Source organism: Salarias fasciatus, chromosome 12 (assembly GCF_902148845.1).
Source record: "Salarias fasciatus chromosome 12, fSalaFa1.1, whole genome shotgun sequence".
Classification (NCBI taxonomy): domain Eukaryota; kingdom Metazoa; phylum Chordata; class Actinopteri; order Blenniiformes; family Blenniidae; genus Salarias; species Salarias fasciatus.
This window is the reverse complement of record NC_043756.1, coordinates 22,937,648-23,189,164: the sequence shown is the minus strand read 5'-3', so window position 1 is coordinate 23,189,164 and position 251,517 is coordinate 22,937,648. Positions and strand designations below refer to the sequence as shown.

Here is a 251,517-nt window from a genome sequence, read left to right as displayed (position 1 = left end):
TTTGAGCCTGGTTCTGCAAAGGTTTCTTCCTGTTAAAAGGGAGTTTTTCCTTTTCACAGTCACTTGTGCTTGCTCATGTGGATCGTTGGGTTTTCTCTGTAAAAGTGTCTAAAATGGCACTTTATAAAAAAAGCTAAATTGAATTGAATTGAAACCCAAACACATAAACGAAATGTCGTGTAAACGGAGTCTCACTGCTTGATATCTCTTGATGCTGCTCAATAGAACTCAGTCTCCACAGTAGTGCTGCAGTGTTTGCTGTTGTACAAGCGATGACCTATAAAATGAAAAAAATCTTTCATTGCGGTTTTTGGCGGAAAGAACATGCCTATGCTGCTAAATAATAAACTACTTTAATCTTGTAGTGTACCAGCACTGACTCCCAGATGTACCTTACACGACTCCAAAAATACCAGCTGGTGTGGAGAAAAAGCCTCTTTCATGCCTTTGTCAGGTATCTTTTGATGCTGCTCAGTCATTGAAGGTCTTGGTGGCGATACAGTATTCATGGTTGTTGTACAGTTCTGGACTTTGAATTAAAAACATCGTTCATCAAGGTGGGGAGAAAAGATCTATACTGCTAAAAGATGAACCACTTCAGTGTTTGAAAACCAAGGATTCAGTCATATATAAAGCTGAAAAATCAGATACAACAGGAGCTGAGTTTCAGACTGATACAATATAGGAAACAGAAAGTTTGGGGAATTGGGTTTCTTCACTTGGACTATGGGCAAAAACAAGACAAATGAAGTGAACAATGCTTTTCTGACGCTCGCAGGAAGTTCAATGATTCAGACTTCTTTGAGTTTTCACGTCAAGGTGATGCAATTTATTTCCAATTACAGTCCTTATAAAAGGGTCACTGTCTGTTTTCAGAGCCATTAACTTTTGATATCTCTGTAATCGTGTCCTGTGGACACACTCAGGTAAGTTCCACTTTTCTCAGCATTTTTCCAACATGCTGGAGGGATGGTGGATATATCACATCATATTATGAGAAATATAGATCTCAACTTCTAGTGTGTGGTCCTGCACTGGCATTACACATTTATAGGATGTAGCACAATGACAGCACAGTGTCACAAGTGTCCCTGGCTGCTGTTAGATGGATTACAGTCATGGACACATTATGACACAGATCACAGACCACCAGCCTGAGGACTTGTGTGTCTTTGTTGTGATTTGGCATTGTGTTGTCTCAACTTGTGATCACAGTTAGTGTGATTATCATTGTTATGTTTCTGTTATTGTTTTGATTCTTTCCTTTTAATCTTAATCTTTTCCTCGTTATTCTAAATGTCATTGCATTTGTTTAATTTTTCTCTTTTGCATCTTGTTTTGTGTTTCTTTGTTTTTCATCATGAGTCTTTCTAAACCAGACAGGAGTGGGGGACATGTCCTATGCAGTTTGCTGGAGGAAATAACACAAATTCACAAAATATTGGTAGGAGAAAATATTGATAATTCCACTTTGTGACTTGCACTGACAGTTTTTTTCGAAAGACTGAATGCAGGAAGAGGATCTGTTATTGTCCACTTTAGGGTCTTTCTTTTTTTTTTTAATTGTAGCTATGCCAGGTTATTAATCATAGATGCACTACCTGCTGTGACAAAGCAGATCAACCATGTAAAAAAAAAACCCAGGGATTTATCAGGTTTATGGCAATTCATTTATTGAAGAGAAATAATTTTATGTCTCCCGTCTACAAAAGCACATGTAGACATTTGATTAAATATACCTAAATAAAATTGGTTTTACAATAGTTTGGAGTAATTTCAGTGAGAACTCGTTTCATTGTGCTGAAAATGGCCATCATTCCATCACACACATCGGTGGCTGTGGGCTACATATGGCCCACAGGCTGTTTTCCCATGTCTGCTTCAGTAAAATATTTAGAAATGAAATTGGTAAATGGCAAAAACAACAGAAAATAATTTTTGTTATTGCTTCAAGCAAGATGGGATTTTCATGAATTTCCAAGCACCGGTTCAATATGAATCCCATGTTGCATCATTTCCAGAAAAAAAAAAAAAGAAAAGAAAAAGAGCAGAAATACATGCTGGAAAAGATTGTATTCACTTTGAGGATCGATGCCAAAACTGCAGTTTGAGTCAGTGTGTGACATGGGGGAATTTTTGGGCAGGGGTGTGTGTGTGTGTGTGTGCGGCAGACCTGTTTTCTACCTGCGTTTGGGAACCAGGCGGCGTGTTTGGGGACTCACAGGGGCCGTGCTCCTGTCAGAACACTAAACCTTCTCTGTTCCATTTAAGTCGGATCGGCACTGACCACAGGCGCACACTAATTTGCTTTATCTGGCCAGTCCAAAAATATCTGTCATACTGTTTGACGAATGGGACAGTGTTTGTTCTTAATTCAACAGCATTTTGTTTTTTCATGTGGACTGCAGGCAGGCTGCAACCCCCCCTAAACCCTGCCAGGCTTTGAGGCAGGCTAATTAGCGAGATTCTCTTTGCCAGTTTATGTCAATGAAAGAGAAATCTGCTGAGTTTCTCCTCGGCTGTTGCCTCGCGCAGTAAGAAAGCACCAGGAAGTTGATGTTGGCTCACGTTGTCTGCACACAGTGTCGCAGAGAATCAATGTGGCAACGCCTGGCCGAGGATGAGAGCTGCCGCAAAGTCACAGCGAGATCTGAGAGTGTGGCCCGTCTATAACAGATTCCTTTTAGGAATCAGAATAGGAAGGCAAAATAACTGAGTAGAGAGGCGATGGCGATGGAAACACAGCAGCCTCAAACTGCTGCAGGTGAGAGGTTGGTGATAAATGAGCTTGCATTCAAATTTGATTTGAATATGTGCAAATTATGTCTGGTGTGTCTGTAAACCGCACAGGCAGAAGGGGAAGCTGTTAATTTATAAAACGAGCATAATCTGTGTGAGGATGGTTGTCGTCAGCAGGGGGATGTGGTCAGGTATGGAGTCGGCCATCGTCCTGTGAATCTTCGCACAGCGTCAACTATATGAGCGATGTTTGTTGGACTCACACATTTTGTTCAGCGCCAACAATCTGACAACAACTCAGCAACTAAACGGCACTTTTAAAGTTAAAGGTTTATGTTATGCTGGCAAACTGTACCAGGTCCAAACTAAACCATTAGACTGTAATTTATATGAGCAAAAAAATCTGAACCTTCATAGAAATGTTAAGCCTCTTATTTCTAGTTTCCTTTTTTTTGACATTTTTTAAACTTACCGAATCCTGGTGTCATTTAAATTTTTATGACATGTGCACTCTAAAAGCAAAAATATCGGCTGATGGCCTCAAGGTGGTGCAATGGTGAGTTCACTCATTTCACAACCACAATCTCAAAAAAAAAAAAAAAAAGAAAAGAAAAAAATGATACACACCCTCACATTTCAGTATTCTTCTTTTCTCATTTCATATTGCAATCCCAGTGGCAATGAGACACTCCTACACGTCTGAGTCAAACAGGCCTGAAACGTATAAATGTAAGTTTGAAGACTGATCTTGTAAGAAGAAAATGACAACTGCTAATAAGTGTTGTTGACAACATGAAACCTGAAGAGTAAAATCCTCAGAGGAAAGCGTCTCTCAGTGTTTATAAATTACTACAAATTACCACCATTTGGCTCAATCATTTTAATGGTGAAGAAAAATCGCTGCACATGTTCCACGGCTGTCGTTTAGCCTTCAAAAGTAGTTTTAAAGGGAAACAGAAGGCTTTCGGGGGAATCCAGAAAGAGATCAACACTTAATAAATCACAATAAAATGTGTTTTATTCATGTAATGAGAAGAAAAGGACTTGACATCATGTTTAGGATGAAAAAGTACCAAAGCGATGATGACTGAAGGTGATTCCTGAGGTAGTGAGCTCCAGGACCACCGCACGCTGGCGGCTTCAGTCTCTGCTCGGTTGTTAAAGTGTGTGACACAGTATTATGCTGATGCTGAATAAAAAGTTTTCAAGTCCGCTTCTTCAACAATGGCTCATGCTGCTGTTTGACATTTGGCAGAAAGAGCAGCCTTTCAATATGGATTATTCATCAGCGGTTTGATCCTCCACTCAAATGTCACCACAACAATGCCTCCGACTTGGCAGCTGCGCCTGTCTCTCTGCAGCTCCGCAGGGTTGAGGAATCGGCAGTAATTACCACATCTAATGTAGGCTTCAGACACATTCAGACTTTCTCTTCACACACTTTTGGTTTTTCAAATTACTGTTGGTGTTTCGTTGAGGGTCGTGCATTGAAACATTTTCCCTGGGTTCCTGTTCAGACGTATAATGTGCTTGAAATAAGCGGTGAAGATGCAGTGAATGTAAAGTCTGCTGCTCTGGATCAGAGGTACCGAACACGTGAGATCTACTATACGTATATTGTATTCTCTACTTGTGTGTTAGGGCCATCAGCAAGTCAAAATAGCCTCTGATTGGCCAATTCTGGCCCTCAAGGGGACGTGTGCAGCTGTCAGCTGGGTGTGTCTGCTCACTGTAATGTTTTGTTGGATCCGAGGGGGTCAGCAGCCTTCTTCAGAGGCAATCAGAGGCCTCAGGTGAGGGATAGATTTAACAGATCTATAACCACAAAGTAAATATCAAACGTACTCATTTAATGAGCAGCATGACCCCAGAATATGATGGCAATCAATAAGCCCGCAGACCTGCCATTTATAAAAAATTAAATGCCACTGATGTTTTATTTTTATTTATATGGACTAGAGTATCATAAAACGTCCATTCTAGCTGTTAAATTTAATGATTCATTGAAACCTTTTATGTGTTCCATTTGCTCTGAAAAAGCAGCTCCCTTTCTTCTTTAGTTTGCTGTAAAGACAAAATCTGACTGGATGCCAGATGAGTTTCTTTCTATGTCTTTTAAAAACCTGTCTTATTCCCTTTTCTCACTTCAGACGGTGCAGTAAGCGGAGAAAACAAACGCAAATGTCTCCTTATAATGTCAGAGAGACAGAATTTGCTTGTTCACAAACTGAACAAACTCAGGTAAAACTCGACTGAATCCCAAAGCGCTGAACCTAAAAATGCTAAAATTGTCTTCACAGCTGAAGGAAATGTGGATTGAAGAGTGAAATCCTGTCAAGTGGTGACAGTCGGCGATTTGACGATGTCAATTAGGTAAAAATTTTGAAAAATATTGCAGAACAAAAGGAAAAACTCCTTTTTTTCATGCCCATGTCTTTGAAACATAAGGAGCTCATTTAACATCAGTTTGAGGTGTTGACCATTTTCTCATACGTCTTACAGTAGTCATTTGACTCCTGAGAATAATAATTTGACTTCTCTTCCTCTTTTCTCAGCTTGATCTCATTTTAAACTCTTAAAAACTCTTGCTCTCTCTATTTTTTTCTGAAAGAATCATCTCCTGAGATAACATTTTGAGATCCAGAAGAAAGCTCGAATGGTATAACACTCAATAACAGCAATAAAGTCACAGTGGTGTTTTAGATGCAGTTTTTTTCTATGACCATTAGTTTACTGCATCTGCAATAAGCTTTAGCCAGTGTCTTTGAATTTATTCCTCCAGTTCTGGCTTTTGTTCCTTGAGAAACCTGTGAGATGTTGGAGAAATGGAGAGAAACTTAAAATGATGAAGAATGCACAGTCTTTTTCTGATGCTCTGTTTGCATTTCTACTGTGTATAAAATACCTAGATTTATAGTTTAACTTCTTCTGGTTAATAAATACTTGACAGTCAGTACTTGGAGCGACACACTATACAGTAACATGATATACTTTCCCAAAGACGGCAGCATGCATGTCGGCTGCGGCTGCACAAGCTTACGACAAAAACACAAATATCCACAATGATCCAGAATTGACCGATATGCAAATTCACACATAGTACACAGTTCCACTGAGTGAATTCAGACGGTTAAGAACACACAGTGAGACCAGCTCAGCACCAATACCATCAGTGTATACCACCAATTCTACATGAGCAGGAGGGAACCTCAAGTTTTTCCACGTTTTAACATTCCTTGCTGTGGCATTTTTAAGTTTGGTTTCACGGCAAATCACGGAAAACAAACATTTCATTTTAAATGATGGAAAAACACTGAAAAGCTGCAGGAATTCACTTGCTCATGGAGTAGATGGCTTGCTAATTTGGGCTGATGAGTGTTTGCAGTTTTATCCTGAGGGAGACAACATATTAGAGCCAGAAAGGTACTATTAAATCACACCAAAGTCAGGTTTTTTTTTTCTCTGAATTTCCTGTTGTAACGTATGGAATGAGTAAACAGAGCATGGGGGCATGCTCTTATTGGATCCAGCTGTGCCTGTGCAGAGGTTGCTGCATTCAGCTGGCCCCAATTCCCCGAGACATGGGGGCGAAACAAAGAGTCTGTGTTTATCAGACAAGAGTTTCCATCAGCAGAGCATGACAGGAATGGATCCATGCACTGCCATCACATTCGGAGACTCGCTGTAAGAATAGGAGGGAATAAGCTATAATGCTCATTATCCCCTCAAGGCGTGTGATGTTTTTATTGATTTTGAAATTTACAGCCGCACTCACGGAAATAAATCACCATTATTCCTGGACTGCGCACCACCGAGTGCCGCTCGTAAATAATGTGAGCACTGCTGACTAAACGTGATTCATATGGATGTGCTATAGGGATGCAAGTTACACCGACACGTCTGTCTGCAGGAAGAATCCTCCAATTTCCTGCAGGCGCTGATCTTATATCCATAGTAATGTCAGGGTATGCAGCTGATTTTTATTACCCACCTTGCTGGGAAGTGAAAACAGTCTCCGAGCATCTCTCCACACCTGAGAGTGGTTAGACGGGCCCAACATGGCAGTCAGATGTGCGGGGAGGAAGCAAATCAACTCATGAGACAAATGCAAAGAAGTTCCCTCTGGAGGCTTAAAAAGAATAAAATAAAATACCCGACATCCCCTGTTTAATTCCCTTTTCACCAGACTTCATGCATGGTTTCCATGAAACAAGCTTTTGGCCTTGACTCAGAGGGAAAATTCTTTGCTTGGGTTGGAAAAAGACTCTCGCTGAACTGCTTTCAGGTAGGAAATCGGCAATAAAACTGCAGCTCTAAGACGCAGGGTCCCACAGGCCAACATTAAAAGGGCTCTCCAATGTTTTCGTGTCAGGGACCACCACCAAGCAGCAGCTCACAACCCCCCCCCCCCCCCCCCCCCCCCCCCCCCCCCCCTCATGTGTTCAAAGGAACTCCATCTCTCTGTCCGGAAAGACTTTACATAACAATTATGTAACTTCTGCTCTGTCTGAATTACAGGGAAAGTTTTTCTTGCCTAAATTCTTTATATTTTTAATATCCTGTGCAAATGAAAACAACACAATAAGTTGGTTTTATTATCAAGATTGGCATAAGTAACTTAGGTCAAATTCCTACGCTAAAAAAAAGAAAGAAAGAAAGAAAGAAAAGTACCAGGACTCAATCCAGCCTGATGACCTTACATAAAATAAATATGTCACAATGTACAATTTGAGATTTCAGTCTCTTACTTTTAAGGGCTAAAATTGTTTGTAAAATTTAAATTAGTAGATAATTTTGTGACTCATAGGTTTTCATGCTGAAGCCAGTTCTATCCGGCACTGATCTGGAGTTGGTGATTCATGCTTTTATTTCTTCTCGTTTAGATTATTGCAACTCTCTCTTCTCATGTGTTAACAAAAATGTTCTTAACCGTCTTCAGCTGGTTCAAAATGCCGCAGCAAGACTTTTAACGGGGTCCAGCAGATGGTCACACATTACGCCAGTCCTGTCTTCTCTTCACTGGCTCCCTATTAAATTTCGGATCGATTTTAAAATCCTAGTATTGACTTTCAGAGCCTTGCATGATCAGGCTCCTAAGTATCTTTGTGAACTGCTTCAAACGTACTCACCTGGCCGCTCGCTCCGCTCCTCAGACCAGAACCTCCTCATGGTACCAAAAACGCGTTTTAAAACTAGAGGAGATGTGTCCTTTCAGGCCGTGGCTCCAAAACTATGGAACGCCCTGCCTCTGTCCCTCCGTGTGGCTGATACCATTGACTCCTTTAAAAAGCAGCTGAAGACACTTTTATTTAATCGGGCTTTTAGTTGACTGGACGTTTCTGATGCGATTGATTGGCTGTCTGTTCTTATCACGTTTATTTGATATTGTTTTTATTTTTGTTTTTTGCACTGTGAAGCACTTTGTGATTTTATCTGCGAAAGGTGCTATACAAATAAAGTTTATTATTATTATTATTATATTATGCTATTGTTTTATTGGTACGGTTCAATATGAATCTGGACTTTACTATATGGGCCCTGTGAGTGAAATTCAGCTTGTGGTACATGTCTTCATTACGAGAAATACTGTTACTGCATGAAATCTTCATGGCAAATGATGACAGACAAGGAAAATTCCATTTTGAGAACCATATTCTAAAAGTTGCATTTTCAGTGTCTCTGAGCGTCGCTGTCGTGTAAACTTATACACAAAATGCAACTAAATCTTTCTGTTTTCACTTGAAAACATTGTGTAAATGGGGCCAAACGCACGAGAAAGATGCTCTGACACTTTAAAAAGAAGCAAAAAAATAACCATAACTGTAACAGGATTTATACTAAACCTGTAGCCGCTTTGCTGCAGGCTGAGATCTTATGTTTTGGGCCACGGGGCTGAAGATGGCTGCAGGAAGTGTCCCGTTCACCTCGGTTTCTGTGTTTCCTTGTGCCATTAGATTTACTGGGACACAGTTTATTCACTCATTAAATTAGAACTTGATTGGTGGCACTCAAACAATATTTTGGTTTCTGGGTTGACAACATGCAGAAAGCTCATATTAATTCATGCTAATATATGAACTGGGCTGCAGATTATTCTCTAGCAATGTGAAAACAGATTAATGTCAGCTAAACTAACGGTCACCTTAAGGAGCAGGACAGAGAGGCAGCGGCTCTCCGACAAAAGATCTTTTTCATCTTTTGGATTCTCCCTCCAGGGCTATTCCTTGCCTCTTCCACTGTTATACCAACCATCTCAATCTCCTTCTTATTGACAAACTGGATTGTCAGTCAACTTCTTATTTGAACTGGATTGTCAAGCTGATCGACTGCTTGCGACGAGCCAAATCTAGCACAATGACTGGAAGCCTCTTAGCCAGCATGCCTACATGGCCACGAATTGGTGCTCTTTGTTTTGTAATTGAATCACACACACGGACGCAGATACACTGTAAACATTAACAATGGCTACAGTCCACAGTCCACAGACATTCAAATGGACAGAAGACAAAGTGGATTGTTATTATGGGATAACAGTCAACCACAAAACTACCAAGTGGCAGGAGAATATGAGCTGGGAGTCATGACAGTCTGTCCATTTAATCGCACATGTGCAGAAGAACAGTTTCATTTCCCCCAATTTAAACGTAGATGGAGATTTTAGAAAACGTCCACTTTGGGAGCCAATTTCTAAAAGTTGCATTTTCTGTGGCTCCAAGCATCGTTACTTGCTAGATAGACAAAGAGATAGACTGACAGAACTTTTTTGATCCCTTTGGTGGGGTACTTTGAAGAAATTTTGAATCTAAAAGCAACACAGCACCAACAGGCAACAAGAAAAAAGAATGGAATGAAAAAGTCAGTGAAACGCAGCCAGTAGACAAGGTGGAAAAAATAAAATAAAAAAGTATGTGCATCCCATAAATGAATAAACATTTCCCCACAATCAAAGTGCATATGAACACTCAAAACATGAGAAAGCATTGATGTGTAAATTACTACTAAAAATTAAGAAAAAAATAGACAGATCATAGATTTTTACATTCTTCCAAGTCTTTAATGGACTCGTAACTGAGCTAAACTTACCAGCAACAAGCTGTTTCTTCATTTTACATGATCCTTGGCAAAAGGAGGATCAGCTATATTTCCTCCAACAAGCCCAAAGCATTTTAGCTGTCCCTGAGCCACATTTTGAGAAACACTTTCATTCAGTCTGCTGCAATAATCATTAAAAACCCCATGAAACTTTACACCCTTGGATGTAGATCTTCCTTGGAGCTCCTCCACAGCCCGCAAAGACACGGCTCTATTTGTCTGCTGGCCGTAACTCTGCGGCAACAAAAGCTCCCGTCCGACAGGCAGGTACATGGGAAGCGCTCCATCAAGGTGGTGAGCTCCCGTCCTTCCCGGCCAGGACGACGTGTGAGGGGGGGGCTCTATGAGAAGAAGGGGTGGGGTGGGGTGGGGTGGGGTGGGGGGGGGGGGGGGGGGGGGGGGGTCCGGCTCAAGGCCACTGAATTGGTTCTCTGTTGGGTCTCCCCTGGACTCTGTCATAGCCTGTTTGTTGAAGGCGGGTCAATGAGGACTTTCTTTTGGCAGAGGAATTTCACAGCACACGACTGCACACACACACACACACACACACACACACTGAAAGTATCCAGATCTCTGCTGCTCTGGTGAGAACGGAAGTGAATGTTGGTGAAGAAGGAGGCGCAGAAAGACAGGCTCAAAAATAAGCTGGTCTATTGGCTTAAGTTTCACCTGTTCAGATGAATTGGCCACTTGTTGCAGCAGGAATATGTCAGTCAGGTTCGCTGCAGGCACAGACAGAGAAAAACGTATTTTCACTGCAAATCCAAAACCGCAGGACTGATTACACCATAAACACTTGGCCATCATCCTCACATTAAATGGGCTCTATTGGAGGAAACACAACAACAACAACAACAGCAACATCAGTTTAAAGAAAGAGGTAGAAGATTCTGGTTATTTAATACTGCCATCTCATAGTTTGTCCACAAGAGAGCAGTAAATAATCTGAAGAGTAACTCAGCTCATAATTGAATTCATATCTCCAGTAGGTATACACACTGCACGCGTCAGTGTGAGTCTGGAAAATGTTACTATAATATCTTTTCATTTTGAGCCACAATCAATTGTACATTTGTGATGTTTTAAACTCGATGGAAGCATAGCACTTTGCAGATTTGATTTTTTTGATGCTGCTTCTTTACTAAAATTGAGAGTAGTTGAGAAGAGAGAATGTGCAGACTTCTTTCAATAAGACAAAAAAGGGGGAAAAAAAAGAACTACAATAATCAATTCAACCAATCAATGAAGGATTCTGATCAGCATTTTCACCTGATGCACTACTGGTAGAGAAGATTTAAAATTGTAAACACATTTGACTCAAATGTACATAAAACACACTGAAGCAGGAAAAAGGGCTTTGGTGATTTTTTTTTTTTTTTGACTATGAACCAACATTGCAGTCCTTTTCAGTGCTGAACAAGCTGCAGCTGAGATCTTCTGCTCATATGTAGACTGCACGCAACTCAGCATGTCCACTTCTCACACTTGGGACTGAAGAAGTGGATGCTTCATGCAGCGCCGCTGCTTCTAATATCCAACAGATGTGGGCCTGTAACGCTGTATATCCTCTTTGTGCTGAATCAAAACCCACCAACAGTGCTGATGCCTCACTAATTCAGCCCCTCTCTCTCTCCTTGCTTTCTCTATTATTGCAAAGTGCGGCAAGCCAAATTCTTTTAGCGGGTTTATTGATGTTAGTTCCTACTTTAATGAGCTGATTTACAAACTTAAGTCGACACAGGCTGATGTTTTATAAAGTTTCACCACATGCTCCGCGATGCCTAATCGCTCTGCCTTTTTTTTTTTTCTGGCTCACTCAGCTTGACGTGACGTGATGCTGTTTGCTGTGAAATACACTCTGGGCTTCTTTTCAGAGCTGTGAAACGCCAACTGGCATTTCATTCTAAAAATGCATTTGCTTGATTGAAATTATTGGCCACCATTACTTCTGGGACCGCCTTGGCTTATGGCTGTTACTGCTGATATCATCATGGGGGATAGTAAGTTGAACCGTTATTGGACAGAGTTTGATGAAAGCGTAATGCTGTTCTGGTTTACTAGACACACTTACAAGTAAATTATTCTCTACAAATGAACATGGCTGAAAACATCGTCAATAGATGGGCATCGGGGGGTGAGGACCTGATCGATGATGGCTGTTTAAAGTGTCTGTAGTTTTCCCCTAAACAAACCACGGTTTGAATCCCTCCCCACAGTCTATCTGTCTGTCTTATCCTTTTCTCTCTTTCTATCCATGAACCCCAACTGGAGCCGCAGAAAGTCTGCACCTCTGAGTCTGGTTCTGCAGGTTAAAAGGGAGTTTTTCCGTCCCACCGTCTCCTCTGCTTGCTCATGTGGAATTGTTGGGTTTTTCTCTGCAAAAGTGCCATAAGATGTCGTGTTGGATTTGAAGCTACAGAGCTGAAATTGAATGGAATCATTGTGTAACACTGTTATCCAACATTGTATTTAAAAAGGAAACTGCAGTTGATGGCAGGTTGAACAGGAACTGTAAGACCAGACTTATAATGACTCTGATTTCACTTTGAGGATATTTCTGTCGTTAGAGTTACATCATGTGCCAACTGGCACGCTTTGTACCACTGAGGCTGGTCAGGTGAACAGCTTTCTCACTGCTCTCAAGAAACAGAAGTCTAAGAAAACAATGTAACCAACGAGACATGCCTAACCTGTTAATGTGACAGGGGAAAGTAAAATAAGTCATAAGCACCCTCTTTCAAAAGAGAACAAATTAGTTTAGACAACAAAAACAAAACAAAGAAATTAAAAAACAGTTTTAAAGGTTTTTTTTTTTTTATTTTTCCACCCCCAAGAAATATCAATCAGAGGCGACATCATCATCAGCGTACATTTAAACTCAATACTTACAGTATGTTGGTAATAGTTTAGGAGTTTTATAAAGTTTGCTTGAAACATCATGTTAGTGTTTATGTTGTGTCTACCAGTTGTGTAGCAATTGTTTGGAAGCTTAGATATTCCCAGGATTTCTGTACTCAAGTTTAGCAAAGTGATGTTCAATCCTATTGATTATCTTTTTGATCCGTGACTAAGAAAACCGTAGCCGTCGATACCCAGAAAATATTGATTCCTTGTATGAAAACCTGATATCTTATGGTCAACCTAAACTTATGTAGTAAATTAAAAGCCTTAAAGTTAGCACATGTTAAAGGGGCTCCTCTGGGGATTGCTCTGCATGTTGCAGTCAAAACTAAAAGAAGCACATTTCTAGTGCAATGTATGGTTTACCTCCATCTCTGCCTTAATACTGGATTTGACAGGTTTGTTTGCGGTCTGTGGTTAAAATGTGTTTACACAAGTTCCCAAGGTGGGTTTTAATACTCCAGCTGTTTGAAAAAAGAAAAAAAAAAACTGCTGCAGCCCTGCAAATGCTTCACAACCTATGATATTCACTCCAAACCAACAGCATTTCTCCCTGAAACACAGCGGCGCTATAAATCCGAGCAGTCTGACAGCCGGAGCAGACACACCTTCAGGCTGAAGGAGCGCGGATCCAAATTTGTTTCCTCTGGAAGTCAGCTGAGGGCGACAGAGGGAGGAGGTGTGTGTGTTGTGTGTGTGTTGTGTGTGTGCCCCCCCCCCGAAACCCCCCCTGAAACCCAACACACCCCCTCAACATCCCACCACCACTACTTCCACCACTTCGTCCCGGGTCTCAAGATCTCCCTCACTCCACAATAAACTTTCATGTTGGAAAGTCGATACACACTCACACACACACTCACACACACACACTTACTCAAACACATACACGCAGTGAGCGTCATCCTGTCCTGCACGGAGCGGTTTCCCCCCTTTCGGAAACCCCGCACAGGACTTTATTGTTCTTTACTGCGTGCGCAAAGGGGAGACGGACGAGCGCGCAGGTGGAGCGTCTTTTTACATTCATAGATTTGTGAGTTTTTTCTTTTTTTTTTTTTTTTTTTTTTGGAACCTGGAGTCATCATCTTGAAGGGGGGCTCCGAGGAGAAGAGGAGACGATACAATGACAGCGAGTTGCAGCCGGATATCCCCGCGGTGACTGTCTTTTTTTGGAGGGTTTTCCACGCTCGTCGCGCACAAACCTCGAGGAACACTTGGGATGGAAAAAGTTTACCCGGACTGTAGTAAAAACTCCCGAGAAAGCATGAAGTAACCGCTATGGAGCCGGACAATGCCCCGAACTCCAAACTCACATCCACTGGAGTCGGGGGGTGAGTCGAGAGAATGAAATTCTATCCAAATCTATCCAATTCACCTTCTGCACTGTGCGTAAATGCGCTCGGATTTATTACAACTGTCTGTTTATTCTACTGTCACTGTGAAAGGAACTCGTTAAACTAGTGTGTGTTGACTTTTTGAGCAAACAAACTCTGAAGTTTTTTTTTTTTTTTTTTTTTTAATTTGAGGTCTGGAACAGGTGGGAATGTTTTAATGGGTCGGTCTGGAAGCCATTGTTGCATTTCACACAGAGAGTCAGTGTAAGTCTGCTGTTTATGGCGCTTGAAATTGTGTCTTTGCAGCTTGTATTAGAATGGAGCGCCAAACGATCTGGGACTGATTTGAGGGAGATGTATGAGAGGAGGAGACAGCCTGCTCCTCCTCCTCCTTCTCTCCTCCCAGCAGCACATCTCACTCAGCTGGTTGGTGTCTGTTCTCCCTCTGGGAGGAGATATGTGAGAAAAACCAAAAAAAAAAAAACGTTGCATCATGTAACCCTGCTGCTGCTGCTGCTGCACATTAGTAATGTGCTTTAACGCTGATTTATTCAGATCCTTTACAATGTAAAACATCAGATGTTGCAGATCAAAAGCCCAAAGTGGTGTAAGCCGCCTCTTGTCGATTTGAACCAGTTTCAAAATGTCATCATAACTTTAGTTGTTCCTCATGTGATTTCCGGAAAATCTTACATATGACTCCGTTACGCCTTTTTACTATTCACTATTTGTGACATAATTTCTTGAATAATGTGTTTTATTGAAATTGATTGCATTTGATATCTTCAGGTGTGAATAGTTAAAGCAGTATTCTGACTAAACCTTTATAAATCCCAGTCTGGGGAATACCTTTAACTTGTGTGTGTCTGATCTTGATTTAAACTTTGTAATGAAACTTCTGTTTGTTCATTTGAAGGATAAGGAAAGGTTTTATGTGAATTTGTTCGGTCATTTCATTTAAAATACATGCTAATGTATTCTCCAAGTCCGCTAAAAAAGGAGAACCGGCAAAAGATTTTGGTGATTATTTTACACCTCATGTTTTAAAAGCAGTCAAAAGGCCATGCAAATTTGGCCCAAAGGACAAAAGTTGCATAGTAAATGGGAGGATAGTACAGGGGTTATCAACAAAGGTACAGTGGTCAAATTATTCATTAAATTGTCATGAAGTCAGGCTAACAGTAAAAGGTCTCTGAAGCCTTGTTACAAAAGTCAAGATATGTTGTTCCTTGTGTTGCTCTTGGTGTGTTGGACAAGTTTGAGTTTTTCAGAGTTCTGTGAGCTTCTTTGAACCTGTATCAGTCAAAATGTGTTTTAATTTCTAGAATAATGGCTCCCATTTCCTCCTCAGGTCTTTATTTGTTATGCCTCCTCTCATTCAGAAGGTGATTCTGAGCTTTATTCAGGAACAGCATGAACTCATGAAGGCTCCTGGATCAGAAACATCTTCTAGGACATAAGACTGAGACATGGTGGATATATTGGCTAGGGGATGTTGGAGATGGAGCTGTGAGGCTAATTGGAAAGAGAAAGACCTTGGAGAAGATTGAAGGATGTAGTTGAGCAGGACAGGAGATCCAGAATGTCAGCACAGGTTTTCACACGTCTCATCATCATCTAGACAGATCTTGCATCACTGCCCCACACTGAGCGTGAGAATGTCCCCTCCATGGCCAACATGACTGTCTACGCCTCATCCGAGCAGCTCTGTCCTCCTCACTTCACCTCTCCAGAAACATCTGACCCGAAATGCTTAGCGAGGTTTATGGTGTTGGCACAGTCCCGCCACATATATCAGACGCAGTGCCGTCGATGTTTTCACAGCTGAAGAAGTTCAGACTTGGCTGCATTTGCGTTCTGCTCACAAATCTCAATCCCCGAGAGGACGATCTTAGGCGTCAGAGTGTATGCAGAATTCATAGTGTATGCAAGTAAGACACATAAAAGAAAAACAGCACAAAAAAGATTAAATAGATGTTTCTTATGTTTTGTGTTTGAAATATACGTATAAACACACAGACACAGATTCTCCTGGTAGCCCGGTCTGACAGCAGTGGGATAGAAAAATAAACTTACATCAAAGTCAGTGCCAGTGGTTGACCAGTGGTTTCCCGCTGGCCTCTCTCTGAAACCACAAATGTAAAGGATTTCCCCCTCTGCTCCTTTCATTACGCCACTTGTCACTGAGCGTGTGCCACTTCAAATGGCCCCCGCTCGAAGCAGGCGTCCAGTTTCATCCGCTGCTTTTACCCAGATTATCAGCAGGGATGCGTAAACACGAGCTGCCATCCTGGTGATAGCTTGAATTTACACTCATCTGCAGTAATTTAGCACCTTTTAGAGCAACATCAGCTCTATCTGTGAGTAATCAACGCTCCCCTTTTTTTAATCACTTATCTTAAGATATAAATGTCACAGAAAAATCAATGGTGGCAAATTTGCTGTGTTATTGCCAGACGCTGGATGATAAATGGCACTTTTGTCATCTGAAGAGCGGACTCGTTCCAGTTCCAGCTGAAGGATTACACGGCCTTTTGAAAGCCACGCTAGAAATGTGCACGGGGAGATAAAAATGCAAGACCGCTTCATGAATGGCCTGTGCATCCATCACCTGGAATGATGGCTTTTTAAGGTGATGCAGTGTGTCTTTAAATTTGTCAGCGGGAGCAGTAGCTTATCTGGTCGGGATACAAGATAAGACCGGAGCACGTTAACTTGAGACAGATGTTCTGATCGCAGCGTCAACAAAAGATTAAATCACTGCGGTGGGTGGACTTCCAGGAGCTTTAGCATACTGTATCTGTTTCATCTTTATGTTGCATCTGCTGGAACTCTTTTCCAAAGAGAAAACACACATAGATAGGGCAGAAAGTCAGGCGTACATGATTGCACAAAGCTAAAGGGGGCTTTGAATAATGTCAGAGACCTAAAGAACAGCTGGACCCGGAGTGTCAAGCTCTGTATGGGCCATATTCAGATCCATTTTATCACGCTATCAGTGCGCGGCATATAAACGACCTTTAAATGCAAATTTTTGGCCAACTTCAAACGTTTTGGTGCAAAGCGTAATGAGTATGTTCTAAAACATGTTACATTTCTTTAACCAACTTTTCAAAAAAACCTCAACAAGTTGAACTTTATAAAGAGAAATGGGAACAATTTCAATATTCTGAATTTCTGCAGTGAAACTAAAATATGCAAATTTTTAAGCCTTCATGCATGTTTTTGCATTTTCACTATCAAAGTAGATTTTATACTGATGATACTTCACAGTACAGAAGTCTAATGTGCTGTAGAAACCCATGAATCACAGATTTTCATACTGCTTTTCATTTTCATTAACAAAAAGTTCCATCTTAGGCAACTTCCATTGGAAATTTGATTTGGGGACTATAAAGACACAGACTGTCATCATTATCCTCACCACAACCAAACAAACCACCAGTGCTTGTAGAGGTAGGGAAAGAGACAAAAACAAAAAAAGAAAAAGTCATCCATCCATCTTCTGTAGCTGCTTTATCCAAGACAGGTCACAGGAGGCTGGAAGGTATCCCATAACATCAAGTAAAACATGGACAGGCTGCCAGTCCATCATGGAGACAGATAAATCAGTGTTTGACCGAACAGGGAGGGTTTTGGATCGTGGGAGAAAGGGAATATCTGAACTCCTCACAGAGAGGCCTTGCTGACCAGCAGGTTCAAACCCTTCTTGATTTTACGGTAACCATCATCGTGTCACCTGAGGCAAACTTTTCGTGGAGAAAAGTGTGCACAGAGTTAAATACTTGCAAGAAATACCACGATGTCATCGAAGAAAGCCAGGACCAATGATCTCTTTAAATCACATTAAGTCTTTAATTTGATTTAATTTTCCATCGACTGGCCACATCTTCAAGAAAGTTGAATAATTGGATGAGAATACAGGATTATGGTTTCATTTCTCTTCATACTTTTTCCAGACTTCTTCTTCAGGAAATTTTTGAATTGTAAAGTGAAAAAAATATATATATTTCTTGACTCTCTGCTTTGTTTTTCATTATTTTCAGGAGAGCTCTCATTCTTTGGATGATACTCAGTTGTACCTTCTCTCTGAGGCTTGCTCAGGCTCAAGGTAAGCACACTTTGGACTCTTAGGTTTAAACGGTTCTATCATTCATTCTCAAAAACACTGTAAAAAATTGTTTTTGTTTTCCAATTTATTTGCATTTTGCTTGTTTTGCCAGGTTTAACAACTTCCTGTTATGCTGATTTCTCCTATCAAACAAACTAGAATTTGGCACTCAGAGAGCGCAGACCTCCGCCACAGGTCAAATCAGTCACCAACAACAATAAGAACACCATATATAATAAAACAACAGTGTGATCGGGGGTGTGATCGGAGCGGAGCGCTGCGGTGCGGCATGTGGCATGCAGCGCATGGCGTGTCGTGTGCGGTGTGCGGCATGCGGCGCGGTGTGTGGCATGCGGCGCGGCGTGTGGTGTGCGGCATGCGCACAGGCTCCCTGTCGGCGGGCCTAACCAACTATATGAAAGACTGCCCTATCTCTCAATGATAAAGAATCTTTAAAAAAAATTCCTGGATCCAGACAGTGATCCGGATCATCACCAAAATTGAATGGATTCTAAGTTAGCCCAAGACCCACCTTTCCACAAAGTTTCATTGCAATCCATCCATAACTTTTTCCGTAATGTTGCTAACAAACCAACCAACCAACAAACCAAAAAACCAACGTGATTATATAACCTCCTTGGCGCAGGTAATAATAATGTAGGATAGCTTATAATACTGTCATCTACTGGCAGAATGAGAATGAAGCGGTTTAATTTTCATTGAAGAAGGTCAAGGGAGGCTGTGAAACGAAAATGGTTCATTGTTCAAAGACATGTATTTTTTATTTTATAGTTTTATAAATTTTATTTCATGAACTGACATTGTATGAAACTGACATCGAATGGAGTCATAACTTTTAAAGTAGGTAGAATTAAGGTTATGTGCAGTTAGATGGCAGGATGAGGGTGTGATGACTGTAAGTCATAGGTGTCCAAATGATGGCCCTTGGACCAGCTGCAGCCCACATCTTGATTCTGTTGATTGAGTATTCATGCTCGGTCATCAGTCTTTTCTAAACAAGAGACAGCTGTAACGTAAGGAAATGTGGTTACTAAAGGAAAAAGTTGTTGGTGGGAAAAAAATGACAGAAGTAAAGAAAAGCTGTAGAGAAACTGAGTGCAGACATTTCCTGTGATAAATGCTTAACCTGTAAAGAATCTCCTCAGTTTTCAGTGTGTGGCTCTCAGTGAAAAAATGCTTGGACACCCTGTGCTGTATTATCCCCAGAAAGCTGGTGGGATTTATCATAAAGGCATTTTGCAGCTCTGTTGACACAGAAGCGAAGAGAACAAAATTAGTCAACATAAAAAGATTCCCATAAGAAGCTTTTCCACACTTTGGCTCAATGTTGTGGTGGTCTGAGCTTCATTTCTCCCTCACGATGCCAAACCAGGCAGAACAGCAGTTACATTTTAAACAAGTTCATTTTCTGTTCATTTAAGTACCATACCTGAGAATGAGGCTGTTTGAGGTGCTTCACAACAGCGAACAGCTTAAACAACACACTATATTCCATCTGCTCTATAAGTCTGCAGGATCTCTGCAGCCCTCAGCTTGTCTTTAGATTTGATGCCCATGCTGCTTTGACAGCAATAACCTCGCTGTCTTCTGCTCTTCCACCCCTGCATCCCTGATCTCTTGGCTCAGGTCTCAGAGAAACAGTAGTTAATTTGAATGAAAGCTATCAGACAGGCTCCTGCTGCCACCTCTGAGTTAGACCTTTTTTGATCTGTTTTATTTCATGTTTGATCCATTAAGAGTTTTTCAGAAGTAATAATAAATATAATAAGTGTCCGATTGACTCAGCCGTTGCCCATCAACTTAAAGATTTGGTTTACAGTCCCAGTGGAAGACAGTTAGAGATGGGCTGCTATTTTCTGCCTATTTCCCTTGAAGTGATCATGTTATAATGAACAAAAATACTTTGGTTTGTTTTCTGAAACTGATACTATTTCTTATCTACATATCCTTGCAGTTATGGTTTGAGCACTGCTCTCATACATGCTTCAAAAAAAAGAAAGAAAGAAAGAAAGAAAAAGAGAAACGATAGCTGTGTTTAGTGCAAATCACTTTAATAAGAGGTGAATCAGTTGATCCCTGTATTGGATAAGCACATCAATCAAATCTGAGGTGACCTGACAAACCCGCAAACAATTCCTCAGTCTGCAGCACTTCCTCCCTCCCTCGACGAGCCTCCCACGTCTCCTTGATGGCTTAATGAAGGTGTTACACGACCTATCAGTCACGATTCGCCGAGACTACCCTGCTTTCTTTCAAGCACCGCTTTTCATATTCTGACTCATCTGCGCATTGATGTCTTCCACAGGCAGCTTCCTGTTACTCAACTTATAGACCCTTATGTGCGCCTCTGCCGGATCTGCTGTCAGTCAAAATCTGCCGGATCTTATTCAATCACAAGCCTTTCCCTACTCCGAGATGCCTTTTGATAACGTGAGACACTGCCTGCCCTGATAACAGATTCTGGCAATTCCTCTCTAAGTCTGCCTTTATCAGATGATGTTTTCCTGCTCGGCGTCTGGAGATTTTTATAGACAAGGATGTGTTAATTTGCCTTCTCTGGAATCCTAACAGGGTCCTAATTTAGTGCTTTGCTTCAGCTGCAGAAAGTCCTTCTGTGGGTGCAGAAGACTGCAGCCTGTTTCTTGGGTCGTTTGCGAGACAAATGCTCACGTGAAGTGGAAGTCACGCATATGGAAAGAGACCGTGCAGGCAGGAGTTTATTGCGTCGTTTGTTGTTCAGTGACGGCCGAGCTAACTTTGTTAAAGACACAGTCCAGGCCGCAGCTTCTCCTTCTTGCATTCGCCACAGCTTCAGCTACTTCACGCCGACCTCAGACGGCAGGAGAAATCTTCACTGTCAGTGGCACAGGCCCTTGACTTTATGCTTCTGTCACGGTATTAATGGCCTACATAATTCCTCAGCCGCAGTGCGGTATAGTCAGAGCAAGTTTGGAGGTTCAGCGTGTCGCCCTGGATGTAATCCTAGCCATACTCTCGTTGACAGCTCGTCTTTCAGTGGAAGGAGACTGAACTTGCAACCCCGGGGTGACTGCTTGAGCCTCCGCATCCACGTCGAGCCTGAACCCATCTAAGCAAGAAGCAAACCATTCCAGTGATAATGACCGTGATAAATAATTCAGAAGGAATTAAAAAGACATAAATTCTAAGAACTTAGTCATTTGCGTATAAAACGCTGATGTCCTCTTCGCTCAGTCAGACCTTTAAAAAATTAAAAAAAGCATCATACATTTTAATGAGGGGTAGTAAAAGTTTCACCAAGACAACTTTCGACTTACGCTCAGACCTTTAATTATATTTAGTGGCCAGTAGATACAGGCAGATAACTTTTCTTTCTGTTATCTCAAATTATTGATATTGACAGAATTGTTGCTCATATACAGCCCATCATCATAAAAGTTTGTTAAAACATGGAAAATATAGAAAAAACTGTGTATTTGGTCCAAAATAACACAAAGACAAATGTTACAAATGTTACAAATGTTATTATATATCATTTATGAAGAGTTCAAGGACAGTGAAAGTTACATGATGCTAGAAAAATAACATTAAGTAATATTATTCTGATATATCTGAAATCAGAACTGATTTTTCTCTCTCTTGCACAAATAGGTGCACTACTTTTATTTGATTGATTTACCATTGGCTCAGTACATCTAATAATGCAAACATTTTCCAATAATCAGCCGTATATATTCAGTCTCACTGTGGACGCACACAGAAGCTCCAGTTCATAAGAATAAAAAATTCCATCAATTCAAAAGAAAGTGCATTGTGAGGCCCAGATCCGTGTGCAGAAAGTCTAGTGTAGATGACTGCTGTTACATTATGCCGAAATGAAAGCTGCCTCCGCAATTCTCGAAAAACTTTTTTAATGACCACGTTCTGCACAGACTCAGGCTAAATTATATTATTAAATCTGAAAGGCTGAACATAAGTCAAAATGTGTCAGCAATAACATAACATAACATAACATAACATAGCATAACAAAACATAACCTACAAATTGGAATTGTATTAAATTGTGATCCAGTTCCGTTTTGTTATCGTTTCATAATCAACACAAAAAATATAAATTTTTTTCCTTCGTCTCCATTCAATATTTTCTTGCTGTAGCAGTTTGCATTGACAGTGTATCATCTCCAAAAACACATCAGCTCCTGCACTTGTGTCATTTTTTTTGGGGGGGGGGAAGAAAAGTTGTGAGGTCTGATTCACTTCATCCCGGGTGTGATAAAGTCTAATTTTCTGTCAGCTCATCAGGAGGTCACAGACAGCCTCGGGCAGCCCACCAGCCCGTCGAGCTTTAGATTTGCACTGAAAGCACATCACACGTGGAAAGAACACTTTTGTTCTCCTCGCACTGTATTAACAATTCAAATCACCGCTAAGTGAGAGAAAGCGACTGAAGACGGCCTTTGTTCTCGTTCTGGCTGCTGCTTGATGTTCATTTTCGATGTGTGAGTTTTCCTGTCGAGCTGACCTCCCGCTGCCTGCGCTCACTGAGCCGGGCTCCCCTCCTCCTGACGGGACTCGTGTCTAAGCTTGTTTGTCGAGCCGCAGTTCCTCATTTAGCAGTTTGTTTCAGTCTTGCCTACATTTGTTTTGTATTAATCCCGTAACGGATGGATATCTGGGATTTATATGCAAACTTTGAGCCCGGATGTTGTGCGTACCGAGGGGATTTAGGATGTGCCGACTGACCCGAGATGAGAAGTTCTTCTTTGTTTTAAAGCCTTCCTAATCTAAGCAGAAAGCCTTTGTTCGATGATACTGATGGCTTGAACTGCTGTCTAACAATAGACAATTTAAAGACTTTGGGATGAAATCCAGGAACATCTCAGCTGCTAAAGTTGTGGATGTTATGCTTGTGAAGGCAGCTCCCAGATTTAAAAAAAAGAAAGTTGTTTCTGAAGTTCTTTATCTCAGAGTCAGGACCACCAGTGTTGATTTCAGGGTCAACAAAGTACATCAAGATTTTGGGAAGGCAGTAACAGTTTCCTCCTTCTGCTTCATCTTCAGTTTTCTTTTTAATAATTTTTCTAATTGGGATGCGTGCTGCCCTTATTGTTCTCCTGCAGTAAACAGGTAACTTGAAATTTAACTTTGCCTTAAACAAATGCAGATTTATCACAAAGAAATCCTCCAAATGTCAGACTGTCCCTTGCTACCCTGAAATGTGGATTTAATGAGACCTGCACATGAAGGTATGAATCCATTAAGGAGCAATACAGAGAGCACACAGTGCTGCTGAACGCTGCCTACGCTTTTCTCCCGTGAGATGCAAAGTTGCAATTAAAACCTGCCAAAAAACTCTGCGGTGAGCTTTCATGAGCCTGGGCCCCCTGTCAGCATGATCATCCTCAATCAGCAGGTGTTATCAGATAGCGTGAGCCGGTGCTTCTGTCTGCGCACTAATGCACCTCTTCAAACCCCACTGTCGTCCTCCCCGGGGACTCGTTCAGGCTGCGCTTCCTGAGTTTGTTTCAATTAAGACTGATGTAATGATTACATGATCTGCAGTAATTCCCAAAAGTAAAAGGAGACGTGTGGCCCTATATTGGAATTTGAATGGAGGCTTTTTTCCCCAAAGGTTTTACATTAGTCGAACTTTAAATTTGTAAACTCCTAGTATGGCATGACAGCATGTTAAATTGTCACTTTTGTTTTCACGTTGATGCAGATCAGGACAGCTGGTTGGTAGCTCGATAATAAAACCCTGATTATACAATGTTTTCAAGCAAAAATGGCAAACTGTCATTAGGTTGGATGATGAAGAAGAGTGAGCTTTTATTCTGTGAGTTTCAACGACATGATGTGATGATTTTGATGAATTTATTGTAATGACTAACCTCTCCCTTCTGTTTCCCTGAAGATGTGGATATTCTACAGCAGCTCGGGCTTTATGGGAGGAGTCCAGGCGGGTCCTCGTCTCCAGGCGCTCGACTCGTCCCTAATGGAGTCATCCCCTTCAAGTCTGGAGTTATCCTCACGCCGAGGGCCCGTATCCAGGTCCCTCTGCACACTGTCATGCCCGCCACGTATAAAACCACCAACCTCTCTGTGATCCTCAGCGTATCCGTTCACCGATTCAACAGCGCCTTCCTTTTCTCGGTTGTGTCGAGGAAGAGGAAAGTGCAACTCGGGCTGCAGTTCACGCCGGGGAAGGTGCTCGTACACATGGGGCCGAGGAGCTCCGCAAGCTTAGACTATGACGTCTACGACGGCCAGTGGCACAGTTTGGGTTTGGACATTCAAGGCCATCGAGTGTCCTTACATACACTCTGTGGGAGGAAAAGCCTGCAAGCAGATTTGTATTTGCAAAAAGAGGAGGCCCTGGATCCAGAGGGCTCCTTCCTGCTGGGTAAGATAACCCACAACTCGGTGCCGTTTGAAGGTGCCATCTGTCAGTTTGACATTTATCCCTCTGCTGAGGCAGCTCATAACTATTGTGATTACATTAAGAAACAGTGCAGAGAAGCAGACACGTATCGGCCCGCCTTCCCAGCTCTGCTTCCTCTTTTTTCCATAGACCCAAACATTACTGTAACTCCACTCTCATTTACGGAGCCATCCAAAAAGGCTCAGACGTCTACTTCGGCTCTGATGGAGGAAAGCACCAGGACTACAAATGCCGTTACAACCGACCGCTCACTGAACATAACATCTGCACATCGGGCTGAGGCCGATCTAGAAGGCGGTGCCGTGTCTGCTTCTCCGCCGGTTCATCCAGAACTGGAGAGCCCGTCTCATTTTACAACTCAAACGGTTACTCCCTCTCTGAGGATCAGCACGACACCAACAAACCCAAATTCACTCGTCAGGGAGAGCACAGAACAAGAGGACGCCAGTTCGAACAGCCTATATTTACCTGTTTCCAACGGACCATCCGAGATGAAGCCAAGCCTCCAGACCATGATGGCTTCCTCACAGGTGTCTCCTTCACATGCCGGTCCAACTCTGAAAAGCCAGTTAACCACGGAAGACCCACAGACGGCAGAGCCAACAGTCGCCGGCATGCAGGATGCGAATTCCACCGTCACTCCACCTGCCACAGATGGCTTTCAAACGTTCGACCTGGAGCCGACCCAGTTCTCACTGCTGGCTGGACCACGTGGACCAAAGGGAGAACCAGGACTGCCGGTGAGTGTGTCAACTCTAAACAAGCACAAGTCAAACCATGTGTTAGATTGACAGTTTGTTGTATGAACTGTTGTATTTACAGCACTGGAGTGTTTATTTCATGAATGAATGCCTCACAGTTTGGGCCATTTGACCTGTAACATACAAGTTTAAGTTATTTGCTTTGGGATCACAGTTACACTCGTATTTGGCAGCTTTTTTGTATGTCAGTTTGTTGTTTGGTTGATTCAGTAGCAGTAAAGCTGATACATGTCTTGATAGAAGCTACAATGTTTTCTGATTGTAAAGGTTTTCTAGTTTTGACCGTCATGATCCGCTTTGGTCTTAACTTGCATGCGATGTGAACAACTTTCAGTCCACACCAGCCTGGTGCTAATTGGTGTGTGATTTGCATTTGAGCAGCTGAGGAGGAAACAGTCAGCCTCGTAACTGCACTTGGCCTGTTACGGTTTGTCTGCGAGGAGTGGCTGCCACCGAAGTGAGAGATTCCTCAGAGAATGAGGAAGTCAAACAGGGATGAAGCACAATGAATATTTAAAGGGCCCTGCAATACCGATGATGCGCTTTGGCTCAGTCTGAGCATTCACAGAAGAAACTCTGTAGATGCTTTTTCGGATTATATTTTGTTTTCCTTCAACTTCATCACACATTTTGATTTATTACAGCAGGAGCAGAATCCTTATTATTATTTGCATGTTACACCCAAAGACATGTTAACCATCTTTGACTTTTTTGCCTGATCTGAAAGCAGCTTGGAGTCCAACTTAAAGCTTTTGGTCGAGAAAGGATAATTGGGCTGCATAATTTCACAATTTCATCACTATCGCTGTATCAACATGGTCAATACAGAAACCACTGAAACAAAAGCTGTCATATGATTTTGTTTCCATTTGCACTCAAATAACAGAGTTTTGAACTTGGAAGTGATCTACAACTTATGTCAGAAGTACAGAAATCAAGAAAGAATAATCAAAAACAACAAAATATACAAACGCTTGTGCTTCTGGCATGCTGTGCTGGTGGAATCTGCAGATTCACACAACAAAAGAAAACAAAAAAAAAATGAAGAAGAAGAAAAGCTTGACCCAGTCACAGCTACAGAAAGAGCTGGAGGAATACATAGCAAATCACACTATAGCATGATGTTACTACTTGATGTTAAGTGTGTGTATTTATCACAAATCATCATACTCAACAAAATCACAAACCTGCATGCTCACCCTCAGTTTTTACTTCTTTTTTGGCCTATTTTATGCCATGTTTCACTCTCCTTCATGCTGGCCGTCAACACAGCAACAGAACTGTCATCTCAGGACCTGGCCAGTGCAGCAGCTCTAGTTTCTGGCCTCTGTAATCTCTTTTGATACACATGTAGCTGCATGATACACGCCCACTGGGCTAACAGGAACAGCTAGCTTGAACCTGCACGATCCGGGAGACTCAGCCTCTAAAAACAGCTATGAGCGTTGGTAGTACTGTATTCACCAACCTCTGAAAAAAATGCTGATCCAGCGATTAAAAAGTTCCTTAAATAACACAAGTGCATGAGAAGTATTTCATCTTGACATTCATTATTTGGTGTATTTACTCGTGCTCGTCCTGTTGATGCCGAGCCTCTCGACCAAACACATTCTCCCTCATTAAAGTCTTCCCTGTCTTCAGACTATGTCATGTTCGACTAAAAACAGTATTTTAGGGACAGCTTGGGAACAGCGGGTAGAAACCACAGCCTGTGCGCCCTTGAGACCACTGAGAGAGAGGAAACTACTGAATATCGATGTAAATGTTCCCCTCCCGATGATCTGCACAGGCGCTTTGCTAGCTAATGGCTCGGACTGAGCAGAGTGAGTCAGGTATATAATTTGCAGTTAATTTGCCGCTATACCGTTCTAGATTTTTTTACAGACTTTTTTTTTTTTAATTTGGTCTCTCTCTCCAATGGGACTGGATTTGTGTCTGTGGATTATAGGCTTTCATGGAGGACTAGCATTGATCTTCTCAAAAGAGGAAGACGGGTTTTGATAATGAACACAACACGGCTGTAACCAGAACATGACACACAGTGACGACGCAACATTCAAAAGTATGTGGAGGGGAGGATAAATGCAATGATTACATAATCAAGTAAGTACTAATCATGGGATTAGAGGCTGTTTACAGATTTGAGTAGTGCAAAATGCCATTTATGTATCACATCAATGAGAGGAGCAGCTAATAACCCTGCATAATAAGCAATTTTGAGTCATACTCAGCTTCCTTTCTCCAGCCTTTTACTCCCTTTTTTTCAAACTGCAAGTCTAAATCAAGGATTCTTCATCAGCAAGTCCTGTGTTGAAAAGTTTATAGGTTACATTTACACCATCACCTCGTATTGATCACCGACTAAGAAAGACCAACACATTTTTATTTATGAAATAGTTATAAAACTGAAAAATTGATGTGCTAGAATTGAATGGTTATTTCTTACAATGGAATCTTCTTTTAAATCATAATCGTAGTTTATATATTTGAGTCATAGACGAGTTTTATTCGCAAACGGTCTAAGTTTGGCGATAACGTGAGCTGCGGCGCTGCCTCGGAGCCGACCCCAGCAGCGACTGCAGCTCAGACTTCTTATCATGTGTGGACAGCCTGATAGTTGCAATCTAAAGAATCTGAAAGTTGCTGAAAGCCTTTTGGCTTTTTAGAGTATTTGCTGGCTGAAAGGGCATAATTATTGCTCGTGGTCCTGCTGAAGCCAGACAGAACTGCTCTGTACGTCTGACATTATTACAGTAGCCCAATTTCAGCTGCTCTGCCCGGAGCTGTTTCCGGGTCCATTTCCCCTTTCCTCTTTAAACTTTGTGAGCTATGGGAATATAAGGAGCAGGAGTAACGGTTCGAGCCAACTCAGGTTCCTCAGATTGACCCCCTCATTAAATATGACCTTTCAAGGCTTTGCTAATCCATGTATGAAATTGTTTTAAAGCAAGCTGATGCTTCTAACGAATGTGATTGGCTGTGTTTGAGACCGATGCCGACCCTCCCTGCCAGTGCAATGAGTCAGACTTACAGTCCATGCACTGTAGAGGTTTGGTCCTGAAATAATATTGGTCAGAGTAAAAAAAAAAACAAAAAAAAAAAACGAGCAGGCCACGTTCACTTCTTAACAAGACAACCTCATGTCTGCCAGAATCTCACTGACTGAGTGAAACTCTCAGGTAACCTCAGGAAAAGTGCGGTCAGAAATAAAACAGGTTCAAGACGGTTTCATTATGTGCTGAGGGCCTTCAACGGGACTTGTGTTTCACGTTGAAACCACAAAGCTTGCTCTTGTCTGTCGAATGCTGTTCAAGCATCTCCTAAAAATACGCTGCAGAAGTCTGCAGCTCTTCCTTCCACATCTGTATTAATGAGCCTGTTTTACTCTGCCCCTGACATCTTTGGTGTTTTTCATTTTAGGGCCTTCAAGGACTTCCAGGGTTGCCAGGAAAGCCAGGCAAGAAAGGCCCAATGGTGAGCACGTCCCTCTCCCATCTCACTCAGGACGACTTTCCCATTTGCTATCTCACAGATCGACTATTTCCCCCGTCTGTCCCCACTTCTGCAGCGTCTGTTTCCCTTTAATCTCTGTGATGTCTCCCTTATTATAGATTGTACCATTAGCTGTGCATTGATATACCAGCACTCTCAGTGTTTTGATCAAGCCTTCAGTGACATCTTTGGATTACAGAGCATTATTCAGCCAGACGTCCGTTTGCCTTGGCTCCGACTCTGATCACGCTGTGCTTCTCGCTGCCAAGCTCCATTTGTAAATCTGCAGAGCAAACAACCTTAATCTACAAATCTGTGGGCTGCCAATGTAAAACTAATTGAACACATAAGGTTAGTATTAGTTGGACATGGAGGAAAAATAAGGTCACTTTTCTCGGCATATTTATGTACTACGCTGCAGAACAAGTGTTTTATGTCTCAAAGGTAAACAGTACCTGAATTAGGTAGGGGGCCTATTTTTACATCAATGAATACCTGTCGTGTGCTGCACGTATGATGTATGAGTCCTCTGCTGCAATGTTTTCTCATTTTGAGGTTCAGAATGGATGAAACTGAAAAAAATATGTAGCAGATATTTGTTTAAACCTTATGTTTTCTGAGGAAATAGACGAAGCCTGGTGGCCTTCTGAACGCCTTTATGACACCAATGATGATATTTGTTTCTTTAGTTGCTGGAAAACACCTCCTTTTAGACAATCTAATGCAAAAGACTGTATCTGGGTTGCACTTTTGCAGAGCTCTTGAAATGTGGCTGCAGGTCACTTGTGCTGCATAAACGTGAGTGTATAATCTACCTGCTGCAGCCCGCCTTGCACTTGGGCCTCTGGGGTGGGTTGTGGGAACCCAATCTCTTTAAACAAGAAAGAAAGAGGGCTTTGTCCCCATCTTATTAAAGGCATTTAAGACCCTGTCTGGAGCTCAGTAGCTCCATCCAGTAGTGCACCGACCTCTATAGAGTTCATTCATCATCAAGTTCCTGAGACCGAACTCGCAGGCCACACTGAGTCAGAATGCAAGGGTGCAGTTCAGGGTTTTTACTGACTGTTTTTGTGAACTGAGTTTTGCTGAGCAGTTCACACGATTAAAAGGGAAATACCTCAAAGCTACACACATGATCTGAAACCCACAAGTGAACTCTGGTCCAGTAAAGCCAGTAAATCTATTTGGAATCAACTGGATATTTATTTAACTGTATATCTGGGATTGATTCTATGTAATGTGCAAAATGGTCTTTTTTCACCCCTGTTTCCTTGTCAAGAAAGTCATATTAATGATTCAAGTGGGTAAATGTGCAGTTTAATGTTTAATTTGCAATAAACTGACAAATTCAGTTTTTTAGCTAATGAGATTCAGGTTCACATTAAGTGTGAACTGCATGCATGTTAATTTAGCACCACCACAGAACCATGCATGTGTAGTTTGTGATTCAGTGACTGGCCGGAAAAAAATCATCCGAATTGCATCATTACTTGTTTATGTTCAAATTACTTTCATCAGACATCTTTATGTGAAATATCTGACCTCCAGTGTCTTTAATTTAAGCTCCTAAGTTTTCTTCACAGCAAGTTGTACACAGCATTGTGGTTTTATCCAGACTACTTTTGATAAAGTGACCAAATCTATTTTCTAAGATTGAGGTTGATCGCTTTTTAATTGACTATTAAATATTTGAAGGAGTTTTCATCAGAATCTTATCCACAAGTAGAGATTACTTGAGGAGGTTAGCAGGACCAGAGTTTAACGTGAGGTATTTCAGACCCTGAGAGCGGTCGCAGCCTGATATAATGAGGAACTCATAACTGCTGATATTCTGGGAGCAATACAAAGGTCTCTGGAAAAATATAGGTGTTGTTATTTATCACCAAAGCAAACCGCAGCGCACCCAGTTCTTTACCTCTGAGGAGGGCTTTATTAAACTTTCAACATAACAAAATTCACTCCATCTATTGAAATTTAACAGTAGTGATGCAACTATTTGATGAAATTATTTATGTTTTCTACATATATTTGTTTACCTATCACACATTGCCACAGATTCAAAGGATGGACTCTATCCTTAGAGTGCATGTGGTCAGTTATTGATTTCAGCCACTTTAATTCTTTCAATTGTCTCCATAATTCAGACAGAAGAGTTTAAAGCAGATAAACCTGAAGACAATAATTTAAAGTTACTCACAATGAAGTTCACATGAAAGAAGTAATTAGCACTTAGTTAAACGTCCTTACCCTTAATAAAATCAACAGTGGAGATCCTTTCATATTTAATAAATTGCATAATCCTTATGTAAAAGAGGTGATGTTTCCATGCGTGCAGGCCAGAGAGCACGTTAACGGCTCTGCTCTCAGTTAATGGCCAATAAAAACAGTAGCACTTCACGCGTCACCGCTGTGAAACTCTCTGGCCCACATCATAAACCTGGTCACAGCTCTGGCACCCAGTCGCCCTTCATCTGCAGGCATGTGTGTGAATGTGTGTGTCTTTCAGTATGTCCTCAGTGCTTGTTGGATTTTTTTAAGCTTATAGGAACTTGCTTTCAATAATCAGGCTCGATCTCCAGTTCTTCTCTTCCGGATGTGAAAGCAGAGGGAGGAGGTGACTCACTCCTCCCATCCATCCCGTCTCTGTCGGGAGATCGCCCACCCACCTCCTCATCAGCACCGGGCCTCTTCACAAGCAATTTGTAATGCTCCGTCCCGGCCTCTTTATTTCTCTCCTCCTCTGCTCCTGCCTTTATCTCCTATCTGGAGATAATGACTTCCATACATTTTAATATAGAGTGCGGGAAAGGAGGACCGGTCTGAACAGAGACGGAGGAGGAAATCTGTAGATGAGCTTCTGTTAAGCGTCTCCATATGTCCTGTAGCGAGTGGCGGCGAGGTGCGGCGGTCTGGTCGGTGTGCGGGGAGAGGAACAACCTGGATTGTTTGACTCCTTTCCACGGTGTGATAATAGAGCAAAGATAAATAACAGAGACAGAAACCGTCTGGATGACCTGACCGTACGCTCACACCTTCTGGCCTCTGTCCTTTTGACTCAGAGTAAAACGACACCTCACTTTCACTTCCCGCTTGGGGAGGGGGCGGGGGGTCTCCCTTCACTGCCTGTGGAAAGTCTGAACAGCTGAGAGCGTGGACAGAAAACCCAGTAGCTTCCTGTTTGGGCCATTTCGGCTTGTTCATTGCTTTCAGATTGCTGCGGAGAAGATTTTCCGTGCTCAGCAGTTCATCTCGGCTCCACAAGCGAAGGCTCCTCACTCGGATGCCTCAGGAAGTTGTGGCTTTAATTTTCCAAACAAACTCTCTCTGCTGGCTGCTCGGATTTATTGTCCCTTCAGCTGGAAAAGAATAGATTTCCCCTCTTCATTGTGTGCTCCCGCTCGTCTCCCCACCTGGCCCGACTTGCGGGAGATGGTCCATTCAGATAAAATATTTGGCACGGATAGCTCGGTGAATTACAGCGAAGCGCGTTGTACATCACACACACCAGCAGTTTGTTGCCACACAGCTATTGAGGAACACTGTGTGATGGATGAGTGGCCTTCAGTTTGTGGGACCCCAGAAACCAATGGAAAAGTGAAAGGATGAGGGGGAAATCACATCCATATGTCAAAAGTTAGACAGGCGGGAGACGTAGCATGGCTCACAGAGCAGCTATACACAAACACAAGGGGCACCTCCAGGCACGGCCTGACCTGTCCCATAACACAGTGGCAGCGGAGAGAGACCAACATGTGCGTGCGTCTGTGAACACCTCCCCCTCTGCAATTTACAATGGACATCTGCTTAATGAACCCTGTGATCGCCTCGCTGCCGCGTCCCCCCTCATCATGTGGCTCTCTATTTTCAGGGTCCCCCCGGCCCTCAAGGAAATCCTGGACGCCCTGGACCGCCTGGAGCGAAGGTACAGGACTGACAGCTCAGTTATGTTATGACAACTGGCATGTGTCTACTTTCAGAGGGCAAAATCATCCTAACAGGCTTTAATAAGACTCAGACTATAATCAAGTCTTCTATTTGTGAGCCCAAAGAGTTTATGGAACATTTTAATAACTATAATATACAACTAACAGCCTTCTCTAATGATGATTATAAAGGGAAAGACTCAGGCTACATTCACACAACAGTGTTTTCAAGTGAATACAGCAAATTTTCACTGCATTTTGGGTGTCTGTTTACACAACGATGGTGTTTGTAGCCACTGAAGATGCAGATTTTGAAATCAGCTGCCTTCATCCCTTCATTGCTGTTTTCACTTGAAGCCAACCTAAAGCTCTGGACCAGATCTATCTTGCTGCGACCCACCGTTTCCCTTTTACCTTGTAGTTTGACACTGATTGGATGCCCACTTAAAGATATGTTCTGATGAATGAGGAAGTTATTTCCACTGGAATGTTAATGCGGGACTACAAATTACCTGCTCTCCTATTCAGAGGAGAGTCACTTCACATCACGAGATATTAGCATATTTTATAAAGATGCATCTCTAAGTGGAAGTACAAGTGTGCAGATTGATGATCTCAGCAGTTTATTAAAAGCCTGTGATTTCAAAACTCTTGTAGTTAACAAGTTGCACTTTACAGAAAATAAATGCTTAAATGGTGTAAATATACAAAACACAATTAAAAGACATAACCTTATAATCCCGGATGTTCGATTTCAAGCTGAAGACAAACAATCCCAATGTAAAAAAATGACTGGTGGTATTTTTTCTTAATTATCCAGGGTTTGTTTGGGTTTTCACATATTTTTTTTTCTCTGAGGTCACATCCTCTTGGCTTCTTCTGCCCTCTGAAGAGGCCATTTGTTTCCTATTAGAGGAAAAAAAAAAGCCCTGCAGTTTGAAGTATTTCTCGCTCGTTAATTGGTGTCAGTGTTTATGTTCCAGCTGATTTGAGTTGCTGCTTTCCTTGACAGCATCTCAGCCACATCTTCACGTTGGGCTGGAAAATTTCTCATATTTCAAGTCTGTGCCAAATCCATTTTCAATGCATTGGATTTAAGAATTTTCCACACAGTATCCAAAAATGACAAAAATGTAATTGATACCACACTTTGGCCCGCTTTTACCAGGCAAAACCATAACTCTTATTCTGTACATATGCGTTAGCTGGAGCCTTTGCTGAAAACCTGGGTCGACTTAACTTGACCCATTTGCACACAAACCTGAAACAAGAGACGGGTTTGCCTGGCACGATCCTCGAAAACATATTCTGCTTCGGCTAAATTTTGTTTGGAAGATTGTCTGTTATCTGTATATAATGATGATAAAGTAAGACGAGGGGATGATCAATCAACTAAAACTGCGCGCAGCCTTCAATTAGAGTTAAATTGAAATGAATGGAGGAATAAAGCGTGAAATCAGAGGGAAGTTTCAGTGCCTGTTAAGGTCTTGAGCTTTCAGAAGAAATTACCTCATTTAGTTTCTCTTTCAGCTTAAACTGCTCAGATAATCTAACTGAAGGGAAAACCTGAGTGAAAGGACACTGGGTTCATGCATGTATGTTGCTGTTGACTGAAGGAGCACTGCTGGCGCCGTGGAGAAATCAATCTCGAGAAAAATTCCCACTCACAGCTGCTTGCTGCCAGGTTGAAGCTGACACGAACCTGCAGGTCGAAGTTGTGCGGATATTCTTTAGATTTGAAACTTTGCATATTCTTTTGTAGCCTTGCCAAAGTGGATGCGATGTCCCGCCGCCATATGTTGCAAAAAAAAAAGACCGGAAAACCCCTTGTAGTCCCATGAAAATTAAACTTCAGCTGCATGATTGCAGCAAAGTGGGTCCCGGTGCAGCTGGATTCATACACACACCCAGCATTCACTCTCAGCTCTCGTTTGATTCCCTTCCAGCCTGCTGAAGCATTTCTCTTCCTTGACCTGTTCATCTATTCGATAAGCACAGGAAATGATCCATTCCTCTTCAGATGTCTTACGTTACAGTTGCGTACGTTACGTAGGCAGCTCTTACACCAGTGTAAACTGGACGTTGCTGACTGTACTGAGAAGATTCCCCACTGCCCGAAAAGGGAGAAGAATGCACCCGATCACTCCTCGCCACTTCTTGCCGGCTCGGTGTAAACCAAGTCACCAGAGGGCATAAATGGACTGCGCGTTTATGTAAATAGAAGACGGTGGACTCGCCAACAAGTCGGATGAACTCCTTACTCCTTGATAGTGTAATTGCACTGTAGACTGAGAAATCCCCTCCACCTTGTGAATGTCACGGCGGTGCAGAAAATATGTCCGCGGCGATGAAAATATACTAAATAATTGTGCACTCTTGTGTTTTAGGGACAAAAAGGAGATCATGGACTGTCCCTCGGCCAAGCCTCAAAAGGACAAAAAGTATGCATGTGATCTATCATCTCTCCTACTGTAAAAGTCTGTTTATTAGCAACCTCAGCCACGTAAATATATCTGAATGTGGTGACCTACTTTTCCGTTGCAGGGAGAGCCTGGTGCCATGGGCCCCCCTGGACTGCCAGGCCAACATGGACGAAAGGTGAATGTCGATATCACGGTTTGCTGGTTCTGCCCCACATCTAACAAGGTTACTGTGTCGCATGTTGAGGATCAATAAATCAAACGTGGACACCGGCCGAGCGCTCTCTGAGCCGCCTCCGAGTGTCGAATCTGTCAGATTGTTTAGGCCAAACATGCATGTTTAAGCTCTTGTTTGGAAGGCGGCGTAACGTGGTGCACACCTGCGCCCTGGCTGCTCCCAGGTGGCTTCAAACATCGGCTCTGTTACATCATTGCAATCACAAGTTATGAATATGATGAAAGCAGCCATGGGAAAAGAAAAAAAAAGATTATGGGGTTAAAAACTTTTACACGCTTTCTCCAAATGTTATGTCATTCCCTCTCCGGAGAGCAGTTTCTGCAGAAAGTAGGGCAAGTTATGAACTCCGCTTCAGCTGTGTGATCTGGTCCTGCTCATGAGCAGCGTTATTTGACTTTGTCTGCATACCGCTGTGCCGGGCTATCCTGACAGAGAGTGATGCTTTGCAGCCGAGTGTTTTCGCCACGGCCTTGTGCATTTTCTCCTTGGCCTTTTCCCAAGCCCCCTCACAGTAATTACACATCTCAAGTGGGCCAGCCGTCTGCTTGGGTTTCTCACTCCGTGTGACGCGCTACGAGCTGCCTGGCTTCGTTTCTGCGGATAGTTTGTTTGCTTCGTTTCATTGGGGCACTTTTGAAAAATCAGCAATTTGCATGTTTGAAATGTAAAGAAGAAATATTAATGAACGATACCAAGAAATGTGGTTGAATAAGTTTTTTTCGGGGGGCTATGTGGGTTCGCGGTTTTCTGCGGGGGGCCTCCTCCTCTCACAGGTCTGAGAAAATTGGATCCAGCCCAAATTCAAGAGGCGTTGATGAATTATTGATAAGCATATCATTTAAACCAGAGGAACCAAACTCCCAGTGAGGCCGACAACCCCTCTACTTGTCAAAAATACAACACACTTTGGTTAAAACTGTTAATGGACCTCCGCTTTATGGAGTTCCAGATCCCCGATTTAAACTTTTAGTGTCATAAGTTACAGGTTTAAAACTAGAGCAGGATTTTCTGTGTGGAGTTTGCATGTTTTCTCTGAGGATGTGTGGATTTTCTCCAGGTATTACAGTTTTCTCTGAGATTAATCGGTCATCTTAAATTACGTGTTCACATGAGAGTGTTTGTTGTTCACCAATCTTCAGCTGAAATCAATAAGGACACTAAAAGGGGCTTATGGATCATTCTAAACCAAGATTAAAAATAAACTAAACATGTGATTTGTGAAAATAGTCTGTATTTGCATTGCATTTGTGACCTTTTTGCCTTGATATTGTTGCCCAATTGTTAGTTTCCAGCGTTGCATTTCAACTTTGAAACAGTAAAATTCACAATTTATGACCGTTTTCTACACATTTCAGGCGTTGTCTACGACACAACGTTTTAAGAGAAACGACCCTGAGTTGGCGCTGTTTCTTGGTTATGTAATGAAACTAACTACACACAAATGCATGCAGAGAACAATATGCTATCAACATAACTTTAACAATGGCATGTACACGAGCATTCATATGGACAGACAAGTGAGATTGCAGTTAGGGTGAGTCTCTACTATAAAACTACAAAGTCCCGGGAGAATATGGACTGAGAGTCATGACGCTCTGCAGGCCACCATTGTTTGCCAGATACTTGTGCATGTGCAGAAGAACTATTTACTACGGCTGTGCCGCGCGTGTCCTGAAGGAGCAGTTTCAGAAAGTTGCGTTTTCTGCCATTTCCAAGGAGTCGGAGCATTTTCCGAAAGTTCTAGAGTCTTTTTCATTCATTTCATTTTATATTTTCACTGTTTCCAAGCGCTTTCGTCATGTTGACTGAAAGTTTTCCATTTTCAATTCAAAGCATTGGCATGTAAACAGAGTCTTAGGTTCGTAGGTTCAAATCTGGATCAGGGTTTCATGTTTGGAGTGATGGAAAGGCAGCCTGTGCAGAGTGTAATGTACCTTCACCAAGTTGAGGTAGACTACTCCTGCTGAAAATAAATAAGTGGTAAAAATAAGTAGGGTGGAGGACTTAATCTTTTTTTGTTCATTTCTGGCTTGATATCGTCACCCGATTGTGTAAATAGTTTCTTTCTAACACTGCATTTCAACTTTGAAACAGCTCAAAACATAATTTCTTCAGTTCTGGCGTTTTCTTGCAGGCAAGAAAACTCCTGCATGAATGAGAGATTGTGTAAGATTTTAATGAGCAGATCAGATAAGATGATGATAGATTCTGTGTTGGATTCAGGTTGAAATGTGACTGATAAAAGCAAAAAAAAAAAAAAAACTTTACTAAAAGAGTTACCTGGTCACCTGCCGCAGCAGCGTCTGTTTGGAAAAATAAAGTCATAAAAGCTTACGAGGGGAAATCCTCAGATGGAGCCCGGGTGAAATTAAACTTGGCAGTTTATGATGACACCACTTCTTCTGTGGGATGAATGGCACCCTGGTGAAGACAGAGGGGTCGCGCTGAGGTCACGCCTCGGATGGAAGGAGAATAGTAAACAGCAAACAAGTGCTGCGTACGTGGGAATAATCCTGAGAAGACCTTTGTAAGCAACTTTGCTCCTCGCATGCACACAGTTCTGCCCTCATTTGGGATACAATGGTGTGAGCGCAACAATGCCTTGGCAGGAACTGCGGTAGTTAGTTATGCAATCGGCCTGGGCCGACTGCGAAAAACCATCTGGCGTGCTCAGGGTTCCTCCTCCCACTGTAGTAGTGGGGACGACTCCAACTTGAGGAAAATAATCTTTTTCCTCTTGATTTACAGTAATGGTGTGTCTCTGCTGGGTGTGGACCTGTGTCTTTATGTCTGTGCCGAGGTTTCATGGTTGTAGCAGTCTCACTTTTTTTATCTTGTCACCAGCTCAGGTGGGATCCTGGTCACTCAACAAGCTGTTAAATGGTTCTTGGTAGTTTCAGTAAAATAGCGACAGCTATTTCATGTATTTTTGCAGTTTGTGTCCAGCCAGTGAACAGTAAGACAATCCATGTTGCCCTGCTAAAATCCAGCAGACGGCTCATTGCTCGCAGCTGTTCTCCGCTCTGTTTCTTTTAGGCCGCACTCTGGAAGCCACAGCTCCTGATAGTGCACTTTCTTCTGTTCAGATTACACCGAAATTCCTCCTCAGATGGAGCATCGGCGGTTTGATCTCTCGTCCGTCCATCCAGACAGTGAAGCTGAGCCGCCGCAGTGTGATGGAGCCTTTTTGCTGAGTATTTTGCTCAGTTCCTGGCGTCCTGCCAGAGAATGCTTTTCTCACTGTGGGATATGTGTGAAGATGTAATGGGAATGTTGCCTGCGAGTCAGTGTGTGTGTGTGCTTGTGTGCACTAGACTTGTGCGCCCGTAGACAGCCAGCTCTCATCTCGGTACACTGGAATAACACTCAACCTTTTTATTGAGTGTCTCAAGATTTTCCATTCTTGCTTTTTGGCTTTTACATAACATTTTCCTGCCTTTACATGCTGAGTGTGATTTGTCCAAAGGAGAAGTTTGATTGTTGCCAGGCAGGAAAAGGTTTTAGTATAAAGAACAATGTATTTTCTGTCCGCCTGGTGGGGACGTAATGCTGCCGCTCCAGTCAGTCGTTTGGCTGCGGGGACGATCTGGTGTGAGTTACACTAATTAAAACTCTTTGCTCTTCACAAAGAGAGAGGGGGGCCTAAAAGGGAATGAAATCCTTTGCCATCTTTTGTGTCACACAATAGATTTGCAAAACAGACAGTTATCCAACTTTTTTTTTTCATAACTTACACCATCACACACACACAGAAACACACGTCAGCGCCTCCAGGGCGGATCTTTTCCTTACTGTAATCAGCAGCATTGGCTCGCCAGCTCTTTTGTCCCTTTGTGACTGTGTTGCATTGGTCTCTGCAACGGATTAATCCAGTCCCCAAAAATGCCTATCAATATTTCCCAACCCGCAGCACAATGCGGCCTGTCTGCAAATAAACAGATAAACAGTGGGGAGTTATGCAGAAGCGGACTGTAACAGTGTCTGAGAGAGTCGCCGAGGCCCACCGAGCGGCATCTGGCTGCAGTCTGCCTCCAAAAGCTGCTGAAGATGTGACAGAAATTTAGATTTGAGAAGAAAAATAAAATAAAAATACTGGGTTTTCACATCGGTGGGAAGATTAACTATGAACTATGAATGCTTACTGATGTTTTTTGATGGTTTCAGGAGCAGCGCTCATGTCCCGATGACTTTAGTTATACCCTATTGGTTTGAAAATGGGAGATATTTCTGCCATAATTTTTTTGAATCCTCAAATGGTTTATGGTATATTTTCTTGATTTAGTTCAAAGATATTCAGTTCACTTTAGTTCGGGATCCACTTACACACCAATGTGATCATGGGCCATACCAGTGAAATATTATCATTAGAACACTAGTAAGGGTTTTGGTTTGATGCAAAGACAGTCAATCACATGAAGAGAGATTCACATTTGATTAGATGTGTTTTTAATGAACCTGAACAAGATAAAAATATTTTTTAATTAAATCAGGATCATTTTTTTTTCTTCAGTCACATCTAAAGCATGCCTTGAGGTTTAATGAATGTTCTTCAAAGAAATAATAATCAAAAATACCAGAAAGAATGGTGGCTGAAAGGGATTTCTAATAAAGGTTCATAGTTTTCTTTCTTGCTGAAACATTGCACCAAGATCTGTTATTATTGATGTGTGAATGTGGCAGTGCCAGATGGCACAGGACCTCCAAAGCAGAATTTATTCAATTTTTTGTTATTATCATCAAAACGGTTAATATTTTCATCCATCTGCCTTCAATATCACTTTAAACCAGCTAACTACTTCTGCATGTTTTTGACTGTGGAAAGAAACTGGTGTACCTGTAACAAACCCTGGAACCTGAGTATGTGGAATCTTCCCTTTAATGGAAATTATGGAGCAGAAAAAGTAAGCTTTGAGAGGAAATGTTAACATTCTGGAAAAACATGAAAAAAGGTCATTTACTTCATGCAATAATAATCCAATAAAACTTAGTGAAGTAGTAGTGAAGAGGACAATCACAGTATTCATGTTAAAATTGTTTTAATTTCACTGTCCCTGAAGCCTGTGTGAAATCAGCCGAGTATTTTTTAAAGTTGCATCACCGCTGACTCTCGTGTCGGAGGTTGTTTGCCTCAGGAGATTCCCATTCTGCCCGCTGGCTCCAGGTACGGGCGCGTCTCGTGTGGACGTGTTGGTTGATGACTTGTTTGTTTACACTGATACTCATTTCTCGCAGCCTCTGTCATCCTGCGGTTTCCTCATCATGCCGCCGACAGGCCGAAACAGCTGGTGGCTAATGGCTTCACACTTGAGGGGACAGGCTTATTCTTCTCTCCGAGATGGCTTCACATGACTCTATCTTCGCGAGCATAGGCCTCGATTGTGAAGAGATTAATATGTTTTGTAACCAGCTGGCATGCTCATTTGGGATCACAGGGCATGAAGGTGACCATTAATTACCCTTTGGGGTTCCACGTGTTGCAGCTTAATTGGTTTACTGGTTTAATTAATGCGAGATGCCTCTGAATTATTTTGTCAGTGTGCAGCGGTGGCAATAATCAAGTAGCTGTGCAGCAGTAAATAAAAACGACATTGTTCTTGTGTAGAAGTCGTAAAGAAGTGCTTTATTCAGGCTTAACCAACCAAGCACTGCTGATAAGTGTGCTATTAGTTTCACAGCTATTGTGTTTACCTTTGCTGGGGAGCCTGTTAAACAAAGTCTTCCAGGTTTTTATTGGGTTGTTTTATTGAACTTTTTGCAGGGAAAACGCAGTCAATTCCTCTCAAAAGCAATTGGAAAATCTTTCACCGTCATTTCGTCCCCTGCAGTGTTGACTGAGATGCTTTTAAACACAGCGATAAACCTGCTCCAAGATAAAATTTTTAATTGAATTTGATCATTGACCGTTAAATAATTTTCCCTCCAAGACCAAAATAATGACTTTCTCTCGTTGATGTGTTTGTGATCCGAATAAAAAGATTTTATCACGTTATTTTCATGTTGGCTGATTGATGTTGAACTCATAAAATCTTCTTTCTTCATCAACAGGGACAAAAAGGTCACCCTGGTCCCCGTGGTCTTCCTGGAGAACCTGTGAGTAGCTGTGGTTCCTTTCAGAATGATGACTGCAGTAATTGGAAGGCACAAAAACAGACTAAATCCTATAGAAGAAAAAAAAACATTGGCACCTGTCAAAAAATTTAAAACCGCAATTGCAACAATTGTTGCTTCAGACCTTATTTACACAAAGTTTCAAAAGAAAACCTGCTCTCATTTCAAAAATTGTGTAACTGGAGCAATATAAACATACAGGCAATGGGATAACATGCAAACACACAGGCCATGACCCTGAAGTGAACCCTGGTCTTCATGCTGAGCGCTGAACACTCTCATCATGCTACTTTATATTTTATAAAACCTTCAAGGATTTTAAATTCAGTCTTTATTTTAATCTTTCACCAAATGCTTTCACTTCACGTGCCTTTAACATTTGTTCAGTACTGGACTGAATAACACGCCGTTGCTCATGTTCACGTCAAACTGTGTCTTTTTTCCATCAGTTGGAGCTGTTAACATGTTGACTTCAGAAGCAGAAGTGTTCTGTCTGTCTGTCTGATGCCTGCAGCGTATTAGCTGCGTGTCAGCGTGTTCATTTATCAAACAGGAGAGCTCAGACTCTACGGACGCTCCAACATGTATTCCCAATTATAGCTACAGGAGAAGAGACAGGGATGGCAAAGAGAACATATTAACACAGAGACATCTGATTATTAAAACATAGTATACGTGGAGTCTCTGCAGGCAGAGAGCAGGGAGATGTTAGTCTCTTGGATAACAGCCGGAGGTTTTTGGCAGAGGTGCAAGTGGGCTAAATAGTTTGAACGCCCGAGGTCATTCCTCTTCTTCTTCCTCGGCCTCCTATCTGAGTCCAAGTCCTGTGCAATATCTGGGAGAGGAATGTGCCTCGTCACAGCGTAAAATAGAGACAACCGTCTCAGTTCTTGTATTGTCGTGAGAGGATACACACCCTTTCTGTGGAAAAATAACTCGGGGAGCACATGGTCGGACACGCAGAATATTCCTGCTGTCATTTCTGGCGGTATTTATTTTGGGAACTGTAACTTCGGGCAGTGCAGCTGATTTCTGATCCATTGAAGATAACTGGTAAAGATAAAGGAGATGCTTGTGTGGGACACATGCTTCAGTTACTGCAAACACAATTGTTTCCTGCAATACCCACTGTATAAATATATGGGGAAAACCATAAAACGCTCAATAAAGTGGAACCAGAAAGTTTTGATTGCCTCCTGCTGGCTGACCTCAGTATAACTCATCCACCCCCCCCCCCCACCCCAATCCCCTTAGTGCCAGTAAATGGGACATAAGCCAAACTAGAAAAATCACTGCCACAAGTTGTTTTTTTTTTTTTCTTTAACCACAGATGGTTTCTGTCTTATGGCAGTGCAGTGGAGCAGTGGTGGGCCCTGTCACCTCACAATCACACTGAAATGGTCCCCAGTTGGAGTTCAGGGTGGGCTGTGGGGGCTCTCTGTATAGAGTTTGTGTGTTTTTCCTGTGAGTATATGGCTTTTCCCCGGCTGGTCTGGTTTCTTGGAGTCCAAAAACATTTGTTCAAAGGCAAATTGGTTTCCATGGTCGTGTTGATTTGAGAGCGTATGACTGACTGTCTGTCTGTGGTCGTCCTGTGTGTACACTGCCTTCAGTCTTAATCAGCTGGGATACAGATTTACCCTTACCTGCCACCCAAAGTTGGAAAGCTTGGTATAGAGGTGGATGGATGGATGAAGATAGTGTTTTACATTTTCCTCAGTTGATAGCCTCAGTCGTGTTTTGGCTTAGCTCTTTATGATGATGATGATGATGATGATGATGATGATGATGATGATGATGATGATGGCCACTTCTGATAAAATAAACCTCCATTAAACAGGTCCTTTCCTGTACTGACAACTGTGTGGTTTCTAGATACATTTTTTTCGTATAAAAAAAACACAGGTAGTTTAAGAAGGTACCAATTGTATGTTATTTGATAAAGAATGTGTTTACTATTTATTTCCACCCAGAAAAAATTGTCAATAGCATCTTGATAGACAGACAATTTAAGTTAAGTGATCACTTATAATAATAGCTAATAGCTAATAGTTCAATTGCATTCGTCAGGCCTTTTGTTTGTCAGTATTTTGCCTTTTCTTCACCTCAGAGAAATTAGTTTCTGCAACACACCTTTGACATGTTTCAACTGGATTCTTCCATCTTTCCCAGAAATGTCACCTGGTGGTGAATGAATTGTCCTTTTATCATCATATATAAATATAAACGCTGTCCCAAAGGTTTGCTTATTTCCCCCTCTGTATTTCTCATTCGTTTTCCACAAACACTGCCCACTGCTGTTGGTACGAGCGTGTGTGACGTGACTCCTGCAGGTTTAAGCGCCTTTATGCTGCTCAAGTTCACTGTTCTATAATGCTGGTGATGGAAAACTCCGGGAGGTGCCTTTAAATTAATCCCAGTGATTAAACATGCCATTTAATAAAGGTGGGTAACGTGATGGAATGTCTTCTCGGCATTTCCCTCGCCGGAATTATTTTGCTTATTTTGCAATCATAAACTCTTGTATAATACTTATTGCTGGCGCTCTGTGTCCCCTTTATTAGATGCTCCTTTACAGTGTGAAGCAGAGCACTTGTATTGGTTTGCTTTAAAATACACTTTTATGATGGCTATAATTTTTTTTTTTTTTTTGCTGACGCGAATATTAAACTTTTAATTTGAAGTTTTTGTAGTGGGATTATAGCTGGTAATGATGTTTTCACTAAAAAAGTTGTTATACTGGGAAATATTGTCCAAGCAGGTAAACATAAAATTAATGCTGGTTCAGTTACTGCTCAGGGCAAATTCACCGCTAATACTGTGTATTCCTATTATACCTATTGCTTGTATTACTGCCTCACTCACAGCAGATATGGCCATGACCCCCGTTTCTCTGATGATTCAGGATTAGTTTTAATGATACACCATTATTCAGGTCTTAACATATTAATTCTGTGGTTTTCCCAGGAAACTGTAAACTGCAGTGTAGTTCGTAATGAGTGCGGTTGGCTTCCAGTACAGCGTAATTTCTTGTTACCTAATCCTGTTTCACTCTACATGTAGAGGGATGCTTCTGGTTTGATCTGGCCACAAGGAAGCAGTGACTCATGTATAATATTGTGCATTGATGAGAGTAAATGCACTAAGGAGCAGCTGTTCCCACAGTAGTTTTACACTCACACATGTTGTAAGTGTGTTAGATTGTTTTTACATGTTATTTTATGTTGCTTGTAGATGTGTTATATTATATTCAATCATGTTCTTTGTCTTATGTAAGATATAAATATTGTTCATGACTGATAAAAATATTGCTGTCTTATGTTTCCCTGATTGCTTTGAGTGCAGCTGCAACAGAAACCAATCATGCTTATCAGAAGCTTTTCCTTCTCTCTCTCCTGCTTCCTTTCCCCACATTTAGTCTCGTGCCCTTTTCCAGAGCTGACTTCTGTGCTGTCTTTGTCTCCGCAGGGAGATCAAGGAGATGATGGAAGCCCTGGGGCCAAAGGCTATCCTGGCAGGCAGGTGCAGTAAATCTAGTGTTGCAGTGCTGGTTGAACAGGGCCACACACACACACACACACACACACACACACACACACACACACGAACATGGTGTAGCATCGCTGCATTGTGATTTCAGTTTTTTGCAGGTCGATTTGAGGCCTTTCTAATAAATGTAATTTTAACATGTAATTCTTACTCTCTATCAGAGTGATGAATGCAACAGAGACTTTAGAGGAATGCCCATTTCTTGTAAAAAAAAAAAAAAAATTGTGTCTCTAGGAAAAAATCCCATTTAAAGATACTGGATGGTAGTTAAAAAAAAAAAAAAAAGCCAGTGGCAGTCCTAAAAAACTCATTTAGTAAATCCAAATAAAAAGTTTTTACCAGCTGAATGAAAGAGGGAGAAAAAAAAAGCCTGCAGCCAAAGTAAAGAGTATCACCTGTGGTGGAATTTGGGCGACGGATGCCCCGGGTCTTGTGCGGAAATAAAATGACAAAAGGTTTCCTCGGTGAGCTGTACCCCGAAGAGAGAAAAGGTAATAAAAGTGTGACTAATGCCACAGGTCCTATGGTACAAATAAGTTTCCTCTGTCCCTCCAAACCGAGCTCCACTCCTCGCCCCTCTTTCTGCACCGCCGTGATTCTCAGGAAGAGAAACCTGGAGAGCGTTCCTCCGCTTTCTAAATAATGCTTAAGTGAAGGCAGAGGTTACGCTCATGTCTCGGTGTTGTCTCCACGTCAGATCTCTGATCTCAGCACACTTAGCAGTGCGTGATGAATGAGGTTTGAGCTCCCCCTATCATCTGAGGGCCGTGCGTCACTGAGACTGCATGTTTATGTCGAGATGCCGCTCTTTGCTGTGAGGAGTCCTCCTGAGCGGAGAGCTGCTCTTTACAGTTGCAGGGGGAAGATTTTATGCACCTGGTGGATTAGCTGGAGAGATTAACACCCACAATGCATATTAAAACTTTATATGATCATATTTTGTGTGAAGCTGATGCTTATTATTAAATTTTGTGAAAGTCTGTCTGGGGACAGTTTAACTGCTGCTCGCAACGATAGAAATATGTTTTGTCATCTGTTGCGTTTAGGGTTTACCTGGGCCTGTAGGAAAAATTGGGCCAAAAGGAGTCAGGGTAAGTACACGAAGAAAACCTTTATCTTTTATTTAATGTGTCTTTCTTCTATTACGTGTTTCATCTTCTTGTCCTGCTCGCTCTTTGAGCTTCCTCTGGTGGTTCCATGTTTCCTCTCCGCCTGTGAAATTCATTATCTAACCAATGTGGGTACGTTAAAAACCCAGAGTCATAAACGCCACTGATGGTCATGACAGATGGTTTTGCTGAGCGTGCTGAAAGTGCATTGCTGTGCTCCGCAGTGAGGCCGCCGTTTAATGTCATTGTTATTCTTCCTGTTCCACCGAGCAGGTCTGGATCACAGATCTCCAGAGATCCCTGATGTGAAGGTATGTGCCCTTGGACTACATCGTGGAAGCCAGCACCATGCAGTCCATGGGCATATACACTTGCCTCAAGGCTTGGCTCCTCGAGACCCCTCCACTGTAATAAAAACTTCGCCGCACTCTAACAGAATCATTTTTATTGAGACTCTCATGTTGCTGTTGCTGCCGTCCTTCTCAACGCCCGTCAGTCTCATTGTGTCCACCCGTCTGCTCTCCGCCTTCTCATCTGTCCTTGCCTCATCTGCTCCTCCTTCCCATCTTTTATTCATCTCTCCAGGGTCATATTGGCATCCCTGGGCTTTTTGGTTTTCCTGGTCCTGATGGCGAGAGAGTGAGTATTAGTGGCCGTGAGGGTGAAGTGCCTGCTGGGTTGCATTATGACAGAGCGTAGGCCAAATGATTAAAAAAAAAAAAAAAAAAACACTGAAAAGGAGGGGATAGATTTTCACTCTTGGAGTAATGAGACACTTGAGGCAGACAGCAAATCACTATTTGGAGCTTAAAGTAGTTCAAGCTGCCTCATACTGTGTTTTATGCGACTTAACACCACAACCCATCTGGATGATATTAAAGTGTGAATGTGAAATCTAAATCTTCAAGCATCAGATTTTCAAATTTTCATGTAATGTCCTGCAGTGGATCAAAACGCCGTCACCAGTTTTCTGTGGGACTCCTCGCCAAATATCCCTAAATCTTTTAAACTGTAGAAAATTCACAATTAGTTTACCCAACAGATTAGCCAACCGATACCACTGTGAAATACAGATTGGTTGAATGTCAATGTGATGAGGCTTTCAAAAGTCCATACTAAGTTTTTCATAAGGGATGCATCAATACTACTTTCAGTAGTACTTACTTTTTAACAGGTATGAGAACTATGCAAACGATGTGCAGAGAATAGGCATTCCTGCAAAACAGCTCCACACAGCCTTTGCATCGACGCTATACACACCTCCAGCAGCCTTGAAGGCCCCAGTGTACTGGTACTTTTCCGAGTGTGCTGTACAGTATTGACCCAGATACTGATACCCGTATTGATGCATCCCTATCAATTTACATTAATAGATAAAGACTGCAGTGAATCGTTCATTCTTTCCAAAAAGTCTTGAAATTAAAGATACAAGTTTAAAAAAAAACAAAACAAAAAAAAAAAAAACAGAATAGCTTGATCAAGCATTTACTTTGATGTGCTTCTGAAGGATCCTCATTCAGACTGTCTGTTTGATCATGTTCTGACAGAAAAAAAAAAACAATTTCTTATCCTGAAAAGTTGATAAGTTGAGTCTGAAACCTTGTAAATGGCCTTGAGAGAGAAGATCTTTGTGAATTAGCTGACAAAGCAGCTGTTAAATGGACCTTTTGAGATAGAGTTGTCAACTTCTTACGCCAAGCTGAGTTATGAACTTGGAATAATGAAGGTGTTTGTCCCAGTGGTCGTGAGACGTCTTCTCTGTGTTTATTCCATCCACCATTTTTGTTTTATGTTGTTTAGAAAGCTCCGCAATGTCACACAGCTCAAGACTTTAAACTTATGATCTAATACTTTCCAAGTATTGAAGTGGCGTGCTTTTATCTCCTTTTAAGCCTTCATTTCATCTCTCGCTCTGTTTTCTTTTCCTGTTTCTAGGGAATCCCTGGTGTTCATGGCAAGAAGGGCAAGATGGGTAGGCCGGTAAAGTTTTCTCTCAACATACTTCTCAGACAACCGTGTTGATGTGGCCTCATGGCGGTGACAGTGTTTGTGAACTGTGGGATCTGACGGTGGTACAGCTACTTTAAAGTCTATTAAATGACCATTAGTCTGACAGAGACTCCCGCTCAGTGTGACGCCTCTCCAGGCACCACTCGTAAATATGGAAGGACTCTCTGGCACAGCCGTGCGAGCGTTTACTGTGGGGATCGCCGCATTTTTTCAGTTGAGGCACTTGTGTAACTGAACTGCTGTGGAAAAGTAAATGTTCATGTGTCAGCAGATCAAATTAAAACAACTTTCACTCACATTCCTTCTGAAGAAGTGTGATATTCACCCATCAATCCTTGAATCTTTCTCATTAACTTTAACCAAAACTGGCCTGCAAGAGGCTCAGATCTGGGTTTGTAAGAGTCCGTAAAATCATCCATGATGCGACAGCCATTAAAGAAGCACCCATAAAATTGGTTTTTATTGACATTGTAATCATTTTCACTAGTAATTGTTTGGTTTTGCAAAAATCTAGACATTTTTGCCATGCATATTTTGCACCGCACAAAGGAAAACTTCAAATTTAAATTTGAAGGTTATTATGGCACTGTTTTAACGATTCCGCCCACTAAAGATGAAATTGTTCTGCATGAGGCCCCAGAACTAAAATGCGTTTGATACCCCTACTTTAGAGGAAGATATTAAGATGTGTGGTTTGTCTCCCGGGTCTCCACCACAGACTGGGAGTGTCTATCATCAATGGCACCTGGAAGTGATTTACCCATCATCCTAACTAACGCTGCACACACACACTATATAAATCAGACATTTTGTCAGCCTCTGTCTGGTTGTGCATGATTTTTGGATGTTCTCTCTCTGTGCTACACGTCACTGAAGCTCCAATATGCGTGCTTCTGAACAGCCAAGTCATGATGAAGCCATTTCTCTTCCTCTGTGGTGGAAGAGTGCGGTCAGTTACTCAGTGTAAGACGTTTTCTCTTGTCCTGACTCAGCAGGAAAGATGTGTAGCTCAGACGTACAACAGAAAGATTTGGCATGTTTGATCCGGTGGGAATGAGTGTGATTCATGTTTTCTGCACTGAAGCAGTCTGAACCACTGAAAAGCTTTCTCCTGACGGGCTAATTGCATTTCAGGACATTTGACCACTAACTTTTGATGGTGGGAGGTGATTTCCCAATATACTCTAATTCATTCTTAAGAACAAATCAAAATAAAATAGGAACCGGTGGTTTAAGTATAAATAATGTAAATGAAAATATACATTAATGTGACGCAAATCCAATAAAGACAAATAACAAATACACAAAATCTGCCACAGTTCCAGTGGTTGCAGGGTTTATATACAGTTAAATGTGACTTTTCAATCATTTTAGACTCTTCAATACCTTTGATTTTCTATGGATCCCTAAAGGAAACCCAGCTTTAAGCCAAAAATTTTACAAAAATAACCCTAAAATGAAATAGTTTGTGAGTTAGCATCACTTTTAATTTGAATTATTGCTTGGAATTTGATTGTCCATTGCTGGTGGAGTAGCTTTAAATGCTTGAAAGAGAAGAAAGAGTTATCAACACACCAAGTAAAGGAAAAATAAAAATCTTTTCGCATAAACAGACACTCAAACTTTACTACACAGTCCACATACATATCTTATGCATGTACGCACATACGCTGACACACACACACACACACACACACACACACACACACACACACACTGCCTGTGTGGCATTTGAAGAGCTTCCACTGGACCAATCATACGGTGAAAAAACTTCTCAGCAACTTAACTTAAACTTGTTGTCAGCATAGTAACCAAGTCTCACATGTGTTTCTGATCAGTCAGAGTCAACCATTGACATTTTTAGAAAGAAGCACATTTTTCCACGTTTCCCGGAGGCTTCATGTCGCGCCAATTACCGCCTGTTACTTCATCTGCATTTGCTTAATGCTCGAGCGGAGCTTTCAGCCACACGGTCCCGTCTCTTCCTCCCTGTTTGCACAAAAGCAACAAGACACATCCCTCCTTTATTTCACTCATTAACTTTTACCGGATCATGGCGCGTGCTGAGTCGGGGTGTTCGGCGGGTTACGTGTTGACCTTGGCGTACTGACAGGCGCACGCTGAACGCGTGGCCTCGCGGCGGCATCGTGGCTGCATCGCGCCTCTTGTTCTGCCTCCATAATGGAATTACTAGTGCCAAGCAGAAAATGAGGCGCAGTCAGCAGTTTCCAGTCCAAGCAGCTTTATTCAGCCATTTAGGCGAGTCCTGGGGGTTTGGTTCTCATGCTGCTGAACAGTCACTGCTGCCGCGCGCGCGCGCACACACACACACACACACACACGCACGCACATTCAGCCAAGGAATGTCCTGCCGGGAGTCTGTTTGATAGGATTGTCTTGGCTTTGCTCAGCAAACTTCTACTTTGGGAAACAATTGATCGATTCCCTTGTGTTTGGTGTCATAACTTCACTTATAAAATCATGCAATGTATGAATAAATTCAGCTTCAGAATGGGGATTTGGGGCATGTAGACTCAATGAATCGACAGAGTTCTGGCTCTGGTTACATAACCAACCTGTTTGTTTGTGTGCTCAGGGGTTTCCTGGTGACTTTGGAGAGAGGGGACCTCCCGGGCCTGATGGGAACCCAGTAAGTGAAAGGATGTGGATCCTAACATGACCTATCAACTGTTACCACAATGCATTTCCTGCAGTGTGTCCCTGAATTCAAGAACATTACCCAGAAGATTCAAATGCACTGGTTATTTTTAGACTTATTATAATTAACTAGGGAGGTTATACAACACAAAACTCAAGGCTTGGGAATAAGCTCCCCAAAAAAACTAGACTAGACTTTCTTTTTTAATTTGAAAGTGAGTCATTCAGTTGCTTGTAGAAGCAAACACACCAGAACCTGCTTTTAATTTATAATCAGGAAATATTATCAGCTCGACTTAACAGTGTCTTATGTTTCAAATCGGAACCTTGGAAGACCAATGAACCTTTTTGGACGAGGACTAGTGTGTTATGTTTCTTATTCTAGTAGAGGATATAAACAACATACTGACATCTTAGCAGCTTTTAAGTGATTGAAGCAGATTATTGGGAAAAATCCTCAAACATTATCATTGTTTCACCCAGAGGAAGTGTTCAGGTTTTTTTTTTTTTTTTTTTTTTTTTTTTTGTCTACACTAGCACTTGCTCCATTGTGGATTTCTTCACATTCAGCTGATTTAGCTGCTTAAAAACTTTTACAACAATTATCACTTTATCTTCATTTGAATTAAAGTACATATTGGCGCTTTACTGGTGTCCGATTCAATCACTTCCTGTTTCTATCTAACATTAATTTCAGTCACAGAATACATGAAAATGTTGAATTACTGCTTCAAGTTTGACACAATATCTAAATACTCATAAAACAAATGACAGCAGACCAGTTTGGGGTATTTCACAACCTTTGATGCAAATAACACATTAAATCAAGACATAACCATTGAAACATTTGCATTTCTCAACAGATCCTGTTATAAATAATGGGGTTGGTTTTCTATGCTTTTGCGATTTTAAAATGTCCCAAATCAACCTTTCAAATTCCTTCAGAACGTCTAATTGGTAGAAATTTTCAAACTTCAAGTTTGTATTTTGGTCGTTTTTCAATAAATTCTTTAGTGATTATTCTTCAAACTCTGCAACATTTTGCATGATTAGTTAGTTTACAGTTGGAAAACAGATAAGCTTGCATCTGTAGATCAAACCGTAACAATATAACACTGCTAACAGAAATGTGTGAATTGTGCCTCCCATAAGAAAACAGAACTGTGCAGAGAACCAGAGCTGAAATCAGCTTTCCTATTGTTTGATTTCAGATTTTTGTTTGCTCCTGGCTCACTGTTTCTGACAGCGAGCCAGATCCATGCAGTTATTTAGTAACTCACTCACCCATCATAATCCATACTGATTTGAGGGCAGCGTCAGCACTTTCCACTTTTTCCCCTCCGAGCCGCTCCGCCCGTGATTGACAGGGTCAGCGCGAGACTGTGATTGGCTGACCTCCAGGAGTCTCCTCCAGGCTTCATTTCCTCTCCCTCCGTGGGGAAGGAGGGATGTTCCATTTGGCTGAATTCATCTCCTTTCGCTCGCAGAAAGTGAGGAGGCGACAGGAAGGCCGCGCTGGGCTGCGTGTCATCCGTCTCTCATCTGCGTCTGCAGCTTGGAGAGGATGTGAGCGTGGCATGTGGCTGTTGGGAGGGGGGGGGGGGGGGGGGGGGGAGCGGGATCATTTGGACAACAAGCCGCTCTGTGTGTCAATTGCCAAGTCACTTTCTGTCGATGCTAAACTTAGTGGAGAAAAACATTGCTCAGGCCATCAATAGAGGAACAAAAATTAAAAAAAATGCTTTCACATGCTGTGTGTCTAACACACCTGTCCCCCCCCCTCATTCTGTCTCCCCTCTTAGGGTGAACTGGGAGCCCCTGGTCCATGTGGAGTCCCTGGTCTGATTGTGAGTGATGTTTTTAACCCTCTGATGGTCGACTGTTTTTGTCATTGTCCTTTAAAGTGTTTTTCTTTTTTGTCCTTTCTTTCTTTCTTTCTTCATTCTGAACAATTGAAGTCAGATTCTTTATTCTTCTATTCTGTCACATCTGCGTTTCATGTTTTATGAATTTATAGCATCAACATTTTTCACTGCTGTGTGTGAAATGTGCTCAACCGAAAGTCAGACATTTTCAAGAATTTTTCAAAGACCATTTGAGATGGAACTGGTATAGTTACAACAGAAACATAATGACTGAGAAACTCATGCTTGGATGATTGTTGCTTGCAGGGAGACATGGGCCATGTTGGCGTCATGGGTTTACCAGGACCTCAAGGACACAAGGTAAATAACCAACATCTGTGAGATTGATTCAGTACAAATCAAGGATGTTTACGATTTTCCTGATTGATCTTAACCAGTGCGCCCTCAAGGAGTCTTAGCTCAAGTCTGACCTGACACACTTAGATCCCTGGTCCCCTGAACACTTCAGGATAATTTTTTCCGAGATTTGCTTCCAAATCTTTCTGACGCCCTGCTCCACTTCTTCTCCCTGACCCACCAAACACCAGTCATTTAGCTTGGGTCCCTGACCTGTGTCTTGTTAGGTTGGGTTTTCATTGTTCAGATCATTCCTAAAATGTGTCATGACTGAGTTGACCTTGACTTAAGACCTGCTCTTGTCCTTCACTAGTTTTTACTTTTGATGCTTTCAACCTGTAGAGGCCCAAGTCATTGGACTTTTAGATTAAGGTATCTGCAAAGCATGTAGCTTCACTAACAACATGTTTCCTTCTGTCTCGCTTCTCAGGGAGTACCTGGGAACCCGGGAGAACCAGGACTGAAAGGTGATAAGGTGACCTGCACATGACTTTCTTCAACTCCTAACCTTCTTTCACAGATTTTGGTCTGTGACTCCGACAAAGCATTCACTTTGCGATCCCAGCCTCCTGAGTAGTTGTTTTCCATGTTCAGATCATTATAATTGCTTCTGTGCTCTCGCTCAGGGGGAGATTGGCTTGACAGGCGAGTCGGGGGAGTGCGGATACCAAGGAGACAAGGTAAGTTTGTGTTTGTGTGCGCAACTGCACAAAATAATCTGAGGCGTGTGTCATCTCTGCCATTATCAGTGTGTTGATGTGCAAAGTAATTTAAAGACGTTTCGAATGCTTCCTTGAGGATTTGCTTGACGGATAGTAGTAAGAATCGTACGTGTTGCAGGGTAACCGTGGCTCACCTGGGTTTCCAGGTCCTCGTGGAAAACCAGGACCGCAGGTATTTTCTCCTCTGTCATTTAAATCACCGAGTACCACCAGCAAAAATCAATGATGTTATCATTTAAACCTGATTTAGCTCCCCTTTTGACTGGAATAATATGACTATACTGAACACAGAGTGCCTACAATTGCCACATTTACCTTTTTTTAATGTCCTGTTTGAGATTATACAGTCTTATTGCTGCATTTTTCTGCTTTCTGGTAGTTTTTTGAACTTTCTAAAAATCGTAAGTAGTCTAGCAGTTATTGTCACAGTTGCCAAATCCTACCACCTGTAAGTAAATGAGTCAAATGGACGCATTACTCATTACTGACTTCAGAACAAGAGTTTCTGAAAGCCCCGTCTAAAATGATTGATGCTACATTTAATTAACATCGGACTGGAGCTCACTGGGGGAGTTCCAGTACAGGTCAGACTCCAAGGAATAATTCAGTCCAATGAAGACAATACAACATTTTCTTAAAATGGTATGCATCTAAAAAGATTCAAACTGGGGATGTCATTGCTGTGAGGCACCAACCACCATTATATCTTGATAAGTACTTTTTGTAGTCTGTGCTTGTGGGGAATAAAACAGAAGTTAAACTTCAAACACTCCCCTGTGATGGACAATTCCGGTCTATTTTAAACATCGAGCTCATCACAGTGCAGGCCAGCGGAAAATTCACTGCTCTAAGACTTTAATACTAATCCCCAAGTTGACTCTCATGCCATATAAAATGTCCCCAATATCTCAAGTTCTCTCTGATCTGATTTGACGTTCTCACACGGAAATCTCAGTGTCCTGCTCGCCTGGTCCATTAAGAGACTCTCGCATCCTGCTTCCAATACAAGAAGCTAAATGGATGCTGAAGCTTCAAGTAATCCGCTCCGAAAAGGCTTTGAAATGCACTAAAGAGATGTATTTTCAGTAATCCTTCAGGCTGTTTCTGATCAGTTTTAGCAATATATTAGATTATTTTGATGTCATGAATCTACAGAAGTGTTGAGCAATTCCTCCAATGTCCTCTGATCCGTGTTGTGATCCGTTTCATAGGGAATACCAGGTGAAAAGGGTCCTGTTGGTGTACCCGGCCCCCCTGGACCAGAGGTGGGAGTTATTCTCATAGACACTTTGATAACAGATACATACTGATGCATTTGTATTTGTCAGTCTAATCCTGTCCCGTCTGTTTCACAGGGTTTTCCAGGTGACATCGGCCCACCAGGACAAAACGGCCCCGAGGGATCTAAAGTCCGTAGAGTGAGAGAAGATAATTTTTGCCCTGAAAAAAATAGAATTAATCTCATTCTCTGTGTTTTATCTACAGGGAAAGCAAGGGACAAGAGGTCTGCCGGGTCCACGGGGATCTCTGGGTCTTCAGGTGGATTTTTTTCCCCTTTTCTCTTTAAAATAAGGTTGAAATAAATCCTTTTTTTTTTTTCTTAGTATTGAGTGCTTCTGTTTTGGTTTTATTAGGGTGATGAGGGACCAGTTGGACCTGCTGGGCTCTCTGGACCCGAGGTGAGTGCTGATTGGAGAAAACCCAGCTGCCCATCGCTGTTTGTCCTCATTCTCCGCCACCATGCTAAGCATTCAAGGACACTGCGTGTTTGTGGCTGAATGTAGCTCTGCACGGAGAACTGTGAGCAGGGATGGACAGTGAGTCCTCTGGCTGACTGATCACACCATTGTTCTCCTGCTGTATTGAAAGCCTTCCAGTTGAACACTCTGGACTCGGATTGCCAGAGCGGTCAGCAAACCTCTGTTATGAAGTGGACACACATATTCGTAAACAAAAGCAATTCTTTAAATGTTAAATTACAGTGTGGAGATTTTAGTCCACACAATAGTGTCTTTTGTAAATATGCCTTTAAAGTTAACCAAGTTTCATTTGTGTTTTGCAAAGTAAAGATTCTTTCTGAATACAGCTGGATGACTTTCAAACGCTCTGCAGTGTGAATGAACGTCCACAGCCTCTGTCTCTGTCCAAAACACTGTTTTTGGAGTTATCCAAGGCTAAACAATAGAGAAAACAATTCCAAAGAAACTCTCGATTTTTTTGCTGTGGTTGCCTTCAGTCTGCCGACTCCCAGAAGTGCAACCCACAAGTGATCACTGAAAACAAACACAAATGACCCTCAGACTTTTGCGAGTAATAGGAAGCCTTTGAAGCTGCAAACAGCTCTTTGTTTTCTGGATCATTAACTTTCTTGAAGGGATGTGTTTGTTTTTTTTTTGTTTCCGTATCAACCGTCGGTTTGTTTTGCGTCAGGAGGGACGGTCGGCCGTTTTTTTCTGCTTTTTCCGGTAGAGATGAGGTTGCTTGTGCGTCATGCCGAGGGAGCCTCAGCACACTTCTCTCTGTCATTCCCTGCTTTCTGTTCAGGGCAGACCTGGGAGGCAGGGATTCCCTGGACTGACGGGCCCAGACGGACTCAAGGTCAGACCCAGCAGTCACATGATGTTCACCACCCAACCGCCGCCATCCCCAACTCCACGTCCTCGCCTTGCTTTTTTCTTTGATCATAATGTATCAACCAAGTGTGTGTGTGAATTAGATGTTAATTTTCAGTTACCACAGGGGAACCGGTCTCAAAGCACATTTCAACAGAATTGAACTTAATATTAAAAAAAAAAAAAAAAAATCGAAAGGCATGAGCGAGTTTGTGATATTCTAATTGGCTGCTTTGCTGTAGGGCGAGACCGGGATAACTGGCGAGGTCGGAAAGCTTGGCGAGAGGGTAAAGGCTTCTTTTCCTTTTTTTTTCTCCTGCTGATTTGTGTTTGATGCTCACTGTGCGTCTGTGTGTGTCCCACAGCCGAGCAGCCTATGATGAGAAATAGAAGTTCATTAAACTAAGTGGAGTAAGAGACAGATAAGACAGCTTGTTTTGGTTCCTTCAGGGACTGCCTGGGTTTGTCGGGCCTCTAGGAGAGACGGGCATCGCCGGAGAAAAGGTTAGCTCGTTCTCAGTTTGTCATCGTGTTCCACAATCAGAATCTGCTCTGCTGTTTTATTCTCCTGAAAAGTTCTCTGCCGACGTGGCTTCTGGTTAATGCTGCAGGGATTGCGCCATTAATCATGTAGTCAGTGGAAAGATTAACAACCCTAACTCTAAAAGAAAGCAGGGATGTTGTGAAAAAAATGTTAACAGAATTTACCCATCCATCCAATCGAACGCGCTCGCTTTATGGAGCTCGGAGTCTTGGAGCGCTCGAGGTGACCCAGCTGACTCTGTGTGAAGGCAGATCACCATCCCAGGACAGGACAGAGTTATAGTTATAAACCTCATCCTGAACTAATAACCAAAAAGGCTTGAATAGTGTCTACAAAACATCGAACCATGAATATAAATGCATTAGCAAATAAAATAATAACAGACAAATAAGTTTATTACAACATTTTGGTGAAAACTACACAATAATTACCCTATAGAGCTTTCTAGACAGTTCAATTGAATTAATTTCACCTTTATTTATGTTGTGCCATTTAAAACACAGTCATTTCTAGACACCGTTACAAAGGAAACACATTATTTCCACACGAGGAAGCATAAAGCAACTGTGGAAAAGAAAAGCTCCCTTTTAAAAGGAAGAAACCTTTTCAGAACCAGGCTCAGAGGTGGCAGCTTTCTGCAGTTGGACATAGTCGCTGTGTGTGTGTGGATGTGTGTTACTGCTGCACACCAGGGAACCAAGGCCCCAGGATGTAACAAGGCAGATAAAACAGTAATGTCCTGACAGTAGCAAATAACTTCGGTCTTGGTTTTTGTTCTTTTCATTTTCAAGTTAAGCCACTTCAAATTGTGTTGCTAAACTGTGCCACATGAATAAAGACCTTCACACTAGCAAATACGTAAAAGCTGACGAGACCAAAAGCAATGAGAAATGTGAACAGAAAAACAAGAAAAGATTCAGAAAATAACAGATGTGAGACAAAGTTAAAGATACAATGCAACAAAGAAAGAAAGGTCCTGAGCCTGATTATAAATGAACTCAAAATTGGAGCTGTCCAGCAGTTCTCATGGAGTTTGTTCCAAGTATTTGGTGCATAAAACTGAAAGTAGTTTCTGCATGTTTGTTTCTTAGTCTGGAACAGAAAGCAGGTTTGATCCAGACGACCCACGAGGTCTGGGTGGTTTGTAGGCCAGTGATATTTTTAGATCTGTTCTGTGTATGACAGGAAGCCAGTGGAAAGGCCTGAGAACTGGACTGATTTGCTCCAATCAGCTGTCTGGTAGACCGGCGAGGGCAGCGTTACAGTAGTGAAGTCAACTGAAGTCAAACGCATGGATTTACTTCTTTACATCCTAATCCTTTAATGGTTGCTATTTTCTTCAGATGATGAAAATCAGTCTTTGTTATTGTTTTAATATAACTGATCAGACTCAAGATAGAGTCCATGGTCACACCAAGATCCCTGGTTCTTTCCCTGCTTTTGAGCAGTAACACTGCCTCAGTGTCTGTTTTGCAGTCTCCTCGTGAGACAGTGATATAACTCTGTTTCATCATGTGTATTTTAATATCTAAGATCTGAGCCGGTGGCAGCATGCGAATATTAAAAGGGAGTGAGCCCAGAATGGAGCCTGGAGGAACTCCACATCATTTTGTTCAGCCCATACTAAAAATTAGCAGTTGATAGAAAACTGGTGTTCATGACCTCAATATATGAGGGAAATGGTTCTTGATAAGGGTTTTCCTTCAACCAACACAGCAAATAAGCTCCAACATTCTGCAAAAGCTAATTTGAATACACAGAAGAAAAAAAGAATTCACGTCCATAGCCTCCATCTCTCTCCTTCTGTCTCTCATAAGATGCACATAATCTAACATGATCTACAAATAGTGTGCATGAATGTGAGTGTGTTTGAACACCTCTTTCTATTTTGAAAGAACATCTGTCAATAGTCAGCTGCTTCTGGCTTCAGCTACCTCACAACTGTGAGATGGACAAAGCAGTATAGGTGGATGGATGGTCAGTACATCAAGAGAAGAAAGATCAGACAGCTTTAAATACAATTGTTTTGGGAAATCATGTGCATCAGTTCTGCAGTATTCTAGATTAAACAAATGGGCCAACCTGTTTTCTATGCAGAAGTCCTTTTGAAGGAAGATCTTGCAAAACAGCATGGCTCTGTAGCAGGAATGCAGGTTAAACTTGCCTGGCTGCAGTCTCAGACCTGTTATCCTCTGAAACCACCTGAGATTTCAAAGAAAAGCATGAAAAAAAAAAAATAGAACCTGAACTGCTGAATAGTTGAACTGCTTTATTAAGCTTAAAAAGTTTGATAGTTACTGAACTGCTCGGAAAACCATTAGACATTATTTGTGCAAAAAAAAAACAAACCCCAGAATCTAACTGATGAGCTTGTGTTTGGTGCTTGCGGTTCTTCAGGGGGATCGAGGAAAAACAGGCGTCCCTGGGCCGCCAGGTGAACCGGGGCCGATGGTAAGGAGTAAGTCTGGAGCCCATCTCCACGGGGCGTTCGATTTTCCACATGCAACGCGCTTGGAGACGGATTTAATGCAATATTCAGTGTACAGGCAGATCATTAAAAAAAAAAAAAAAATCTGTCCAGTGCTGTGAGAAATAGTCAGAGCTAACAAAGTCCTCATTAAATCTTCTGCTTCTACAGGGTCATACTGGAATACCTGGAGAGACGGGACCACCTGGACTGCAAGGGATCCCAGTAAGTCGGATTGAAAGAAAACTAATTACTGGTTCTTGTTTGATTTGAATCCAAAAAAAACAATGTTTATATGCTTTTTCTGCTTTAAAGTTACACATTTCTGACCGCAACTACCCTCACCAGTGCTGTTTTTCACCCATTCAGCCTGTGAAAAGGCATTTAAATCAGCCTTTTTTTTCTATTTGAGTGGTGAGATTATCAGCAGGAAGAGAGAAACTCCCTCTGTAGTTTGTTCTCATTTTAATTGCCAGGTCCCTCTTGGAAAAGAGATTTTATATCTCAACAAGGCTTTAAATAAAGGGTTTAATCATTAGATTGATTCTGTGCATGCCCTGATACTTAGATCTTTACCATGACTCTGTGCAGTCTCACTAAAAATGTTATTTTCTTATCCACATGCAGGGGCCTCCTGGTTCACAGGGATCCGCTGGAATAAGAGGCCCCAAAGGCAGAAGCGTAAGTCTCTGAAACCTGTGCTTAAAACAGTAGAAAACCGTCGGATTCAAAGAGAACCCATTGAGCAGTCTCGCTGTGGTCGAGTTTGCATGTTCGCCGTGAACATGAATGGGTTTTCTCTGGAGTTTCCAGTTCTGTATTATGATGTACTGGTGGACTGTTCAGGGTGTGTCCTGCCTTTGTGGCCAGCAAAGAATGATCAAACGTTACCAAATTGGATGATATATTGTGATATATTAAGTTTTATTAAAAAGATGCTTGGTGTTGATGATCCTTTGATCTGCTTGTTGGATCTCTGCAGCAGATTATCCCATCTGCATGTTAGATTTGGTTTGATGATGCTGGACATCATTCTTGTTAAATCTAATAACTGCCATCGGACAAATATTGCAAAAATTAAAGGATTTCTGGTCAAATTAGACTGAAAAATGTCACCATTCAGAATTTACATCTGCTTTTGCTTAAGATTAAAGTTCCATATCAGTCAGTCATCAACAGTCTTCTGTGTCATTTAGTTAAGTTTAACCGGTTTCTGAGTCATTCATGCTTTTACCAGCCTCGCTGTTGTGATTTGAAACTGCTCAGCCTCAACGCGGCACATTTCTGCAGTTTGCAAGCAAGTCATAACCATCATTTCCTCTCGGATGCTCCATCCACACCATCCAGCAAAAAGCCGTGAAATTGGTGCACTTAAAGCGAGTAAAAATGGATGAGCTTCCAGCTAACGTGCATAGACAGGATGACGAGATGTAAAATACAAAAAAAAAAAAATGAACAATGAAAAATGAACGAAAGGAAGACGGGTAAATGCAGTATGAAAGATTCTTAAGTTTATAGAAGCATTTTGTTTCCTTTTATGAAAACAGAAAAAAGAAAAATTCACTGACTTTAAAATGTAAAGGATTTTTCTTTGAGAGAGAGAAACAAAGACAGAGTATCGTAGCAAGATTGAATAATCTAAAGGGTTTTTTTTTTAAACTGAGCTGATATATTGCAATCATTATTGTAAAAAAAAAAAAAAAAAAAAGTACAACAGCTGCTCTCATAAGCAGCTTCTGTGTCTTTCACCACGTCCAAGCCACAGTGGAAATGTCACCACTTCTCTGCTGCTGCTCCGGTTCAATCACTCAATGCAGGAACAAGCAGCAAACACGAGGCCGGTCCTTCAGTGTTCTCTGACAGTGGAGCGCTTCTATAATGGCAGCCATGAATCACAGCTATACGAGTGTGACCTTTTCCCAAGTCTTCTTTACAATAACCCCAGTGTGCCAGCTGTGCGGCTGTGTGCAATTCTGGAAAAATGGGGATAAAGTCTCCACAGTGTGTGTCGGGAACGCTGCAAGATGCCAAGCATTTGCTCAATAGCCGCGATCTCTGATGTCGTCCCTTTGCTGTGGGCTGAATCATCATGAGTTAAAAAAATAAAAGAAAAAAAAAAAGAAAAGCAGCCCCTCTCAAGCTGGGCAAAGTGAGAATGACAAAAATTGAGATTAGGTGCCTGAAATCATTGACTTCATGTGCTGATGTGCACATGCCTCAGGTCTGTTGAAAGTCCAGATTTCTCAAGTTGTTTATCAGTGACAGCTTTTCTTTCTTTTAGGGTCCAAGGGGTCCTGATGGAAGACCGGGAGAGAAGGGGTCTCTTGGAGTAAAGGTAAATATGATTCAATACGCTAATTCAAAGCATCGATCATGCTCTTTTAAGTTTTCTAATTAAACACATCACGTATGTCCCAATGGAAAACCCAGATAAACTAAATGGGCCAAGTTTCTCAAGCAAACATGAGAAGTTTTACAAGCAGCTTTGTTCTGCTGAGTGTGATTATTAACTACTTTTTAACATCTGAGGAATCTTTAGAGGACACTCTTATTAACTGGAAGAATTTAACCACAGAAACTCGAATCAAAGAGTCTTGAATTATCAGTGATGCTGACAGCCAGGAAGAGTTCAGATCTGAGAAAGTTCAGCCAGTTTTTGTTTCTTCTGCGCAGGGTCCCGATGGTCCACCAGGAAAATTGGGCTTCTCTGGAGAGATGGTGAGGAAAATAGAACAACTCTAAACTTCAAGCTGTAATGACATTATTAGCTTTGGAAACTTTTCCATGTTTTTTTTTTTTTTTTTTGTGATGTGTTTGGCCTTTTAAAGCTCTGTAGTTTGCAGAAATAGTATCAAAGATGATATTTGATGTTTAATGTTCAGTTCATGCACTTTGATTTTGCAGACAGTGATCAGATGCTCTTATTAAGTACATTATTATGATTATAAAAATTGAACCGGTGCAAAAGCTCTGTGTTAAAAGCTGCCGCTACAGAAGCAATCAGTTTAGAAAGCACCTGCTGAGAGGTTGGATCCTTCTTTTTATATCTGATGACTGAACTGATTGTAGGTGTGTATATGTGTATATGCCCCTCCTTTCCACACTGTGGAGTTTGGATGGGCTAGAGTCACAGACACAACACTGAGAAATTCGCCAGAAAACTAACTTTACGCTCAAAACCATGCTGTCAATGTCAGTTTGTAAAATCATGCACAATGCAACAGCTATGGGAATTCTTTGGACATTTCACTGTCTCATTATTTTGCCCACTCAGAATCAATACACATGGGACGTGATGGGAACTTGACCTTTGTGCAAACCGATGGTATTCACATGAGGTTTGCCTTGATATTGAGCGTGGCGCGGGCGCCTTGTCTCAGTTGTGGGAAGGATGCAAATCCCGGAACACACCAGTAGCGCGCCTTTGAATCAGGAGGTGTTTCAGCGCGACACGCCCTCATAACAGGAGACCAACTGCAGGGTGACCAGGCCTGAACTTAAGTACAATGTCCATTCATAAGAAGCACAACCCAGGGGACTACACACGACTGTGCACGGCAGGGGGTTGCTGCAGATCTCAACCTGCCTCTCAGGTGGGGAATGTGGTGGGGGGGGACTAGTGAATAAGAATAAGGTCAGGTAACAACATCCTCACTGTGTCTCTGGGTGTATTTATTCAATGCTGAACAATAGTAAAATTTGCATGAGGGTCACTGTGTGCCAAACTGTCCTTTAAAATTGTTTCTGGTTAACCAGTGTGAACTGGCTTCATATTTTCTGTGTCTGCAAACTGTAGCATTTCCATGTTTTTGTGCTCTGCCTCTGGTTTCTGTCTGATTAAATTTGAGGAGAGAAAGGTGAATACAAGGAAGCTGATGCCTGAAACAGAAAACAGATGGGAGGGAAGAGACAGATGCTGCATCCCAAATTGCACACTTCCACACTTACACCTGTTATTTCGAGTGTTTAGGTGTGTTCACGCTGTCGATTAAGACATCATGCGGTGCACTATGCTCTGCTGTTCATTGCAATCAAGTGAGATGTCTTTCAGGCATAACTGAGCTCAGAGTAACATCAGCATGAGATTGAGAGTGTTTTTCTCTCATCCTGTTCCGATCCTTCCGAAACTCATGTTACAATCTTAAAATGCCCTTTTGGTTTTTTGCTCTCATCTTTATATTTCTCAGTCAATTATACGTCTAGACAAGACAAGGTCAGACTACAAGCCACACCATGAATGTGTTTCAATGATCGGATCAAATCAAAGTCCAAGGCAGCACATATAAGTTACCTATTTTCTGCATGAACATCCTCAAACAAACCCTCTGAGAATGGTTACAGATGAATTTTTATGAAAACTCACCTTTTGGTTCCATTGCTGAACCATAATATTACCAAGTCCCTGAAGAATATGAACTGGGAATCATACCACTGGGAGGCCGCAATTGTTCTTATTGTCCATCTTCTTGCGATGCACAAGATCAGGTTTTCAGAAAAGCTGCATTTTCTGCAGTTTCCACAAAGACAGGGTCAGAGCGTTTTTCCAGAACTTGTGTTTTTGGCGACTGTTTATTGTGCAGAATTTTGCATTTCTTTCTGAACTGTGCTGTATGAAAGCACTGGAACACACAAACTAATAGTTAACACATACCAAAACAACCCCTCTATGATATTAACTAGGTGCTGCATTAATGTCTTTTTCTTGTTGTGTTTCTGTGCTTGTGTCTGCAGGGGAAGCTTGGTGAGCCAGGTGACGCGGGGCCAAAGGGATTTCCAGTAAGTGATTGGAGCTAACAGAGCTCTCCTTTAGGTCAGTCTTGATGTTGGGGACAAACACATTCTGCTGAACGGTAGTGAGAGGGTCTTATGGGTGTTATAACATTTCAATCTGTCAATTATTTCTTAGATATGTGCATGGTTTACAAATGAATATTTTACTTTTTTTCAGGGTGTTCAGGGGCCCTCGGGATCTCCAGGGGCCAAAGGAATTCCAGGAGAACCCGTGAGTTTTTGATTGATTTACATGGATGTTTATCTTGTTGAACAACTTGTTAAATCAACCTGAGCTTTTAGAAACGTGCTCCATTATATGTGTTTCAGAATTTCAGAATTTTGAGGAGAAGACTTTGGGAATTCATGAGACGAAATGATTCAGCTAAATTATGATTCCATTCAACTTGGGCTTCAACTCTATAGAATAAAGGGTTGAAGAGGAGGAAACAGGCATCCTTTTCAAAATGTTGTTAGGAGAAGTAGGAGAGAAAACTCGTCTTACTGTCATTGGGACATTGTCTTTTTCAGCCCTGTGAAAGACAGGTGAATTATGAGGATGAGATTCTTCATTTGAAGCTTGAAAATGTTGCAAATATCCTTCTGCAGCCGTCTATGTTTTGTACTGTTCAACACTGAAAGGGAAAATAGGACTGGCCTTCCCTTGAGCATCTCAACTTTAAATGTCGGATGGTTAAAATTCCACATTTGGGAGTGTTTTTCCACTTAAAGGTGCTGTAGGCAGGATTCCGCATCTCCGCCATCTTGCTTAGGGTTACCTAAGCAAGATGGCGATTTGACCCATCTAAGAAGGCGATTTGAAACCCAGCACAGCCAATCCTGTCCTGTTTTCTCTGACATCACGCACTCACGCAAGTTAAGCCCCTCCCACAAGAACGTGCGACAAACGCCCCTCGACCAATCACGGTTAGAGCCTCAGGGGCTCTTCTGATTGGTCAAAGATACCTGGAGCTGTCGAGATTCCTTTTCAGCTCAGAACAGAGACAGATGGAAACGCTGCGCCCTCGCGGTAGTGCAATTATGCTACACTCCTAAAGGATTATCAATGGATTCTCTAACATTTAATCCAAAGAAAACACAGAAAAATTAGCATTGACTAGCAAAATCCTGCCTGCAGCACCTTTAAGTTAAAAGATTCATACAAATCCATTTTTGTGCATTAAATTGGTGATTTTGTGTGTTGATTACAAGTTCAGTGATGCGATTAATCACAGTTCATTGTGGTCAGAGTTGCAATTGATTAGTTTAATAAATATTTTAATCGATTAACATCACTAGTATTTTGTGTTGTAACTTTGGGATGCTTCGACTGGGAAGGAGCAGGTATGTGAGAGGAGGAAGATGAAGCAGTGGGTAAACAGAAGATAGAAAAAACAGTAAGACTTAATTATGAGCTGTGCTGTGTTGCTATTGTTCTATGGTCTTGCAATCTTCTTTGAATCTCCTCCGTTACTCTTCTTTTTGATTTGGTTTTGTGACTAATAATGTTCCAGTATATCATTCTCATTTGAGCCTGCGATTCATCATGCATTATTAACTTTTTCTGTAAATCAAACCCACAGTGTTCAGGTGCTACTGGATCGTTTGCACAATATACAAATGGCAATTTCACAAACAACATGAAAAGGTGTTTCTTATCATAGTTAATATCAACACTGGTTTCCGGCAAAATACCGCAGTTTTGATTAATGCAGTGATTGGAGCATGTAAAAGTGAAGCGGAAACACATTGATGACCTTCATAGCTTTGTTTCAAAGTGGGCTGCTTTATTTAGATGTAAATAGCACTGCTTATATTTTACGTGCAAACTGCTATTCTTGGACGTTTTACCCTTTTAACGACCCAAATAAGATTTTCAAAAGTTGTCAAATGCATGAAAGCAACAAAATACACATAAAATGTCTCATTTACAATATCCTGTGACTCCCGGGCAACTATACTGTGGCATTCTGTTTGACCTTGCATATATAAATGTAAAGTTTTTTTTTCTTTATGGCACCTCTTTATTGAGTCCCTGTGTGAAAGCCCTATCTGAGGCGAAAATCCCTCAACAGTCTAATCTTCTTTCTCTCATTCTGCACAAGTCCCACAGACACAAGCAGAGAAGTAGTGAGTCAGACACAATTTGATTTACACTGCTCCCTTCCTGTAGGGGCAGCTTTATTGTAGCCTGAATATATGTCTGCAACAGCAGGCCAGTTTTCATCACTTTCAGAAGCTTTGGCTCGGTGCTTTGAGGGCTCTTAGCCCCCCAGATTAACTTACCTCCTCAAATCCCCACTTTGTGCCTCTTTCTTATTTCTTCTCGCGTCCCTCACCTTTTACTGTCACTTTCAAAGGTGTTTGTCTGAGATTAGAGAGTGCTCCTCGCCTCTTTTATTGATGCCACTGCTTTGTTACCGCAGGGACCGGCGGGACCACCAGGAACGATGGGGCCGCTGGGGGAGATGGGGCCAGGGGTGAGTTGATCGCACAGCCGGCGTACGAAATCCCGTCGAATTTTACTCTTGTGCAGAACAATAAAGGCTGTCACTGCTTTGGACAGGGGCCACCGGGAATGACCGGAGAGAGTGGGCTGCCTGGTGAACCCGGAGAGAAGGTGACAGGACATTATCTTGAACTTTTTGTGTGGAATCGCCACAGCGGTGTCGGCCAGAGTGCAGCTACAGCTCAACTCTGAGATCCACATGCAGTATTCCTACCAGCGCTAAAGCTATTTTCCCAATGGAAAAATTATGAATTTGGCTGAGTATTTTTATCTATTGGTGATCAGTCAACAAATAAAACTCCCTTTCAAACTTTTGCATGCATCTTTTCCTGCATGCAAGCTATGTCTGAACTTGCAACCATGATTAAAACTGAAGCTGTTTATACACTCAATTCACTTAATGCATGTAAAACAAGCCAGCCAATCACACCTCCCTCTCTGAAGATGTAGCACGGTTCTTATGTGGAGAGGTTAGAAGTAAAATATGCATTAATACTACTTTCTGAAGGACAAAAACGAGTACTAATCTTTACAATTAAGCCAGTAACATGTGGCATCGCTGTGGCTCTACTGACCTACATCAGGCCAACTCTGCTGGCCCGAATGTCACTGGTGATTAAGCTGCTGCTGTTGCTTGAACTATATTTCGCCTCGTCTTGATATTTTTGCAGAACATAATTTACAGCCTGCCTTCTGTTGTTAATCACATTAGCATAAACGGTGTCCAAGCTGCCGCTGCTGCTGCTGATGTTGCTGACAGACGGCGTCACGTCTTGCTCGCTGGGTTGTATCAGTGATCTTTTATGAGTTGATTAAAAATTTGATGAAAACAAAAAGCATGGAACAGTAACTGGAGTTTCTGTACTCGTGTTTGTTAGGTCCATTTTCACATTTGGTTTTTCAGGTCAGACTCTCCAGAGTACGTAGCAAAGCTGTGCTTTTTGTCATAAAAAAATATGCTTTAAAACACACAAAACATCAACACTTACTGAAACATGCTTTCTCTCCTCAACAGGGCGCAGTTGGTCTTCTCGGCAGTATTGGGGAACAAGGTTTGACTGGCCAGAGAGTGAGTAGCACTTTTCCTGGTTTACATTTTGTGAAGTGCCTTAGAATTAAACAAAGAAAGAAAGAAGAATTGAAGCAATCTCTTGAAACACGTGGTAAACCAAAGAGCACATCTGTCCTTATCATGCCCTGAAATGCGCCTCTGCCAGTGTTCAGCTTGGATCACATCTGGGAATGCTGTCTTTGTCACACTGAAACAAATGTCACCATTGTATTTTTTTTTTACGATGCGTCTGGCAGGGTGAGCCCGGCATGGATGGAGACGCTGGACCGAGTGGGCCCGATGGAGCCAAGGCAAGTATGAAAATGAAAGACACACAGGGGAGAAGTATTCAGATCCTCTGCTCTAAGTCTCTATTGGTGGAAAAATCAGTTTCTTATGTTCAGACCGTTTTGTCTGTCATCCATTCAGTTGTTTGATTTAAGCCACCATTTGCATGCAGTTAATCAATACCTCTATGTCTGATCGATCAAGCTACACTTTTAAAGGTTTATAAGCCATCAAACAGGAATGTTTTATTACATTTATTTTGCCTCGACCATCATGTCTTCTTTGCTGCGCTTCTGATACACAAATGTGGAACTTTAAGATAATTTCAACAACAAAAATGTAAATAAAAAAATCAATTGAAAAGGTTTAGGAAATGTTTTATGAGGAAATGCTTTTAACTAAAAGTTAATATCTAAACCATTACCTCGGCTGCATGTCACTTGCTGTTAGTTAAAAATCGCTTGTTTAAGATTGACAATCTTATTTATTAAAAAGGTTCTTTGGTTCGCAATTCCATCTAAAAGTGTGAAGTATATTTAACGAACAGCCAAAGTGTAGTTTTTACCTCCCGAAAAAAGTTTCCCTCTCGATGGCCTGTGATGTCTGAAAGCCTCCAGAATGCAAAGAAATTGAGCTTCATATCATGAACGAGCCATTATAGAGACACCCGTCTCCTCCTAAGCACAGAAAAGTGAGACTCTCTGTACAGTCAAAAAATACAGTAATGTTAAAAAGAAACTGCCAGATACTGCAAGTTAACTTGGAAGAGGGAACAGAAACACATCATAGAAACTTATATTGAGTGTGAATGCTTCAGAACTGTAGTCTCAGCATGTGTTTGTACTTTTCACCACAGCTGTGACCTAAAAGTCCCAATATGCATTACTTTAAACACTTGCTGCTTTTCATTACGGAGCCCACAGGCCAACAGTAAGTGACCAAACGCTTATTAAGACTTTGGTCGGTTGTCAGTTTTCTGTCAATAATTTCACCGCTGATTGATTCTGTTTAGAGGCTGTAAGTGTGTGAACCCGACGAACCCCCTCCCATTCTGTCTCGACTTATCGTAATTGGATGGATGTCGAGTATGGTTTGCGAGATTTTGGCCTTTGTACAGCCGGAGCTGCTTCGTGTTGACACTCAGTGAAAACAGACAGTATTTTAGGAGCTTCACTGTCTGGAAAGGATCGTGACAGAGAGAGAAAAAAAAAAAAGAAAGTGGAGAAAGAAGCCTCTTAATTCAGCCGAGCCAAACTGCAGAGTGTGTCTGACAGAGCTGTAAACTGCTTCTGGCTGTCAGAAGGTGGTAAAATATGAGGATTAGAGGAGAGTCCACCTGAGAGTCTGTTCAGCTTCACACTAGCACATGTGTGCTGTGAGTAAACTGCTCTGAGAGGTTTGTAGACAGTGCGGGAGGAGCTTGTCATTTTCATTGCTAAATAAAATTGTCACGGTTCATTGGTTTCATTAAATACAAATTCAAAATCCAACAAATATAACAAATTCATGAAATCTGACTCGTGACTAAATGTGATATGATATGAAGCAGATTTGTCATTGTTTGAGAAATGGCAAAATAAAGCATGTCCACATCGAAATGAGGCTCAGATGCCAGATTCCACTGATTTTGATTGGTGGTGATGTGTTGCTGCAGTGTACAGTCTGTCCTCGGTCCAGAAACAGAGTACTGCCAGGTTTTTGTTTTATTTGGAACTTACCAAAAGCTTCCATTATTAGCAGTGATATGAGCCACAGCACAACAAATCTGTTTCAATTTACCAACACATTCAGGTCCGTCCCACAAATCTGTCCTGTTTTTCCAAGACATGGAAATGTCCAACATGTGTATCCTGCTCACAAACTCACACATCCCAAAGGATGCGTCTGTCAAGCTGCAAACTGTTTCGATGTGTTATTGAATTATTGGGGAAGCCACTAATATCTCACAACACTCCAATGAATCCAACTCCTCAGACCGGGAAGAATGAGTTTCATAGACCAGGGTTGTCAATCCTGGCTTGAAAATCCTCATGCTTATTAAAGATGACATTAAAGCTGTGTTTAAACCTTTGCTGGTAAACTTTTCCCAGGGTGAAAAGGGGGACGCTGGTCTGGAGGGTGCACAAGGCGACAGAGGTGAAATTGGCCTGAAAGGAAGCGAGGGAGCGGCCGGGCCTCCCGGGCTGGTCGGGGTGAGGGTGAGTGTTTGAGCCGCCACTTTCATTCAGTCCTGGTAAAGACGGCGCTCTCCGACCACTTACAGCTCCCTTCGATTTTCTGTTACCAGGGTCAGGAGGGTAAACCTGGCAAAATTGGGGAGCGAGGAAAGCCGGGAGAGAAGGTTTGTCGACTCTCTTGCTTCGAAGCTAAATGCACCCTTTACTCCTGGATGTCTGTCGGTTTGCTCTCTTGTACCAGGACTTGAATAGCTCTGTGAGGCGGCGGTAAACAAACGGCGGGGTCGCTAGCCTCCATAAGCTCTTCGTTGGAGACGCTTAGAGAGCTTTAGCTGCCAGCGTTTGCATTGTCCAACTGCTGCCGCGGGGTTTGTGCGCTCAGCGCATACCCGCTCACTCATAGGCTTTTCTCCAGGGGAGCAAAGGTCACCAAGGTCACCTGGGTGAGAGTGGATCAGTCGGGGAGCAGGGAGAGCCCGGATTTGTTGGCCAGAAGGGAGCAAGAGGAACCATGGGTCCAATGGCGAGTTCCTCATGGCCGTCTTACAGCGTTTATGAGCTGTTAATTTCTGAGCTTAGGCTAAATCTATACGTGTGTGTCCCCAGGGTGCTCCGGGGAATATGGGCCAACCAGGGGATGTAGGCGTTACAGGTTACGAGGTAAGAGCCTCTTTTGTTCTGATATTTAATTACAGGCTATTAAGAGGAGCAAAGGACCCACAGGCCCTTTAAAGCCAAACAAAAACCTTCTCTTCAGTCTGTTGTCAATTTATAAAAGTCAAAATGATCTCAATAAAAAGGTGAGAGCCTTTAAAGTACAATGTTTAATATTTTCCATGTCAACATTAGAGCAGATTCCTTTTCAAGGCATTCCTTTGCTTGATGCTTTTTTGACATGAAGTCCAACATAAAAACGTGCATTTTCTGTATGATCTTCTATTTTCACCTTTGTTGTTAGTGGTTCCATCTGTTTCTTTCTCTTCACCCTCATCTCTCTCTTGTGATCACGTTTACTTCCTGCCTCGTTTGGGTTATTTGACAATTTATGAGGTGTGAAATTCATTTCCCTTGTTTTAACATGAACAACAACACTCTTTTGATTTTTAATGCGTCCTCATAAAAAAAAAAGTAGAACGAGGTTCAGATGGTTTTCTTGTGAATTAGCGTTTCAGTGTACAACAAAAGACTTGATTTACCAGGATCCTGCAGGAAGCTTGATAAATTGCATGTTCACACAAATACATTTTTCTAGTTTATGTGCATTTTTAATTTGGGAGTATTGAAATGGTGGCTTTGCATGCAGACGCTCAGTTTACATGAAAATAATCTGCTGGAAGCAGAATCACTTCCATGTTCAGGTCCCCACAATTTGGAAGTCGAAATATGGAGAAAACTTTTTTATTTGAAGTGTACAAATGAGAGGAAAATAGTCGATTTGCACCTGAGTGTGCTCATTTTAGGTTCCCGGTCAGATTGACAGGTGTGATATTAGTCCTCAGGATTTAGGACCACAGTTTCATAATATCCACAGCTTGATGGATGAATTTAAAAATCCCATCATCCCCTGAAGAAGAAGGAAAAGTGATGATTGATGACACCATTCACGGAGGTTTTATCTGAACTCATGTGCATCCTCGCATTACACACACACACACACACACACACACACACACACACACACACACACACACACACACACACACACACAGACACACACACACACACACTGTAAAGTGGAGCGAAAGCACCATTCTGTCTTTGTCTTTCCACAGGGTCACGTGGGACCTCCAGGTCTGCTCGGGCCTCCAGGACTAAAAGGCGAAAAGGTACACGGCATCGTCAGAGCCGTCTGCTAATTCTGATTGTGTCTAATCAGCACCGAGGGCCTGTAACACTTCCCTAATATTGTAAACCTGTCATGTAGCACAGTGCCTCTGAGTGCGTGGTCAATCTCTTTGATGCTCTGAGACTTCAATTACGTCCCTAATTAACACCTCCTTTGTCTGCCTTGTTGTCCTTGCGATATCCCCAAAGTCGTCCCCAAATTGACAGTGATGTGAACTCAGACACAACTGATTAACTTCAGCGCAGTCGGACGCACGTAACGAGCCCGGCACCTGGACTCCACTGCTCTTAATACTCCAGATATTAACCACCTAATCTGTATTTATTTGACAGTCTTCGGCGCACAACGTGACACGGTGCTCCAGAGTTGAGCCAGACACTAATTTGCTTCTTTCTTTTTTTCAATTTGTGCCTCTGTGCAGAAGCCATCTGGATGCGGGTATCTGATATTATCCCCTCTCATCAGTATCCTCTATATAATAGCTAAGCTATGCTTAGTCTGTAATTAAATCAATATTACACGGGTCAGTGAGAAATTTATGACTCATTTGGGAGAAGCTTTCACTTAGATATGCTGCAGATAAACACAGATCTGTAACACAGTCGTGATTCTGCCACTAATTTTACACAGTTCATCCATGCGGCGGCACATTCCATGATGGGCTTTCTACTGTTTAATCAAATTTCACACATGTGAAACAAATAGCCGTTAAAATTACCACGCAAATCTATGGATATTGTTTAATGAATCTCATCAAGATAAAAAGGAACTCACACAGACGGCTTGTGTTTATGGGAAATGGATCATTGTGGCTAATAGCGCATATAATCATTTTCCATCCGGATAAAGGGAATGGGCCGGCTGTTTCACACACAACATGCATTGATTTTTACACACACCATTGGATCAGAGTGAAACTGTATTGATTGGGGCTGTTTTGCCTGTTTTAGGGGGAGCAGGGGGACGACAGCAACGTGGAAGGTCCTCCAGGTCCCCAAGGTGACAGAGTGAGTTTTTCTGACAAGGAGCAGTGTTTCCTGTTGGCTCTCTTCACGGTGCTGGAGTTGGTTGTTAAATCGTGTTTGTGGGTCAAACCAGGGTCCTCCTGGAGACAGAGGAGAGCGAGGGGAGCCTGGGGAGCCTGGATACATTGTAAGATGTCAGAAGAAAAACCAGAAAACTTGATTTTTCAGAATAAAGTCAAAATTCAACTTGTAAAAATACAAAAAAAATATACATTTCAGGGCCATATTGGAGTAAATGGAGCCAGAGGTGAAGCTGGTTCTCCTGGAATTCCTGTAAGCACCCTGTTTGTGTCTTTTTACCCCCAAAAAACATGACAAGTAAACAAACCCGTCATCTTTAAATCCAGCACTTCATTATTAACTCTTCCAGGGACATCCTGGGCCAAAAGGACAACCAGGGCCGAAAGGATCCAAAGGTGATCAAGTAAGGAGATAAACATGAATTGATGCACAATTCTGTGTGTTTGAAAACAAAGAAAATCTTACATGCTTACATGTCTGAACTGTGGGACATGAACTCTTTGTTCTTCAGGGTCAGAAAGGAAAATCAGGCACAAGCGGCCCCCCTGGAACCAGAGGACCTCCAGTAAGTGTCCATCCCCAATCAGTAGGGCAAACTCATAAATCATGTCATAAGAGGAAAAATCAGGTTTGATTTATCAACCTGTCACTCCTAAGGGTCCCGTGGGTCCTCCTGGCCCCCGTGGAGTGGAGGGCAGGGAGGGGCTGGAGGGTCCGCCTGGAGTTGATGGTCTGCCCGGAAAAGATGGAAGTAAAGGAGTGAAGGTAAAGTCTCCGTCAGTGGAGCTGGAAGGGAAAGACAGGCCGCTCGTCTTCCTGCTTTTCATCCGTCTCTTGTGTCCAGGGGGAGCAGGGAGAGGACGGAGAGGTGGGCTTACCTGGAAAACCTGGGCATGAGGGGAAAGCTGGCGTGACAGGGCTGCCAGGTAGACAAGGCTTCTTCGGACCAAAGGTGGGAGTCAGACAGAAACATTTCCACCTTTTTTTGTTTTAATCCTTTTTGGTTGCTTCAACTAACAAAATTTGACTTAATATGAAGTTGCAGTACAGGAATCTTTATAGATCACAATAGAAGCAAAATGATTGCCAATAACATCACAAACTGCCAACAAGTTTTAATTTGCTGGCACCGGCTCCTCTGGCTCTGAAGTGCTGCATTTATGTTTGGAACCCATTCTGAATCCGAAGGCCAAACGCTGCATTTAGTCGTTGCGGCATCTCTCCCAAGACCTCCAATGCAGTGCAGTCATTTCGTGAAGTTACTGTTGCGACATATTAATGAGTGGACACAGCGTTTATCTGCATGACCTTGCCAATATCACGTAAAATTCAAATCGGCATGGCTGTGAAAAACCCAGTGTGGCGTTATGTATGGATTACGTAACGTTTGACCTCTCCACTCATGCGAAGCCAGATAAGTTTTCAAGTCCTATTTTGGTGATTTGCAGGTGCACATTTATAGGATTTCCACAGGCTGTTAATGGGCACAGCATAATCACAATAATATTGCAGTATTGACCGTTATTAGTTTGGATTTGTGCCAAAATGTTTTCAAGTGGAAAAGTTTTCTCAATATTAGCGCTGACAAGTCCTTCAAAAAACTAACACAGAAACACACACACACACACACACACAGGCTTAAATCTGACTTTCCAAGCCGCCAAGAAAATTATAAAATAAATTATTTTTCTTTTTAATAAAACTTTTTAAGATGAGAAGACAATACTGAGACCTAAACTGAGATATCAGCGATGCGGCAATGAAAGATGAACCTTGTATTTATCAAACCCGTCCTCACAGCCATGCTGTCAGGGTGACTCTGTGGAAACAGCTGCAGTAGAAGGTAAAACATGTGTTCATGTCCATTCCGTTCATCCGACCCACAAAAAAAATGTGACATTGTGTTTGTGAAGGGTGAAAATCTGCAGCTTGGTGCTCTCGACTGTTTTGATTTCTATGGAGAAGTATAGGGGCAGGTATGAGGAGGATTTCCATATTTTTTTGTGTGTTTTCCAGGGCGAGCGAGGTCTGCCAGGCCAGCCCGGCCCGGCAGGGAAAAGAGGCTCGGCTGGTGGGATGGGATTCCCAGGAAGACAAGGAGATCAAGGAGCTAATGGTCAACCAGTGAGCGTGCCTTTTTTTAATTTTGTCCTTAATTTCTTTGCTTCACTTTCGTTTTCCTGCCAGTGTGTTTTTACTTCTCTGTGTTCTCAGGGGGACGCTGGTGGACAAGGATTTCCAGGAGTGTTTGGCCTGTTTGGACCAAAAGTAAGCTGATTGTAAACTGTTGACCAAGTTTTATTCTCTCTATGATCACTCCTGAGCTTTCCGGAAAAAAAAAATTAAAAATTCATAGCTTAAACTCACCTTTTATTAAAAGCACTTTGGCAAAGTTGAAACACTTGAACTTGCCAGGAGCTACTTCAATCTTTTTTCCAAATGTATAATGTATGTGAATTACCGTGATATTGTCATTGGGAGGATTAGACATGAAGGCTGTTTGGCATTACTGTAACATGCCCCAGGATGACATCTGCTGCAGCAAATGTCTGTTTTACTTACAGCGCTGTAGATCATTACCAGCTGAAGAAACAGAGCATGCGTTATGAGAGTCAAACTCTTTCATTTAAAAACCCGGGAGTGACGCTGCCGCTTTTTCTCAGGCCAGAGTTGAAGCAGGACTGTGAAGCAGATGAGCGTTGAGTGAGCGGAGCTGTTGCTACTCAGAAGCAGTCGGTTGGGATAATTATAGTAAAGTTGTCCCATTAACTTACACAAATAAAGACTCCATAACAAACTGTTAAAGTATCTTGAAGCCTGGAGGAATGTTGTATTTGTAATAAGCTGATTAACCTTTGAACAGTTCACACTTGTTCTTTCTAAAATCTTCTCACTTTCTCAGAATTACTGGGGTTTTTTTTTTTAAACCTCTCTGTCTGAGCATGTTTTGATATTTTCACAACTGTGTGAAGGTCGATTTGTATATGCTGTTAAAAAGTTCAGTGAGCCAGTGATCCCACATGTTAACATTGTTGTTGCATTCAAAACTGAGATTTTGCCCCAAGTGGGAAAAGGACTCAAAAAGGCCAGACAGCACAGGCTGCAAGAGAAAGCACTCCTTTTCTGGAATACCAGGGAACACAGGGAATCCAAAAACTCCAACAAACTGAAACACAGGCAAGACGCCAGGGAGCAGAGAATCACGGAGAAACACAGATGAACCAGTCACAAGACACACACCTGAAGCCTGATATATACTGCAGCCACCAGGTGAAGACAATCACACACTCCAGCACATCGAGGCAGGGAGCAGCAATCAGGCAAGGAAGGGAAGTCAAGGAGCTCGAGATCAGAGGCAGCATGAAACAGAAAATTCGCACTGTGGCAGATTCACCTTTTATTGTGGCATTTTGCAGCATTGATTAACAACTAGATGCCATTTACATGATGGGAAAACGCAGTGTTTTTGCGTGTAGATGGCGACATTTTGAAAATGATGTCCATTTTCACAGGAATGGCAGAAAGGCTGAATACTATGAAATTTTCATGTTGTGGGCACTACTGATTGCATGCATGTGTGTGGTTTCATCACAAAAACAGAAAACAATTTTATCACTTGAAAGCATTGACGTGTAAATGAAGCCTCAGTCAATGAGAAGAAAAAAACATTCACCTGCTGATCATTTTAGTGGTTTTCGGGGGGACATGTTCAGTTTCTCCATTTAATTTTTCTGCAGTTTAATCTGAATTCATGCAAACCACTTCTCCACAGCATTCTTGATTCTGATGCACTTTTTTCAATATCTGGAGATACATTCCATACTACATATTATTCTGAGTGGGCTGAGGTGTCAGGACGAAATGTCTTCACGCTTCTGCTGTGACACAATCTCACACATTTTTAATGACAAGAGATTTTCTTTGAAAATGACATTTCACTGAAACACTCCTGAACCAGGTGACATGCAGCTGCAGTCAATAGACAGTGACTAAAACCCGCTGTGTAGAAGTATTTGTTTGGTATGTACAGTACGTATTTAGGAAAGACTGGCTTCTGAAGGCTTGACAGAAATTAGCTTTACTCTGGTTCTACTGACAAAACGAAAACTTTTCTCCAAGTTTTAAAATGCATTTCTCAAGCACTTTGTTTTTGTCTGGGAGCGCAGACAGAGGACCCGACCAAGTTCAAACCAAAAGTGATCTTTTATTCAACACGAGGAGCAAAAACAGGGATCAAAAATCACGGGAACAAAGCAGAGCCGACCAGCAGAGACACATGGACAGACTTATATCACACACACACTCTGAGGAAGGAAGGGCTGATGAAACGCAGGTGGAAACACTCAAGGGTTAATCACAGAGGAGAGATGCGGAAGAAACACAATGAAAACACCAGAAATCCAAAGTAAAAGCAGAAATGGACAAGATGAAAAGCCTCAACGTGAATATATGTCTTTATGCTGAGATTTTTAGTTATCTTCTAAAATAATTGTCAAACATTTTGCCGAAACAAACTGATTGCACTATTTTACTAGTTCGGCCCACTCAAGCATGAGTTTGACACTGCTGTGTGACCAAAACCTGAACAAAGACAAAGAACCAGTCTGCAACACAACAGAGTTCCTAACAGTGTGTTGAAAGTCAATAAAGGTCATTTACCTTCTCATCCACTCTTTGTGTTCCCAGGGCCCCCCTGGAGACACCGGCCCTGCAGGGATCCAGGGACCAAGAGGACCTCGTGGTCTGACGGTGAGATGGAGATGAATGGCTTCCTGGTACCTGTGTGCAGTATTTCAGCCGATGCCACTGGCTCTGAACGCTCACCAATCGCACATTTGCTGTGAAAAATAAGAACCGGCTTCATGAGACGCTCCATCACGCGCGTCCTCAGACGCTAAAACATATCTGCTTTCCAGGGTATGGAGGGAGCTCTGGGCCCCGCCGGCATCATCGGCCCCAGCGGTCATCCTGTATGTACCTCATACCTCATCCCCTCTGCCAGGCTTTATGTGACTTCCCTCTGCTTCCCTGGCAGTGATGGAGTGATCCTCTGTCTTCTTTCTCTCCATCAGGGACCCCAGGGTGACAAAGGAAGTCGGGGGGAGACGGTGCGTGGCGCCGCCTTTTGATGAATCCTTTGCTGTCTGTACTGTGAGCACAGAATAGGATACTTAGTATGGAGACAGCGCAGCACTCAGCCTCCTTCTTGCCCACAGCACTTTTCATTTCCTATTGTGTTCCACTGTTTGTTGTTACACTCACAGTGACACTTAGCTGCTGTGGAAATCCTGTCAGGGTGATAAATGTTGGCTGCTTGCTCATCTCCAGCTTTTTAAGAGGTTTGTTGAGCGCTCATACACAGGCATAATTCACAGCCCCGCGCTTAAGAACGTCAACATTCATGTATGGGTTTGCCGTGTGAAAATAGGATTTGCTGTGGGGAAATAAGATTTCAGAGTGTAGGCTTGCAAAGGAAGCAAGAGGCCAATTCAATAGCCGTTCACAATAAAGTAGATAAAGACTGTCTTTTGAATTGGCAGCGCAAGAAATGGCATTATGCTGCGCGTGAAGAAGTAATATATCTGCTCTGCTGCATACTCATTCTGTAATTGTTGGATTGTCTACGAGGAATATTGATTCCATTTTGTGTGATCCCCAACAGGGCTCGCAGGGACCACGGGTAAGTAATTATCCGGCACTGCAGCGCCGCCATTGTCATTTGAACAGTTTCAAAAGAATGGCTGAAGGATCAGCCATATCATTATGACCGTGTGTTTGTGTGTGTAAGCGCAGCACCTCCACCAGACCTCTGTAGGTACGCTGTGGTATCTGAGGGTGGAAGACGGGCCTCAATGGGCCGTCATAACCAATTCCACCACTTTTACTTTGGCTAGTTTTGATAGATATGGACCACTGAAGAGCAGGAATACCCCACAGGAGGCACAGGACTGGGAATAGCTCTGCTCCAATCCTGATAGCCTGAAGACAAAATGTTCACTTGAGGCCTAATATCCACCTGACAGGTGCCGAGGCGAAGGGAGAATCAGTGTTGTTCACGTCTCTTGATGATCATAATGTTATGGCTGATCTGTGTGTGTCAAACTAAAAACAACAAGCCAGAGTTACGAATGTGAAGCTAATGTTCAGATGTGTTTTTCAGGGGTCTCCCGGTCCTCGCGGACCTCCTGGACCACCAGTGAGTTCTTCCTTTGTTGTTTCAGATGTTGAGACTTTAAAAGGCCTAAAACAGTTTCTGAAAAACAAAAAAGATCCATGAATTACTTTCTAGCCACTGATGGTAATTTATGGAAACTTTCCTGACTCTTTCCATATCAAATCTTCAAAGTGAAAGCAGAAAACTTTGGTTGCTTTTTTTGGTGTCCATTTACATGACAGTGATGCTCTTAGCCACTGAAAATGCAACTTTTGAAAATGGCACCCATGGTGGAACTTCCTGAAAAGGCTCCATCTCCGTGGAAAGAAGGGAAAGCAAACAAAAATACAAAAAAGAGGAGTTTTGACTTGAAACGACATATAAATGCTGACTGATTTGTCGCTGAAGTAACGCTGCAAATGTATGTTTTCACTTTAAAGCCTCTTCATAGATGAAAAATGTGCATAATTGTTCATGAATGTATTCCTTGCAATGAATTTCACTTCTTTCGGTGTTTACGTCAATTCTTCCCTTGATGGAGTTAATGAGAGTAGATTTATATCTACACACAATTTCTAATTACAAAAAAAAAAAAAATTGAAATTAAATGTGATGGATGGTGATTTGAAGCCGTGCTTCCTCGGTACACTGTCAGCACATGGCGTTCTTTCCAGGATAAACGAAGGAGTCTGACCTGCTTTTATCGGCGATCAGTGATCCAGTGCAAGCAGCGTTTTGCTGGCGGCTCTTCTTTCCTGCATTTGATATGCTTTATTTCCTGTGCATTCATGCCTCATTTCCTCTGCAATCATTATTGCGTCTGCATATTGTAAGAGAATTGAGCAGCATCACTAACAGCAGTGTTGATTAGGATTTCCAGAAATGCCTGGTGAACACTAACACACTGTAAAGCCACAGATATTCAGGCTTTAACTCTGTAATAATACAGATGTTTCTTGGTTTCTAGGGCCGACCCACTTCTTTTCTCTCACTTGTAAGTATCTTTCCCTCAAATTATCACTGTGGATATGATAAAAGATGTGGTTTCTTCACTGCTGTGCTGTTGCTGTTCTGACAGAGGAATGGGGTTCTTGATGCAGCCTTTCAGGTCATCATTGACTCTCATGCTGTTCTGAGGCAGGAGGTCAGTTTCTACAGCTTTCTACTTCTTTCATTAAAGAAATCCATATTTGTCTAATGACTCATTTGTGATAGCTGACCACATATTTTATCTTCTTTTGGCCTTTTCATAGCTACCAGTCCTTTGGTATTGAGAAGTTGCGATCTGGCATCAGCTTCATTGTTCACAACTAAAATATCAATCAAACTTGCTCAAAGCCAATAGTTGACAGTTTGAACCTTTAGCTTTATCATCAGAGCACAGTTAGTTCCTTTTTAGACAGCAGATTGAGTTAAAACATGAAGGAGATTTTAAAAAACTCAATTTTATTCCTAAAGTCAGTTTTCAGAAAAAAAGGTGTGACTGCTTTATTGTCTGATAAAAAAAAACATTATTATGTTATCACATTGCAAGCAATTACCTCTAATCTCTAGTTTGGGTTTTAATGTATGTCCCTATGACTAAAGCAATGAGAATACACCCTGCCAGTAGTGATGCACGGTTGTGCAGTGGTTAGCCCTCTAACCTCACAGTGATAGATCCAGGGTTCAAGGCCTTTCTATGTGGAGTGTGTTCTTAAACACATTATTGATGAATGAGGATATGTGCAGGATGTACACTGCATTTGCAGGATACTCTTACAACATATCATCAGTGGAATAAAACTAACCATCTGTACGGTAAAATCAACTGATCTCATGATGGTCTATGTCACTGTGACTTGGTCATATCTGTGTCTGGAAAAGCAGTTAGCTTGGATATTGAAGTGGATGATGTTATGATGCTGTAAAAATCCATATCCTTTTGATTTTTATTTTTCTCTTGATGGCAGAATTACCAGAGCATGGACCTTCCCATGTTAGACCAGGGCACAGAGATCTTTAAGACCCTGCAGCATCTGAGCACTCTGATCCAGAGCCTGAAGAACCCGCTGGGTACTCACCACAACCCCGCCCGGATCTGCCGAGACCTCTACAACTGCGAGCAGAGGCTGTTCGACGGTAAGGAGGAAGAGTCCATCCAGTCCGGCTGCGGACTGAATCCTCTGTGGCTGAACCGATCCCTCCTGTCCCACAGGAACCTACTGGGTCGACCCGAACCTGGGCTGCACTGCCGACACCATCGAGGTGACGTGCAACTTCACGGCCGGAGGACAGACTTGCCTGAAACCCGTCACAGTTTCCAAGGTAGGGATCTTTACTCTTTATCCCTTTGTCTCAGCTCCACAACAGGGCCAGCAAAAAAAATAAATGAAAAACCACTTGGATGAAGACAAGAGCACTTCTCACAGTCTGCAGATGGTCGGTCAGTATTAAATACATGGCCGCTGGTGGGAAATGTTCTCATGCTGATGCGAGAACAACATGAGAACATTTTTCTTTTAAGTGTGTGATACTGTCACAATGAAGAAAAGAGCACAGCTGTTCATTTTATGGCTCTTTGTAACGAAGTCCAGCATCATTAAGATGGATTAGTCAAGCAGTGGAACTCGTTGGAGTTCAGATTTGGCCGACGCTCCATGAGAGACATGCGGGGTTGGCATGTCACCCGCACTCCCCTCCTCTGGCTTTCCTGGGTTCTGGGGGTGAAATAACAGGCAACAAAACATCAGTTCGCACACAATGACACAGACATGGACTGACCCACTTAGTGCATCATCTGCAAGTGGAGTAATTGGAACAGGCACTAACACTCGAGGCACAGTCTGCGGTCCAGATGTGGCCCATTTGGTCTCCCAGTGCAAAGACAACTCATCATTATTAATGTTGGTATCAGGGCCGTTTGGGGCTAAAAACTGATTCATAGTAAAGAAATAAGGTTATGTTTGGTGTGACACTAATGTAGTGAAATTTTATCAACTTTACCTTTTAGGCTTTATTCACATGAATTCATATTCATGAAAAACAAACTGTTTTTTCTCTCATGTTTAATTTATACTGTCGGAAATATTAATCTCTCTGCATCCTGGTGGTTACAGTGTGGACACTGCACTTAATGCCGAGTTATATTACTTTTCACACTTAAGAGTTATCAAGATTTCCAAAGCTGTCTATTTTTTTGCATCTTTTTCCCCAGACATTCTGACCAACCTACGTAAATCAGTCAATTCTAATTTCAATTTGATGTAGAACTATATATAATAATCCAAATGAATCACCGTTACAAGAAGACAACCAATTTTTATGTGGTATGTTGAATAAAAAAAACGTAATAGTTTGGGCCTGTATCAAATTTTTTTTTATTAAAACATGATATTTAAAGGATGAGAATATGATTATCACTGAGTATTTGGTGTGTTTTGTTTATGGCTCAGGTTGAGGAACTACTACAAAAAAACATTATGTTCATAAAATCAGATTATAAATAATTCAGGAGTTAAGGAGGGTGCACCTGGGATACTGGAAGATTTATTACTTTGTTAAAAAAACAAGAACAAAATGATCTTTGTCAAAAGAAGTAGCAGAAGCTGAAAAACCACATGAAAAATATTTCTTTGGGATTCTCTGCTTATTGCTTCACACTCTTTCACCAGAAAAAAAAATAAAGATCCTCTCTCACATGATGGTCAGGGGTCTGCAGGCTTCACAACCACAACAGTCTTCTTTTTCTATTTCTTTCTTTTATGTGATGAAAATAGTTTTGGAGCAACAAAACATTATGCAACTTTCACAATGATAATCACAGCTCGTAAACAGCTACATAATGTCTGACTGAGAATTCCAAAACTGGCTTTCATCAAGTTACATTACCACATTTAACCAATGAGAACATTTGTATTACGTTTATGGCTTAAGTTATGTGATGAAAATGTCCATTTTCCAAAAACCAATTCCGAAAATGATTACAGTCTCAACATGAAGCCAATTTTAATGATAACTTCTGGTTTAAAATAGAACTCGAATGTCCAAAAGTCCTGTTTAGTTCTTCGTTAGGTCAGATAGGAACCTATTGTGGACTGATTTCATAAGGTCCCATGGGCCTTACGTTTCACACCCCTGTGTCCTGTATCCAAGATTATCTTGTAGAAGTTATCATCTCAAAAACCTGCAAAAGACACCAGACAGGTGAAACTGATGCAACCTTTAGTTTATAAATATTGAATGATTCTTTCTATTTAGGTGTCGTTTTTCACCTTGAACTACAGGATCGAAGTGATTTTGGTAGATTACCTGCTGTGCAACAAAATTGCAAATGAAATAAAAGAGTTTATTTGCATATAAATTTGTGGGAAGCTCCGGGAAGTCACTACAGAGAGGCCGAGAAGCTGCATGCTGCCTCAGAGCGGCGGACTGCAAACTTCTGCTCCGAGACTCAGAATAAGAGAAGTATCATCAAACTCCGCTCAGATGACTCTGCACAGCGAGACCAGGAGGAAAAAAAATACATCTTCTCATTTTATTCTTCCAACTCTCTGCTGTGGCCGCATCTTTGACACCAGGAACATAAAATCTGTCTGATGTGTGCATTATTACATTCTGGATCACACTCAGAGGGTTAACTAAGTCAACCCAGACACTGCTTTGTCTCAGAAGAAGAGGGTGAGGATGCGGTAACCATGGCAACCTTCCCTCCAGAGGGTGCACACAGGTGACGGTCATAATTAATGAAGAGCTGACATTTTAGATGCACTTCTGCTTCACACTGTTTAAATTTTAACAGCGAGGAAAAAAAACACACACACACGCTCATGTCTGATGCCACGGTCGTCCGGATTCTGATCTTTTATACTCGTGTAAACAAAATGAACCCCCTGGCTCCGCAGTTGGAGATCGGAGTGGGTCGCATCCAGATGAACTTCATCCACCTCCTGAGCACGGAGGCCGTGCAGCACATCACCGTCCACTGCCTCAACGCGGCCGTGTGGGCGGCCGGGCCGACGCTGCAGCCTTCGTCCGCCGCCGTGAGCTTCAGAGCCTGGAGCGGGGAGAAGATTCGGGCGGGGGACCTGCTGGAGCCGCTGGTGCCCCGGGACGACTGCTGGGTACGTGTCGCAACGTGGAAAGTCACGTTCACGTGCAATCGGAGCAGCTTCAGGTGGAATGTCTGATGAATGCACTTTCAGTTCCAATGAATGTTCAATTTCAGATGATAATATATAGATTTCAACATGCAGCGGCAAAAATATCAAAACATATCTGAGGATCAACAACTCACATTTCATTTTAATTGGATCAGGTCTGCAAAAAGCTGAGTGTCCTTGTTTTACCCATTTTAAATAAAGCGAAGGTTTTTTTTCGTGAAAGTGCTGTTAGCTATAACATTAATATTTTGACCTTTAAAATGCAAAACAAAACATCAGATATCATTTTCATGCAACCATCATTGAGAGAGAGAGAGAGTGCAGTATCAGTGGATGAACAGCACACTAATACCATCAACTATGCCTATTTTTGATAAGAAAATTTCACAAAACCAACAAAAAATGCTTTTATTTCTCAGAAATGTCATCATATTTACGTGTTATAATATTGGCTGCAATTATTCCATTTTGACAGGAGTTTTTCAATGCCACTCGTTTCCGTAATAACTTAATAAATTGGAAAAGTATTATCACAGTAGATCAAATGTCTGATCACACTGTTGGCAAATCACATTATTGTCAGGCATGGTGTTACTGGTCATATTTACGTTATCGGTTGTTACACTGCAGCTCACGACTGCACACATTTTCTTAAAAGACCAGAGCAGGTTCCTCTATTGACCTGGTGCAATGATGGCTTTCAGATCAAAGATGGCCGCTGGCATCAGACTCACTTCATCTTCCAGAGTCAGGACCCGAACCTACTGCCCATAGTGGATGTGTACAACCTGCCCAGCTCTGAGCCTGGCGCCCGGTTCCACCTGGAGGTTGGACCGGTGTGCTTCCTCTGAGGACGACCATGAAGGACGGAGGGAGACGGTGTGGGAGACTCAATTCCCTTCTGGTGCTTCTTTAACAGCCCCCAATGGGTTTTATTTTTTATTTTTCTCCACGAAATATGCTTGGACTGCAGAGATGAGACTTCTGGCATTACTCAGCCTACAGTAAACAAGAATAAGCTCCTTTTTCAGAGACTCGTTTGAGGAATATGAGACCTGGACGCTCCTTTTTGGAAGGTTTCTATGTCTCGGACCGGGTTGTATCATAATTTTTTCCCCAAAAAATGGAAATATCTGCACATCTGCAACTTCAGCAATGCCTCTTCTAATATCTGAAGTATTATTTATACATGTATATGTACTGTCGTGAAGTGCAATAGTTACCATTTCGCAGCCAGATTTCTCCGGTGGTTCAGGAACTCCGTGTGACACAGACAAAACACTCCAGGTGAGATATTCTGAGCCTCTCCCAGCTTTTCTACCAACATCCTCACACTAACAAAACTGCTGTGTGCGACTTTTCCAGAGGAGCAAAACATTTCTACGGTGTGAAGTGTGGGGGGGGGGGAAAAGGAAAGAAACTTTTAAAATGGCGTGTCAAGATGCTACCTCGTCCTGTGCCTCGCTCTCATCTCACAGCAGGCAGGCTGTTTGTTACCCTACGGTGTAGGAGACACACTCACGTCAGCTCCCAGCAAAGCTGCCCAAAGGGAAGACTGTAACACACACACAGGACAATTTTCTTAACTTATATTTTCAAAGTTTTTTTCATTATTCTTTGTACGACACTAAGAGTATGCCTTTTTTTTTCAAAATGTAAATGTATAATTATGCAATCTGTATTATCCATGGATTCTATTTAAGTTTTATTTAAAACCCTCTTAGCTTTTTCAGCTCAAAACCAGGAATCAATCACATTTTCAGCACATTTCGTGCAACAGTGAAGGTCAGACCATTAAAGTAAAATACTTCTGATCAGACAACACGCACACAGAAAACAGATCGTACAATAAAAGTCTTTCTTGATGAACGGCTTCCAGGTTTTGCTTCTACACGCCCCTCTGGGACTTCCACCGACACCCAGCACACGCACATTGAATTGACCTCATGACCTTTCATTTTGCAGTGTGTCGCTCAAGATCACAGGACCAGTTCTGAGTTTGGAAGTGGTTTATTGGCAGACAGATGTGAACAGATGTGCTCTCATCTGGGACACATTGCGTGACGGCCCCCGTCGATGGGGAGGTTCACCCCGGTGATGAAGCTGGCGGCGTCCGACGCCAGGAAGGCGATGGCGTGGGCCACCTCCTCCACCTCGCCTGGCCGGCCGAGGGCGTGCGTCTGCTTACACTTTGCAAGAAACTGGTAAAAAAAACAAGAGCTAGGATGGAGCGGCGGGATGTGAAGTTTTGTGTTTTCTTTCTGCTCGTCGAAACGGCTCCTACCTGAGCGTACTGCTCCTCATCCAGACCGGCTCGCTTGTGGACATCGGTGATGATGACGCCGGGACTGAGGACGAGAAACCAAAAGAGGAAAACAACATGTAGAAGAAGATTCCAGCAGAAACAACTGATTCACTGAAAGTTCTGGAAATGTTCATTACCACACTGAGTTCACTCTGACTTGTTTTGATGCCAACTCTGAAATACAAGAATACTTTGTGTCATTATCTGGCTGAGTGTTGTAGAGACGTTTTATAAATAAAGGAATAAAGTCAAGTGTTCCTGAAAGATTACCCACAATGCAAAAACTACAACATGAATACTAAAGTGGCAGCAGAAATGTGACAACAAATTATCTTCAGTCAAGAAAAAACATTTCCCAGATAAAAACAAGCCATAGACGACTCACTTAAAGTTGAGATTTTCATACTGGTGTTGTTGCTTTTATCAATTATGCCGAGGGTTTTTGCTCTTGTTGTGGCTTTTGAATTCATTTGAGTTGTATTTTGGCTTTTGCAGCATTCATGTTCATGTTGGAGCTTTTTGATCTGTGCTAGTTTTTGCTTTCAGTTTGAAGATTGTGCTTCCTCGCTGCAACTTTTCCTTTTATATTGCAGTTTTTGCTTCCCTGTCCCTCTCTTATTTTCTCATTGCAGCTTCTGCCTTCGTGTTTCTGATTTGCATCTTTGCATATTGCTTTTGCATATGTGTAATTGATTTTGCAGCACAGTGAGACTTCTGGGCCACCATATTGAGCAAAATCACTTACCAAGTGCTGTACAACGTGTGAACTGGTCGATGGCAGACTTGGACATGCAGTAGGCCAACACACCGGGAAACTAAACAGAGAGAAACAAACTGAGGTCACATGAAATCTAGTGAGCACATGTGACTGGACGCTGCTGTTTGAAGCGTCTCCCGATACCCACTGATCTCTGCCCATTGACGCTGGAGACGTTGACGATGGAGCCTTTGGTCTTGATCAGGTGCGGCACACAGACCTGAGTCAGGTGGTACACTGATCTGAAACGCAAGGCCAAGGGACAACGTTACCTCCAGTGAAGACCGACTCTATCACACATAAACACTTTTTTTTTTTAGTTTTTTGGAAAACAACAGCTGCAACAGATTCAATGTTTCTCTTCATCTCAGTTCAATGAGCCCCAAACATGTCAATGTTGATGTTAAGAGTCTAATAATGTCTGTCAAACCAGACGTAATTAGTAGTTACTGGATGTAACTCCATTTCTACGAGTAAGCCCGCCTACGGGCTTCGCTAGTGGCACACCTCCATCTCTGTCCAATCCACTGAGACTATACAAAGCTCGACGCACCAATCCCCTGCGCGCGATAGCGCAGCGCCGCGCCCCTCACCGAGGGTACATAACCTCAGACAGCACGACAGCAAACCCTTCTTCTGACGTCAGCAAAACAAGGGAAGCAGACAGCTGGGCCAGCAGGTAGGCGGGCACGCACTTACTCGTAGAACTGGAGTTACATCCAGTAACTACTAATTCTACTTCATAAGTACTTAGCCCGCCTACAGGCTTCGCTAGTGGTACTCACCATGGCGAAGGCCGTAGGTCGATGAATGTACTCCCAGCTGGCCAGCTGACGGGATTGGTTCGTAAGACGGAAGTAAACGAACCGTACGTCCAGAACGGCCGTAAAAACTCCCGAAGGACGAGGTGGGCATCCAAGCGACGAAGCGCCGCCCACAACGTACAGAAGCATCGCCACAGCGACACACATACACGCCGGCCGGGAGAAAACCACAGCGGCAGGCAGGGGTGGGGACCCCTGTCCGCAACCCACACACTGGGAGTGGCAGCGAAACCCAGAAATGGCAAGCACACCTGATTGCAATGAGAGCTAATTACTGGGCTGCTTGTAACAAAGCCCAGTAATTAGCTCTCATTACAATCAGGTGTGTTCCAACTGGGAGAGAGGTAAAACATGCAGGACACTGGGCCTCGAGGACCAGGGTTAAGAAACCCTGGTCTTGGGTGCCTCCCCATCCTGCGAGAGACGCATCCGTGAACACTTCAACGCGATGCGACATGCAGCCCAGGGGAACTCCTTGCATTAGGAGAGCAGGATCCATCCAATAAAGGAGATCCTGGCGCGCTTGGGGCGGGATCGGGAACCGGGAATCCCGCATCTGTCCCGCTTCCCCATGCAGCGGAGGTGTGCAAACCACCGTTGCAGCCTGCGCATGTGTAGAAGGCCTAGCTGGACCATTGGGTGGGCCATGGCCATCAAACCCAGGACGGTCCTGATCAGTCGAACCCCGACCAGGGGTGCAGTCAACGCAGACCTCAGGGTCGAGAGAAGGGAGGTCTGTCTCTCCTCGGAGAGGCGGGCCGTCATGGAGAGCGTATCCAGCTCCAACCCCAGATAAGCCATGCTCCGAGCCGGGGTGAGCGCGCTCTTGTGTCGGTTCACCATGAACCCCAGGAACTCGATGTGGTGCAGGACCTGGGTCGTGTGCAGCACAGCCTCCTGATGAGAGGACGCCAGTATGAGTCAGTCGTCGATGTAAGTGAGGATCCTCAGACCACGACGACGGAGGGGCTCCAACGCTGCTTCGACACACTTGGTAAAGGTGCGAGGAACGAGAGAGTAGCCGAAGGGGAGCCGGTTGTATTGAAAATACCTGGTCCCCACGGCGAAGCGGAGGAAGGCTCTGTGCCTTCTGAGAATGGGCATGTGGAAGTAGGCGTCCGTCAGGTCGATCGAAGTCATCCAGTCCCCGAGTCGAATGCTCTCCTGGAGGTGTTTGACCGTCAGTATGCGGAACCTCCTGGTGGTTATGTGATTGTTGAGGACCCTCAGGTCCAGAATGGGTCTCACACCCCCACTTTTCTTGGGGACCAAGAAGTAGGGGGAATAAAAACCCGAGTGCGCCTCTGTCGCGCTCAGCTCCGTGACCACGCCCCCGCGGAGGAGTGAGGCTACTTCCGCCTCGAGAGCGGCCGCCCCCGCGGGTTATGTGAGCCGCATACGAATGATCCCGTGAAGAGAGGCGGACGACAGGCAAACTGCAGGGCATAACCGTTTCTCAGCATCCTGGACAGCCAGGGAGAAAGCGGTCCCAACATAGCACGCCACGTGTGAAACCGGAGCGTGAGTGGCTGTACCACGGCCAGCGGGGACGGCCCACCCGTCCTCCCGGCCTCAGGAAACGGGGGCCCCGGCGAAAGGGCTGTGGAGGGGGCATGAGCACGGACGGCCGCCGGGGGGCCGCGGAACGGCGCTCTGCTGAGGACAACCCGAGCAGAAGCAGCGCGATCCCGGAGTTTTCCGGGTCGCTGTCCTTGGTGCTGAAGCCGGAGCCGGGCTCCCGCTGCTCCGATGCTCCGCCGAGTCAACACACGGGGAAGCCGAGGGAGCGCTGCCGGGAGCAACATACGGCGAAAACCCCGGCCGGCGTGAGCCCGCCGCTCGGCGGAGAAACTCCGCTGGGAGCGGCATGAGTGGCGCCGGGGCTGGGGCGCTGCACGGCGGCAGCCCGGGGCGCTACAGCACCGCCGCTCTGACGCCTCGTCATGCTAACACGAGCAGAGGCCGGCGGACAAACGCTACTGGGAGCGCTATGGGTGCGGCCGGGGCCGGGATGCCCCACGGCGGGGACCCGGACCAGGACTGCGCCGCTGCTCTGACGCTTCGTCACGCTCGAGCCGAAGCCGTCGGAGACTGCAGCCTGGAGCGTTTGCGGGGTGCCGGTGTTGTGCCGAATTATGCATGCCTGCCGAGATCTGCATCCCCTGGTCGCGGGAGCACATCCGCTCCGCTAAAACAGAAACAATGAGACGCCAAACTGTTTTCTACGGCAAAGTACTTTTTGTTAATGAAAAGATGCTATATGAAAACTTGGATTTATTCGCATTACAGTCTGTTGAAGCATTTGATTGAAGTTCAGATTGCAAATTCAAAATGTAATGCCGAAAAATATGTCCGAAGCTCATTTATTTACAGTAAAGACAGGATAGTTTATTCCACGTTTATATAATTCACGTGGTTTGATTAAAAGACCCGCATCTGTAACGTGTTTTGTATCATCTGATCTAAAAATGTCCATAACATTATTCGGCAGGACACACTTTGTCTCTGCTGAGATTTGCGTGTCCTGTTTTTTCTTCTTCTTCTTTTTTTTTTTTTTTTTTGGGGGGGGGGGGGGCAATAAGTCTCACATTTACCAAACCATGTGAATTATATAAACATGGAACTTATTTGGCCCCACAAAACCAGGGGATGCATTCTCGGCACAGACAAAATGTGTCCTGTCGAATAATGCATCCCGCCCTTAACTGCTGTTAAGCAGGGGATGCAGATCTCGGTAGGCATGCATAACTCGGCTCAACACCGTCGGCGCTACGGTGGCGGCTCACGCTGGGGCTGGAGGTGCGGGTCGAGCTGCTGCGAGCCTCGTGCTGCTGCCTCCAGACGCTCGATGATGACCTGTATGTCGGGCAAAAGAGAGAAGAGGTGGACAGGGGGAGTCCCAGGATGCCCCGCTGGTCCCGCTCAGACAAGGAAGACAGACCAAGCCACAGGTGCCTCATGGCGAGCTGTGCGTTGGCCATGACGCGGCCTCCACTGACGGCGATGGCTCTGCACATGTGTATCAGGACTTCGACCGTATTCTGGATCTCCACGATGTCTTCGGGAGAAAGTTGGGACTTCTCGTGGCAGATCTTGTCCACAGAGCCCAGGAGGAAAGTCATGCGCTAGGGCGAACGTAAGGTTGCCGCTAGCGTAGCCACGATCCAGGAAGCCCGCCATGCGCCTGTCTCTCTCCAACGACAGCATGGGCGCTCGGCGGCTGAAGTGAAGAGCCCTACGAGGTGCTCCACAGGCTCGCGGGGAAGGCGGGAGATGGCAGAGGCGGAGGCGGAGTCGAACTCCATGACACCGACACGCTGCTGCTGCCGCTGCCGCGGATCTCGGCCTAGTCGTAGGTGGCGGCGGTCTCCTCGGCATCGTCCTCACGAGCAGGAACCGGAGAGGTTTGCGCCCATGAAGGCCGCTCGCCGCTGGCTCTCTTCGAGCGGCAGCCCGAGGCAGGCCGGGCAGGAGGTCCGCTGGCGGTGATGCTGCCAGCCAAGGCAGAGGAAGCAGAATTCGTGACAATCCTGCACGATGAGCGGAACGCCACAGGAGCAGCAGGAGAATGGCCCGATGCCCGATGGCGACTGGTCCGGGGCCGGCGAATCCATTCTTGTCGAATCTTGATCCGGAGAGGAGAAGAGGGCTTCTAAGTCTTATGGAGAGCTGAGAAAGAACAAGGGTTTAGCGCCGTCCGAGGTTATGTACCCTCGGTGAGGGGCGTGGCGCTGCACCATCGTGCATGGGGGATTGGTGCGTCAAGCTTTGTATAGTCTCAGTGGATTGGACAGAGATGGAGGTGTGCCACTAGCAAAGCCCGTAGGCGGGTTAAGCACTTACGAAGTAGAATAACCATCAAACAACATGTAAACTCAACAATTCTCTAAATGGATTTTTTTTTTTTTTTTTTTTAATACTTCATCCAACATGCACCACATTCTGCTTAACCTGATGTTCAACACGTTGACCACACTCGGTGATCCTACCTGACATTGATGTTCATGACCTTGTCATACTGAGCGAGGTCCGTGTTCTCGATGCCGCCCATCGCCAGGATGCCGGCGCTGTTCACCAGGACGTCCAGGCGGCCGAAGCGAGCGATGGTTTGTTCCACCGTCTTCTTCACCGTCTCTTCGTCCGTCAGGTCCCCGGGCACCAGCAGCGGCTGCAACAAACTCTTCCTGTCATGATTCTGGCTTTTGCTGTTATTTCCATAACTGTAGATTTAGGTTTTCTAGAAACATAGTTGATGTTTAATGGTTGGATGCTTGGTTATAGTCTGCAGCAACAGCTGGATTTTTGGGACTCCCACTGGAAGGTCTGATAATTACAAAGGAGAATCAGAGAATCAATGTAAAGATGTAACAGCACACTGAAAAAGATCAGCAATTGGAGCTTTAAGAGCAGAGGTCCTGTGCACTGAGGAGCAGCAGAGCCTTGCAAACATTAGCTAGAAGACAAACACTGTGGTCGATATGACTTCTGAGTTTTCAGCAGGAAAAATAAGGGCATTTCACTGTATTACGCACAAATTTCATGATTTAATAATGCTTAAAATGCACCTGTTTCCTTAAAAGCCTCAAGTAATTAAACATTTAATTTCATGCAGACTTTTTCACAATGAGCTTGTTTGACTGCAAAGGTTATATTGCGATCATTCACTGTTTGGACGGGAGGTGATTAATTAAATTAGCCTTTAAAAAGGGCCTAAGAGGAAAGTCATTTAAATGATTTGTCCATAAAGTTCCAGCGTTTGTGCCCAAGAAATTTGAAAGAAAGTTGATGCTTGGAGCTACAACAAAGCGGTGAATGAAAGTCTTTTGTGTCCCTTGTTGGGCCGGACTGAATGCCTGATGATTAGAGAAAAGAACTGTGAAATGTGTCTGAAAGGTTTTGCTTATTATTCATGAATTTACATGTAAATATGCAAGTTTATAGATGAACTTAGGAAAAGTTTAAACTGACTCCTGGAATATGAGATCACTCTATAACATATTTTTTGCATGACGATGAAGTTGAGAAGGATGTGTAGCAATTTGACAATATGTGAGGTGTGTATCGTGACGTGACAGATTTTACTGGATGACACTGTGTACTTGTGTAGTTGTTTGTCCTATGATGGACTGGTGACCTTTGACCTGTGAGTCTGGTCAATTTTGGACTTAATTTTTTGCATTTGTACAAAACGCAAAACATTTGATATGTCATGCAACTTCCATAAAATGAGAAAAGAGTTCAAAGTGCGCAGCAGTAATCAGATTACAATCTTGAGGCAGTGTGCAGATCGTGGACTGTGGGTTTGCTGTGTACCTCTGCAGCTCCACACTCCGTGCACTGTTTGGCCACTTTCTGCAGGTTCTCCACGTCCCTCCCGTTCAGGACCAGCACGGCTCCCAGTTTGGCGAACAGCAGGCTGGTCCCGGCTCCGATCCCCGAGCTGGCCCCGGTGATCAGCGACACCTTCCCCCGGAGGGAGGACACCTGGGGGAGGCAGGAGCAGGACGGGACCGGGATCAGCTGATCTGCGCCGCGACGTGCACGGGACGAGCGGGTCCGAGCTCCTCCGTGACATGAAACAGTCAGAAAGGGACGGAAATTGGGAGGAAAGCATTAGAACTTACTTTAAACGCTTCCTCTGTGGTCATGGTCTCTCTCAGCCCGGACACGCTGTGCGGGGTTGCCAGATCTGAATGTCAGATTCCAGCACAAAACCAATGAAAGGGAACGTCAGGCGCAACTTCTCCAGAAACAGAAACGCACAAGAATCAGAGCACAGCATTTCACACCTGAGAAGAATAAACAAGTATAAACGTGTTTTTCAAGGCTGTTTCACTGATTATGGCTTCATGATTGAAATTAAAACCTTCATACTGAAACAGAACTTTTCAAAATCAATCTAAGAATTGTAATCTTTCAAAAATGTCACATCGTCTTCAATTTTCAAAACAGCCTCCAAGATAAAACCTTAACTTATGTATACTGGTTGGATACACAATCTTTAAATTAGGTTTTCTCCATTTTCGCTTCTCTTTAAAAGAGCCTTGATTTTTGTTTGTTTGTTTGTTTTGTTTTAAATCACACGTCTCATCTACAGTACTTTGTTTAAATCATGGTTATGTGAAAGCACTTCCTAAATAAAAATATGATCCGGTAATGATCCACCTGATTGAACAGACATTTAACAAAAAATGTAAAAAAGTTGCATAAATATGTACATTATATGTCATATCACCTTTCTCTTAAAGTGTTATTTTTCATTGTTTTCCTTCTTTTTATTTTTGATTAATTCTGCACATATCCTTTTTTTTGTAAGTGTTTAAACAATTTTTTAAGAGATCGATAGTGACATTAGTCACATTAACAAATAAATACTACTAATGATGAATATGTCAATTTGAGCAGATTATCTCATTTAGAAGAATATAAACTCAGGATATCAATAGCAGGATACATCAAATAGTTGAAATATGTAACAATAATATATGTCGAACATATTCAAACTCAACCTAATTTAGGGGAAAATGACCCAATCTGGCAACACTGCTTAGAACGTGCTGTCACCTATTGATGACGTCACTGACAGACAAGTAGTTTTGCACCATTTGAAAACTATAAAAACAAACAAGCCATTGCGGTTTTCTATGTATACTTGAGGCCAGTTTGAATAATGACAGAGAAAATAAAAACACTATGCACTTAAATGTTGATGTTGCTCTTTCTTCATAGGACACTTACCAAAGGAAAGATAAACATGCTTATATGCATTTATAAATCCACGAACACAAAGAGAGAACATGCAAACTAGATAATCTGGAAACTATATTTACACATGAATAGCTTGTGTGAATATACATTTTCTCTACTCATCACAGAATTTACTGTTTTCTCAGAGTTTTCTGTGTCATGAAGTAGAATGAGGAGTTTTTTTTTCTTTGTGTGTCAAATAAAGTTCCAGGAGTTTCTTGTAGTACTTTACTCAAACCCTGTTAATTCAGTTGATGAAAATGAAAAGGCAACCACTGATACTTTTTGTCGCCCGAAAATGAAATATCAACTCAAGAAAGCTTTTTTTTTTTAACCAGACTCTTTCCATGTTTTTCATTTTGCTTTCAACTTAAAACAAAGTTCAAATTTACGTTGTAATTTCAGTTCTTCTTTTGGATTAGTTGTTTTAAAGATTATTTTCTACACTTTTTCTTTCACTTTAAATGATGACCCTCACTTGACCTTTCTCTACTAGTTTTGTCTCTGCTGTATCAAACTTCCTGCAGTGCATTTGAACAACTTGCATGAAAAGTATTATGTGAATCAAGTTTGATTGTTTCTATTGTTTCTCCCTGAGATGCTACCTGTGATGATGATGTGGCCTCTTCTGGTGTTTTTGTCACATGGTGATTAAAAGGCTGTCCCACTGCTACACGTTTTTTTTTTTTTTTTTTTGTCGTTTATTTAAATCACATGCTGGCGAGCCTTTTTATTCCAGTGGGTAAAACTTCTGTGTCAAACATGACACACTTGAAGTCAATGACGAATCTGGGGCCGAATATCTTCATATCCTCAGAAAATAGTCCCTGCACCACTTTTTTTTTTTTTCACCTTTTCACCTCATGTTGCTGAAATAACAGGATGTGCGGCGCCTTGTCCCTCCTCCTGGGATCAATCATCATCTCCTCTGTCTGAGAAACGCTCAAGGAGAGATTATTGTCATAACACCAGGAGGCCAGCCCCTCCTCCCCACCCTTAACAAGTTCAAAAACCCTTTTAACTCTAAATACAGTGCTGTTGGTACTTAAAGTGGAAATTTTCAAACCTAAAAGCATTATTCAGTACAAAACAATTTATTTACACATTTCTGTATGAAAAACAATTTAATGCAGTACTGTCAATTTTGTCATTTAAAAAAAAACCTATAAGGAGAAAATTACCAAATATACAAATTAAAATGAGACAAATGTTAAAAGAAGATGTTTTGAAGCACTTAAGATACAGATTGCTGTCTGGAGGATGTTTATACAACTTCTAGCCCATCAGGCTTTTAGTTTTTGCTTTGAGAGTCCACATCTAGGCACCATTCTCTGAAGATGAGGTCGGCTATTGAGCGAAAGGGTTGGCGTGGATGGTCACGTCCTTTATCCGGGTTTCAGTCAGCGGCCGAAAAGTCTTTTCATTGACAGGCAATTTTTCCAGCTCGTCCAGTGTTTCCAAGCCATCGATGATCCTGCCAGTTAAATATAATGCCAGATTATCAAATGAACCGAAATAGCCTGTGGATACCAACATAATATTCACACACAGTTACATACTTTCCAAAGACTGTATACTTCATGTCCAGATGGGGCTGTTTGGCGTACGTGAAGAAAAACTGTGAGCCGTTGGTGTTGGGCCCATTGTTGGCCATGGAGACCACGCCTCGGACATTATGCTGAAACACAAAAGTGACGGCTGATCCCTACGCACAAACAGTAAAGGTTGAATTTCAGCACTGGAAGACGCTCACCTTTAAATGCTCGCTGAACTCGTCTTCAAACTTGCGACCCCAGATACTCGTCCCTCCTTTCCCGGTGCCTGCATGTTCGAAGCACAAAAGGGGGACAATGAAAGGAAAATGAGTGTGAGCCACTCAAACGTAGCAATGAGCTCTCACCTGTGGGGTCTCCTGTCTGCACCATGAAGCCTTTGATGTTTCTGTGGAAGATGGAGCCGCTGTAGAAGCCGCTGGCACACAGAGCCAGGAAGTTCTACAAGGAGACCATGAGGATCAGCACTATAGAAATGACACTTCTTAAAGAAGCAGCTGTAATGGTTCGATTCCGAGTTTGCTCTCCATGCATGTGCACATGTCACAAAATAAATTTCGACAGATGCAGGAGCAGAAGTGGCCAAGAGGCTAGACAAAACAGAAGTTTGACATTTCTAATCCCACAGCGGACTGTGGGACCCTAAGCATGATCCTTGACCCCCATCGGCTCCACTGAGTGCCCTAATAAGGCTGCCCACTGTATTCTAGACTGTTAATAGTTAGAAAATGTGCAAGAGTTGAGCCATTCTAAATGAGAGACACAATTAGAAGTAAAGTAAAGTTACATTTCTATGGTACTGTTAATGCACATTTGATTTTCAATAACTTTTCCATGTACCTAAGTTATAACTGTGGTATGATTGTAATTCGTGCAATGAACAAACAGCGACTCAGATTTAGTATATCAACATACAGGACAGACCATGTAGAATCCATATAATGACAATTTGCCCATCGGATGAATCTCACCTCACATGTTCTGGGCGTGCGTTCACAGAATAACTCGATTTTAATCTCTCCCAGGTCGGTGTGAAGTGTGACAGCCTGAGAAGAGGAGAAACGAACAAACAAGCGCAAGTAGAAACATTCAATCATTCATTGTTTAGCTGATCGTGTTTTTTTGGGAAACTCTTCAATTTCCCCGCCTTTCGGACACATTTGGCTGACAGGTCTCTTTCTGCATCAGTACCGTTGAAACGTAAACATGAGCAACACCAGATTTCTCTTGGAGAAATTATTAGAATAAGTAAAAAAAAATCCCTGAAGTTTATAAATTCAAACTCACCATTTCAAGCGTTGCGGATCAGAATGTGTCCGTCGCTGATATAGGTCCGTGCGAACAATGTTTCCAAGCGTATAAAGGTTCCGCAAACACAACATGCAAAGCAGCTTTGTAGACACTAAGATTTTAGCATGTCACCTCTAATGTTAAGTTAAAAAAAAAAAAAGAACACACTGGGTATTGAAAGTTGTTTAATTGTTTAAAATAATGTGCCCAAGGAGTGTTATGGAATTATGCAAATATGACAGAGAAAAGGTGTGTAAAGAGGTGTGAAAAAGGGTTTGAAAAGCGGTGTGTGAAGAGGTGTGAAAACAAAAACATGCATAATTCTCATTGCGTACTGTACATTTAGTCCCTGATTAGTACATAATTGCTATTATTCCAGTTTTTCTACAGATCACAGGCTAATATAACACAGGCATTTAAGGTTGATGAACCTATAAACCACTTCTTTAGTTAAAAACCCACCTTTATTCCAGGGTTTTAACAAGTTACAGACCAAAATCCAACCAAGTAGTTGCAAGTCAAATATGTGACCATTTATGTAAAAATGTAACATTTGATTCTTTTAAGTCAGGTTTTGGAGTTGATCATAGTGCAGACAGCACTGGCCAAAGTTGCTGGTGATCTTCTCATGGCCTTGGACAAAAGAGTGGTCTCTGTTCTGGTCTGTTAGATCTCAGTGAAGCATTTGATACTATTGATTATCACCTTTTACTACAAAGACAGGAATATATCATTGGAATTAAAAGTTTTATTGTTTTATTACTGTTTTATTGAAGAGATAAACTTTCTCAACATATACTGGATGGTTTTCCATTGACCTCCAATACCACTGTGAGGAACCTGCGAGTTACTTTTGACAGTTAGTTATCCTTTGACTCGCACAGTGAATAAGACTGCAGGATTGCCTTTTTTTGCCTGCAATGTCTTTAAAATCAGGAACATGTTGACTCAGAGTGATGCTGACAAATAAACCCATGTTGCTTCTACACTAAACTGTAAGTCCCTATTTCTAGGATGTCTCAATAACTCTTTTACAGTCTTCATATGGTAAAATCAAAAAAACAAAAGAAAAAATGCAACAGTCATTTGATAAAGCTTGAAGTTCAGGTCGGTTCAGGCCACTCTGGATCATTTTACAGCTAAACAGCTATAGGTAGACCGTTGGGAGACTTTCTTTACCGCAATGAGCTTCTCAACTTTCTCACCTTTCATACATTTAGTCTGTCAACCATCTCTGCAGGTTCCTGGGTGTTTGAAAGTGGAACTAGGAACTCATGAACTGAGCTTTCTGGCCCCAAGTTTCAAGATTCTCAACATTCAAGTTTTGCTTTGTGGAAAAAGAAGCATTAAAATAAGCAAAAAACAAACGGCAACGGATCTGACCATCCAAGTTTATTTCATTTTAACCTAATGAATGTGTACAAGACAGGATGAGACATGTTCAAACAGAATATCCACTTTTGCATTGATGCTTTTCTTTTTGGCAAAAACAAAACGCTGCACAGAACAACATTGTGGACAATGACTTTGTACCCAAAACGAAGACTTGGAATAAAAACAGAAATGAGTGTGATGTGAAAGTCCCACTGTGCAAACACACATACTCAAACACTTTGCACATGCGACTCTCGATGAAGACATGATCCTAACATGACAGCTCAGTTAACACATGGCCAACCGCCCAAAACAAACGAACAAAAAGAAAAAAAAAAAAGAACATTAGGTTGAACTGAGCGGCTTATAGCTTTTCATTTCAAACCAGCAGTCATATGTTAAATACATGACAAAAAAAAACCCCACCGTACAAACGCATATAAAAATGTTATCACAACTGTTTAAATTAATACAAACACCAGGTGTAATAAAAAATAGGCAATCAACTCAAAAGAAAAGTGAGTACTAGCTGGTTTCCTGAGAAATTTAGTTTTCCTATAACAATTCTAATAACAGCTGTCAAAAATGGAAACAACTGAACAAATCTAAGGCTAGAAAAGAGGGAAAACACAGAAAACATGAGATTAAAAACTTCATCTACTCACTAGCAAGCTACGTACAGTACTCACTGCAACACTTTACATTTTATCTTAATTAAAGGAGTCGATTGATTGTCTATCAGAGGTCGTATTGCTGTCATTTCAAATGTTCTGTTTTGAGAAAAAAAAGATCAGTCTGAATGAAAACATCAGTTGACATCTTAATCTCATGGCTGGCAGTCGACCACTCGGAACCTCCTGTATTGGAAAACGTAAAATTGTATACATGGCGGAGTCTTAATAGTGTGAGAGAGGACAAGCAAGGGATTTTTGTTTGAATGTCAGACTTTCGACTCTGTCCCCCCGGTTTCATGGATTTGGAGTTGGGGCATCTTTCAAAAAGTCCTGTTTCCAGTGGCTCTGAAAGCACCGCTGTCATGTAAATGGATGCTCAAAATGCAAAGAAAGTTTTCCATTTTCACTTGAAAATGTCACGTAAACTGGGCCTCAGTGACTCGTAAAGGAGGATGTGTAGTGCAAGTATGTCTGGAGTGAAACCAATGTGAATGAAATGCCTCTGCGCAAGTGGAAAACCTTTATCCAGTCTGAAGCAAAGGCAATATTGCACAATATAGCATAGTTCAACATGAAACAGATGTACATGGTCATAGTTTCACCCATTTCTTTGCTTTTTAGCTGAGTTACTCTCCTGGATTTTGCTGTTATCTGAGTTCACAAACACTTTAGCTTTATTAAAACAAACTTTTATTTTTTCCCCCCTTCGCTATTCTTCTCTGGGTTAAAACAAGAACCCCTATTGTGTGTATTGTGCTGTGTCAGAGCTGTGCATTGATCTTGAATTCCACATTTTTAGCAGCCTTAGTTTATGCTTGCTATGGCAAAAACAAATCTAAGAAGTCTGTCTCAGGCAAAACTTATCTAAAGCAGAGGAAAAAAGGTGACAAAAAAAAATGCAATAAAGTTATTATTATGAGACATTAAAGGGGACATGTTTTTCATCAGAAATCCATCACAGTTGGTTCCTATGAGCTGAAGTTAAAGATGCGCCTGTACTGGCTATGAATGCAGTCCTCAGTTTGAAAGACTCTGTTCAAGGCACACCTCCTAAAAATCCTCTTTGTGATTCGGCAGCTTCCAGGAAGTCTCTTGTATTAAAACAGCAAAAAAAAAAAAAAAAAAAGAGTCAAACATTATGCTGCATGCATACAGCAATACTAAAATGTCAACTTGGAGCCCTCGAATTTGTCCAAGTTCAAACTTGGAACTCCAGCATCAACTTGGAATTTAAAGCTGAGAGCACAAATGGGAATGTACTGTTTGCCAGGTAACAACAGGTCAAACATAAAGATATCTTTAATATCTTCCCAAAACCTTTAAATACCACCGGAAGGCTATTTGTAGGGGGATAACACCTGTTTGTGCAGTTTAAAAAAATGAACCTACCAGTACAATGCAACAGAGTCTGAGATAGCTATTACTTGTAATTTGACACCAGCTTCACAAGCTCCTTACTCAACAGTGCTGAGACCTGGAGGGAAACAAAAAAACATCACAGACAGGGTCCAGCGCCTGCTTTCTATTCTTAAGATCTTACAGACTCTGGTAATCTGTAATGAAAATCTGGGGAGATTACCAACCAGGTAAGAATGGCACACCAAATATGCAGAAGGAAGAGGCGGTGGATCGGGCAAGAGCTCAGGAAACCCCAGAACTGTGTGACAAGACCAGTAATCTTGGAAGAGAAAGCAAGGCCATCCCAAACTGAGCTGGAAACAATCAGCGGAACAGGGGACTGTGTCAATCTGGGTCAGAGTTGTGTAATATCGCAGGATTACTTCAAAATCGTTGGGAGTGGCATATTTTTGTGGATGCCCTATGCTCCTCTGGGGTATAATGGGGTTAACCAACTAACTAACTGTACAATCAAACAGGCTTCAGCCACAGATGAACACCCAACTAATTTGGGAACTTTGTGATCAGACGTTACCTAAACATGCAGCCCCGTGCTGTGCTCTAATGTATCCAATAGAAAACAGGAATGAGCAGTAAAGGTCCCCTTTTAGTCCAAACTCTGCAGCTTGTCAAAGTAAAAACAAGTTTCTTTTGAGGCTGCTTCTCAACTTATCCAACCCAGCGAGGCAAAATCCAAAGACATTACTTTGTAATTTGGGCTTTTTGATGTTTTAAAAAAAATCACTTTAGAGTTTCATCCTTTTTTAATTTTCCTGGCAGGGACAGGCTTTTTCGCTAGAGGTGCATCTGGTACTAAAACAAACACATGCACACAAACACTGATGAAAAAAAAAAAAAAAAAACCCTGCACTTTCATCCCCAAGATGAGTTTGTGTTGTGAATAATTTAAATCCAAAGCCAGCTGCTAAAAGACTGGAGCAAGTTTTACTGGATAATTCAGATGACGAGGCTCACTCCCTGGAGGAATTTCCCACTCCATCGCACTGGGTTCTGATGGGTCATGGAAACAAAATAATGTGATAAAATACACAACTGAGACACAATTGTGATGTAGAACTGCTGCTGATAATATGTCACAAGCATGTCACACAACCTCCAGACAAAATAACAGCTCAAACCTCGTTTTCATGTGTGCTGCAAAAGTCGCTTGAGGTTTGCAGAACACCCCACTCCCTCGACACTTGCTCCGGTTTTGGCACTGAAGCTGCTGGATGAGGTCCTACACCTGAAACTTTCTCATTCGAGGACAATAAATCAAGATTAATTTGATTCCACAATCACTAAAGGATTAATTAGCACAAACAAAAGTTTGAACCATAAAGTTCTGGACTCCTACAAAAGTTTCAAGACATTTTGAAAGATCCTTTCTGAATTGCATTCACTATATGTTGCCAACCTGTGAGATAAGAGAGAATGTAAAAGCAATGCAAACCCAAAAAGGTGTTTTCATAATTATCAGAGACCAAATGCTTTCTCTATATGCTCAAAACCAAACACTGACGCAAAACTTGAGATAAAAAAACTCCTGATCCTCGCAGTCTGTAACAAACAAAATATACAACAATGAGAGGAGAAAAGAAAAAGGTAACCCGCCACACACACACCTTCCTACTGTTCAGACAAATCAATAAAAGGTATTTCAAAATAAATGGAATGTATCTTGACTGATTTCAATTGTGTCGGATTTTAAAAATGTTTTAACCCTAAATATATATTAAATATAATTTAAATAATATAAATTAAAATTGCATGTTACGTTCTAAAAAGAGTCTAATATGTATCACTTCCAATACTTTGAATGATGGGTGTTCAATGGAAAAGTGGTGACGCACGCACACGCAGTGGCTCGGTGCGCACGGTCTTTATGAGTTTTTACATTTTTTTTTTTTTTTTTTTTTTACTGCTGAAGCGCGCAGACCACACAGTCAACACGATCGCCTGAGAATCGCCATTCGGTGTAGCCACCGCGCATTCAGCCAGAGGATACTGTAGTGTTTTCAGAGTCCGTCACCATGACCGAACTGTTGTGCCACAATGCACCATGGGAGTTTGGGGTGTTATGGATTGAAATGCTGTTATTGTGGTTTAAATAAGTGGTAACTACAGCCCGATCGCTCTCTTGCCAGTGATTGCGAAATGCTTTAAAAGGTTAACGCACCATCCCCGCCACTCTGGAAGAAGAGCCAGTTCGCCTACCGAGCCAACAGGTCAGGTGAGGATGATAACGGCACCCGCCTACACGCCACCTTGGAGCATCCGGTGTAATCCGACACCTGCGCCACACTGCTCCTCCTGGACTTCCACTCAGCCTTTAACAGCCATCCCCTGCACCTTGGTCACCACTCTGCACAACCTCGGCCTGAACTCCACCCTCTGCAGCTGGACACTGGACTTCCTGACCAACCGCCCCCAGTCTGTTAGGCTGGGGAATTACACATCTGGTTACTCTTACACACCCTGTGGCAGGAAATTCACGAGTGTTCAGGCCTGCACCTAAAGATTGAAAAACAGCTTTGCTCTCACAGGGGTCAAATTGCTGAATGGACTGTAGATTATGCACACACACAATCCGCTTTTACTGTATTTATTTCTTTACTTTTAGGATACTGATATTTCTATCTTTAGACTGGGTGTACCAACGCAATTTTGATTTAATGCTTCACAATGGAAAACAAACCGCCAAAAAACAAAACTGCTACAGCTCAGGAAGTTCCAAGCAACCCACGATCATTGTTACTAAGATAAAAGCATCCAATTGAACACCCATTGGAATTTTTTAACGAAAGAAAATGTATATATTTTCAAATTCAGCTATTTGTGGATGCTAATGCTCAGGAATCAATGCTCATTGATTCAGGCGAGCAAGCACAAAAAAAAACAAAAAAAACCACCACAGCAAAGGTAGAAACAAAAACCCATGGTAGTGTTTTAGGTAAGCTTGCATTAGTCTCAGACATATAATCCACATGCATGACTCATCGCATTCACAACATTTTTCCCACCAGATTTGTTCATTTTGGTATTGTGCAATTCGTTGCAAAAAAAAATTAATATAAATGCAGCATGGCCATGACATAGATTTCACTCTACTCCCACTGAAAAGTATACTAGCAGTAAAGGTTGGGTATTCCAAGAAGAGGCTTTGTTTCGAAAAACTTGCTGGTTCAATCAGCAACATTCAGTGGAGTAATTACTACTCTATCAAGTGAAAGGTCCAACATAAATTTTCCGCGCAGATACAGGCTCACGACATGTTCACCAATCTGAATCTAACATTGACAACAGTCTCCAGAATCTCTTTTTCAATGAATTTGGGATGAGTGTCAAACCAAGCACATCAAACAACAGCAGTATGGATGTGGAACACAAGAACAGTTGAAGCCGTCACAATGACCATCCAGACTTACAGCAGGTTTGCCTGTGACCAAGGGGAATGCAAAAATGTGTAAAACATCTACCCTCTGTAATGCAATTTGTCAAAATGACACAAACGCTTTAAATTTTCACAATGAAATTCAATCCATGAAGAATTTTTTCAATCGTTATGAATGAGCATGTGCTTCATGTTTCCATCCAAGCAAAAAAAAAAAAAAAAAGAAAAAAAGTCTGTCCTACTATAGCTTTCTCGATTTCAGGATTATTGCTTTGCATGCTGTGTTAAGTACTGAACAATACTTCTGTTATTAGTAATGTTGGCCCAGAGTCTTGCATGCTCTGACTTCTCCACCTTAACTGAGAAGCGTAAAATGTAAACAAATGGTTCAGATTACAATGGCACTGCTACATTATTGCTGACAAGCATTGTTTCTGGGTTAGACTGGAAAGGCCTGAGAAAGTTGGCATGAGTGTAGTTGCCAAAACAAAATCAAACAGACAAAAGGGAGCAACCAGAAAGAGCCAGAATCAGAGTTCTGGTTCTCGATACCCAACCTTACTGGCAGTAGACTGCCGCTGTCGGACCCCTGCCTGCTTCTGTGAGCCCGTGGGAACACTGAAGGTGTTCCTCTCCAGCTCGCAGGCCCAGAAGGTCAGTCTCTGCTGTGAAACACGTGCACCGATTCAAGCTTGTTCTTTGTCAGTTTTCCAAAGCTGCTCCTTCACCTCGGTCGGCAGCGTGTTGAACAGGTCCTCCTCCACCACCAGCCCAGTCCTCTTTAGCTGTCGGCACTCTCCTAGCTCCACGGGCAGACACTCTAGACGGTTTCCCCTCAGCTCCAGTTGCGTGAGCGCCGTCAGCTCTCCGAACCGAGACGGCAGAGACTGCAGGCAGTTGTTGCCCAAGTTCAAAGTGCGAAGCTTCTTGCACTGAAACAGCTCATTGGGCAGGCTCTCGATCTGGATTTTAAGGTACAGAAGGAACAAACAGAGAGGTCATTATTTGTAATGGATTACTGTGAGCAGTAGACAACATACAAATATAAAAAGATAAAGATGTTTGAAATCAATGATTGTTTATTCACCCTGTTGGCTGTCACTGCCAGGTACTGAAGATTCTGGAGGGAGCCGATGTCTGTAGGGATATAAGTTAGGTTGTTATGGCTCAGGTCCAAGAAGCGCAGTTTGCGGCAATAAAAAAGCTGGCCGGGGATCTTTTCAATCTTGTTCCTGTTCAGGTACAGCTTCTCCAGGTTGGTCAGGGTGCCGATTTGAATGGGAATGTAGGCAATCTGGTTGTACCAGAGCTTAAGGCAGACCAGCCGATGAAGGTGCTGGAAGCTGATGATCTCCTCAATAGTCTTCAGGTTGTTGTCCTTCAGATCGATCTCCTGCAGGTTGTGCAGGCTGAAGATCGAATGTGGGATGCGCTCCAGATCGCAGCGGATAAGCTCCAGCTCTGTCAGGTTGACCATCTTCTTCAGGCTGTTGAGCACCATCAGCTTGGTGCCTTCATTATTAATGGAAAGCTTCTGGAGGTGCAAGCCCACATCGGTGACCACTTGAGGTAGCTTGGTGAGATTGCTCTTAAGGCGAAGAACTTTGAGCCTCTTGAGCTCTCGGAGCCCATCGATGACGATGTAACGGTTGTTCTCGGCGCTGAGGTTCCCCGTCAGATGAAGCTCGCTTAGGTTCTTCAAACTGTAGATCCACAAAGGAATTTCCTTGATGTCGGTGAACTTGATGTGCAAAGACTTCAGGTTCTCACGTAGAAATGCCAGTGCCGGGGCTTCAATTTTGGCCGGAGTGTGATAAAGCCACATCTCGCGCAGGTTGACCAGCTGCGCGATGATCGGGGGAATGGTAACATCTGGGATTAATTCCAATTTAAGGACCTCCAGCTCCATCAGATCAAAAACTGTGTCTGGAATGCCACTCAGCATGAAAAGGTGCAGTTCCAGTTTCTCCTGAGAGTTCTTAGTTATCCTCTGCCTCAGTTTGTCCAACGTCCACTCGTTGTTGAGGTTGAGCTGTCTCAGCTTGTTTTCGCTGACCTCCGAGAGGAACACCGCGAAGCGCTTGGAATACAAAGGATCATACTGGTCTATCATGTGCAACATGAATGCAAAGTCGTTCTTAACGTCAGGTATGTCGCTGTAGCTGCTCTCCTCCCGAATCGACTCAAAGGAGTACTTCTTCAGAGAGCGCCGAAGCATCCAGCAAAGTGTGTACATGCAGATCAAGCCATACACCACCACTAAACTGATGTAGAAACAAGCTAGGATTTTAAAAAGTGTCGCCAGTGGGTGAGCACAGCGGTACACGCTGTAACCGGTCAGACTCTCTATATTTACAGAACAGTCAACACTGAATTGAATATCATGCACATAATACCCTGTGTAACAGATTATCAAAATAAACTTGATGACTTTGATAATAGTCTGACGGATGTAGAGTCTGTACACGATGTCTCCCTCTTCCACGTGGATGCGGAACTTTTTGACTTTTTCGAACAGAGCTTTGGCCTGCTCGCCCTCCTTCTTGTCCAACACACCGGTTTCTGTTCTGTCTACGATGCCTTGCTCAAAGCGTGTCTTTGTGCGCTGGAGCATGGGAACACTTGCTTCCACGTCCTCGCTGATTACAGACTCCTTGTGGTCCATCGAGCCATTCATTTTCATTGGCTTAGGGTCGCTTTCTTCGACCACGGTCTCTGAAAGTGCCCGGGTCGTCCACGGAGAATCGAAGCATTTCAGCAAGATGGACACAAAGTGCTCGAGTTTTGAGCTAGTCCGAGGAAACTTGAACCAAAAGTTACTGCAGGCTAGGAATATGAGGGTGTGGAGTAATACTAGGTAAGGGAAATACTTGGCAAACCAGTGCAGTCTGTTTTCATAACATACGGCATCGACGTAGTTATACTGGTGGCGGTCCAGATCATACTGGATCCCTTTGGGTTCCAGGAACAAGGAAGCGGAGAGGTTGGAACTGAAGTTCTTTTTGCAGGTCTCATTGACCACCCATTTGCAGGGCAGGCAGATCATCTTGTCCTGTGTGACCTGCAGCGTTCCGCCAAACACCGAGATCATGAGCATCACAATCGAGATGTAGTCGGTGAACACGTCCCACCATGGCTTCAGGATGCGGTATGCTGGCTGTGTGTCCACAAAGTACCGCAACTCAGTGATGGGGATCATGGTTTACCTGTACAAGAGGAGAAAAACAGTTCAGAACATGATCATAACTGTATGTTGTGGTATAAAAAAACGGTAAAAATCTTTATCACGTTTTTGGAGTTAGCAGAGGTGTGGAAGTAAAAAAAGAGAAAACTAAATTATCCTTGCGATACTGCACAGTGTTTGTTGTGCACCTTTCTGAGAATGTGTTTTTCACAGTAAAAATATTCTTGAGAAAAAAATGCCTTGCTCAACATCAATTATCCCTTGCCCACAAAGTCTTACAAACCTTTGAAAGTATCACGAAACAATACAAAACCAACGATTCTGTACTATGATTCTAACAAGGACATCCATCATGACATTTCAAATAGTTAATCTAAAGGCTGCTGGGAGAAATGAATTAGAGATTGTGACAAAGAATTTCCCGTATGACGTTTCTGAGTGGACTTTCATATCATTGATCGAAAAATTGTTAAACGGGTTCAATTTATCTTCCTTCGACGGGCTGTCGTACTGGAACAAGCATTTTAAATGGTCCGGCCAAATGGCAAAGCATGCGTCGATGAAATATAAAGTCAATTTGTCTGCGTTTTAATTTACTCCCGGCACAATTTCAGTGAGAAATTAAAGAGCTGTCGCTGTAAAATATTAAAAGAAAGACAACCCCCCCCCCCCCTGAAAAAAAAAAAGAAAAAAAAAAACTTAGCAAAGCAACAGCAGTCTGAAAAGTATATGCTACATAACAAACAAGCAAATTAAGAGAACAGCATCACACGTTGGATTAATCATAGAAAATCTTATGTGCTTGATTCCAATCAGCAGCTTCATTAGTAAATATAGACACTTTATATGTTTTTCTACTGAAGCTGATTATCACATTTCGTCTGAGGACTCCATATTTACTTTACATTCGTTAAAATACCACATTGTAAAAGACGCTGTAAAATTGGTATCATATTAACACTGTAACATCACGTATTGGGACAACAAAGCCTCAGTAATGACTCTAGTATTGAGCCAGTGGATTAAACAGATCCATCACCTCTAATGAGGCTTTCAATTTGATGAAGATAGATAATCTGAGACATGCAAACTCGTGTCTAGGAGACGTCAACCCCTTTTAAATACATGCACACAAAGCTTTAGAAGTGTGGAAAGACTTAGTTGTATATCTATCAGCGAGGACACAGATTGGAAAAACAATTATTACTCCTATCGCGTTTCCCCTCCAAAAAGGTGATACAATCTATCAGAGTTGGAAAATATATCACTATCATTATTATGATATCTACATGCACATATTCAAAGTGGATTATGTTACCATGACATGAACATCATCTCCCTAAATGCTTGCATTTAGTGCACATCAGATTGATAACATAATGCTGAACAATGTCATCAGACATCGTCCAGCCCTAAAACCTCAGGTAGAAACAAAGCTTGCAAAAATTTACAAGGTCCTTGCTACTGCAAGTGTTTCAGTAATTATTTGTGGTTCACTTTTATGTTTGAATATGAGGAGTTCACTGAGAAGCAATAAAAACATACCCTAGTTAATAGCTTTGCATGGTCTGTTGATCCAAGCCCAAAAGACCATCAGCTTATAGATGGTGTGATTTGATTTTAATGGACAATATTGTCATGTAAATTGAATTCCAAACTATAACAACATACCTATGAATAAAAAAAAGACTATTCGATGCATGCAACATTAATCAACACCTGTCATGCAGATCACAGGACTAAAACTAAAAGTGTAAAGACCTGGCAAATGCTTATTCAAGCTGAAAAAGCAATAAAATATACAGTTATTAAAATAAAATGCTATATGAAAATCAACTTTACTTACAACGCGCTCCAGTAAAACTCAATAACTCCATGCATGAACAGCTGTGTGCACATCAGAGCCTTGCGAAGCCCTCAAAATCAACCTCTTGCCTTGTGCGAGTGTGCCACACCCAGAAGTCACTCTTCTAAAGATGATGTTCCGTTTTGGCTCATTTAACCCAAACAAGGCGGCCGCCAGAGGAGCCACCTTGCTCCCCTGCTCTCTATTCTTAGCCGTTTCCGTTAATAATACCCAGAGTATTGTCTGTGGGGGCCTTGAGAAGCACCTCCCTCGACCTTCAGGAGGAGATCCTGTTTACCTTATAGACACTGCTGTCTCCAGTCGGTGTCTCTCTGGAATACTCCGCCGTCACCTTTTGCACCCTCAAAACACACACCTCCACGCACACATCACAGGCAGGGATCAAGAGTTGGCACTTATCGCACAGCTTGTACTTTGTTAGGAAGCAGTAAAGGCCAGGAGTCCAGACGTCTAGTCTGACCCGTGGCCAAATTGAGTGTATTTACACTGGCTTCACTTCAGAGGAACTGTCACACTACTGTTCCAGTGCAGCAGCGTGTGTGAGGGCAGATGATGGAGCAGCAACACGTCGTGTGGAGACATGACAATACTTGCCTGGTTGGAGATGTTATCTGTGCTCCTTTGCCTGATGATTGTGGCGGACCAGCCACATCTCGACATGAAACATTGTCTCTCTCAGAGCCATGCGGTTTACCACAACACCTGAAAAAGGCACAATGAAGTTACCTACAGAGCATATTCAGAGTTAAACCTTCCCCACAACAGTTGCTCATACATAAACGTAGGGGGTTAGTAAGGATTATATGACATTTCATGAATGACATGGTGTATTTACGTGTTTATGTTTACCTCTCTGATAACGCTAGCATGGTATGCCTTTGTCATCTTTGTGTATGCGATCGGGCAACTCAGCAAAAAGTTAAAGCCAGGGTGTGTTTCCCCGAATCCTATCAACAGCTGTGACACACTACTACCGCTATCTAACATAAAGTTACACTCCTTATCGTGAATGACAATAAACCGAGGGTGTTTTCCGATGCTAAAACACGTTAGCAAAGTTAGCAGTGAGGCTAGCAGCTAATGAAGTTTTACATCCTGCCGAGCGCCGCGTTCAACAACACAGAGGTACATCCATGGCTGATAATAAACACGAAGAAGGCGTGTAACTTACTTCGTACGGTGCGCTCTTGGGTTACTTTAATGCGACATTAGTTGCTGAGGAAGTGAGTACGGTGTGGCTAGCAGCTGGGCTAGCTGTTGTTTCCACTGCGTTTCCACCACCAGGCCGAGCGGTGGCGCTGCATTCTGACAACACACTCGAAGCAGGATGACTTCCGTGAGGGTGATGCTCATGTTATAACAGGGTTGTTTAACTGTTTGCAACTGGATCTAATTCCTCGGAAATGTTGTCAGCGACATGTCTGCGGAGCTTGTATTCACCTCGGCTCGCCGTGCTTCCTTTGCGGCTGAAGACGAGCCTGCAGTCGGTTTGTGAAGCTGCTCCGTGTCGGGCGCTGTGCAGGACTGTGAGCTCCAATATCAACAAGGACACATGGCACAGCAAGTTCTCAGCTCCGGGTTTTAAACCCCAGCTGTTTGACCACATAGGAGGACTGTGTCCGATCAGGAGGTGCTCCACGAGCCACGTGAAACAGAACTGCTGGAACTGTCAGCAGGTTCTGGACAGAACACCCGCTTTCTTCTGCATGGCATGCAAAGTGGTGCAACCCCCAGATGAAGGGACATCCTATTTCAAGATCATGGACTGGTGAGTGTCCTTCTGTACACTTTCTTTTCCACAGGGGTCTGCAGACTTATTATTAGTTTCACACCCCTGATGTAAATCAGCCCCAGTCGAAATAAAGTCGCAAAGGTGGATAGATGAATTGTTCACAAATAGTTCATCCTTCATAGATGTTCAGTTTTTTTATACTATGTGCACTGACACATTGACAGTAAGCCCTGTGGCCCCTCTCTTCTACAGCCACAGCACTTACTCCATTTTATCACATAACTTAACACCCTGAATGATTTCAGACTCAGAGAAGACAGGTGGATTCCAGAATATTGTTAGATATTATGTGGTTTCCTGTTTGCACGGTTGAGTTTTGTGGAGTGCTTGTAGATAAAGATTTTCAGAAGTTCTCACTGCAGACCTGTGTCTGGTTTTTGCACCGCACAGATGAAAATGTTTGATTGGGATACCCTGACATTTGAATTATTCGAATGAAGTTGATTCTGAGAAACAATAAGTTTGTCTAGTTTGTTGTGAGGTTTCTGTGAAGTAATTCACAGAGTTATAAAGGCCTTCTCAACTTCATTTTCAATGATGATACGATTGATTGAATTACTGATTTGGGATCTTTTATTGGGGTGGTAATTAAATCAATACATGAAAAAATAATGGAATATATTGTATGTGCTGTAGAAACAGAGCAAAACATTTGTCTTTTTTTATTATTTTAAATGTGAAACTTATACATTCTAATATAAATGTTTCAAGTTTATGCTTTTCTCAGTGTTATAAAATTATATGTTTGCATCATTTTACAAAGTTACAACCTGATAAAGTTTCACAGTAATAATATTAATGCATTGGTTTTAAATATATGTTCTGGACACTCAGAGTTGTTTTCCATTTATATTATTCTTTCATTCTATACTGAGTGTTGTTAAGCTACTTATGTAGGCACATCTGCCCTGGGGTAGATTGACAGATGCGAGGCTGCCATTCTGAGCCATCAGCCTCTCCATCCACAACCAACTACTCACTCTCACACTGCTTTCAACCAGGCTTCCTGTTGTTCCCTCGCAGTCCAGGTACTGACCAGGCCCTGCCCCACTTAGCTTCTTAGATCTTTTCACAACGGCAGTGCACAGAGCCATTGACAGTGCAACTTTTTGGAAACACTAGGGCTCTGTCTTCATATAAACAGGGGAAACGGTTTGATTGCCCATGTGCTCCATGCCTGGAGTAAATGGTTCTTCTGCACATGATCAAATTGATGGATAATAATATAAATGGCGGCTGTTAAGCGACCCTCAAGAAGAGCTGTTGTGATCCATAAACACCCAAAGCATTAGAGAATATGTGCTAGTAAGAGGTTTTCTCTTTGAGTGTTAAAGTTAGGAGGGTATCTCTGAAAACCTCATGTAGCATTACATTTATATTACATTTATTTTAAAAGCAGTCATGGAAATCACGAACCACACGTCTTATTCATGAACTTGTCTCGTTAGTCAAACCATTTGATTTAACCCTGTGTTGCCTTTCCCCCCCCCAGCGATCACACTTTCACACTGGACACACAGAAGCTGCAGAGAAGATATCTGCAGCTCCAGAGGTCTCTTCACCCGGACAACTTCAGCCAGAAATCTGCGGTAGGCCGGAGGATGGAAGGGGAATAGAGATCAGCTGAGTGAGACAGTTTAGTGAGTCAGAGGATGCTCTCCTATCTATTAGCTGCACCGTGACATGGGAAATTGGGTCCGACCCCTTTGTCCCCTATTAGGATGCTTGGGTGTGCATTTCTGTTTTGTTAGCGTGATTCATTGTGATGTGACTAAGGGAATAACTCGGGGCAAACTTCACAGATATATTTGGAGAAAGACATTGACAAATTTAGGCCCTTGATGGGCTGCATTTAATGTTTCAGGCAAGGAAAAGCAGAGAAAAAGAGAAAATGATAAGTGGCACAGGAGCCATTTGAACAAGAAAAATAACTCGTGAAAATGCAAATATCATTGACTCTGAGTGGTTAGATATACTTCTGCTTCTCGTGTGGGGAATTGTGCTGCAGCAGCATAGACAACAGGAAGAGTGCAATGAAAATTCAGCCACAACTTGTAGTTGTTTATACATAGTGCCAATAAGGAAAAGGAATAAAGAAAATGAAAAATGTTACAAGAATATCATGATGTAATATGATCAGTAACTTTACTGATTTGCTTGCACGAGGAAAAGTCATGATGATTATTACCAACACTTGGACACAGTCGTGTCTTGGTTCTTAGTCTCTTCTTGTTTTCATCTGTCAAATGGTTGTTTTTGTGGTTTTGAGACCACTTTGTGTTGAATTGTAGTTTCCTTGTTTGCAGGTGTTTCTGGGTCTTTGCCTTGTTGGCTTCTCTTTGTCATTTCTACAGCTTTTTCTGTTTTCTGTGACATTTGCCTTTTTTCTTTTTTACATTTTCTTTTGAATTACAGCAGCACATCCAGATACTTAAATTTCAACTTCTTGTCACCTGTCTTTACAACAACAGTTACAATCATAATGCTAACAATAGAAAGAGTTTCTGCATGGTGATTTGATAAATACGCTTGTTAAGAGTATATATGCTGCCACTATGCATGCACACCACGGCACATGCACGAGTAGACGAACAATAAAAACGATGTTGTGTCCATACGAGTGTCTCTGTACTTGACATTGTTATTATTTGTAGCATATTGTTCCCTGCACACACGTCTGGTTTCATTACAAAAACAAACAGCAGCACTAAATCGTGGTTGAATGGTGCTAGCCATTGTTTTCAGTGTTTCTGTCGTTTTTGTGTAAATGGACATCGTTTTCAAAACATTTCCATGTGAATGCCAAATCTTTGTGACATAACAGCACAAAAAATGCATTTAATTTCTAATTTTGTCTCTGATCTTATTTAGTTCCACTTTTCTGCAATTATGTGTTTTTTTTTAACCATTATTGACTCTATGTGGTTGTCTCTGATAGCTTTGTGCATGTTTTTTTTTTTCTTCCTTTTCTTCTTTTTCATGATCGTTTTTGATGCTTGTATTCTCTTTTTGTGTCTCCTTGTGACCATCTGACCCTCAGGGCCCATGTGGCCACCGGGCTTTTCCAGTAATCCTTCCTTTGGGGAGGAAAGTGTATCTAATGACATTAATCACAGCTCACCTCCAGTAGATCTCCCTGGAGGTGATTCCTGCGAGCCTGGAGTCGGATGTGCGAGGCCTCTGCTAACATTATTAATTACAGCTGTTCTCTCCTTTTCCCCTACCATCACACGCTAAGACATCCACCGGGGCTTTGTGTCTAAACGCAGTGCTTTAAGCTGATAACCCAGCGAAGCTAAAAGAAAACAGAAGCTATATACAATGTATTTACATATAAGAAGTGTGAGTTTGCAAACAAACTGTCAGGTAAAGTTGAGACTTTTACAGTTCACATTTTTTTTTAATAATGTTGATCAGTACCACAAAGACAGAATCTGTTGTTATTCTGAGGGAAGAAGGTAGTTAATTTAGACAAACTGCCAACATTTCAAAAGCTATATTATTCCATGTTATTCTTAATTTCTAGTTGATTTGTTCGGAGCCTTTATTCAACCATAAAACGTAGAAAAGTTGTGAGTCAGGTAGATTGATGTACAATAAAGAAAAAAGACCTTAAAGAAAACCAAAACTAGAAGTAAGTTTTCCAATAAAGGCTTGAGAAAAAACACATGAAAGGCCATCAAGGTTATTTCCAATTACAAAAAAAAAAAAAAAAGCAAACTTAAGCACAAAGCCTTCACACAAATATGAAAGGGAAAAAAAAAAAAAGAAGGGTTAGTCAGTCAGGCCAGTGTTGCCATGACTTTTGCAAGTTTTGTGTGAAACTCTTCTAAAGTCTTTACGACTCCGTAACAAAGTTTTCACCAAGTAATCTTCACAAGTCCGACCACAAAGCCAGAGGCATAAAGAGAGGTGAGCCGTTTCCTCCAGACTGCCCGCGGGGATATGATGGGCTTCACCCTTTTCATATGGACGCTCCTGATTGCTCGGCCGGGATTGGTCGATGCCCCGAGTGTCTGTGCCTATCAAAAGGTCAGCCAAGTGGTAGAAACAGAGGCGAGGCGTGTCGGTCTGTAAGCCCGGAATTATAACAGCAGGGAAAAGCCAGGAGCAGACATTATCCATACCAACAGTCAAAATCAGCGTGGTTTGATTTTTACAACATCAAAAACGTATTTTTTTTTCCCAAATTCCACGTTTTTCAGATGATCTGCATCATTTTATGGCTGCTTTGTTTCTCCGGTGTTGCTTTCATTCTTTGCGTTACGGCCATTTCACCATCGGGTGGAGATATTTTGTGGCTTGATGTCGAGAGTTTGGATTGCTTTTATTATTTTTCCAATTTTCAATTTCCATCAGTTTTATTTGTCCCCGAGGGGCAATTCACAGCACATCGAGCAGCATAAAGACGTGGGACATATAGACATACTGGATACAGAAAAGAAGCCTCATTTATACGTCAAAGCAATTACATCAGTATGTAAAGAGTAACTGATTGTGACTGATTGGTGTCTTGGTTTTAGTCACTTAGATACAACTATAAAACAATGCAAATTCAAACTTCACAGCACAATCTTTCATTTTGTGCTTCTCATTTGAGGCCCTCTCTCATTTTCTGGGAAATGCGTTGTCTTCCTGATCCCCAGGAACCTGGCTTGTTCACTGACCTCTTTGAAAATTAATCCCTCTGAGTGACAGAAAATGTGTTACTGAGATAGTTATATTCAGGTGGCAATCACTGATTTTAACATATCGGTCACTCTCTCGTCAAAGGAGCACCATTCAGCTAATGAAATCAAAACAAATATAATTGCTCTGTTGCTGTGGAGAAGCTTTGGCAAAAAAGGAAATTGCCTTGGTTATGTCTCTGGGAGTTCACTGAGGCTAGTGACGACTGATTTGGAGTTTGACATATGGTCATGTGCAGGAGTAATCCCACACCAGGGACTTGACTGAGTGAATTATTGACATATGTGAACCATCAATCCTCTCTGACACAACGCGGGAGCAAACCCTTCAGTTTCCTGAGAAGGCTTTGTTTATCTGTGTCTGAATATTTACCAGTGAATTAGGGTTTCAGGAAAGGATCCATCCTGTATCCTGTTTTCCCTGAACCCACTTGGCCAACTGCTGCTGAACACTTGAAATGGAAGGTGACAAGCGAGCATCTCGCTGCAGAGAACAGTCAGGGACTCAAATTCTCGAATGCTTAAAGGGATAAGCTTTTGCCAGAGAACCAAGTGTCGGACTTGGAACAGTACACCTGGATAAACGGTGTGATCGTCATTGGCCTGCATCTCAAACCTCGCTCGGACATGCAGACGGTCACAGATGGGACCGCAGACAATAACCTGAATGATTCCATCGAGCAACAGGTGGCTTCTCTTCTCCTGTCCAACTGAATACAGGTTGACCAGAACGCCGCTGAAGCCTGTCACCTTCCGCCCAGGAGGCACGACGACGACAACCCAGCCATAATTATGAGGTTTCAAAACAAAAAACAGAAAATGTAGCCGCTGAAATTAGGGAGAAAACCATCCGGCCAACAAGGTGGTTTTACTGAAGTCAAGACACGTCAAAAGATGACATTTATTTATTTTTCCAAAATCAAAATTCTCTGTTCCATATGCAAGAACTCAGAGCATTCTAGCTGTTTGGAAGTGGAGTTACTGAAGGTCATATAATCAACATTATGGTGCACTGACTAAATGAAAGAGCTCTAGTTTTGGTTGACTTTTGTGTTTTTAAAAGGTATCGGTTGCCTTTTTTAACATCAGAACTTGGTGAGAGAAAATGGGTTTGGAGAAGTGTTTGGTAAATCGCATTCAGCCCACGGTAGAGTTAAGCCCAGGAGGCTTTTTGGTTGATGTTTTACGCAAAAACATTTTAGACTCGGGCAGCTTTCACAGAAAGAAATGAGATCCGTGCTCTTGGATCTAAGCTGTGCAAAGCTAAGTGGTGTTTGTGGTTTGTTTTACAATGTTGTAAATTGTGGGAAATTTCCACATTTTCCAATTTCCCTCTTGTAGATCACTGAGAAAGCAGTCTGTTGGAATAAGCATTTTGAAAATCAGATGGGGAGGGAAGAGGAGAGAACATGCACTGATTTACACGCAATTTATTCTGTACACTCAGGTGGAAACGCACAATGCAGAGTGTTTTCATGGCATGACATGAAAGCTAAACTCATTGGGCAGAACGCCAGCGAGGAGTGAGAGCATAAATGCCTCCTTCACGCACAACCTGTCCAATATCATACTGATTTTGTTTTATTTATCACCACCTCCGGCTATTTCTTCTTAATTAGACATCTTCCCGCCTCGGGGGTCTTCATCACATATAGAAAACTCATTACTTATACAAGGCTACAAGGCAGCCACCTAACTGTAATGGTTGTTATTACAGAAACGGCTTCACACGAAGCGGCCCATGGGCGAGAGCTGGAGACTATTGATTTCTACCAGAGCTGACAGACCCGATAGCAGCACAGTGTACTCAGATCTGCCTTCGCGTTTCCGACATGTTTTCCTCCCTGTCTCGTTTCCACACATCTGCCCTGTCAGACTCACACCTGCATCTCTTGAAGGGTCCCAGAAAGACGCGATGCAACAAGAGGAGCTGCACGCCATAAACCTAATTGTCAGCATCACCAAGGGTTCGTCTTTTTAAAAAAATGACAGAGGCGCAGATCGAGATAGTGAGGTGTAAAACAGCGCCAGCGTTATTCCCTTCTGTCACAGACTGTAGCAGTTTGGAATGTATATCACAATAAAGAGTCTCCTGTATTTTTTTGGAGTTAACCTGCCATCATTAGACGCAGACCTAACCAAACGCTCTCTTTCAGAAGGAGCAGGAGTATTCTGAAAGCCAGTCAGCTCTGGTGAACAAAGCATACACGACTCTGCTCAAGCCTTTGAGTCGCGGTCTTTATATGGTGAGTCTGAAATCTCTGACTTTCACTTCTAATGAATAGTTTATTTTCATAACTGCGAGCTCCGTCTGGCTCCTCGTTTGTTCTTCGCCGCCTGACAGTCAAGAGCGGCGGCGCACATTTAAAAGAGCAGATTCCTATTGTACGTTGTTTTTCCCTTCCAGCTGGAGCTGGCGGGGATGCACATAGACGAGGGCACCGACTCCGGAGCCCAGACGGACTTTTTGATGGAGCTGATGGAGATCAATGAGGCCCTCGATGAAGCGCGGACTCCAGCGGAGGCCGAGAGGATCGGCCAGGACATGAAAGGTGAACGCATGCGTCAGAACTGGATTCAATTTCTTGTTGGTGAATGTGTGTTTATATACATACACACAGGTGGACACATCTCAAATTAATTGGAACAGAATTTATATTTTCACCGGTGATGCATCAGTAACACTTTTCTCAAGGACAAGTGCGAGTACGAACCCTTAGCTACTCGCCAATGCCAAATAGCAATGCAAGTTCTCGCTAAATGCCATTAGGCCTTATTCATAATCCATAAATGAATGATCCACAAAGGCGATGAGTTGGTGCGAGTCGCCTCCACACCTCCAACAGCCTTGAAGGCTCCAGTACGCAGAGGACAGAGTAGCGTCTTCCTACACACTAACCTATGCATACTGTCGACACAGTAGTAGACTTGATATGCAGAGAGGAGCTTGCTGTGCGCCGCCACAGACCCCAGCTCACGGGTAATGAGTGTATCAGTCGTATTTCAGTCATGTGTATCATGTAACATCACTCTTTAGCATGTAGCATGTAGCACGGCTCAGTAAAATCCTCCTGGATCCACTGAGTAGTTATGAAGAGCGACCTCGGGATAATTCCGCTGGTCTGGAGACTGAGCTGCTGCTGTTATACCAGCTTTCTTTCCCCTCCTGTTGATGTTTTGCCTGAACATAATTCATTTCTGGGCATGAGTCCTCTGAGCAGGATTAGACCTGATACACTGGTATTGGTATCTGTGCATCTCTAGTTTTTGCAGAATTTAATGAAATCATGGAAACTCTCATATATTGTAAATTTGTTGACAAATACACTGGAATATATCAAGGTTTTTTACTGATTTAGTTTAGCTTTTAAGTCACGAAAGTCAAAAAGAATGATTCAAACTATTAGACATTTCTTAAGATTATTTTTCTTTTGAAAGCCAGAGGCCATATTGAGCATGATTAAAAAAAAAAAAAGGAATAAGTAAAAAATTATAGAAATATTTGAGTTAATATGATGTAAAAATGAACTGTTCTCTTTTCAGTTATCTCTTTTTTTATGTGCATAACGCATTTGTTCGGATCAGTTATGTAACCTTTTACATTTCTGTCTGGTTTTTAGACACAAAACCTCAATAATCAAAAGCCCTTTTTCACTGCGACATGCTCAGTTTAAAGTTTTCATCCTTAAAGTTTGTGTAAAGCGGTTGATTTTCAGCTCTATTTCCTTTATATTAAGCAGTAGACGTCATTTGAAAGATCTTTTCAGCGGAATAAAAACCCACACAGCAGACTGGAATCATCAGTGGGGGAAAAAAAAAAAGGAGTACTTTATAGACATCTTAAAACATGTCTGGAGGGGATCTTGCAGATTTCTGCTCCGGCTCATCTGGAGGCACCTGTTGTTACCATAGTAACACCCGGTGCAGAGTTATATTAACGGATTGAAGCTCCTTGAAAAGCTACTCAGTCAGAAATGCAACTGAAGAGCAACTGGTGTGCACATTTACAGTGCAGGGAAATGAAGCGGGGTGGGAATGGCCCACTCAGCCACCAACACCGACTGTTATTCTATCCAGAGGTAATTACAGAGCATAATTGCAAATGAAAGGCTAACCGGATGAGTAACACGTTCGCGTCTGTTCTCTGTGGAGCACGTGTGACGTGGCGCACTCCTCCAGCTGTGTCAACGCAGCACGACTCTTTGATTTTCCTATAGCGGTTTGTTTACTTCAAATCAAGCAGTTGTTCTCAGCAGCGAGTGTGCTGTTGAATTTCTAAGAATAAAGAAACCCCCCCTCTGCCCTTGTGGCCTTGTATGTGCCATCGCTTGTCAACACGTGCATGACTGGAACTTGTCTCTTCCTTATCTGCAGGGAAGCTGGTGGACTTAACAAAGCAGATAGATGCAGCCCTCTGTGAAGGTACAGTCGCTCACGCAAACACTTCCTGTTTCTCGCGGGTGCGGTCGCTCTCTGGCTGTAAAAACCAGTAAAGATGATTAGAGTTCATCAATCTGGAGTACAAAAAGACGTCAAATCTGTGGAATCATTTCTGAGTAATGTTTCTCTGTGTAGATTTTTTAATACTCTTGATAAACTCTTAGAGCTCATCATGTTTGCTGTTGAGCTTTGGCTTCTGGGATCAGGGGTTTGCCTTTTCTCAGCAGACATCGATTCCTTTAATTTTTGATGAAACATAATTGGAGTGCAAAACTATAAAAGATTCTTATTAAAACATACATTTTCATTAAGGAGTTCATTGTAGGTGTAATGAAGATGAATTAAAGTCTTGAATGATGCTTAAAAAAATCATTAGTAGCAGATTACAATCATCATTTTTGTATTTCATTAAAGTCTGTAACTAGCATGTGAAGAGTCATGTTTTTATTTAGATACAAAAAAAAGCATATTCACGTTAAAACATGGCGGACTGCTGAAAATCTGTTTTTTTTATATACACTTGTTTTTTTAACTGAATTTTAAGTTGTTCATTGTGTACAGTGACCTTTGGCATTCTGAAGGAGCTAATAAATAAACCGTACACTTATTATTGCAATTAAATTTCAACATTCAAGGTGAACAGGTTATAGTGAGATAAAGATTAAGAAGTGAATTTATGGGAGTTGAAGTTTTTTCCTGCAGAGGAAATAAAAAACAACTCAAACAGAATACCAAAACCCTCATTTCAAACCATCTGAGGAAAAAGAGAAAACTGGTCTGTGTGGAGATGTTTTGGAAGCGATGGACATCATGTCCTGCAGGTTATTGATTAGACAGATCATCCATGTTTTCCGGAGCAGACAGTTCAAAACCCTGCATTACTGATTGCTGAACTTGTTGCCTTCAGTATTTTTCTTTCTAACAGTGACTAAAATACAGGGTTGTTAGATTAACCAAGCATCCAGATTTTATTTACGTGTTTTACACATCATCCCAACCATTTTGGAAATGGGTTGTGTGACGAAGTGTCCCGTTAGATTACCCAATTATTAATTCAGCTGCGTATTTATACCCTCTTTCTTTTCTTTTCCTGTCATTTCAGGGGAGCTTCAGACAGCTAAAGCTCTGCTGGCCCAGATGAAATACTATGCAAACATCGAAGAGAAAGTCAAAGAAAAACTAACTGAATTTATGTAGATTTTTTTTTTGCCTTTATTTAATATTTTAGCCACGTTACAGTTTTATACAGAATTGCACAAGTTTTTGCACATCTGCCATGTGATGATGCAATTTTATTGTTTCAGATGAATAAAAAACCGTGACTTGTGTTGCATTATACACAACCAAATCAATGATTTGTCGTGTTTTGCGGTGTTTTCATTGAACTCTGCATACATATATCATGTTTCCTTTGAATTCTGCTGATTCCACAAGCTTCAACACATCCGCTCGTAACTAATGTGTCTGGAAATATTACAAAGATCTGCAATTTGTTCTGATTAAAATGCCATTTGAGTGGTTATTTGATTGTCCTGCATATTAGTTCAGCATTGGGTCATGTGGGACTCTCACATGCAGGCGCATCCCTCCAGCCCAGTTCCTCGGGTTACCTTTAGGTGGAGACATAACACCTCGGCAGTCCTCATTGCACAGGTCTATTACATGTAGTTCCAGACCGGATGTGAGACCAGGAGGAAGTCCACAATTGGGGCAGACAACCTTTTGAATTATTAACAGCGGCTTCATAAACTGGAGGCGGTAATGCTGTGATAATCAGGAAGACCCCACTGAACGACTGCTTGATGAGGCAAAGATCTGTGATCTCTGGGAATCGTGGGTAAATTGCAGTGCTTTGACCCTGAGTGTCTGTGCCTGCAAAATGCATCAGAATGCTAACTCTTCCATCTCCTTATCTGCTTCACTTCATTTTTCAGTTTTTTTTTTCTTAGAAGCATAAAGGAAAAAGTGTCATAATCTGTAATTACTTTGCAAATTGGAGCTCAAATTGCGTTAAGGCCTTTTGATACAGGAAACTGATAGAGGTGTAACTGCTGGGTAATGTGGTGGGAGTCACTATATCTGATGGAGCCATCAGAGTTCACATCAGATGCGCTATATGAGATACTCCAGCACTTTTCCCTGAGCTGTTAGTGGTTTTTCCACTGACACAGTTTCTCTGTGTGTGCCGCAGACCACCGGAGCGTCCCTCTGTAACACACCCCGACTGGTTGTTTATTAGGTCCAGAACAACAGTGTCACATGTCCGGGGCTGTTTGTGCTTTTTTTTTTTTTTTTTTTTTTTTCTTTTGCTACGGAGGAGCAGTTTTCTTAATATGCCTGGATAGACAGTGAATTAAAGCAGGGCTTCTCCCCCCGCCAGGAGACAATCAGCCCTATTTATTATTCATGTCGTAATCGGAAGGCATCAACGGTGCCTTTAAATTAATGAGAGATTTTCGATCGGCTGACAGTAGGGCCACTGCTGTCTCCGGAAACTCTTCAGGGATTGAGTTTGAAAGAGAGGAAAGGGTGGAAAAAAAAAAAGAAGAAGAAAAAGTCAGTACAGCCGAGCTGTGAAATTGACTTGGATGGGAAAGCTTGGCAGAAGAAGGGAGTATATGTGACAAATGTGCAGCTTGTTGGATAAATAAGGCCTGCATCTGACATGCAGAGCTCAACCTCACTGTCTTCTTCTTTGTTCTGGCATCTGCTAATTTACATACATTTTGTAATAAACTGGTAAACATTACCCTGGGTTTTATGTTCTCAGCTCTGTTTACCCCTGATTGTAACGAACCTACAGCCTTAGAATCTTCTATTTTAAATGATGGTGTTACGGAGACAACAAATGTTCAGATTCGCTTCAGGACACTCACACACAGGCCGCAGTCATAAGAAGTTGTACGATTGGATTTGACAGCAATTTGCTTTGATGGGGTTGTTTGATTTTAGCTTATCTTCAATCTTTCGAAGAGAAAGCAGATGAAGAAATCGCCCTGCTGATGCTGTCTGGGCTTACCTACAATAATACCCCATTCCAACTGCATTAAGTCGCTTAATATTTTTGAGAATGAGAATGAGATTGATAATCAAGTCAGCAGAAAAAAATGTGCATTTCTATCAAAATAAAACATGGTCAATCTAAAATTGTGTCTTAGTTTATGGTGTTTTTGCATTGTATCAGTAATGCAGCTTTCTTTGGTTTATGTCGCTCATTCCATGAAGCCCAGCAGAGAATAGGTGTAGCACCTATAAAAAACGTAATTAATTAGAGCAAACCTACTGAGTGTTTAAACTGAAGTAACAATTTCACCTGGATTAAGTGTCGAAATAAGCCTCAAACAACGTGCCTAATAGTGGATGTCATAATTGCTGCATTAATCATCTCCATGTGGCCTTAACATAAATATCATAACCAGATTAATATGTTCTTGTGACCCATGTCTTAATCATAATGTTCTCGTAATCACATTAAGACTGAAATGTTGGCGGGCCACTGGAACACGTCTGCAGCGCTCCTGACAGAAAGCTAATGGGAAAAGAAAATCCTCATTACAGCAGTGGCGAGCAAATAAATACGGGATTCCTGACGGACCTCCGGCTCTGGACGCCAACGGGAGCCGATGAAAGGTTCGACTGACAAAGGTCAGAGCCGGTGGAGGATGACTCAGTGGAGCCGCGAGCGCCACGTCTTTATGATCCTCGCCCCTCTGCTTAGCTCCTGTGTGACTCAGCCGCTGAGCGTCGGCCCCGTCTTCCCACAGACGCCACAAACTCCAGCCTGCTGTGCGTGCTTGTGTCTCACCAGGTACTAATACCATTATAATCTGCTGCCATTAGGCTCTCTTCCCACCCTTAATCCCCATTTCTATGTTGTTTGCCTTCCTTTCTTCACCAAGCTGCGCACTGTCTTCCATACAAAACCTCTCTCTACATTGGTGTATATTTAGACAAGTACATTTAGAGAATAATTTCTTAATCAGTCACAAAATTCTGTGCATGTGAAGTGTGCAACACTGATCATTCTTAATTATCGTGGCACCTGGTTGGGAGCAAGTGAACATTTCATACTCAAAGGGGATGTTAGAAAGAGAAAACTGTTCGGACCAATGAAGACTCACCGTGTGGATGGATCCAACAGATCGTCTCCTTTACTTCCTTTGCTTTACAAACTGTTGGTCCTGGTTCTGACAGACAGGCATCAGGATACACAGTGCATCAAAGTAAGAAAACCTTGATTTGTGTATGCTTTTAGTCTTGCGTTACATTATTTCTCGGCTATTCGATCCGAATCACGCCATATTTCAAAAGCACGACTGTGTTTCTCCTTCCTTTGTATTCCAAGCACGTGTTTGAGTGCCATCTCCGTTTTCTGCTTATCTCCGACGTTAACGCAGAATTAGACCATTAAAACTTTGGATACGATACATCAAGTGCTCCAGATTGCCTTGTTTCTCCTCATTGAACGTAATTACCAGTCAAATCGGAACCCACTCTGACAATAACCGCCTTTGTTCTCGGCTGCATGTTTGCGGGGAGAATTCCCGGAGGTACGAGCCTCGCTGCTGCCGACGTTGCGCTTTTGATATAGGCCCTGCTGAGAGATTTCAGCGGAAAAAAAAAAAAAAAAAAAAATCTCTGCTTTCCATAGCAACATGAAGTGAAGCCATTCACATCGAGCTGCGGCTTATTCGTATGTTCGTGCATGCTTTGTTACACGTTTATCTCAAATTGACTTCTAAGAAAAGGTAATGAAGACACATGAAGCAGCTCTCAGGTAACAAAAGGCTGATGTTAAACTCCTTGTCACATGCTTTTCTCCACATGTTATTGTGTGGGGCTGTGTACGTGGCAGATGAATACTTTGTTGTGTTTTGAAGCTAATTGCAGAACCTTAATGTTATAATGAAGGAGGGGGTGTCAAACATATGGCCCGTACTCCAAAACCGGCCGCTGAACCACCATGCAAATTGTGAGAATTTCAAATGTTGACATGTTCAATGTTAAAGTTTCTTTTAACAAATTTCAAAAACCAAATTCTTTGTGAGCAAGCTATCATTTGCCTCAATGCTGTCAGTTTGGACAAACATGCAAAATGAACTGCTAGAATTTTTTGGGAGGGAACATTTCATAGTATTTTGCACCAGAAAGTCTCATTCAAATTGTAATAATTTTCCATAGTGATGGTTTGGTTTTGTGAAACTTAAGATATTTTCATCATGTGTACTTTGTGCCACAACAAAGAACTAAAACGTGTTTGAATTTCTCGTTGGGCTTCAGTCAGATTGACTTAGCGTGTCAATTTTGAATGCTTCAACCAATACCTTGCCAAATTCCCTTTTACCACCACTTGTTCAAGGTTATACACACTCTGTGGAATCCATTCCCGGATTGGACCACAGCTTTTACTCAGCTCAAAGTTTCCTTAATGATAACAAAATGGTGAAACAAACGGAACTTTGGGTTTTCGTCTGTTTTGTCTGGGAAACTTACCTGAGCAAATTTTCGATTTACCCTTTTTTCACTGCTGCAATTTTTCACACTTACAGCTACAAAACTGTGCAACGGACAGATGCTGGGATGCATCAACAAAGATAAATAATCCATTGAAAACAAATATCAGTAATGTTTACAATGTCTCCACAACTCACTGGAGTGTAATCTCCAAGGAGAAAGGAGGGTCCAGTTTTAATTAAACATCTCTGAAGAAGCAGGCTGTGGATGGATCTGCTAGTTTAGAGGATTTTTTTTTCCTTCCTTGGCACACGCATGTCCCATTGAAACATCAGGAGATATTGCTTCAAAAAGCTCTTTTGTGGTTCTGGAGTTTTGAAAGCCTTTGATGGCGAAGAGCCCTGGCTTTAAACAAGGTGTATGTGTGTGGAAACAGAGATCAGCCATTCACTTTCAGGTGAGTGGAGCGCAAACTGCTCGCTTCTGGTGAGATCGCACTTACCTCATCTCATCTCCTGTGCTGCGCTGTGCTGCAAATACGCCCGCTATTTCACACCCATCACACTGTCTGAAGTTCAGGTCTGGCTTTGTTTTTCCATCAGATCTTTAGAGCCGATACAGTTTTGTGTTTGAGTGTTTAATCAAGCTCTGGACTCGGTAAAACAGCTTGAAACTCTTACCAAGCTCCAACATTTTCCAGCTTTTCTTCATTTGCCTTCTTGTCTTTGATGATGCAACGGAAAAATTAATTGTGAACCAACCAGAAAAAGAATCTGTTTTTGTGATTTTGCCATTGATCCTTCAAGAAGATGCCTCCCAAAAACCTGAAAGGAATCAATCTGGATTTGGCGCCATAGTGTAGATAAACTGATCAATTGTTGTGAATTCTTGTTCATGCTTCGTCTCCAGAAAAAGTGTGAATTTGCTCTGGGAATAATTCAGCCTTGGTGTGACTGTCTTTGATTGAGTGATGATCAGTTCAGAACACATCCCGCCTTCGTCCTGAGCTAAGTGGGATCAGCTCCACTCCAGTACCCTAAACAGGATAAAACGGTGTAGAAGAGGGACGGGTGGATGATCATTTTGTCAGCATTTCCTTTCATTGATATATGTTTTTCTTTAAACTCTGAAAATGTAGATTGTATTTTCATTCTCCACACATGGCAAAACTTCATCATACAAAATTTAAACTAGATCATAGTTATTTTCTTGTTAACAAGAGATTGAATGTTTTCAACAAGAAGATGTTACACTATGTTTAATTAGCATCCTGTAATGGTTTGGATGGAAAATAATGAAGGTTGCCTGATGATGCAGTGCCACACAGTGGAGGAGTGTTCAGCACTATGGTAGGTGAGAACATCACAGTACGAGGTTTAGCTTCAGTTACCATTCATTTATTGGTGATAATAACAATAATTAGTGATAATAACATGAATATATTGGCTTGTGCATTAAATGAATGTTGCACGCACAATTTAATTATTTCTCATCAATATTTTTTTATGCTGGAAGATAACAATGAACAGAAATTCATAATGCATATATTGATGGTTTGGTTACAGTAGAATATCAATTTGTCACACAAGTAGCTGTTAGTATCAGTGAATCATTTGTTAAAGGAGGAAGTCTAAAAAAAAAATCCATCTGGTAAACTGATGTAGAACTTGAGTGAAAGGAAAGAAAGACCTGGAGGTAATCAAACTCAGCGTCCTCCCTGCCTGAATAAACACATCAGGCAGCGCTGAGGCCATCGTGTGAAAGAATGGCTCTGCAACGTCTCAGATTTCTCACTTTCACATCTTGGCGAAATTGAATTGGAGCACAAGCACTTTTCCACAAACAGCCCGATGTTTTAGGGATTGTTCGCAGCATAGAGGATGCTTTCTTCGTCGGCACAAATGCTAATACGCCAGCCCGGAGTGAAGAGACATGTCGTCATGGCTCGGCTTTCCTGCAAGGAGGGCCAGGCAGGACTCATTTCCGAAAGGAAGACAAGATGATGCATCGTGGTTCAGGTACAATTCTGGGGCTGGAAAACATAAAAAAATAAATAAATAACAATAAAAAAAAAAAAAAAAAAAACTGTCACTGAGTTTTATTACTATGCTGGAATTCAGCCAAATCCCTGCACCTGCGGCTGCATATTGCCTTCACTCGATCCTGTCTGTGTGCACGGCCGCGTTCCGTTGCCTCTTTATATGGGGGCGAGGGCTGAATTCACACTCGCCGGCGGACATTCATTTGTTAGGGCTCGCTTTTAAGCAAACAAACCCAGCAACACCCACCATCAATCTCCTCTTCCTCTCCGCTCGTGGCAGTGATATCTCACATAATGATGATTCTCTTTACTCCCATGCATCCCAGCAAGTTCAACAACAATCTAACCTTTTTTTTTCCTTCTTCCTACTGCAGCTGTTTCTATGACAACGGCAGCTCCTGCTGCAACTTTTAAAGCGTGATAAACACAGAAGCCAGATAATGGATTTGATTGATCTCGTTTTCTCTCCACGGGACTGATATCAAGACTGATCGGGGTTGTTTAGGCTAACAGGCAAAGATCAAAAGGTGATAATGTTTCTTGCTCTGCTCAGTCAATTTCCCGCAGTTGAAAATGTCTGAGCTGGTTGTAACTTATTTTTCTGGATTTCTGAGCTGTGAGTGTGAATTATGGTTGTGAGCTGGGTCACATGCGGGAATGGGAGGGGTAGACCACGTTTCAGCTGAATTCTTTTTCACCAGACAAAGGGATCAAATGTATCTCAACTGCACAGTGATTAAAGCAACTTTAGCGACAGACCGTACAAAAAAAAAAAAAAAAAAAGAATGAAGCAGAATTATCACTTTTCACATATTGGGTGAAATTGATGCAATTAACTTCAGACTAGCACACACAAGCACATACACACCACACACTTTTGCAATAAGGATATTTTAGCGAGGTTGACCAATTTTCAGAACTCTGATGAAAATGAATGCAAAAAATATTAATTTGAGGTTTTTATTTCAAGTGAAAACAAATTGATTTTGCATTTTTGGTTTCAAAAAATTTTCATGTTTCATGCCAGGCCCCAAGTGGGTGCTGTTGGTTGTTTTCATAATAAAACCACACACATGCGTGCAGAGAACAATACACAGTACACATTAACACATGGACATTTCTATGAGGAAATTGGATTGTTATTCTGTGTGACTCTAAACTAAAAGTCCCAGGAGAATATGGACTAAGAATCATGACAACGTTTACGATTGTCCATCTACTTGTGCAAATGCAGAAGAACTACTTACTGCAGCCTTGGTGAGCAACATTTCAGAAAAGTTGTATTCCTCTCCATGGAGATGGAGTCAGAGCTTTTTCTAAAATGCCAACCTTGAGAGCTGATTAAAAAAGTTGCGCTTTGCACCACTGTTATGTAAATGGACGTCCACAACACCACAAAGATTTTCAGTTTTCACTTAAAAAAAATATTTTATGTCCCAGGTCTAAATCTGCGCAACAATCGACACATTTATTATGGCCTTGCATTGTATTTAGTTTGCATTTCGCAATTACATTTCATAATTACATTTCTTGTTTTATTTTCATCAAAGCATTTAGGTAAAGTTGTTTTAGAGAAGATCCCCGCTGTGCTTTTCATCATAAATCACTCCCGGGTCACAGGTGTATCCCGGTCCTTTCGGATATCCAGCTAAATCTCTTTCAGGAGCCAAAATGCGGACCTGTCTCTCCCCGTTATGAAAACATAACTGCATTATTGCCTTCAGCAGGTACTGAATGGGTGTTATATATGAGGCTCTGGTTGCAAAAAAAAAAAAGGAAACCTTGGGCTTTTTTCTACCTTGCTTTCCTTATTGGATTTGACAGGACACTGACCACATAACTCAATCCTGTCTGCGGCTCAAATTGAGACCTTTGAGAAAGTGCTCTACCATTGACCCCTGGGCTTCCGAGGCTCTTCAGCTTCGAGAGAAAGGCAAAAATAGAAATGTGTTGTCCACTTCGCCAAGGCATCTGGAGACGTGAAACGGAAAGCTGCAGCAGAGCAGATCCGGAATTTCCATTTTCCTGAAAACATGCGATTATGCCTGAAACAATGATGGCGATGAAGCGCCAGCCTCAGTTTGAGTCTCTTGCCAATCACCCGAGTGGAGTGAAATTAATCACTCTCGGGACTGTCAGTCGGCGTCAGCCAGGAGACGTTTATCTCTGAACTCGTGTCAGTAATTTGGCAATAACAGTTCCTTTGATTAATTCACTGCCTGAATCGCAGCCAGGAGAGCAGGAGTTCAGAGACAGTGACAGATTGATGGTGCTTGTTTCCTGTAATTCTGTAGTCCTCAAACTTTATGATGATAAGGCTTGTGTAAAGACAACAACAAAAAACAATACAATATGATCCAGATAAATGGGGTTTTCCTAAACTTCTCCTGTGTTGACTTTCAGTTTGTTTGATTGATATCAAAAGGGGAAAAATGTAACCCACAACACACTGAGGTTTTTTTTAATTTTTATTTTTTATAATTCAATATGATTAAAATGGACAATATAATTATGAAAATAATACAATTGGAATGCAATAAAACAATTTAAATCAAATCTTCAGTCTCAATAGTAGACATCCATGAAGTTTCTCTTCATAGTTTCACAGCAAAACAGGACTTCAAAACTTCTGCTGTTGTCTTTTTCTGAGTTGTTGAAGCAGTTGCAGCAGATTTCAGGCTTGTTACCAAGCTGTTTACATGGATTGTCTTGCCAGCGTCTTGGCTCACACATTAGCCTTAGTCATGCTGCTTAAGCAAAAACTGTTGACGCATCTTGAGCAAGCAGGTTTGATCACACTCCCCCTCCCAGAGAAAGGACTGACCAGACAGAAAATTTGATCAGATCTGAATTTCTTTCATATATTTTGAACAGAAGGGATAATAATCTAAATTGCCTTGAAGTGTCATATTTATGAGTTTAAACCTAACTGGAAAATAACATTTAATCTGTATATTGGCCATGTTAAAAAGACTGATGCGGAAATGCAGATGTTTTTGATCAAATACCATTTCATCCTGGTGACTGTCAATACTTTTGCTAAATATTAATTATTGTGGATACAGTCATCTGTGTAAAGGTAAATATCTGACACTTACTTTCATGACATAATGTCACTGTAGGATGAAATTTTATGTTTTTCATACATTTCACATGAAAAGCCAAAAAATCTAACTTTTTGTGAGTAGTGTAGGTAGTTTGTTCATTTAGTTCTTTGTGTATATTGATGATCATTATAATAAATTAAATAATAAATACATATGTTTCAAATAAATAAATAAAATTAATAAATGCATAAAATATATGTCATTCTCAAAGTGCAGTTTAAAGTGATTTTACAAAAACTAAAGTAATTTCTGTGCCTCCATATAACTTTACGACCACTTTTCACCAACATGCTTTCTCAGAGATGATCTTTTGTTGTTTTATTGATCCCAAGAAAAGTTTGGTAGCATTTTATGAACACACACACACACACACACACGCACACACACACACACACTATATACAGTGAGTAAGTAGTAGTTGAGGATCTTCTGCTCCTCTCAGACTGTGCAGGACTGTGGCCCTCAGGGACGGGAGTCACCAGGAAAAGGCCCATTCAGCAGGTGTCGTCACCTCCCCTTGATTTTTTCTTTCGGACAAACTTTGTGCTCCTTCCAAGAGTCTCTCAAGGGGTTTTAGCCTGAGAGGTAAACAACACTCTCAGGATATCTTGTTCTTGTCTTCATTTGACAGTGATGCAGTCGCCCGGCTTCCTGAGGCGCCGTCTTTCACGTACAAACGTCTGCACAACACCATCTTCAAGGGACTAAATGGAAATTAATGACTGTTATCTTCCGGACTATTGAATCTATTAGTGGAATCTTAATTTGAACCTCTCTGGTGTTATTGTTTTAATTCAGCTGTATGTCAAGATGAAAAATTGCAATCATTTCTACATTAATTGGTATTTTCAATCAAGAAAAAAGAGACCTGAAATCAATATGCTCTCAAAAAAAAGAAAAAAGTCTTCAAAACAAACCTGGCCAGCTGCCATAGGAGCCATAATACAGTGACTATAAGTGTCACATGGTGTTTGGGTTGCACCCGGGAGCCAGGGTCACGTGATTCATCCGGTGATTGACAGGTAGCTACAGAAAGGGCGTGTTTACCTGCAGTCAGCTGGAGAGAGGAGAGCAGGTCGACGTAATTTTTGTTGACCGCATGTCCGTGTGTTAGCACATGTCGGTTCCTTGGTGCAGCCACACTAAACACCACACTGCTTCAGTCTGCATGCTATTGCAATATTGTACTGGAATCCATCGAGTGTGAGCGCAATTAAACCACCAATACAGTATCAAACAAGTCGGCAGCGCGTCAGATAAATACATGAACCCACAATTTTCCTCTCAGGCGAAAAGGTTGGTCTTTGGAGTTGCCACAACCGCTTAAGTCTGTGACATATGTTAGGGTTATATGTGTTGAAAGTGTGGATTTAAAACTACTTACCAATTATAGAAGTGTGTTATTAGGCCAAGTAAAGTTATGATCAATAATAAACACCATGCTTCTTTCTGAATACTGTAGGGTTTGGGACGCATGTGGTACTCAGTAAAAATGAGTGATTCTGTGGAGAGTGCTAGAGGGTCAAAGTGCTGGCAAGAAAAGCAAACAGAAAAAACATGGCAGTCCTTTCCTATTGTTTGAAAGTGCACCACATCAGCCAAACCAAAAAATGATAAAGTTGTGGAGAGAGAAGTTTTATGATCCCTCTGTGTGAAGGAGTAGTATCTCAGGTTCTTCCTCCCTACAGCTGTGAAAGCAATGCTCCCAATAACCCTGGGCCAATTTGAATTTGCGTGACCTGAATTCACAGTGCATGGAAACAATTTATCCCATAGCCTATTTTTCTTTTATATATAGCGTGTGTTGATAAAGCAATAAATTAGTGATATATTTTTTTGCACCCTTTTTACAGACAACTACTAACAGCCTGCCCTCAGAGACAACACAACGTGGAGATAAGCACTCTTGAATATCAAGTGACTGAGCACAGAAAAAGCCATAGCTCATGTTCTCAAAATATATGTTAAAGATGTAGGAAAAATAGGCAAGTAAAAGGACTTGGGTGACTTTGATAAATGGTTAATGGATTTCACTTATATCGCGTTGTTCCGCTGCTTGAGCACTTTTCACCGTTAATCACATTCAGCACTTACACATATGGGCCCCACTGGATGCAGCTGCCATGTGAGGCAATCAATCCATCCATTGACAAGGACCAGATCGTACTGGCTGGGTGACTGGGTCAGAGCATCTCAAAATCTGAAGCTCGGCACTGGACAGGATCCGTTTAAAGTTACCGTACAATCAGAGGCGGACCGTGGGTCTCAGTACAGAGGGGGCGGAGCATTCTCGGGCCCTTAAGATAGTAATTTTACCATTCAAACAATACCTCATACTACCATCAAACAACACACTAATGCTCACTTTTATTGAGCCAAGCAAACCTATATGCCTCAGAAAGCAGAATAAAGTCACAAACCAGTTCACAAACTTGTTCTGAATAACAAATACACATACGCATGCACACACGCGCACACACACACACACACACACACACACACACACACACACGCGCGCGCGCGCACACACACACGCACGCATGCACGCACACACGCACGCACACAAATGCAGCCTGACAAGGTGTCACTCTCAGAGCGTCCGCTGTCCATGGTGCTGAAAACTCAGATAAAAACACATGGGCTAAATCTGTACCATCTTTGATACAGTTTAAATATAAAATGAACACAGCTGGTCTAAAATTACGCAATCTATTCAGATAGATATAGAGACACAGCTATCTATATCTTTTGGAATTCACGTACTGTATATTAGAAAAAAAAAATAGACTCGGCGGTCTCTTATAGTTGAGAGCAACACAAGGCACATTCAAATAGGCAGGTGTTTGAGACCACAGCATTCTGATAAAGATAATATTTTTTAAGGTTTCACTGACTCACCAATGGCTCCGATGTTAGGTTCTGGGTAGTACTGCTAGTGGCTAGCATAGTAGCTAGGGATGGGACGAGATCTCGTGTCACGAGATCTCACGAGATCGAATGCCGCGAGATTGAGTACGTTTATTATGCAGGCAATAACTCTTTATTAACTGGAATATTGACAGAATAATACATTACATGGCACACAGCCATATAAACACGTGCAAAACCCTGAATATGCTCATATTCATATTTAAAAAACCCAGTCGAAAGGGACATAAAATACTGTTCTGCGCATGTTCTATCCACAAGGAATCTTGGTCTTTTGAGTGCACAAACTACTTGTCATACAGTTTAATTGCTACGACGTAAAGAAAATGTGCGGAAACGATCGTTCAGTTCTTCTCTTTTATTGAAAAAACGGTGCATCACATCAACGAACATTTTACCACGTCTTGCCAGCTCACACTCTTTTTCTAACAACATGCAGAGAGAGCCTGCAGCAGCTGCGGTGCCCTTCTTCCTCTGTGGTGTCTGTGTAAAATAAGGTTGAACATGCAAACAGCACACCTAGTGGCATGAAGTGCAAATGCAGTCATGGTGTTGTCTGTGTGTCGTGGTTTGAACGTGAATAGACGAACTAGGTGGCCGCCTCTGGCGCAGTGTACAGGGGAGGGTGCCGTGGCCGTACAAGGGGCGCCCTGACGCTCCGTGTGAGCACTGCTCTGCGCCACTCCAACGCTGCATGTGAGTACTGCACCACTCCCCACAGCTCAGCAACACCCCTCCCCCCCGGTCTTGTCTCGTCTCGTCTATATCTCGTGGACTCAATCTCGTGAGACATCTCGTCTCGTGGAATTTGTGTCTCATTTGTGTCTCGTCCAACCCCTAATAGTAGCATACTGTTTTACTTCCTTTCAAAGAGTTCAGATCAAGTGCTAAAGAAAAAAACTCGTTCATGCCGCACAGCCAGTCAGCGCTGGCTTACAGCTCTGATGCATTGATGGACAGTCGTAATGTAAGAATTGGCAAATTGGAGCCCACAATCATATGCGTATACCTTCTTGCACACACTGGACATTTTATTATAAGAATTTATTTACGAGTAACTGTGAACACATCACATGAAATGGGGCCCTATGACCTTATGGGCCCTTATGGGCCCTGTCCCCTTGCCCCCACTCTGGCTCTGGGACAGGATCTCCTGATAGGAACTCCACAGAACCCCCATCAAGGTGGACGCCTCCTCGATTGTCCTTCGCCTGTCAGCCAAGACCACGGCTTCCACCTTGCGGATCTTTAACTGTGTGTGTGATGATGCGGGTTGTCCGGAGCGGGGCTGGTCTTCAATGGACATTTCGCACGTTTTAAAGCGCCATATACCACTCGTACACCTGTGTTCTCCCCAGGGCACCATCTTTATACGCCTCCTGGACCATGGTGAGTGTTTCTGAGGCAGTTTTTCCAAGCAAAAAACAAAATCTGATGCTTGCGCACTGATCACGTTTAGTGATGTGTTCGGCCATTTTGTGCTTTTCCGAAGAAGGGGGTCCTGCTGTGTTGACATCAGCGCTGTGTGTGCTTTCCCTGTGTAACTTTGTGAGACCATACTTTGCAGAGACCTGCACAAGAACATGCTGTAGCGAGATTGAACAACCACGAATCTGAAATCATTCTTGTTTTAATTTTATAAACACAGTCCGGTTTCTCTCCGGTACCCCCTCGTATTTAGCAGACCTTAATGCAGGTTTTGATGGAAAAGTGTAAGTATATACAGTTTATTGCAATTTGTTGTATACTGGGCTGCTACAGAACTACCAGTGTGTCCATGCTGACCCCTGTCTGCTGCCACGAGCACCAATACATGGGAATACATGACAATACATCCACAAAGGAGGAAACACAAGATCAATCTGATGAAAGAAAGGGAGTCTTTCAGAAAAGGGCAAATCCAAAATAGAAAACAAAGCAGCAATACAAACAAACACAAAGGCCAAGCTCTATCAAAAAATTCTCAGGGGAGAAAGATAAGTGACACAGACAAGGTGCAAAGGCAAACAAAGAAGGACAAGCACAACAGATGGACTGACAAATCACAACCCTGAGGAAGAAGGTCCATATATAGACAAACAGCAACAAGGTACAGCTGAAAACAATCAGGGGACGAGAGGGAGCAGGACATGAGGGCGGAGCTAAACAACACTGAACTGAACACAGAGGAGGACTGTCGAAACCAGATGTGGACTAAAAACTAAAAATTAAATCATAAATGAGATGAGACACAAGGACATCAGGAGTGCATCCAAAACATGAAAACAAGGAAAACAACAACCAGCACATGTGACAGAAATCAAACCAGAACTGTGAGTCCTGGACATGTTGGTTATATGGTCAAACAGATTTACATCACTTTCACCAGGAGACTTTGGTATAGTGCAATCACCAAGTGTGTTAAGTATGTCAACGTTTGGATGAGCCAGGGTTCTTTTCACCTTCAAAAAATATAACACTGAAGTATTGCTTCGTGCAGCCACAGGAGAAATTTTCCTCTTTCAGTGTGTGAAGTTAAAAAGCAGCAACAAAGCCAGAAATCATGAGGCGATCATGAAGTCTGACCTGTTTGAGTGGTCATATAGAAACATGATGTCTCAGGTGTCCAACTAAACCTCTCTGAAACGAAAATATACAAACGATGTGTTTTCATTTGAAATGTTAAAAGCTGTAACTCTTGTAAGTTTTAGGTTTTATTTGTAATTTTCAAAAATTGCTTTCCTGTTTTATTTATGATTTGTTTCTGCTTTCATCTTGTCTTGTTTTTTTTTTTTTTTTTTATCCACCTTTCTCATTTCCATTGCCAACTGCACATAATTGTTAATGTAAAGCACTTTGTATTGAATGTGCTACGAACAAAGCTACCCTGCCTTGTCTTGTTATCAGCTGGATATTATTTGTGTCTGTCATGGACAGGGTTTTCCCTTTTAGCAGTGACTTCTTTCAGAAGGATAATGCACCAATCTGTTCAAGCTAACTGGGTTTCTAAATTCAGCAGCAGTAGAAATAAGCCTAATCCATAGGATCTGGTGCTAGTATGTTGATACCAGTTATCACATCACACCTACAGAGGTCTGGCTCAGTCAATGGTCTGGTGGGTCAGGTCGGCTTTTGCAGAAAAGGGGGACCTAACCACATCAGCATGAGGTCATAAAGTTAAGATCCATTGCATTAAAATCACATATAAAGCATTCTACAAACAACTTGTTAAAACATAGTTATATAGTAATCTGATTTATGCTGTCTAATATAATTGGTCTCAAAGAGAAACGTCTTGGGACTGTTTTGGAATGTGAAGGAAGGCTGATCTCGGGGCAACAGTCACTAATACAGCCAGCTATGTCCGATATGTTTGTCAGATAAAGACAGCCAGCATGTCCACAGGGTCCTCTGTGAGATCATGGCGGCATTATTTGACAGTGCAAGTCATAGAAAATGTGTTTTTCTCTCCCAGCAGAGGGTCTCATCTAGCTTATCAGACTTCTCCCTCCTCTGGCTCTGTCCTCATCTCTTCTCCGCCTCCCACTGTCGTTCCTTCATTGAAACGTCTCAATCAAAGACGTGCACCTTGTTCTTTTTGTCTTACCTGTTCATTTGCTGCCAGACTGTTTAGACAAACGCCATCATCCACCCATCCATCAATTACACAAAGTCGAAATGTGTGACTTTGTGCTGCTCCATCTGTTTTCTCTGCCTGACAAATACTTGCCAGTTGATGGGTAGAGGGGGTGAGTGTGGGGATATTTTGAAGTCTTGAAGCCATGTAGTGTGCGTGGGTGTTACATTTCACTCTATATTTCATTCCCTGGCTGTGGGTTTTTGTGGCTGTAGCCATGGAAACCCAGCCGCACGGTGACCCCTCCCTTGGTAATACCTTATTAAAGTGGAATTTTGTAATTTAATGTAATAGAATAGCTGTAATTGGATTAGTATACTATTACAGCTATTACGCTTATCTTCACAGCTCTCCCTGAAATCTCCTAAATGTTCCTCTCGCTGATTTACTTTCTAACAGCAGTTAGTCCCCTGGCAGAGCCAAAGCTAATGCTCTGGCTGCCATATCATTCACACAGGCTTGTGTGTTATGTATTACTGTTCTGAACAGGAGAGAGTTTATTTGAAAAAAAAAGAAAAAAAAGAGGAGTTACGAAACAGGTTTGATTTTCACACTGGTAGGTTTTTCAAAAACACATAAAGGGTTTCCGGTTGGCTGTGTTGCTGCTAACTGCTCCTCCATCTCTGCCATGTCCCCTCGGCTCGTTCCAGCTGCCTGCTGAAGGAATTAAGGAGATTTGGAGAGCCCGGGCAGATGTAACAGCTGAGTTGACATTAGCCTGCGTGGGACAACATGCTGCACAGATAGAGTGAAAGAGGTAGAGAGACATGCTCGGCATTGGTAGCTGGAAGGCTTAAGGATGTTGCGGGCTTCATTATGTCCCAGACAAGCTTCCTGACTTGGCTAGGCAAAGTGTATTTTCTGCCCAGCGCCCACGAGTACTTAGAGGCACACGAGATAGAGGGGCAGGTGTGTCCAGGTGTGAAATGCTGCTGGGCTGACAATATTTGACAACCTGGCTGGACTTGAGGGAAACTCGCCTTCGACTTAGTGATACCTAACATTCAGAAAAATAAGTCCGGTAAAACTTCTGCCGTGTTATCCAACTGAGAAATAACCTACAAGGTCCACACTGTGGCGTTTAATCAACTATTTAATACTTGTTGGCAGGTCTCGGGGCTTTGCTTTATGTTACACTGACACAAACTGTCTATCAGGATGAAGACTTGCTGTCCAAGTGCATTGGCTGTCCTCTCTGTATTCACTGCAGCAGCTGGAGGCTGGGTTCTGTGAAATGTGGTGTGCAGGTGTCATGATAAGGAATGAAATGATGTGACATTCCACATGCTGTAAAATCTACATCCTATAACATTTAAGCCTGCATTTACATGCCAATGGTTCAGGTGAAAACAGTATTTCTGTTATTTTAAACAGATAATCTTTACATCTGTACACAATAGCTAAAATATGTCACAATAACTAAATAACTATTATCACCAGTGAGTCGCATGACCAGCAAGCTACTAAACTAACAAAAGAAAAACTTATTCTCTTGAAACCTGGCAACTTTAATGTACAATAATAGCTTTAAAAGCGCTGGCGACCCTTTTTTCTTGAGTGTAGCAGCAGCTCGTCTAGTTTTGCAGCATATCCACGATGTGAAAATGATAAATGAAGTTGTTCTCGCTTAGCTGTGCCAGTACAGATCTGCTTGTTTTCTGTATTTCGTGGTCAAGGGAGAGCAAGTTGCACCAAGTTCACCCATACATCTCAGTAGAAACATTAAATATTCATCAAGGTTAAGAGGCTATGTCTAAATGTGAGAATGTAAGAGAATTAAATTTGTTCCAGTTGGTGAACTGCTTGTGTGTCTGCTCGATGCTCCTCCAGCTATTCATAGCTTGCGAAAAAAATGATGCACGCTTTCACCTACTCTCTATTAAAATTTAAATGATCAAACGCTATTTATTTATTGCATCCCAGTGGACATCCATATGTATGGAAAGCTTTCAAACGAGAAATTTTTCAAGGCCCAGCAGTAACCGCAGTTTTATTGCTCAATTACACGTGTGCTCTTAAACAGGATAATTGCTTTCAGTTAGATTTTATGTTCTGTAACAACTAATATAATAAAGTGAAATAGATACACATGAGGCAATATCACTAATGGTCTGAAATGGCTAGAAAACACATTTATTGATGAAAACTGCTTTTCACAGGGTTGTTTTTCCAAATCACTAAAGGTTTGGTCCAAAATTGACAGATACTGTTGATTTTCAACGTTTCCACGAAGGACCATTAATGAGCTCTCTGGGTGTGGGCAGCATCCTTAACAAGCTATTTCCACCTGTACACGCACATGCAAAACCAGCCTTACAGATGCAGTCGCATGTTGATTAAGCTTTGATTGGCTTCCTCCTGCATTCCATACATGAATTTCATCAGACGCCCCTCCCTTCTAAAGCTGCTTAGGTACATCTGCTGGATATCTCAAATCCAACCTCAGCAGGAATTACATCCTCACTGACAAATCTCCGCAGCTCGCTCCACCCTAAACCCCGTCTCAAAGTCTGTCGGGACCGTCACTTGAAACAAACACTTTAATCACATTTTCTCATTTGGGATATAAAGGCAAAATCAGTAACACAGCAAGATCATGTAAAGAAGCATTATATTTCAATTACAAACATATTATTAACTAATTTAAATAGTGTCATGCCATCACTGTTTTTTACCCACATTATTGAAGCATTTAGAGGTGTACACATGAAAAGCACCAGACTACTGTTATGTCCCAGATACTGAGTTTGTTCCTTTGGGTTATGAGTTGGGTGGGTTTGACCCAGAGGTCACGCAAACCAAATATTGGATTTTATTGAAAGAAATATTCAGCCATGATATAAAATTATGAATCCTGTCCATCATTTTGACTGATTAGATTATCAAGAGTGCGTCCACTTGTGAATCGATATGAAAGTATTAATACTTCCAGAGCTGAATGAGCATGTTTGATGATTAATTTTTCTCTTAAAAGATTACTCTTAAAGGGATACTTGTACATTTTGGCAAATTGGCCCATTTAGCACAATTCCTTAGTCATTTCGAACAGCATACTTACTTTTTTTGTGAGGGCGAGCTATTGTTTATTCAGAGGTGAGTCGGGGAAGGTTTATGGGACGGACACAATGGAAGTGAATGGTATTTTTGTTTCCCCTCGTCAAACTCATCAAACACACAATCCAACAACCCCAAAACATTTTAGTGGACATGTTATATAATCCGCAGATTCACTACGCTGTGGAATACCAACAAATAATATTGTAGCGTTACGACACTGAAGCAAATACTGGGAACTACTTTTTCTTTTGAAATCACTATGCCCAGATGCCATGTTTAGTAAGTAGTTCCGTCTTAGCAATCTTCGCAAAAACAACTCAATCTCGTAATTTTGCATGAATATTCCACAGTGTAGTGAATGTGCGGATTATAACGTGTCCACCAAAGTGTTTTGGGGTTGTTGGATTGTGTATTTGATGAGTTTGACGAGGGGAATTAAAAATACCATCCACTTCTATTGTGTCCGTCCCGAAAACCTTCCCCGACTCACCTCTGAATAAACAACAGCTTGCCCTCACAAAAAAGTAAGTATGCTGTTCGAAATGACTAAGGAATTGTGCTAAATTGGCCAATTTGCCAAAATGTTGAAGTATCCCTTTAAGACAAATACTCAAAACTTTAAAGGTGCATTAAAGAGTTTTTCAACTTTAAAAATACTTATTTTCCACCATAAATATTTTACACATTTTTAATGTTGTGTACAATATGCCCTGACATATTCATTGCAAGTACCTCTAACAGCGCTAAATTGTCACTTGAAAGTTGCAGTGCCGGTACGGCACCAGAATTTTTTTGGGGAGAATTTGAAAGGAAAGACGTAATGCACGCTCCAGCTGGCCTGATTTAGTTAGGTTTCGTTTTGTCTGCCATTACTCCACCAGATGCTTAGTGAGCAACAACTGAGCAGGATCTTCCAGAAAGTAAGAAAAGACTGGCTTCTAGCACTGCCACAACTCCAGCACAGACTTCACCAGGTAAAAGAAACTTAAAATTTTCTCGAGCGCTACTGAAAGAGCGAGGAAGGAGTTCCCCTCTTCCGTGCACGCAAGCCACAGGCATGAGTGTTTCACTAAGCTGCATTACGCCCAAGGCCTGCAGGGGCCGCTATTTCGCCTAAAGCATGCAAACTCCTTAATGCACCTTTAAAGTTCATCAGTTCTATAAAAGTTTTTCACAGAATGGCAGGTGACATAAAGTTATCAAGCATATCAGTTTTCCGATAAATCAATCAAAAAAAAAAAAAAATTCTGTCATAAAAGTTAAAGCTCTAGGAAAAAGAACAGCCACAGAGGAAATTCAGAAAAAGGTAAAAGGATATTGTGGAAAATATCTTAAAAAGCAAGTTATTTCTTTATTTTTTTAAACCAGAAAAACGTTAAGTAAGCACGCAAAAGTCATGGGGAACCAGCTGAGAAAATTCCTTCATCCCCATAACAGCAGCATCTTTGCACAAAACTCAGTTGCACCTTTTTGTCCAACACATTTAAAAATGGATGCAATGACTCACAACACAAGTGTTGTCAGATTTGCATAATCTCTTCCGAGTAGTTTCCATAGTCCGGAAAACACACACAATTTTCTAAATTAATGAGGCAAACATGCTAAATTAACAATGTGTTACATACAAAATCTAAGACCTAGAAGCTTTGCTTAAAATTTTAATAGCTTAATGTGGACAATTAATTTTTTTCCATGTTTGTGTAGGTACTTCCCTAATAAGTTGCCTCATAGAGACAATCTTATTCTGTAATGAACAAAAAATGTTCTTTGATTTGATCTGTTTAAGAGTGTAAACCTTGAATTATTGGTGTTTTAAAATCTTAAGGGAATTTAAAGGCTTTTGCCCTGAAACAGTGCAAAGGAGAAATGAGTTTTAAAACGCCCTTCTGACATATATTAGTCGTTTTGTGCTATGCAGCTGTAAAGACATACTTATTGCCACCCTAAAGGCAGTTTTCAGGTCTCTAATGAGTTGGCCTGTTTTGTCAAGAGTGGGAAGATTTTTCTGGCTCTTTGAAATTCTCCTGTGCTTTACTGGTGAAGGTGAATGAAACTTATCTGCTATTCTTTAAACTATCAGTCCCATTGTGTTAGTTTTACCAGGTGGCTTCATAAAGCAGTTCAGTTGGCATAAATTACAAAAACAAACAAACAAAAAAAGAAAACACGTCAATGAGAAAGCAAAAGCTTTTGTGATTCATCAGAGCTGCCATCTGAAATTCAGATTTCTCCTGAAAATTGCCCTTTACACAAATTACACAAACAAATCTGCAACAGCTAATTGAAAGATCAAATACGACATTTCAACAGGAGACCTTGAACACTGAGATGGAGAGTAAAAAAAAAATAGATAAATCACAGACGGCAGTTGTTGCACAATCGTGGCTGGTGAGATCCCTGCAGACTGAAATGTTTAATCGTGCAAGCAAAACATCTGCTTTCCCCTTCACATTCCTCTCCCTGCATTCCCAGCACTGCATTGTAATTTATTATTCACAACTTATTTCGTATGTTTTGTGCTGCTGATATAAACTCTATTGCATAAGTCACCCATTCAAACAAATGTGAACTGGAAATTTAGATCCTGTGGTGTCATTGGAGGGTATAAATATATTTGCATTGTGTTAGATCACCAGGGGGTTCAATAATAAAACCCAAATTAGATTTGTCATTCAGTACGCTGGACTACAAATAATACTTGTCCCGCCCCCTTCGCCAGAAAGGGATACAGTCAAGTCAGCCCCATGCTAACTCACAGAGCTCTCAAGTTTCATGCACTGAGCGTGACAGTCACGCATTTCGGTCTTTTGTCACGCACTCACGCCACACATTGTATTTCTCACGCTGAAAAAAAAAAAATACCGGTAAATTTGTCTGGTGCGCCTCTCCTGTAATTCACTGCTTTCAGCCTGGTTTTTCCTCCTGCAAAGTTCACCTGAGCTGACATGAAGTTTCTTTGCATGAAGTTTGCCAAGAAGGAAGGAACCTTATTGGTGCTGAATTGAACTGAATGGTGAGTTGTAACATATTATAGTGTCAAAATGATTTAAATGAAAGTGCATAATGTGGAATAATGTTAACATTAAATTTAATGCTTAACAATTAAATTGAATACGATGCACTTTATTGCATTTTGAAAAAAAAAAAAGCGTTTTGAAACTGACACATTGTTGCCAACTCCTCACTTAGGAACGTTCTAAATTACATAATCTTCTAATTTGTATAGAGGCTCATTTGCATATGGAGGTCAAATTAGATGATGACGTCATTTAATACTTGTTGTAAACTCCTCAGTCAGGAAAATTCTAAATGATATCTTCATACAGAAAGAAGGAACCCTATTGGTGCAAAGTGAGTCACGTGAAGTGACAGAGCTACAGCCATAGAGTCCTGATAAGGCAGCTTTTAAACGGAAGTCCCGATATCCATTGCCATACATCTATTGTGTTTCATTATTCTTTTGCAAATGTAGAAATGATATCTACAGTTACAAATCAAATTTGATTGGTGCCTTGTCTCATGTTATCACACAGCAACATTTGAATCATTTCGATTGATTAGAAGTGATTGAAAGTCTTTTATTTGTCCCATGGGGGGAAAATGCAGTGTTCCAGCAGAACAGAGAAAAGAAATATGAATGAAATAGAAATGTGAAATGTGAAAATTTACAAAGCCCAACCATACATAGAAAAATGAAGTATAATTCAAATATAAATTTAGGATAGATATGATTAAAGTCCATGTAAAGCAGAAATTTTTGTTATGAGTTTGTCACACTGCATAAACGTGTCATTAACCACTGAGCCAAATTTGAATGATTAAAAAAATGGCTAAGTATATAAAATAAGGTCTCAAAATCATAATTCTCTCTGCTGTGAAATGCTGGGGGCGTGTCAGCCCCGCGGCCAACGCGCCTCCGCTGGGGAGTGGAGAACCGGGACCTCTCGCTGAGGAGAGGGCTTCAAGGCCGTGCAGCGCGTCTCCACCCGGGAGCGGAGATCCGGAGCTCTCCCGTCAGCGGGAGAGCTCCAGCAGCCACGCTGCAGCTGCACGCAAGCCCCAGTCTCCCGCTGACGGCATCGTTACGCTGCACACTGTGGCACCCAGGAAAGATGCACGAGCAACGTGGAGGTGACATGCCTGGTTAGCTGACTGGTTGACTGGTTAGCTAGCTGCAAACTGTCGTACGAGATGCGAAATAGATACGAGATACGAGACTCGAAAGCGAGTGGGAAAACCACCGATGCTAATGCGCTAGATGTATTTATATCGCTTCAGCATCCGGGGCGGGTTTATGCTAATGAGGGCCCCATTACGTAACGCGGCCCTGATTTCAGACACGATCATTAAATCCTGAACACAGAAGTGCTGAAAAAATCTGTGAAGTCTACCTCCAAAATTAAATCATTAATGGACGAATGGCTTTTATATGTTGTAAAGAAATACATTTATGGCCTATTTAAGGTTTTTAGAAGAAAATGGCTGATTTTGCTTTACACGGACTTTAAATAACAGATGTAAGCTAACTGACATAATTAAATATAATTTAAATATAAATTTAAGACAAATAAAATTATTTTTCGCAGAGCTGAATGGATGATTGATGATTGCACGCCCCTAGTTGGGTCCAGTTGGTTAGCTTGGGGTATCCCCCTCAGGCAAGGGTTAAGGTTAAAAATTAGCTGTCAATCAAAGATTTGCAGTTTCTTTTTAAGATAGCGTCATACAGAAAGAGTCTTCAGGATTAAAATGGCCACAAAGTTGCTGTTGGTTGTTTTTTTATTGTTACATTTAGCAACACAAATAATCATATTGTGTGAAGTATTTAAGACAACAATGTGTACATTCCTCATGTTATTTCATCTTTTTGATGAAGAATTTTTCTCAAGTGGCTCTTTAAAAATAGATGTCCTGTCGTCGTCACTAGATGTGCACACGATCAACAATTATTCCACAGTTGGAGGTAAAGTCTAATCAGTTTCACCACACCACCGACTGGGAAGAGGAGATAGTTGAGCCAAAGCAAAGGTTAAAAAACAACAACAAATATTTAATTGAATCATCTGCGACTGTAATGTTAACGATGCATCAGCTGGGGCTGCGCTGTCACTGTTTCTTAAGACTACACCGCAATGATTCACATGAGTGCGCCATTAGGAAATGGATGTTTTCATGACCCTGTGAGGAGGAGAGCGAGTGGGTTGAAAGTGCAGGCTTTCTGAAAGCCGTCCGCTCTAATGGCGCGCTCGGCTTCCATCTGCATGAGAGGAAGATAAGATGCGGGCATAATTTGACAGATCTGTCTTTGTTAATTGTCTTTACATTCCCATTTATGAGTGACTCATTGAAAAGAAGCCACTTGCAAAAACGGAATCTATTTCGTGCGCTACAAGAGCTGGCTAGAGGATATCGAGGCTCCGCTTTTCATGGATAAACCCTCCGACAAGGATTCAATTCTGCGTCTCTTGTACGGACACCCCTGTTAGGCATTCAGCCTGTTAAGAGTTCTGTGAAAACACGAGAAACACTTAGTCCTTGTGAGGAAGGATCTGTTGTTTACAAAGTGCCGGGGCTTTTAAGGATGCTGAATGTTTTTCTCTCTTTGACTGGGAGAAGCTTTGGGTGGGAGGGGGAGGGGGAGGAAAAGGGTCCGAGGAGCTAAGAGCAACGTTCTCTGATCTTCCCCAGTTAGATGCTTAAAAGGGCATCTTCTATAGCTCAATGTGTTTAATTCATCACAGCTTCTCTTTTTCATGTTCGCCAGCGTTTCCTTCCATCCACCCCCCCCCCCGAAAAAAAAACACAGCCAATGAATTCAGAGTCAGGATTGCATCGAGGGGCTCCGCTTCCCTCCTGCTGAGAGCCGAGGAGCAGCCACCAGACTGACCCGTCGCACTCTGGCGGGGCCGGAGACTTTAGCAGGACGCCTGTAGGGGGAAATTATCCGTCCCACTCCTCCGGCTCCTCTCCCCCCGCCGCACTGTCCTGCACTGTGAAGGCGTGGCTGGGGTCCACCCTCAGGGACCCATTTGCCTTCCATAAAGCCCATCGCTATGGAAATGGTGTGTAATTTCAGGGGCTGTTAATGGTGGGAGAGTGCAGGCGTGCATATAGAGCGCTGCTATCATCACACCTTAGCGGCAGATCACCCAGGGGCAGAATCTCACACTCGTTGCTCCTTTTGCCCGTCTTTTTTTCTGTCATCATAAGATGACATGCATCCCCCAATGCGAGCGGAATACGGAATGGATGGACTGGGGAGTGGGCAGCAAGCAGCTCTGAGTGCCACAGAAAGGAGAAGAAAGGGGAGCGCTTAGGGAAGATTGGAATACTTTATGAGAAAGATGGAAGCAGTGGAGGAAAAAGCAGCGGTGGTGGAAGGGAATCCGAGGAGAGAAAAGCCTTGAATCAATATTTATACTGTGAGGCGAGACAATTCTGAGGCAGTAATTAAATTGCTGTGTCATATTTCATTCCATTACGAGGCCGAGCGTGCATGCAAATGATCCAAAAGGCCTCCTTTTTCGAGTGGATTTCATTTCCTTTATGATAGTGAATAGAAGTGAGCCAGGCAGGGAAAAAAAAAAAATAAAATTCTGCTTCAGTATTCATGAGCCCATTGTTAGGAACTTGGGGACCATTCAGCAACAATTCAGCAGGGGATAGAGGAGGAGGAGGAGGAAGCTCCTCTCTAAACCGTTTTTTTCCACTAAATCCGAGCGCGGGGTGGGAAAGTAAATCAATCTCATTTGAATAATGATTAGCAAAATGAGGCAACTCCGTCGCCCAATTGGAAACACAGTCTGATTCCCAACATCGCCTCCCTTCTTCCCCTCCCTGGAGTGGAGAAGAATGAATAAAACATATCAAAGTAAATGTTGTACTGGAGCACTGCCGGTGCAGATATTTTGGGTCAGACTCAAACATTCACGATCTACACATCCCCTGTTATTTCCACATAAATGTGTTAGCTCACAATTTGAATAACCGCTCTCATGTTGCTCCGGTTAGTTATCTCATTCCGGAAATTAGAGCACTGACTCTGGAAGGTGACCGCCCCTCGGTAAATCCTGCCACCGCTGTTTACAGTAAGTATTAGTTTCAGGTGCCTGCCTCCCTATTACAGTGCAGCACACTTCTGACAAATGGAATTTGGGGGGAAACAACAAAACGCTGCTGTGCTCAGTGTAGCCAATTAAAAGTTTCCCTTCCACCTCTTTCTCTCTTGGTATCGCCTGCTTTTTTTTCAGTTTGAAGTCGACTGTGCAAGAAACTAAAAAAAAAGGATCAAAAGATAGAGGAGGGAGTCCAAAGTGCGGCACCAGTAATTTTTTTTTTCTTTTAACTGACCAAAATTGCTTTATGGGTTAAGTTCCTCCCCGCCCATTCAATCGCCTGAGAGAAAAAAATGACCCCGGCCCAGGGAGTGAGTACCAAGACACTAAATGCCAAGGGATGGGAAAAACCTCTGGAGCAGTGCCATGTTCACAGAGCACAGGTTCTGCCAGGGGCATCTGAAGTCCTGCCAGTGGGAAGCACAATATTAACGTCTATAAGGGCGGAAAGAACAACAGCTGCTTGTGTCGTGTATTCCTGTGCCAGTGCCCATCGGGGAGCCAGGCTGTCAGATATGACGTGCTCTTCCCAGGGTTTCTGAGATCCGTGTGGTTGTGTGAGCTTTTTACATGAGTTATCACTCGCAGAAATAATCCAAACAGCCGTCGCAGAGAATTTATTCTTGTCATGCTTATTGCTCAATGTAAACACGGCAATGTAAAAATACTCCGCCAGGGAGAAGTCATGCATTTTTCATTGTCTTCATCTGTAAAATAAATTTGCTGAGTTTTTATTAACATGATGAACTCAAATATTTGAAACCTTCAGGTGATGCTCTCATTACAGTGAAATGTTGCTTTAATTTGTGTGCATCTCCACTTCTAAAAATGTTGAAATAATGTATATAAAAGATTGAATGAGCTGCTTTTTCCAATTTTGTTGTACATTTTATAATGAGAGTGAAGTCTATTCTATGGTATTGTATTCTATTCTGGTGACTCTCTCATTAAAAAAGTCAGCAGGACTGCTTTATTTCACCTGCCTGATATTTCTCAAGAACTTGTTGACATAGAGTGACGCTGACAAGTTAATCCATGCATTTGTTACTTATTAAACTGTTATAGTTCCTTATAATTGGGATGTTCCAAAAACTGTTTAAAAAGTCTTCAGTTGAAACTGCTGCAGTGAGAGCTTTTCCAGGAACCAGCAGCCAAGATCACATCACTTCAAAATTAGTTTCTCTTTATTGGCTTTCGATCTTAACACTTAACTACCCAGCACTGTCATATCTTAAAGGTTCCTCTGATGTGGAACGAACTTCCAGGTTGAGCTATGGAGGCTGACACAGTCTCCACTTTCAGGCTAGGGCTAAGTTTTGTCTATATGTCTGTTTGGGCTAGTTCAGGCCATCTTGCACCATCTTCTAATTAAAGCTGCAATAAATTTAGACCACTGAAGGGACCTATATATTGAGTTTTTTATTTTTTATTGTACATATCACTAACAGTTTCTCTCTCACCTGTTGTCTGTAGTCTGAAGTTTTCTCTTGCCGTCTGCTACCTCTCTCTCTCTCTCTCTCTCTCTCTCTCTCTCTCTCTCTCAATCTATCGATCAATCGATCTATCTATCTATCATGGGATAGATAAATCGATCGATAGATAGATAGAATCTCCAAAAGTAAGGTTGAACATTTGTGGTTGGAGTTTCTGTCTCTATCAAATCTGCACTGATTGGATTAGCTTGCCTTCTTATGATAATATTTTGTTGCTCTCTGTCTCTGTTCAATCCCTTTCTTTGACAATGTTCCCCCTCCCCACTGACCTGCCACCTTAAAGTGGTGGGGGAGTTTGAGTGCCCGCAAGATCCCAGGAGCTATGTTGGGGGCTTTATTCCCCTGGTAGGGTCCCCCATGGCAGACTAAGGGCAGGTCAACAGCTCATAAGTGTAGTCCATTTACCATATGAGAAAGGTTAAATCTAGGACCATGACGTCACCAGGTATGGCGCAGCCACTGCCCCACCCTGGAGTCAGGCCCGAAGTTGGTGCTTGTATGGGAGTACCTGGTGGCTGGGCCCCGTGGGCAAAGGGACATGGACATGGAATATCAATTCGTTGGCAGGGGAAAGGAGCCTGAGCTTATGAGCCAGGTTGAGAGCTACCGGCCAGATATAGTTGGGCTCATCTCCACACACAGCCTGGGCTCTAGAGCCCAATCTCTCGAGAAAGGCTGGACTCTTCACTTCTCTGGTGTTGCCCGGGATGAGAGACGGTGGGCTGGTGTGGATTTGCTTATAGCCCCACAGCTTGGCCGCCATGTGTTGGAATTCACCCCAGTGAATGAGAGGGTCCCATCCCTGCGCCTTTGGGATGGGGACCAGTGCCTCACTGTTGTCTCGGCCTATGGTCCAAACAGCAGTGCAGGCTATCCAGCCTTCTTGGAGTCCCTGGGAGGTGTGCTGGACAGTGCTTCAACTGGGGACTCCATTGTTCTACTGGGGGACTTCAAAACCTACATGGGCAGCGACAGTGAGACCTGGAGGGGGGTGATTGGGACGCACGGCCTCCCTGATCTGAACCCGAGTGCTGTTCGGTTATTGGATTTCTATGGGAGCCACAGCTTGTCCATAATGAACACCATGTTTGAGCACAGGGGTGTCCACAAGAGCACCAGGATACCCTGAGTCGTAGGTCGATGATTGACTTTGTTGCCGTGTCATCTGACCTCCGGCCACATTGCTTGGACACTCTGGCGAAGAGAGGAGCAGAGCGGTCAACTCATCACCACCTGGTGGTGAGTTGGTTTCGCTGGTGGAGGAGGGCACCGGACAGACATGACAGGCCAAAACGTGTTGTGAGGGTCTGCTGGGAATGTCTGGTGGAACCCTCTGTCAGCATGTTTTTCAACTTCCACCTACCAGAGAGCTCCTCTCATGTCCCGAGGGAGGTTGGGGACATTGAGTCCGAGTGGACCATGTTCTCCACCTCCATTGTCAAAGCAGCTGCTTGGAGCTGTGGTTATAAGGTCTCTGGTCTCTGGTACCTGCCGTGGCAGCAACCCCTGAACACCAGAAGTAAGGGCTGTCGTCAAGCTAAAGAAGGAGTCCTATTGAGTCTTGTTGGCTCGTGGGACTCCTGAAGCAGCTGACAGGTACTGGCAGGCCAAGCCAACTGTAGCCCGAGTGGTTGTGGAGGCTAAAACTCAGGTCTGTAATGAGTTTGGGGAGACCATAGAGGATAACTACTGATCGGCCTTGAAGAAATTATGACAAACTGTCCAGAGCCTCAGAAGGGGAAAGCAGGTCTCCACCAACACTATTTACAGTGGAGGTGGGGAGCTGCTGACCTCGACTGGTGTTAGTATTGGACGATGGACAGAATGATTCGAGGACTTCTTCAATCCCGCCACCATGTCTTCCGTGGAGGAAGTTGAGGCTGAGGTCTCAGAGGCAGACTTACACATCACCCAAGCTGAAGTCACCAAGGTGGTTGGTAAGCTCCTTGGTGGCAAGTCACTGGGGTGGACGAGATTCGCCCTGAGTACCTTAAGTCTCTGGATGCGCAGTTACTGTCTTGGTTGACACGTCTCTGTACCATTGCATGGCAATCAGGGATAGTGCCTCTAGACTGGCAGACCAGGGTGGTGAATCCCCTTTATAAAAAGGGGGACCGGCGAATGTGCTCCAACAATAGGAGATCACACTCCTCAGCCTCCCCAGGAAAGTCTATTCCAGGGTACTAGAGAGGAGAATTTGACCGATAGTTGAGCCTTGGATCCAGGAGGAACAATACATTTTTTGTCCTGGTCGTGGAACACCGGACCAGCTCTATACCCTCCACAGGGTGCTTGAGGACTCGTGGGAGTTCACCCAACCAGTCCACATGTATTTTGTGGATTTGGAGAAGGTGTTCGACCATGTCCCTTGGGGTGCCTTGTGGGGTTGATTAATTGTTGATTAACATATTCTGTGCTTTCCTGCTTTGAATGAGGAGCATCTGTGACAGAAGGGAATTTCCCTTTGGGGGTCAAGTAAGTATTTCTGATTTGGTTTTGATTCTGCTTCTGATTCTGCGGGGTGCTTTGGGAGTATGGAATCCGGAACCCGGTCCCAGGGTCGTCTGGTCTCTGTATGACCAAAGCAGGAGCTTGGTCTGCATTGCTGGCAGTCAGTCAGACCTGTTCCCAGTGCATGTTGGACTCTGGCAAGGCTGCCCTTTGCCACTGGTTCTGTTCATCATTTTTATGGACAGAATTTCTAGGCACAGCTGGGGGCAGGCTGTGGTTCAGTGGGGAGAGTGTTTGTCCTGCAATTGGGAGGTTGTGAGCTTGGTTCCTGTCTCTGCATGTCAAAGTGTCCTTGGGCAAGATTTCATTTCAAATCGAATCAAAATAATAAAAGACACAAACACAAAATTATCACATTAATTCAGCATCTTTATCTGTAAGTTATTTTGTCATTTTGCTGAGATGACTGTTTATACCACTCGATGGACTCGATGCAACTCTCAAAAAACTGGTACAGTGTGTTCTCAAATCTATATGTTAATCTATGTATATCGTAATTCATAATCTATTTTGAAAACAGGACTTTTTTACAGTTTAATATGAAAGAAAATTGCACAATATGAATTTGGAAGCTTTACAAAAATGCTGAGGTAGCAAAAATAACTTTAAAACCACTGGAACAGCATTTTCCAAACAGTTACAACTGCTAGGGATTGAGGACAGAGGACCCAGAATACACTAAACCTAAACAGCACATGCAAACAACAGCAGGGTTACATGGATCAAAAACAGTAACAAAGCAGGAAAAACTGCAGGGTTCAAAGGGGTGGAAACAAAGCAGGGGTGGACTAACAAAGACTCAGAGACAGTCTGAGTGCAGAGATACACACCAAGAGGAAGGGCTTGAAAACACCACACCAGCAACTTAAAAGTAGTCATGGATGAGAACAATATGACACAATATGAATATATTCAAAATGTGTAAAGACAAAACCACCATGAAACAAGACAATATAAATACAACTAAGATAGAAGATAAAAGGTCAGTCATAGTTATTTCATAATTTATGGGCCCTCAGCACAATGTTGAGTGCAGGCACGACTCAGCTGAAGACTGCTGCATGTGTACTTTGGCAACCTGTGGGAGTCATCATCTGTTAATTCAGTCCAAAGATGTAAGCTAAAGCTGCTATGCAGACGATAAATCATATGTGAAAACAACATTTTTAGAAATATATTCAAAATACCTGTTTATAAGAATTGCAAATCATTGCAGCTCGTTCATTTTTTTTAATTGTATGGTCCCAGGCTTTTTGCTCTGGGGATGTACAAAGACAACATATCAAAACTAGGAAGTATGAGATTGTATTGTATTTCAGAAATATGGATTCAATGTGAATGTGATGCCTACAGAATATTTCAACAAAGTTATGACAGGGGGAATAAAGTTGTGTTGTGCTAACAAAGCAAAATGAATTATAATTTTCAGAAGTAATAATGAGAAGTGGTGTGAAGAAATGCACAGGGAAATAGAGCAGCCATTTAACTGTATTAGATTTCATTGAAAAAAAATCTCAATGAACCAGGGGATTTCATCAGCTACAGAACATATTATCGTTGCAAGATTTGGAAAAAGTGGAGAAATCTTTGTACAAATCTTTATAACCAAGAGACCAGGATGAAAAACTCAATGATTTTCAGGCCCTCAGGCAGCAATGCATAAAGAACAGGCACCATCCTGTAGTGGCTGTCAAAGAAAGGACTCAGAAAATCCTCTGAAAAGCAATTTTTTGGTCTGTGAATGCAGTTAAAACTATTTAAAACTCATACAAAACTCACATGAACTGCACTCGCACAAAGTAGACAAAGAAACATCCAAAAAGATGATGCAGATGCAGAGATGATGCTGTCTCTTCTGGAGCTGAGGATATTCAAGGTGGACTGAGGTGAAGCAGAAAGTGTCCTGTGGTCTATTCCAACAGTGTGAAACTCAGTAAAGCATGGCTGCCGTGTTCTCCAAACTAAAGGCAAACACTGAGCATGCAGCAACACGATGTGGTGTCAGGTGTCTGGTGTCTCTCCTGAGAAAACAAAACTGCTGATCACATTCATATACCGAGTGGAAACTACGAAGTCAAAATGTATTTTTGTCTTGTGTAAGTTACAATACAGTGATTTCTCCATTCTATAGCTTTTATTGTGGTTCATCGTTTGATCTGTTCCAGAAACTCTTTCAAAGATTTTGCAATGTTTTGAAAATCAAACTAAAGCCATTATTCAAGATAAGAAAGCAGAGATGCAGAGAATTGTATTTTTGGTCATATATAACTATTAAGTGCAATTCACTCCCCTGAAAACAAAACAAGCAAAAAAAAAAAAAAAAACATCAGCCCATGATGAGTCCATGTCATTATTTATATGATCACTAGGTGCTTGATGTTGAAATGTGCCCCATGTTCATAATTTGATGCATGAATTAAAGGTGTAATACAGGATTTTGATTTTCGGGTGGATCACCTAAATAATTGGTGGGTCTGTTTGTCAATCATTCTGACGAGCTGGTTTCGTAAGGCGGTTCTACGTGCTTGCGCCCAATAAGCTTCTCCCTTTTGTGCATGCGCATTCAGAGTCTTTATGTAGCCGGTGAGCTTCGGAGCTAGTACTTACCGATGGCGAGTCTGACATAATGAAACTGTAACTGTTTCGGAAAACAAGCTTTATGTATGAACGATGCTGATCGCAGAAACTGTAAACAGAGCTGTGCACGTCCGGAGAAGAGGAGATCGCGCTCGCACGCTTCCGCGTTTCCTGGGAGAAGCAGGAGAGCCGGGCGGATGGTCTGGGGCATGCGCGTTGTTCAAAAAGTGAGTAACAGACGTTTGGCTTCATCTTTTCGAGAAAATCCTGTATTATACCTTTAACTACTATTGTGGTCATTTTCTAGGGGTGGAAAGTCTTGATCAAAAAATTAAGCACAACTTCGAGGCAAACATACTGAAACATAAGACACAATTGTTTAATACCTTAATTATACTTTTGTTTTAGTATGTCTTGATCTAAAGTTTGTGTGTGTGTGTGTGTGTGTGTGTGTGTGTGTGTGTGTGCGTGTGCGTGTGTGCATGCGTATGTGTATTTGTTATTCAGAACAATACTGGTAAATTATGTTGCTGGACCTGACAAGAGGACATTGAGACAGGAAGAGAGAGAGAGAAAGAGAGCAAGAGAGTGAAATAGAGAGGAAGAAAGAAAAAAAGTAGTGGAGAGAAGAACAAAAGAGCAGTGATACAAAAATGTTCCTTCTACCTAAACTGACACTTCAGACAACCGACCACTACATCTGCAGAGATATGACAGTGAGCATCATGGACTTTTGTTAGGAAACATAGCTGGTAGTTATTCGGGATGTGCAAGCTGAGGACCCAGGTATCAAATTACAAACCAGAACAGCAGGAGAAACCTAATGTAGCCAGTCATTAATCTAATACTCCACAAGACAACATGGTGACTGAGTCCACATGCAGAATGTAGTGCAGAGTGATTAAAGTGTGATCGTGCAAATGTGGCTGTGATCATGCAAATATGATCTCTGACCTCTGAGAAGATCACTACCAGGCCAGAGAGGCCCTCAGAATCCAGACAATTGGCAGTCATCTCAGGGCTCACATCCCAGCCATTTGATGGGGAGACAAAAAAAATCTGATGTTTAAAAGGCCACTTCCAGACAAACAATGTTGATATCAGACAATATCTCTATGAAATATGAAACACAAATGTTAAGGCACAAACAATAATGCCTTATTGTTAAACTCTATGAAATATGTCAGTGATGTGACATAAATACAAGCCTTTGACTGCGACGATGACATGAACAAGACTAAGAATAGAGGCGTGGAAACCCATGACAAGCACTGATCGACTTTGGCAGGCGACGCTAACAACAATGAAATGAGCTATAAAACGCTTCTTGGAACTGATAAATAGGCACCAGTTAAGAAAACCATAAACGGAAAGGATGATCTGAAGCTGGCTATGTTGTGAAAATATTTGAAAAGCTTTATTTAATTAATTCCAGACACAATAAAGTCTGCAATCCGAGGCCTTGAAGAGAGTAGCCAGATTCCATTTGATTTTCAAGTCTTATGTTTGAGTCTGGACGTACATTTTTTGAGTGAAATAAACTCAATAATGCACACTGATGACTTAAAAACTGTCATAAATTTCATTGTAATTTCATATATAACTGCATTTTGTAATTTGATGAGTGGCGTGATTTGCACTGAACTGAGGAATAAGAAACATGCAGTGGTCAGATGTTATGTAACTGGACCGCTCTTGGAAGTGACCACTCTTGAACAATACAGAAAAGTCAAACCAGACAGCAAACCCACTGCAGTGAAAGATAATCATTCTGCCGGTGTTGACAAGCTGATAAAGCACGCATGGCTTCTCACTTCATCCTGGGTGGCCAGCCGGAAGAATGACATATCTACTCATTAATGTGGAGAACACATGTGAGAGCTCACAGCTGCCAGACATGACGGTCTGACTGGTGCACGGCGGCCGTGGGTGAGCCCCTCCGCTGCATGCTGGTATGAGCTAAAGATGAGCTTAAAGGCAAAAAAGAAAAAAAGAAAAAAATCAAAGCGCACTCTTTGTGACACCGTAGGGGGCTACATAAAAGCTATAATTTCCCCATCATAACCTTTAATCGCAAGCAACTCAAGAGAGAGTCCTTTAATTTTTCTTTTTTTGGTGTAAAAAAAACTGTAGCTCTCTAAGAACAAGACATAACTGTCAGTCATGTGTTTGCATCCATTCATCTCTTCTGAAGGACTGTCGCCTATTAGCAACAGCAGGAGGAGAATCTGAGGAACGTAAGCATGCAGGCTCCCTTGTTTTGCCCTCATTGAGTTGCAAGGGCGACAAAACTCCACAATCATAAATCTAAAATTAGCATTTTTCAAGCACATTTCTGCAAACCAACTCTAGATGGCACTGGAGACCCAGTGGACTGCCCCCCCCCCCCCTCCTCCCCTCCCATGTGTGAGTAGCCATGTGAATGTGTGTGCATGCAAGTGAGTGTGTGTCTGCATCTGTGTATGCCTCCCAGATTCAATTATTCATCATTTCCAGTGCAAATATGGTTTGGCTTTTTTTTTTTTTTAAAGTCTCTTCCTTTTTTTTCTTCCCCTCCCAGTTTTGTTTATTATTTATTATGCTGAGGCTCACAATGTTTGGGTAGAATAGAAAGCCGCGTAGCAATAATGTCACTGTGTGGGTGTCATAATTATGTTCCGATACAAACACACAGAAAAAAAAAGAAAAGGTATTGGCTGTGTGTTGCTGCCGAGTCAGACACATTTGTTTGCCTGGTGTTTCTGTACTGAGAGCCGGAAACCACATTATTTCAACAGCAACATAACAGACAGGATTCTCGCATTCTGTGTTTGTCTCTGGCCTGTGCTGCAAATCTGCCGATACATCACCCAAACCCACCGCTCCACTGTAACATTCAGTGGTTTTTTTTCTTTCTCTTTTCAACATGTTAAGAAAATAAAATTATAATGATATATTGACTTTAGTTAGAGACTTTCAATCTATGTTAAATTCATGAGTCACTCAGCAGCCATGGTAAATACGGATATTGATCATCACGCCTTTGCCGTGGATGCTCAGGGCACACGCTGCGATTTATGATGCCTCCCAAACAATGTGAAGAATGCCGGGCTTGTCTCACTGTTATGAATTCAATTTAGCAACAATGTAGAGAGATATTCTGAAAATGCTGGCACAACTCAAAAGAGACAGCAACCTTTATTTGAGTGAGAATGTTTTGTATCTCACCGTGCCTCCTTGAGTCAATTATAGCTTTGGGAATGTCTTCGAAAGCTTTTGGCAGGAAGACAAAAAAAAAAAAAAACCAAATCACAGTCATGAAATTAGCAACACAATTAATGAAGTTTTTGCAAATTCATAGTTCATTCATTTTGTTCTGCAATGAAGCAGTTGGGGACCACGGACTGCGGTGGAGAAAAGGTTGTTATTGCCCAGCTCACAGCTGAATTAACCCTGGCTTGTTTCCAGGCTTGGGGGTCTTTCTGTGTGTGTTTGCATGGTCGCCTCGTGATTTGTGTGGATTTCCTCTCACAGTCCATAAAACACGAGTTAGAACTTTATTGATTGCCCATTGGTGGGAGTGTGTATTTGTGTGTGTTTGCCTTGGGGTGGGGTGGACTGAGGACCCCTCGTCAGCCAGGATTGGCTGCAGCTCAACGTGACCCTGAATTAGATAAAGTCATGTTGGAGATAAATGGATGAAAAACTGATGGTCGGTTGCAAAGCGGCCGTCTCTCTTTGTCTTGTACAGTTGCCATATTATCGTTATCCAAAGTGTTGTAAATGGCAGGTGAACGCAGCTTAGCTATATAACACATCTTCACCACCTCAGACGTCTTCAAGTATTCAACACTGATTACTTTATTGGAAAAAGATGTTGCTTTCAGCTTTTCTGCCGTTTCCATGTAACAGACATGACTTTCAAAATTGCAGTGTAAACCAGGTTTTCTAAAATGAAAATGCAAAAGCACTGGGTCCTCTCCTTTATGAAATTCTATCATAGTTAATTTCTTTTTAGATCATAAATGTTATTGGAAAAATTAAAATCCAGCTTCATTAAATATTTAGAATGATTAAATATTTGGAAATTGGCAGACGTAGTTCTCACCCCTGTAGTAACAAAAAAAAAAAAAAAAAAAGGCTCCATAAACGAGCATATTTAACACAAGCAGGCCAACAGTGATGCAAATGCATCCTGTCATTAATGCTCACAACACAACAGTGGGGAAGCCATTTAAAGCAATTTGCTGGCTTGGATTCTGCTCACATTAGGTGAAAGTGACACTGGAACGGTATTAATGAAAAAAAAAGATTAGAACAGTGGCTAACCACCCCCAACTCCTCTCAATGTCCCTGCTGTTTGAAACTTTGAGTGCTTTACATCTGTCCGAGCTAACTCAAAAAAACTCAAGAATCCTTTGCCAAAGGTAAGGCTCTTTGTGGTTTTGTAAAGTTCTGCCAATATTCACAGCTGTATCTGACAGGTCCATGTGAAAGAAAATCATAAAGCAATAATCATCTGACATCAGGGCCTCTACATTATTGTTTGAATGAAAATCAAGTTTTTTGACCAGTGAATAGATTTAGCTTGAAGTCACAATGATTATTTGGTTCTTTCAGTTTTTTCATGTCAGCTAAAATTTTCGGTTCTCATTAAGACATTGTCATCGTGTTTTGTCTGATTGCTGTTCCCTGCCCTGATGTGCTTCACCTTTGTCTGAGTGTGTGACTGTCTTCACCTGGTGACAGCATCATATAATTGGCCTTCAGTTCTGTGTCACGTTGCCAGTTTGTCTGCGTTCTTTGTGCCAGTTCATACCATGTTCCATGTTCATACCTCCCTTATGTCCAACTACGATTCTGCTCAGCTCTCGAGTGATTATTGGATTCTGAGCCTCTGCATGCCGTCCGATGCCCGTCACCAGCTCTGATCCTTGTCTGCATACACCAAACTCTCCATTCCCCTCAACCCTAACAAAGAGAACCCTTATCTTACCATCTGCTGCATTTCGAGTTCAGCCCTTACTTCTGAAAAATGCTTCAGACTACAGTAACAGCAGCATTTCTGCTAACGCTTGATCCAATCTGCATCTCCTATTAAAAAAGATTTAAAAACAGACAAAATCATAAACAGTGCAAACATTTTCAGATGGTAAAAATCAATTTGGAAATGATTCTCTGACCATAAACTCCAAATATTTTGAGTGATCTATAACACACACCCTATTGTCACTGTCAAGAAAGCTAATGCAGCAAATATGTGTTATCTTTAACGCAAAATCCTCAGCTTTCAAATGTGTGTCAGACCAATATCAAGCTTACTCCAGTTTTTTTTTTTAATCTGGTAAAAGAGTCCAACAAGCATTTTTAACAAGCATTTTTTTTTTGTATTCACTTGAATGCAAGAGATTGTAGCTGAAGTTGCACCAATCAGCCATAACGGAAGTGACCAACACTGATCCTGTGGCCCCGTCATCTGCATGTTTTATGACAGTTCTTGCTGCTCAAATAAAAATACAGTGCTTTCTTAAATCTTAGATCTTAACAACTATAGTACTCTTGTTACAACTAAACGAAACTTTACCTAAATCTCCTTCTAGTTTCTGGAGTGACACTTGTGTTCTTTGCACACACACACACACACACACACACACACACACACACACACACACACACACACACTCACACTCATCCACACCACCCTGTCTATGCTCCTTCCCAATAATTTAAAATGTGTATAAAAGGACGGGCTGATAGTGCATATTCTTCTGCTGCTTGTTGCAGGACATTTTAGATTTTGAGCCAAGGATCCCAAAAGCTATTAGATATAACACAGTAGATTTGCTCTAGATCAGTAAAGGGGCAGGGAAGAATTAACATTCTTGCCTCAGAGTAAGATTTATTTCTTGGATCAAACCTGCCGACTTGCTGATACCTTTATGGGCTGCTGGTAGAGCAGGTTGTCTTATAATCCCAATTTGGTTGTTTTATTCCTATTCTGAAGGACAGAAAGTGAACCTATGCTTCCTTTCAGTGGTATGAGTAACTTGCTTGATAATCATCCTCATTCTTGTGTTGGAGATTATGAGTAAATGGATGAATGTCACATTCACCTTAATTACACACCCATGTAAAGTCACAGCCGTTGAGCCTTTGAGGGCTAATTTATAAAATCAGTTTACCGATTGTGTGTGCATCCCCCTCACACCTAGTTTTGAATTTCCTTCTGATCTTAAACCATGTGGAAATATACTTTTTGTCTTGACAGAACATCTTTTAAGGAGTTTTGTCAGAAAGGTGTGGAAAAAGTTCATTTTCATAGCTGTTGTGTCTGAGAAGCAGCTGATTTGAGGTGTATTCACATTTGACTGGAGTGGATCCACTGGGATGAGCTGTGGCAATTAATGTCAGGAGCAGACTAAATAAACAATTCCACCAAGCTCCATGCATTTTGGAAAAAAAAAACTCATAACATTTTGGGCTTCATAAGGGTACTGTGTCGGAGAAAATCTTCATGCAGATTAATTTCAGTGCTTTTCGAGGTGGTCATAAAGTTTTTGAGCACTTTTGAAGAACTCCTGAGGGTAAAATAAATACTCCTGGAATGGTGTGCTCAATAAATTGAATTGCCCCTTTTTGTGAAATCCGTGGTCGGTGGGACTCAGACATGTATGCACATGTGATAGCTGAGCCGACTGCTGGAACGTCTGAAGAGATAAGGTGTTAAAAGTGATAATCTGCCAACTGAAGGCTAAGTAAAGCAAGCTTTGCCTAATTTTTTCCCCTCGTTCTTCTGCTCGCTGGCAGGCAGATACATGACCCCGCCAGAGCTGCGGGGAAGGAGAGAGGCAGGGAAAGTGGCAACCGGCCAGGAAAATGTAAGTCCGCTGTTTTTCTGGTCATGGTTGTCGTTGCTACATGGAGGAAAGAGATAAGATATGAGCCAGGATTTTAGCTTAAATCTGAAAGAGAAAGGAGTGGTGGGGGTTTGAGGGAGAAATCAACAGGAGAGGCAGAGTTGAAGGAACAGGGGGGGAGGAGAGCAGGAAGATAAGAGAAGAAGAAGAAACAAGAGAAAAGAAAGGCCGGGCTGGAGCTGGAGGAATGGGCCAGGAGAGATTCAGAAGGAAGAGAAGATAAAGTGAAGGGATGGGACTGCTGGGATGGGAGAGAGGCTGAGTTCGAGAGAGGTGAGGAGAGAGCCAGACACACAGAGCATGATTAAGCTGGCTGCTCCGTTTGAAGAGGATTCTCGTGAAAGACAAGAGTTATTCACCTTCAGATCCACTCTTATTTTCTTTTACATCACACTGAAGTTAAATACAGTTCTCACATCAATGACACACTGTCATTGTTACAGTCAATCAAAATAATTTATGGTTTTTAATTATGAGCTAAAGGCCAGAATCCTAATCCTCCCACTTCAACTCCCTCAGCAGCTGCTGCTGCTGATGATTTTATGCCAAATACTGCACATCTGGAGACAATTCATCTGTAAATGTTCAAGTTGCTCTTCAAATGTAGCTCTTTAAATTCTGTTTAATGTATTTCTAGGATTCTGAGAAAGAGAATGGATTCAATCACATAGTTGTGGGACATTTAACACTTGAAGAGAAAAGGGAAAAACTTCATTTGAGAATAACTATTTTTTGACAAATGCATGTTATAGAGATCAAGAGAGGATTAGCCCTCAGACACTAGACAGAAATGTGAAAGTAAACTAACTGCTCATGTAAGCCAGGTGAACTTTAAACATCATTCACAGTCAGGTTAAATTACATTCATCTGTGACAGTCATCCATATTAGGGTATCAAACATATGGCCTTTGGGCCACAACACGCTTGCAACAATTTGCCCAGTGTGAGTAGGAAAATTGTGAAAATGTAAAATTGTTTAAGCAAATTCCTTCAGCTTGTGGAAAGAACACAAAGCTGAGACCTGAGCTGAGATGTCTTGCCATAAAAATGTGCCTTGTGGTTATCAAATTATTCGCAAAGCCATGATCTCAGGGTGACTTTTTAAAAACATGCATAATGCAACAGCTATAGAACACTTTTTGGAACATTTCACTGTATCGTCAGAAGGTTTCATTCAAACTGGCTTTATGCTGAGATCGTTGTCCTTTCAGTGAGTAATCATTTAGTTTTTGTGAAAATAGACATTTTCATCACGCATACTCGGCACCACAGGGGGAAAAAATAATAATAAAAAAAACCTTGAACTTTAAATTGAGGGTTATTTTGGCACTGTTTTAAAAATGATATTAGCTTGTATGTGGCCTAAAATGTGTTTGACACCGTTCTATATTGTCAGTTTACAGTCAGAAAATACTCTTCCAGCCCAGCAAGTTTTAGTCACATAGAGACTATGGTATGGCGACAGGCGAAGGATCTGATCCTTACAACTTCAGGACCAGACCCAGTCTCCTTGGCCTTGGGTGCTATCGCTTCAAAATTAGTTCGGAATTTCTCCAAACTTTTTTTTTTTTTTTTTTTTTTATTAATGGAGATTGCTTCAACACTGCGGTGTTTTCCAAAGGAAAGTGAAACTGCAAGTTGGGTGATTGATTATGAGTGTGTGTGTGTGTGTGTGTGTGTGTGTGTGTGTGTGTGTGTGTGTGTGTGTGTGTGTGTGTGTGTGTGTGTGTGTGTGTGTGTGTGTGTTGGCAACCTGTTCAAGGTTCCTTTTGCACCTGGAATTTCCTAATCAACCCAAGTTTGGTGAGAGTATTGAAGGTTGGATAGGCAGTGCATTATTCATCTGGTCCATTTAGATTTCTTTCTTTATACAGATCCAGTGGTGTTCCATCTTTTCTTGGAACTGAAACACTCCTGGTGAAATGAATGCTCATTTGGACTAATGCCTCCTGTCTCATGATGATGGCAGACAAAAGAAATTAGCTGAGAGTTGAGGAGAAGGTTTCGCTGCTGAGTCATCCTCTCTGAGGAGGAACTGCGACTGAGAATTTTTAGCACAGATTAGAAACCAGATCTTGCTGCGAAAGCTTTCAATGAGGCTCTCAGGGAAGGGAAAGTTTGCTTTGAATCATGCTCATTAGAAAATCACGCTCAAGCATTAACCAGCTTTTTTTTTCTGCCCCTCCCTGGGAAATCCGTCTGCCTTGTTCTTGAAATAACAAAAAATTCACAGCAACAGTGTGCAAGCCTCAGAGGTGGTGGAAATTACAAAGAGGAGAACCACTGCACTGAGGTTTGAAATATGTCATGGAGTTGCCCTGGGAGAGTTCAGCCCTGTATTAGTGACGTTGAGTGCTGCCTGCCACAGACAGAGACAAGAGAAAAGACTGTGTTCCTCCCTGTTATCACACTTAATGGAGCAGCTCCGGGCTGTACATCGATGTGACAATGCAGATTAGAATTTCAGCACTTTAGGGTTTTGAAGCTTTGGAAGAAAGTTTTTCCAACACCCAGCATGAACTTTCCAGGGCTGAAAGAAAAACACACACAGATTTTTCAAAATGAGTCTCATTTCCATTCAAGACGACTCAAGCAGGAGAAAGGGAAATATTGTAACACAGTCATCTGGGTGTGAAATGTAAGGTGTTTGGAGAGCGAGAACAAGCTTAAGAGGGTTTTACGCTTCCTCTGACGCTGATCACTGTACATCCAGACTGATGACATCCTTTACATGTGACATATATGACACTGTTAAGTGCTACCTTGCTTCCTCTCTGTCTGTCTGTGCAGCTCCCATGTCAGCATGAACTGCAGCAGGATTACTGCATGATCTGACATGAGTAGAGCAGATCAAACACATTTTAGTCCACCGGCCACATACAGACCGATTTCATCTTGAGTGGACAGGACTGGTAAAACACAGTCAATACACGATGTGGCACAATAAAATGAATATATGTGTTGGCTTTATTATTGACCTGATGTCTTTTTACCCAGCGTGATACTAGCATGACGTGTTTATCTTGGACAACAGTGACACAGTGTGTGTGGATGTGTGTGTAGTTTTAAAGCTGCTGGATCAATACTGTGGTTAATCTGTCTTTATCATTTATTTCTCCTCTTTTAAAAAACACCACTGCAGATGGGATCATTCTGTATCTCATTATAGAGAGGCGGTCGTAGGTAATAAAAATCCAAAAAATTCTGTTAAGGCAATCAGGTCCAGTTATTGAAATCGACCGCTGTCTCTCGCAGCTGATTTTAATCCATTCTGTCAACAACAAATGACCTCCAGTCTCTGTCTTCACAATAAATAGGTAAATAAACATAATATCTGTTTGTCATAAAGCTTTTTTTCTCTCTCTTTCTCAGACAATCTGAAAGATAGAATTACAAATAAGTTAATACATTAAAGTTTGTGGTATTCTTGCTTTATTCAGTATTTAAAGCTGTTGAATGAAAAGCTACTAAACCCTACAATATTTTGAAAATAGTACAAGGACACTGAAATAAAATTGAGACATATAATTGGATTAAAATTATCTGATCTTTTTGAATTTGGAGCTGTGCCAAGAGTGCTGTGCAATGTTTTTTGGCCAGTGTGTGGTTGAAAAAAAAAGAAAAAAAGAGCCACTTATCTATCAAGGTACTACCACTCAGAAAGGTTTTTTTATGGGCTTAAACCTTAGTCTCCAACAGAAGAGACCAACCCAAAATATACAGCGGCGAAGACTATCTTTAGTGTGAAGAAGAAAAGTCCTGGAAGTGACGGTGTGATCACCTCAGAAGGTGAAGACTGTTAGAAGAGACAGAAAAATTTCACTGATTCAGTGAAACATTTGTTGCCTTTTGTCCAACAATGTTTTGAATGACATTCTGCGGGGGTGTCGAACACATTTAAATTCAGGCGACAAATACATCTCAATTTCATCTGAAGTGGACTGGGCTGCTTAAAGAGTGACATAATAACCTTTCAATTTCAACTTCAAAGTTTTACTTTGCTGTGGCACTGTGTATAATTTTTGAAAAAGTCTTTGTTTTTGCAAAACATTTTGCAATTAGTTCCAAAAATGACTACAGTCTCAACATGAAGCCTATTTTAATGATACCCTCTGGTCCGGCGTGGAGCCAGTGTCACATTGTAGCAGTGGCGGCTGCTGGTCTTCCAAAGAGGGGAAGCTCATTTTCAGCATACATTGTAATATGTGTAATCTGTTTTTTGTATGTAAATTCTATTAGCTTTCATGCCTTTTGTATGCCCTGTCAAAGTTAGACAGATCCTCAAAGCCCACTTGTGACCAGACAACACCTCCCTGAGATAGTTTCATCCAGAGGCATGGCCAGCAGGACATTTTATTGGTCACAGCGCTTCCAGTCAGCAGCTCACCTGGTCAGACCAGGACAGCTGAAAGGACCTGTTACTTTTCCCCACCTTTCGGCACCAGCTCAGTCTTCGGAGTTGATCTGTTATGCAGTTTAACACCAATTTTCTCTTCGTAAGGAAGACTATCAAATGGCTTCACCAAAATCCGGTCCACAACACTCACATTGTCTGCCGTTGTGTGCAGCTAGCGAGCAGCTGGAGCTGCTGGAGGCTGGAGCTGTGTGAGAGAAGGGGAGAAGCTCCACAGCTGCTCTTCGAGGACAGAAACTACAGAGTGACCGAAACGAGTCTCTAAACACAACGCTAGTCGTTTTTCACAAACACAAAGTCTCCAGGGATCAGCAAAGCCTCCGAATCAACTCAGCACAACAGAATGAAAAACTTCAGAAGCGCTTCGGTGCATTGTTTTACTTCAAGATCGCTGATTTGCTCATTTGGCTGTCAATCAAGCTTCACACAGATCATCCAATCACCACGCAGAAGCTCAGCGTCCAGGCGAGCTCACTGCCCCATAGACCCCCAGAGACGCTGAACGTCCGTGGGCGGGACCAGCCCAGTATTTTATCCAATGAGCGTCCAGTTTCACTGCAGCAGAACAACCCACTCTCGCTTCCGCATGGACGCTCAGCGTCCGGCTGTTTAAAGCGCCGTGCCGCTGCGAGGAGGAGTGAGAAAAAAGCCGAGTCAATTACTTGAGATAAGTAGCCGATTCTGAACAAAAGATGAACGTGTTGTAGCGCATATTTAGTCAATGAAATGTTCACACAACAGTAAATATTGGACCACTTATTTTTTGACATTTTAGGGGAAGTTGAGCTTCCCTTGCAGTCTTAGAGCAATCGCCACTGCATTGTAGATGGGGTGGGGACTTGTCGTGCACCCTTATAACCTATTGGGTATTTCACTAAAGAAAGCCACACACTTTGAACCATCAAAATATCAATCAAAATCATAGATCAATCAACCAATCAATCAATCATTTTATTTTTGTATAGCCCAGTATCACAACAACAGTTGCCTCAGAGGGCTTCAAGATGTTACATTGGTCGGTAAAAATAAAAACAGTGAATAAGCATAATGTTAATATGTCAAATTCACAGTAACGAGATAGATCAACAAGGAGACTCAATTTGCTTTGTGAAGGGCCAGATATTACATAAAACAAAGTGAATCCAATTTTAGACACTACACAGTGACAGCCTGAAATGACAGAGCTGATCATTATTAGCGTTAATAATGGGAAACAGAGACAGAAAAGCAAAATGGAAAGTGTGGATTAGGATCAGTTGTTTAGCAGTTTGTGCTATTTCAGCACCATGGACAGCGTCATGGATTTTTCTTTAAACAGCGACCTGCTGATAATCTAGCACCACAACTCCCGATAAAGTATTTCAGCACCATGGACAGCACCATGGACTTCACCAATAATGAGCTCAAACCTGGGTCAGAAAAGGGTCAAAAAGACCACACCAACAGGGTGGAAAACGAAGGATAGAGGGTTCATGACATTCAACAATGATGGATGCCATACTGTCTTAATAGTCTGCATTATCAAGTCACACATGATCAACCTAAACAGGAGAGCGAACAAATGTAAAAGTAACATATGTGGCCTGTCATTAATGCAATGTCCAAACAGACAGGGTGGTCACAACACAGATAGCAATGAAAACAACATTATTAAAGAATTTGGACAGACAGCCTGTATGTATGACAAGTTTAGCCAACGTCATCATGAATATTGTATATAGAACAACTTACTTATGATGTTTTCATCCAGTGGTGGGGAGTTTGAAACAGATCCAGAAAAAAATGCCAACAACAATATATCCAATCCAACAAAACTTCCACTGCAGGAAACATGAAATATCCAGAGTGCAAAATGTCCAAAATAAAAGAACCCTTACAGTTTGAAAATGCAATCTCCAATGTATTTCTGAACTATACACATTAATGTGGTCCCATATATGATAGCACCATCTTCCTCTCCTTCATCCTCGGGAAGAGGACGAAGAGCAGTAAGAGACTGACCTATTTTGTTTTTTTTTTTCATCAGTTTTGGACTGTATACTTGACACGCCTAGGTTTGCATTGTAATATATTGAATTTGAATGCACTTTTAAATGATTTGCAAATAACTGCAGTCGGTTGCATTTCAATTTAATGCAGTAGCCCAACATTTCCGGCAGCAGGGGGTAAATAACAGTGCATTTGTTGCCGGGAGAGAAAATGTGACATCCAGTAAAGCACAGTTAATTTAGTGAGTGATGCATTATTGACTGCTCCCTTGTCAGGGATTGTGTTGTTGTGTTGTTCGCATGTCAGTGTGGACAGGCACAGATTGATGGTTAGATAAGACCTCGATGTGGGCTGAAGCCTCTCCTGAAAGTCTCATCATCTCAACCCCATCCTTCATCCCACCTGTCTGCCCACCCGCCTTCATCCTCGCTGCTTTCATTTGTGTAATTGTTAGAAAAATTGTGAGTGATATGTCGTTAGCATCTCTAATGTGATTTAAATGATATTAGTATAATACACCTATGATTAGACGAAACAATTTCCAGTAAATACAGAATGTAATTTAATTTAACTAGATATTAAATAATTTAATTGATCATTGAGTAGAATTACATACACACAATAATGACTATTATCCACACGGCAGGCAAAGCAATAGTCTAATTAAGCTGTTAACGTAATCCTCCATGCTGACAGCTTCCTGTAATAATTCTGTGCATGTGAGTGAATTGCATATCTTGAGAGACAGCTGCAGGAATTGGAGCAAGTTTTGTCAAATGAAATAAGGACAGAAATGGGTTCTGATCCAGCCGCTATCAAATTTTACCCCCACGAAAAATAATTACAGCTATGACTGTGCAGGAGCACAAAGCTGCCTAATTCTGAGAGGCTTTCCAGCAGGGCTGCTCTGACACTGTGTCTACCTTCTCTCCACTTCTTGTTAAAATGCCACCTGCCTGGCATTTACGGCTGGTCCAAAAGCCACGGCGCAGGCACGCTTTGCAGCATCTTTAAGGTGAAGCATGTGACTCAAACATGTGCACCTTAACTACCACATCGGGAAAGGAACACCTGTACAGCTCGATTCACTTCAATGGAAGAGCAGTAAACACCACTGCAGGCAAAGAGAGACTGAGGTGGAATGAACATCAGATATATGAGGTGTTGTTGCATTTGCAATTTTTTGTGGACAGCACAAAGAAAAAATATGAAACTAAAATAAATTAGTGTACTAATGCAGACAGGATTTTTTTCTGTATATTTCATCCATGGTGTAGTTTTTGAAAAAAAAAAAAAAAAACAGTGAAGGATGTTTTTGAGGTTACGCTATTCTTGTCGCATTTACACAGGTTTTATCAGCATTCAGCAGATTTGACAGAATATAGAGAAACCTTGTTACATAAAAAGTTAATAATAAAATCTGATGACCTTGAAGCTCCCTTTTTTACTGATTTATTTATCTTTTTTTTTTTGGACATTGGAATGGACTCTTTTGAAAAAAAATTGCTGAAAGTACAAAAAAATGTGAAACACAACAATACAACATAAAGAAGAAAATCCAGATGGGTTTGGAGGTGATGTATTTACATTTTGAATGGCCGCAAAGCTGTAGGGGTTCACACTGTGTTGTTGTGGTCAACACTCTTGCTTCTTTTTCCTTGCAGGATTTTCTCCTCAGAATTTGTATGCTTTCTCTTTCAGAAAAAAAAAAAAAAACAAAAACATGTTGAGGTCAATTTGTGACTCTGAATTGCCTGGAGGTATAGCCCATAGATCTGTGATTGTCTGTCGCTCTGTATTTACCCTGTGACGGACTGGTGACCTGTTCAATGTGCCCTTATCCACAGTCAGCTTGAACCACTTCAACACCCTATGACCGCGAAGCAGTACTGAATACATACTGTATGGATGGATGGATGTGAATTCAGACGGTTCAGGTGTGCCAAGTTGAGAAAAGTACAGTATTAAAAATAATAATTCGACACCCGAGATCACTATACATGAAACAAAAAACACATTATAAACGATACAACAAACAATCATCGATTTGTAGTAAACCAACATTGATTAGTATGAGTATTTTTGTGAAAATAGTTGCAAAGAATGGTGGTGGAAAGCTAGAACTTAGATTCACCCACAAAGCAGTAAAATGTTATGTTAGTATATTTACAGAAAAGATAACCGTGTCTTAGTGTTTCTTCTCCAGCCTTATTTTCAGTTATTCAACTTGAGTGCTAACAATAACCTCACAAATCTCCTTTCATTGGCAGTGCTGCATATGTTTGAAAGAGGAGATGTGAACTGTTACATTTGCACTGGGTATGAAAGAGGAATTGGACCCATATCAAGGTTAAATTACAAATCAATTGACACATATGGTACAAATTACATTACTGATACAGTTACAGTCAAGTTTTGCAAAAACAAACAAAAACCTTGATATGGCTAATAAACTGTCCAATCTGGCATCCAAATTTGGATGGGACAATTAGGATCAAACACACTCGACTTCAATACAGGTTTCAAATGTTGGAACCGAACAACAAAGCAAATAAGTTCTAAAAATAACAGTTCAACAACGATCAACGCAACACGACACGTACACAGGCAGCTGGGATCTGTTCCATTCCCACCGCTAAATCATATCATCCTTTCACTTTACCAGTCTGTCCTCACATTAGCTCTCTGTGCCCCTCCTCACTGGCTGTACCCTCCTCTTTTGAAATATCACTTTTAAAACACTCAGCACAGTCTACTCTGCAGGAAAAGAGGGCTCAGAAGGGTGTGGAGGTCTGGAGTCTGGAGTCCCATCATCGCAGACCTCCCTGGCAGGGCTGAGAGGGGGAACATGCTCAGCGCAGCAGCTTCCAGGATCACTGACTCTGTGAGTGCAAGCACGGAGTGAGCATCTCCCCTCCTGTCTGGGGGGAGGGGGGAAGGGGGGGGGTCTCTCTCTTCCTCCATCGCTCTTTTTCTCACTTGTCTAAACTGCGTAATGAGCACTGCCGGTGAGAGAAAGGGGACAGTCAGTGCATTTGTGCACGCGCGTGTCTCTGTGAGCGATTGCTGATTGCTTGAATATAAATTGGATGTGCTCATTCACCTAAATCAAGGCCACATGCTCGGGCCCACGGTAAAGTGCTCCGAGTGCAATGAAGCGTCGTACTGTATCTGCCACTCAGCTCAGAAAATAAAGCCGGTCTCTTTGGCTGCCCTACATGAAATACTCAGGGTAACCTTCACAGAGTCTGTTGTTGTTAACTGACTGCAACACTGACCTGATTCCACAAGAATTTATGTTCAACTGAACTGCAATGTTCTCATCAAGCAGTAACTGTTGCCCACGAACCCCCAAATAAAAATCATGTATGGATTACATCATATTTTGACTTCATTGTTTTCATAATTTCAGGAAAGATCTTTGTCAATAAATATTCTTATTGCTTTAATTTTGAACACAAATGCATCTAGAGCAGGAGTCTGGAGTTAAGTTTGTATACTTTCTGCACTTGTAGTTTTTATATAGACTTCATACTAAAGAACAATAAATCATTTTATAAGCCAAATTCACCTCCCTTACATGCACAATATTTAAAGTTACATCAAATTTTTGAAATCAAGATTTGAAAATCTAAATGTTGACCAACACCTCCATCTGTAAATGGTTCATTAGTGGTTAATGATGACTCATTTGGACAAAAAGTCTGCCCAATACTTCCACAAAGATAACACTTAGACACTGATGGTCACTCCCAATTCCAGTCTAGTGTCCATTTCCCTCTGTAAATAGTGCAAAATAAATTGTTTGATCTGTCACGTGTGATGCATTTGTTTTTGATATTTTGACAGGAGGTGCAAATCAACTCAGGTGAAAAGTATTTCCTCAGCTGGATCCTCATGACTTTTACCGGCAGATTTTTAAAGCACACTTTTGGTCTTCCATCCATCCTACGATTTTGCAATCTTTTATGAAATTTTCATGCTTCTCCTCTTATTCCTGGAACTTCAACTCAAAATGCTGAAGCACTTCCTCTACTCACTGAAGTGATACCATTTCCACTAGAGCTTGATTGTGTAAACAGGGCCTAATGCAAGCAAAACCCTCGTCTGAATACTCCTGTTTGTGTGTGGTGTCACATGGTATTACTCACAGTCGATCAACAGCAAAACCCACACAAACTGAGGGTGCAATCTATTATAATTTAACACAATTTATAAAGGACCTGTGTACTTTGCTGTCTCATTCGTCTGTGTACATAAACATATGGAAAGATTGCATTAAAATTGATGCAAAGCCCATGGCATGAATAATTAAATGAAAGGCATACCTTAAGTTTTATTCCCCCATTTTTCATATGAACCAAGTGATTTTCAAAGCACATGTGCACGCTGTAACAGAAAAAATAAGCTTGAGGAGTTTACTGCCAAATAGATGTTTTTTTTTTTGTTTTTTTTTAACATGGCACTTTGTGCCAAGTACTGTTCAACCTCAATCGATCCTTTTATTGGATGAAATTAAAGATCTCACTCTCCACTCTAACACAAATTACGAGGTTTCTACAGAGCAAATTGAACACTTCATGCCTGGGACCTCGCCAGCAATTATCAAAGACACAAAAAGAAAAAAAAAAACAAAAAAAAAAAAAAACAAGGGAAACATCTCTTGAGACTAAATCACTTGCCACCGACTTTGCAACGATGTATTGACAAGGTGTGGAACCGATCTCCATTGTGTCTCGGACAGAGCAAGCCTTTGTAAACAGAGCACACAAGGTGACTTTGAAAAACAAATTACAATATGGTAAAACTCAGTATGACTACAAATGACAACAAAACGATCAAAGATAAGAAAATCTTTACAACAGTTGCAAAGTCTGGTCATCTTTCCTTGCACTTCACGGTCAAAGCCTCCGTCTCATGGAAAACAATGTCTGGAAATAAATCATGATGCTGATTTATCAAGATGCTCTGCATTTTCAGCACATGTCAGCGCATTTCAGCTTTTTTTTGTCTGGTGTGGTAAATATTGAACTCTGCACGCATAATGAACACAGTGAGGCAAAATGTCAATCAGTCTCATGTTTGTGTATTCACTTCGAGTGTTTTTCAGCTGACTGTGTGCCTGGTCTTTAACAATAACAATTCACGTCAAGGTCAAGTGTCGTGTTTGGAGGGGCTATGTATTAAAATAATAGTTCTTTTGGGGATGTTTACATAAAATACAGTATATTGAGAGTGACAATTGTTTCTATTTCCAATGAAAGGTGGCGGGGCAAAATTAATAGCTGTAAAACATGGATGGATTGTGGTCTGCATCAATATCAAAAGATAAACCTGTTTTAGTAGCAAGTGACATGTTGTACTTGTTGATTTTGCCTTCTTGTTAGAGTTCGTTGAAAACTGCTTTCAGTGACTGGAGAGGCCAGTCTATCCTTGATACTACGAAGAAAGTCATACTATCACACTCCATAATACAAAAATAAGGATGAAGTGGAATGTGGAGATGTGACAGGTGTTTTGTCTTGTTTTTTCATCTGATATATGCATTAAACTGCGGTGATTTGCCACAACTTGCTGGATTTGTTTGGCTGTAAATTGTTGCACTATTCAGACTGAATTCAAAACAACTCAGGACAAAGTTTTGATAAATGTACTACTGATCCATTCTTCATAGTAAAATGTATTATCGAACTTTTCACTGGATTTATTTGGAAGAATGCTCCATCAGGAGGTTTCTTTTGGGAAAAGAAAACGTTAACAGTAGCACAAGTATTTTTGACACTGTACATTTTATAATGAAATCTGTCAGTTGTCTGTGTACAACTACCTGATGACTTGAGGACTTCATATTACCAGCAAAGACTGTTCTGCTGGTACTGCAGCACATTAAAGGTGAGTCACACTCTATGGGAGATTGGTGAAAATGTTTTTGATCGTCAGCCACCAACAAACCTCGACAAAAGATTTAGGACCTGATTTACTCATTGAAAGTTCAGTTTAAAGAATGTTGAATTAGACAATTCATAGACATTATGGATTGTGCTTGGCTAAAATGCTAAAATTATGAGTTGAGGAACAGACATCATAATCTCTGGAATGTTCTTTTGGTCACTGACTTCTTAACCTAATTCAGTTGTAAGAAGATCCACCAAGTTTCTTCTCTTGCTTACCTTCTGATTTCAAATTTGGAATGGTTTGACATTTTCCAAATAGCTTTTTTCTCATCTTTGTTACATTCCACACAACACAGAAGATAATTTATTACCCCCCTAACAATGATTCACCGATGCCTCGACATATTACAGTCAAAGTGACGTCTAGTCGGTTTCAGGCTATATTGTTGACCGCTGTTTGCACTCATCGTCTAATGGAATTGATTCAAGTCAAGTCAAATTATTTTCAGAACTTTTACCTTGAAAAACTTTTGTCTGAGCAGACAAAGAAAGAGTTTGGTAGTTATCGGGAAGTCTCTCTCTCTAGTTACGATCAAAATTGTTCAGTAGTCAGACGAGTCCTCATTGTATCAGCTTGATGAGCTTTTGCTTGGCCCTTGACACATTTCAATTTGAATCTAGTGGCTTTTATTATTCATGGGAATAGGTTATGAAAGGTTTTTTTTTCTTTTTTCCCCAGACATATTCGGTACTCCCCACAAAATCAAAGCCGCAGTGTGATTCATGAAAGCCTGAGCCGGATGTCAAAAGGAACTGTTTATTCTCTTCCATATGTTAATAGAGAAAATCACACTTTTTTCCCCTCACATTCTCTCTTCTCAAAAACAAATTCATCATTACTGATGACAAATTTGAATATTGCTGTCATCCCTTAATGAGATTTTCCGAATGGATTTAGGATGGATCCACACAACGGGATTCATCCTGACTCATCTATGTTATTGACGCAGAGTAATACTGGAAATATCGTTTAAATCCTATAGCTGCAATTCACTTTTATCAGAAGAAGATGCTTTGCAGTTCCTTGGTTGAATCAATTAAAAAAAAAAAGATAATAATCAGATTTTAAGAAGATATCCTTCACTGAATAGCATATCATGAAACGTTCTTCAAGGTTATAGATAAGCTGATTTATGAGATCTGCCACTCCAATCACAGGAGAGCTTTGAGTGGGACAACAATTTGCGGGTTAAAAAAAAAAAAAGCAGAGGGAGATTGTTTTACAATCATTCAGGGTGTGTTTTAAAATAAAAATGTATGGAAATATTGTAAGTAGATCCTATAATTTTAAACTGAATGTAATGTCAATGTAGAATAGCAAGTTTCATATTGACAGCAACATGATTTATCTAAGGTGCTGCTTGGGATGCGAGAGACCTCTTCTGGTTAACACAGCCCCTCTTCTGTTGAGTCATTAGTATTACAGGGAAGGATACGATCCATCTTGTTCTCACAGTGATTCAGGCTAATTCGCCAGCAAACAGGGTGAATCACATGGAATAAATGCATTTTTTAACATCCAAGAAACTCTTTGCATCCAGACTAAACTATAAGATCAAACTGAATAGATAATTTCCCCCTTGGCAGAAAAATGCTGGCAAATGTTGCAAAATTCAAAAGGAGAGATCTTGTTGTTCATGGATCTTTTGGCATCGCAAAGCATTACTGGAGCAGTGAACTGTGTTTGTAGGGCAGCAGTTGTCATATCTGGTCATTCATTATTTTAATTTTCTAATTTAAGTTTGTCATGCATCACATTTACTCACATTCATTGAGAAGAAAATCTCTTTATCGCTGACAGGGAACCTTTCCTAAATAAATCTCAGAAAATGTACTTCAATTCCCAATGTCTTAGTTACTTTTACACTTTATTTTCCAATAAATAATTAATAAATAATTAATTGTTTGTGTGCGTGTGTGTGTGTAGTTGGATTTTGTTTTAACTTTCTAGTTTATATTGAATATTTCTTAAGCGAATATTAAACATCAGCAATCGTGACATGATCGTAACATAATGTTACTAAGTTTTCTGGACCTTGGTGAGTTATTTGTCTGGAATTCCATTCAGATAAAAAAAAAAAAAAAAAACAATTACTTGATCTTATTTTGCCTGCTTGTGGAATTACAGTAACAGGGCAAGATGTTTAAAAAGATTGAGGGGTTTATACCGAGCTCAGAAAGGGGCTAAACCCCCCATCCCCTCATTGCCCTGTTACCTCATCAAACGAAGCCACCAAAATGAGGCTATCATGTGGTTTGAAGAGGATCCACTTTGTGCTGCTGCTCTGTCTCTCACTCCTCTTTGTATTACCCCAGCATACCATTTTCAAAAGGACAGAAAGAGAAGTAGTGAGGGTTGACCTATGCTGTAGGCCAGCGGCTTGTAAATAGACACACTGCCGCTGTCCTTCAGTGGAGGGACTTTCACACCGGCGTAATTCATCCGTGCCGTTCTCTGATTTACGAAGTGTCGCTCGCAGACGGTTGGGGTGGCGCCTTTATCTCTACCTTGTCCCGCTAAATGAATTCCAAATGGCACACTGCCCAGTTATTTGTCAGTGCATTTGTTATCGTTGACAACCACAACCCCCCCGACGCCCTCCCCACCACCCCCTTTAAACAAATATAAATCTGCGGAAAACAATCGCTGAGCAAGATGCAGCGTAACCTTTTGAAATATCACGCCGGCCATCAGTTTCCGCAGCAGATCGCCCACTCCCCACGCCACCTCCTTCACATGAAAGGGATGGTCTTTGGAAAAAGCATGCCGCCGCCTCTTTCTGTAATGTCACTAACTGGAATTATAGCAGGATAAGCAAGCTGGCGTCTTTACACCGCTGGAGTTACCCAGCTCTGACGACAAGCATTGCAGCTGGGAGTAATACCAGCAGTGAATTTCATGGACCTCCTCCACAGGACATAACGTAGATTGGCATGATATAAGATGTTTAATATTATGAAGAATGTGGTTCTTTGGAAAAGCACATTTCATTTAGATGCTCTGAAAGAAAAAAAAGTTAAAGTAATGACAACCTGTTCCTTTTCAGATATTGTACATTCAAAAGAAGCAGCGCTGCCTTCACTTCTGTAATTGTTTGTTGACTTTCAGGGGGTGAAATATCCCAAGAAACACTCCCAGGGTGGACAAAATAGACTGTATCACAACATCTTAACATTTGCTTAAAGTCCCACTGACAGGCAAACAGGAGCAAGGAAGTATGAAGCGCAAAGAACCTGAAACATTTTTTGATCAAACCACAGCCCTGCATGTTTTAGAAGTCTCTCTTTCACCGCTCACATGATTCGAATGAATGGATCTCAGTTAGACTGCTGCGGACCATGAAGCTCTGTGGGGAAACATCCAAAAACGCAGTGGTGTAAGCCTTCAAAAGTAGAGTCAAGGAGCATTTATAATCCCGAAAGTGCAAATCTCTCTGGTTTGATGATACCCTGACTTTTTCCAGGTTGGTGGGTTTGAGTTGAAATGAGACACTTGAAAGCAAAAGTTAAATATTTTACCATATTACTTAATACTTCTTCCAGCCAAGTCCAAAGGGAAAAACACTGGACTGGTACATTTTTTAAGCAATCGATAACTCGAAAGATGATGTTTTGGAAATGTCATGCCACTGTCAATACTGGTGGTGGAGACTGATGCAGGAATGGACACAGCTCTATGGACCATGATCTTTGTTGATGACATTGTAATTATGGTGACAGGTCAGAAAAAAACTTGGAGAGGTATGTGATGCTCTACAGAGACAAGAAAAAATGTGTGAAATGAGAGGGAGGTAGGTGGAAAGCTTGATATGTAGGTAGAAACAGTGAAGGTAATGAAGTCTGAGTGTCTGGAGTCCATGAAGGAGACTATGCTGGATGGAGTGGATCGGGATCAGTGTCATGTCTGATGTGAGACAGCAGGACAGCAGGGAGGCTAAGTCTTCCACAAAAGTATGGCATGGACAAAAAAAAAAAAAAAAAAAAAGCATTGTAAAAAAAGACAGGAGGTCGAGTTGGAAGTGTCTCGGATGAATATGCTGGGAAGAGATGAGAGGGATGGCTGAGGTTGAAACATGTAAAGATAAAGCTTGAGAGGCCATTTGAGGTAGTCTGGACATGTCCTGAGGAGAAATCATGGATATATTGGACAAAAGATGTTGGAGAAGGAGCTGCCAAGAAGGAGCAGATGATTGATGGACGTATTGAAGGAGGACATGAAGATTGTGTAACAGCAAAGAAACAGTGGGAGGGTGAGATACTGTGAGGGTAGATGATCAACTGCAGTGACTTCTGAAAGCAGCAACCACAAGATGAAGAAGACGTGCTTTCCTTGGTTAAATAAGGGTTTAGCACAAAAAAACTAATGTATACTTTCCTGGTAAAACAATCTACAACCCACCAGCTGAAGTTTTGTTTTTCTGCAGCTTGTGAAGATGATGTCTGCAAAAGTTCCTGTGGCCCCAAGGCTAAAATGCAACATTCACATAAATCCATCCACATGAATGGCTGACTAAACTAAGATAGATAAAACACCAAACTTTGTTTATCCTAAACACGCTGCAGAGTGCATCGGAGAAAGACTGTTGCTTCAGCGTCAAGCACTGTTAGAGACAAAATGAGTCAAACTGTAAACATAAACATACATCTTTATCTGTCTACTATAAAACAGATTTACTTCCTATTTTATCATAGTGTTTACTGGAAGTTCCTGCAGTAACATGACAACTTGATTTATTTCCTGAATCATTACATTGACTTTTTTTCCCCATGAAAATGCAACATAATTTCTGATGTTTTCGACAACTGTATCAAGAAATGTGACATTTAATACAATGTTACGTTTGCAAAGACCCTCAACTAAAGCAGAATCATTATACCTGCTTTCTACAATAGCTTTGTGCTCTTTTCTTTTTAATTTTACAATTGTATATACTTCTACATAGAATTTTGACAGTGGTGCTTTAAATACTACACAGTCTATAAGAGCATACTGAATACTGTGCTTTGGATCGTGCCCTACAGTGCTGAACTGAGTAGATAATTTACAGTAATGCAGAAACATTGACTTACAAAGGATTTCACAAGCATTGTTTCACAGCGTGGAGTAGTACGCTTCAGCAATAATTAATAGGAAAAATAGTATGTTGCTTCTCAGCCACAGAAATTATGAGTCACTGTAAATGACAGTAAGACCGACCTCTGTCAGCAAGGGTCCCCAGCTCCCTATCAGTGAAAGAAAAAAAAAAAAGCCTTTTACAGTTATTGCTTGGTGGGTGTTCTAGTTTTTTTTTACCCACAGTTCATCCAGCTGACAGCTCTCACAAGGCTCGAGTCAAGTTAAAAGTATTAGTCTCAGTTAAAAGCAGCATGTCCAGCCTCTGAAAGACTGCAAAATCATGTAGAATAAAAGTCTCATTTGTCACAGATCTTTCACTTATTAGTGCCACTTTAGCAGCTGTTTGGTGCCGATCCATCATCGAGCGCTGTTGAAATGAAAACCTGCAGGACCGCTTTCCAACTGCCCCACATTGTCACAAATATATAACTGTAAATATAAACAGAAGGGGAGATAAAGCAGCCTAAGCCCTTCAGAGGAGCACCTCGGGGGGGTGGGGGGGGGGCAGCGAGAGGAGGTGGAACTAATCTTGCGGTCTGAGGGGAGATGGAGGAGGGCGGCTCAGTCTAAGGGGACATCATTCACGGGCGGACACAGATGACAGAGAGCAGGAGCTGTGAGGCAAGTTTTCAGATAGCAGTCTGGAGGGCAGATGCCGTGACATTTGTTGTTGGTGGCGTGCCACTCTTTAAGCCAACGGCTGCCACGTGGCGCTTTCTTGGCGGTTTCATCATACGGCATCCCGCTGTTGGAAGCGAGTGATCAAACGCAACGACATCAATGGAACACTCGCCCAAAAGCCAGGACCGCCTTGATATGTTGACTGTAGAGACTCCCATGTCTCATGTGAGCGACAATTCTTCTCGTTCTCCACCCATCCTCTCATCGTTATCAAAGAATCAGGATTCTGTCTATTTAAATATGCATAAGCAACAGAAAAGGGCTCAGACTGATTGATGAGACCGCACTGAAAGAGATACAATTAGGCGTAATTAAATCTTGTAAAGCCGACGCTGTTTGCCAATTGCTCGCTGGGATATGATTCTATTTGCCGAGGGGCTTTGGAAATGTTGCACAAAACTCCCAGCCACACAAAAGAAAGGCGTAATCCCTCTCTTCTCATACTGTGGGGCAATTCATATGAATTCCATCTGTGGCTCAAACTGATTCCATTTACAGCAAAACCAAATCGCAGGAACAAATTGACAGCCAGGCAGAGGTGATAAATAATTCAGCAACTTCCTGATAGGCGTTTATCAGCTTTTTTTTTTTTTTTAAGTTTTTTTTTTTTTTTTTTTTTTTTTCTGGTAGTCCTCGGTCTCCTTGGGTGAGCTCTTGCCTTATTAGCATTACTGTTGAGCTTCATAAAATTTCCAGATTCATATCCCCCTCCCTCGTGAGACTAACATCTTGACCTTGCCTAATGTGCAAGAAAACAGAGCTCACTCCTCGTGTGTGTTTCCCCCCCCTCAACCAGGTCGCTTGGACATTCATGAATTCATCTCTGGAGAAGTTCAGATGGTGAGGCGCTGGGATTCTTCGTGGAAATGACCACATGCTGAGAGCACAAACAGCCAGCCGGCTGGTACCCATTCTAATCCGAACTCACCAAAAGGAGGGGAGAGAAAAGAAAAACAGGCTGAGACGGGGGCTACTTGTAAAAACACCACTCACAACGCAACAGGCAGCAGAGCTAAAACCAACAGGCTGAACTGAGAGGTTGAAAGCTCCTCGGAGGTCTCCTCAGGTCAAACTTTGCTCTGAAACTGTGATGTTTCACCTCAATATATCAAATATTTGCAGCTCAGCTTCGATGCTGTTGTGAAACGATCACTAAGCAGGGAGTCAGACCCCAAATATTGCCCCAAAGAAACAAACAAATTAAAATCAGCATTATGTTTTATAGTGTAAAAAATAAAAAATAAAATAAATACACACCACCATATTCCTTGGGAATTGGAGAACCTACTCAGGCTTGAGAAAAAACAATCGATTATCAAAAAGCTGCAACCACATTTTGCATAGCCCCGAGGAACTGTGCGTTCAGAGATAACTTTCTGTGAATTAATCACCGAGGGTGACAAATGTCACATCCATCCATCTTTTGTATCTCTTTCATTCAGTTTTCACAGAGAGCTGGCTTCTTTCCCAGCTCACACTTAGTGAGAGACACACTTTAGAGGTGCTAATCAACTATGTCTGTGTGACGAAGCTAGAACACTTTGAGAACAAAACTGAATCCACGCAGGTCCAGGATCAACATGCAAACTCCACATGAAGTTGTCTAAACAGGATTTATTCAACTGTGGGACAACACTCCTCGGTATACCACTGGGATGCTCCCACATTCCCCCGTTACTAGCCATTTATTTTGTTCGTAAATATATTAAATTTTCTTTGTGTTATGTATTAACATTGAATTAAAAAATCTTTGAATACTTACAGTCCTGATGACTAGATGTATCTTTATATTTGTGTCTTTGCAATCCCAGTTTCAGAAGTTTTGCTTGAGATGCAAATGATGTTCAAGAACAAATTGTCTAGTTATTTGAAGGCAATAATGATGACTTGTCTATGCATACATGGGTATTTTAATGACCTGAAAATAGTGCCCACTAGTGGCCCTGCAGGGAAAACTACATTGTTTCCAGTGTTCAATGTCTCAATTCAAAACTTTTCAAAGAAGATATGTTTACACTTGAAATGTCAATAACCAGCCTGTTCTCCGTCCAATCAGATGAGAGATTTCGATCCTTACTGACTTTAAGTCCGGAGCAGTTAAAACACTGTTCTCTGCATCTTTTGTGCATCTGTGTATTGTCTGCATGATTGACTTTCAACTTTTATTTAATATGTTGTTTTTATCATCCATCTAACTAAATATGGGGTGTGATTGATTTGTAAATCTTTCTGTTTTGTTTTTGTTCACGTGTGAAAATGTCAGATCAATAAATAATCACAAATATAAATGATTAAACAACAATGACAGTTCATTTGTACAAAAACAAATATAACAACATTTATTTTAGCATCTTTGTGGTGGTAAATATGAGTTGTAGACCTTCAGTGGAACAGACACATGGCACCGGTACAATGGATGTGGAAGGTTGTGAGGCAGTGCTGTAATGTGTTTGGCCTTTTACCAGAGATAAATACACTAATAACTGCCTTTGAATGGTGTGTTTGGCTCTTTCTCACAGTGGTGAGGTCACCTCTGCCTCCCACATCCTGGAGGCAGGAGGCGGCGGTGTTCCAAATCTCCTCCGTCAGTGAGGATCACGCTCACTGCGAGAATATTTGCAACTATCTGAATGGGTTTTTAACCTCTGGTCCTAGAGGGGAGCGTTTATTCCAAACAAACCCTCCGAGCTTTCATCTCCGGCCCCCTCAGAAAAATGCCACCGCTAATCAGGATATAAGCACCGTGTGGATGGGCACACTTCCTGCTATGCCTGTTGATGTAGACCGAGTGCTAGAACGCGATATGGAGGCCTGGACACCGTTTCTATGTGAGGGTGTCCTTGACTGTCAGTGCATGCCTTCTCTGTGAACATACATATGCTTCCTTTTGTGGCGATGTGAGGCACGATTTTCTGTTTATTAGTAACTGTGAGAGCTGAGGCAGAGGCAACTCTGGAGGATCTCCATATTTAAGGCTTGTCTACTAATTATGCAGCTATCCCTCAGGCCATATTCAATCAAACTGGCTCATTGAATTGCAAGGGAAGCCAAGACTTATTTCTCCTTCTTTTGCAAGAATGCACTGCTTATTGCATGCAAGGAAATGAGCCAGCCATTACTGTTTAAGCTTCATGAGGTGGGGACACTCAGAGTCCACCCAGCTTACTGCCGAGGCTTGTTAAAAGCACAAACCACTGTTGATGGCAATGCTGTGTGAGAAAATTAAAGTGAGCCCTTGCACAAATTAAAGCACGTTTCTGTTGTTGATTGTATTTAGACTTAACAAGGCCCGGGCTTTGGGATGGCTGGACCATTTCATTAAGTCTGCTTCTGAACAGAATAGAAATGAAGGTGCGAGTCTTTCCCACTCTGCCCTCATAATTGACTGAAAGGGGGCTGAACACTTGTCCCCCTTTCCCCAAGACCAACCCCCCAGTCCAAATATCACTCAGCAAAGCAGAGTAATTAAGAAACACTGATTGCTGTTTTAATGACTTCCTTCCAGTGCTCAACAGATTGGCGGTGACTGAGGGCACCAGTGTGTGTGCGTGTGTGTGTGGGTTTGAGTATAAAACGACCATTTTCACTGGCTCTCTGGGGAGTCGAGGTGTCATTCTCAACCCATTATCACACTGGATCCTTTTCATTCCTGCTGTCCACACCTATGATCTCTCCGTCTCTCCATCTTTCTGTAGTGCTCATTTTTATTCTGTCATTCCCTCTGCCTCTATATATCTGTCTGCCATTGTCTATTTTTTACATCCGCCTCATGATTCCTTTTATTTTCCCCCTCTCTCTCTCTCCATTTTTCTCTGCCTTTCAGCTCCTCTTTCTTTTTCACTTTCAATCAGTCTCTCTGTTTCATTAACTTTCCTGTTTTTTTACACACTTTTTGCTCCTCTCTTTGTCTTTTTACGTACACACACACACACACACACACACACACACACACACACACACACACACACACACACACACACACTTCTCCAATTCCAAGGCTAGGAGGCTTCTTCATGTCCACAACCAACTACAAGGCCAAGCTGTGTGTCAAAGCCAGAAAGGGCACACACACAGTCCCACACACTCATCTTATTCACAACAATCTGTTCTATCGCCACAATACCATCTCTGAAAAGACTGAAAACAACCTCTTAACTTGAAATAACGAGTGGGCCTGCTGTGCTGGCTGCACCGGCATCTTCATCTCTGAGTACCACCTTAGTTTTTTTTTTTTTTTTTTGATGAAAACCTAAAAGTGTGATACAAAAGTTAAAGTTAAGCAAAGTTCAGTCTTTCTTCTGTTTGGCACGCTCATGACTATTTTGCATTTGTGTACACGAGTGGCTGGTTCAGCCTGCCAAAAAATAATTGTGGATAAATGTTTTGAATGATGAGTAGTGAGCTTAAAACATTTTAGTCAGAATAAAATGATTTGTTTTTCAAGTTTGAGACCCCCTTTAAATTTAGCCTTCAAAGCTATGCGGGGTGGGGGGTGGGTGGGGGGGGGGTGGGGTGGGGTGGGGGTGTGTGTGTGTGTGTGTGTGTATGTGTATGTGTGTGTGTGTGTGTGTGTGTGTGTGTGTGTGTGTGTGTGTGTGTGTGTGTGTGTGTGTCATGGGTTCATCGGGGAGTTGTGGGTTCTATTGCGGGGATCCACAACACTACAACACATCAAAACTGACCACTCAACCATAACCTACCTGTAGCTTTAACCCTCAGAAAAGATGTAACACCTCAATTGACCCTGAATTTGTAGCCCCACAAGGCGAGTTATGGTTTGCTCACATACTGTAGCGGAGCCAGAGTGGGTGCAAGAGGGCTGTCGTCCCAGGGCCCACAAGGTCATAGGGCCCCGTTTCATGTGATGTGTTCACAGTTACTCGAAAATAAATTCTTATAATAAAATGTGCAGTGTGTGCAAGAAGGTATACGCATATGATTGTGGACTCCTGTTTGCCAATTCTTACATTACGACTGTCCATGAATGCATCAGAGCTGTAAGCCAGCGCTGATTGGCTGTGTGGCATGAACAAGTTTTTTCTTTTGCACTTGATCTGAACTCTTTGGAGGGAAGTTAAACAGTATGATAAACACTATGCAAGCCGCTAGCAGTATTGCCCAAAACCTAACATCGGAGCCATTGGTGAGTCAGTGAAACCTTCAAAAATATTATCTTTATCAGAATGCTGTGGTCTTAAACACCTGGCTATTTGAATGTGCCTTGTGTTGCTCTCAACTATAAGAGACCGCCGAGTCTATTTTTTTTCTAATATATGTGAATTCCAAAAGATATAGATAGCTGTGTCTATATCTATCTGAATAGATTGTGTAATTTTAGACCAACTGTGTTCATTTTATATTTAAGCTGTATCAAAGATGGTACAGATTTAGCCAGTGACTTTTTATCTAAAATTTCAGCACCATGGACAGCGGACGCTCTGAGATTGACACCTGTCAGTTGTGTGTGTGTGTGTGTGTGTGTGTGTGTGTGTGTGTGTGTGTGTGTGTGTGTGTGTGTGTGTGTGTGTGTGTGTGTGTGTATTTGTTCTTCAGAACAAGTTTGTGAACTGGTGTGTGACTGTATTCTGCTTTCTGAGGCATATAGGTTTGCTTGGCTCAATAAAAGTGAGCATTAGTGTGTTGTTTGATGGTAGCATGAGGTATTGTTTGAATGGTAAAATGACCATCATAAGGGCCCGTCGAGAATGCTCCGCCCCCTCTGTACTGAGACCCACGCTCCGCCTCTGCTCACATACTAACTATATCTGCATTATCCAAGTTTCTTTGATGAAGTTTCTTTTTTACTGTGTTGACTTATATGACAAAAACTTGTAGAAAAATGTTAAAAAAACAAAACAAAACAAAAAAAAAAAAAAAACAGGAAAAATGCGTCTCTTCAGTGTGGACACCCCTGCGTGCTGAGCCAGTGTGACTTTCAGAAGCAACACCGCTGTGTGATAATTGCTGTCAGGCTGGCAACATCATTTTTGTAAGGTGGCAGGAAACAAATATTGTTTAAAACCAGAGAATCAAGCTGGCCTCAGTGCATGGTGTTATGCAAGTGCTCTGCTTTTCACAGTTCATAGCACAGAGTCTCACTATTGCAATGTGAATCATCGGACATTTACTCGAATCAATCTACACTTGTTTTACAAAATGTAAGAAAGTCATTTTATTTTAATAAAAAGTATGCACAGGAGCCATCCAGGAAAAGAAGTTGTTATGAATTTATGCATTTTCATAACTGCATCAGCAAAAGGTGTCTGCTGCACTGTGCTTCTGCATAATCACCGATGCCATGAAACAGCAGAAAAAAATCACAAACGATAAAGAAAAACCTGATTTTATCGACGAGAAGTCATGTACAAGGTATCACTCTGTTTGCCGGGTGGGAAATAAAGACATGATCACAGAAACGACGGTGTTACATCACATGAAATGAGCACCTTTTGGTTTCCTGGTTCAAAGTTACCTGCTCAACACAAAATGTACAAAAAGAGATGAAAGAGTTGCTCGACTAAAAGCTCAGATTTGTTTCTAATTCCCAGTCCCTCATCTTTGATCTCCAGTCACACTGACACACAAGAGGCGTGCAATTAATTTGCTGCTAGCACAAAACCATCACATGTTACAAGATTATACCACGAGGTAAAATCATATGGATGGGGGCATTTATGCAGACTGTGAAATGTTATTCTCATTTTAATTAAACAATTTTTAGGATACAAAAGAACGTTTTTTTTTTTCATTTACATTTGTGCACTGTTGCTTGTAACAGCTGTCTGCTGAAGGAAATGTGCCCCAAAGAAAGATTTTAGTTTTTCTTTGTATTTCAATGAAAATATGACACTGAATTTAAGATGATCGGCAAAAGTTCAAGATTTTGAAGAAATTTCTTCCAAATATTCCTTCAAGATTGTCCATCCAGGCAGATCAGTCATGCATTCATCCTCATTTCAAAACGTGGGATGGATTCTTCACAATGTTTTTTGCCTTGCTGAGGTGGTGACAGCTGCAAAAGTTTGCAAACACGAAAGGAGATAAAACAACAACAAATACAATCAGACAAGAAAAATGTATTGTTATTTGAAGATAATGCTAACTAGAGATAATTGCAGAAGTGAGCAAGCATAAAAATTGGTGTCCAGACCTTCAGCATCATCCAGAAGATCTCAGCTGAAGATCTGAGGCTGCACACAAACTCATAGAGGACCAGTGGTTCTGAAATGGGCTTCAAACATGATTAAAGTGCTCAAATTGAAGCTAAAACTTTCACCAGACAAATGGAGCGAAGCGAAAATTGGAGTGTGGCTGTGTGAAGTGGTCTGTTGAAATCATGCTTTTCCTGGTAAGTTATGAATGATGAGTGGTGAATTATCTGAAATAATGATTATGCAAGCATGCTTACCAAGGCTTTGAAGAGTTTCAAACAACCAACATCTGGTGCCCCAGCTGAGGATTATCACACCTTTCTTACAGTGGACAGAGGTAGGAAGTAACCAGACATGTGATTCCTTTGTGGGAGCACTTTCAGACTCTACATTTTAATACAAATATCTGTAGTTTCTCCTTTTAAACTTGGATCATTACTTCTTTGAAGGCGTCAAGTCAAATAGGTGTTACAGTTAATTAGAAAAACTCACCTGAAGCAAAGTGGTCAAACTTCCTATTTGGAAATAAAGGAGCTATAGAAATAGATGTGCTTCAGTGTCATTGAAAATTAATTTTTTCTTTTGTAGCCGAGTACGTCTCCAAGCCAGTACTTCCTTCCTTCGGTGAAGGAGTCGACTGTCATCACTGTGCCTTGAACTCATCGCTGCACTTCCCCCCTCATCAGATCCAGCAGATATTCACCCTCAAAACCGGTCTCGAGGCAGGCTGTGCCGCTTTCTGCTCACATGACATTAGTCTTGATGGGAGCGATAGCGGGAAGCTTTGCAGGAGGAGGCACTGGTGGGATCAGGAACAATTTGGGAGGAATTATCAGTCGCTGTTTTACTTTCATTATCGCGCCTCTATTGCTGTTGTTTGCCACCGAGTGCTGCGTGCTGCTCAGCGGCGCCGGCTTATTCAAATAAATGTGCGGCTGAGGCAGACGATGCTGCACCTCTGCTGAAAATTAACTGCCTCCTGTAGTCCGTGGTCTAACCTAATCACAGAGCATAATGCACTGTGCAGCATCGTTCGTCATGTCTCCTGTGGGGGTCTTTCTCTGTAAAGATTGCTGTGATTTTGAACAGAAAGTTCCAGGGCCTGAATCTGGAAACTACAACCCTGAAAAGTAAGGATGTTTACAAAAAAATGAATGCGATGGTCGATATTTGGTGTTGAAATGTTCCATCTGAGGCCAGCAGAAAAAGTTGGAACAAGGCCATCACATAGCTAATGGAGTTAATTGATAACAGGTCAGTAAAAATGTCAAATCTGATTTCAACGGGCCAGTTTGTACAAGAAAACATGAGAAGATTTAGCACTTTGTAATAGATTATGTCCGTAAATCTTTCAAGAAAAATTACAATTGCATACACACACAAACTCCACACAGAAAACCCCGGCCGGTATTTGAACCCCAACCTTCTGGCTCTGAGGTGAGAGCATTAACCACCTTAAAATACTGTTATTCAAAGTAGAAAGAATATATAAAGAAGATGTATAGATGCTGCTGCCTCTGGCTCTCTCTTCCTTGAAGATGGACTGAGGTGTGAATGTACTAGGAATGAGGAGGGAATAATCTGCTGATGTTCTCAGTAACTCATGGATGCTGCGCCGTCTGACTAAAGACTAGAGAACCTTCCAGTTTTCAGTCGAAGCACGGTCCAAGACTGGAATATGTGTCTGGAGGTGAATTAATGTGGAAGGGCGTGATTGATACCAGCAGTGTTTTCACATGTTGGAACGCCATGTGTTGCCAGCCTGATGTTTGACTTGATTTTGTTCTCTCTCTCTTTTTTTTTTTTTTTTTAACAAGTAAAGGCCAAACCTCAATTTGTATGCACTACAGTTGCAGATTGTTAGTAAAATTGTCTAAAAGAGTTTAACTTACTTGCCTGCAGTCTGGTCCCATCACCCTTTGACAGCATTATCTGGAAAAGAAGCTCTGGATTTTGGACCAGAGAAACCAGCATCAACATTGTAATGTTAGTATGAATTGTTTTTATACCTTTGGAACTCCCATGTGTTGGTACACTTTGTCCTTACTTACTTCTTACTTAGTGCTCCAGCGAGGGTCAGGGTATCCCGTCCCAGTGCATTGAGCCGACCAGGTGAGCCAGATTTTTCCGTTGCTGGCGATCTTGTGCCAGCCGCTCTGCATCCTCCACAGCAACTCCGTGTTGTTGGAGGTCGCCCGCAACGACATCGAGTAATTGGGTCCGGGGCTTCCCTCGTGGTCGTCTCTTTGGGTTAAACTGGAGAATTGCTCGTGTCATATGTTCTTTGTCCAAACACTTGAAAATAAAAGGCTTGTGTCCATATATATAGTGCAAATAAGGTGTCAATCAGGGGGCCATGATTAAAAAAAAAAAAGACAAACAAAAAAGTCATATCTTGACTATAACAGCTTTATAGAATGTTAATATTCTTTATTACTGGACTCAAACACATGAAGTGTTCACACATTCAGGCAGGGTTTCAGTACACAGGTCATCAGGAAACCAGAACAAAATAAAGAACATCAGAGTGAAATAAAAAAAAAGAAAAAGAAAAAAAAGAAAGCAGAAAAGAATGAAAAGAGTCAAACCAGAAAGACACAGATTGACCAGTCATGGAAAAAAAGAATTAAACGAGCATTAGCTGTGGTTACATGGACCATAAGTAATTAGATTAAATGCAGGTCTGATTGAAACTGTCTCATGTTAACACTTCTTTCTGATTAGATTGACCTGATCAGAATGGGAGGTGGTGGTGGTGGAGTAGTGCATATAACCCTGTTTGCTTCATCAGTAAACGGCGGATGAACTGCTTGGCCCAGTCGCTTTCTGCACGTCTGTTATGTAACGTCACCCCCATGACCCTTCAATTACTGTGTTTTGACAAAAAATGCTGAGGAAAAGCACAACTGGCCAATGCTTCAGTGTCAACGTTTTAAAAGAAACATAAAAAACTGGACTAGTTGAGCTATCAAATCCATCTTCAGCACTGTGTCGTGGCTTCCAGAAACTAAAAACGTCAAGACCAAATGCATTAGACAGGAAGTCATTGCAAACAAACAAACAGACACAAACCAGCTGAAAACCTGACAAGAGCACACAACTTTATCATTAATCTCAGACACTTTTATGGAATTGAAGCTGCAGCTTTAAAAAGGGCGAACGTCTGCTATTGGGCTGACCACAGTAAAAGCAAAGTGAAATAAACAGACCAATACTTACTAAAAACAATACAAAACACAAGAGACCTGAAACTGAAATCAGCCTCAGAACTCCATAACCATTGGTTGATCAAAACAGTGTGTTTTTGTCTTCTTAATTCTCAATACAGTACAGTTGAATATTTCACATTCATTGGTTGCTTAAATGAAAGCATTTCAATAAAGTTCTGTTCTCCCCCGCCCCCCCTTTTAAAAAGAAATGAAGCGTTTTCAAAAATGGAAATTCTGGATTGAAAAACATAAGAAAAAATGCAAACACACAGAATGTACTCCTATATTACATTGCTATTGACTGACTGAGATCATGAAGGGAGGAGTTCTTATTTGTAGTGGGTAATTAAATTTACAATGAAGAGTGTACACAGGCTGTGAACAAGGAAACCATTATCTGAAACTCTTGTGCTTGTTTGTGCTCTTGCCTGGCGACACGCATACACTGGAGGCAGATAATCTTGGAGATGAATTTCACATTATTGTTGATTTTCTCTCATTTTCGTTCACATCAGATTTTCCGTTTTGATTTGAAAACACTGTCCTGGAAGCAGTACCTTAAAGAAGAAGGTTACAATCATCTTAAATGTGTGCTTCCGCTGGAGGTACAAAATCCAATTAAAGCTACAATTATCTAGAAGAAATAATATTGTTCTGAGATTGTGAAAATATCCTATGACCTTTTTCATTGAACTTTGTAAATGCATGGAATGAAGTCATGTGTTGCTTTTCACTGTGTCCAGTGTTCTCAAAACGATATATAGGTAGAAAAACAAAAATCACAAGAGACATTTCAATGACACTGAAGTTAACTATCTTCCTTTTCACAAAACCAGGCTGAAGCACAACTTCATGATGTGGAGGAGAAAGGCTGCACATCCTAATTTCTAAGAGTTTGAAGATCAGGTAACTATAGAACTGATTAGCTGTGGAAAAAACAGTCAGAGAAACTTTGGACAAATAAATTAAAGTCAAAATCAAAGGTGGTGGTGCAGGAAGGTGGAACTGATGGAAGAAATCTGCATATTTCTGCATCATTATTGGTGAATGATCACAGAAAGAGCATGAAAGGTAGATCATCCATCTTGAACTTGCTTCTGAGGTTAATCACCATCTGTATTCAGTCTCCACTACCTGTGGTTGGTAGAGCAATTTAAGGAGAAGGTAATGTGAGATTTGACTTTGTTTTCAAATAATCCATCTATTCAGTGCATTGTTTGTTAAAGGAACAAAAAAAGGGAAACTGACAGAAGTATAATCCTGTCAGGGCACAGAGGTAGAGTAGGATTGGTGAGTGTTGGAATATTTCTATGGGGCTTAAAATCTGCCACCATCTTCTTTGTTCACGGCATCACACAGGTTTTCCACGACTGGCACAGGTGGCTGCAATTAAGAAACAACCGAGATGTGGTTACCTAGCAGCAGCTTTTCTACCAAAATAGACTCTTTGTCTTTGGTGACATCTTGAAAAACGGCAAAGATTCAGTGCAATGGAACCGGGATTAGGCTAATCACTATTCGGGGCGTACAGATTTCATATTTAGTTGGGTATTAGTCAAAGACAAACAATTTCAATGACAGATTTCTTAATTTATGTATTTATAGATGAAGGTATTTATTAAAAACTGTGTGGTTTGTGGCACTTTCGACAGTTATTGTGTAGGAGGGTTCTCGTTTAAGAAGATGTGCTATTATTTTTTTCCCCCCTCCGGTTCCTTATCAACTTACCTGAGAGGACAATTGAGTTTTTTTTGACTCCCGTACCTCCTACATAACCCTTAACACAAAAATTCTGTAATCACAAACACACTTTCATACCTGCACACAGCTTAGATTAATCAATTACCAGCATGTCTCAGAGTTATGAGAAAAAGTGAGATTTCCTGTGTAAAACCTCGGCACAGGGTAAACTTGCAGACTCCACAAAGAAAGTACATCCGCATCAAGCAAAGACAGAATTGTTTGGCTCCTTTGAGAGTGTTAAAGTTTACAGCTATTTTTTTTTTTTTTTTCGTCTAACACAGGCGGGTGTACCACTTTTTATTTCCTGGTGCAGTCGCAAATTTGAGTCGCAGGTCTGTAATGTGAGTTATGATCAAACTTTTAAGGGGTTTGGTTTCACAGAAAAAGACATGGATGCTTGCACCATTTCTTCTGTACTGTTTCAGTAATATCATCATTAGTGTCAGAGGTTAGTTGCCCCGAAGCCAAACAAAAGAACAGTTTTACCCAAAAAGAACTTCTCTTCACTTCCTGCAGCAGCAAACTGAGACGACAGAACAACATACCCCACTGCCAAAGCGTTACTTCCCCCAAGCAAAGTTTGCATTAAACTCCATTCATCTCGCCTGAATGCTTGAATAGGCTCCTTGCAATGAGATCTATTAGGACAGGTTAGCATCATAGTCAAAGCATTTTTTAGTTCCCTGGACTGAGAGTCATTATGCCGAATCACCATTGAATCATGTATCCTCAATGAGTGCTAAGAAAGGCGTTCCTTATTTTTCTAGCAGCACATTCCTCAAGGCTAGCTGAAAGTGTAATTTGCCAGGATCTTAACAGGATTCTCCTCAGCTATCTGTGAATTCTCGGGGGAGCCAGAAGTCTTGCGAGTCTGATCTATCTCTTTATAACGGCAGCATTTTTCTTTGGCCACCATGACTCAGTGGAATTAAACAAGACCGACCTTTCGCAGAACCCATCGTCCATCTATCTAGGTCACACTGATAAGCTCAATCTGCTCTTCATACATCTCAGCGAAGAGGGAAGGTAAAAATTTGTCTTGTGCCATGTTAACAGAACTAGCAACAATGACACAATGCATCTCAGAGCCGGGATAGGACCCTGTTTAAATAAGAGGGCAACAAAACAAGCCATTGAACAACTAATGCATCTCTTTTGTTTTCACAGAGGTGCTCCTCAAGTTTCCATTCACCCCTGAAATGCACCATATGGAGGGAAAACACTCACACGCTGAATGTGAGGGGGAAACCTCTGGAGGTATTCATCTTTCATAGCAGCACTGCGCTACCACCGAATCCAATATTAACAAATTAGGTGAGTAATGATTCATCATGGAAGTAATTGGAAATCGGTGCTATCCCGTGCCTTTTTCCTCAAAATCTAATTAGGGAAAGCTTTCATATGAGTGACTGAACGAGGGTGTTTTGCCTGAAACAAAAGCTCTCAATCTCTGGGGCTGATTTCTACAACGTGCCGTCTTCTCCGACCTGGGAGAGGAGACCGACATGGGGAATGATCAAGGGGGAAGTGATACAGGCTTCAGGCAGTGATGTGTGCGTGATTAGGGAGCTCCTGAAATCCTCAAATTCTCCGTGCGTGGTAAAAGGTTGGCGATAAGATGGAGAAGAAATACAAGAGGGCTATGGGAAGACTAGGGAGGGAGAAGAAAATGAAAAGGAGTGGTGGGGAAAGAGATGGGGAAGACAAGAAGGAGAACAAAGCAAGAACAAACACTGATAGAGACTGCAGCACAGGCTGCTCCTGAGGGAACTGCAGAGATGGGCTGAAAGACAAATCAGGGCCACAGAGGTGATTTTGCAGCTGCACTCCTTCCTGCTCCTCCCTCTGCCTCCCCAGCCCCAATCACACGCATCTAACACACACTACACTGCTTAGAAACCGCTGGTGAGCGGAATTAGCCCAACTAGCTTATTCACTCACAGGAACGTACCTCGAATCCTGACCGAGCCGCAACTTCATCGTTGCATATTTTGATGAAGGGCAGGATCAGCCAGCCGTGGCGTATTCCTCACAGTGCTGATCGAACAACGACATCAAGCTGCGCTGGATAAATTGGAATCCTACTGGGACCACACTGGAGACCGGCTCGCATACAGTTTGGGTGAAGAAAAAAAAAAAAAAAACACACACACACACACACACACACACACACACACACACACACACACACACACACACATAACCTCACAGCCATGCTGGTTCCTCATTAGGGCATGTCCGTTATGAACTCTATTCTGGGAACTACAGTTAGGCTCAGCCGCATTCTAAAAATACACACCGCCACCTCCTCAGGGAAATCATCATATGCTCTGCTTTGACTTGACAGAATGAAAAAAAAAAAAAATAGCCCAAATGTGTTTAAGATTTGAAGATGATGAAAAGTAAACTCCCACCAGTTAATCTATCCCGATGCCACCGTGAGAGGAATTAGAAGGTTCACTCCGGGGCATCCTCGCGCTGCAGAGGCTGACGTGCTGCAGTTGTCAGTAATCACAGCAGAAGCCCGTGGCACAAGAAGAAGAGGGCTTCAAGAGAAGAGTGGGATGGAAGGCACCTTCAGTGCAAAGATGAGCGATACCATCAGGTCATTCTGAAACACGCAGATAGCAAAGCCTCAGACATCGCTTTCTTTACACACAGAAAAAAGGTTGTTTGCTTGCAGAAGCACCAGTATTTGCATGATAAAATTCTAGCTCAGATGTCACTGTGAATCTTCGTGGCCATGCCCAAAAGTTGCTTCCCTACTTGTGAAATCCTAATCAGAACTTCTACTCCGCTTTTCTCAGAGGCACGATGCGTCGCTAACAAGAAACACAGAGCCGGGGTGTCCGCATCAACAACAAAGGCCACATCCAGTCAACGAGCTAAGTTACATCATTTTGAAGCCTTTGTTTAACAACCAGTCTGATCATGCGTGCCGTTTTTGTTTTGTTTTGTTTTTTTTCTTTCCTTGGGTGAAAAAAAACAGAAGACGAGCAAAGCGTTCGAGGGCCTCGGCTCCCAGCGCAAGTTGAAAGGGTGAGGAAGGCAGAGGGGAGAAGAGAGACGAAGCTCGCGCTGCTGGTGCAGCACGGGGGAGTATACTGGCCCTCAGGGAGATACGGTGGTGCTGCGATGACATTTTTAGGGCAGTTATGAGAGTTATAGATGAGCATCAGATGATATCCATTACTCCTCAGGAAATGTTGATGAAATAAAAAAAAAAAAGGCATACAACAACGGATAAAAATCAAAGGAGAGATTTAATCTGGGATTATAATGAAATATTGAACACACAAACAATGTGCTCTCATAACGCTTCTGACTGTATCGGAGGAGGAGGTGAGACCGCGCTCTGCATCGATTTTAAGGATTCTAATCACAGTGCATTTATTAAAAAAATTAAGGACAATTTTAAAATTCATGTTTACCACTGAACACTGAGGCACTGTAAGTCTCTTCTCCTACCCGTCACCTTGTTTTTATTGCTCCCTCAATATTCACCAGGCATGCTCTCCTGCATGAATAAACAATAGAGGTGAATGAGCAAACATTGTGGTTGCACCCCGCTGATAGAAGTTGAAAATGAATGCGCGGGCTTTCTCCTTGTTTGCGCCTCGTGCTCTTTCACCCTCACAATCCTCCAGCACACGACCTCCTTTCACTGCTCTCGCCTCCGTATAGCATGTAGACGAATTTAGTGCATTCATCCGTGGATACGACTTTATGACTCCGGGATATGAGGCCTACTTTAACTTTTTAATGTGCATTAGTGCCGAACAGTAACCTGCTCATGGCTGTCATAATCACTGCATAATTTTCAAACTCCTCCCAACTGTTAGCAGTGCATGCTTGTATGCCTGTGCGTATCAACAAACCTGCATTAATAACATCTTTCAGACTCATTATGTAATGCAGGGCTGGTTTTATAAAGTGGGCACATTTGCTCAATTGATCATAAAAACTGAAACAATCAAAAAAGAGATCCCAAATTACCCAAATGTGTGTGATATGGCTAAAGTAAGTGCTTTCCTAATGTGTAAGTGCAGTTTCCCAATTATTCCAACACCTCACTTCCACTGCAGTGTGAAACCCGATATATGCCTCAGAATCGACCTTTGTGTGTGTGTGTGTGTGTGTGTGTGTGTGTGTGTGTGTGTGTGTGTGTGTGTGTGTGTGTGTGTTTTGGAGTTATGTAAATTAGATTACCTTCCTTTACACCATTATTGAGGATCTGTGGGATTACATAATATAATCACGATCCCACCAGCAACCAGAAATCCAGCAAACAAAGAAATAAAGAAAAGAGTGGAGGTGAACCTTTTCAGGTGATGAAAACCACTAACATACAATTCTTCTAGGTTGCAGTAACCTACTATTAAACTTGGATTTAATTGTGTTTCCCAGTAGTGCGAAGCAATTTGTTATGTTTTTATAGATTTTTTTTTGTTCATTTTTGGCAATTAACAAAACTTGAAAGTCAAAGGGAAAAGTGTGACTATGCTTGAGATGTCACAGCTCGGTTAATTAGTTTTATTTATTCAGCTTCAGAGAAAAAATGAATTCTGAATGATTTTGAAATACTCAAAGTGAAAAGAAAAATACAAGTGGCGCTATATTATATTCAACCATGGATTCTGCGTGACAACCGAAGCAGATTATAAACAAACTGAAGGGTATAAAGACAACAAAATAATATGTAGCAAACAGAAGATACTAAAGGTTCAATTGCATGAGCTTGTCGCTAGTTGTGTCAATGATTTATGGCAGTTTTTTCAGCTTGTCAGCGTTTTGCACAACAGAGAGAGTGAAAAAGATTCTGTCAAAGCCAGATCGGCCATGAAGTATGCCAAATAACAGTTCTGTAGTGACGTGCTCATAACATGCTTGAGTCAGCTTCAGTGTGAAAGTGGTATTGATGACTCTCAGGTTCTGTTTCAACAGAAAACCAAAAAACCTTTGTTGTTCTGTTCTGGAATCATTAAGTTGAACAAATTTCCCAACTCGAAGACCAAAGTTGCAGAAATACTTTTAAGTTCTCAGCTGTTTGCCTTTCACCAATCCCCAGACTGGGCCGAGTTGTATCAGTGCAATATTCATGCTCAAACATGAACTTCATTAAAGTCAAAAACCCACTGGGGGGAAGAAGAGAAAGTACCGTTTCTGTAAGTAATTTTCGCCTCTTCTCACAGAATTTGACCTCCATATCCTGACTCATAAATTCCATTTCGCAGGCAAAAACTCGACCTGCCATTTTCTTGTGCATGGATAGAGCAATATTTAGACAAAACCCTCCCTTGGCATTAACCCTTAGCTCCCTTGGCTCTCAGGCCCTCTGAAAGACGGCATAGAAAGAGGCAGAAGACGTGACCGTGAAGACGATGGACAGTTTTAATACAGCGGCACGTGTCCCGGGGGAGTGGAGCGGTTACCCTTACAGATATAATGGGCGACAAAATGAAGCACATCTATTTCCAGCAGCCTGAAGGATGACGTGCGGTAAACCAGCGCTTCCAATGGGATTTGGTAGTTGCCCTGTCTGTTGAACATGCCGCCTGCTGATTAACAGAACATAAATGAATGCTTGAATTGAAATGCTTGTCCAAAGAGTATTGATTTTATCCTGACTGTCAGCGCAACTTTGATTATTTTTGCCAACAGCGACGGAAACAAAGCCATAAGTGTTGCTGTTAAACCGTTGGAATGGGTCCTATGGGAGAGATGTTATAGCTGTTATGGTTTGTCATTACAAGTTTCCCCAGAATGCAAGAGAGAAGAAGAAATCTGGACAGGTAAGAGAGGAAAAAAAGAGGTGCACAAGAACTGAAGGGAGCCATCAGAGAGTGCACTTCACAGGGAACAATCCTAATAAGTCATTCCCAAAACTCCCTCTCCGTTCTGAGGCCTGTCCCACAGGGTTTGGAGCATGAGCGGTCGTACTCAGCACTACACATCAAACGAGCCGGGTCTGCATTTAAAGCTTTTCGTTAAATACAGCTTCTTGCCGTCACAGCCGGTGTCTCCCCCAGGATCAGACAATGCATAATCAATGCCCTGCTGCAGTTCACCACCATCATCATCGCTGCTGCTCCCGCCGCTGCTGCGGCGCCCCAACACTTGAGAGGGTGCAAACACAGTACACAGATGTAAGCAATTAACACCTGTCCCGGTGATTTTCCGCTTTCAACTACAACCACCCTCTCACGTCTGCACTCATCTTTCAGCCTCATCTACAAGTTGCCAACACCTCGATCCAGTTTCTGCTGACCCCCAGCTAAAGACTTCCTGTGTCTCTGTGGGATCTTGAGGCCAAACACAGGTGAAAACGGTGCTTGGTTGGTTCATGTAGCATAAGACAAAAAGGGACCTTTACAGAAAGACATTTCCATTACACCATATGTTGATAAATCAGCTTTTCTTCATTTAATTGGTGTTAGCTACCAACACTTATAATAACTTACCACATTCATTTCAATATAAAGTGTGCACACACATACACACATATCATTGAATATGTGCTGTTTCTGCTGAATATAGTTTCTCTTTAAAGCAACCATCTTCTTAGAGATTAAACATCTTTCTCACACTGGTCCGCTTCTTTTTACATCAACTTTCTTCTTTAATCAGGGAGATCCATAAGATTCACCTCATTAGTGCCCTTCATGAAAAAGAGTGTTACATTCACTGTAAATCTTTATACCATCAGAGTAATTTTTCATCACCGGGAAAAAAAGGAAAAAAGAAAAAAAAAAGAAGACCCACATCAACTAAGACCACAGCATTTTTCCACTTCAGAAACTCAGGTGAGCACACAAGTCTTTTTGAGCGATGCCTGCTGTTTTCACCTCCACCGAGCCTTGTTTGGCTCACGTTGCTTCTCATGTGCTCCGCTTCAACACAGTTCCATCGACGTGTAGGCGGCGGCAGCTCCTTCACCAACCGCCAACCTTTTACAGTAGAGCAGTCTTATATAACTGCAACAAAGGACTCTGCCGCTTTTGTCATAGTCTTGGATCACCAAGAATGTCAAGGCACATCTTAACAAAGTCTTGGAAGAAGCAGTTTGGTTGGTCTTTTGGTTTTTTGAAATGATAAACAAGAAAAAAAACCAAAAATACACCATTAATTTGAATATTTGCAATTTCTGATGTCAAGAGAAAGGACGGGATTTAGAATAGTAAATTTCAAAAGTATTGTGACCTGTTTTGAGGTAAGTTTATATATGTGTTAGCCTTGGAGCTAATGATCATCTGTAGAAATGATTGATATGCCCATTATATTTCTTGACTGCTAAACTAATCTCTCAGCCTGTCAAATATAAAATTATGCGCCACGCTATCTAGTTCCAAGAGTGAACGATGACTTCTCCAAATGAATGCTTTGGTCAAAATGTCTTTCGCTCACACTGAGCATTGTGAGTTGTGATAGCCAATAAAATCTGCCCATTAATTTGCAATAAAAGCGAGAGAGGGTTTAAAGGTGTACCAAACTATTTATAAGGTCAAAGAATGGGCCCTCATTACATGATTTACACATCACTGCATTTTGCATTCACTTCCATTTGCACAATGACCTGAGGTGTGTATCCAAAGTCAATAAGAACCTTCATTAATGGGATTAATTCAGCAGTTATTGGTAGCTCAACCTGATTACTTCTGGAATGGTTCTGGCGCTAATGGGTAAATTATAATGATCGTTTCATGAGGATATTGAATCACGTCAAGAGGAGTTGGTCATATGTCTTGCAAAGACGTTCTACCCACATCCAAGTGGCTTCATCATTTCATGCCACGACCTTGACGTGTCACTGAGCGTCGGTATTTAAACTCTGCAGATGAGTCATCCAAGGTTACATGTTGATTGACAAAGTTTTTGTTTTGTTACAAGATTCAAGAAGGTCACTTGTGATTGACTGTGATGCTTTCAAGCAGGATTATTGAATTGGTTTGGTCGAGATGAAACAACGATGGCACTGAGATTGTGGCATAAACCTCCTCTGTTGAGACATTAGAAAGGGAATCTCCAGGTACTCATCATTTTACAATGAAAATAGACAGTTTACAGGTAAAAGTCTTTTTCCCGTAAAGAGCAAGTCAGTGGGTTAAGGCGTTTTTTTTTTTTTTTTGTTTTTTTTGTCAGTTTTCAGTCAATTTTCTAACTCATCCCAACTTTTTTGGAATGAGTCAAAATATCAAATTCAACATTAATATTTTATACATGCAATCAAATGTCCTGTCTTAGAAATAATTTCAATGCGTAGTTGAGATGATTTCACAATCTGTGCATGGCTTTCATTAAATATGCTGTGCCAACTGTTGTAGGATTGAGATTGTATTTCCAAGGTCAAGCACAAACCCTCATTCTCAAGATGAATAGCTCCATTTTCTATAAATCAATTTAGCTGGTTCACTAATTGTAATAATAGGCAGTAAATTATAACATAAAAACCATATTGAAAGAGTCATTTTTCTTGAGGCCAGACATTCTTCAGAGTTTTCTCCTCCCTTTCAGTTTTGGCTTTCAATTACATGACTCCAGATTCATGACTTGAATGAGTAAAAATGAAAACATTCAGCAGGAGTGCAGAATTGTGAAATCACATGCTGCTGTTGCCCTGTCATTTTCTCTCATGCTGGTTTTCAATTAGAAACTGTCAATGGCTCATATCAGCAGTAATCCCTTTAACGTGCAGCCCAATGAATATGCCCGGTCGATACCTTCATCCTCAGTCTATTCTGAGGACAGCAGAAGTCTCCTGTGTTTACCTCTTGCAAGAGATTGGCCTCTGATCTTCAAATCCCTTGTTTAGTTAAAGTGGCCCTCTTGGGACGGTGGCAAGCAGCGGACCAAGAGAGCGATGGAGTGACAGACATTTCTTGGTGGGAAACCGAGCGGGAGGAAGCGCGAGGTGGTAAAAGACAAGGAATGACAGATGAATGAGGGAGAAAAAAGGAGATATTCAGAGGGAGCGGGAGAAACGAGGAGAGGTAGGAGGGAGGAAACCTTTCAGGATGAGACAGTCTTGCCTCCCTCCACTCTCTTCTCTCCTCCTCTTCCTCTCACAGGCCCGATTGAACCTCCTTGGTAGCGCTCATCAGGTATTCACAAAGCCCCTTCTCTGACGCCCACCATCCCAGTGCTCTCTGTCATGGATGGAATGAGAGGCTTAGGTCCTTTGTGGATCACTATCCCTGTCATATGTTTTTGTGATGACACCGCCTTCCCACTTCAGCTGGGGGGTGGGGGAGGGGGTGTTTGGAATGAACTGAGAAGAAAGGAATAAAGGGACAAGGTTTTGATCCAAGCTCTTCTTCTTTATTCCCACCTTAATGCATGTTTTCTTGTGGCAAAGGCAAGTCAGCCAGATGCACACCTGGGCTGCAGTGATGTGGCGGGGAACAGCAGTGGAGTGACAGAGATTCGAGGTTTGGCTGTGTGCAAACAACAAGCGAGATGCGACGAGACCTGACAGCATTTCCTCTTTGTGTTTTTGAAGGATGAATATCGCTTTTTGTTTGCATTTCACACGCTTATCTGTGGCCATGCCAACCGTTTCCTCGACACATCCCCTCCTCATCTCACACGCGCGCATTCACACACCGCCTCACATTCATTTTCCTTTTGCTGTGAGTTATTTGACGCACTCCTGATCGCAAAAGAGATAGCCCCACCTGCACATCATTTCTTTTTCCAAATGAAAAGCGATGGTATCAACATGCTCTATCATATACAGGAGAAGTGACGGCGGAGCAGGCAGAGGCGGGTACAGAAAGGAAAGCAGCGGAGGCGATCAATAAGCTAGTAATGAGGGCTGAGGCCAGGATGGTCCTGCGAGGGAAAGTAACACGTTGTTCAAGGAGGAAAAAAAAAAAAAAAAAGAGAGGCAGAGAGGAGAAGGAAGGTAAGATGAGGGGGGATCCCATGCAGGATGATGATATGCAGCAGAAAAATATGTGCACTCACACGTGTGCATGTATGCGTCCCAGCAGTGACACATGATAGTCAGATTATCGATTGCTGTTTGGCAGTCACCGCGGATGTAGTGCACAGTCCAGTTGTCTCAGCTGCTCCATGCCCTGGAGGTACGGCTGCACAAGCAGTCACCGTTGACACAGCCAGATCCTCCTGGGCTTTGCAGGATAGTCCTTTCAGTCGAGTCCTCTCCTATCGACCCAAGCAGAAGAGCCTTATCTCAAATTGGCTTTAGTTTTAAGGCCTGTGCGCCCGTGTTGCACAACTGCTCATCTTGTACATCGTAAACCAATTTAAAGGTTGGTTAACCCAAATAGTTTTATTTACTCAGGTTTAAAGGTTCTCACTTTTATTTCCCAGAAGAAGAACATTCAAATTGATGACATTGTCAGGAATCTGTTGTGGTATCTGGCTGAGGTTTGCTTACCTTTCTAAATAAGTATGTTTTATTTTTTTTTAACTCTTGGCTTATCCAGTTGTGTTGAGTCTCATTGGTACAAGCTAATTACATAGATCGTAACATGGGTATATGACAGCTTTGAGATGGATGCTGCAGTAGCAAACACTGTGCTGCCGTTTTTGCCTGTTATGAATTTGGTTCCTTCATTACAAAGTAACACAAAAACAAAAACTGAACCGATTATTAGAAACATCTCCTTTTAGCGCCTGTGTGCACTTTAGACCCTCATTGTGTTTTTCTATCAGGTTTCATTTTGAACAGTCCTCATATTCAGTCAAGAACTGTAACTCCCAGTCAATACTGGTCAAGGTCTGCTGCTAAGATAAACAAAAAACACATGAGGCGAGTCCGGCTCCTAAATTGGTCCCCTGTTCACTGGGTCATGAATCAGTCAATGGTGGATTGGATTTCAGGTACTAATTAGGTTCCTGTTTCGTGGAACAGCAGGACAGTGATGAGTCAGTGACCTGTACTATATTTCTAAGCCATATGCTGCCGGTGTCACAGCACAACTTCCCCACAGTAGTACAGACTATAGCAGAAAGAGTCATGAAAAAAGATGTTCTGTATAATGCAGCTGTAAAAAATACCTACAATCAGTTCTCCGGGGACCCGTGCAGCCTTTGCACAGAGGTGTCAGCACGGAAAAAATACAGCTGCAACTAATAATATTAAAAGATGAGTTTGCTAATGAGGAAACTTTGACAGTTATACTTCTTCAGACAAATGCTGACAATTCAATTACATAGGGGGGTTGACTCACCACACTGCTGCAAGATGATGATAGGAAGAAGAAAAAAAGCAGGTTCATAATATAATTTCTGAAGAGGGATTCTCAAGCTCTGTTGGTCAAAGAGTCAAATGTAATTCCTTCACTGAGAGACTTGCTGTTTCTTTGGGCATCGGAGGTGTCAGCTGCAGTCTCTGGGTGTATGCTAATCAGGTTAATGATGCTAATTGACCATACCTGTACAAGAAAAATGAACAGCTCTGGAGGAAAAAGGTAAAAGCAAATCACTGGATGCATCTCAAAGCCTGCATTATCACTCACAGACCGTGCTTATGAAGGTATTTGACTCATTACAAGTCAGCTTTAGTTTTAAAGCTGTGTGATCACCCAACTTTAGGAGTGTGATTAAACAGGTTTATTTATTATTTTAACATGGTCAAGGAAAAAGAGAAATTCTCTTTCAAAGATCCTTATTGTATGTCCACTTTTGTCCATGTGAGCTTTCAAATGCAATTCATCTGGTTCGCTAGTGAGTTGGTCCAAAGCTTTATACCAAACTGAATCATTCCTACATTTATTGCTTCAATTGCGATTAAATATATTTTACAGACATTTGTGATTCCCGTGGGATATTTGCTACTGAAACTGCTGATTTACTTCAGTGTCTCAAGCAGCATTTATGAAGAAATGAGAAAAAATGTGATGACATTTTTACAAGCAGTACTTTTTCTTTGTGCTATAAGGGAAATTAACACTGTGAATGTGATTAAAAAAAAAAAAAAGCTTGCGTGTTAGGGAGCTGACAGGTGATGTGCAAACATCGAAAGCAGAATTGACCTTCTTCATTCTTGTGGTCATACACAATTCCCTCGTGGTTGCAGTGAGAAGCCAAAGATGTGGTCACGTCATTTAGAAGGACAGAACTGGCTGTAAGCTTCAGCTTCTGTGGAGGTGCTTATAGATAAACAACAACTGATACAATGACAAATAATAGTCACTGTCTGATTAAAGCTAAATCAGCGGTATCTTGACAACTATATGGATGCACACTTGTATTGATCAACCAATAATGCTCTCTGACTATACAATTTAATGCTGATTGATGGCGTGGTCTGAAGACTGTAACATAATCTACAAATAAAACTTAAATGGAAATTCTAACTAATTTAACATTATTCCAAGAAGGACTCATAAGCAGGATTCCAGAGCAAAGTTTTTCAGTCCATCACAGGACAATTTTTGAGTCTGTAATTAATCTCACATGCGTGATTTTTGGAGAAAACCAGAATATACCTACACACACACACACACAGGGACAACATGCAAACTTCACATAGAAAGGCCTTAGGCCCTGTATTTGAACCCAGAACCTTCTTTCCTGTGACGCAAGAGTGCTAATCACTGCACCGCCAAGTTCACAGTTCAGGTCAAATATCAGAACCAGAGATAGAAAATGTGGGGTCAATGCACTGAGTAATGCAAGGACTTGAGACTGACAGCACAAAATGAAATCCCAGAGGTGACATTCACCACACCCCTCATACACAAGAGGGAAGTAATGAGGCACAATTGGAAACAATTAGAATGGGGCAATGCAATCAGCTAAGAGGGGTGAGAAAACAGGACACTTGAAATGACAGGGAAAGTATACATGCAGATTAAAAACAAAAATCATGAACGTGCTCGACCTAAGAAGAAGTTGAGTGGGCTCTGGAGTCAATCTCAGCTGACAATGGGTGAATGCAGTCTGGACAAGTCTGGACATGCACACACACACGACCCAGCCAGGACTCAAACCCACAACATTCTGGCAATGAGGCATACGATTCTGCAAAATTTTGTTGAACGTATGATGCTTGAATGTATTCAGGCTTCAACCCCAGAATACTTCAAAGCTATAGTGGCAATAACAGTACAGATTCATGTATATTTTACCCTTTAGTGTTCCAGGCAATCATGACATGAGAAAACAGGAGAAGATGGAGGTTCATAAAATCTGGAGGGTCACAAACAGAGGAAAGCAGTGAGGATTGGTAAGACATACTACCAACATTTTGTTTTTCCCAAATTGCACTGAGATGAAGTTGGAGCTTTTTTGCAAAAGTGCCACTTTGGGAGTCCTTTTCAAAAAGCTGCAGTGGTCCCAAGTAACATTGTCATGTAAATGGACATTCAAAACACAATGGAAGTTTTCTGTTTTCATTTGAAGACATTGCATTATCATTCAGTGTAAACACGAGGGCATAGAATAGATGCAAAAATAGATCAGGGCAATTTGAAAATCAATAATTCAACATCTTGTTTCTTGTGCCCCTCAAGTTGACAATTTAACTGTGATACAGTCTGTGATCATTTTCAATAAAGCAATAGTCTGCTGCCAGTGAAATGGAAAAATCTAAAAAGAATCAATAGTACCTTGTAGCACTGAAGCGATCTATCGCTTAGGTGAAAGTATCAAGCATTAGTCATGTCATCAGAAGGAATTTTCAAAAGAGTAAAAGTGAAAGAAAAAAACTGGCTTCATTCAGTAAGTAATCAACATCCGCTGCTCTGTTTTGTTAAAGGATTTCAGACTAGACATACTGACATGAAGCCACCTTTTTGCACAAAGGCATCACCTGTGGCTGTCTGCCTCAATGTTCTCTATTAGAGAAAGAAAAACTATATTCAAGTGAAAAAAAAAAATCAACAGTATGTGGATAAAATGAACTCAATGCACTTCAAAGTGACTAGATTGAGCCTGGATGATGCCACCACTCTACTTCAGGTTCCTACAGGCAGTGAGATTTCAGCGGCCTTTTTGATTATCACCTGCTCCACTTACAACAGTAAGTTTGACCAAATGATATCACTTTCCCCTCAAGCTAAGGTGAGAACCTCAACAAAACACTCTCAACAAATGTTCATTGTGATCTTTTTTGCTGCATTCCTCTTGTTTGGGGGTTCACTCAGTAGCTGTGTAATCGTGAAGCGACGGAACAAGTGAAGACGGAAAAAATTACGTTGCATTTTGGATGTCTGTTGACACAACAACGGAGCAACTGAAAATGCAACTATCTGTTAATTTGCCTGGACCATCGTGATACACATGGCTGCGTGACTTCCCTTCCTAGTGTCTGATTTGCTGTTCTCTATACTGATGTGTTTCACCTGAGTCTCAGTGTGTGGCTGTCTTCACCTGGTGTGTGTTTAATTGACTTTGTCATTTTGGTGATTTAGATATTTTGCTTTGTGTTTTTTTTTTTTTTTTTTTGTGTGTTAGGATAAAGATGAGCTCCTGTTCCACCTACAGTGCTGTCTGATATATTGAGTGCTCCTTTGAGCCAAATGTAACATGGACTCCTCACATTCCTGTTCTGCTTTTGGGTCCCAAAATAATCACCATAGTGATGAAAGGTTAAAAGAAATTAATTTGTTGTAAATTAGAGTAGCCTTTCAGCCAACCTTTTGTCTAAAAAGTTAGGGGAATCACTGAGCAACTGAATGAGAAGCATATTTCCTAGTTGTTAAATTACTTGTACACCACATGATGCTCCTGAAGGCAGGTGTAATTATTTTAAATACATTTTGTGCAAGTCAATAGCCATGAAACACCTCCTGTAATTGATTGAGCAACTGATAGGACTGATATAGTGTTGCGAAAGTAATTATAGCTTAATTACATTCATTATTATCCATCACAAGCTGTGCGTAGAGCTGCCTGTGGTATTATAAACTCCTGTCTTGCTACATATATCTGAATAAAAATGTCTTTGTTACTTTGAACCAAATCAGGTAATTAACATTGTGTGTAAGTTCCATAAAATTCCATCAGAAACGAAACTAATTCAAAGCATTCAGTTCTCAAAATGTGGTGTCACTGAGACCTATTTAATAGAGCCATAATGTCACTGCTTTGGGACTATTTCATCTACTCGGTTTCGTTTCTGCTTTTTGATGAAAGGCCCACACACAACGATTTGAAATAGAACTTAATCGTCCGTGTAAAGCGAATCTAAATGAAGAACCGTTACACTTAATTTGAGTGTCTGTGTGTGAGGTATAGCACTTTTGTGTGACAATATTATTTAAAAAAGTAAACTGCCTTCCCACCAACTGAGACTCAATCATAGCTGATCTCCCACTGAATCCCTCCCCTCTGTTCTTAATAGTGCAGCGTATCGACTTTTCATTCCCACCCCGCTGTCTTCGGGTCCCGCAAGACGAGTCACATCAAATCAAACCACATCAGACGTCAAGCTCAGAAATGAATGTTGGTGTCAGGAGTCAGATGCTTTATTATCAGGAAAGTATTACCTTCTTGCACCTCTCGCTCGTCTCCACCGTCTCCCTTCCACCTGGGCCCGCTAACCGGCACTGAATGGTTTACTTCCGATCAACAGACAAGAGGTCATTCACTCATCACTTCCAAACAAGCCTGCCGCTCCTTTTCTTTTCAAGCGCAGATTTGTGGGTTCCGTGCTATCCAAAGTGGAAAGAGTTTGTTGGGTGCTATTGACCATGTGTAATCGACTGCCTGCAATTGCTTAAATAAATGTCTTCTGAGACTTCAGGCATCCCCGAGTTCCTTTCTGTATCCTCTCATTAGTAGTGTTCCCAGGTTTGTAATTCATTTCCCACACCTCAAATCACCCTCCTCCATTTCCACATGAGATGGAAAGTGACCTGTTTCTATGTAAGCGGAGTCACTTTTTGTATCTTTTAAAAGTCAACTGAGCTTAGAAATCCTGATTACAAATAGTGAAATTTTAACAGCTTCGTTGACAATTTCCTCTAAGATCTAGCAGGGCTGTTTTAGACTTTTTGATTGAAAAACCTTTTCTTTTTTTTAACCCCAGTATCTTTAGAATTTGCCAAACATTTTGATGTGTTATGTGATTTCCTTTCTGAGATGTTTCTAAGAGATTGTAAATTAGAGCAGCGGGCAGGTAAGGTGCATCAAATGACTCAGTCCATCCACATTTACAAACCCCAAATCAATAAAGAGGCACCAGGTACCCTCAAACATGTTTTATCACTGTTGAAAAGTGGACTACATAGAAAAAACTCAATGCAGAAAGCCATTTTTGTGTAAACTGTTGTCGAAACGTTCCCATGTATTTGCTAAACCTTTCTGAAATGAAAATGCAAAAGTGATGTGTCTTGACTTGACAAACCTGTTGTGTAAGCATGGCCTCGAAAATGTGTGCTTCGATGGCAAAGGCCAAAATATAACATGTGTTCCCAACTCACATTATCAAATCCTGTCGTAAACAAACTAAAAACAAATGTTCCGTTTCGCTCAGTTATTTTTGAAACTTATCTAATCGGATGTGATTTTAAGACGAAGACACACACTTGATGTTTGATGTCTGCCAAAGCAATAATTGTGGTAATCGGAGAAGTGATAAATTGCAGCGGTTGTTAAAATTGCACTAATTATCTTTATAAAAAAGATGACAGTTTTCTGTAGGAAGTGAGTAATTGGCCATTGCACCATTTATAGGTGGTAATAACCCAGCAGGGTTTGACCTGCTGTTGAGCTGAAGCTACACACTTTCTCATCCAAGCTGATGTTAACAGCATCGAGAAAAGACTTTTTAGCAAATTAGTAAATAGACCTCTTACATATTTTCCCGGTGACTCAGAAGCTGTGCAAGCGCACGTGAATTAGTGCTTTTCCTTTACCTTCAGAATCAAAGTCCATCTCTGCTCATGAGCAGTAAATAAATGTATTAAGGCTTCAAATAATAGGTTTGCAACTCCAACCAATTATTTTTGACCCATTACTGGGTCGAGCAATTACCTGCCACCCCGGCAAGCAGGGGCTCACATGCATGCATTTCCTAGTTTCTGACAGCTGCCGCTTACCTCACCCTAGTGACTGAAAGCAAAAGAGAGACAACAGTGGCAATAAAAGCATGCAATTCATAGAGAAAGTTTTTGTCCAAGTAGGACTTTTCACTGCTGTTCAGTCTGATTGCTGAAAGCACTGTAAAAAAACTGCAAATCATTAATGTAATCTAAGTACTAGAAAAAAAAAGACATCAGATTACTTTCATTACATTTGGATGATTTTGCTGCTGAAGTCGAACAGTCTTTCTTTGCAATAAATTCTCTTTCAATATGTCGGACCTGTGCCTTTTACCACATGACTGTTTGACCTCGATCGATTCCTCCAGCGAGTTTTACTGATAATATGAGATATATAAAACATACAAACATCCAGTTGCTATGTTGGGAATGTTTGATCCAGATAAATGCAGACGTTATTATATCTGTTCCAAGAGTGATTCAGACAAATACCCGTTTTCGTTCAGACAGCAGTCAGCATCCACAAGTTTAGTAGTACATTCAATACCTCTGGTTCGGTTCAACCAAGCACTCATACATAAGTCAGTAGCACTTATATATTCACGTTTTTTCAAAAAAGGGAGATGGGCTGTGACATTTTTAAACTTTCATAAGGTTCAATCCAAGTCCACACAAGACTAAAGCTGGTACATTTTCACCTCTCTTTGTTCACTGTAATTTGATTTTTCTTCTTGAATGTTCAGGTGTCCAAAGGGAGAAAGGTTGGAATGGGCTTTAAAAACAAAACACGATGTGTAATGTTCAGTAGTGAAATAAGATTGGTGATTTCTAAATCGCCAGAAGCCAGAGAGCTACCCTCTATGCTTGTTATTTATTGACTGAGTGTTCATTAAGTGACAAAAAAATCCAGATAATCATGGATTCTATGACATTAGAGATACAAGGCTAAGACAATCTGATCAGCGTGGTTACTGGTCATATTGACCAGTTTCGAATTCATACAGAATCTGGTTTATTTCCATATAAGATTGAGGCTTTTTCCTGCTTACATTGTCAAAAAGCAGATTTGATCCATGCCAGGAGAGCAAAAAAATTAGGTCTTCGTGGAGTCCTCTTGTCAGTTGCTTGTTTTTCTCATCGGTCCACTTGTGATTGTATTTCATCTCAGCAGTTACTTTGTCTTGCCTGGTCAGTTTTTCTAAAATTCTGTCTTCCCACATGTGGTTTTCAGCTTTTTCCCTACTTCTTGTGTACCTTTTGATGTATCTACTTATACACTGAGTCTTACCAAACCACTGCCTCACTGTTTTTCTGAGTCTAGTGAATTATGTCGTTTATGTTTTTAGTCTTAGAGCTGCTAAATGATACAATCCATCTATTCATCATCTGCACCACTTCATCCAATTCAGTGTTGCCGGGCACAGCCGCCAACTCAAGCTTACATTGAGAGAAGGCGAGGTGCATCTTGGCCAGGTCACCAGAACAAACACAGTTATAGACAGACACAGTTCACATATTAGAGTCACCAGTGAAACTCAAGTTCACTGTATGAGGAAACTAGAGAACCCAATACTCTGATAGGAAATGTCAGCTGCTTTGGAGAACGTCAGCTGTGCATCACTGTGAATGACCGTGTTGATTTAACTCTGACAACTAAATCTTGTATCCTTGTGCAGGTGATAGTTCTGCATCCTTGACCACTTTTGATAACATAAACCGACTGACATTACCATTAAAGTGAAGAGTTGACTGTTTCTCTGCTGCCTCATACTGTATATCCCAAACCCTGACAGGTGACAATGTAACAAGATACTCACTGTCAGTCATTTTGGTGTTGAAGGCGAGTGGTGTTACCTCATTGACTGCTTCAGTTAATATTATTTTTGCCCGACTACGATAATCCCTCCTGGCAAAAACAATAATTTCAGATAAAGCAAAACAAAAGTACATCAAAGGCTGACATGTAGTCAAAGAATATGTACATTAGATCAAATATTACATGAGTCACATTATTTTGAATACAGCTTTTTATCTGCAGCCGAGGCAGGTCTTGAAAGCAACACAAATCATTCACGTCACGCACCGTTGCGTTTCTCGACATGTGAGCTGACGCCATTTCAATTCACACTGTCAGAATGTAGCAGCCAGTCGCTCTTAAAGAGAGGTCTAATCTGGAAAGGAGCAATTTGACGACAGTGATGATTCAACATCACATGATGTGCGACAGTAATACCTGAGAGCGTGTGTGACGGCAAAGAACAGCCGGTGAAGCTGTTTCCATTCATTTTATGCTGCTTGATTGTGTTGGTTTGAGTTTACTTCCCCACACAACAACCACCCAGGAATATGGTTAATCCATTATTTTTTCATGAATTACACAATATTATTATTTAATGTATGGTATACATGCTGCAATATTCAAGGTGCATCATTTTTCAGGAAAATACAGCAAGCAAAGAAACAATGTAGCTCACACATATTTTAGTTCACTGGCCACAAGCAGCCCAGTTTTACTGAAGCACAGAACTGCAACAGTAAAGAAATATGCTTTCTGAGCTGTGAACGAGAAAACTGTCTCGTTATAACTGTTTCACATCTGTGTGAAGTGGACAATATGCTACAAGCTCATTTTTTTTTCTTTTTTTTAATCAAAAATAGCTTTCATTCAAACAGCAGAATTAACACCAGTCTTGATGTGCAGCTGGTGTTGTTGTGCCTGTGCGCCAAGATCTGCAAAAGCAAAGAATGATGCTACAAAAAATATCTGATAATGTCACTTGTATTCACTGCAGTGTCACCAAAATAGCTGCAGACTACATCTCCTGACCATACGTCAACACTCAGTTTGATATAAAGTTTTATTCAGTGTCTTTCCACCTTTTTAATCTAGTACCTGTCTTCGTTGTTGAAGAGGTTGTGTATTTTGCAGATGGTCCCTGCACAATGACTGCACAGTCGGCTGCACATCGACACCGGTGTTATTTCTGTGGCTCAATGAAGCTAGTTTGATTAAAGTGAGCTTGTAGCTTATTGTCTACCTCACAACGATGACAAGGACTCGTTGTTTGTGCATCAATGACATTTCGAGAAAGAGTTACTGATGCTGGAAGTCCGAATGCCTCGTGTGTGACACCTCGGATCACCTGCTGGATTATTCTGTGACGTAGTTCTCAGATGGGAATTTCATTCTCATCTGAATTAGTTAAACAAATATGGCTGTTACTAGTTTTCAGGGGCCGTTTTGATTTTATAAGTCAGTAACACCCAATAGAGAGTCATCAGCAAAGATTCCTGGAGTAACCACAGTAACCACAGTATGATCAGTGTTGCAATACCAGTTTGATCCGCAAGATGGTACACTGAGTCACTCTACAACTCTTCAAACAAATATTCCTGCTTTGACACTTTAAATAAATATAATCTATCCTCAAACTAAAATCAGCTCCACCTGTCAGACATAGTTTTGGAACAAGGACTTATTTCTAGTCAGTGGAAACAAGACAAAGTGATTTCATCCTCTTCTCTGAGAACATCACTTGGAATGTCTTATTTTTTTTGCAAACAGAAATTAAATTCAGGGTGTTCACCTGTTAGTGGCACAAGGTGAAAGAAAATAGCTTCTTAAAGAAAACAAACTTCAGTGCAGAGAGATAAACCTACATTAAATGGAGCTTTCTTCTCACATTGGCTGTGAAATCAAAAGATCCTGTTTCAAAGTAGAAACTTATCAGATGAAAATGCTTGTTTTTTGAACATGGTCTGTGTTTTTATGTACTTGAGTTATAATGGTTTCATCTTGTGCTTGTGATTTAATCCTTTAGTAGCACCTATTTGTTATTTTTTTAATTCCAAATAAATTGTTTTTCAATTGAATACAGTAATAAAGTTACATTAGAATGATGCACTTCTCTATACAGTTTGTCAGTGCTGCAAATGTTTACATTTCAATATCTGTTTGGGGAATATTTTTAGTGTATGTCAGTAATTAACAGCAGATGTCGAAGAAATACAGCGAATATCCCAATGAAACGATAATGTCAATAAATGTGATTTGACTTTGTCACAGCTGTGAATCAAATCAATTGTTGGCATTTGGCAATAAATGTCACTCAATACAGATGGGTGTTATGTCACGATTTTCTCCATAAGTACAATGCATCATGTGTCTTTAATAGATTTCGTGCCTGAATGAAGATTGAAACTCAGAGAAATCCAAGGCACTGAGATTTCACTCTTTTCAGCTGATCCCTCTTTGTGAGTTATTAAACTGCAGAGCATTGATTTCCCCTTTGAGCATGTGCAGTATTTAGTGCCCTGAGAAAGGAGGGATTGAGTTCCTGACACGAGTAACAAATGTGCATTGTGCCCAGCAACTGACTGATAAATTGTTTTCTGACAGGTTTCTTTTATTTAACACGCTGTGTGGGAGGTGGGGGGACGTATCACTTAAAGTTTGATCCAAATTTGAACTATTTACAATTTTTGAATCAGAGCCAAGCTATTCACGGAGTGCAATGAATGTAAAAAAGGTCTCGCTGACTCTCGAGCGAGATGTAACTACAACTCACTGAGGGACAGAAATACATGTTGGCACAAGGACGGCAGGATGTATTCATAAATATTCCACGGCTAACAAATTTCCACTGGCTTTTCAGCATTCAGCGAGAAGTTCGGGGACGCAGAAGCTTTAACAGCGACGAGCGCCTGAGAGATCCACTGATGTGTTTTCCTTCGGAGGGTGAAGCATCTCAATGGCCTTCGAGGTGACACATTGTGTCCTTGTTTTCACAGGAAAAATTCAATTTTTTTCTTTTTTCAATTTTAACTTGTATTGGAATTTTTTTTTTTTAATCCCCAGCTCCTTAGGAGGCATCACAATGAAGGTTTAAACATGGCACACTGTCACCTTTTACGCTGATAGAGAAAATCCAACATTCATCTGGGGTTGTGTTTGTGTGTGCTCGTAAAAAATGTATCTATCCTTTGGCTCTGTTTTGCTCTTTGCTAACCCGTGAGAGAGAGAGAGAGAGAAAAAATAAGTGTCTCTTCAGCTGCTAAATACTGCACCAGCTCGTGAGTTTGTGCGTCTCTCTTTGTCTACTGCTGTGCAGGTAGTTTAGAACGAGAGTATCTGAGCTTTCTGGCTGAAAACAGCCGCCTGCCTGCTGAGTTCTGAAATGTGATGCTGCTGGCAGCGGCGAGAGTCAACCAAAACATTAAGGTTACAACCAGTGAAGGGAAATATTTAACTGAAAGATGCTATTAGACGAGGCTTTTTTATGAGTGTGTGAGGATGAGTCCGTCCCCTGGGAGCGCCGAATCAACCCCTTTACTCGACTAGGAGTAAAAGAACAGTTTTTGAAATCTGCTCACCTACAAAAATGTCAAGTAGAAATTAATTTTTAAATACATACACAGAATACATTTTCTTGCAGCTTGTGGGGGTGTCATGTGCACATACATTTATGCAAACAGTCATGCATGGACGCACAGATAGAGCGATTGTATCACTCAGCTTGGATCATATTTTTAAGTCAAAGTTTTTTTTTTCTTAAGATGATAACCACAAAAACATTTTCTATTCAATATAGTTCTTATTTTGCTCCTTTTTTGAAGCAGGAAGTCTTCAAATTAAACTCCTATTGGTGTAACCTAATGACTGTAATTATTTCAGCTTCAGTCTGGATAGCTGGCTCTCTTTCTCTATAATGTCTCCGTACAGCAAGGATCAAAGATTTGACCTGAGCTTCAGTTATGGCCTGCAGGAGCGTCCAGTCCATGCGTGGGATGATCATGTTTTCTTTGAAAGCTGAGATGATTTAAGAAACTTGTTGATAATAATATATTTGATAAAAATTCCATTTGACTGTTTTTTGTATTTCGTGTTTCTTTCTTTTTATTGTCACACAGCCACAGTTCCTCAGTATTAATGAGATTCTGCAAAAATTCTATTCATTCGCCATAAAATTAGTCAAACTTTCGTCTGAATGACTTGGTATCCTATCACTTCCTTTCCACTTTCTACTGGTGTTTTTGTCTGAATTTACATGTAAATGAACTGTGATCACAAAGCCCCCTCAAAGTAAATTTTGAGCTAATCGCTGTGGTGTTAACTAAAAGCAGAAAAGAAACAGTATAACAGGATCTGGGGAAATACGAGAGCAGCAGTTAATTGAAACGATGAATCAAAGTGTGACTGAGTGACAAGTGCTGTACTGCACTGTGGCACAGAAGGATAAATCTCCTGTACGCACTCAGATACTAATCTGATGCAGTTAATAATCACCTCATTATTATTCTGCATTGGTGTTTTAATAAGAAAGAATTTGCAGAGAAATATAATTTAAGTTTAAGTGCAGTTAAGGTGAGAGAATGATAGAATCACAAAATTACTTTTGCATGTTAGATTACAAATAAATTCAAAAAGTTAAGAGTGGAAAGAAGGGATGTACTAGTGAGGAAACTGAAAAATATGTTCATTAGATAATAAATCTTTGCAAGTCGGTTTTTAAAGAATCTTTAGGTATATAGGAATATAAGAAGGTATAATTTATAAGGTATAAGAAGGAAGGTATGTAAGAATAAATAATGTAAAAATTGCCAATAACGTAGACTAATGTAACCAGCAAATCCTTTTACCAATATTCAAATATGATAAAGCCAATGCTGTAATAACTTGCCAATGGTGTACTAATTTTTTTTAACCAATATTCTAATAATTTACTAATAATTTGATAAATTATGCCATTATTGATGAAAATGATTTATAAATGTAATAACCACAACTAATAATGTGTAAAGACATGAAGTTGTTTATTGAAAAATGTTTTTGTGCAGATTGATTATGAAAAATAAGATAATTGAAGGTAAATTCCTCATATTCATGAAATGAGAAGATCTACTATTTAACACTCTCTCGTGATTATGACTATATATATATTTTTTTCAGTGGTTTAATTCTATTTAAAATTTCAAAAATTAAATGACATTTTGGTTATTTGTGTGGGCCACACGGTGGAACAGTGATTAGCACTTTTGCCTTACAGCCAGTAGTCCTGGGTTCAAATTCTGGCTGGGGCTGGAGGCCTTTCTGTTTGGATTGTGCGAGTGTGTGTGTGTTCCCTCCAGGAACTCCTGCTTCCTCCCATGGTAAAAAACATGCATGTCAATTTAATTGTTAACCCTAATTGCACCTACAGTAGGTGTGAGGGCTCCTGGTTGTCTGTAAGTGTCAGTCCTGCAACAGTGTGGTGAACTGTCCAGGGTGGACCCCTCCCTCACCCAAATGAAACTGGGATTGACTCCAGCCCCCCCAACCCTGGAAAGGACAAGCGGCTGGGGAACTGAATGACTGTGTAATCAATCTTTGTGAATTGCAATTGGACATCACATCTCCAAAAAGCAGTACCACTATATTTGTAACTCCACCATGTCGTACCTTTTTTTCTTATGCAATAATATCATCTTTTGGTGAAAAGTCTGAATTTTGTTCAGTGCCATTGTGAAGCCTTGCTGTTGCCATGGGTGCACTGTGGTTGAGTGTCGTCCTGAAATATTCAAATCTGTGTCTGAAAGCGATGGTATGTTGCCTGAATCGAAACCTCGCCGTATGTATGAACTGCTCATTCCCAGGGCACAGAAACAGAATCGTATTATCACAGATGCTGAACTGCTTGTTTGTAACAAGTCAGATGGAATAGTTTCCAACTGTGTGTCCACAGAATAGTTTTCCATTTTGCCTCAGACCATTTTAAATGAGCTCTGACAATATGGCCGTAGTTCTGGATTGGGTTCACATATGGCTTCTTCTTCATGTGATGGAGCTTCGACTTGCATTAGTGCACTTGCACAGTGAACTCTTCAGGGATGATTTTTGGGAGAGTTCCTGAAGCATTCAGTGGTTTTCCATGAAGAATCGTGCCAGATTCATTATGCATCACACCGGGAGATCACCAACATGGAGTGTTGACTTTCAGCCATACCCTGTAGATAGTGGATTGTTCAAAGACACTGCATTTTTTTCAGTGATTTTTCTGAAGTTGTTCCAATTCTTTTTTTTTTAAGTTTTAATTTTTGATGCCCTTGGTCCAACTTTATTTTGATGTCTTTTTTTTAAAATCAAATTTAATAGCTTATTATTCCATGAAAAATATTGACATTCCAATTTGAAAAATGATTACAGCGTGTGCTCATTTACACCGAACGCATCGTCCTGGCCTTTCTGGAATTGGGGTTGTAAACGTCTTGTTCCTCAATGTGTTAATCCCAAGCCTTTATTCTTCTGACTTTGTAGTAACTGGCTCTCTGTAGTATGCTAATGCCGTGTGACGGTCCTCTCACAAGCTGCTGGGGGTTGGTGATAAAGAAACGCAGCTATATGAGGGGTGCTTAGGTTTTTCTGCTCTGTTGGCTAACCAGAAAGACGTTCTGTTAACTAACTTTGAGTAAATGGCAAGTGTTCCTCTTGTGCCTTCTTATGCTGTGCTCTCTCACTGAGAATAATCCGCTATTATACATCTGTAGAAAATGTGAGCTGCGTGCCAGGCCGCAGGCCCTCGGAGACGACTGTCATCGTATCCCACTTGATCTAAAGGGGAGTAATTCTCTGCAATGTGCAGTTTTCATTGGCAAACATTCCTGCTGATCGGTAGTTAGAGGTCTTTTACTGGAGAAAAACTATTTTGAAGTCCCATTTGGTCAAACATTTAGATTATGGAACTCAACGACTTCATTTTACAGTGTCAGATTTTTTTTTATTGTGCAGAGTTTATAGACTATTTGTTAGTCCTAATGGAAGACCAAATGACACAGAAGCTATTTCGCTCTGACCAAATATTGCTTTGTCAGATTTTCAAAGTTTCATTTTAGCGCTTTCAATCCAAGCTGCATTCAAATATTCTGATACTCACTATTTATCAAATGAATGTGTTCTGCAAAATGATTTCAAATAGTGTAGAAATTCACTGAGAAAGGTCATCCACATGCATTTTACCAAGTACTAGTTGAAGCACTATTCGAAATATGTTGTCGGACAAAAGAAGGAAGAAAGAGTACAGGGAGAAACCCTGTCCAGCCACAGGGAGAACATGCAAACTCCACATAGAAATGCTTAATCAGTCTGAACTGAAAAGGAGAAGCTTTCTCTATTGAAGCAGACCACCATCATGCCACTCCATCCCACTCATCTTTATTTACTTTAAACAACCACAGCTGAAGCAAAGTGCTGCTTCCGATTAATCATAAAAGCACCGTAAAGCTGAAACAGTCTTAAAACACATAAATCATAAAGATGGTTAAAATAAGACAAAAAGGAGGATAAGTTTCAACCATATCGCTGACTCAAAAGATGGCTGTGTAAAAGGCCAGTCTGGATAAAGTGATCTGAGAAGATAACCGAAGGAGTACATCATGCATTGAACAGAAACTGGACTGAAGAATGTTGACAATGTACATACTCCTCACAGACAAGATCTGCCAATTATCAGAATTTAACAGAAACTTTTTGCTGGGCAGCAACAATTATGACCACCTTATGGCATGGATCTTTATAAGGTGAGTATAGAAATGATAGAACAGAAGAGTGAATCAATGTAAATGTTGTGCATTTACATGAAAACTGCAGAAAAGCTCAGCATTTTCCAAAGTTGTGTTTTCAGTGACTCTGAGTGCCATTGTAACCCCGGAAATGCAAACTTTTTTTGTTTTGTTTTGTTTTTGCATTTTCACTCGACAATATTGCTGCATAAATGGGACCTCAAAGTATACTGAAGACTACCTCAAACCAGGTTCTTCGCATGTTAGACAGTGCCATTAGGGAAATATGTTTCCAGCTATCACTTCAATCAATGCATTGATTTGATTTAAATTTAATCAAATACATTTAACGCATCAAAATCAGCCGTGTCTGTTGTTTATTTTTCACACAAAGACAAATAAATTCTCCTGGGCTGTTGAAGGTTGCAATCACTCATTTTGAGGCCTTGCTTTGCTTTTCATTGCTCTCTTGAAGAATGATTAATTCGCCAGTGCATCATTTGGATTCAGCTGGCGGCCGTTTGCTGTCCATTCCAGCCGCTTGGAGAAGTGGTTGCAGACTGAGGATGGAAACTGACCCCTGATTACTTGATTTGCCGTGCTTCAGTGAGAAAAGCAGTGTCCTCATTACTCCTAAGTTGTCAGAAACATCAAAGAAGCTTTCCAGACTCTCCTTTTAAAACAGGGAAATACTGCAGTCTGGGTTATGTTGGATTGTCTGTTTATGAGACACAATTAAAATGAAAACCTCCTGCGAAGGCCTTTATTTCTTCTGCTTGGAGGTAAATTCACTTTCAGATTATGCAAGTATCACATCCTCCTCTGTCATTACCAACTGTTCAGACATTCCTTTTGTCTTTTCTTCATCAGGAGGCAAACAGTCACCGTTTGTTCTTGATGGATAGTCACTTCTTCCCCAAAAAAGGTATACCTTGTGGTTTAGTGGTCTCATTTCGATGCAAATCTCTGTACGGATTTGAAAAGCTTTGAATCGGCTGTATAATTTTCTGTTTTCAAAGCAGCTCAGGTGCAGATTTGATATCCTCTGTCTCGACCTTTGAGACTCCACTGAGGCTGAGTTTGTGTCAAAACCCAGCAGCTGCATCAAGTTGCGAGCTTTTACTCGCCATCGAGCCGTCCTCCGAAACTACTGCTGCTCTCAGCAGGGGGCCAGAGGTAAAAAAAGGTGTGGGATGGGGGGACGGTAACAGCTTTCAGTTTCATATTTGAACTCTGCGCCTTGTAAACAATCCCCTCAAGCATGGAAGTTGACATTTGCCCGTCATGGTGTTGCACGCAGGGCAACAAAGTGTCCTGTTTTGACTCCCTCTCTTCCTTTCCAAGTCAGTATTACAACAAAAAGTCCTACTTGCTTGTCATCCAAAATTTTTTTTTTGTCTTTCTTTCCGGGAAGGATGATTTTACTGCCCCGTAGCACACAGTGACAATATTGAGTCTGTAGGGGTTTGATGGGATTGTTGATCACTGACCATGATCTAATGTTTATTTCAATGACATTTTCTTGCACTTGGAATAACAAATACCCTCTATCCAAACTTTGCCTGCTGTAAAAACACGAGCGAGCAAAGGAAATACAGCAAATGTATCTTTGAGGCAGGCTACATTATGTCATCAGTAGACATTTTGGCTGACATTTCACACTAATGAGCTCACTCTTAGTTGTCACACTCAGGGTGTAATTTACAACAGGGTTCAACTTCTGTTCCCCTTTCCCTTCAATTCGTCTCCTGCTAAATTACTTTTACTCTGATCGCTATTTCAACCACAGACGAGACAAAACACATCAGACATATATGTATTAAAGTCCGTGTGAGCTTCACTCTTGACAGCTCTGCTTGAACGAATAAGGCAATGTTTACATGACAGATCAAGTGAAAAGTCCTGCATTGTCAGAGGAGACTGCAGAGCTCCGGGCTCCTCATCTGCCTCCAGGAGAACTTCCTGTTCCAATGGAGAGAAGGACGCAACTGTGGTTGTCATGTTGAATCCATGATTCTGTGATCGATCGCAGGCGTCTCTTTAAGGAAGCATGTGCGCACACTGATCCTGGATTGGTTTCACCTGGCGTGATGAATCCATGAGCTCTCATCCTGGATTGGTCTTTTGTTCAACCAAGTAAGCCTGAACCCTCTTGTTTTGGATTGGATGATTCAGGCTCAGTCATTCATCCTGGATGTCTGAATCCTACTTTTGTGCAGCAGTCTCCAGCTGAGGAAATCCCTCTCACCACAATAACTCTTTTGGAAGGCTAAGATGATTTGCACCAACAACCAACTCAAACAACCAACTTTTAAATAACACATGCAATGAAACACTATCAGCAGTTGTAAACCACATTGCATGTTGTTAATTAATATAGGTAATCATCCCAGCATTTTGTGCAATCCGGAGCACAAGCCTGATTTTCCATGCACATTAAAATAAACATGCTAAACAGCTAAACAGACAGTGTTTGAATCCATTTTTAAATGTTGAACTTCTTCATAGACTGAGTTTTGGTCTGACGAACTTCTAATTAGAATCAGAACAAACTACTTTCAAATACCTCATTGGCACATTTTTCAGTTATCTCTAAAAAGATGGGAGCATTTCTTTTTGTATTTTACCTGCAAAGTTGGGTTTTCTTGATTTCAACTCCATACAGTCTCAAAAGTACCTCATTAAAGAACGACTTCACTTTGTATCGGTAGTTCTATTAATCAGTTCCAATTGTCAGAACTGTTCCACTTAGTTTTACAGCAGAGTACAGCCAACATCCTTCTTTATACTATGCTTTGCTTGGAAAAAAAAGAACCTGCATTTTGAAGCAATTTATTCAAAAGCAACATTGAAAAGAAAATGCCTTATCTCCGTATGAATGTGTGAGTGAATGGTTGTTTGTCTATATATGTCAGCCCTGCGACAGACTGGCGAACTGTCCAGGGTGTACCCCGCCTTCGCCCACAGCAGCTGGGATCGGCTCCAGCCACCCGCGACCCCGAAAGGGAAGAAGCGGCAGAAAATGAATGAATGAATGAATGCCTTATCTCCTTTCAGATTTAAAATCTGAAGAGGGAATTATGGGAATTGTTACTCAGGCAAAGCTGTTCCTTCTTTCTTACATCCAAATCCTGCTCTTTTTCCTGAGGTAACTTTTAAATTCTTTTCAATTCGTTTGGCAATATTTTTTCTCAAACACATAGAAACATTGCATATCTTACACTTTCTTACTCTTTCTGAAATTTATTTCCTTTCTTTTTTTTTTACACAAGATATTTTTTCCTTTTTTCACATCTCAGTTTCACATTTCCATCGTCTGGAGATCTCAGAGAATCACTGATCATCATAGGTGTTTTTTTTTTTTAATTTGTGTTTTAGTGGTCATAAACAACCTTCCCTGAAGGTACACATGTGAGTGTAACCAGCTTCTATGGTCACTCAACCACTAAGTGTTGCACAACCAGATGATACTGAGCAGCACTTAAAGTTATCAAGAAAGACCAGCAAAGTTGTTTTTCTTTGTTGATAAAGACTTTGGTTAGTAACTTTGACATTTTGATGAGTGATGGCAAAGAGCAGACACACTCTTTGCCCACGTTGCACGAATGGAACTGGGTGTTTGGGAGTCTCCAATGCGAGCGGGTAACACGCTCGTTACCCTGTTGGACCCAAGGGAGCCACAGCAAACCATCCCAAGGGGGACCAAACCAGCCCAGCACACAACAGAGAAAGAACACAGGGACCCCCCCCCAGGCAAAAACAGTCCACATTAGAAGGGGATGGGGCACCAGGCCCCGGCACAAGCTGCCAGGACAGGGCTCAGATGGACAGGGCCCAGATACTCCTGGCTTATAGGGCCCACCTGGACCCGGAAGGGAAGCCTGTCATGCTCACAGGGGTCAAGCCCTCCAACCCTCACCCAACCCCCCGGGAAGAGTAGAGTCGGCCTCAACCAATGCACCCTAGCCCAATCCAACGCCAAATCAGGAAGACCGGAGGCCCAGTTGCAGGATAGCCATCCCTGAATCCCCAGCAAGACATTTGTTTCAAAAAGTCTGTTTTCTTTGAAATTTTTCCCATTTACTGGGTGGTTTTGTGGACTCGATTTGAGTCTCTTATGGATTGGTTTTGGCCCACGGGCCTCACGTTTGACACCTCTGGTCAGTTACAGTGGCAACAGAAACAAAATTTCGTCATGCCTTCACAGCTACTTCACAGTCCTAAATGGTCTCTCGTTTAGCAATGTGACTTCCTCTCCACTGTGTCCACGAGGCCATTAACAAAAAAAAAAAAAGAAGGAAAAACACAGAATTTTACTCAAGTGTTGTTGTTAGCTGTGTTTTTGTTTGGTACCTCCGGGGAATAAAAAAAACTACAATGCAAAGAGAGCTGTCGACCTGCATCTGTGCCACTGTCGCTGAGCTGCAGGGTGAGGTGGAAACGGGAACAAAAGTCGGAGGTTACCAAACAAAAAGGTCAAAATGAGTTTGTTTCATACTGAAGGCAGACTGTGCTGGCACTCGGTGCCCCCGAGGAGTTTATTTAGGCTGAATTAAAGATCTGTCATAACACAAGGACCAAAGCACTTGACGTATTTTCAGATCTTGCAGCTGGAGCTCCTCACATCCATAACGACACAGCCATGGAATCGTGCACTTTGTTGTTTAAATTAGTAGCAAAAACACATTTCTTAGTTACATCAAACCAGACCGTGTGATCTGTGTTTATTACTGAGACCTCTAAATGTTTAATCAAAAGAAGTAAAGTTTTTTTTCCCCCGTACTTGGTAAAAGCTATATTTTGGTTGGTAAAAGGAAACAGGTGACCCAGCAAAGGGCAGAGGAAACAAGCTTTGCACACCATGTTTCCATCCCTCTCAAAAGAAACCAGAGGTGATAATATTCCTGCCTCTTGCTATTTTATCTCCTTTCAAAATAAAATGTCTATTTCAAATAAAGGGTGAACTTTTCTTAAGACTGCAGGGATCAGAGATGCAGACAGTGTCAGGAGGTGAATGCATCTTCCTTTCAATTTTCGCTTTTATGCGGAAATTGCACCAATAACCCTATAACAGGGTTAACACCAGCGAGGCCCTTGGTGGAAGGGTGAAATTTTTCACCAGCTGAGTATTTAAGTGCAGTTTATAGAGAGAGAAATTGCAGCAACGAAGAAGTGTTTTCTGCAAACATGAAATGTTCGAAACTCCAGCACACTTTATGAACCAAGACATTTCATTTTAGGAGATATAGATACAGCCCAAAAATATTTATTGACTATATCTTCGGATGATGAAAATGGTGACACTGTCTAAGATAGTCCTTACTGATAAAGTTAACAAATAAAATATAAAATTTGTGTGTTTATTTCTTCTCGCCATATACATATATATGAGAATAGGTCGTGTTTACACAATGTTTCCAGCAAAAACACATTATTTCCGCTTTTAGGAAAAGTTTTACATTCACACGGAAATGGCAAAAATGCTGAAAACAATGTAGTTAGTATGTTGAGCCACGAGTTGGCACTGTTGGTTGTTTTTGTAATGAAACCACACACACATGTTCACAGAGAACAAGAAATTATAAACATTAAGAATGACGACTACACTGATATTCATATGGATAGACGGCAGTTAGACTGCTATTGCAGGTGACTGTCAACTATAAATCTACCAAGTCCAGGGAGAATATGGACTGGAAATCATGTTGCCATTGTTGTTGTTTATCTACTGCGGTGTGTATACGCATAAGCAGCATTTCAGAAAAGTTCAGTTTTCCCCCATGTACACAGTCAGAGTGTCTTTCATAAGATCCACCTTGGGGGCTGTTTGCAAAGGAGTTGCATTTTCTGTGGCTCAGAGTGCTGTTGTCATGTAAACGGACCCTCAAAACATCGTCTTGTCAAACGGGGCCTCAGAGGTTCCAAATATTGGTGCAAAGAATAACATGCAAGTCTTATATATTACGTCTGCTTCATGTTGAGTGATGTTCTGTTATCTACGCAAAACCTAAAATGCTCTGAAAGGTTTTTAGAGTAAGGGTTGCATGGCTGTGAGTCATGAAGTCGTGCACAAATGTTGTCCAAATTATTCAAAATAGGCTTAAATTCTACTGTGAATAGTCCCAATGTGAACACTGGACTGTTGAGGAATGAAAGTTCCAGTAATTCAAGAACAAGAGCAAAGCGTCCATCAATTTTCTACAGCTGCTTTATCCTTTCACCCAATTTTATGGTCACAAGATGCCTAAGCCTGTCCCAATTGGTGTTGGGAGCAGAGAGTGTTACAAGCTGAGAAGGTTGCTAGTTTATCAGTTGCAGTTAATTCTGTGACAATCACGTACTGCTTCTCTCCACCCACAAAAAAAAAAAAAAAAAAAAAAAAAAAAAAGTCCATGTTGAACCCAATAGATTTCCAGATGTTTTTCTCAACAAGAAAAGGGTCAAGATAAATGACCCCAGAGCCAATGGCCTTGCAAACTGATTGCAGTTTCCGTTTTCGTGCCTTTTGCAAGTGATCAACTAAGACTGACATTTTGACTTCACACGCAAATAAGAGTAGTCAAATGAGATCCAATGGGCAATGCTGACATGAGAATGACCTGCCACAGGGCTGCATGGCTCAGTAGTTAAGACTTTTGCCTTGTAACGAAAAGGTCATGGATTGAAATAGGCTTACATGTGGAGTTTCCTCTGGGTGCTCTGGTTTCCTCCCACAGTCCCAAAACAAGCTCATTGTTGATGGTGAGTGTGTGTTAGCATTGTGACAGATGATTGACCTCTCCTAAAGTTCTTTTGGATTGGCTTTATTGCCCTGTGGCCTGAAATACCAGAGAATGTTTGTTTGCATTCACTATGCAGTGATTATACAGCACTACACATCCAGAAACATTGTATGGGATTTGATAACAAGAAGTTGGATGTAATGGAGGAGGAATTAATTGAATACTAGTCATTGTCAGAAATCTATTCCCACCTTGTTACCATGCTAGCTTCACATGGAGGCTGTTCCCAACTTGGCTCTGTGTTGTTTGTTTGCTGCAGGCTGGACTCAAGAGATTTGTCTCTGCCAAAAAAGGAGAAATCCAACTTCACAGAGTTATCTCAGTAAATTTTGTTGTGTGTGGTTTACCTGGGTTGTTCATTTACCACAGGTACTCATGCATTTGGGTGTCACCTTGTTTTAACAACTGTTCAAGTCCCACTGAGCTGCACGCAATCACTGAGGCTTAGCTAGCTGCCGCAGAGTGGTCAGTAAATCCCTCAAAATTGGTGGGCTGCTTTGTTTTTGAAAATATACTGGCTTGTTTTTAGTGTCCTGTCCTCTAGTGGGGTCTGACGTTTAAGCAGGAACTTCAAACAGCTATTGGTGTTCTCAGAAATAAAGTGATCCTTTACATAATGAAACTGAAATCAGGTATACTGAAGTAAACAGTACTTTGACGACACTTACCATTTCCAGGTTACACTATGAAACAGTGACACTTGCACTTCAAACCTTGCTTGCACTGTGGCTCCCTCAGAGTTGAGAGGCTCACATTGTGAAATTGCCTCCTCCTCGGGGAGCTATTCAATCACTCCAGGCTCCAGCCCACAACAAAAAGGGCCGTCCACCCTGGGAGAAAACTAATGTGCGATTCTGCCTACTTGCCATGGAGGCCATGCGAAGAAAAATCTCCCTTTCGGAGACAATAAATGGGCTGCTTCCCGGGTTATGGGTCCTCCAATGAGTTGATTAACTTCACAAGGACAAAATGAAACTTTTCGCTGACCAATTTATGTGATTGGTGGTGAGCCAAATGTACGCACTGGAGGAGCGATGGGTTTTGGGGCACCGCTCATCTCTTTAAACGAGTCTTAGGAATGAAGTCAAATTGAGAACATGCATAGGAATAACTGCCTACCACTTTGGGAGGCCGTCTACAGACAACTCGACTCAGTGCCCCATTAGATGGGGCTGTCTGAAAAATACATCTGATTGGACATGTGTGCTCTTGCATAGTAACCCTGTTATTAATTATGAATGCACTTTGTCGGTGATGCCACACTGTGTTCGACTGACCAGAGCTGAGATAATGACAAGTGAGGTCAGAATTGAGTGTTACCTGTTCACATTTGTATTCTGGTCACTTCCCCAAGGCCAGACAGACAAGCATGAGGGTGGACTAATAAATGTATGGAGTAGTATATCATTTATCCAGCACCTGCTGTGTGTCGATGTGCATCCATTGTATATTTTTCCACAATTTCCCAAGCCCTGTTTAATATTAGAAAAATGTGGAATGTGAAGAATTTGTGTCTTTGGATTTTCTTTCAAACTTTATCGTGCAACACTAGCTAATATAGTCTAATGATTCAAATAAATAAAAAAAATAATTTGACCGAAAAGTAATCTTTACATCCACCAGAGAAATATATGAAAATAGATATTCAAAATTCTCAAATTACCTTTTCCAGCATTATAGTGCCATCACCTTTACTGACAACAATATGAGGCGTGGTTCCGTTACTATAATTCACCGCCTTCAGTTTGGTTTTCCCTCAGCCAGGGTCAGGCTGAAACGGGTGGAGCATGAGGTTTGTGTACAGATGGTGCAAAGTGCGTAACGTGACGTGACAGAGATACAGCCCCAGAGAGCCCTGATCACTCAAACACAGCTTTTGAATGGAAGTACGGACATACATCTACAGTGCCATGTTGTCATACATTTATGTCAATTGTTGTATAAATGCTAAATATCTATTAGTAACTATCACTAATTACTTTTTAAAAGAAACTTGCCCAACACTGGTCATGGACCTGTATATGTCTTCTAGCATTTGCACCTAAAATGTTTTCCACCGTAGTCTCCATTATTCATCCGGGAAAAAGGCATGCAAGAAAAAAAAAAACAACTAAAATACTCACCAAACACTGAGGTGCAGATTTGGGACTACAGGCTGTTTGTGTTTTGTGAAATACGGTAGGTAATTTGCGGTGGATTTTTACTTCACAAATTACTGACATGGCGCATTTGTGCTTGATTGAAATCACAGACATCCTCTGCAATTACTACAAATCACCATTGGTCCTGAGGTACTACAAATCCTGTGCGAATAGGGCTTGAACAGCAATGTGAGGAGAGTGTGAAGCTCACACAGACCTTCACTTGCACTGCCTGAAAACTTTGCAATCCAACTTGGCCTTTCTTTTTGGCCTTTGATTAAATCTTTCAGGAGTCTCACAATAAAAACCGTGGAAGTCTCGCACCTGTTTTTGGCTTCTGTTTGACACTCAACAGCCAAACAAATCAATCCACGGCACTAAATAACAGTCAACAGGCACCTCATGGGCTTGAGGGAGATTTAAAAGCAATTCATTCCAAGTCCTACTTGTGTTTTTGGATGCTTATTAATCTGCCTTGACGGAGCGGTAGCAGCCAAGGTAAGTGGCAGCTGTGATCTTAAATACAAAATGAATGATGACTCACAGTCTGGCTCTTTCTGGCTGTGCCAGTTAATGAAAAAAAGCACAATTAGTGTGACCCTGCATGCATGCAAATAGCATTGAAGCATTCAGCTCGTTGTAGAAAATTCAGCTTTTTTTCTTGTAAGTGATTCCAGAAGTCAAGCCCCTGGTGAGCGCATTAATTTTATAGTGAAGACAATTCAGTGTTTTAAGAATTCATGTCCATGCAGTTCCACTATAACGTCAGTTCATCCACAGTATGTCCATGTTGATCCGATACCCAGATGTGGCCATGTGAATCAAGTCTGTACTGGCTCTCAGTCTGCAAAGACCACAGAGAAGTTTCTTTGGGACTACAGAGTAGAGTTCCTGTAAAACAGCTGTCCCTCTGGACTGTGACACTGTAAACATTGGGGACTTGCCACAAAAGAGCAGAAGTTCCATGAAAAACATCAAAAATCACTCAGTTCGCCATGACTGCAGCAGCCTCAAGAAGAAACAACATTCTTTAAGAGGATTTGTGTTCTGCTGCTTGCTGTCGAATTCTTGCACTACCTCTATATAATACAGGATGGGAAGGTGTCAACTTTTTTAAAAGTCACAGATATCATGTCCCACTCTCCTCAGCCTGAGCCAAACTGGTCTGCTGGACCAAAACACCTTTGTTGCCTGGCCTTCTACTTTTAGTAACAGACCGATACAGGGAGGAAAGAGACTGAAATGTTGCCAGAGACATTGTGGTTGGAGGTAAGAGGTGCTGAAAATACAATCTAACATGCTTTTGTTTCTTCCAGGGTCTGAATATAGCACCAGGAAGGATACAAGGAGGTATCTGACAGTTGAGTCATATTGTTCTTCATTTTATTTCACACCTGAGAGTTATGTGCATATTAAAACAACCTTTAAAAAGACAAAAACATTGCATTTTAATTTATAAATTCTTTTTAACTGAAAATATTTATTCTATGCTTCCATATGACATTAAACCAATTGTCAAAAGAAACTGTTTAAATTATTGTTACACAATAATTTATATTCATATTGTAGAACACATTAGTAAGCGTGTATAACATTCAATTGATTTAAATTACTTTAGAAAAAGTGACTGCATTTAAATCATCATTTTCAGTGAGTGCTATATAAAGGGTTAAAAATCCTCTTTCATTTCCTCATGTGTCAACTTTAGATGTGCAAGTAGTTTTCTATATCCATAATCAATACTGGACTCAGCTTGTGGTCATCTAATATGATGCACTGAGAGCAGCCTTGGTTTTAGCTAGCGGTTCAATACCAACATCTGCATGTTAATGAGGATAACCAAAGATCTTGCATGTAGTGAGTGTGGTTAACTCAAACAGCATCCACTCATCTTCTACTGTCACTGTAGCTGCTGATGAGTACATCAAGTACACAGAGAGACATGCAGACAGCACTAAAAAAATTGGTCAAACCTATTTACATCTCTACACAACGGCACAGTTCCTGGGACTTTCAAGCTTAAGACTTGCCCTTTTTTTCCCACTATGATAAAAAATTAGATCGTTAATAAAAAAGAATTTATAATCTCATAGAAATAGTTCCACAAACCCCCAATGATTCCTGTAACACAACAAAAAAGAATATTCACTTCACATATTTTTTAAATAAACCTTAAAGATTTGAAATGAAAATGTTGGGGATTTTTTTTTCTTTTCTTACACAGAGAAATCCTGAGAACAGGAAAAAAACATAATTAGCAAGCTTGTCAAGGGAATTAGTCTTCACCAAAGCAGAGCACTGATTTCTGAAACTTAATTCATAACCACATCGTTGTCTGAAGAAGTTTTTTTTTTAAACATGATTTTGTCTGTGGAGTTTTTTTGTGATTTCCTTCTCTGTGGAGAAGCTCTTGCTCCTGAATCATCAAGCTTCTTTGCTGGCTCATTTCAGACTTTAGAGTTGACAAACTCTCTCAGTAGAAACTCATATATAAGCAATTTACAACTGGTGTGTTTGAACCAAACGTACTCCAACAAATATGGAAGTGATAAATGAGATACATACTTGACTAAGATTGTGCTTTTCCACTGCTTAAGCAGCCCCCAAAGCACTTTTTACTGCTAATCACACTCACCTATTCACACTCCAGTGGAGGTAGCTGCCATGCAAGGTGCTCAATCCATCCATTGGGAGCAGTTTGAGGTTCAGAGTCTCCTTCAAGAACTCTTTGACATGTGGAGGTGGGGAATCTAATGGGGAACCTACCGAGTGAGAGCTACAGCTGTTCCAGAATTCCCTCTAAATCAAACTGATCTACAGTATTATCGTTCATACAGAGGCTGTGATGTGGCAAACACAAAATGTGAAACGGCACAGCTGATTTGTTTATATCATTGCTGCTCCATCAAATTTGAAGTGGTCCACAGGGAATCATCCCACACCTTAAAGGCACTGATAAATAAATGTGTTTTTATTATCATTATTATTAGACACATGGAAAAGGATGGGATCTTGACAGTGGTAGCAGACTAGGGGGACCAGGAAACTGAGGGATCAGACTAAGGACAGGGGACATGGAACGAGGACCTGGGGAACAAGACTGGAGACTTTGGGACACAGAGAGAGTTTATAATCATAATGAAGTATTCAATTGTGATGGTTTAGTTTCCTACAGCTGTGCAACGAAACATAAATGCAAAGATCTTTTTTTTATTGAAAGGACAAGAGCAAGGAAAACATCTAAGGTTGGTTGTTTCACTGGATGCTAACTACATCTTGAAGATTATTCAAAAGCTAAAGAAGAAAGGTACTTTGTGCCCGAGCTACACTCTCTCACAGCTTTTGACTCATGATACTCCGCAGGTTTCTTCTACTGTTGTTATTTGAAAATCAAAGTAGTCTTTTAACTTTCAGATGCATTTCAGAACATCTAGTGCAAAGTAGTCTTGGTCGGCGTCACCACCTTGTCACTTCAGGTCAGTGATGGAGTCTCTCTGACATTTCCATCAGCCATCCACCACATCCAGTCCACTCCAGCAGCACAGGAGCAGAGACTCCAGGGAACCCTTTTTAACTATCAACCTTCTTCTGGGTCACTGCTCTGCCAAGTTACTTCTCAATGCGGGAGTCTAATCACCAACACTTAAACGTCCATTTTGCACCGCTTCAGTAAACATTGTCTTTCCTTTCTTCGTAATGATCGTTCTCTGTCTTTGAATTGATTTCATAGCTTTGAGTCCATTATAATGACTCCAGCTTTCATCATTTATTACAGATAGCGAAATAATAATTACTATCCATTGAAGTCTGGATGAACTATCTGTAATTGATATCAACCGGCAATTTACAAGTGCAGCGTTGTCTTTACCCTGAGAGTCGTTTTGGATGTGGCAGCTCCGTTTGGAGAGAGTATTGAATTCAGGGTTTAATTCAGTGACTGAGACGAAAGAAATACAACATATGAATAAGAGACACCAAGGCCTGCAGTCACCTCAGCACGAGCATAAACTTTTGGCAACCCTATAAGCTTGTTGTTGTTCTGAAGCCATCACCCATCTGAAATGTTTAAATAGGGAGTGTGTGTACAGAGAGAGAGAGTGAGAAAGAGAGAGAGAGGACGGACTAATCCGCCTCAGCGACTTTGGGACAAGCTTGCTTCTCCTTCAGGGGTGGTGAACATGGCTGAGAGCTGCCAGCATGCATGCACAAAGACGGACCGATCCCACATGAGCAGGGGAGACAAAACGAGTGGAAAAAGCCAGGCGGCGGTGGTGACAGTGTAAGACAGCGCCGCTCCCGAACCGAAAGGTCAACAAAGCATTGAAGGTCCTGTTGTGTGAGTTGTTATGCAAAACAGATGAGGCTTCTAATGGGTCGGTTCAAAACGAACAGCAAGAGGGTACAATTTGCTGAAGGGGGTTTAGGTGGGAAGATCAACGCCTGTGTTTTCCTTGTTTTTATCATAGATAGATAGATGGATAAATAGAAGGATATACAGATCTTTATTGTCATTCAAAATATACAATAAATGGCTTGCAAATGGCTCAGATAGAAACACTGAAGGCTCATATACTTAAAATGAAAATTTGAGGAGTGGACTCAAAATCCACGACACAGCAGGTAAAAAGACGATAGTTCTCTTTAATGTAGAGCAGAGGAAAAGGGAGGTGGGCTGAGGCGTACTTGTGCATACGGGGGTCAGAATTCATTAATCACTTGGCAGAACCGCAGTCGGAGGGAAATCGGGTCAGGAACATGGAATTTGGAACAGATCATTGGAAAAACTGGCCCAAGGAATACAGACGAACTGGCAATGTGACACAGAACTGAAGCCCAATATATCCTGCTATCCCAACACTGTGACACGTGAAATTCACGCAATTCGCTCTTAAGTTTTGAGGGAGAAATTCACATTGAGGAATGGGGATGCTAAAATTAACAGCCTTGAAAGCTGATAGGTTGTTGGAGCTGACCTGTTTTAGATTTAGTGCCATCAGTGCATGTGATAAGATCTTGGGAACTTAAAACGTTGCCGTATGAATGCAAAACGTTTCTGAAAGAAAAATGCAATTGAAATAAAGCCTGCCTCGAATGCAACACCACCCCCTCTTAAGATTTTTCACATTTTAAGTACATGTGAGTGATCTTTTTTGTTTCCTCAACATAATGCTTTGAAATCTGCTACCAGTGTTAGTATTACTCAGTATTTGCAGCATGAATCCAGCAAACCAAGCTGTAAAATCCTTAACAGCACTGATCATGGTATCGCATTAAGAAGCTTTGTTTTTCAAGCAACACGACTCACTGCTTCTTCTACAAAGCAGCAAACATCCTAGGCACATCGCAGAAAGCCTCAGTGCTTCCCATCTAAACAGGAGCCTTCACAGCAGGAGCCCAGGGAGCAAACTTTTTAGTCACAGTTGCTGTTATTTACTTCAGCTAGTGTTTATTAGTAATCGTCTTAACATGTCTGCGAGAATCTCTTCCAAGAGTTTCATTAATTTTTTTATTTTCTGTAAAATGGGATACTTTTCCTCAAGGTCCCATGAGTTGTTTTTTAGCCACAGGCTGTTAGTAAAAAAAAAAGAGACCACACCAAAATGCTGCACAGGCGCCGTCTCAGTTACAGTAAACGCTGAGGACGAATCTTTGAAGTGAGAAGTCTAAACGCAAGCCTTATTTATGAGCATGTGTGAAATTGCGAGTTATAAGCAAGAAGGTCAGGAGAGTTTTATTAATGGATTTTTTTTTAAGTTGAAGGACGACGCTTATGATTAGTAAAAAAAAAATCGTAATTGAATGCTTTGCAGATGTGTGAATTCATAAACAGCTGAAAAAACTGTCATTAATGGATTTGCATGGAGAAATAATCTATGAGCTTGTTTTACTTAGTTTTAGAAATCACCCATTACATTTTTTTTCATTATCACTCTCAAGTTAAGTCACCAATGTGTTGAATTTCTTATGCTTGGTAATTACTTGCAGTCCATTTATCACATTCACTGTGGCTGTATATGAAACTAAAGGCACAAAGACAATTGGAAATAGCAGCATTGCATTCTAGATGAGGCGCGATTAATCCCCCAGGTCAACATAACCATACGTGATGAATCTGGGCAGAAGGAAACGAGAGAGAGAGAAAGAGAGAGAGAGCCAGAGACAGAGAGAGATCTTGTTTGCCAGTGAACTCGTGCATGAAACGAGATTAGAAAACAAAGAAACAGGTGCTATCAGATTAGCAACCATCCACATATTCAATCATCAATTTACACCATCAGGAAATTATTCACACAATTGCCCTGGTGAGATATTCCACTCAGGGTTCAACTGTATTTTTGTCGCACCTAAATTCTCCTATTTCTACGAGTCTCATTCATTTGCATTGGTCATATTCGGCATATTCATCTCATTGTAACCTTAACAACATCCAGAGTGCTCTCACATGGAAATGTATGTAAATATAAAGCAAAGTGCATTCACTCCACGTGCCTGGTTCACGTTTAGCTTTGTCTTTCGACCTGTTTGCATTTTGCCTCCACGTTGCCTTCGATTGATTTAGGATGCACAGCCAAACACAACACTGGTATCTCCTTGTTCCGTCTGCACATGTATGAGAGACTGAAGGCCCGTCCATGCTTCACATGTACGCGTTTCCGCGTCCGCTTTGGAAGGTCCGCGCACCACCGATGCGGACGCGCTTTCTCCCATGCTACATTTTGAGCTCAGCTGTACGCGTCTCATGCCGGCGCGGTGATCCACGCAGCCTCGACAAGCTTTTCCGGCACTACAGACTGTTTATCTGCTCCTTTATTACGGATTATTTAGAGAAAATTAAGCACATACATTGTCAGTACATTATCTTTCAGTATTAAAGTTTATTTAGCCTTTTTTTTCTGTTTCTGAATCGCGGGGGCGGCGCGGAGCGATTAGTTACTTTTTCACTTCGGTCTGCAGACCTCCTCCTCCCTCCAGACAGTCTCTCTCTCTTTCCACGAGTTTTTCACTCTTTCGGTGTCTTTAAGTGGAGCCATCAGGCTGGAGCTCCGTCTACTATCACTTTTACCGTCATGTTTTGTTTGCTATGGCGCTCTGGCGCATGCGTACACTTCCGCGACCTGCGCGCAATGCGCAACGCGGTCTCAAATTCTGGCTGCTGCGCGGACGTCCGCGGACCGGTCCGCGCGGACCCTAGCGGACAGGAATTCATGACGATTTTTACGTCACGCGGACCAACGCGCAACGCGCACCCACGCGGACATGTGAAGCATGGACGGGCCTTGAGTGAGTGAGTGTGTGTGAGTGGGCTGTATGTGTGTGTTCATTCATGCGGGCGTACACATGCCATCTGTTTGTGCTAGATATGCCACCTTTCGCTGCTCCTGTGTGTGAACAGCCCCTCAGTGTTGAATCCAGCCGGGGCTCAGCGCTGACGAGCGCGGAGGACTGCAGCTATCTCAGCAAACAAAATCCTAATTGCCAGTCTTATCTCATTTCATCACAAAAAAAAAAAAAAAATCAAGCAGAAGATAAATTCTGGGGCATGATTATGGGATTATAAATTACGAATCACTGATGTTCAAGTAGCTTGGAAATGAAAACGCATAAGTTGCGATATCGCTTGACAGAAATATGAGTTGAATTTAGCACCATCACAAAAATATTGTTGATTACTCTGATTGTCCAAATGCTGGATTTGGACAGCAGGTTGTAGATTGTGGTTGAGTAATAGCTCTTTCATGTCACAGCCTGGATATCTCAGACTGTGAAGCCTTTTTTCTGAGTTTGCAAGCTCTTTCTATGTGAGAGGGTTTTTTCTTTCTTGGTACTGCGGTTGAGGTTTGATGGATATTTTAAAAAAGTTGTGTTATCCCTTGTTTTCTCTGAAATTATTTAAAAAGTGCACCTTTGAAGCCTTTTTGAAAAGTTGCATTTTCAGTGACTTCAAGTGTCGTCGTTTTTTGAAACGGAAAACACAATGACCGTTGATCGTTTTCACTTTAAAGCATTTTCACGTAAACTCAGTCTACAGCTAAGGCTTTTCATAACTTCATGTCAGTTTGGCCAACATGAATTAAATTTTTGGAATTCTTTCATTCAAGGTTCATAATCAAATTCATATTTGATATTTTGCAATGCAGCCTCAGTCTGAACCAACATGTCTCATTTTCATCTCACTTTTAAATCACTGAGGCGGAACTGTGCCACAACATATGTCTATGTAATTCATGTATATAAAAAGGTGCTAAACAGATATAAATAAATGCCTCATTAACTGCAGCTGCCTGTTGGCGCCGACGTATATGCATGGCCACCACAACTGACGAGGACCTGATTTGCCTCTTTTCAGTTGGCTTAAAGTGAGAGGTTTTTAGTTAATCAAAATTCTCCACGTTTTCAACAGATTTTAATGAGGTTTTGTTACTGAAATATTTCAAAATATATATTTAACTCATACGTGGTGACCATTGATACATATGCCATGATTGTTGGAAGATCAGCTTTATAAAGCATGAATCACATTGGAATAGAATGTTTTATAGCCATACACATTATTTTAGCTTTGTTTTATTACTTTTTTACAGCCAGATCTCCAATGCTTCAAGTTGATGGAGTTTGGAAGGGATGACTCACCTTTTATGTAAATCCACAAAAGCAAAACAGCTTTTCTCAAGACACACCGAAACTTCCAAAACAAGAAATGCGGAACTAATGTATGAACTCCCTTGGACAGGATGTCAAACACAATTTATTTCAGAGGCCACAAACAGCCCGATTCCATCAATAAAAAAGTGCTAAGATAATGTTTAAATTTAAAGTTTTCCTTTCTTGTGGAGCAGAGTATATGTGATGATTATGATGATATTTTGACTAAAACAAAACAACTACCAAGGAAAATAAGAACAATATCAACATAAAGTCAACTTTAATCATACCTTTTGGTGCCAAATGCAGTGGCATATCTAAAAAACTCTTTAATTTCTCCATCTTTTCAGACTTATCATGGACATGCAAGTGTGATATCTATGGTTATTTTATACAACACAGCCGCTGGTTGTTCGCACAAGTTTATATGGACCAAATGTATATTTCTATACATATCCAAGATGTCTGTACAAGTCTGAAATAAATAAATAAACCAGAAATAACTTCTTGAGCTCGTTTTATCCACAGACCTTTTATATAATGTTATCAAACAGTCTTGGACACATCATGGGATGGACTAAAACGTGAACTCATTCAAGTTTTAAGGCTAATTTCTGTGGCATTCAGGGGAAAACAATGGCTGGGTGAGTCTCATTTGGCTTAGCAGGTTACCAAATTAAATGACAGTGGGTTATTTTAACCCAGGAGGTTTTAGCAGCGCACCTTTTCTTCCGTTAGAATTAATGCCTCTGTAGCTGTTCTCCAAGTGGAGCTTTACCTGCAGCCTTGTGTGATTTCCATGTGCTTTTTATACAGCTTTGCAGTAGTCTCAGCACACAGCTGCCCATTATCTGAATTAATTCAGTCTCGCACAAGAGATGAGGCTATATGCTTGAGCCTGAGGCGTTTTTCTGCACCTGTATACTTAAGTTTCTGCACGCTGGGAGAGCAGATCAGTTTGTTGTCTGCATGATGAGAGGGGTGTCAGTTGTCTGGCAGGGTTTGTCCTTAAATGTGCCTTTATGGTGTTGGATAAGACGTAGAAAAGCCAACTCTTATTATTGCAGCTATACAAATCGTGCATCTGTGCGTGTGTGTGTGTGTGTGTGTGTGTGTGTGTGTGTGTGTGTGTGTGTGAGACACGGGATAAGATTAAAGTAACACAAACAGACTTTTCTCTTTAGAAGCAGAACGGAGGAGTACTCTCGTCTCCCACTCCCTCTCCTCTTCTCTTCTTCTTCAGCTGCTAGTGTCAACGTTCTGGATCAGTGAACGGGCCAGATGGCTGCAGAACACAGTCCTCTCTCTCTCTTTCTCCCTCTCTTTCTCTCTCCTTCCCTTCACTCCTCACACCACAGTTCCCTCCAAGCCTCCCTCCCAACTCAATCCTATCTTTCTTTTTCATGTCTTCTCTCTCCCCCCTTCTATCTGTTCTCGCGCTCCTCCGTCGCTCTCGTGGATGCACTCCTCTCAGTTGCCCAGGGCTCTGCTGTCAAGCCTTTTCCAGGCTCAGTTCCCCGAGACCTGACGGCTGTGTGTCTCCCACGTCATCTCCCCGAGAAATAAAAGGAGCCTATACTAATGCATCACTCAGCTCCCACTCGTCTGCCTCCTCGTGCCCCCCCCTTGATATTCTGTACAGTCACACGCACATGCACAGGCATTTATTAAAAAACAAAGAGGGGCATCAGAAGGACTACCAACAAGCCAAATTCCCCCTCCCCATTTTTATAGCACCTCCTAATGAAGTGCTCATAACAGGCATGCTTAGAGGAGTTTATTCGAGCCCTCAGAAGGAATCATTTGAGATGTCAAAAACAAGTTTATTTAACCTTGGCTGTGCATCAAATAATCGCAGTGACACCGTGCATTTCAGCATCCTTTCAAGCCTGCTGCAGTAATTGGTGATCCATTAAAGGAAGTAAAGACTGATGGTTTCTTGATGCTTGGGGAGTGAAACCTCAAAAGGAAGTCAGGTTGAGTCCAGATCAGCTGAAAGTCTTATTTGGAGTGAGCACAAGCAAGTTGATCATGTCACAGATTGCGTCAAAGATTTGAGTCTGGACTGCTTATTTTTGGGAAGAAATGACAGTTTGCCAAAATGTCTGGTGGAAAAGATTCGAGCCAGTGTTTCTCTTTGTTCACAAATGCCTGTCTGCTTTTGTACCAGGCATCAAACAGCAAATGTGAATCAAAGGAACTTTTTGCTGTGTTTGGACTCTAATTAAACAGCTTTGACCAAGTATCACTGCTCAACATAGAAACTGGATTTGTCCAAATATATATAAAACAACAACATGACTGGAAGAGAAAAGGAGACGTTTCAGTGTTTTCCTCAGGGGACATTACATTTACAGTTACAACGATGGCCTTTTGAAGGTATGTGAAAACTAGGATAATACACAAATTTCCACCATGCTGACCTTTAAGATTAGTGTAAGCAAACATAGTTCCTGTTGGAAAAGGGAATTATCTGAATTTATGTCAGAATACATAAATGGATGAAGAAGTGGAGATCAAGATATTTGAACCATTCACAACACTTGTGCACATCTCTTTAAAATGTTAATGGCTAAACTAATGTGCTATCTCTCAGGTTTTCCCACTGTACAACGGTCAAGCATGCAGTGATGTAATTTGTTATCAATATATTTACTGCAAACTTAAACTTGTAATGCAACAATTTCTATCTGCCAAAAGAATGGCAATAACCAATTTCAGAAATAGGCCCTTAAAACATAAAAGGTACACAGAATTACCGACAGTCCATAATAGTTTTGTCTCCGTTCATCTGGTATTGAAGACATCCACCAGACTTTTTGTTTTGCTATCAGAAATGACACCCTCAATAGATTCAACTTCCATCTTAATCATAATTCAGGAAAAATTTGACTTTGTGCTCATGGTTTGGGAAAACTCGATGAAAGATTGATTAAATGGAAACAGGAAGTCGCTTGTTCTTGATGTAACTTTATGACTCTTAAAACTGCCCTCTTCAGCATCATCAGTATTCATGACTGTGGCTGTCAGCTCTAATTTATCTGTGGATTTTATTGCAACAATAGAACAAAAGTGGGATTTACAGTGTTTTTAGAAAGTTGTACGAATAATCTTGCTGAACATGGAGAAATCTTCATGGGACATTCAGATATATACATACAATGCAGCCTGTCTGGATTTGACGTTCTTCCTCTGTGTTGTTATGTCTCATACGCCAAGCTGACATATTTAGAGTTTGAAGCAAATAACAAATTAATGTGAGAATATACTGGGAGTTATGTTCTTTTTCAGAATAATTGTAAATAACCGAAAGTGCAGTTACACTAAATTCCTTCTCTCTGAGCTTCCACAAACTCTTCTTTAGTTGTAGACCCCTCATGCAGACTGTCACCGTGTTTTATTCACCCTGGTCTATGTAAAGCAATAAAAACCAAATGTATTTCGCATTACAAGGAGCACAATCGATAAATCATAGCCGATCATGTAGCGCGCGGCGTGGCACAGTCATTTCGCAGCCAATCAACATGATGCATGTGTTGTTTGTTTTTGCCTTTAATTATCTCAATTATTACCCTCGCTCATCCGAACCTGACCCCCTGCACAAGGTCACTGTTGGGATATGAGAATGAATTGTGGCCTCAGGGGGAATTTATTATCAGGGAAACTGTGCAGGTAGCTCAACATGAAGCATCAAATCAATTCTCGTCATTTAGCGGAACACATGTGAACGGCGATGCTCTTTTTAACAGCCCAAAAGTGTCGCCCAAAACCATAGAATGCAGCCATTAAAGCTGCCCCTTGCAGCCCGTGTGAGAACGGTGTAAACATGAAGGTTTGTTTGCTTTCGTTCGATCTCAATCTCCTCGAAGAATAGTGAGAGTGTGTGTTTGTGTGCGTGGTGTATACACACATTTTCGAGTCATGTCTTAAAAGGATGTGGGTGTGTATGAGAAAGCCAATTACAGTGTCACAGTTCTGACACTATGACATCTTTTCCACCATGACATTCCTCCAAAAAACGTGAAGAAAAGCCAGTGTGTGGTGCAGACGTTTCACCCAGATCAATACCTTTTTGAGGTGTTATAGCATATGCTCTGAATACCGGATGAAATGCGTGTGTACATGTGCAGGTACCGATTCAGAGAAGCGTATCCTCGGGGCCTATCTCTCTGAAGCTAATTACAACATAACCATTAGGTACAAGGCCTGCTAGTCTCAGCTGGAATTGGGTTTTAATTGGACCACCCTAATAGCTTTATTGCACTTGGAGGTGGGATCGAACACGGCAGAAAGCATCTCGCTGTGTGGTGGCAAAGTGGGATGTGAAATGCAACAGCTACTGATCATCTGTGGAGACTTTCAGTCTGCCTCAGCCGCATGGCGAGCCCGTATTATTAATGAGCTTGGCTTTGTCACATATGCTATATTTTCTCACACTTTTATTTTTTTTCTTTTTGCCCCTCACGTCCGTTTCCTGTGTGCCAAAGCTCACATTATTATGTTGGTGCAAAGAGCCAAAGCTGTAATTTGTTAAATGGAGGCTAATAGTAGAGGTGTGTTCCCCTCTGACTGGGTTCACACTCAAGTTAAGTAGGTAATTTAGACAATTTTCCCAGATAGCAATGGTTAACACAGTATCATAAACCCAGCTGTTCTTTCACCATTGACATCTGACCTTTTCATTATCCATTAAAATTAGGTGACAAAATGACCTCAGCAGCTGATCCTATTTCACTTACTCCAGTCTTGCTGCCGTTTGGTCATTAGTTTCAGTCTGAGAACATATTGATTTAACAACTGAGAGACGTATACATTTAAATGGAGGCATTAAAACAGTTTAAACACTATCCGCTGTTGTCCGCCGCCCTGCATAAATGACAACATTTATCAAGTGAGAATGGAAACATTTTGTTGTGTTTCAGGAGTCCGTTCACACAACAACAGTTTTAAGTAATTGAAAATGCAACTTTTTGAAAACAGTTCCCAAAATCGGTTGGTTGACGCTTCATTTTGAACATGTAAATACAGAATAAACAATCAATGTATCACAAAAAGAAGAAACGGTACTTTTCAAAGATACATTGACTCCATCTCTGCGTAAACGGGAGAAAATGCAGCTTTTCTGAAACGCTGCTGCTGCACATTGCACACCACAGCCGTCATGAATAACTCGTTTGCACATATGTGAAGAGATGTACAATATCAACGTTGCAGCCTCATGAGTGTCATGACTCCCAGTCCATATTCTTCTGGGACTTGGTAGTTTTATAGTTCAGAGACACACTTAATAATCAAAATTTGTTGTCTCTCTCTTCAAATTTTGTTCTACTTGCCATTCTTAATGTCTATACCGTCAATTCAATTCTTTTCAAAATGATGTCTTTTCACAAGTTTTCTTGTAAATGGGATCGTATACGCTTGTAAAGACAGATACGCAATTACAAGTTGTACAAACTTTCAGTCTTCAGGTGCTACACACCCCTGTTCTGGTTCTTCTTTGTCTCATGTTTGAGTAATCCATAGGAAAGGTTAGCCTTGTGTACAACAAGAATAAAAAAATTTGCTACAAGAACTACTCAATCTATGATGGAAAAAAATAGTATGACTGAAGCTCTTGGCAACAACACTCTCCCAAAGCACAAAAATAGCATTATTTAACCCTTTTACCTTTTTACGGTAAACTGAGTAAATTAAGTAAAATACATCTACATTCATGAGATGTTTCCCATTAAAAAACAAAACCAAACAAAACAAAAAAAACCATACATTTGAATGTAAAAATTTCTAGAAAGCAGAAAAATGGACTTCTGCATCACTACACACATTCACCTGACTATCACACATTTCAAGTTGAAGCGTGACTGAATCAGACACAGTAACACACTGAATAACACACAGTAATATAAAAACTAAGAGTTGCACATCATTCCAGATCATTCTAGAGCTATAAAATCGAAATAAAGCCGGCCATGAGAGGGTAAAACATGCACATGACTGACTGGAAATTGCCACCTGAGCAACGTCAGCGTAAATGCCAGCACATCACATCAAATATGAAGTGATTACGTTTTGATGATCAAATGTCACTGTGACTTCACTGTGCCATTTCCATAACCAAGACAAGTCCTTTCAGGCTTGTCTTGGTTATTGGACTGATTTTCAGTCTTCAAACTCTACAGTATGCCTGCAGTTTGCTAATGCAACACGGATTTTCTTCTAACTCCAAAATCCTCCATATTCCAGTGTATTATTTAAATATATTTTCTGAAAACATCCCTTAAACTCTCAGAACTCACACACAAATCCAAATTGACACACACAATGGACAAAACCCATCAATTCTCCTGCAAAATCAAACCTCTCATTCAAAATAATTTAATTTCCTCTCAAAATGGCATGTTTTGAAATAACACACACAAGCTAACATATGGATTGACTTTTATAAGAAGCAGTTGAACATTGATGCGCTTAATGGAAAAACTATGATAAATGTAAAACACTTCTCCATTCATCATGATGGCTTAGGCCATTTTTTATTTAACGTTACACTTAGTACAGATTGTATATATATAGGTGTGTTGCAAAATATTTGATTGATGTTTTCATGCACAGAAAATACAAATATAACATCAAACATATTTTATTTTTCCCACAAAAAAAAAAAAAAAAAAACAGTTAAACTCTGCATCCCAGCCAACATAAACTTGCACACACAAACAAAGGACTTTACTGTACACAGCTCCAGTTAAAAAAAAATAAATAAAAAACTTATCTGCATCCTCCCTTCTATTTTGGTCTGTCCACAGCACTACATCCACATTGCAAACAGTGTTTTCCCTGGCCAAGCAGTGGAGGAACAATCGCCTAGCGTGACGACTTCAGTCATGAAAAGCATCAACTGCTGTATCAGCACATGCACCTTCTATGGCTTTGAGATTGGGTATATGCATTTTTGGATTTCAGTCATATATTTTCCATTACCAGGCAGAAAAGAATCCCTCAACAGGAATGAGGAAGGGAGAATACTGGGGAGTAAACCACAAAAAAAGCGTGGGGTGGGCAGTGAACCAGTTCCAAACCAGAGCAGCCTGGTGGAAACGTATGTTTTCTCAAATGAGAACGTACCTGAGCTGCTCTGGGCCATCAGCCTGATCTGGTGGAATGAGTGTGCTGTGTAGGGTGTCCAGGAATGTAATCAGATGGGCAGTATTGTAGGGGCCGAGGGTAGCATGGTGCTGGAGGATGCTGTGGTGGGTAATCGCTGCACACATTGTGATGTTCCCTCTGTTCTGACCAGGGACTTCGACAACGACATGCTGGCTGATGATATTCCTTCCTCGCCTTCGTCTTTTTGTGAGGCTGAATCCAACCTCATCAATGAAGATGAACTGATGCTCTGCTGCAGCCGCCTCTAGCTCGAGGACTCTCTGAAACACACAGGATAATATCAGAAATAGACATTGAGTGGTCACTATTGAGAAGCGCAATCATTATGACAATAATACTGACATAAGTATATTTTATACAGTTTTGAGAGTATGCTTCAGTTGTGGGACTGTATAGGACTCATTCACACATAGTTATATTGCAATTCTTTGACTCTTCATGAATTGCATTTGAAATGGCAGTCTGTACACCTGGATCTTCCTCATTCTCAGATTATTTCTGTGCAAGACACGGTTGATAAGCTCACCCCATCAATTTTTTGAAATATCTATTATTCTTTTATAATGCTATGGTATTATTTTGTAGGACCATATTCATGATCTCAGTTTCCTGTTCAGGAAACAGGAGACATTCCTGAGCACCTTGTGTTGGTAGTCTTTCAGTTCTGCCAAAGAAACAGTGAAATACTGCAAATACTGTGTAGAAATACATTTTCCATGGTCAACCAAAGTGGCTCGGATCTCATCAGAGATTATGATCCCTGTCCTCCCCATTCCCCTACCACTACTCTCACTCACTCTGGCTCTGCCTGTTTCCAGTGTTGGCATCCATTGCTCCAAAACAGAAGAGCTCACCTGTTGCCCTTTTATGCTGAAGCTCTGATTGCGAATCGAAAACTATGTGAAGGAGTTTGCCAACGTGATGATTCAGTGTGCATAGTAGGGCAATTCACTTCATAATTTTCAATGACAGTGTGTTCCTTGTGAAAACAAAATATTGTTAGTGTTTTGAAAAATGTGTGTTTTAGAAGTACAAACTGAGTGTAAAGCAGGAATTGTGTTTGTGGTTAAGCAGAATTGGTTCAAGGTGATGGTGAATTAATTACATGCTGTGGTCATTGTATCTCCTGTACCAGTGTGTATGCAACTGAGAAAAACTGGAAACTAATACATATGAAGAACTTAAGTTTTTTACTAATATCATTTGAAAAACATCAGAATCTATGAGAGTGAAATGTTTCCGTGATCCCACATAAAAAAAAAAAAGAAGACAAGGACAAATGGATAAAACAGTCCCCTGATATTTTGCACAATGTAGGAAAACTATTTTTGTAACATTGTTGTGGAGCACAAGAAATGTTCCCCAGACATTTCTCTACCCCGAAGCATCAGATGATGGTCTCATCGGCCCAGTCTGGACAGCAACAAATAGCAGCGACAGAAGTAATGTTTTCAGAAGATGTAGCATATATGATCTTCTGGAGTCACACAGTCTCTTTTGAGAGCTGACATTTTCACCCAGCTGAGGCTAAATGAGATGTGAGATATTTGCAGATGCTTTGTATTGTGAAATATGCCTTATGAGTTTAATCTTACTTTTATGACTCTCAAACGATGTCCCCCCACGATGAACCCCACTTCTGTACTGAGCAAACAGTACAAACACTAGAATTTGGCACTCAGAGAGCCCACACCTCCGCCACAGCGCAAATTAGTCACCAACAACAATAAGAACACCATATATAATAAAAAATATTTTATTTCTCCCCAACACAAACAATGTATGGGAGAAAGCTGTTTGTTGCATGTTCATATCTCAATGTGTTGCCTCATATCCCCCTATTTTTGTCTGTTCTGGATCCTGGTATCCGGAATACTTCCATGATCTGGATCAGCAGCTGATATCTCTTAGAGTCATTGAAGAACTTACACTTTAATTTTTTGCTAAGCCCCCTTGTCATTTATTGTTGAGTTATACCCAACTACAGGCCCGCTGACAGCTTAGCCTGAGCCCAGGACAACTTACTGTTAGTTGCGCTGCAGCGTGCGGCATGCGGCGTTTAGAGCGGTGCGGCACGGTGCCTGCATGCGGTATTGGACCAGGGGATGGGGAGGCGCGGAGCGGTGCGGAGCAGCGAGGTGCCTGCATGCTGCGTCGGGAGCCGTGAGTGGGGTGCTGGATGGGCCCCCCCACCTTTAATTCTGGGCCCCACCCACAACCCTGGGCCCAGGACAACAGACCCGTTTGTCCCCCCTGTCGGCGGGCCTGCCCAACTATGTCAAAGACTGCCCTATCTCTCCATGATAAAGAATCCTTTAAAAAATTCCTGGATCCAGACAGTGATCCGGATCATCACCAAAATTTTATGGATTCTAAGTTAGCCCATGACCCACCTTTCCACAAAGTTTCATTGCAATCCATCCATAACTTTTTCTGTAATGTTGCAAACCAACCAACCAACCAACCAACCAACCAACAAACCGACGTGATTACATAACCTCCTTGGCGGAGGTAAATATACAACTACTTGCTCAGTGTTCAAATATACAAAGGAGGAAATTACTGTCACAGCTGGAGATTGCACAAATATAATGCAAATATGCTACGGCAAGGAGGAGTCAGGATGCCAGGTCAGTATGGGGTAATTACAGCATCGCTCCCAAACTGCAAGATTGGGTGCCAAGCCCCAATAGAACTCCCACTCAAGGGAAGAACTCAGCCAATCTGAAAGAGAAGATCATGAAGTCCTGGGGGGAACATAACTATGTCCTGCTTGCCAAGGCTAATGAACAAAGTACCAGAAAGATCTGTACAATTGCAAGAACACATCATTGGTAGGGTAAAAGTAACCTGTCTCACGTCAGTCTAAACTCAGAACACACTTGGTAAATTCTGCTTCACAGTGATAGGAAGAGGCAATATCAAAGGATCAAAAAGTGACGTTGAACGATATAAATGCTTGGCTGCCACAAGCCAATTTTTCCTGTGGTAACTTTTCTGACACCTCCTGCTTAAAACCCGAAAACCTTTAAAACCTTTTGGCTTTTAAGCAGGAGGTGTCCAGGAGGACTATGTAAATGAAGTACTGCTAAGCATTCCCTTTCCAAAACATCAACAAGACCAACCAATTGACCTACAGTACAGCATCAGTCATTCTAGACGCTTGGCTACAAAATGAACAGCATGAGTAGCCAGAAGTCAGAGCCTCCACGCAAAAGAAGGCCAGAGGCAGAAATCAAGGCAACACAGGAAGAAGTTAGCCTCCTGACAGAACTGAACAGAGGTGTGAAGCTTAAGAAAGAACTGGCCAAGAAATACAGCAAGGTGTCCACAGCAATCCATTGGAGACTCTGAAGTCTCCAATGGAGGGTGCAAGACGGTGCAAGATCGCGGCAGGAAAGGCATACATGAAACGCCATAACCAGGTTGTGGGTATAGTATAAAGTATACATTACTATACATAGTATACTGTACTGAGTACAGACTGGAGATCCCAGAGTCTGGATGGAGCACACACCCAAAAGTGGTGGAGAACAACCAAGTCAAGATCCTGTGGGACTTCAAGATTCAGACCTATTAAACTGGTGATGGCCAATCAGCCTGACATAGTGATGGTGCATAAACATTAGAAGAGAGTAGTAGCAATGGATATAGCAATTCCCAGTGACAGCAACATCAGAAAGAAGAAACAGGAAAAGCTGGAGAAATACCAAGAGCTGAACGAGCAGCTAGAGAAGATGTGGGGTGCAAATGCAACAACGGTGTCAGTCATGATCGGGGCACGAGGAGCGGTTACCCTGGAGCTGGATCCATGGCTCCAGGAAATACCATGAACAACAACATGAGATCTCTGTTCAGAGGAGCGCAGTGCTTACAGCTGAGATCCTGCGCAGAACCTTGAAGTTCCCAGGCCTCAGGTAGAGGACCCAAGCTTGAAGGAGATACTGCCCAGGAAGGGTGAGAGCACTTATGTATGTAAAAAAATCACCCAAAACTCAAATACTGCTCAAAAATGACAGCTGCTTGAATTCATTAATTCATTAAAAGGTTTATTTCTTTCATTCTTCACAAGATTGACTTGGCAAACCGAACTTGGCAATGTAAATCTCAGTGTGATGGGAACATGGATATAATTGGCGAGAGCAGCTGCTTGAATTTTTTTTTTTTGTTTGTTTTTTCCAAGGCTATTTTTCTATCAGTGATTCAGCTATTACTAATTTTTGACACTGATTTGTGTACATGGTGCTGAGGTTATCACAGGGAAAGTGACAGCAGTTTATTTTGAGACTGTTAGGCAATTTTTTAAACTTCACCTATTGAGCTCATTCCTCATGTAGCTCATGCTACAAATATGACAACATATTTGATACAACTTATATCAAAATAAGCACTGTGCTTTATTTTTAACCACTTTTTTATTTTGCTTAATATTGCATAAAACGTGCTGTATATCTGATTTTTCAAGGTCTACCATGGTTGGCTACATTTCTTTTTAGGGTGCATCACATTTCAGAACATTGTATCACGATAGAAGGAGGAACAGTAACACATTTATTGTATTTGCAGTCTTAGTGAACTTCACATGATAAGTAATATTGCCCATTGACTCCCACATGGTCGCGCATAGTACTTAAGGAGCCATTGTTTTTCCCAAGGGCACACAAGCATATGAGGGAATAGACATCAAATCACCAACCTTGGGATTGAAAGGCAAACTGCTCCACATCTGGCCATAAAGTCTCATAGATAGACTTTATATTGAATGTTTTTTTTTTTTTTCCTAGTTTGGTTCAAGCTCAATGTAGGTAGCGTGAAAAGCTCTATGTATGTTGTATTAGTAACACGTTGTTGTTTGTGCTCTCATGCCATTTGGTGACATTTTAAAGAGATATATTATTCAATCTGATGCAGATTTACTTGATCAACTTTACAAATCACTTATCTGTGCCTTTTCTTCTGGAATGAAACTCACTGAAAATGATTCTGTTTGTCTCAGAGACAATACCAAGTGAGTATATGAAAAGATGAAGTCTCCTCAACAGGAAAGTAGCCTACATGTTCTCACACCAAAGATGATGAAGTTGCCATGCTTTCATTCAGGGTACATTGGGATTGTCAAAGGAAACATCAGCAGAAGAGAGGAGTAAATTACAAATGGACTTTACTTATATCAAGCATTTTTGCAGTTTCAGTACTCTAAGTATTTTACAATGTCAGCAGTGATGTGCGATACATTTTTTTTCAATTGCAATTTTTTAAAAGGTTCAAACTGCATTCTTGCTTATTCTTTATCAGATGTTTTGTTTTCTGAATTCTGTTATTCATGATGGTATAAATGTGCCAGATAAAAGCACATTTTCTGACATCAGTATAAATGTCTCAAAGAATGCATAAAATTCTACATTTTAATGCAGTGAAACCAACACAAATAATTCAGCAAACATCACTGAACACTCATAGGTCTTCATATATTGAGAAAAGACTGAATCAACTCACTCAATCACAATTTGCCTCCTTTCAAATTAATTCAACAATATTAGGAATAATTTTTTTTTTAAACACATGATTTTTTGACAAAAATAGTTTTTTTTAATCTATTTTAGTCTGTTTTGTGTTTGGACAGGGACGTTCAGAACAGTGTGTCAATGCATGTATAATAACTACAATGTACATATTCATTCTTATAGGAGAATTGATCTATATAGATCGTGGTGCAGCAAAAACTATATATGTTCACAAACCTAAAAACTACTGGAGAAAACTACACCAATCTCAACATAAATACAAGTTTAAAGGTGCATTAAGGAGTTTTTCAACTTTAAAAATACTTATTTTCCACCGTAAATATGTTAAAATGTTCAATGGTGTGTACAATGTGCCCTGACATATTCATTGTAAGTACTGTTAACAGCGTTAAATTGTCACTTGAAAGTTGCAGTGCCGGTCCGTCACCAGAATTTTTTTTGCTGAGAATTTGAGATGATGTGACATAATGCACGCTCCCGCTGGCCTGATAACCTTAGGTTTCGTTTTGTCCGCCATTACTCCGCCAGATGCTTAACTAGCAGCAAGCGAGCAGTATTGAGGATGGATCTTCCAGAAAGTAAGAAAAGACTGGCTTCTGGCACTGCCACAACTCCAGCACAGACCCTACCAGGTAAAAGAAACTTGAATTTTACTCGAGCGCTACTAAAAGAGCGAGGAAGGAGATCCCTTCTTCCGTGTACTCAAGCCACAGACACGAGCGTTTTATTAAGCTGCAGTTACGCCCAAGGCCTGCAGGGGGCGGTGTTTCATATAAAACGTGCAAACTCCTTAATGCACCTTTAATGAAAATACAGTAAAATGTCCAAGCAAAGCTTATCGTGTAACTGTTGCATTTTGCATGTAATTAGACAAACGGAGGGTTTTTTTTTTTTTTTTTTATTAATTTGATAACATTTGAGGAAGCTCGCTTTCATGTCAGCAACACCAATGTCTTCAGGCCTCAATGTCAATGTCAATGTTTTGTGTCTGCTCATCTTAATGAATAAATAAATAAATATTCTCTTTGGAACTTTTTCAAATGTGCATGGTGGTTTGGTGAGTCAGATTGGACGTTCAATCCCTGATAAACCCAGAATATCAGTATTTGGATCTCCACATCACCAAATGCCTCGCTCACCCATTCATTCCCACACAGTGTCTTGCTAAAAGACGCTCTGACAGAACGAGGTTTGGGATCAAACCACCAAACTTGTGAATGAAAAACGATCAAATGGATCGAAGCTGGTTAATGACTTGAACGTCCTGGACCACATCTGTCCAACGTAATGGGAAGTAGCGGTGCAGAGGATGCTGATGGTGGAAGACCTGCGTGTATACTCCTGAAGACATATAAAAATCTCTACCAATGCAAGTGAAAAAGGATGTAAATGGCTGGCGGTGGTTGTTGTTTCATCTAGAATTCTCTGTGTGATTCGGGCTCCTCTAAAGCCGGTGGCCTGACTTTATAACTGAATAGTAAATGTTGTTTATAAGCCAGTGCTTAACTGCTGTTGCTGTTCGCACACTATGATTCTTTTCACTTACGCATTTGGCATAATCGTAATGTCTACAAATTAACAAATATTAAAAAAAAAATGTTTACCTGGATGACATGGATACCTCAGAACTACTACATCATTTAAACATGACCCCAATATGTTGTCAACAATAAGACCACAGATGTACAACCCACAGCTTATTGCCAAAACATCGGCCCAAAGATCAGGAATGGCAAATATAAGGCCTGTGGGACGCAAGAGTCTCCAATGTCGCCCGCCATGCCATCAAGAACACTGCAAGCATTTCAAAGAAAACCATTTTTAAACAAATTCCTGAACAGTACCAAAGGCAGCAGAACAGTGAAACCCAAGTTGAGATATAACTGACTCTGCCCATTTAAGACAAGGCTTTTTTTTTTTTTTTTTTTTTAATGGGAGGGGACATTTCACTGCATTCTGCATCATTAAAAGTTGGCTTTATGTAGAAATTTTTGTATAATTTTTCCATAGTAATTGCTTGGTTTTGCATATATATATGGACATTTTTCATCATGCATGTCCTGCACCACAAAAAATGAAAAACTTCTAAATTTAAAGGTTATCACATGTTTGGCCCACTCAAGAAGAAACCAGACTTTATGTGTCCCCGGAACTAATAGGTTTTTGACTCGTCTTCCTTTGGAGGATGTTAAAAACCACTGTGGGAACTGTGGTGAATAAGGACCAAATTGATACCGGGTAACAGTAATTATTCACATTTGCTTTGATACACATAGTATAGCAGAGACTGATGAAGTGTGACATCCTCCCTACATCCAGTCAACATGTCCACATATTTTTTTGAGAACTGGAGTATTTCAGGATTCTTTCATTTCACATCACGTACAGACTGGTATCCTCCTCAGATCTGCCTCAATTTTTTTTTCCTCTCCCTCAATTGAACACATCAGGTACTGTAACAGCGCTGTACCCGGCCTGCTGCTGATGCTTCTTATAGAACATCTGCATCTCCCTTCCCTGGGTATTTTAGCACATTATAATGAGCCGCAGTGCGCCCCGGCATTTCTGCACGCAGGCATATTACTGCAGCAAATACCTGTATGACAAGACCTAAAAGGGAAATAATGTGTGTGTGTGTGTGTGTGTGTGTGTGTGTGTGTGTGTGTGTGTGTGTGTGTGTGTTTACGGATAAGGAAATAGACACTGCTGAGTGTGTGAGTGAACCCCAGCATGGCACCGTGAAAACGAGGGACATCCTATATTTCTGTCTCCAGGGAGCATCACCCAATTAGATGTATTTCCGTGTTAAACTCCATGGTAAAAAAGGAGACTGATTTGGAACATTACTGTCTTTTTTTGATGATCCTTCATCATGTGCACCACAAAAAAAAAAAAAAAAAAAAAAAAAGTGTGTGAGCAGAGATAACTTTTGAAATTGCTCTAAATGTGTACAAT

General features: G+C 41.5%; 5 protein-coding genes across 5 annotated transcripts; 2 read left to right on the top strand and 3 right to left on the bottom strand.

Moving 5' to 3' along the window:
• The first annotated feature begins 13,858 nt into the window (after window positions 1–13,858).
• On the top strand, window positions 13,859–85,879 carry col27a1b (collagen, type XXVII, alpha 1b). Its single transcript, XM_030104266.1, has 61 exons — window positions 13,859–14,063; window positions 18,113–18,177; window positions 24,092–25,359; window positions 28,801–28,854; window positions 32,741–32,794; window positions 35,183–35,236; window positions 35,340–35,393; window positions 41,499–41,543; window positions 45,030–45,083; window positions 46,157–46,201; window positions 46,805–46,858; window positions 48,155–48,199; window positions 50,826–50,879; window positions 52,690–52,734; window positions 53,059–53,112; window positions 53,579–53,623; window positions 53,775–53,828; window positions 53,989–54,042; window positions 55,082–55,135; window positions 55,226–55,279; window positions 55,356–55,409; window positions 55,505–55,549; window positions 56,415–56,468; window positions 56,725–56,769; window positions 56,933–56,986; window positions 59,424–59,477; window positions 59,665–59,718; window positions 60,121–60,174; window positions 61,775–61,828; window positions 62,167–62,211; window positions 64,225–64,269; window positions 64,442–64,495; window positions 66,690–66,743; window positions 66,830–66,883; window positions 67,788–67,841; window positions 68,081–68,134; window positions 70,202–70,309; window positions 70,399–70,452; window positions 70,704–70,811; window positions 70,895–70,948; window positions 72,061–72,114; window positions 73,085–73,141; window positions 73,233–73,286; window positions 73,379–73,432; window positions 73,530–73,583; window positions 73,692–73,745; window positions 73,838–73,945; window positions 74,025–74,132; window positions 75,197–75,304; window positions 75,395–75,448; window positions 77,867–77,929; window positions 78,097–78,150; window positions 78,253–78,288; window positions 78,843–78,860; window positions 79,341–79,376; window positions 80,302–80,328; window positions 80,413–80,478; window positions 81,287–81,455; window positions 81,532–81,641; window positions 84,218–84,436; window positions 85,180–85,879. Exons 1-61 carry the CDS (start codon window positions 14,011–14,013, stop codon window positions 85,324–85,326), a joined length of 5,061 nt encoding a protein of 1,686 aa, XP_029960126.1. The 5' UTR covers window positions 13,859–14,010; the 3' UTR covers window positions 85,327–85,879.
• Window positions 85,880–86,469: 590 nt separating this feature from the next.
• On the bottom strand, window positions 86,470–94,049 carry LOC115398285 (3-oxoacyl-[acyl-carrier-protein] reductase FabG). Its single transcript, XM_030104969.1, has 8 exons — window positions 93,986–94,049; window positions 93,675–93,845; window positions 92,351–92,529; window positions 87,686–87,779; window positions 87,526–87,595; window positions 86,918–86,954; window positions 86,760–86,823; window positions 86,470–86,676 (listed from the first exon to the last, which is right to left on the bottom strand). The coding sequence occupies exons 1-8, from the start codon at window positions 94,007–94,009 to the stop codon at window positions 86,518–86,520; spliced, it is 798 nt and encodes a 265-aa protein (XP_029960829.1). The 5' UTR covers window positions 94,010–94,049; the 3' UTR covers window positions 86,470–86,517.
• Window positions 94,050–96,170: 2,121 nt separating this feature from the next.
• ppil3 (peptidylprolyl isomerase (cyclophilin)-like 3) lies at window positions 96,171–98,032 on the bottom strand. The gene is made up of 6 exons (XM_030104968.1): window positions 97,949–98,032; window positions 97,633–97,707; window positions 97,009–97,102; window positions 96,862–96,929; window positions 96,668–96,786; window positions 96,171–96,582 (listed from the first exon to the last, which is right to left on the bottom strand). The coding sequence occupies exons 1-6, from the start codon at window positions 97,949–97,951 to the stop codon at window positions 96,456–96,458; spliced, it is 486 nt and encodes a 161-aa protein (XP_029960828.1). The 5' UTR covers window positions 97,952–98,032; the 3' UTR covers window positions 96,171–96,455.
• Window positions 98,033–99,330: 1,298 nt separating this feature from the next.
• On the bottom strand, window positions 99,331–111,119 carry lrrc8ab (leucine rich repeat containing 8 VRAC subunit Ab). Its single transcript, XM_030104691.1, has 4 exons — window positions 111,014–111,119; window positions 110,437–110,544; window positions 105,879–107,997; window positions 99,331–105,753 (listed from the first exon to the last, which is right to left on the bottom strand). Exons 3-4 carry the CDS (start codon window positions 107,988–107,990, stop codon window positions 105,478–105,480), a joined length of 2,388 nt encoding a protein of 795 aa, XP_029960551.1. The 5' UTR covers window positions 107,991–107,997; window positions 110,437–110,544; window positions 111,014–111,119; the 3' UTR covers window positions 99,331–105,477.
• Window positions 111,118–122,112, top strand: hscb (HscB mitochondrial iron-sulfur cluster cochaperone). The gene is made up of 6 exons (XM_030104692.1): window positions 111,118–111,610; window positions 113,127–113,223; window positions 118,479–118,568; window positions 118,730–118,874; window positions 120,697–120,744; window positions 121,865–122,112. Exons 1-6 carry the CDS (start codon window positions 111,246–111,248, stop codon window positions 121,957–121,959), a joined length of 840 nt encoding a protein of 279 aa, XP_029960552.1. The 5' UTR covers window positions 111,118–111,245; the 3' UTR covers window positions 121,960–122,112.
• The last annotated feature ends 129,405 nt before the right edge of the window (window positions 122,113–251,517 follow it).

Excerpts from the sequence above, each read along its gene's own strand:
- col27a1b (XM_030104266.1), top strand. The coding sequence starts at position 14,011 with ATGGAGCCGGACAATGCCCCGAACTCCAAACTCACATCCACTGGAGTC. Across the intron at positions 48,200-50,825 it reads AGGGCAAGATGGGTAGGCCG|GGGTTTCCTGGTGACTTTGG; the intron begins GTAAAGTTTTCT and ends TTGTGTGCTCAG. Across the intron at positions 66,884-67,787 it reads CTGGTGAACCCGGAGAGAAG|GGCGCAGTTGGTCTTCTCGG; the intron begins GTGACAGGACAT and ends TCTCCTCAACAG.
- LOC115398285 (XM_030104969.1), bottom strand. The coding sequence starts at position 94,009 with ATGACCACAGAGGAAGCGTTTAAA. Across the intron at positions 86,955-87,525 it reads CACACGTTGTACAGCACTTG|AGTTGGCATCAAAACAAGTC; the intron begins GTAAGTGATTTT and ends CTTGTATTTCAG. Across the intron at positions 86,824-86,917 it reads GTCAGAGTGAACTCAGTGTG|TCCCGGCGTCATCATCACCG; the intron begins GTAATGAACATT and ends TCTCGTCCTCAG.
- ppil3 (XM_030104968.1), bottom strand. Across the intron at positions 96,930-97,008 it reads GCAGACAGGAGACCCCACAG|GCACCGGGAAAGGAGGGACG; the intron begins GTGAGAGCTCAT and ends TCGAACATGCAG. Across the intron at positions 96,583-96,667 it reads AAGTATACAGTCTTTGGAAA|GATCATCGATGGCTTGGAAA; the intron begins GTATGTAACTGT and ends TTTAACTGGCAG.
- lrrc8ab (XM_030104691.1), bottom strand. The coding sequence starts at position 107,990 with ATGATCCCCATCACTGAGTTGCGGTACTTTGTGGACACACAGCCAGCA. Across the intron at positions 105,754-105,878 it reads TGGCAGTGACAGCCAACAGG|ATCGAGAGCCTGCCCAATGA; the intron begins GTGAATAAACAA and ends CTTAAAATCCAG.
- hscb (XM_030104692.1), top strand. The coding sequence starts at position 111,246 with ATGTTGTCAGCGACATGTCTGCGGAGCTTGTATTCACCTCGGCTCGCC. Across the intron at positions 111,611-113,126 it reads TATTTCAAGATCATGGACTG|CGATCACACTTTCACACTGG; the intron begins GTGAGTGTCCTT and ends TCCCCCCCCCAG. Across the intron at positions 118,875-120,696 it reads GATCGGCCAGGACATGAAAG|GGAAGCTGGTGGACTTAACA; the intron begins GTGAACGCATGC and ends CCTTATCTGCAG.